The sequence below is a fragment of the Trichosurus vulpecula genome, chromosome 7 (genome assembly GCF_011100635.1).
Source record: "Trichosurus vulpecula isolate mTriVul1 chromosome 7, mTriVul1.pri, whole genome shotgun sequence".
NCBI classification, from domain to species: Eukaryota; Metazoa; Chordata; class Mammalia; order Diprotodontia; family Phalangeridae; genus Trichosurus; species Trichosurus vulpecula.
This window is the reverse complement of record NC_050579.1, coordinates 29374919-29619980: the sequence shown is the minus strand read 5'-3', so window position 1 is coordinate 29619980 and position 245062 is coordinate 29374919. Positions and strand designations below refer to the sequence as shown.

The following is a 245062-nucleotide window of genomic DNA, read 5'->3' as shown; positions in this document are numbered from 1 at the left end:
TTCTCCAAGGACAGTTTTCCACCCCACTGGGGGTTCCTGAGACCAAGCTCTATTTTGCCTATTAAAATATTCCTCTCCTTTCCAATTACATATGAGGTCAGACCTTCATGTACTTCAACCAATGCAGAAACAGATAGGAGAATCTACGTGACTTCTATGAAGCCAGAGTGACCCAGGGGTGGGAAAGTGTGGCCTCGAGGGCACATGTGGCCCTCTAGGTCCTCAAGTGTGGCCCTTTGAGTCCAAACTTTTGTTCTGTGAAGTTTGGATTCGGTCAGAGGGCCACACTTGAGGGCCTAGAGGGCCACATGTGGCCTTGGCAGGTTCCCCACTCCTAGCCAGACATTCAAGAAATTTGTAAAACTATGTAAAATGATGCCATTCTTCTCACTAAAACTTTTGTTTTGGAAAATAGTTATTTTTCATAAAAATAGATTATTTATGTTAACAGGTAATGAACTTGTTATTTTCAATAGTTTTTAAAAGTTTATCAGTTTTAACTTCTAATATGGAAAATATAAAGAAATAACCCACACAAAAACTGTTTCATTTATTTGGGTTATATCTAACTTTCAAGTGAGTTATAACCAATTTTAAAGAGTATAATAGGGTCTTGACCCTAAAAGGTTTGAGAACTGTCGTCACACTAAGGAATTTTCCAGGGCTATTAAGCCAGTGTCTTCAATATAAGGCTCTCCACTCCTTTTAATGGCATGAAATGGGATCTGTTATGTAGCTGGATAAATGGTAAAGAAGAAAAAAGAAAAATACTTCACTTTTTACTTGAAAATATCAATATACAAGAAACAAATTCATTTTTTTGAAATGTTTTAGAGAGGAGGCATTAGATGAACTTCATTCTTATCTGAAATGCACAAAGGAGGATTGAATATACACAATTTGTTATAGGAATACATCAAATTCAAAAGGAAAACAAGCTGGAATGGGGAGGGGGGAAGAAGAGGTTATGTGGCTGAGATACTGAGATGGGGAGCAATACCGGGGTGGCAATAGTCACAAATAAAACAAACTTCCTTATTCTGAAGGAGGGATTCAAAGGGGCATGGAGGCAGAGAAAAACCAGAACCTAACAGGGGCATCTCAAACTGCCTGCCAGACAGTTGGGTAACAGCTGAACAAACTGCAGCATGTCAAAGTAATGGAATATTATATTGTGCCATAAGAAATATAGAAAGAAAAAAAAAGAAATGTAGGAAGAAACTACTTCAGGGAATCCTTGATAGTTTGAGCTCAGGAGAATGAAATGGACCAGTACAGTGCATATAAGGACAGCAACACTAAAGAAAAACAGCTCAGAAAGCCTGAAGAGCTCTCCTCAAAAGTTCTAACCAGCCCTGGGATAAAGCACGTAACCCTGCCTTGACCAAGAAAATGATGGACACAAGGGAAAGACACAAGTTTCTCTCATGGCCACTGGGTAGATCCATTTTGCTTGACTGTATTTATTAATTCAAAGGGTTTTCTTTTTCTTTCCTTTAGTTTTTAATAGGTGGCAAGAGTTTGGGGGAAGAGGTGGTTAGCAACAGTGATGCCCCAACCAAATGGCCACTATAATTTTTTAAAAACACACAGACAAGAACAGAAGGATAGTCAAAAGTAAGACAGTTCAGAAAGGAACACGTAGAATTTATTATATACAACATACACACATATATTTTAAAGCAAGCAGAGTGAAATGGAGACTACCGTTTCTTACAGAATCTTGTGCTCTATTCTGTATATGGAAATCTTTTTGTATGTGTGCTTCAAGTTCAGAATTTTTTTTAATTTAAAAAGCAAGAAGAAAAAAGAGAAAAAATCTTTTAGCCTCCACAATTCAGATGCCTGTTATCAAAAAATATTTTTATACTACCAAGACCAATAAAAAGTTAACCTGTAGACATTACACATTACAAATGGGCATTTCTATATGGAAATAAGAATTAAGTTCACGATCTTGTTGATGTTACTTATCAAGACCCTGTTTGCCTCAGTTTCCTCTTCTATAAAATGAACTGGAACTAGAGAAGGCAATGACAAAACACTCCATTATCTTTGCCAAGAAAATCCCAAATGGGGTGATGATGAAGAATTGGACACAACAATGAAAATCAAGTCCACTGCACAGTAGGAGAAAAGCAGTCTCATTTAAATACAAAATAATTTAGGTTGTAAAATGTAAAACCAGACCCCACCCCCCCCTCCAAAGCAGACAATCCTTTTACTATACTGTGCCAAAACTCAAGGAGTACAAGCATATGAATAGTTTGCATAAGAGTCTAATTTAGACAGTCTCTTTGGTCTAAGAAGGGCTATTTTAAATACTATTTTAAATACTAGGCTGAATAAGTCTTGACAGAGTGATCCTGACATTTCACAACCAAACTTTTCTAGGTCCAGGTGACCTTAACATTTTTATTTAATGTTTTCTTATAAGCAAAAGCAGATCAAAATTAAATAAATCCAAGCACTACTGCTCTGACCACAATAAGACACAAATAGGCCAAAAGTATTGAGAGCATTTCTTTTGCTCTTCCACATCATTCCTATTCCAGCACTTCAACCATAGTCTGCAGGTGACCTTATGCCAGGGTTCTTGACCTTTCGTGCATCTCAAAGCCCTCTGGCAGTGTCTGGTGAAACCTACAGACTCTTCAGAATACTGTTTCCAAATACATAAAATAAAATGTAGATAGAATTACAAAGAAAAGTACAGTTATCAAAATATCTATTTTTTAAGGTCAGGGCCATGGAGCACAGATAAAGAACTACTCTGCTGGGGTTTTCAAAATCTGTATGTCCATGAGCACACAAACTTTTGCAGATCCTACCAAGTTGCAAAGGGTTTGAATGTAAGTCAGAAAATAAACTACATTTACTTTGGATTAAATAACATACCCTTAAGAAAGAAATGTGGACAATTCAATGACCAAGTCTAATGTGGTGCAAGTTCCTTAATTTCAATGAGCCTCAATTTCTTCATCTGTCAAATAAAAGGACTGGGCCAAGTGACATTCAAACTCAAATTCATGATCCTATGATATCAAGCCATTCAACTGCTATTTCTATCAAATACAAACAGGCCAAAATATTGTGTTTCATTTACTTTTCCACAAAAGTCCTCTTTCAAGGCCTCAACCACAATCTGAATCAAAATAATTGGAGACTGGAAGGTCATGTATTCATTAAAAATGAACAATATATAATCTGAAAATGTACCTACATCAATTTTTTACCCTGCCAAAGTTTCTGACCATTCTACCAGGGGCAACAGCATGAAATAAATTTAAAAGCACCTTACAAGTAACCATCCCGATGACAGAAGAGCCATCCACCTCTGTCCCCCTCATAAAACCCATCTGTCCTAAACTTTCTTAGCACTGGAACAATCTTTCACCAACTATTTTTTCAATGGAACACACATTCTCTCCAAACATTATATACTTCCTTTTCATAGTAATTAAAAAAAATAAGGTCAAAGCATTAAAGTTTCACTATTTCATCTGAATCTACCTGTTCCTAAAATGAATCCATTCATACCCTAGAACTAAAGCAAAACCCCTTTTAGAAATCACTTCTAAATTTATTTTTTGTATAAATCCAAATGTTTAAAAGGAATTGCTTAAATAAGTGAGACAGTAACTAACGGGAATATCATAGCACAAAGATGAGAAAAGAATAAGAAACAAGCTTCCCAATGGATTTAATTTTACATACACTGAATGGGAGATTAAAATATAACCGTTTGTTCTGATTTTTTATGATGTCTAATAATTCATCTAAAAACATATTGCTAACATTTATATTCAGCTTTATTCATTCAATATTCAATGAGCATTTTCTTGTCTACCGGGTGCCAGACACTAAGGACAGAGAAAACAATGAAACAGTCCTGCCCTTCGGGATCTTATATTCTAGTGGGGAAGCAACATGTACACTCATACACAAAGAAACAAATATAAAGACAAAATATAGATACATGTAGATACAGATTTACAAAGCAAACATATACAAAGTAAATACAAAGAAATGGAAGGGGTGCACTGGCAATCCTGGGACACGAGGATAGGCAGCCCTGTGGAGAAGGTGGGCAGCTTTTAAGAAGCATCCTGAAAGATGCGAGAAAATGGAAGAAAGGTGCAAAGGCCTGGAGGCTAGTGGCCTGGTCTGTCCAGACCCAGGAACAAGTGAAGGGGAACAATGAGCGAGAAGCCTGCAAAGGTCAGCTGAGGCCAGCCTGGAAAGGACGCATTTGACAACTACAACTTGCTTCATCTGGGTCAACTCATTATTTGAGACATGAGGAACCCAAGAGCCAGAGATCTCAGTAACTGCTCAGGAGCATTTGGCTATGAAGTAGCCAACCAGAACCAAGTTCATTCTCCTATGAACGTAAAGCCCTTCCAACCAATCTGGGGGTGTGCCCATTAAAGTACCGGACTCAGGAAAACTCTATGCTTTGTCAATATCTGCAGACAACTTAATCCAAGGTAGTTACCACATCCCTTTTTCTCCCCTCTAAAACTATGGTTCCTACCATGATCACCAGTGTACCTTTGCAGAATATAAATTAATGGTACAACAAATATTAACAAATGATAAGTGAGAAGATAGTTCTGTTGATAATATAATTCTAAAGAAATGTGGGATTCTTGACTACAACAGTTAGTCCAGTCAGAGTTCAGTTGAATTGAAGAAAGCCTTGCAAAGTGTTTATTGCATACAAGGCACCCTACACACAGATACAAGGACCTAAACAAACCAACAAACCCTTGCCATTTCATGGAGGTGCCACGGATTCCACCACTTTCACTGTGGAAAGCTCCCGCGGCTCAGGGAGCAACTGGAGGAAATGTATGCATCTTTGGTATCTTTGGTATATATTCTTGGTAAACGCTGCTGACAAACAGGATACAGGGCCACACTACTCCACCACATCTCCACTAAATCTATACTTACAAACTGTTTCTACTCTTTCCAGTTAATCGGATTCTTTCTTTTCTCACACAGACAAAAAAGTGTTTCTCAATTGTAGGTTTCTCAATCTCCTTTCTCATCCAAAAAAGAAGAAGCTGCACTCACTGACCTGAGACAAAATTTTAAAGGAGAAAATAGAGTGTACTGTGTTCCCTGGATCCGGAAGACTAAAAACTCCTAGAAACAAATGATGTTAGCAGCTGGACTTGGGAGTCTACGGACCTAGATTCAAAACGTGGCTCAACTTGTTACCTGCGTGACCTTGGACAAGTCTCTTTCCTTCTCCGGACTCAGTTTCCTCATCAGTAAAATGACTGATCAGAAGATAGGACCTCCGAGGTCCATTTCCACTCTAAGATTCTATGACCTGTGTGATCTTGTGCAAGTCCTTGGCCCTTCTCTGGGCCTCAGTTTCCCTCCCTGTAGAGTGAGGGATTTGGATCCCCCTAAGGTCATCCCTGATCCCCCTTGGAGCCTCAATTCCCCCCACCACTACCTCCCGCCGTAAAGAGAGGGGGGCCGGTCTGCGGGGTCCCAGGCAGTTCGGCCGTTTCTGGCGGCCTTTGTATCTCTCCAGAGGCGGACCAGGGGCAGCGCCCAGGCAGAGTCCGTTGGGTGGGAGGCTCGCCCCGCCCCGGGCCCCCACTCCCGGGGTCAGCAGCAGCATTCCCCCCCCCGCCGGGGCCGAGGGAGTGGGGGGAGGGGGCGCCGGGGCCCTTCACGTGCTACTCCCCCTCCCGCCCCGGGCCCGCCGGGCCCGCTCCCCTGAGCCCCCCGACGACGCCACGACCTGGGGCCTACTCACCGGCGGCGGGGCGGCGGGCGGGAGCGCCCCCGGGCAGGGGGCCGGGGCAGGGCGAGGGGACGGCGCGGCGGGCTGGCGGGCGGGCCGGGGCACGGTGGGGCAGGGCGGCGGGCGGGGGCTCCCCGCGGCCCCTCGGCGGGGCCGGCGCGCGCGCTCGCCTGTCACTCGTGTCGCCGCCGCGGCTGCGGGCCCCGCTGCTGCTGCTGCTCCTGCTGCTGTAGTGGCTGTCGCCGCTGCCGCTGCCGCCGCCGCGGGCCCTGCTGCTCCGCCAGCGCGGCCGCCATCTTGAGTGTGCCCCTCCCCCAGCACCGGTCGCCTTGCCGGCCCCGCCCCCGCCGCCTAGGCCCCGCCCCCTTCCGGGGCGGGAGGGGGGAACGCTCTCCCTCCCGCGGGCTAGCGGCGCCGGCCTTGCGCTGACCTGCGAACTCCCCTCCCCCCTGCCCGGGCTCGGGGGGGGGGGGGGCCTACACGTGGGGAGCGCCCGGATGCCCAGGGGCTCACCCACCTGTTCCTCCTTCCACTCGGTCCCTTTGGGTCGCCTCCAGGAACTGAGGGGCCTGCTCTCGTCCCTGGGGCTCGAGTGTCAGGCTGTGGGGAGGGATCAGGGCTGCCCGACGACCGGGCCCAGGGCATTCGTCCTGCCCGGGCCGGGTCCCGGGGGCAGCCCCCTGCGCGTGGCTGTCTAAGCAAATGCCTGCGCCCACGCCGCGCCCACAACATGCTTCCCTCTCTTTCCCTACCCCTGCCAGACTTGTGAACGCGACCCAGAGGGAGCCGGCCTGGACCACATTGGGCCGAGACTCGAGGGGCAGGAGCGGCAGTCCGACACGTCTACTGGGAAACACGTTGCACTGAAACCGAGGGAAAGGAGTGATCAAGGAAGCGAAGCCAGGCCTCCAGGCACCCCGGAGGGAGTTCAATGTACGGGCTAGAGGCGAGGGAGGTGGCCCAGGAGGGCAAGGGGGGAAGTAGCGGAGCCCGGTAAAGAAAGCGCGCGGCCGCGACCCGGAGCGGTTTAAAACGAAGGCAGAGCAACGCTCCCAGGAGCCTCAGCCAGAGGTTACTTCCCGAGCCGGGCGGGGCCGGGGAAACTGACACCTGCCGGGCCCTTGCAGGGAGGGGCGCTCTGCGCAGGCGGGCTGGCCGGCGGCCCCACGGACGGCCGGAACTCGCTTTTCGCGGAGCCTAGTTTCCGGCGGTTCCCTTCCGGCAGCCGGCGTCGCCATGGCGCTGCCGGCAGCGCTGCTGCTGGCTCCCTTGGCAGGCCTTGGGCTGTGGTTGCTCTGGGCCTGGGCCTGGAGCTGCTCGGGGCGGACGCGGGGCGTGAGCGGGGAGCCGGGGCAGGTGGGGTCCGGGAGCAGGGCCCTGCTGGTGATCGCGCACCCGGACGATGAGGCCATGTTCTTTGCCCCCACACTCCTGGGCCTGACCCGGCTGAGGTACCGGGTCTCCCTGCTCTGCTTCTCCGCAGGTAGGAGGCTCCGGACGGGCAGGGGCGTCCACAAAGTGCGGTGGGTGGGAATGAGAGCCTCCTCGCGTGGGGCTGGGGACGCGGCGGAGAACCGGGGCGAGGGCCTCGCAATAAAGTGTGTGCACTGGAGCTTGTCTCGTTCGGCCCTGTTCATTGTAGGAACCCCAAGACTGGTCGCCTCCTCACGGGAACTGGGACTTATACCCCCACGCTCCCCACTCCAAGAAAGGGGGGCCATGGAGGCTCCGCCCGCCTCTGGATAAGCCAGCTCCTTAGATCACAGAGTCTGGAGCTAGAAAAGGATGTGTCCAGCCAGAGGTTCTCCTCAAGTGTATGTATATATACCGTCCCACTTGTAGTTACACCAAGTATACTAAGTATGAAAAAGAAGCTACTGTGAAACCTTTGTGAGGCTTTAAATGTATCTGCCTCCTTTGAAAGATCCCCATAGGTGTGAGATACATTGTGTCCTTGAGTCTGCAGAAGGCACGGAGCAGTCTGATGAGATCGCTGCTTCTGTTTGGCAGCTGTCTCACTCAATCCAAATTCTGGTGAAGTCATGAAGGTTTAAAGTTAAATAGGCTTTCCATATGGATTCGGACGCCACAGGGCACACACCCCCACAACGCCTTGAGAGCAGGAACAGGTTTTTGCCTCTTTAACCCAGAAGGCTTAGCCCAGTTTCTGGCACATGGCAGCCTCTTAACAATAAATGCTTATTGACCGACTGACCGTCCCAATTAAAAATCTGGATAAGTAATGAAAGTTTAAAACTTAAATATAGTTTTTCATATGGATTCAGACTCTATAGGGCTTATACCCCAGAACTCCTCCAGAACAGGGACTGGTTTTTTTTTCCTTTTGTGTGTGTGTGTGTGTGTGTGTTAAAACCCCAGTGCTTAGAATAGTACCTGGCACATAGTAGGCACTTAATAAAAATGCTTCTTGACTCTCCAACTGATTTTATCCAGCCTGCTCATTTTGCAAATATGGAGAGGTCAATGCAATTGAAATTACCCAGGACTGTAGTAAATTAGGTACTAAATTATAATTGAAACCCGTGACCTCTAACTCCATATCCACTGTTCTTACCACTACGCCTGCCTGTCCACATTGAATATTATACTCCATAGGTATCCTTAGACTGAAGCAGACATTCCCTGAACAGTGGTTTCTGTTAGTGGCCTGCAACCCAAAAGAAGTAATCCATGATTGTATACTTGTAATTATTATGATCAATTTGTCAGTTTACTTCAAATACTACAAGAGAAATTTTGTCCTGATGTCATATTCATACCTATTCACTTTGACCAAATCAAAACTACTGTAAGAATATGGGACACCTTATGAAAATGTTTATCCTTAAGAGTAGTAAGTCTGAAAACAAATTAAGGTGTTTAATATATTGTTCAACCAAACTGTTTAAAACATGTTTTCAAATTCCAAACTGATAGCTGACCATTTTGAGAAGTTCACTATTAAACAAAATTAATCTTAAAATAGATATATATGTGCAAAGTTGAGCCCTGGATTTGTGACTGAATCTGTAGAAAGCATTTCATCTGTCATTTGACACATAAGAAAACATGCCAGCTGATGGGCTCCTCCACACAAATAGTGGCCATTGGACCTAGATTCAAAGTGTAATAGCTCAGGTTTCCAGTATGGCATCATATAACTAAATTTTATGGTATCTCTTTTTAAGATATATCCTACCTAGCTTAGTTACGGTTTTTATCATTTTAGTAGCAGAGTCAACTCTCCAGTATCTATGCTAATCTAAAACACTAATGTTAAGGTTACTCCCAGATTTTTTCTCATTGGCATTTAGAATATGATGATGGTAAAGGAGGGAACAAGGGAAAGTATTATTTTCCTGGGCGTATTTTGTTTTGACACATTTTAAAATTAGCTCATATTTCTTGGCCCACAATACCTAATTAGGAGGGAATTGTTAAAAATGTAATGTACATGGATAGTGCATGGATAGATTCTTTTGTGGACTTTATACTAACATTGACATCCAAATATTACCATGTTTCACAGTGCCATTAAGGTTAATTAACTTTTTCAGTGGCTGGCATGTGCTTGTCTACCATTCATTTGGCTGCCTCATGGTGTTAATCTTTTCACATATGTATCCTCTCTGAAATAAATTTTTAGCCTCTATGGGACAAGTATTCTTAAAACCTAACAATATCCAGACCTTAGGTGCTTAGACCTATAGTAGATATCTGTTGCAATATTAGTAACTAACTTTACCATCTTACAGAATCCATAGATCATTCAACTTATCTAGTATAATTCCCATAAAGAACCTTTAAAAAAAATCACTAGTTTCCTTGGAATTGAAATCTACAGCATTTGCGCGCGCACACACACACACACACACACACTAGTTAGCAATACATCCTCAAGCTGTATTATATATTTCAACTCAGCATCAAAAGTAGCAGCTTTTCTCCCTCTCCTCCCCATCTGCAACTATTTAACTATAGTATCTAGGGATCTCTGGAGTATTTCTTGTTATATTATAAATGTTGAAAGGTGTATCTTATTAACAATTGCATAAATTAGTATTATTTTAATAGAAATCATTCCCTTCTCTCTGGGCCTCTTGTGGTTATTGGTTTCAGAAGTTTTGTATCTTTATGGCCTAATACAGTAAAATTTGTTCTAGATTCCCAAACAATTTTTGTTTTGACTAAAAAAGCAATTTTACATATGTTTTATGGCTAAGAAATGACCCAAATAGTGTTTTCATTGCTAAATTACACTATGCCCTGTCTATTAGGATCCCTGGTTTTTACCCAGAGAGCCCATGGGGCTGTTTATAATGTGTTCATCTGATGAAGAGAAACAGCATTGGCACAGAAAGCCAGATTCTATCTATTTTGTGCTCTTTGAGCTGAAACTTTGGACCAGGTAGCTTCTCCACTAAAGTGAATGGGTTGGACTAGGTGACCTTTTCCATCTTTTTCAAAACAAAGATTTACAATGCAATCAACACAGAAAGAATTTTTTAAAATATTGCTTAAAAATGCAATCAAAATATTGCTGATTTGAATATCTAGTTGCATTCTTTTTCCTCCATCAATACACACTATAGCATTTCTGGATTTTTCTCTCATAGATGAAAAATAAAAGCCGGGTGTTTAATTTGGCAAGAGTTATGCTACTTGTTATTATAAACATGTTTTGTACTACCAAGTTGGAAGAAATGAAGGCTATCCCAGGTGAAAATGGGAAAGCTATTATAAATGAAACCCCAAATAGTCTTGATTCCACAATGCTTAAGTGTATATATTTGGGTTTTTAAATAGTAATCACAGACTCCTTGTGATCGCAAATGATCATGTCTGAAAAGAAGAGTCAGTTTTAGTCATCAGAAGCCATTATTTCCTGCCTAATTGTTCATGGTACTGTTAGGTACTATGCAAAGTGAATCATATAGGCCAACTTCAGTTCCTGTCCTGTCTAAGCCTTTTGAGAATTGCTAATGCTCACTCCTCTCCAAAGTTCAGTGCAGTTCACTTCATGTCGTGTTTTCTTTTGAACTCTTCATGTTCCCCCAAACTGAGATAAAATTTTAAGAGTTCAGTGTTTCCTGGCTGAGAGAAGAAGAGGGGAAGGGAAAATGTGATAGACAGTAACCTTCCCTACATGCTCTTCTTACTGACGTAGTGTAGTAGTTAACCCAGGGCCTTGGGCACTTCAGCACTAGGCTTCACTAGCATCAATCTAACTTTTCATATATCATCAAAGGGATGTCTGACATAGAATACTCTTAAACAGCAATTAGGTTTTACAGTATTTGTAATGGGAAGCAGTTTATAGATATGACTTAAGATATAAGCAAAAAAAAATAGGCTGCATTTTCTGAATGTTGAAAAAATGTAAACCCCACATTTGAAAACAATACCTATTTTCAGATTCAGTCTCCTTATAGAATCTAATGTACTGACTGTAAGGGTTGATCTTTAAGGGCCCTTCCAGGCCTAAATCTGTAAGTCTAAATCTCACTACCCCGACCCACATTGATGCATTCATTCAACAAACATATAGTAAGCGCCTCCAAGTGCCTTCCATCCCCTGCCTTGAAGATACAAAGACAAAAGCAATGGTCCAGCCCTTAAAGAACTTACGTGCTCTTTATGGTAGATACCTGTACATAGATAAATCAGTAGAAGACATATAGAGATAGAGACTGGGCTTGGCATTTCACTGACAAAGGGAGCTCCCAGCTGAGGAAACCATTTCTGCCAATGATTGCACACAACACCTCTGAAACTTAGAGAGTCTTAGAAAGTTGCCTGGAGCGAGGAGAGGTTAAACAACTTTTCTAGGATCACACAGCTGACCTGTATCAGAGGCAGAGCTAAAACCCAGGTCATTGTGGTTTTGAGGGCAGCTCTCTGTCCACTACAGGCTGATGAAGATGCCTCTTACAAAATGCATGCAGAGTGTGTATGCATGCACATGCACCACCCGCATATACACATATATATGTAGTTGACTGAAGTTATTGTCACCAAAAGCAAGTGTGAAAGAGTCTGCAATACCTCACTTTGAGACAGCTTATTTTATCCTTTATTACATAGTTAGAAGCATTTCCCCATGCAATTGATCCTTACAACTCTGAGACAGGAAATGAAGGAGCATCCCTATTTTAGAGTCAAGGAAACCTGCTCCGGAAAGTCAAGGAGCTTGCCCAGAGTCACAAGCAAGCTGTCATAGTGATGGTGTGCTGTGTGACTGTTGTCCTTGCTCTGAACTTTGTTGAAGCCTTCTGTCATGATCACAAAGATGGCCTAAGAGCCACTCCCTATGTCTAGTGTGATATAAACCTGCCCTTGATTTATTTGTTATCCCTAGGCAATTACTACAATCAAGGGGCGGTTCGTAAGAGAGAACTTGTGCAGAGCTGTGATGTATTGGGGATTCCACCCTCCAGTGTAACAATTATTGACCACAGGTAATTTCTCCTCAACAATTTTGAAATCCTATTTTAAAAAGATAAAGTAATGCACTGGGTGACAAAAAAGTTGCTTGTAGTATGAGATACAGACTGTCTCACTTGAATCCTTCAGTTTTTCAACTCCTCGTGGTTTCGTTGGGACCTGCTCACTTGTCTTCTGTCGCTTACTGGGCACTGCCCAAGAGTAACTTGGACAGACAGTTCATTCCACACCCTGCAGCCAGCCTGGTGATGACATGATACAGATGTTATTCTCATTGAAATCACCTGCTTTAAAATCCTGAACCAGTGTCTCATGGTGATGTGTCAGTGAGGCTGGTTGTCAGAGGCCATGCCAGTGCCAAGGAAGCTCAGCTCTGGCCAGCCCTATTATACATCTGAGAAGGCTTTGAGGTCAGTGACAGATGTCGCCTGTTCTCTTGGTTCAGAAACAGCTTATCACCACATTGGTAGCAGGTTGATGAATTCCTTGGATGCTGGAATCCTCGTAACTATACTCAAGGATTTTAAATAGTTTTACCTATTAAGTGGCAGTGTAAATGGCTAATTAATGGCTGGGATTAGAAAAAAATTTTAATTGCTTTCTAGCTTTTAGCATTTTGAAACAGTGGCTAATTTTCTTTTTTAATTACATAATTTAAATTTAACTTAATAGTTTCTATTTTCACTTTACGGTTATTCACGTACATAAGTTTAGTGGAAAGCATCCTGGGCTTGGAGTCAGGAGAGATCTGGGTTCTAATTCTGCCCCTGATACATACTACCTGTGTGTTCACAAGCAAAGTCATTCAATCTCTCTGAGACTCAGTTTTCTCATCTATAAAATGGGGGTATTACTACCTCCCTCCCTACATTGAAGTCATGAGTGCTGCTGTTTACTCTAAGATGTGCCTTTAGGACAGAAGGCAGAGAGAGGAAGTGTCTTTATTGTGAGAGAGGCAGTCTGACTAGTGGAGAGAGCAGGCCTCAAAGACAGGAACATCTGCGATCAAGCCTCAGGCAGACATAGCCTGGCTATGTGTAAGTGATCCTAGGCAAGTCATTTCTCAGGGCCCACCCAAGCTGCAGAGTGTTTTCAAGTCTTCCTTGTTAGAGGCCTTTCCTTAATTGGGAGCTGAAATCACAGCTCTGAGCAGGAATGTCTGAAAGCCCTACATGGATGTCAGCAGCTCTGATCCTTGAAGGAGAACAAATACCCTTTAAACTTCACATCAGTCACATCAACAAATACCCTTTAAACTTCACATCAGTCATTTTTCCAAAAACTCAGCACATACTCTAGAACCATATACTAAAAACACTTGTCAGCCTGTTCTGACCTTCATACTGCTTTCTTTCTTGACCCGTTTTTTTTTTTTAATGAAAACCTAAACAGCAAGAATCAAGAGCTAAGGGGGTGTGCCTGCAGGCTGTCCCTGCCTTCTGAGCTGCTTCCAGGCTTTTGTGGGCTTGCTTCTTCTGGCCCTTCCCAGTGACAGTGCTTCTGTGTGGTTCATTGTCAGTGAGTGTCATGCTGGTTTCCTCCATTTGAGGTTTTCCTCTTCCTGTATTGGGTAATACCTATGCAAGGGAGTTACATTACAACACAGAAAATGTTGAAAAATGCAAGTCCCTTTAACTAATGAACAAAGAGAAAAATAAAGAAAACAGAGTACAGATTTTCAGTCTGTCTCCCCCTGGATCTATATAAAAGGCAGAAATGGGAAGTGGTGCCTGCTGGTGTTGTTGCCAATCAGAGCCTGTAAACTGGCTGCTCTGTTTCTTTTAGAAAACAGAGGAAAAGTGCTGATTCCGTTCCATACCCAGTTAGGAAGGTACCACTATTGATGCCACTTACCAATTCCCAAGACAAACCTGCTGGGTTTTATCTAGTAGATTGCTGTGAGGACTGTCATCTAACAAAATTTTCTGTCTTCCCCCAACACAATACGCTGCACATGATAAGTGATTGTAAGTGTTCTGTGGAGTTAAATTGAAGGGAAGTAAGTCCAGGTAAATGGTTGGCTCCATGTTTCTGGAAGACTAAAGGTGAATGTCTCTGGAAGAAAGAAATGGCAGTAATGCCTAACTTACCCAGAAATCACTTGGTTCTTAACTTCAGCTTTCACAAATGTGGCCAGGAGCCAGAAAACAAGGAAAAATTATCTGAGCAGACAAAAGAGGTGGATCAGCAGCCATATATCAAAGCTGCCGTAATTTACTCCTCAGAGAACCCTGCAACCCTTATCTAGAGGCTGTTACTGTTTCTTTAAACTGACTTACTGTTTACAGTTCTAACAAGTTTGGTTATCTGGTTTCCTAGGCCACAGCATATTAGAACCAGCAAACTATAGAAAGCAAATTGTGGAAAGCAAAGGAAAGAGGGGAAGCATTGCTAGAGAGAGACAGGCCCATTGACAGTGGGAAGGAATGAAAGCTTAACCACCAGGGAGGAGGCCTAAAAAACCCCAGTCACGAAAGCAGCCACCAGAGTTCAAGGAACACAAGAATCTAGGACTGTTTGGTGCAAAAGCAAAGCACCCTTTCTACTTCGCCAGACCTCAGATCTTACTAAAGGTGACCCTCAGTCATTAAAGAAAAAGATGCTATCAGATGTGTTCTTTTCTTTTTGAGAAACAGGGGAAATAGAGGACCAGCCTATGTGACCCTGGCGCCCCTCTTTACCACTGGATAACTCCGCTGCAGAGGAGGAGCCTGCCTCTATCCATGGAGTCAGTTTCCTTACCTTCGACTTCCCAATAACAATGAAATCACAGTCCAGGTCCCCATATTCGCTTTGACATTGTCATACCATCTAGAAGGATTTCCGTTTAAAATCATTAAAACTTTTAAAAACTTTGAGCTGAAAGGGACAAACTGTACTTAACCATAAATTTCATTTGTGTAAAGGACCCCATTTCCCACTTCAAGCCATATAATGAGGCCTCCAGAATCTCTTTTTGTTAGGCATTTGTTAACATACACAGCTAAAAAGTAAAGTGATAAGTGAGATAATACTATCCCATTCTGCTTCTAATCAGTCAATCAGCAAATGCTTTGGGGCATTTTATTGTCATACAATACACTAGATTTTAACTCCAGGAGTTAAAAAAAAAAACCCCAAACTGTATTTATGAATGTTAATGACCTTTCACTACACCTTGAGAGGCAAATAAAAGGTTACTATTTTATAAGTTAATTCTTTGGCAGAGCAGTCCCCTTGTAACTTGGTTCCAGAAGCTTCATTGCTGAGGTGCCAGGAGCACTGAACCAGGGTAAGAGTTAGACCCGCATTCTAGTCCCACTTCTACCATTAACTAGCTCTGTAACCTTAGTCAAGTTATGTAACATTCCCCTTTGTTTTCTCATTTGTAAAACCAAGAGGTCGGACTAGCTAAATGCTAAAGTCTCTTCTAGCTCTAAAATGTTCCCGTGGTGTGATCCCTGCTGCTGGGGATTGTCTTAAGTGTTACCTGCAAGAACAGGTAAAGGTAGAACCCTGGAATGCTGATTCCCGGACCTTACTGTCATGGGATCTGAACCCCCAAAAGGAAAAGACCTTGTCTTTGGGATCTGGACCCAAAAAAGGAAAAGCCTCTGAACTTTCTCACTTGACCTTGGCATTTGCCTGAGGCATCAGCTCATCCCAGAATAATCATCCTTTTAACTGTCCTTTCATTGTGGCTTTGACCTTCCATTCTCTGATACCTCTAACCCAGCCCAGCCCTGTTACCTCTGGACCACTCTAGGCTATTTTACCACTCAATCCTTTCTCTATTACCTCCTAGTCACCCCAAGCTATTGGCCACTCCTTGATCACATGCAGATCTTCCCACAGTCCGTCTTGCGCCCCCCCCCCATTAAATTGCTCAGGTTCCTTAAGAGTCTGGCCCACTTGTTATTAGCTTCACAAATAGCTCAGATTCTTAAAACCTTAAATTGCTATCTTAATATAATAACATATAAATAATATACATATAATTACATATATTAAATACATAATAATCTATAAATCTTAAAATCTCACCCACCTCAACTGAAAGAAGGCTTGAGTTGAATTCTTTTGAGGCAGAACCCGCACCTTTGCCCTTGGATTTTGAGGTTCCCAGCACTCCTAGACTGCAACAACTGGACCAGTGAGCACCAATCAACTTGATAGCATTTGAAAAATATCTGTTTTATTCACCATCTATTTTTTCATCTCTTAATTAGAGATCAACCCAGGGCTTCAAGATAAAATATTCCCCAAATGATGGTTTATTTGTCTTATTTGTCGATGGTTGGGCTGCTTTTCTTTGAAAGAATACACTTTACAGAGTTAGGATGAGAAGATTGAAATAATCAAGTGAATGAATTCCTTAAAGAGAATAAACTTCTGTTAGTATCTGTTCAGGGCTGGTCAGACCCTACTCTATCCAGTTCTGAGTTCCACAGCTTGTTAGCAACAACAAAAAGAACTTTTAAGAGATTCAGAGGAGACCCACCAAAATGGCTAAAGGATGGAGAGAGAGAGATGGAGAGAGAATGGAACCAAGAAGGAGCAGTTCAAGAAACCAAGATTATGTAAAGACAAGGACAGGCAGGAAAACAATAGAGGTCCTCAGGTGTGTGGGGGGAGAGAGAAGACAGTGACCAGATATCTCCTACCTTCACTAAAAAGAAAACAAGAAGAAACTAGCTTTCATTTTAATATGAAGGGCTATTTAAATCTGAGAAATACTGTTCCTCTGACTAGAGTGGCTTAAATGTCCTGCCCACCACCCAGCTCCGGTTTAGTAAAGTAGGTCACTGAACTATACAGTGAAACAGCAAAGCTGGCAGCCACTTCTCCAGTTAGGGAGAGGATCTGCTGTCCCAGCTTTCCCCTTTTTCCAATAGAAATACTAGTTACATGGACAGGAGGTAAGAGCAGACATTCGAATAAATATTCTGATGGTAACTGATGGGACAGGCTGCTTTTAAGAGGCCAGCTGCTGCACTGAGACAAGATACCAGGTTTGGGGAATTTGCTCCTTGTCGATCATGGCTAATACTACCAGACAAATGGTCAATCCCATGAACCCCTTCCCAAATCTAAATATCCCTCCCAAGCCTCTGGATTCCTCAAAAAAAAAAAAAAAAGAAAACCTGTCCCCTGTTAAGGTCCTGTTTGTTTGCTTCTTGCCATGCCATCAACAACATTTCTGTACTCTGCACTCCCCAAACTGCTTCAGGCTTATAGTCTGGTGAGGGAAATCCAGAGGATTGTTAGTCTTGGATTGAGGTCAACCATTGTAGGGCCTGGCTGAGTCATGCAGCCTGGGCTTCCTCTTTCTTTTCATCATAGGCTTGTACATTAGTCATATTTTTACATACAAAAGGACAGAAATATTTTAGGTGAGCTAGAAATTGACCCGCCTGATGCTTGAAGATTCAGCTAAAAATCAACCTTTGCTTTTTTGGACCTTCCCTGATCCTCCTCCTGCCCCTCATCTATGATTAAAAAACAAAATACATCTTCTCAGAGCATTTGCTTAGCTTTAAAGCAAATTAGTCTCTCTAGAGTCTTACGTATGCAGCAAAACCTCACTGAGCAAGCTCTACTTTATTCTAGATAGTTGCCATCAGAAGCAACTGCTCTTCTTCCAGACATCCAGATATCCTCTTTATCTTAAATTCAAATATCAGCTAATCTGAACACAACTAATTTCAAAGTTCATTTCCCCCCACCCCCTTTTTTAACATTTCAAACCAGCCAGGCTTTAACATGCATACTTGCTATGCCAGAAGCTGTTTAAGCATCTGTGGCAAGGCTCTTTTTACATTTATTCTGTTGACATCAAGCATCTCTGAGTTCATTTAAATATTCACTTTAGATGAGAGTTCTGTCATCTGAATTGGGAGGCATGCGTGAGAGAAGCTGCAGCCCCCAAGAAGATCTGATATGATTATCTGAAACAGTCACACATGAATGATTCCATCTTTGGCCAGCGTCTTAAACTTGCCTAGGTTTGGGTGCGTGAAGATTAGTTTGTGATGCATTTGGCTTTTGATTTTCCTTCACTTTTCTATCTCCCTAACACATTTTGATCTTCTTACCCGAAATCAGCTTTGTTTAAAGTTTAAATTGGTATAGTTAATTTAAAGGGAAATTTTCAAAGGGCCTCTCTCTTTGAAGAGTTCTAAGTCATCATGTTAGAATAGTTCTAATTACTGAGCTCACTATTAGACACATTTTCCATGTTTTGTGAGGAGTAGATTCCAGATTCTGTGACTCTTCATACTGGACTTTGTAAGGTGCACCATGCATGAGAGTCATCTCATTCTCTGAGGTTAGATTAGTCCCTGAGGCGAAGAAGAGGCAGAGAAACCAATAAACTAAAGGCAGACTAAAGAAGCTGATGTGCTTTGGTCCCCCAGGCCTTACAGAAGCATATGAACTCATCCAGGACACCAGGGAACTATTGATGGGAGTAAGGAGTGACTGGGGAACCAGGGAGTCTCTGGCTTAGTGACATGAAGATAGATCATCAGAGCTAGAAGGAGCCTAAGAGATTAGTTAGGCCTTTGCCCTCATTTTACAAATTAAGAAACCAAAGCCAAGAGAGGGTTAGTCATTTACCAAGGCTACATAGCTACCGAATGGCAGAACTGGGATTAGAAGTCAGATCTCACACCAAGCTTATTGTGTTAGTATTCTACTACAAAACGGACTGCAGGATTCCCCTTGTTTCCTTATTTTCAAAAGGTTTTATTTGGCACCCTTTGAAGAAGTTTCTAAAGTATAATATTTATTGATATTTTCATAGGCTCACCAGACTCAACCTTCAGCAAGAAAAAAATACCATTATTTCCAATTTTCTATCAAACATCAGCACATTTGGGGGTGGGGGGGTGGGGGGAATTCCCAGTCACTTAAGAACACAAAACTCACTAATGGAAGGAGTCAGAATCCTTACCTGTCATTCAAGGCCCTCTATAAAATAGCCCCAGTATTATCTCCTACTACTTCCCATATGCACCCTTTGCCCCAACTTATTCCTGTTCTCCAAACATGCTGCATCATTCCCAACTCTAGCTGTGCCCCTTACCTAGAGCTCCCGGCTCCCATCTCAGAATTGTAGAGTTGGACAATACCTTAGACCTCTGAGATCTGTACCCAAGCAGGAATCTGCTCGTGGTGTCACCAAGCATCCACAGTGAGTGGTCATCTAGCTTCTATGTCAGGGCTTCTTAACTTTGTGTCATGGCCCCGTGCGCAGTCTGGCAAAGGCTATGGACCTCAGAATAATGTCTTTAAAGGCATAAATACATAGAATTACAAAGGAAACCGGTTATATTGAAATTAAGACTAAGTTGGTATTTTTCATCCAATTTTACAGACCCCTTGAAATCTACACTAAGGAGTCTGTGAACCCTGGCTTAAGAATACTTGCTGTACTTCAAGATTGCCAGTGATATATCCCATTGCTTCCCAAAGCTGCCTATTCAATTTCCTCCTTCCATTTGTCCAAATCTCCTATCCTTCAAGTACCATTTGTTCTACAGAACTGCCCCCAACTATCCCAATCCCTATTGAACTCCCCCTCATCTAAACTCTAAGGGGACTGCTTATTTGGCACCTGTCGTATAAGTCTTGTCTTCCCAACTACATTCACCCCACCCTTTGTGTCTGCTATCTTACCACTATGTGCATAGTAGGTGCTCAATAAATAGTTCTTCCATGTATGAACAAGTTCACCCCAAGGCCAGAAAAGCGAATCCAAGGTAGCTGTGCCCTTTTTGTATAACCATCCACATCCTCCTCAGCAACATTGGACAATGAAAAGAGTATCCAGGCTGGGGCCCAAATCATTGAAGTTCTCATCGAAGTCCAGCAGCCAGCCACTAATGCTCTGTGTGACCCTGGGAAGCTCACTTCCCCTGCCTGAGCTCAGTCTCCCCATCTGTAAAATAGGCATGGGTGGATCATTCACTTTCATGCTATCTTTGCAATCTGCACCAGATGAGATCATCGCATTTGGAGCTGCTGGCCCTTTAGAGGTGATAGAATCCCACTTCCCTCACTTTAAAGGAAGAGAAAATGAGATTCAGAGACATCTAAGGGATTGCCTAGGCCTCAATACACACCCAAAAAATGCCAGAGGATTGGAAATTAAAGGCAGAGGAAGAACTCCTGTAGACTTCATATTTTGGCTTGTGGTTCCTGTCATTGTTCTCCTTGTGATTATATGCAGGAATGGGCAGCTACTGGACTAGGGTTAACTGCAGTGACAGCTCACTGGGGCCCTGCTTTGCCCTGAGGATCCACCCTGTTGTAGCAACCCAGGATTACAGACTCAGAACTGGAAGGAGGCTTGAGGATCGTTTAGTCTAAAACCTGCACTTTGCAGATATGGAAACTGAGTCTCAGAGAAAGTAAGGGATCTGCCAGGGGCCACACAGTGAGTGGCAGATCTGGGATTTGAACTGGGTCACCCATCTCCCAGGCTGGCAGTCTGCTGTCTGCTATAATCTGCCTTAGCATGTGTGGCTCAAGATCTTCTTTTGTTAACGAACAACCTGGATAAAAGCTTCCCATGCACATCAAAATGTACCAAGCCAGGGCTTGTTCTATAAAAAGAACTAGCCGGTACCCTGTGATTATCATTCTCATCCACAAATATTTCTCATGTGCCTCCTGCACACATGGCGCTGTGTTCTAGATTCAGAGGCTGCAAAAAGGGATAGAACAACCTGGTCTTAGAACAACTTCCTGAGCCACCTTGAGCATCCCTCCAGGAGCTTACAACCCAGTTGGGCAAACAGGCCATTAAAAGGATGTGAAGACACAGAAGGCTGTGTACTCTAAGTGCCAAATGAGTGATAAAGACAGAGATTGTTCAGGGGAGGGTGAAGTCATGTAGGGATGGCCAGGGTGGAGACAACTTGGAGCTTGACCTGTGCCTTGAAGAAAGCCTCCAGCTTAGATTAACAAGGAGGGGGAGGGGGCAGATTGTCAGGAAGGTGGAATGGCAAAAGCTAGTGGGAGCAGTGACCCACTGACCCAACCCGGCACACCTCAGCCAGAGTTAGAGTTCATTGGTGGCAGGTTTACCTGTGTCCCTTTTCCCACCAAAGGTGGATCTTTGTGGCCAGGCTATTTCATAGCCCTGCCAGCCCCTTCGAACTGACATGACCCCATTGAGACCATTCTAAGGATGCCCACAGAGGAGTGCCAGCCTGGGTGCCAAGCTGTTACAGATATATTCAGAGCTACAAACGTTCCCAAGAGACCAGTGGGGAGTCATTATGTTGCCGGTAACATTTCTCTGTGAAGTATCTTAAATGCACTCCATAAATTGCTCTCTCTGTTGGACTACATTTGCATTTCTTCTCAATCCACATATCAGAGAATCCTAGATTTAGAGCTGAAAGGGATTGTAGAGGGAATCAAGTTCAACTCATTTTAGAGATGAGAACACTGAGGCCCACAGAAGGGAAGTGGCCTTGGCTCTGGTCACACAAGTGGGAAGCAGCAGATCGGAAGCCTTGCACCCCAGTCCAACTCTCTGTCCATTGTACCCTCCCCACCTCGATGCTTCTCTGCATATGTGTAGCCACAGAAAACTCTCAAGAAGCTGTTTGGATAAGCAAATTTTAGCTTTGCTTTTTTTCGGAGCTTCTAAGTCATGGCCGAGCACTTCGGGCTTTGGGCATGTTCTGTCTTTGCTTTCAGCTGCTCAGCAATGACAGTCCAGGAAAACAGGAAAATGCTCCCACTTGCATTTCTCTGCCATTGCAGCTAAGGGGCCTAGTATGCGTCATTGCTACTATTCGCATCCACTTTGTCTAGTGGCTCTTTCTGAAAAGCCAGTGGAGCCAATTCCCCAGGGATATGCTATGACAATAGGCAGGAAAGCTAGCAGGGCTTAGGAATCTGCTTGTGTGAGTAAATTGATGAACTGCCCTTCAGAGTTACAGTCCATCTCCCCTCCTCCACCCCTGTCCCAAACACACAGTGCCCAGACTCCTGGCCTGGCCTCTCCCAACTGTGCAGCCGTCTGTAACAGCTCAAGCGATTTGGGTAACTGAGAAACCATCCTGACCAATCGGGGCTTTTCTGTTCATGGTGGTGGCGTTGTTAATATGTGACTAATAATGTCCACAGTGCTTGATACACAAAAGATTATGTAAAAGAAACAGTACTTTCCCTAAGAAAGTTCCAGAACAGAGAATGACAGAATTAACAGATAGGGATTCAAATGTACTAACTTTGCATGATGAGTTAATGATGATTTAAGGCCACAGGGAAGGCTTTTATTTACACAATGCCAAAAATTGATGGGAGTGGGGAGAAGTTCTGATTTTTTTTTTAATTTGGCCACAGAAGTTAATCTTGTTTTTTAGTTTTTATTTACTTTACTAATTACAGTATTGGTGGGAGGGAAGCTTCCTGAACTCATTTGCCAGATGGCTCTCTATGGCTTGATTGTAATCTGTTAAGGGCTCTGGAAGAAGAGAATGATGATATCCTGGTGCTGGGGAGTTAGGAGGACCTCTCACCCCTCCTCAGCCCTGGCTGTATTTACTCGTTGATCCTCTGCTCTTACAAAATCTCATCAGCGAACTCTTAGTAGAACCAACTCACAGCCTAGAGAGGACACTCTAGAGGGCAGTTGGGAGCTTGCCTGGTGACCCATGAGTACACTGGCCCTTTCTGAACTCAGTTTTTCCGAAGAGAGATAGAGCAGGTCACCTAAGTCATGCCCAACTGAGAATTTGGCCAGCTGCTTTGGGAAGACTTCAGTCTATCAGGTCAGTCCGTTTTTGGTGATGACCAGACTGGGAAACCGTTGAAATCAGCCAAATGACAGGGTTTAACTTGGGTCGACTTTCCTCAGAAAAGAATAGCTCAACTTGTATAAACTTGAAAACTTTCCACTAATGGTACAAAGGTTTGTCTTACAAATATCAGTCCATCTAGTTCCAGGTCTCCATAGAGATTCCACCATCCCTTCCCCCTTTGGGGTTACCTGCTTCTACACCAAATGAGTTGTTATCCTAGAGAACTGGCACCTGCCCATGTAAGTACACAAGTGTCCCCAAGCTTGGTATTTGGGCCCCCCAGGGAGCTTTGCTTCCTAGGCCAGGGATATTTCATTTGTCATCCCCATAGACCTCATTGCTTTCCTGACCAAAGTAAATAGACCTCATGGCACTGCCTCTTGATTCAGAGCTCACACCCTCCTGCCCCCCTGCAGGAATACAGGTGTCTTATGGAGCCAGCAAACTTTGGAGCCTACGCCCACCCATCTAATCATGGAGAATGTGTCTCGGAACCAGTACATTTGCCAGGCTTGAGTGTCACGAACATGATCTAGGGCCATAGGGATTTCCTGAGGCATGCTCTGGGCAAGGAGAGAGATCTGATTATTGGGGCTAGCCCCCTCATGGTTCTCAGAGTTCTGTTATTTCTGCAAGAATTCTGACAAAGCACTGAGATTAAGTTGCTTTTTAAATGAAGGTTGTTTGTTTGATTTTACAAGAGTGACATTATCAAAGTTCAACCTCTTTATTTAGAATGCAATTATAATCACCTTATCCATCAATAAAAACAAGTAACCAAAGAGCCATGTGAACTAAGGGCTAAGATAATGATATATTAAAACCTGAAGCATTTTACCAGACATTTTGACAAAGACCAAACACTTTGACAAACAAACAAAAAGTGACTTTGCTCTCCATCCTTTCCAAGATTTTATTCTCCACTACCTTTTTCTTTGTCTTATTTTATGTATATATGAGGGGAAAAGACTGGACCTGTGATTTCATTGGCATAGGGAACTCCCAATAAAGAAATTCCCTCTACCAATGCAGGTTGGCCCCTTCTCTCCAACATTTAGTCTTTGAAAATTACCAGAGGGAGACTGAGAAGATAAGTGAAATGCCAGATATTTGTTTCCTGGGATTCAGTAACTCAACAGGCATTTCTTAAGTGCCTACTATGTGCTAAGTACTGGGGGATATAAAGACAAAAATGGAAATAGACCCTGGCCTCAAGGAGTGTACATTTTACTGGGAGAGACACCATGTCTACAGATGAGTTAATATAAACCTAATACGAAGTAAACACAAAATAGTTTTAGAACTTGGAGGAATGCCCTAAGGACTTGTAAGGGGGTGAAGGAGACTGGTCTGGAAAGAACTCCTCTTACAAGAAATGGCCCTTGAGCTAAGCTTGGACTAGTGTTAGAGATTCTAAGAGATGCAGCTAAAAAGGTATGGACTGGGCAAAGGTGTGTAGGTGGGAGATGACATGTCATGTGTGGCAAACAGTCAATCAGTCAGTAAGCATTTATTAAATACTATTTGCCAGGCACCATGCTAAGGACAAGGGGCACAAAAGCAGAAACAATCACTGCCATCAAGGCATTCTGACAGAGGGGGCAACATAAATATAAATGGATAAATACAAGATGCACATAGAGTAGATTGAAGCTAACCTTTGAGAGAAAAGCTGTAGAGAATGGAGGGGCTGGGAAAGGTCTCCAGCAGAAAGTGGCATTGGAGCTGAACTTTGAAGGAAACCAGATACAGGTGAGGAGGAAGAACATTCCAAGCATGGTGGACAACTTTGGCAAAGGCGCAGACAGGAGAATGGAGTGTTGTATTCAAGCATCAGTGAGTAAACTGAGTACAGCTGGTTCACAGTGGCCAAATAGGAGTAAAGTCTAAGTAAACTAGAAGCAGAGGAAGGGGCCAGGGAGTGAAGAGCTTTGAATGTCAAACAAAATATTTTATATTTACCCCAGAGGTAATAGAGAGCCATCGTAGTTTCACGAGTAGTGGAGTGAGGAAAGCAGATCGTTTGGGAACAATCACTTTAGCAGCTATATGGAGAATGAATTGGAGTGGGGAGAGACTTAACTTACATTCCTAATGAACTTTCTTCATAATAATCCTGTGAATGAGCACGTCCAAAAACTCAGACCAACTCAGTCTTTTAACACGTCTGTATTCCACTAACACATCATAGAGAAAGAACCCTGGATGTGGAATAAGAGAATGAATTTGTGTTCAGATATGCCATTTGCTAGCTTTGGGAAATGAGGTAAACCACTTAAATTTTCTGGGCCTCTACTTTTTCTTCTGTACAATGATGAGGTTGGACTGGATGATCCCTAAGGTCCCTTTCAGCTCTAAAACCTGGGATAGATGCAGATGAAATGTTTGTCCCTGTGTAACCCAGGACCCAGGTCTCTAGGTTATCAGTCAGCCAATTTTCTGCATTTCTTGTTCTGGTTACAAAAGCAAAGCCTCCAATATGCTCGTTTTGACTCATACCCAGCGTTCACATAGGGGATTTCTGGAGTTTAATGCCCTTTCCTAGAGGCTCAAAGAACAGCCTTGCCATCAAGTCAGCTTCCTTTAAAAAATTACAGTGATCTGAGTAAAAAACCTGACTTCACCTCACAAGAGGTGAGGCACCCGATGCAAACTGCCTTTCTGTTCACAGGTCAGCAGCCACACTTGTGGAACAAGACAGGAAGTGATTGGCAACTTGGATGCAGGGCCAGACGTTCCACAGGCTCTTTGATGGCCGCCAATTTCAGGCTTGAGAGAAACTTTTCTGCTCCCTCTTTCCCATCACTAATGCCTTTATTTTCCCTAGAAGAATAATACAAACTTACATCTGGGTAGGGATTTACAGTTTATAAAGGATCTTTGCTCACACACACTATGAAATCAATACACAAAAGAAGACCAGACTCATGATTAGTTTTCTAAAATCATTAGAGAAAAAAACAACCAAATCAACAGACAACAAAGAAAAGCCCTCCAACCTGATGACCCTGTACCACCTTCACCTACAGAATTTGCATTGGACTCACCGGATTCCACCTGTAGCATTTAGGGTTTGTCCTCTCACCTCCTTTTGCAACATAATAAAAAGTATCTTATGGCAAATATACTCTTAAGGAATCCTATAAAAGAACAGAGGTGCAAGAGCAATAAACCCAAAGGAATACAAATAAAAAGGCTCTCAGGTATGCTGGGAAAACTCTTGAGTTGAAGTCAAAGGATCTAGGTTCAAATGTGACGGCAGCTGTCTACCTGGGTGACTTTCGACAAAGTGCTTCCCTCTACTGGGCCTTCATCTGTAAAACGTGAGGGTTGGACTAGATTGCCTCTAAGATTCCTTCCCATTTACAGTCTGCCATTTTGTGTATTTCATTGGCATAGGAAACTCCAGTGAAGAAGCTCTCCTAGCCAGTGCAAGTCAACACCTGCTTCTGCCACCTGGAGTCTCACTTGTCTGAGAGCACTAGAAAATTAAGTGAGTTGCCCAGCTCGGAAGCGTCTGAGTCAGGATTTGAATTCAGCTCTTCCTGACTCCAAATCCAGGGCTCTGTCCACTGTGTCTCCTAACTGCTCAGTAAAAGTAAAGGACTGCAAGTAATTTGGGTGTTACTAAATTTGGGGGTGTTACTAAAAACTGAGTGGATCAGGAAAGGCTTTGTGGAGGAGGTAGCATTTAGGCTGAACTTTGAAAGAAGCCGAGGAACCCGAAGCAGTCAGGAGGGAGTGAAGTCCAGGCCTGGGAACAACTTCTGTGAAGGCCTAGAGATGAAAGCTGGACAGTTGTGTACATGAACTAGCTAGAAGACCAGATGGGCTGGAAAGGGGCAGGTTTAAAGCCAAACAATGCATACTTAACCCAGAAAAGGTCCTAGGATGTTGGCTAGAGCCACATCCAGGAGGACTTTTGGTTCCCAGCAAAGTCTACTCTGGAGGCATGAACAGTGGCTTTTACTTTCTTGGTGAGCTCCTCTCTCTGTGATAGAAGGAAGGATGGTTGGAGAGGAGGGAGGGAGGCCTGGCTTCTAACCACAGCTCATCTGCTGCCTCCCTAGGTCACCTTGGGCTATCCCCTTCAGTTCTCACCTTTAAAGTGAGAAGATTGGACTGAATTGACTCCAGGGTCCCCTCTGTGATTTCATGATGGTGGAGAATGTCATGTGGCATTAAGGTTTTACGTAGCATGGAGAAAATTGCCAAGGGAGCTGAGTCAGGAAAGTCATTCTGACCTCACCTTGGAAGCAGGAGGAAGAGAAAGAGGCCCCAGCCAAAGTCATAGGACCATAGGCTTAGAGGTGGAAGGAACCTCTGAGGTTATCTCATCCAGCTTTCTCCTCTTACAGATCAGGAAATTGAGTCAACCAATAATGTCATTGAAGCTTTTCTGTAAACAAGCAAGGCTTTTGGCCAGCGTATGCAATCCCTGCTACCTCTCCAGATAAGAGGTCAAAGGAGAACAGCAGGGGTGCTTACTCAGAATAGGTGCAAGCCAGGACAAAAATCATGGCAGCATTGATTACCATCCATCCTGGATTATTGAAGTCTAGGAAAAAGCTTTATACACCAAATGTAGGATAACCAGCCCATAATTCAGGATGGAGAGATCTAGTCATCTGTCTTCTGCCAAGGGAGGAGTAAGACCTTGAGTCATTTGTAGAAATTAATACAATTAGTCATTATTGGGCTGCATAAGACAATGCTGGGAAAACCAAAAATAATGGATACAGCATGAATAATTTGGGAACCTCAGAAAGGCAATCGATGCTGAATCATAGCTAGTGTGAAAATGTGAGGACAGGCCCCACTTGAGGAAAAATATCCAATAAGTCAGTCAGTAAGTATTTATTATATGCTTGCTTTGTTCCAGGTAGAAGACAGTTAGGTGGCTGAGTAGATAGAGTGCTGGGGCTGAAGTCAGGAAAACCTGAGTTCAAATCCAGCCTCAGACATTTATTAGCTGTGTGATCCTGGGCAAGTCACTTAACTTCTGCTTGCCTTAATCCACTGGAGGAAATGGCAAACCACTCCAGGATCTTTGCCAAGAAAATCCCATGGACAGTGTGGTCCATGGGGTCACAAAGACTGAACAGTAACAACAATGTGCCTGGCACTGTGCTAAATCCTGCAGATACAGAGCAAAACTAGCTCATATTCCATATATTAGAATGAGTAATTACAAAATCACCAAAATTATTATCAGTAAAGAACAATTTCTCTTGACACTAGATGCAGGACCTGTTTTGTCACATGGTGGGCAACCAAATGTATGTGATATTTCAGGGGTGCTAAGAGGTCAGCTGGGCAGTGGATGGAGCACCAGGCCTGGAGTCAGGCAGACCTGAGTTCAACTGTGATCTCAAACACGTACTTGGTGTGTGACCGTGGGCAAGTCACTTAACCCCATTTACCTCAGTTTCCTTATCTATAAAGTGAGCTGGAGAAGGAAATGGCAAACCACTTCAGTATCTTTGCAAAGAAAGCCCCAAATGGAATCACGGAGAGTCAGACACGACTGAAACAATTGAGTAACAACAACAAAGATGTCAGATCTCTTACATACACACATACACACACACACACACATGCACACCTGCGCACACTTGCATACTAATCTCTGAAATGAATTTCAATATTTTATTCTGTGTTAAAATACACATATTCCTAGAAGGAGGCAGAAATGACATTTCTCAGTGTCACTTAATAACATCAAATGAATGAGCTCGACATTCTTCCCTGAGAACAGGTTTTGATTGGGGGCAGGGGAGAATGAAGGAAGAATTTCAGGACATTGAGATCTTGACACCAAAGAAGTAAGGTCACTCTCCTCACTGTCAAAGGGCTTATTCTCTTGTTAGTGAGGCAAAGCACCCACACAAAGAGTTAAACCCAAACCCCTACAAGGGTGGGGAACTTGTGGCCTCTAGGCTGCAGGTTCCCCACCCCTGCGTCTAAACCTGTTTCAGCTTAGGTCATCTCAGAGAGGCAAGAAAACTGTACCTTGAGGAATTTTTCTCTCCTAGCTGGACAAAGCCTTTTTTTTTTTTTTTTGCTGCCCATCCAATATGAACGTGACAGACTGAGTAGAGGCTCAGGACAGCCTCCAGACAATGTGCTGATAAATTAGGACCCTCCCCCCTGCCCCTTCCCCCAGAGCACACTGTAGTGAGTGGAGCTCCTTCTAAGGCCAGAGTATATTGGTCCAGTGGAAAAAAGTGTAGAATGTGGGCCTAGATCCAGATCCTAGCTTTGCAGCGAGTGACTTTACCTCTCTGGGCCTCAGTTTCTTCTTCTGTAATACAAGCAGGATTGACTAGATGACTGCTGGGCTTCCTTCCATCTCAAAATCTAGGTTGGAGAAGCCTCGGCTTTTTCTTCTGGGCCAGGAAAAAAAAATCCCAGGAAGCAAATTCTATGTTTGCAAAATGTAGAATATATAAGCAAATATAAGCAAAAGGAAGCAGCCTCCAGACCATACACAAAGATGATCTCTAAGTCAGGATGCGGTGAAAAGGCCTTGGGCTTGTTACTGCCATCACACTCTCCCCTCCCCGCCCACCCCAGCCCAGCTTCACTGTTTTGTAAGAGCTGCTGCTTCCCACACCAGGACGGTTGGCAAAGTAACAACTTCACTTCGCAATAGGGAGTCATCCACATTCTCCACCCATTCTTTAATTTGTGACACTTGGTGCCTCGTGGACCATCCCCTAAGCATATCTTTGTTTGTCTGTGGAGTGGGAATGGCAGCATCTTGACAAGCAATTTTTAAAAGTTGCTCTTATTGTCTGACTTATTTGTGTAAGCTGTTTCCCCTCCTTTTAAGAAGATTCTCCTTCTGAGAATCACCCATCCATTGTACAGTCAGAAGCCTCCTAGACTAGGGATTCTTAGCCTGGAGTTCACAGACCTACAGACTCCACAGAGAAATTTCAGGGGGGTCTAGAAACTTGGATGGGAAAAAAATGACATCTTTATTTTTGCTAACTTTTTGTTTCCTTTGTAATCCTATGTGTTTTATTTTATGCATTTAAAACTATTGTTCTGAAAAGGAATTCATGGGGTTCTCCAGACTGTTCAGGGCTCCACGAAGCAAAAATAGCAAAGAACTCTTGCCCTACACAATCAAGGAAGGGCAGAAATTATCCCATTTTTCCTGCTGCAGCCTGGGTGCCTGAGGTTCATGGAGGAGACTAGACTTGCCTAAAGGTAGAAATGGATACCTGTTCCATTTCCCATTCCCTGGTCTGGCTGGGTGCTAAGCCCGGCTTGGCTCGCTGGGCCTCTTTCCCCTAGAGACATAAACCTCTCTGCTTTGTGTCTCCCCCAGGGCCTGGAGGTCTACATCGGTCTCCAGAACTTAGGGCTGTTTAACCACTTGTGCCCCAAAAGCTGTGGTGATATGGACTCCTTGTGCCTGTTATTAAAGTAAACCTCCCAGACTAACAGCATTCTGTTCCAATTAGGCATCGCTGGATAGAAGAGAAGAACTTTTGTTTATGTTAGCCAACATAACAGCATCTTACCTTGGTATTTCTTGCTCATCCCACCTCCCCCGTGTACCCCCTAATCCAAGCACTCAACAAGGATCAGTCCTCATGCCTCCAGTGTTCTCTCTCATTAGTCCCCTCCTTGGTGCTAGCCTTACTCCCCATTCAACTGTGAGCTCCTCCTTTGCTTCTCTTTGTACCCTCAGCACTCAGCACAGTGCCTGGCACATAGGAGCTGCTTAGTAAATGTTTAGTGACTAACTTCAATTCTCATCTCTAGGCAGATGACTTCCAAATGTGCTTCTTCAGCTCAGGCCTTTCTCTCAAGTTCCAGGCTGGCAGCTCCATCTCCTCATGAGACATTTCCGTTTTGATATCCTCTTGTCTTCTTTAACTCAGAATGTTTAAGATGGCACCTTTCTTTCTCCCCAAATTGGCTCCTGGTCCTAACACCTGTTTCTAACTTTGGTACCATCATTTTTCCAAGTAACCAGGCTCTAAGTGTTGCATCATCTTGAGCCCTTTCTTTTCTTTATCCACGCAGGCAATCAATAAGCATTTATTATGTGCCTACTGTGTGCCAGGCACGAAGTCCAATTGATCCTCCCTATCATCTCTCAAATCAGCCCCTATTTTTTTTTCATTTCCACTCTCACCATCCTAAAAGAGTCCCTTCTGAACTCATACCTGGATTCTTGCCATGGACCCCTAACTCTCTGTCTCTCTCTCTCTCTGCTCCCTCCCTCCAATCCATCCTGCATACTTCCACTAGGCTGATATTCCTAATGTTTTAGGAATTTATGCCATGGCACACTCTTGTTCACAACCCTTCAGCATCTTGTCTTCTTATCTTCTAGAGCTGGTGTCATGACCTTTTTAGGTCAGTGATCCCCTGGCTTTTCAATTAACCTTCCCTTGCCTCCTGTTCAGTGTAAGAGGAAGGAAATTCTAGACTTCACTATGCCTATAAGAAATAAAACAAAGGTATTAATTTTACTGAGACAGCATTATTATTCAAAAAATACCCGCACAGCTGCTTGACAAGCTCCTCCAGCTGGCTGGAGTAAGCCCATCCCTAATTAGGGCCCTCAGCCCCGAGGGTAAAATCCAGTCTCTGTCGGTAAACTTTGAAGCGCCTCCAGAACCACCATTCCAGCTTAATCTCTCATTTCCCCCTTCTTTGTGAGACCCTGCGCCGGGCAGGCTGGCCAGCTTTCTCTCCCAGAGACCTTCCGTATTCTTGCTTCTTTCCGCTTCCAACCCCACACCACTCCTTGCCGCGATATCGTATGTAAAGAATGGGAATTGACCCCTTAGAACTTAGAGGCAGGTAGGTGATGCAATGGCTAGAGAGCTGGGCCTGGAGTCAGAAGACCAGGATTCAAATCCAGCCCTCTGTGTGACCCTGGGCCAGTCACATGGCCTCTGGCTGCTTCAGTTTCTCATCCGCAGAGTGGGGATAATAACATCTGCCTCTCCAGGCTATTGGAAGGCTCTAGTGGGGTAATGTTTGTAAAAGTGTGTAGCATGTGCCTGGCACACAATAGGTGCTTCATAAATGCTTCTTTCCTTCTGTTCTGTAATTCCTGCTGCTTCCCCTTGCATTTGGACAGCCTCAGACTAGTTCCTTGGGCTGCTTCTACTGCCTACAGCTAGACGCATATTGACCAGCCCCTTTCACTGGGCTCTTGTTCACCAGGAACACACAGGCAGGACCCACATCTGAAAGGTCAAGTTCAAAGGGAGACACGCTAAGTCAGCCAACCAGAATATGGGGGAGGGCTGGCCCAGCCTTTCGGCAGAGCTGCTGCTTGGGGCATTCCAGCTAAAGTATGCGATAACATTGGAGGTGATAAATAACCTGCCCTGCCAAAGCCCGGAGCCGTGGCCAGAGCAGATCAGTAAGACAAAGGCTGGCTTTCTTGTAGACTTGACAGGGAGGCGTGAAGCTATCCATAGCCCATCCCAACCGTGGACTGCCAGCCAGGTCCCTTGCCCTGTCACATACTTTCACATCTTTGCTTTCTCCACTCAGTTGGGTGCAGGGCATCCTTCCATCCTACATCCAAATTTTCATGGTCAGAGCCCCCAAAGTCTAAGGGGTAAAGAGAGGATTCTAAAAGCACACATTTTACCCTCTGTCAAATGCCAGGGTACCTGGTCCAAGTAGGTGAAGGAAGATGTGTGTCTGATCATCTCTTCACCTTGCTTCAATTTTCCCTGCCTGCAATGCCCTACCTCTTCCCCACCATCCGAGTCCTTCCTGTCATTCAAGTCCCATGTCCTTCATGAAGGCAGGGTTGCCTTCTTCCTTCATTCAACCATTGGTGAATTAGAGGGTTGCCTACCCCAAGCATGTGAAGATTTCCCCTAGTGGAATGGGTGGATAAGAACAATTTGTTCCAGTCATCTTGACTTTTGTCTTGCCATTGGACTTCGATGATTCTGAATGAGAGAGAAAGGCTGACAGTTGTGTGACTCTGCCTCATTTAAATCTAATTCACAGCACAAGTCATGATGGCATCCAGGATAATGTGGGTCTTCAAAAGCAAAGGACGAACAACAACTTGAACACCTTTTGTGCGCAGGGCAAGGCCCTATGCTCCATGCTTTGGCAGATACATCAAAGGATCATAGATCTAGAACCAGGAGGGACCTCAGAGGTTATCCAGACCAAACATCCATTTTACAGATAAAGAAACCAAGGTTCAAGAAAAGTGACTTGGCAAAGTTCACCTCTATCATAAATGGCAGAGCCAGGAGCATGTGCAGGGACTCTGCACTTGTGACATCATTTCTGTTCTCAAGGAGTTTATAATCCAATAGAAGAGATAAGGCAGGTTCACAAAGGGCTATAACACAAGGCCCTCTGGGAGAAGTTTCATCCAAGGATCAGAAGCAGTGTTAGAAGAGTTCAGAGGAGGGAGAGAGCCCTGTGAACGAACTCCTGTGGCATTGTCTCTGTGACATTTCTGGGAAGGCTCATCACCGGGTCTCCAGTCCTAGCCATTCTCAGAGACCTCTTACAAAGTTCTTGAGGGAGTACCCACGCTACTAAAATTATATCTCATTGTAAGAGGAAAGTAAGTCATCAGGGGTGGTCATCCTGCTTTCAGTCAATCAACAGAAGTTATTTAATACCTACTGTGTTCAAGGCCCTGTGGTACATATAAGGTAGTTTCAACATGGCATGTTTATCAGGAGCTGACATGTTCTGCTTTATCATGACCTTGATTTCTCCTAACTCTTCTCCACTTTGTTCACTGAACCCAGAGGTTCCTGTTTTCTATACAAACTAGATGCCACCGCTCTGCCTTTCAAGGGAATTTTAACCTTGAGTTATTTCTTTCCCCCAGTAAGTGGAGGTGAATCATGCTGAGCCCGGCACATTCTGGCACCCATGCAAGTTCCTCTTGCATTCAAGAGTCTCAGCTATGGCCCATAGGAAGGAATTTTAAGAAGAAACCTGTATGGGCGGTCCATAGTGTGGCAGACCAGTGACTTCCACCTCATGAACAATAGATTCTGATTAAGGGAGGGGTCCCCCCACCCCCATTCTGATCTTCATTTCATTGATGTAAAGATGAAATGTGTGACCATGGACAAGTAATGTCCCCATCCTGAGCCTCAGTCCCTGCTCATATAAAACAGGAAATTGGACTAGATTTCCTCTTAGTCCTTTCCAGCTCCACACGGACACATGACCGTGTGATCCTATGGGTTTACTAAGTTACTGGACATAGGAAGAAGGTATTATGGCCCAATGAAGAGAGAGAGCAGAAGTCCTGGGTTCAAGTCCCGTTTCTGACATATACTGGCTGTGCAGCTCACTGAAACTCTCAGTGCCCCAGGCAAGGCTCTGAGACTATAAATTGCAATGGAAGTGTTGACCTGTATCAGTAGAATGAGTTTCTTCTTGTGAGAGTTACATCTAACAATAAAATCACAGGTCTGGTCCTTATCCCCAGTAGGCAGTAATTCCAGAGACTGGTTGCAGCCCTGCCTTCTGGCCAGAGGGGGCGTTAGAAAGCAGGCTGGGTTGGTCAGGGCTGGCCCAGGCATGTGGTTGCTATGGTATTGGATGGGGGATCCCCTGAGTTGTTATATTCCACAAAGTGGTACCCCTGGTTCCTAGAGGTCATCTAATCTAATCCTTTTATTTCACTGACCTTGTCTGTCATTCCAATATTCTTATGATCAGACCCAGCCAGGAGAACCAACTAGGAAATGCTAACTCAACTGACATTCCTAAAGTCCAATAAAATTCCTAAACTTTCATCTTCAAATGAAAACTCTTTGGACTCACCCATTCATTGTTCTTCTGGAGAATGCCTTAGCTTCTTCAGTTATTGCAGGAAGCCATCCAGTATCACTGACTAAATAACCACAAGATTCTGCTCCATCCACTTCTGCCAGTAGCCACATGCTCACATGTTAAGAGCCTGGTCTTATATTAGTGGAAACTGAAATGCCCCATCAAGCCTGCGATGCTTAGAGAAGTGTGGTTTCAGACCTGATCAGGAAAACCCTCAAACAGCAATTTGACCTCTATTAATTGGGTCAGTCCTATAACTGGCAAACTTTTCTTCTGAGAAAAGGGCATGGTGGTATAGTCATATTGGGGGTGAAGACAGAAACCCTGGTGCTGACAGCCAAGGGTTGGACTGGGCTAGGGGATCAAGCCATTCCATGTGATGGAGGAGCAGGCAAGGAATCACATCCCCACAAATTTGGCACCCTGGGCCATAGCCCTACTCACCCCACCATAGTTAATAGTTCTGAAGAAGATGAAGCATAATTTACTGGAAAGAGCACTGGATATGAGACCAGGAGAAACCTAGGTTTAAATCCTAACCCAGACACTGTGACCATGAAGAAGTCCCAGCCTTACTAAGCCTCACTTTCCTTGTCTATAAAATGGGGATAATAATACCCTTAGAACAGGGTTATTGTGAGGCTCAAATAAGATAATGACTGCAAAAGCCTTATATAAATGTCAGTCATTGTTCTCATCCTTGTCATTTGGCTTTAAGGGCTAATTCCATATCAGTAACTACCTGCTAGAATGATCTTATGAGTACCAGTATATGTGGCACACACAGTTGGATGCAAAAATACATTTCACTCAACATGGAAATAGGAGGGAGAAGGGGGGAAGAGGAATTAGAGAAAGGGAGGATTAAGGGAGGGCTGAGGCCTAGGCAAAATGAATGAAGAAAATACAAAAATATTTCCAGTTCTTTTGGAGGTAACAAAGTATGAGAATCTGAGGGGGTGCCCATAGATTGGGGAATGGTTGTTCAATTTATGCTATAGAATGCTATATAAATGTAATGAACTATTGCATTTTATATATACACTTATATATGCACCTAAATGTAATAGATCATTGTACTGTAAGAAATGATGAAGGGGAATACTTTCAGAGGAACCTGGGAAGACTGATACAGACTGAAGTGAACAGAACTGGGAGAACAATTTACACAGACAAAACCACCATGGAAGACTATAGGAACTCTCTGATCAGTGTAATGACTACCCATAATTCCAGAGGATAAAGATAAAACATGCTGCCCACCTCCTGACAGAGAGGTAAAGGAATCAGAGCATAGAAGGAGACAATTTTTTTTGGACATGGCCAATGTAGAAATTTGTTTTGCCTGACTATATGTTTGGAACAAGGGTTTTGTTTTTCTTTCATCCTCAGTGGGGCAAGGGGGTTGGGAAATAGAGAGAAGGCATATGTTTGCTGATTGAATATGTGTATATGTGTATGTGTGTGTATATATATGTGTACTATACCTACATATATACACATAAATAAAAGAGTTGTATGTGTTTCAAGAGTTAAGATCATAGGCTCAGAGATCGCAGGCTAGAAGGGACCTCAGAGACTATCTAGTCCATTCTCTCATACTATAGATGAGGAAGTGATGCCCAGAGAGTTTCAATGACTTGCCTAAAGCCATCTAGGTAGCAAATAGCTGAGCTAGATTTGAACCCATTTCCTCTGACTCTAGAGAAGGGGAAGGAGGCAGCCCTTCCAACTAAGGGGGAGGGCAAACTCAAATATTATCATAAACATAAGTCCCTCCCACCCCCTTCTTCCACCTAATCTGCAATCCAGAGCCAGGGGCTCATGAAAGAGCTCCTATAGCCAGACCGCTCACTACTTGTTTCATCAGTTTTTCAGGACTGGAACAGTGCTAAAGCCAAAGTACGAGGTATGAAGAGACCCAGGCATCCAGGGTTTTCAGATGAGGTAGACCCAGGGCACTGTAGGGAGGTCTCCTGGAAGAGGATCTAGGCTGGGGAGAAGGAACAGAGGCCAGTAGGCCTTAGGTGAATTCAATGGTGAAAGTAAATGAATACTTAGAATTCTGTCAGGGCAGAGTTTTAGCTGGCAGGGGCTAATAGAAGTCCTGAGATCCAACCTGCTCATTGTATAGAGGAGCAAACTAGGGCTCCAAGAGGTTGGGTTTGTTGTCCAAGGTCAAGCCTGTCTTAATTGGTACAGCCACACTTTGAATCTAGATCTTCTGTCTGCAGCTCCAGCCACCTTCCCTATGTGACATGCATGTGTGAAGTAACAAGCAGATTAGTTCTGGTTACTTAGTCATTAAGGCAGGCACAGATTTGTGTGCATATGTGTGTGTCAGTGTGTGTATGTACACGCACACACATGCAAACACATATACATACACATTGCAAGCTATTAAAACTTAAAAGTGCGCTAAACCTTTTAGGACACCCAGTGTGTTTTAGATTTAAAATTAGACAAAGTTGGTTCCACCTACATACTGACTAGCCTGAAACAGTTTGGAGAATTAATGGAATCATTCACAACTGTAAAATGCTGGGCTGCTCTTGAAAGAGAAGTCAGAAGGGCTTGTTTACGGGCCCAGCTCTGCCCCTAATTAGCCAGCTACTAGTCAAGTCTTACCTCCTCTGCAGGCCTCACTTTTCTCTCCTGTAAAATCAGATGTCTGGACCAGATCATCTCCAAGGTCCCTTTCTGACATTTTATGAACGTTTTCCTCTGTAACATAAGAAATCCAAATCAGTTAGTCTAAAAGCATTTATTGGGCAGATGCACAGTGTCGTGCTGTCTCCTGGAGATTCTAGAGGAGAAATGAAGATGTGCCCACTGCCCTGCCCTTGAGTTTACAAGCTGTTTATATTTTGAAGTTTTAACATTTGGCATCTCCATGGATAATGCATCATTGACAATTCGGATCTTGAGGGATATTTTAGGCTTGGTTGTCTATATATACAGATGATCATTCACCACTCGCCTGTGTTTTAAGTTGATTTGCTGGTAGTGATGAGGGTATTAAACTGACTCATCCCCACTCTTGTCACCTAGACTAGCCTTTACAAGATTACTGCTTTGGATTAGGGATATAATTTGGGGCTCTAGAACAAAAGAGTTGTTTTTTTTTCCCTCTCTGCCGGAGCTAAGGGGCCCAGACAGGGATTAAATCTATGACGGCCCTCATTAGCACTACCCTTTAACGAGTTGAGCTATGAGTCCAGGCTTGTGTGTAATTAGCACTGCTTAAACCTACTACTTCACTACTCTGGAGGCTTTCTCTTTCTAACGTGTACTTTCTAATGTAACATTCTGACTCCAACGCTACAGGAAATGGAACCTAGTATGTTTCAGGTTTGATTGTTGCAATTATTCATCATCAGGAATTTCCATGAAAAAAGGGGTGACATGTTTAAAATGACCAACAGGCTTTAACCAAATAAATACCACAGAACACCAGTTTGATTGGGGCTGGTGCCCACATAAAAGGTTTCTTTCTCAAAACAGAATAAAAACAAATATAGGCAACCCACCCCCATACACAGTTCTTTGCCACCTCTACTCCTGGTATGAATTTAGGCAGGTCTCATAATCTTTCTAGGCAAGTTTCCCTCATCTGTAAAAATGGAGTTGGACTACATGGCCTCTGAGTAGAAGGAACACTGACTCTGGAGTCAGAAGACCTAGATTCAAATTCTATCTCTGATATATATCCCAGATGACCTTGGGTGAATCACATAACTCTAGGAGTCTTAGTTTTTGTATCTGTAAAATAAGCAGGGGGGGGAAGGGGGGAGGGTGGAGAAGGAGGTGGACCTCCTTTGAAGTCCCTCAGCTCTAAATATCTGATATCATAAAAAACAGTTCAGAGGAAAAATAGCAGAATAGGATTGCACCTTAATGATTAGAAGGGTTAATCCTGTGATAAACTGATAATTTATCTTAAACTTTTTCTCTTCTATATATTTTCCTCTGTTTCTCAAGTGTCCCTGTGCCCCACATGCCAGTTCTCCTAAGCTAACATTCCATTCTGAAAGGAGATCTTACACAAATCATTGAAAACTTACATCACTTTGTGAGGTTTGGGGTTTTTTTCTTGCATTTAATAACCACTTGCAGAAAAACCCAGCCTGTGATGATCACAGCTCAGGAAGAATGTCTTCTGTGGGTATCTAGAGGTTTCCTGTGAAAGACAGATAACTTTGTAGATGGGTTGGCAGGTAGATGTTTGTATCTACAGACTTCCTCTCCTCCTCCATTTTTCTCTCCCATTATACTTCTACTTCCCTGCTCTTAGATCCCATCATTCACCCTGTTGACCTTTTAGGGAAAAGGGCTGATTCACTAGAGCTTAGCTATTTGAAAGCAGTTCTGCTCCCTTCTGGGCATCAGACCCTAAAATATTAATAAAAGAAGAGAGCAGGACCATCTCTAATGGGGTGTGAGGTCGGGGCCAATCGTGACATGTGGCTTCTCAATTTCTGCCCCTAGGATGTGGTCTCTAGGTAAAATCAAGTTAAGATCAACCAATCAATTGACAAACATTTTTTGTGTTTCAGTTATTTTGCTGAATGATTTCTCTCCCTCTCTTTAATTCTTTGTTATAAGAGATAGTTCTCTGAGAGGGGTAGAGGAGAGAAAAGCATTGGAAAATGTAGGTAATGTAAAAAAAAAAAAAGACCAATAAAAGTTTAGCCACTATACAAGCATTTATTAAGCATGTTCTATTGGCCAAGCACTGTACTAAGAACCAGTGAAATAAAGATAAAAGTGAAATAGTTGCTTCCCTCAAGGAGTTTATATTCTAATGAGGAGATAATATGTACATATTCAAGTATGTGCAAAATTAACATAAGGTACATTAAGGGAAAGGTTTTGTGAAGAAGGTGGTACATGACTTGAGTCTTGAGGGAAACCATGGATTCTAAGATTCTAAGAAATACATGAGGAGAGAATTTTTGGCACAGGAGACAGCTAGTACAAAGGCATCAAGACAAGAGAAAAGATATGTTATGTGTAAAGAACAGCAAGCTAGCCCGTGTGTCAGGACCATAGCATTTGGAGAGATGGAATGTCTAAGAAAAGGGAAAGATAGGAAGGGGTTAAGTTTGTAAATATTATATTTTTTCCAATTACGTGTAAAAACAACTTTTAACATTACTTTTTTAAAAATTTTGAGTTCCAGGTTCTCTCTTACCTTCTCTCCTCTCCCCCCTCATTGAGAAAGCAAGCAATTTGATATAGGTTGTACATGTAGAGTCATGCAAAATATATTTCCATGTTAGTCATGTGAAAGAAAAAAACAGATCGATTTTAAAAAAAAAATGTAAAGTGGAAAAAAAAAGTATGCTTCAATCTGCCTTCAGATTCCATCAGTTCTTTCTCTGGAGGTGGATAGCATTTCTCATCATAGCCCTTCAGAATTATGGCATTCACAGTTGATCACCAAACAATGTTGCTGTTACTGTGTACACTGTTCTCCTGGTTCTGCTCACTTCATTTTGCCTCAGTTCATGTAAGTCTTTCCAGGTTTTTCTGAATTCTGCCTGCTCATAATCCTTATAGCACAATAGTATTCCCTTACAGGGGCAGCTAGGTGGTACAGTGGATAGAGTACTGAGCCTGAAGTCAGGAAGACTCATCTTCCTGAGTTCAGATGCAGCCTCAGATACTTACCAGCTGTATGACCCTGGGCAAATCACTTAACCTTGTTTGCTGTGGTTTCCTCATCTATAAAATGAGCTGAAGAAGGAAATAGCAAACCACCTCATTATTTTTGCCAAGAAAACCCAGAATGGGGTCATGAAGAGTCAGACACAACCGAAAATTACTGAACAATGAATTCCCTTACAATCATATATTACAACTTGTTCAGCCATTCCCCAATTAATGGGCATCCTCTTAATTTCCAACTCTTTTTGTGGTGGCAAAGAATTGGAAATTGAGAGAAAGCCCATCAATTGAGGAATGGCTGAACAAGTTGTAGTATATGAATGTAAAGTAATACTATTGTGCTATCAGAAATGATGAGCAAGCAGAATTCAGAAAAACCTGGAAAGACTTACATGAACTGATGCAAAAGGAAGTGAGCAGAACTGTGAGAACATTGTACACAGTAATAGCAACATTGTGCAGTGATCAACTATGATAGACTTAGCTCTTCTCAGCAATGCAATGATCTAAGACAACTCCAAAAGACACATTATGGAAAATGCTACACATGTCCAGAGAAAGAACTATGGAGTCTGAATGCAGATTGAAGCATATTTTTTTAACTTGTTTTTTGTTTTTTCTTTCTCATGGTTTTTCCCTTTTGTTCTGATTCTTCTTTTACAACATGACTAATGTGGAACTATGTTTATCATGATTGTACATGTATAACCTATATCAGATTGCTACCTATCTTGGAGAGGGGGGAAAGAGGGAAGGAGGGAGAAAGAAAAATTTGGAACTCAAAATCTTATAAAAATACATGTTGAAAACTACCTTTACATGTAATTGGAAAAAAATAAAATGCTATTAAGTGAGGAAAAAAATGAGCTGCTACAAATATTTTTTATAGAAATTAGTCCTTTTTCTTTTCTTTTTCTTTTTTATTCTCTCTTTGGAATACAGACCTAGTAGTGGTATTGATGGGTCAAAGGGTACACTCAGTTTTATAGCCTATGGACAAAGTTCAAAATTGCTCCCCAAAATGGTTAGATCAGTTCACAACTTCCCCAACAGTTTTTTTTAATGTCCCAATTTTCCCACATCCCCATCAACATGCATTATTTTTTGTCACAGTAGTCAATCTGATAGGTATGGGGTGGTACCTCACAGTTTTTTAAATTTGCATTTCTCTAATCAGTAGTGATTTAGAGTATTTTTTTCATATGACTACAGATAGCTTTGAATTCTTCATTTGAAAATTGGCTCTTCATAGCCTTTGACTATTTATCAATTGGGGAACGACTTGTATTCTTATAAATTTGACTCTGTTTTCCATTTGAGAAATAGTAAGGCCTTTTTCAGTGAAACTTGCTATAATTTTTTTTCGTAGTTATGATTACTGTATATTTCCCTCCATCCTGTTTTCCTGTTTCTCTGTCTCCCCCTCTCTCTTCCTCCCCCCCCCCGTAAATAGTTTAACCTTATTGAATCCCTTATGATTTCTCTTTCTTGTTTACCTTTTTATGCCTCTCTAGAGCCTTGTATTTGAAAGCTAAATTTTCTATTCAGCTCTTGTTTTTTCATCAGGAATGCTTTTAAGTCTTTTATTTCATTAAATATCCATTTTTCCCCTGAAAGATTATATTCAATTTTGCTGCATACCTGATTCTTGCTTGTAATCCTAGCTCCTTTGCCCTCTGGAATATATTTCAACCCTTCCAGTCCTTTAATTTGGAAGCTGCTAAATCTTGTATCATCATGACTGTGGCTCCATGATATTTGAATTGTTTCTTTCTGACTGCTTGCAATATTTTCTCCTTGACCTGGGAGCTCTGGAATTTAGCTATAATATTTCTGGGACTTTTCATTTTGGGATCTCTTTCAGGAGGCGATAGGTGGATTCTTTCACCTTCTATTTTACTTTCTGATTTTATAATATCAGGGCAGTTTTCCTGGATAATTTCTTGAAAGATGATGTCTAGGCTCTTTTTTTGATCATGGCTTTCAGGTAGTCCAATAATTCTTAAATTGTTCCCCCTTGATCTGTTTTCCAGGTCAGTTGTTTTTCCAATGAGATATTTCACATTTTCTTCTTTTTTTCCTTCTTTTGATTTTGTCTTTGTCTTTGATTGTTTCTTGGTGTCTTGTGAAGTCATTAGCTTCCACTTGTGCAATTCTAATTTTTATGGAATTCTTTTCTTTGTCAGGCTTTTGTTCCTCCTTTTCCATTTGGCCAATTGTTTTTACGGAGTTTTTCTCTTCCATGGATTTTTGCTCCTATTTGACCATTTGGCCTATTCTGTTTTTTAAGATGTTATTTTCTTCAGGTTTTTTTGGTGCCTCATTTGCCAAAGTATTGACTTTTTTCATGATTTTTTTTTGCATTACTCTCACTTCTTTTCCCAGTTTTTCCTCTACCTCTATTATTTGCTTTCCAAAAGCCTTTCTGAGCTCTTCCAGGATTTTTGTGGGTTTTTTGGCCTGAGATCAATTCGTATTTTTCTTTGAGACTTTGTAGCTGTTTTGACTTTGCTGTCTTTTGAGTTTGTATTTTGATCTTCCCTGTCACCATAGTAACTTTATGGTCAGATTCTTTTTTTATTGTTTGCTCATTTTTCCAGTCTATTTCTTGACTTTTAACTTGATGTTAAAGTTGGGCTCTGGTCCCAGGATGGAGAGAGCACTGTCCCAAGCTTCAGGTTTCTTGTGCAGCTATTTTTGGAGCTATTTCTGGAGGTCTGGAAGTTTTCAGTTCTTCCAAGGTGGTATGATCGAAGGAGAGGTGCTTTCCTGGCCTGTGCTCTTATCTGTGAACAACTACAGGTACTCTTTTCTGCCCCACAACTGTGACAAGGGTCCTTGTTCCCCTCTGGCCACACTCTCTAGTGTGCTGGTGCTCCTCCTGGCCCTGCAAATTTAACCTTAAACTGTATGGGCAATGCAATATAGTCTTGCACCCAATGCCAGCAAAGGGTCCCCTTTAATCTCCTTCAAACCAGTTGTCCAGCCCCCTTACTGTCTGTGGGCTGAGAGCTCTGAAAGCCATTGCTGCTGATTTATTTTCCCCCAAGGCCTGCTGCTTTCACCCAAGTAAGATCTTTCCTGTTGACCTTCTAAGTTGTCTTTAGCTGAAAAATTGTTTCACCCTGTCCTTTTGTTGGTTCTGCTGCTCCAGAATTCATATTGAGGCATTGTTTTAAAGGTGCTTGGAGGAGAATTTGGGAGAGCGCAGGAGAATCCTTGCATTTACTCAGCCAGTTTGAAGAACTTTGAATGCCAGGTGTTTATATTTGATCCTAAAGGTAATAAGGAGCCATTGGAGTTAATTGTGTAGAGATGATGTGGTCAAATCTCTATCTGAACAATCACTTTGGTCACAGTGTGGAAGATGGATTAATGTAGGGAGAGACTCAAGGCAGGAAGACTAAAGAGCAGATGCTGAGGATTTGTGTGAGCAGAGAAAAGGGAGGTATATGTGAGAGATTTTTCAGAGACAGAAATAAGATTTGGCCACCATTTGGATATTAGGATGAATGAGAGTAAAGAGTGAAGGGTCACCAAAGTTGTTAACCTGGATCACTGGAAGGATTTTGCTACCCTTGATAATAATTGGGAAGTTCAGAAGAGGGATGGGTTTGGAAGGACAGATGATGAGTTCTGTTTTAGATGTATCCAGTGTGAGAAGCCTGTGGGACATCCAGTTCAAAATATCTAACAGGCAGTTCGTGATATGAGATTGGAGCTAAGGAGAGAGATGAAGGGCAGATAAAAAGATCTGAGAATCATTTGCATAGATATGATGATTGAGATCATGAAAGCCTATGAGGTCACCATCTAAGAGAATGGAAAGGAAAGAGAGGAGAACCCAGAGGCTTAGGGTGTACCCAGTACCCAGTGTTAGTAAGTATCACATGGATAGTGATCCAGAAAAGGAAACCTGAGAAGATGTGGTCAAACAGGAAGCAGAATAAGGAGAGGGAACTGACATGAAAGCCCAAATTAGAGTATCCAAGAGAAAAGAGATGGTTAGAAAGGTCAAATGCTATAGAGAGGTCAAAGACAAAGAAGTCACAAAATGGCAGCTTGAAGCCAAAGGAAGGCGGAAGGGATAATCCCACCTCCTTTGCTTTGTTGATAGTAAGTTTGTAAAGGAATGAGGAGTTGGCAAAATGGAGCCCAGGGTAGACTGAAGGGTTAATTCCAAAGAATTGTAAAGGGTTTAAGTTTGTCTTAAGCTACCATTTATTCTGTTTTCTATTCTGAGCCAGAGTAGAGTCCTTCAGTTAAATTCCAAAAGCATTTATTAAGCACCTACTATATGCTAGACATCTTGCCAGGCTAGGTTACAAAGGCAGAATAAAAGAGTCCCTGCCATCATGGAGTTTGCCTTCCATTGGGGAAAGGGACACCAACATAGAAAATCAAATACAAATGCAGTTTCTGGAGGTAGACACTTGGTAACTATAAAGAGCAGCTTATTAATAATAGAATAGACAGTTCCCCAGGCCCCGCCCCCTGCCGATGGGGACAGGCTCTGCGCTCTTGGCGCTGGGCTTCAGTGTTAAGTGCAGACTCCTCGGGCTTGGTCATCCTCTTTGCTGCAGCCACCACCTCCCGTTTCTCCTGCTCCAGCCTGAGCTTCCCTGGACCATGGCCAACACCGAGCACACCTTCATTGCCATCAAGCCTGACAGCATCCAGCGGGGCCTGGTTAGGGACATCATCAAACGTTTTGAGCAGAAGGGATTCCGCCTCATGGGCACGAAGTTCCTTAGGGCCTCAGAGGAACATCTGAAACAGCACTATGTTGACCTGAAGGACAGGCCATTTTTCCCTGGGCTTGTGAAATATATGAACTCGGGGCCTGTTGTAGCCATGGTTTGGGAGGGCTTAAATGTGGTGAAGACAGGCAAAGTGATGCTGGGAGAGACCAACCCAGCTGATTCCAAGCCAGGCACCATTCGTGGGGACTTCTGCATTCAAGTGGGCAGGAGCATCATTCATGGCAGTGATTTTGTAAAAAGGAGAAGGAGATCAGCCTGTGGTTTAAGCCTGAAGAGCTGGTCAATTATAAGTCTTGTGCTCATGACTGGGTCTATGAATAAGGATTTTAAAAGTGGATATAGACTGGACCTACTCCTTTTAGTAGCTGTGGTATGTGTGTGTATGTCTTCATCACTGAGTGTGAGCGTGTGTGTATGTATGTGTATGTCTGTATGTCTATCTCCATCCCTGAATACAACATTTCATGCCCAAGGGACTGAAAGGAATTGGAACCATCATTTTCTAAAACAACCCTGTAATCCTGTTCAATAAAGCCTTGGAAATTAAAAAAATAATAATAATAGAATAGACATTCCAGAAGCACAGCAGAAAGGTAGGGTAGGGTGGGATGAGGATAGCTGCCTGGATAGCTATTGAGGGAGTTCAGAGCATTGTCAGAAAAGGGAGCTTCAGTCAAGGCAGTTGATTGAACCATAGGACAGTAGATTATCACAATCTTCTGAGTAGCAATGATAACATAGATGTGATGATCCATTCCTGAGCAAGAGGTATAGAGAGAGAAGCAGGAGTACAGTTTGCTGTAGTCCAACTACAGATGGTAAATCCCCGAGTCCTCCCCATCAAGGCAATAATTAGTGGAACAGTGATCCTTGACAGCTTTAGGGAAGGCATATTTGAGTAACTTAGCCTCCAGTCCTCAACCAGGTCAGCCCTGACCTAGGGCTTCCTTCAGTGTTGAGTAGATTATTTACCATCTACTCCAAGGTAGAGAAACTCAGTAGAGTCTTTGGTATTTAACTCTACATCTTCTTTGTCCATACTCATAGCCCCTGCTCCAGTTGCCTGCCTTTACCTTCACTGCTTCATTCTAGCAAAGTCATTACATATTTTACTGGTTATTGAATAACCTCAAGTATAAAAGCCTTGGGAACAAATCCTTAATTAGCCTAGCTAATGGCTAAAAGATTGCCTGTTTCCAGTTACAAGACATGAAAAAGAGGCCAGCTGAGCTGGTTAAACCATAACTCAATGTGACTCTACTTGTTCCAGAATTTTAAAATATGACTTTCTCAGACTTTAGATTAAAAATCCCAAACCACAGCCAGGACCCTTGCAACTGGGCTGACTCTGAGTGAGCCCCTGAAGGCAATGGCAGAGAGGGTAGGGGGACTTTGTAGTGACACAGTGGTGACACCAGCCTTCCATACCAAGCATCTCTCTCAGTGCTAGCCTTTGAGCATCCTGTGATCTGGCCAAGCTGTTCTACCTGCCTGTCTCTGTTCCTTTGTTCATACCACTACCTCTTCTAGAATAGCCTTTTCTCTTTCCTATTCCCCCCTTCTTTCTATCAAAATCCTAGCCAGTTCAAATGTCACCTTGGTCAGGAAGTCTTCTGCAATTACCTCATATCATAATGATCTTTCTCTCCTGTGGTTCTTATTATCTCCACTCATTTGACATGTACCAAATGACGCCTTATGTTCTGATTACCTTTGTTGCTTCAAACATAAGACTATGAAATCTTCTTGAAAGGACAAAAGTAGAGAGAGGTAAGAGTGGGGATTTCTACTGCCATCCTAATTAATATAATCACAGAATGCCCAGACAACTGGATTGAATAAAACAGCCAAAAGTACCAACTAGGTATACCATACCCTGATGGATTTGAGAAGAAAGTGCTTTGAAACCCCACAGGAAAAATTTAATGAATGACTGAAAGAAATAGCCAAATCTCTGGGCCCATATATAATGCAGAAAGCCAGTTCAGAATTGAGAATTCCTCAGAAGTGAGGACTCTTGGCAGGGAATTGCTCTTGGGGGAGGATCAAGTTGCTCTCTTTTCTCCCACCACATGGAGCAGGTAAACTTTAAAGGTCAGAAGATCTGAAGTTCCTATCAGCATCAGGAATAGATGACAGAATTGGCATCAGGAGCTGAAAGACCTCCTGAGGACAAACTAGACACATTGAAGAAAAGCAGCTTCAGTAGCAACGCTTGCAACCCAGCAGCATGCAACATCTAAGGGAGGCTTCCTAAGGACTCTACAAAGTGAGAAAAGGACTTTGGGTATTCGGGAATTATGAGTTTACCTTTTGGCTACATGGACTCTCTAAGTTTGTGCCCACTTTCCCCAAGGACTTGATGCATGCAAGGGGAAACTGTGTTCCTGGTTTGGAAATATGCTTCTATAACAACTATCTTTGCTCTACCTGCTTACCAAATATCTTTCCTAAGAGCTAATTAAGTTTGGTTGATAATCAATGGAAAACATAGCCAATAGGGACTCATGAGTGACCATGACTTCCCAGTGAGACTTCTCATTGCCCCATGTTTTGACATGATATATCCTATTTTTTTTAATCTCATGACCATAACTTCCCAGCCCCTCAGGGTTACCCCTAGAGTCCTAAAGAGAACAGTAATCAATTGCCCTCTGGTGACCAGGCACACAGAATAAAAATGAGAGCTCAGAGGGACTTGGACCAATTCATCTGGAGAGAAAAGAGTTCCAGGAAGAAATCACCTTTTATGCAGTGCCTTATACTATTCTTTGCTCCCTCATAGAACCAGCATAGTGCCTTGTTTGCACACAGTAAATATTTGTTGACTAAATGAATGAACTGTGGGTAGAAGAAAAAATGAAGGATCCTCGATGTCCCTAAAATGAACAATAATGTTTAATCCTTTTCTTTTGGAAGTTTCCCCACTAATATGAATGCCACTGGCGTTGCTTTACATGGGATCCTTTTCAACCAAACATCCAAAGGCCTGCAAGTCTGGCCACTGCTTTGTCAGAGTACACACACCCTTTAGGGGTACTTAGCCAAAACAAAGCAAAACTTATGAACGGGAAGCAGCAGCTGAGTCTTATTCCTGACTTTTCAAACCTGCCAGATTTACTCTACCCCTGAACACTTTGTTGAATCTCCCTTTGATCACAAAGCACCTTGGGAAATTTAATTTCCCAAATGCTCCTGACCTGGGTACGGTCACTCCCCTGTCTGCCTCGGGATAAACACTGGCCTCATTTTGAGAGCCCAAGACTTCACAGTGAGACTCCTCATCTGTATTCTTTTGGCCCATGTTTTGACATGGTGCATCCTGTTATTTTTTCGTATCCCGTAGCCATAACTTCTAACGTCTGCAGATGGGGAAAGAAATATTGCATCAAGGAGGGAGTAAATTCATTTCAAAAAGAGCAGTGCTAACAGTTTGAAGGTTCAGCAAAAACATAGCCAGTGGTTTCAGATTCTCTTTTATATAAGTCAGAAAATTCAATGAGCCACAGCAGAGAAAGTGGAACTGGTCCGAACTCCCTGGCCCCTTGAACCACCATTGGCCATTAGTGATTCCCATGGATTTTGCAGTGCCTGTCACTTCAGCTGTCTGGTTAAAGGGTTAATTCCTTTAAAAAAAAAAGAAAAAGATTAGTTTGGGTTAGAAATGAGAGCAGTAAAGGAAAGAGATTTAATTCTGCAGGAAACTAGGTCAGCAGATTGTTATTATCGTGCTTGAAAGACCAAGATGGTTTTCATTTAGCAATGAACTCAGTTGACATTGTGTATGGTCAACTTCCTCTTCCCAGAAACCCATCTTTAATTGTTGCTCTGTACATCATGGATGGTTTGAAGGAAATGTTGAGCCAAGCGAACTCAAGCTTAAGCTCAAGTACAAACAACTTCCCCAAAGCTAAAAGAGGTTTGATACTGTAGGAAGGAAAGGCTCTCAGGCTCTGGAAAATCAGTGTTTACTCTCTGTAGTCTCCTAGTGCAAGATATTGTTGACATTAATGTGTTCCAATGTATTCATTCACATTAACTGCAGTAGGTGTTACTGAAGACTTAGTGCTCTAAAGGCAAAGCAGCACAAAGGAGAGTACGACTAGAGGAGCTAGGTTCAAATCCTACCTTTCATGCCACCTGTGTGACCTTGGGCAAGTCACTTAAACTCCCTGGGTCTCAGTTTACTCATCTGTAAAACATGAGGATTGGACTAACTTGCAGCCTAGGTATAATCCAACTGTGCGATCTGAGGATGCTAAGAGACAAATACTGTTCCTGAACTATTATTTCTCTTCTAAATGGTTTCTTAAGTTTCCCCATGTTTTTCTATCTAATCTCCCCACTCCCTCTCTGAGGAACATCAGTCTTTATAATTCTTTGTTTTGTAGGTGTCTCTGTCTATTACTCTACTTAGCCCATGTTTACTGAGCCTAGCCATTAGCACTTGGTTTTCCAAGACCCTCTCCAATGCTATTCAGAAGTTGAGGTATATGAAATAGTGACTCTTCCCTTGGGAATCCTTCACTCCTGTAGAATGCAATCCAGACACTTATCCATTACTCATTATTTTTACAGGAGAAACGTCCCCAACAGCTTTAATATCACTTCCTTCCTTTCCATCTAAGTGGTGCTAATGAGATATAATTGTGCCCTTTTGGTCACACAGTGGGATTTCAACTTTCCTATAAATGAAATTCCCGGGAGAGACATCCTGCTTCTATAGTCTTTGTGAATTCTGCCATCTTCCAACACAGGCTGGGAGAACAGGATCAAGTAGAGCTGTACTACTCCTGGTTCCATGAACAGGGATGGATGGGGATTTTGACTGTAGCAGAGAAAGCCAAATTGGCACGGTGGCCAAGCTTGGTGTTCCAGGTTGTAACCCATGCCCATCAGATAGCTTTGGGACACATTTCCGAAATTAAAAACACAATTACATAACCCCAACTGGAGCCACCTCTCCTTCTGTGGACAGCATGTAAGTATGTGGTCTCTGAGAATGATCCTGACTCTCCGTCCCCATTTCCTGGACTTCTCCCCACTCCCCCAGAGAATGGCAAATTGGAAAAACACTTTCTGAGACTTAAAAGAGATACTTGTTTTGAATAAAGTTATCAGATGGAACAATCTGTTGCACTGGTTTGCACAGTTATTTTTAATCCCCTGAAAAGTTGTAAGTGATTTAAGGTTGAATGACTTTGTTTTTTGTCCCTGAGTATCTTTGTGTTTATGTATAGAAAGGGATAGGCACTGGGCCTGGGATTTAATTGATACAAGGAACTCTTGGGTGAGGAATCTCCCACTACCAGTGCAGATTGGCACCTTTTGTGCAACTTGAGAGTATTGAGAGGTTGTCCAGGGTCACGTAGAGTGTATGAGTCAAACAATCAGATTTTATTAAGTACTTAACTACATGCTAGTCACTGTGCTTAGTCAGAAGGGTTACTTAAACCCAAGTTTTTCTACACAAATCCACATATGGATGGGTGGACAGGTGGATGGATGGATGGATGAATGGATGGATGGATGGATTGATGGATGGATGAATTTCTTCAAGCTTAACCCTACAGATTTAGTATAAATACAAATGTCTCATACTGTCCTGGCCCTCTAGCTGATTTGAGTCTGGCAACAGGAAAACCACACACAACCAAGTGTAGCTTTTTAGAGCTGAACAAGGAAAATACAGCCTAATACTCAGAAGTCTAAGTGATCCTGATTTCACTAGCAGTTCCTGGAAGGCCTAGTGTTGCCCAGTCATTCCACGTAAATGGGGCAAAAAGGGAGAAGCATTGTGGCTTTCCCTCACAAAGCTGTGAAAATGCAGAGTTGGGGGAGGGGAAGAATTATTCTTGTGATTGAACTAAAGGAACTGTCCATCACCTTCCTGGGTCTAGTAGGAAGCTAGAGAAGGTCCTCCCCCATGCTGAAAAAAGGAGAGCTGCAGATTGTGTGCTAACTTTGGAAATGTAGCTTGCCTATGAGGAATCTCACAATGGGAAGCCTCCTGGTATCCTTCTCCCCAAACAGACATCCATGGGGCCCACCCATAGGAAGGGAACAGCTTCTTGGTAATAATCCAGTTTTATTCCTACACTGAGTGATAGAAACAGAAACCTGGGTCCAGATTCCACTTATGATCTTCACTAGATGTGGACCCAAAGTAAGCCCCTTACAGTTTGTGCTGGTGGGCAGCTGCCCACATTCTGCTGCTATCATTGCTTCTTCCATACTCCTGCATATAGTCATTTGCCTCCTTTTTCCTCCTTCTTCCCCCATATGTCTTTCTGCATTTCTTTTTTATTCCTTACATTTATAATTTTATTGGCCTTGTATTCGTTTCCATTGACATACAGTAGCCAGTTTCCAAGAACTCTTGGACATTTAGGTTGTTTCCATTTCTTTACAATTATAGAAAATGATCTATCCACATATCTGTCCAGATGAATGATTTCATTGGTGTAGAGATGTCCCAGTGAGGAAACGCCCTCTGCCAATGTAGATCATCCCTTGTTCCATATCCTTTGTCTTAGAAAGTTGCCAGGGGCACAAAGAACCATAGCTGGCTGGTGTCAGAGACTGGACAGGAAGCCAGATCTTCCTGATTCAAGGCCATCTCTGTATCACCTGCTCCATGAGGCCTCCCCTCCATGAGTCTCTCTCCTCCCAATCAGATGAAAGCTTCTTGAGGACAAGGGTCTGTTTCATCTTTATCTTTACCTGTAGCTCCTGGCACATACAGGGCCAAAATGCCCAATGACCAATGCAGAAAGGATCGTCAGAAATGTAGCCCTGCCCAATTCAGACATAAGTGCCAGGAGAGCCTAGTGCAAAAGAGTTCTTCCCAGTGGGGCATCCCACCCACCCCCAATCTCCCAGATCTGCTGGTACTTGTGCTTGGCAGAATTCAGCCCCCACTTAAGACTAGCTTGGGCTTAATCTTCATCTACTCACCAGGCAGGTTGGGAGTGGAGGGGGGGGGGGATTCTTCCTAAGCCTACCAAAAGCCAGGAAAGTAAAGGACAAGATATGCAGTGTCACTGTCCTGTGGAAATAGCCCTGAGAAAGGAGCCAAGAGACCCAGGCTCTTGCTACAAGTTAGCTTTGTTAGTCTGGGCAAGCCACATACTTGGTCCCTGGCACTGAGCAAGTATGCAGAGTGAATGCTGCTTGAATATAGACTCTTTTAAGCAAATCAGATTCATCAGTTTGGTTTTATGCATAGACATAGGGAGAAGAGCTCAGGAAAGTGGCTGTGTGTGTATATGTAGGTGTGCATTGCTTTGAGTGACTGACTTCTGATCATGACTCTGGGATAGGTCTAGGAGCTAGGTCATCAGGGAAGAACATCTGAGAAAGAAGAAATGCTTACAGCAATCTACTGGCTAAACAGTTACTGAATAATGATAGGGAGCAAAATAGCCATTGGTCCCCACATGGGAACTTGACTACACAAATGATAGAGCATGTTAATATAAGGAGGTTGCCATGTTCTGTCCCCTGGCTAAGGCAGAAGACTGACATGGCTGCAAGGCCCTGAATTGACAACTACAAAATCAGACTGATTTGAGAGTTAGTTTGTAGCTCTTTTTCATTGTGTGTTTCTTATTTCAGATCTAGTCATTCATCTACCATTCTACTACAAACATGTGCTTGTGTGCAGCACTTTGTACACATGGCAGGCAGGTACTCATTGGGTTTTAGTTGATTTTTTTCAGGGCTGAGTTAGGAGTTTGTAGGATCTTGGGCAATTCTCTTCTCTATAAAATGGAGTTAGACTAGATAGTTAATTAGTTATCTAGTTAATTAGTTATCTAGTTATAACTTCAGGTAACCTCTGAGGTAACTTCCAATGCTAAAGTTAAAATACTATTATCTCACGAATCAGAGTAGCAATGATACATATAGGGAGCCATAGTTTCCTATATACTTCACTTCAGTTGGAATTCTACCCTGAAGAAGATTTAGGCTAATGGCATTATCTCCTAGCACCACTCTAAACCCCCCTCATCTCTCCTCTACTTTTCTTGGGAGTTAACAGGGAAATGATGATAGCATAACTCACATAACTGCCTGTAACTAGGGTCACAAACTCTAAACCAGAATGGGAGGTAGCCTCTAGGAGATAGAGGGCAGCTAGAATGAGAACTGCTAGGGTACTGTCAGGAGGTGGGGTTAGGGGTAGGAATAGATGAGGACAGAAGCAGTGTGGGAGGGGGCACTTCTCATCCTTGAGGAAGCCTTGCACTAAGGCAGTGAAGGCTGTAATTTCCAAACCTCTTGGAATTGTATTAAATATTCGTTAGATGTCTATATTCACCCATCAACGTATCCTGGTTCCATGCTGAGCTAGAAATAATAGTTGACATTTAGGCAGAACTGAAAGGCAGAGAGGTTGCCCCAGTCACTGTCTATCTTACTTTTGCATCTCATCTTCTAGGGCTGAATCAAGAGCATGCTGGAGTTTTTTTTTAAATTTCTTGCTATTTTTTGTTTTTACTTCGCCTTTGCTTCTGAATATATCGCTTCCCTATCCTCTCTAACAAAAAAAGAGAAGTTGGGGTAAAGTAATGCAGTTCAGCAAAACTAACCTATACATCGGCCAAGTCTGAAGAGTATGTGCATTGTTCCACACCCATAATCCTCTTCCTGTCTAGTGATAGGTGACAGCTTGGTTATTATAATTACACATTGTTCAGTTTTTTTTGGTCATCATTGTTCTTTGCATTTACATTTTGAATGTGATTTTCTAGGTTCTTCTTGATTCATTTTGCAACAGTTCATATGTCTTCCTTTGCTTCTCTGTATTCTTCATGTTCATTATTTCTTACAACACAGTAATTTTCATTACATTCATGTGCCACAATTTTTTTAGCCATTTTCCCAATCAGAAAGCATCTACTTTATTTCCATTTCTTTGCTGACATAAAAATTTCACTTCCACTTTCAATAAACTCTAAAGGGTTGTGCTAAATCTTTGCTTGCACTAAAGTATTATTGTTGTAAATATTGTTTGACATGTGATCCATCAGCTAGTATTTGATCATCCTTTTTAAAAAATTACATTAAAATTTTTCTTGGTAATGGTGTTTGTTGAATTATTATGTGATCTGTATTATACTTCTACTGAGAGAGATATTGCAAAGATGAATTCATTCATAGGAGTAAAAATAGTCAAAAAAGCCTAACAAAATTCAGCAATTTTTAAAATAAATGATATATAAAGACCATCTCTTGTAACAAAGAAACACAGTTAAGCAAAACAAGGCAGCATGTTAATCATGCCTGACAACATATGCCTTATTCAGCATCTTTAGCCCACTCCCCCCTACTCCAAATGGGGAGTGTATGGCATGATCAGTCCTCTGGAGTCAGGATTGGTCATTGCATTTATCTGACTTTTGCTGTCTCTCATTGCTGTTTTCCTTTGCATTGTTGAGGTCATTCTGTATATCGTTCTCTCAGTTGTGCTTACTTTACTACCAGACACTTCAAACAAGTCTCCTCAAGTGTCTCTGAATTTCCCATATTCATTGTTTGATATGGCACAATATTACCCTTTATGTTCATATACCACAGTTATTTGGCCATTCTCCAATTGATGGGCACCTGTTGTGTGTCCAGATTTTTGCCACCACTAACAAGTGTTACTGTGGACCTTTTGGTGTGTTGGACCTCTCTTCTGCCTTTGAATTTCTTGACAATAGATGCTCTATAGTGGTGGATCAGGTTTTTTTTTTCTCCTAAAATAAATGAACAAGTTTTGAAGAACTGCTATGAGCTGGAGCCCTCAGGGGGAAAGTAAAGAAGCAGTATGACCCACTGTATACCCATTTTTCCACAGAGTGCTGGAGTTTATGTTTGAATCTAGAGGCAATAAGGAATCCTTGGAGTTCATTGAGTAGGAGACTAATGTGGTCAGATCTACACTTTAATAAAATTGCTTTAGCAGCTGTATGGAGGAGAGACTAAAATGGGAAGAGATTTGAGGCAGGAAAACCAATTGGGAAGCCATTACAATAATTTAGGTAAAAGCTAGGGAGAGCCTGAATTAAGGTGGTAGCTGTATGAATAAAGAGAAGAGGTAGAAATAACTAGATTAGATACATGGGGTAAGAGAGAGCAATGGATCAAATGTAACCTCAGGTGATGATCCTGCCTCCTGGAAGGATAATGATTCCTTAAACAGAAATAGAGAAGTGGGGGAGGGGAGGCAGGTTCGGGGAGGGGATAAGAATAATGGGTTCTATTTCAGACATTGAGTTTGAGATGTCTCTGGGACATCCAGTTTGAAATGTCCAATAAGCAAGTAATAATGAGGGATTGAAGTTCACAAGCTATACTCGGGTTGGATATATAGATCTGGGAGACATCAACTTAGAGAAAATCATTAAACCCATGAAAAGTAATGAAATCACTGAGATAGTCTAGAGAGAGAAAAGTAGGGGAGCTTGGACAGAGCCTTGGGGACCACTCACAGTTAAATGACATAAGCTGGATGATGAACCAGCAAAAGGAGACTGAGAAGGAACGCTCAAGTAGGTAGGAGGAGAAACAGGAAAGAGTTGGTCGAGAAGCATTCATTAAAAGCTTACTATGTGTCAGGCACTGAGTACTACACAATGGTTGGTTTGGTCCATGAACCAGGAATAGTGTATCCCAGTTTCCACCTGCATATGAATTAGGTCCCCAGACCATTGCTCTCTTGTCCCCTGGGGGGGGGGCGGGGTTAGTTGATAGTTATTTTTAGTTGATACAAAGCTTTTAGAAAAGGGTATTTACTAAGGTGGTATAGTTGGTACAACTGGTAAAACCCTTCCCCTTAAAAGTCTATATTATGCTTTTGCACTTTATTTTATTTGGACAGAGTCCAAATAAAAGTGGTTTCAAGCCAGGCCTAACTCAAAGCTCCTAGAAATTCCTTTGCTCTCATCCTCAGAATGTCTTCTTCCTTAGGTATGGTGTGGTTTTCTGTTGGTTTCTTTGTAGAGCTGTAAATATGTATCTAGTCTGTCTGGTTTCGGATGAGACTCAGTCACCAGATGCTGCTGTCCCAGAGGATGGTGCTGGGCTGCTGATGGGAAATCCAAAATTCTCCAGACCCTTTAAATCTGGAAAGATCCTTCCCTGGCCATTGGGAGAGAGGGGTGGGGAAGAGGACTTGTCAGAGGTTTTGCCAGGACATTCTCTCCTAGCTTGGGCTCACTCCAATCTCTTGGGCCAAACCGGCTTGATATTTTATAAATGACCTCCCTATGGGTGACCAAGTTTTAGCAGCCAATCAGAACATACTTCCCATCCATTGTCACTTTTGTCTTTGATTGATTGAGGTATGGCGCTTTTCATTAAGGTATCACTTTAAGTGAGATGGAGTGATTTCATTGATTGCCTCTATTGATCTGTATACTTACACTTTTAAAGATCATAAGTTTTTGAGCAGAAAGTAACCTTCAGCATCATTGAGTTCAGTCCCTTTGTTTTACAGATGAGGAGCATGAGGCCTGGACAGCTTACTTAACTCACCCAAGGTCACTTAGATAGTAAGTTACAGAACTGGAATTTGGACACCCATCTTCTGATTGATTCCAAATCCAGCCCTCCTTCCATGGTATCATGTGATCAAAATGACTCCACCACAAGGTCAGCCCTCTCACCTCCCACCTAGAATAATGCAATAGTCTGCTCACCAATGGTACTGCCTCAGGCTTGCCTCACTTTAATCCATTCTCCACACAGCAACCAATGTGCATGCTTCTCCCTATCATAACCTTCCCCTCAATAAATGCCAATAGCTCCCTATTACCTCTGAGATAAACTATAATCTCTTATTCAGCATTTAAAGCTCATCACAACCTAGCCCCTTCTTACCTCTCCAGCGTTCTTAAACATTACTCAGGATCATAAATCTAAAGGTAGAAGGAGGCCTTACGAACCTTTGAGTCCAACCCCCTTGTTTTCTAGAAGAGACAATAGAGGCACAGAGATGTTAAATGACTTGCCCAGGGTCACACTGCTGGTCTGATGTGGGACTTGAACCCAAGTTTTTCTGGCTCTAAGTCTAATGCCAGTTCTATACCATACTGCCTTCCATAGTGTATCAGTAAGGCAATAAACACAACATCAACAATAATCATGAATATACCTATGTAGTTCTATATTGCAAAGTATGAGAGACTCTCAGTATAGAAGGTAGGAGAAGTATAACACTTATTCAGGCACCAGAGAACCATATCCCATAACCAAACAATCTGCTTCCACTATCAGTCAACCCACTTTATCATAACAGCAAGGAACTTAAAACACAACATCACAACATGGAGCCTCACCATCCCAAAACCTCTCTGACCCCCTGCTGGGGTCTTCCCAAAAACAAACTCACAGTAGAGCTACCACAGTCTGTTCAGCTCTAACTATCACAACTGCCACTAGAAGCCATAACTGTTCTCCCTCTCAGCATTTCCTGTGAAATAACTTTCTTTTCCTGTCAGGAAGCTCCTTCCACTACGCATGACATAGGCTTCCTGTAACGTAAGTGGGTCACATGGCCTATAAATGAGTGGGAAAGATCATCAAATCTAAATTGCTATTACACATAGTAAGGACTAATTCCGTAGAATTAGCATTCTGTGGTCTATGTGCTGTCCTTCAAACACAATACTCCTCCCATCAATGTGCCTTTGTACTGGCTGACTCCCATGCCTGGACTGCTTTCCTTCCTTATTTCCATTTCTTAGAACTCCTGGTTTCCTTCTCTTCTCACTCCAACTGCTATCTTCCACAGGAGGCCTTTCCTGTTCCACATACTTGCTAATGCTTTTCCATCCAAGGTCACTTTCTGTCTTCCTTGTATATGTCTTGTGTGCATGTGTGCAGTACCCCTTTTAGTGGTTCTCTCACATAGCTTTCCCTTCCCCCCCAGCAATGGCAGGTTGGAGTCTCCAGAAGGCAAATGACTTCTTCCCTCAGGGTTCTAAGGAAACTCTGAGAGGTTAGGGTTTCTAATACCATGACTCACAATCTCCCCAGTGCTATGCCCCTCAGTAGCAGTTATCTATTGAAAATCTCCTCAGTACTAATCAATATCAATTAGCTTTTACAAAGGGATATTTACTAAGAAGGTATAGCAAGAACCAAAGTACAAAATTATCCCCCCAAAGTAGAATATGCACCCTGCACTGTACCCACTCGAACTCCAGCAAAAGTGTGCTTAGCCTTAAAGTAGTAGGAATAAAGCATTTCTTCTCCCCAACCCCAGGTGAGCAAGGAGGTCATCCCTGGCAGTCCTTTTATTCCTTCATGGGGTCCCCATCAAGTTCATTTCTGGATGTGGCATAGCTTATTGATGTTTTTCTTCCTTGCTCTTTTGACTGGCTCTTTGCCAAGCAGCGTCAAGCAGGATGCTTCTCCAGATTGGTTCCTCATTGGACAGGGCTTTGGTGGTTAGCAGCAAACTCAGGTTACAGGACATCTGATGGGTCTTCCAACCTTTCAGAGTTAACAAGATCATAAGTTGGTCTGTCCAGAGAATCATTCATCCATGATCAGGAAAAAATCAACACAGGAATAAAAAGAAATAGGCACCGTGTGTTCATGGACTTGTGGCAGTCTGGTGGGAGATAGGACCTACTGCCCATCTTCCCCTGGATGGCCACAGAAATGCTTTCTCCTCCCACTTAAAAACTAGGGATCACAGGCCTAACCTATTCTATGCATACTAATTTCCCCATCAGCAGCCAATTAAAAGACTAAGAATACCTGCTTTGAAGTGGCTCTTCCATTTTAGAAAAAGCTATCCCAGCCTTCCTTTGGGTTAGAACCAGGCACAGCATGTTGGAAACACTCTCTCCCTTTAAACATGAATTTCCTAGGAAGTCAGCCTAGACCTGTGATTTCCTGAGTACTGAGGGCTTCCAGGTGAGGAAACTCCCTCCACTAAAGCAGGTCATCCCCTTCTCTGAAACTTGAGGTCTTCAATAAGTTAGTTGTCTGGGGGTACTGAGAGGGTGACTTGCCCAGGGTCACAGATGGGGGCAGCATATTGCATTAAAGACTTGAATCCAGAGATCTTCTTGGCTTCCAGGTTAGCTCTCTATTTACTACTCCATAATGCCTCTCCTTAAGGGTAGGAACTGTTCATATTTGTATCTCAGCTTCTAGGTCATTGTAGTCACTCAGTAAATGCTTGTTGGTTGATTGATTGACTGGCAACTTGCTGTACAGGATCCTAAGAGAGTGGTGTCTGCACAGTTTAGTGACCTCATTCACTTTTCCTGTAGAGACAGAGTCTTGTAGATATGAAAAGAATGCTAGCCCTGAGTTAGAGGACCTGGCATGCCACTTACCATCTTGGTGACTTTGGACAAGTCTCTATGGAGGATGGCGTGAATAACCTCCAAAGCCTCTTTCCACCTGGAGTCTATCATCCTCTTCTCTTGTTCTGAAGGCCCTGGTGCTAGGTGGCTGGTTTCCTTGCTGCTTATCTTTTCCCAGGAATCACTCTCAGCCTGATACACAGGTTATGAGCCTCAGTGGTTGTTGGCTTTATTACCCATATAACTAGCTCCTCAAACTGGCAGAAGGAAGTTACCAAGGACCTATATTTCTTAGAAATAAGCTCTGGAAAGGCTGCCAGGCCTACAACTGGACTTCTGCTATTTATGCCCCAGTGACTAACATTTGTCCAGGATTTCTGTCCTGTTTGTGAAAGCCACAGGTGGCAGCAACTACCATTTGCATGAGAGGCCCAGATGATAACTGAGGTATTCACCCTTTGACCTTTCTAATCCAGACTCATTAACATTTAAAAGGCAGTCATTTCCCTCCCCTTTTCTGATTCCCCCTTTGCTGACCTACTGGAGATTATAGAGCCTGAACACAAGATTGCATCTTTCCAAAAGTCAGGGATGAATTGGGATTCAGCCACAGGAAATGAAGGGAGCATACAGATACCATCAAAGAAAATCAGTCAGTAAACATTTATTAAGTGCCTCCTACACGTCAGGCACTATGCTAGGGATACAAAAAGGGGCAAAAGATAGTCCCTGCAAAAAAAAATATTCCCTGCTCACAAGGAGCTCACAATCTAATGACAAGCTCTAGAAAGGATAAATAGGAAGTGATTAACAGAGGGTCTGGAATGCTTCCTGTAGAAGATGGGATTTTAGTTGTCTTAAAGGAAGCCAGGAAAGCCAGAAGGCAAGGTGAGGAGAGAGAACATTCCCAGCAGTAAGGACAGCCAGAGAAAATACCTGGAGCTGAGATGGAATGCCTTGTTTATCGAAGAGATCACGGTTTTAAAAATTTTCTGTCTGCCCTGCTGTGACCAAGGCTTCATATTTAACACCTCTTATGTAACCCTGGATGATCCCTCTTGAATATCTGTAACAAGAAGAGGTTGGAGCTCATAATCTCTGAGGTCCCTTCACTTCTCCTCCTCCCCTTCCACCACCTGTAAATTCTAGGATCCTAAATTACCTGCAGAAAGCAGGCCAGACCACTGAATAGAACTTTCAAGGCTAGTGCTTCTGGTGGCTGGGAATGTCCCAATCACTAGAAAGGAAGGGTTAAAAGACCTTTCTGTGGCTGCTTATAGTGACACAGTAGAAAAAACTCCCTTAGGAGTCATGGGACTTGGGTTCAAATCCCAGCTCTGTGACCTTAGGCAAGTCATATACCCCTCTAGGTCACAGTTCCTTCATCTATAAAATGAGAGGAGGGGAGGGGAAGGGGGCTAAATGGCATCCAAAGTCAATTTCTATTACCCTTCCCAGCTCAGGAAAAGTCCCAGAAGTTCATATTACCCCACAAACAGTTTCCACTACCCCCCCAACCAAAGGGGTTATAGTCTTTTACCCAGGAATCTGTGAAGAATCTTTACCTCCCACACAGCTGGGATGAGTCAGAGGTGGGGTCTGACTCCAAATTCAGGATTCTTACCAGCCATACCAAGCTGCCTCAATATATGACTAATTACATAGCAACTTGGGCAATTAATGTTTCAGGATGGGCACTAGGGAGGAATCTCTGCTATCCTTAGCGATAGAATTTAAAACTAAAAGGGTCCTTACAGGCCAGCTGGTACAACTCCCTTGTTTCACAGATGAGGTACTCAAAGAACACAGAGAGGAAGCAGCTTGGCTGTAGTCCTAAAGAAAGGGAATTTCAGCCCATGTTTCCCATAGGATTTGTTATCTAACTCTAAAGGTCACCCATGTACACATTGCTTCAATATGGGAACTTCAAAGAGCAGCCTGCAGTACCCATCCTTCCTCAAAGGAGACCTCCATTCATTCCTTAGTCTGGTCTTCAAGGCCCTCAAAGGTGGCCCCATCCCCTTGTCCACCCTCTCTGAGCTGGATTCCTCATGTTGTCTGTCCAACATGTCTTGTATGTTCTTACCTCAGGTTACTCTGCTTATAGGGTTTCCTTCCCCTAAAATTCCCTCCTCTAACTTCATTCTTCTGGGGCCAACCAAGTAAGATCCATTTCAGCTGGAAGAAGCAGCCAACAGCAAGAACTTTCCTTCCCCTGTGTAGTAATAGTCTTGCTAGCAGCTTCTGTAGGGGTATAAGATCCACCAACAACCAGCACCCAGAAAGCTGCCAACACAGGTTCTTTTGATATGCTTTACTAAGGAAAGTAGCATTAAGAGGTTAACAATCTTATTTCAAACCAACATGCAAATATCATTCACTTAGTTCAGGGGAAAAAACCAGCACCCTGAACTTCAGAGCAAATACAAACAAATTACAAACATCAACAAACAGACCTTGTCTCATTCAAATCACAATACATAGTTACCAGTACCAACATCTGGGTTGCAAAGCTGGGGGGCAGTTTGCAGCTTGCCCAGAGTCTCAACACGCCTTCCATGAGTGTGCCCCAAAAGTCAGATGCCAAGCTGTCCTCAATTATATCCTGTTCAGAGCCCTGAGGGCTCTGACCGAACCCAGGCTGGGTATGGGATAGTTCCCCATCCCCTAGTATCACATCATATACAAATCAATGACTCCCAATTGTCTCTGTGCCAAGGCAAAAAGATCCCATTTTATCTGCCCCATTCAAAGGCCAGAATCATTAAAGGCACTTAAGAAAAGAAAAGCAAAAAGTCCCACCTTAATTACTATTACACCCTGTATTCAAGTCCTTTCAACAAGCATTTATTAAGTACCTGCTGTATGCCAGGTACTGGGGCTATGGAGACAAAAGTAAATGACAGGTCTTGCCCTGGAGGAGCAACAGGTGGAAGGATCATAGACCTAGAGCTGGAAGGGACCTTTGACTTCTCATTTACAGATAAGTAAACTGAGGCCTGAAGAGAGATAGTGATTTATTTGGGTCACACAGATAATAAGGAGTAGAACTTAGACTTGAACTAAGGTCTTCCAGCTCCAAATGCCCTATTCTTTCCACTATAATTTGAGGAGTAAAAGAACAACCAGAGAGATCAGGAATGGTTTCATGAAAGAGGTAGAGCCTTAGCTGAGCCTTGAAAAAAGTTAGGGATTCCAAGGGGTGAGGTAGAGGTGAAGAGAAAAGGCCTTCCAGGCATGGGAAACAGCCCATGCAAAGGCCCAGAGATGGAATACCAAGTTGAAGGAACAGCAAATAGACTGACTTGGCAAGGGTAGTATTTGTGAGCTCCATCATTGACCTTCCCTTTGGCACATGGTATACACTATCCTAGCATCCTGTGAGCCTAGCATTTAGACCTGGAAGGGCCTTGGAGACCATCTAGAGTCCATCCTCTTCACTTTACAGAGGACAAAGGCCAATAAAGGTGAAGGAACTTGACCAAAGCCATAGAAAGTATGGGAGTTTTCAAACCTAGGTCTTCTTCCAGATTCCATGTCCTTTCCACTAGACTCTATTGTCCTTCTAGCTCTAGTAGTCTACAATTCTATAAGCTCTGAGGAAGGAGCAAGTGGGACATGAGCTTGAGCCTTAAAGGATACATGGAATTGAAGTGGTCAGAGAGGAGGAGGCAGTGATCACTCAGCTGGAGCTAAGGTTTCCTCCTTAAGGGTGTGGGAGACAAGGCACAGAAAATCAGTGGGGCCTGACTAAGCACACACAAGCTAAGGAATTTTGACTTTAATGCTATCAGCAGTGGATGCCACTGACGGTTTCTGGAGTACCCAGTGTGTTTCCAGTATGAACATATGGTCTGCTTTCCTTCTTGGGCTTCCTTTTTGCCCTTCATCTCCTCAAACTAGACTGGACAAAGGATTTAAGGAAACAGAGACCTCAGCCACTCAATACAACACTCCATATTATATCCCCCCCCCCCCAAAAAAACCCTTCTATTGATGCTTTTTGCTTTTTACACCACTGTCATTACTTCGTCTTCTCCCCGACCAGCATGGACCCCTCTCACAGGAAGAAAAGCAAACAAAACCAACCAGCAAAATGACCACAACTGACAGACAACCAGTGTGAATTTCCACACCCATAGTCTCCTATCCCTCTGACAAGACTAAGAGTATATCCAAGCTTTTTTTTTCATACTGTTAAAAGTTAATTGTATAATCCTAGAATAAGGCTCATTAGTTATGGAGAAATGAGAGCACTGTCTTTTTATGTTCCTGGAAATGCACATAATTTCTCTCCAAAATTTTCTCAAAGCTCTTTGGTCCATTACTATTCTGTAAGGCTCTTCCCATCCCTACTTCACCCAGCCTTTCCATGCACGATGTAGGTTTCAGGCAAGTTTAAAAGGCAAAAAAAAATCCACCACCACCAAAAAAAAGCAGCCTTTCTTTGTTCCCAAAGCTCCCCTCACAGTTTTTTAAGTCAATTTAACATTCTTTATTTTTAATACACTTTATTATTTTTACAGCAAAAAGCTGAGTAACCATTTCCAAATCTGGTTCAGAGACACTGCCCCAGGCTTCTTTCTTGGATTTGCTTCATTTTCGCTATTCATGAGTATTTTTAACTTCTAATTTTCATTCTGTTCTTTTCGGCCACCTCCTACATTACAGTTTTCTACAGGTTTCACTCACTTGATGTTTCTTCCCTTTCCCAGATACCATTAGAGCTAACCCCACCCCCAGCTAGCCCTGGCTCCTTTTTTGCCCTTTGAATGGATAAGCCTTCATTATCTTGATTTTTCATCTTCAGTTCTTTGGCTGGCTTGCAATCCACAAGACTGAAGAACATTTGAAATGTTCCAGCCACCATTCTATGCTCCTGGGAGTATTCACTCCTAGCTGGGAAAAGTCAGCATGTTTTTAAAATATTCTACGTCCAGAACTTTCAAGCTTGGGCTTGGAAAACTGATCCAGGGGTGCTGCTATTAAATGAGAAACCCTACCTCTAGTATGGTAGGATCCCAGATTTAGAACTGGAAGGGATCTTAGCATGTGTCTAATTCATGTGCAGATTTGTGGTGTGTACACAGCCAACGGACTTAGGAGAAGTGCCTCAGCCTTGGCCTATGACCTCAAGTGCCACTCCAGCACAAGAAGTAACCATATCAGAGGGGGCTCTTTGTTGCCGAGGGGAAAGTGTTACTTAACTTCCCAATGACTTGGATCATTTCTGCCTTCTTTCATATACTCCTCAATAACCTGAGTATACTTTGGCCTGTAATGTTATTTTTAAGTCTCAGTAACATGTACTTATGTTGTCTGCCTGTGACAGATAGAATTTCTTTTTTGAAGGATTTAGTGATTCCTAAGAAAGTCTCAAGTTTTAGGAAGTCTGTGGCCTTGGCAAAGTCATCCTATCTCTGTGAGACTCAACTGAGATAGTAATAGTCCCATGTTACCTCACAATTCAGAAACCACCTTCTATATGAAGCCTTTCCTGATCCCCACAGCACCCTTCCCTGGAATTTATCATTAATGTATTTGACAAACATATTTTGTGTAGTTTTATGTGTACATATTGTCTCCTTTGAAGAAAACTGAGGATTTTACAAGGCAAAAGTGGGAGAGGGGGAGTACATTCTAGGCATGTGGAATGACATAAGGACAGGATGGAATATTTCACATGGGGAATGGCAGGGAGCTTAAGCTAGAACACAGAGAGTCTGCAAGGGTAGAGTGAAGAGATTAGGAAAGGCTTACAAAGTCCACAGAAGAGCTTGTATTGGCTCCTGATAGCAAGAGGGACCCAGCAGAGCTTCTTGAGCAGGCGTTTGACATGGGGAGAGAAAGGGTTAGGCCAGAGCTTAGGAATATCCCTGACAATAGTGTGAAGGATGGATTGGAAAGGGCAGAGGTGATGCAGGGAGACCAGCGGGGAGGCAGCATCGGTAGTCCAAGTAATGAGGCCCCGAGATAGCATGGGGGTTGTTTGAGCAGGCAAAAAGGGACGGGCATGAGACATTGGAGAGGGAGATCCTGTGTAAAACGAGAGGGTGGCAACTAAACACTGAAGAAGCAAATGATTACTCTTGGGAGATTGGACTCATCTCTTAAGGTCCCATCTACCTCAACTCATCAACAATACAAATCAAGATGGGAAACATTTTTCTCCAAACTCTAGCTTTTTCTGAGAATATATAAATGGGAACACAGGCACTCCATGGCATTAATGTTAGGTGTCAGTATTGAAGAGTGGCATTCACAGTATGTCCCAAGCATGTGTAAGGCTGAGCACTGAAGGAAAAAAAGAAGTATAAAAAAAGACATTCTCACCCCTCCAGAAGCTGAGTCTAATTGGGGAGTGGGCTATGTTGTTCCTTAAGCACATGATGATGATGATGATGATGATGATGATGATGATGATGATGATGATGATGATGGTGGTGGTGGTGGTGGTGGTGGTGGTGGTGGTGATGATGATAGTAGCTGGTATTTATATAGAGCTTTAAGGTTTAAAAAGCAGTTTATTTATTTGATTCTCTTAATCATGTGAGGTAGGTGCTGTTATTATCCCCATCTTATAGAAAATGGGAGAAGTTAAGTGTCTTGCCCAGGGTAGGGGCAGTTATCAAAAGTCGTCAGAGGCCAATTTTGCAGGCTTTTATTTCTCTCCCTCCCATCCCTTCTGTTCTTGCTTTCCTTTCTTTTTCATCTCTCATTCTTTGGTTTTTCCACTTCTCATTCTCAAGCCTGCCCTAGTCAGATGGTGTCTAGCTCCCTTCAGTCATTCAGGAATAAAGAGGTTACTGAGTCCTACTCAGTTCCATTCATTAAGCCCCCACTATGGGCAAGGCCACTTTCTTATAGAAGCTTCCTAAGGTTGGGGATTGAGTGCTGAATGTGAAAGAAGAGGGGTTCCCTTCCCACCTGCGTGACCCTGGGGCAAGTCACTCCTCTACTGGACCCTCAGTTTCACCCTCTTTAGAAGGGGGGACTCTTCCAACTTGTACTTCCTGTGATTCTCTGAAAGCTAGGAAAATCCTGATTATGAATTTCCCCCAAATACTCTCTCCCCATGCCTTGTGCATCCCATCCATTTCTGCAGGGGCCAAGCCACTTTGGCCAGCTCACTAGCTTGTCTGTCCTGTGCAAGCCACTGAATGGGACAGCTGTGTGAGCATTAGCCCAGGTCAATGCTCACTCGCCCTAGATCTCTGTGAACGTGCTCTAGCTCTTCAGCTATAAACTAACTTGCCCTTTGCCAGCTTTGTACAACCAAGGAAATGACGGAGTTTAGAAATTGCCTCAGGGGTGGGGAAGGCTGTGGGGGCGGCTTGAAGATTATAGGAGCCACAGTAACCACAACTGGGAATAAGGAAGGGCCTGGGAGCCGTTGTCCTCTTTGTATTAAAATTCAGGGAGCCCAGTGCCAAAGAGGGCCTCGGTTGTCAGCAGAGAGAAGCCACTGCCTCCCTCTTAGGCAGATGCCAGCCAGTTGCCTGGAGTTTGCTTTTCCAGGGAGGACACAGGTGAGGCCCAGGAGAGGCCCCTACCCTCTAGCCCCAAGCGGACAGCATTCCTGTAAGGAGCTCCTCCTTCGACCAACAGAGTGACCCCGATTCATTCCAAAGACTCCCCCCACTCTGCACACTGCAAGGCTGGTCATAAACAATACCAGCCAGTGTGAGTCATTAAAATGTGTATGAAAGGTCAGAGTTTGAGGACATTGAGCCAGGAGGAAAAACAAACTTTATTTTTATGAACTCTTGTTCAGGCCGAAAGGCCCAAGCTTGTTTACAGAGCACCAAGGTCTGGAGCTGTGTGAGGGATCTGGGCATTTTCCAATGAGATTACCACTGTGTTCACTGGGCAAAGAACAAGGACAGGGTTGTCTGAATAGTGGATATTATAATAATAATAATAGCTAGCATTTATAGAGCACTTTAAGGTTTGCAAATATCTCGTTTGATCCTCACTGAGACAGGCACACACTGGAGGGAGATATTGAACTCATTTTCTTCTCCATCCACCATTGGAAGGACGGGGTAGAATTGGACACGGTTGATCATTTGGGCACTACCCAGACCAAGGGGGAAATCGGGGCTTTTCCTTTTTCCTACTTCACTTTTAAGGCAAATGTGCCCAAATGCTCCAATAGGCCATTGCTCAAATGGCTCACACAATTGAGTAAATTGTTCCTGAAAGAACAGCAGGAAATATGAAAAAGGATGGGCTGGTTTTTCCCTATCGGATTGGGAAGGACCCAGGCTGTCACCTCCTTGAAGCCTTCCCTGACTACTTCAGCCTTCAGGGGACCAGTTTAATCAATCAGCATCTGCTACACTGTGTTAGACACTGGAGAGACAAAGACCCAGTCAAACATCCGGACTCTCAAGAAGCTTACTGTCTACTAGGGAAATGTGCACAATACTTATACTGATAAGTAAATACCAAGTGATGGGGAAAGGGAAAGCCCTGAAAACTGGCAGGATTAGAAAAGTCTTTGGCACTGAGCCTTAAAGGGCACTGCAGAGTCTTGAGAGGCATAAGAGGGGAGGGAGGATGTTCCAGACACGAGCAGCCTGGGCAAAGGCACAAGAAAGGCAAGTCGAATATGGTGTGGAGGGGCAGCACTAGGCCAGTTTGGCCGGAATGCAGAGAGCATGATAGGGAAGACTGTGAAGTCTGTTTAGAGAGTTTGGCACCAGAATGTGAAGGGTTTTAAAAGCCAAAGAGAGGAGATTATACTTGACCCTAGAGGCAATAGGGGAGCCATTGAGGCTTCTTGAGTAGAACAGTGGTCAGACCTGTGCTGTAAGAACACAGCAGGATGTTTTTAGCAGCTCTTTTTTGTGGTGGCAGAAAATGGGAAATTGAGGAGCTGCCCCTCAACTGGGAAATGGATGAACAAGTTGTGGTACATGATTGTGATAGAATACTATTTTGTTGTAAGAAACAATGAAAAGGATGGTTTCAGAAAAACCAAGGAAGATGTATGTGAACTGATGCAAAGTGAAGTAAGCAGAACCAGGAGAATATTTTACATAGTAATAGCAATAATGTAACAATGCTCAACTATGAAAAACTTAGTTGCTCTGATCAATACAGAGATCCACGACAATTCGGAAGACTTATGATGAAAAGTACTATCCGCCTTCTGAGAGAGAGCTGATAAACTCTGAGTGCAGACTGAAGCATTTTTTTTCTTTACTCATTTTTCTTGCTTCTGCTGCTGCTGCTGCTGCTGGTTCTCCTTCTTTTGCAATGTGGCTGATGTAGAAATACTTTGCATGAATTCATATGTATAATGAGTATTTTATTTCTTGCCTTCTCAATGTGTAGGGGAGGGGTAGAGGGAGGGAGAGAATTTGGAACTGAAAATAACATTTCTAATTTTTTTAATTAAAAAAAATTTTTTAAAGACTATAGCTAGATGGAGGATGGATCTAAGAAGGGGAGAAACTGGAGGCAGGGAGACCAATTAGGAAATTATTGATAGTCTACATGAGAGATGATGAAGGCCTGAACTAGGGTGGTAACTGTGTGAATTGAGAAGAGATCGATGGGAGAGATAACATGGAGGTAGACCAGACAAGACTTGGCATCTGATGGGATATAAGGAATAAGAGATAAGGAAGATTACATATGTATGTGTGTGTGTGTGTGTGTGTGTGTGTATAAAATAAAGAGAGAAGAGAAAAGAAGATCTGGGATAGACAGTTCAAATGGACAATGAGTTGCACCCAGAATTAAAGAGAATGGGCTAGATCATCTTAAAGACATTATAAAGCTCCTTTAGAAACTACGAACTTCCAAATGTTTAAAACTGATTATCACATCTGGAGGACAGTGGAGATCAATTTGGTGGGTGTGAGCAGGTGAACATGAAACCATTGAGGAACACCAAAGAAGAACCAGAGTAATAGATGTCATCAGGAAAATGTATAAAAGAAGATAGGCAGGTTGTGTATGGAAGCCAAGGGATATAGGTGGATCACCTAGGTGATCCAGGGCATCCTCAAGATGTTAGGAAAAAGCAAGGAAGCCCCACCCCCTGAATATTTGGTGGATCCCATGAGGCCCACTCAGAGGAGGTTATGGACAAGATTTGCACTGAATGGGCAGGCAAGGACAGGTTGTGATCAATATCATAGAGGGAATGTCAACATTGATAAGGTCACAGACCCATTTGCAGATATGACTGTAAACATCAGCTGTTATTAGGAAGGGGATCTCTCTGGGCTGGTAAGGGTGAACCAAGGATCATGCTCACACTCACTCCTGGTGTTTTCCCTCCATTGAGCCTCAGAGAGGAATCCGAGTTCTCCTATAATCACTGAAGTCATTGGAGTTCACTTCCTTTCAGCAATTCCTTTCTAATTAAGCCACTAAATCTGCAGCTTTGCCTTTCCAAAAACCAGGACAGTCTCTGTCTCTTGCTCTCCCTTTGTCTTGTGTTTTTCTCTAGCTTTCTCTGCCTCTCAGCTCCCAGTCATAAACTCATTGCTGAATATAAAATTACAATGTTTAGAGTCAATGTGCTACTAAGATACTATTGCTGCTCAATGATGTCCAGGAATTTCATGAGGTTGGATAAAGGTATAAACACTGGATGGGAATATGTCACCTAAAAAAGTAGAAAAGCTTGCAGATTCCATGCCCAGGATTTCTTATGGAGCCCCTGGGATTTGCCTGGTCCTATGCTGGGCACTTTGGGAGACACAAGAAGAAAAGACTTAGTCACTTCAAACAACAACAAAACATCTCCAGACAGTGTGTGATCAGATAGTGAATCTATTATATGGCATAGACTCTGTGCTGTGATGATTCCTTCAGGTTCAGTGAACATTTATGAATGATCTTCTATGTGCAAGATTCCATCCAAGGGACTGTTTGGATAGCAGGATTCAAAGATGGCAGGGAACTTGGAAATCACCAAGTCCAGCCCTCACCCCCTCATTTTACACAGGAAGAAACTGAGGCCCAATCTTGCTTGACAAGCAGTTAGTGCCCACGTAGGTGCCATATTGGACATGATGCTAGGTTCTGGAGATACAGAGCCAAAAATGAAGGAGTCCCTACCCTCAAGGAGCTTACAATCTACTGAAAAACCCAGAGAGTAAGTGAGCTGCCAGAGATTATGTAAGTAGTAAGTAGTAGAGATCAGATCTTCTGACTCAAAAACCAGGCCGTGTCAGAGACAAAGTTGACAAGACATGGCTTCTGCCACGAAAGACCTTACAACTTTGTAGGGATCCAGCATGCATGAATAAGCACAATGTGCAGTGAGACAGAGGCAAAGAAGAGATTTGGACAAAGGACTGTGAGAAATTTGGAGGGGAGAAAGAGCTCACCTTTATAAAAAGGAGAGGTCAATGGGGGCTGGACCTGTCCTTGGTCCCTTCATGGAAGAAGTCTCTAGGACTTGAGCTGAGTAGGAGGAACAACATAAGTAAAGGCTCCTATGTAGGCAACTTTGATAAGAAAGGAACTTGGGAAATTGGGCATTTATCTTCCAGAATGCTTTGAGAGGTCTTGCCAAGGCAGGAAAGCCCCTGTTTTCATCCTCGGCTCTTTCTTTTCCAATCTTTTCCCCCACAAGACCGAGGGACCTTCTGCGAACTCATGCTCTGTTTCTTGAAGAAAGTAACTCTAAAGTCCCACTAAGCAGATATGTTTGACAGAACTCGGTAGAGAGGGCCAGTTAATAGATAAAGGAGGGAATCTAAAGCTACGATGCTTGGGTTCTAGTCCACATCTGGTCCCTGATCAAAGCCTTACTCTGATTCCTTTGAGTTCCCTTTCCCTCTTAATTTACAGACTCTCCAGGGAAAGCAATTCTCATTTGCTAAGAATCAGGATCCTACCCATTCTTTAAGATTCAGCTAAAGCTCAACACTATCTATGAAGTCTATCACTTATCTTGGGCTTGTCATAAATTGCCTTTTCATGAATGAATGTTTTAAAAAATATTTTAGTCATGCTTTTATGAATATTACTGTTACTTCCCAGTGACTTATGCTTTGGTAAGTACAGTCAAGTCAAATTAGTCAACATACTAGCTATGCTTGAAAAGGTATGCCTCATTCCATATCTGTAGTCCACCACCTTTTTTGCTGAAAAGCAGGAAGCCTGCTTTCCCTCCATTCCTCTACAGATATCATTGGTTGCTCCATTGATCGGCATACTGAGGTCTTTCGATGTTACTTTTCTGGTGCTCATCATGTAAATTGTTCTCCTGCTTCCCTTCATTTCACTCTGTGTCAGTTCATCACCTTTGTAATTTCCTGAATTCCTCATAATTATAGTTTCTTAAGGAACAATAATACTTTGTTGTATTTGTGTAAATGAATGAATGAAAAAACATTTATAAAGCACTTACTGTTTGTCAATCACTGGACTAAGCAGTGAATATACCTGTGCAAAAACAAATAGTCTCTGCCCTCAAGGGGCAAGGATGTTACAGGGAGATGGTGAGAATAGATGAAAGGGAACAGATTGATATACTTTGTTGTTCAGTGGTTTCAGTTGTATCTGACTCTTTGTGACCACTATTTTGGGGTTTTCTTGGCATAGATACTAGAGTGGTTCGCCATTTCTTTTCTCTAGCTCATTTAACAGAAGAGGAACTGAGGCAAACAGGGTTAAGTGACTTAGCCAGGGTCACACAGCTAGTAAGTGTCTGAGATCACCTTTGAACTCATGAAGATCATTCTTTCTGATGCCAAGCCCAGTGCTCTATCCACTGTGCCATGTAGCTGCTATGGGCACCAGAACTACTTTTTCATAAATGAGACCGTTCCCCTCTGTTTTTTACTTCCTTGGAGAATATGAATGCCTAGTAGCAGCTTCCTTTGGTGAAAGGGTATGCACACTTCAGTGTCATATTTTACTAAATTCCAACTTGTTTTTCAGAACAGTTTGACCAATTCACAGCTCCACCAGCCCTAAGTCAGTGTGCCTGTCTTTTCCCAGCCAGCTCATCCCATAGTACACCCTGTTGGTCTTTTTATCATCTTTGTCAGTTTAATGGGTACCCTGTTTCTTGTTTCTTGGAGTCCTCTACAACACCCCATTGCACAGAGAAGATGATCAGTAAAATACTTGTTTTTTAACTATTAGGGAGGTTGCTAAAGATCATGGAACACCAGAGTATAAAAGGATACCAACTATCCTAGAGAAGGATCCCCAGGGAATTCTTTTTAAGGGTCTAATGAGCAGGGTACACATGGCTTCTATAGAGTCTGGGCTGGTTGTGGGCCACTCCATTGCATCCATGAAGTTGACTGAAGCTTGCCTGGTGAATTTGGGGGTTGTTGTTGTTTGGCAAAGGGGTATCCTTGTTCCCTGCACTGCCCATCACTTAGCTGATGGAACCAATTTATTTCTTTTTATTTTGGGAGTATTGCTTTGTATATACTTTGTACTTCCTGTTGTGTGTACATATGGTGTCTTCCTCCCCTCCCTCACCCCAGAAGGAGTGGAACCTCCTTGAGCTCTTGGACATGAAGGCTGGATCTCCACAACCCCAGGAGGGAGTTTGACTAATCTCAGAATAATAGCTTGACATGATGTGAAGGATGCCTGCAATCAGAGGGTTCAGTCTGTTCCCATGATCTGGATTCATGGTGGCATTATTTCCAGAGGGTAAGCACAGCTTAGATGAGACAGGTCCCTTTGAAAGGGTCATGGGGTAGAATCTACTGTGGCTGGATGGATGGGACCAGGCTGTGAATGGAAATCTGAACTATACATTTACACAAGAAGCATTGCCTTGAAAATCAGATTGTCGCAGGTGACTTTCACCTGCCCTAGCTTGAGAGGACAGGGAACTGGCTTCTTTAGACCCAGCCATCCAAGGTTGGTTTAAGGCACTGAGATTTTTTCCATGCTTTATTATTTCACTAAAGAATGAAAACAATTGATTCTGAATCTTTGTCATTTTGCCATAATAAGGGAGGTGGAGGTGGATTAGGTAAAGTAGCTAGTATCTGTGTGTCACATAGGTGTGGCCTGGAACTCCAGGTGGATTCCCTACCCCAAGAAATCAGAAACTGCTGGCTGCTTACCCAGCCATGTCTCAAAAGTTCAGAAATGAGGTCTTGTGGCCTTGAGTGAAGAGAAAGGCAGCCTGGCCTAGTGGAAAGAGTCTTGAACTTGGAACCAGAACTGCTTTCAAATTGCCCTTTCTCTTCCATTTACTCACAGCATGACCTTGGGAAAATGACACCTATCTCTTTATCCATAAAATAGCTTCTTTATCCATAAAATGATGAGTGTAGATCAGGGAACACTGATTAACAGGTGCTAGGGACACAAATACAAAGACAGATAGGTTGCACAGTGGATAGTGCACCTGACTTGGAGTCAGGTAGAACTGAGTTCAAATCCAACCTCAGATGCTTACTGGCTTTGTGACCCCTGGCAAGTCACATAACCTCTGCCTTGGTTTCCCCATCTGTAAAATGGGGATGATAATAATAGCACCTACCTTGTTGTGAGGATCAGATGAAATAATAATAATTCTGAAGTGCTCAGTACAGTGCCTGGCATGATGTAATAAATGCTATATAAATTTAGCTATTATTCTTATTCTTATTCATTTGGGAGGAGGCCAGTAGCAGGAGGCAGAATCAAGAAAGCCTCCCTAAGGTGGTTCAGCTGGGTCTTGAGGATCCTATGAGGCAGTAGTGAGGAAGGGCATGAGGGATGGCTGGTAGAAAGGCTAGGAGACAGAAATGGAATGCCATGGGCTTGGAATAGCTTTGAGTCAATTCAACCAGCATTCATTAAGTGCTTACTGTGTGCAAGGCATTGTGCCCAGCAGTGATCCCAAAGGACCGTTCCAACTCTAGAATCTTATTTTCCAGATTTGGGGACCCCAAAAGAGAGTTTTTCACTCCAGGCAGTCCAGGCTTAAGCTGCAGTGGGGTAAGGTTCAAGTTCCCACCCCCAGTCTGGCACCTGTTGCCTTCAGAGCCCAGACTCTCTGAGCACACCTGGAACCCAGTCTTCTGCTCTCTGTTCTCCTTAGCAATTCTTCCTCCTTTTTCTCCTCCATCAGGGCTATGATGCTGGGCCATTTGGTGGCACTGCCCAGTTGGAGAATATCCACTTCATTTTTTGGAGCCCACATCTATTTCTGAGACTGCATTTGGACAAAATATCTGCATGTGGCCCTGACAGGGACACCCTGTGGCTCTTCCCTTCCATTGGTGTTCCCTCATGACTGATACCACCTTAGTATTCCCCCTTGCCTTGTCCATTGTAGACACAGAAGAGCTATGATGTTTGCCCAGTTGGCAGCAGCCAACATAGTTTTCATAAATCATCTCAAACCATTTGCAAAGAGTAGTATCTGGAGGACCTCACCGTTTATAAAAAAATTCCTCCACACCCTAGAGTCTGGGCTAGATCTTCCCCATCACAAACATGTTTGCGAGCATGTGCTTTTGAGAAGTGTGTATCTCCCTGTTTTATGTTCTGCTTGATGATTTATGATCAGAGATTGTCCAACAATATGTACATCTGGGGCAGACAGTACAGGTGAACAATGGACTGGATCCAAAGATTAAAAGGAGGCTGACCCCAGGTTTCCATAATAGCCATGGCTCACCTTTTCAATTCAAACATTTTACCAGTGTTGCTATATGACAGCAAGAATTGGCCCATCACTGCCTCCAAAGAACAAAAGATGTGCATCACACCAAGGCCAGTGGAAAGTCGGATAGTGGGTATGAGCAGGCTCCAACATATAATCCACGAGGAACTCCAGAGAACAAGAAGAAAGGATGTCTGGTGGAAGGAGAAAGTGGGCTAGTCCTGTGGCAAGAGTAAAGGATGACAAGTGTATGGCCTGAGAGCTCCCCAGGTGCCCTCCTGATATTGGAAGGAAACAAGAAAAGCATCCAGAACTTTAGGTGGACCCCCTGCAGTGAGTGTGGGGGAGGCTGTGAACAAGAATCACACAGGATAGGAAAGTCTGCATCAATGGAGGAACTCCAGAATCGCTGAGATCACAGGCTCAATATGAAGCAACAGTGCAATGTTGGGGGGGTAATTCGATTTTCACCTACGTTAAAAGAGAATTAGTGTTGAGACTTAATGTCCAAAGTACATCTGAAGCGTCACATTCGGCTCTGAGCACATTTCTGAAAGCACACTGATGAGCCAGAGAAGGACGGGATCATAGCCCAAGAGCTGGAAGGGCTTTAGAGGCAGTCTGATCCAAGATGCTTATTTTACAGATGAGGTACCTGGGGCCCAACAAGGTGAAGTGATTTGCCCCAGGTCAGCCAGGTGGTGAATGGCAGACATAGGACCTGAACCTTGCCCTCTGGTGCAAAACCCAGTGATCTTTCCATTACACTACACTGCCTCCCTGACAAAGATGGTGGGAGACCTCCAAATCAGGCCATTTGAGAAGTAGCCAAAGGAAATGGGATGTTTAGCTGGGAGAAAGGGATCTGGAAAGTTCATGAGAGCTATCTCCTAGCTTTTGATAATAGTCACATGGGAGAAGGGTTAGATGTATGCATTGGCCCTGTCACATAGTAAGCGCCTAATAGATGCCTATTCATTGATTCATTGACTAATTACATTTCTTTCTCAGTCCTCATCCTCCTTGATCTTGCTGTAGCTTTTGAGACAGTCGGCCACCTTGTGCTATCAGCTTAGGCTTCCCAGAGGCTACTCTTTCCTTGGTCTCTTCCTACCCGTTTGACCCCAACTCACTTTTCTTTGCTGAATCCTCAGCCATCTCCCTCGTCCTCATCATTTTCCCCTTATCTTCTCTCTTCTGGTGAATCCATCTACGTCTGTGGGTTCAGTTATCTCTATGTAGATCTCTCTCTTATACATGCATATTCACACACATGCATATAAGAATACATGTGTATGTATATATATATGTACGTGTGTATGTATAGCCAGCCCTAAGCTATCTCTTAAACCCCAGTCCTGTATCATCCTCATCATCATCATCATTGCTACTAGCACTTTAAGGATTGTGAAGTACTCTACAAATAGGATGTTATTTGATCTGCAAACCAATCCTGTGAGTTCGGTGCTATTATTGTGTCCATTTTCCAGATGAGGAAGCTAGGGTCCCCTAGCTAGTAAGGGATCGAGGCCAGATTTGAACTCCTGCCCTCCTGACTCCAGCTATAGCACTCTATGCACTCTATACCACCGAGCTGCCTCCTCTCTAGCTGGCTATCGAGCTCAACATGGAGAAAGCCATAGTCTAATAAAATGAAAAGAGCAGTGGTTTAGGAGTCAGAGGACCTGGGGTCAAACCCTGCCTTTGGCACCAAGTACCTGAGTAGGTAAGTCACTTTAACTCTCTGGGTCTCAGTTTCCTCATTTGTAAAACTCTAAATCTGTGATCCTTTGTCCACAGCAGAAGTGATTATCTTCTCTCCCCACCCCCCACCCCAACTAAACCTCTCTATCCATTAAGAACCTCAGTTTGTAATCTCCATGACTGGTTAATAAATGCTTTCTGATATTCTTTTTCTTTCTCAATCTATCATTACCACACCCTTTCTCTCCAACCCTTCCTCTAATCAAAGAAAACTTGGTTACCTTAAGACTGATATAGTGAAGAGAACTCCAGATTAGGAGTTAAGAGGACCCCAATTGTCCTAGCTGTGCCGTTAATAAGCTGTGAGAATGCCAGCAAATTGCTTAACCTCTCTGGGTGTCTGCAAAATGAGGGGGTTGGATTAGATTGTCTGTAAGGGCCTTTCTACTCCTAGTATTCTGAGCTTGTCTTCATGAGATATAAAAAGTCATCTGAAGCTAAAACAATAAAGCGTTGCCAGGTGCCCTTCCCCAGTGGGAAGTAGTACCCCACCTCCAAACAAACCGTCTATACCTGTCTTTGCCAACATCTGGTCCCTGCAGACTAGCAAGCCAGAGAGAATGAACTGGCTTCAAATTTTGGGCAGCTCATCCTAGGCTCATGACTGCCTCCCACATTCTTCCTCCTTCCAGCCTCCTCAACCCTCCAGAACCCATTGGCAGACTAGTCTAAGAGCCTTGGAAGGGCCTCAGTAATCAAAGGAGGTTTCTAGTAGGCCAAAGTTCAACAACTGCCTTATCGTCATCGCTCCCCTCAACCTGCAGGAAGTGGGTTCCTTTAGGGCGCTTCCATTATTGCTGCTGTAAATCCCTTGCGTAAGGTTCCAGTTAAGTCAGATTTGGAGAGGCAGCAAATTGGAAACAAAGGGGATGACATTTGCCCTTTTTCTTTTTTCTTTCCTCATTCAATCTCTCTTCTCTATCATCATGAAATCACTTGAGGTTCCCAAGGAGAAGAATTTTCTAGGTGTGGTTAGACTATTTATTACCTTCGTAGTTAGATTTAAGGGCAGCTACGTGTCATGTGAGTAAAGTGCTGGGCCTGGAGCCAGGAAAACTCATCTTCCTGAGTTCAAATCTGGCCTCAGACACTTCCCAGCTGTGTGACCCTGAGCAAGTCACTTCACCCTGTTTGCCTTAGTTTCCTCATCTGTAAAATGAGCTGGAGAAGGAAATGGCAAGAAATTCCAGTATCTCTGCCAAGAAAACCCCAAGGGGGTGGAGGGGCTCACTGGAAGAGTTGGACGATTGAAATGACTGACCAACAAGAAGCCAGATTTAAACATCTATGGCCAGCAGTCCTACTCCTAGGTGTTCCTTGTACTGTGAGTCCAGCACAGTAGCCCTGCTGAGCCAGTTTCTCTATGTGGTTAATAGGGTTAATAAGCCACACTTCTCTAGGATACTTTAAGGAGACAATAAATAGTAATTTCTTTTTGGAGGGGGAAAGGCAGGGCAATTGGAGTTAAGTGACTTGCCCAAGGTCACACTTCACACAGCTAGTGTGTCAAGTGTCTGAGGCTGGATTTGAACTTGGGTCTCCTCACTCTACAGCTGGTGCCCTACTCACTGCACCACCTAGCTGCCCCAACAAATATTAATTACAGCAAAAAGAAGAGACTCAAACACCTGTAGTGTATTGGTTCATACCAGTAACTCCCTCCCTACTTAGCCAGTAGTCAGATTTAGGATAGGTGGTACCTTCAAAGTAAGAAAAGAGGTCTCTGAGAAGCAAAAGCCTGTCACAAAGCTCATGCATTGTATTCTAGGAGAGAGACAGAGCCTCCCTAGTGTCATCATCACCAGACAAATGGATGCAAAATAAAGCAACAGATTATAAGTGTAAGACACAGGACACCAGAGAGCAATGATGAGTAGAAGTAGAGGAAGAAGAGAGGAAAAACATCTCTGAAAAGCTAAGTAGTTTGTCCTTCTGTTACTTTGTGGTACTTCAACCCAGAAGTCTGCATTCGTACATTGTAGGAACATCACATGACAACAGCACATCAAGAAAGACCAATATTACCTGCAGAGTTCCACATTCCTGTGTTCTTCCCCAGCCCTACTCTCCTCTGCAAAGAAGGGAGAGATGCATTTCTTCTTTTTTTTAAAATAATTTTTGTGGCTATCTTATTTTCCTATCATGTAAATTTCCCATTGCACCACTCCTCACCCCTCTCAGAGAACTATCCCTTAAAACAAATAATTTTTAAAAGAAAAAAGAGATGGTTCAGCAAAGTGCATCACAAAAATCCAGTTATCTAGACTGTTTTACACCCAGAGTCACCAGTCCCTGAAAGGAGGTAGGTAGGTGGTTACTTGTCTTATCTCCTCTTTGAGGCCCATCTCAGTCATGATGATGTCACAAGATTCAGTTGGCTTTGTTTTGTTCTTTCCAATTACATTGTTGTAGTCTATGTATGTATTGTTTACCTAATGCTTGTTCCTTCACTTTGCATCCGTTCATTTAAGTCTTCCCATGTTTTTCTGTAAGCATGTTCTTCCTTTTTTTAAAAAAAAATCTTAACAAATACTAAATAAAATCAACATTTCTCTGTATGAAGTAGAGCAGATAATGAGGATTCTACATGAAACCCCAAATCTCTATTATATACAATTTGCTTTTCCTTTTAAGTCTATAGTAAATTCAAGATGTTACTTTCAGAGCTATCCTCATGTTTCTTTCTGAACTTCCTTCTATTGGTGTTTGTGCATTTTGGTAAATGCTTCATTGACTCTATTTTCTTCTTTATTGGTATTACTATTGCGTGCCCTCTTTCTCCCCAGCCTCCCCCTCCCAATAAAAAAAAATGGAAAAAACAATACCCTTGTGTTAGAGGAGGTTCTAATGCCAATACTCTCAGCCCAGGTTCATTGTTGGGACAAAATGAGGCCCTGGAAAATCTTTGAACAGTTGGCAAAAGGAAGTTACTTTGCCCTAACACAGCAGGGATAGGCAGTAAGGATATAGTGTTATCTTGCTTTATTAGATGAGCCCCCCTTGTCTCTATATGGAAACATGCCTGGTCATCACATCTGGAGGGTAAAGGATTTGGTGACTGCTGTGGTCTTCAGAAATCCACCCAGTGGGAGGAGCCCCAGCTGTGGGGTGGGGTGCGGTGGGTGGAGGCCTTTTTCTGCCTTTAGGTAGCCTGGAAACTGTGCTGGAGGAGCTGGGGCCAATCAAGTCCCAAGGTCAGTATTGTCTCCTTATAGGGAGAAGGGACTGGCCTGTCCCCTGTTATGGCTGCCACCCATTCCTGGAACTCTCTCTCCATCTCTGCCTCCCGGCTTCCCTGGCTTCCTTCTGTTTCAGCTAAAGTCCTGCTCTTTGCAAGAAGCTTTTCCCAGTCCTTCTCAGTCTTAGTTCCTGCCTTCTGAAAGTACCTCCAATTTATCCTTTTTATCTAATTAATTTGTACACTGTTTGCATGTTGTCTCTCCCATTAAACTGTGAACTCCTTGAGAAAACTGTTTTTGCCTTTCTTTGTATTCTCCCCCTACCCCCAGGACACAGGGCCTGCAACAGAGCAGGTGCTTAATAAATGCTTATTGACTGGGTAGGGGGAAACACTCAGAAAGATTAGTCCTATTACACTAAGTAGTAAAGTTAGGTGAAGCCAGGGCACACGCTGACCATGTGTACAGCAAATGTACGGGGCCGTCTTTACTCTGAATCCATTACCTCTCTGTCAGGAGGTTTGAGGAAAGCTTCAGCATCAATCTCTGGCATTGATCAGAGTTCTTAAGTCTTTCAGAGTTGTTTTTATTTATAATGTCACTGTGCAAATTGTTCTCCTGGTTCTGCTCACTTCACTCTACATCAATTCATACAGTTCTTCCCAAGTTTATCTGAAATTGTCCCTTTTATAATTTCTTACATTGCAATAATATCCCATTATATTAATATATCGTAATTTACTTATCTGTTCCTCAGTCAATGGGTACCCCCATAGTTTCTAGGTCTTTACTACAATGAAAAGTCGCTATAAATATTTTTGTACATACAAGTCTTTTCCCACATTCCTTTTGTGTCCTTGGAGTATAGGCCTAATAGTGGTATTACTGGATCAAAGGGAATGTACAGTTTAATGACTTTTTAGGTGTATTTACAAAATAACTCCCAGGTTGGCAGAACCAATTCATAGCTCCACTGAAAGTTCATCGGTATGTTGCAGGACTTCTTAACCAGAGCCACATCAGGCATAATTGAAGCTCTTCTTAATGCTGTCACTCAGGTCATCATTATGGGCATCGATTATTTTCTTTTGCTGCACTCAGTTGTAAATGTTACATCAGTGCCCTAAGAGCCACCCAGGGATGCCAAATGTTAAAAGGCCCCAGTCTGCCGGGTTATTTTAGTTCTGTTTTTGCTTCTTACTTTTTGTGTTTCCCCATCCCTGTTAGGATATCTACCAATACTTCTGGACCTCAAGACTGGGCCTGACTCTTTGTACGTTTTATGTGTTGCAGTTATATAGTGCCTAATGTGTGGTCCAGCACCTCTCAACTGAGCCCCATTCATTGTTAGAGGGCTTTGTTCCCCAACACACACATCTTTCTGATTCAGATTAGTACTGTGACTGTAATTACTTGATTCCTGGGGTTGAGTATTAGCTTACATATATTTGTATATGTATGTATGTATATATGTATGTATGTACATAGATAAATACACATATGTGTGTGTATGTGTGTGTGTCAAATACAACTTTACCTTGGAGGAAAAGGCACCAACAGCTAAGGGAACCAGGAAAGGCCTCTTGCCAAAGGTGGGATTTGAGCTAAGTTTTGAAGCCAACCAGGAGCTCCAAGAAGCTGAGGTATGTGTGGTAAGAGCTCACACATCCCACACATGGAAGACCCAAAAGCACAGAGACGGGACATAGAGTACTGTTTGTGAGTGGTCCAAGCAGGTCAATATGGCTGCACTATAGAAAGCATGGGAATGATGTATAAGTCTATGGAACGTTAATGCAATACCTCCTCTGGGCTGGATCCCCCAACTTACACTCACACGAGCAGGTAAGGTCTCCAAAAGGGGTGATTGCTACTACACTCAGTGTTCCAGGCTTAACCCTGTGGGTGCATATCCTCATAACCTATTGTTCAAGAGCCCCTACCAGTCTGTTTCCCCTTAGCAATCAGCCAGTAGACTCAGTTTCTTCATTAGCAAAGATTCACTCAACTGGCCTTGCAAGAACAAAATTATAAAGCATTTCCTCACCAATTTTGGAGAATATTTTCATACAAGTATTCCTCGAGTTCATGGGGGAGGAGTGGGCATAAACTTAAAGCACAATGACAAGGAAGTACACACCTGGAAGGAGCACAGGTGGCCAAGGAAGCTCACAGCCTCAGGGCCCTTTTTTCCTCTGATTGCCTCCCAGAGTTCCCTGATGGTAAATACAGCATCTTGCTGCTCAGCTGGGCTTGTTCCTGCAGAGCACAGCCCCTCTTACGGTCCATCCCCTCTGGCCTGGGTCCCAAAGGTCACTCAGTGGCTAGGCTGGGCTCCAATGCTATTAGGCTAACTAATAGGCCCTGCTTCTGGGCACACCTGCTTCCAGGTGGAACTAGGCAGATCATTTTGTCACTGGGCTGCTGCTGCTGCCAGCCTGGGACAAGAGAGTCACTCTGCTATGAGGTGGCTACTGCTGTATTGAGCCTTGTCACAGAACATGGCATCTCTGCTGGACTAGTCAGTCCTTTGGAATTGCCCTTCTTTGGGAAGCCTGTCTTTCACCACCTTCAGCCACTGACTTAGCTAGGTGTTACAGTGTTTTCTTCACTTGGAATTTGAAGCCTTTTAGTGGCCTCAGAAGTCTCTCCTCTTTGACTTCCTAAGAGCCTTGGCTCCCAAGTTCAAAACCTCCAGACAGTAGGTGGGAGAGGCCCAGCCTATTCTGCTGAGTAATCCTTCCTGGTTCAGAGATGGGCTTCCCTAAGTCTTCTTTTGCTTATAGTGTGATCATTCCAGTTAATCTTACAGATTCCTCTTAGGTCTTATGTAGCTGAGTGACTGAGGATAAAGGTCTGGGGACAGTCTGTAGACTTGAAGTAAATTCTTTGTGTATGGTGGCCTTTCATGTGCAGTTGAGCTATGATGTTCTCAAAGTGCAGAATGCTGCCTTTATATCTTAAAGGGCTTCCCCTTTCCATCTCCTTGATTGTGTTTTGCTTAATCCCAATGGGGCAGCCTGTTACATTAGGAAAGGTCCACATGATGAAGAGCTTTCTTCACATGCCAAACAGTGAAATTTATTTCTGAACTTACAGGTGAGAGGGAGCCAGGAGAATTTGTTGAGAAGGGCAGAACAGGGTGATGTGGTCAGACTTGTGCCTTAGCAAAATCCCTTTGGCTCTCTTGTAAACATGTTAGCTATCCAAGCGTTTTTTTAAAAAAATTATCCTGAATTAACAAGCACTAAAAAAAAAGAACAAAACTCAACTATGAGCATTTCTGTAAGCAAACTAGAACACAAAGGAACATTCTATATGAAACTGTGAGACTCTGTTCTCTGATTCTTTTTCAAAAGTGTATAGTAGATTTTAAATGTTACTTTCAAAACTGTCCTGCTTATCTGTGCTCCCTTCTGAACTATCTTCTGTATTCCTTTGTGCACTACTTTAAATGTTTCAAAGGTCTTTTTTCTTCTCTTTTTTTGGCATCAACATCGACTCCTCTCCCTCCTCCAACTGCAATCCTCCCCACCTCCCCCCCCCCCCCCCCCCCCCCCCCCCCCCCCCGCTCTCCCAACTTAAGTCAATATGATGTGGATGGGATTCAAGCTGGATCCCTAAAGGAAAAGACCATGTCTTTGGGACCTGGACCCCAAAGCCCCTGAAACAGGCATTGCCCATTCCAGTAATCCTTTCAACTGTCCTTTCATTTTGCACACCCACAACTCTTAATTTTGTTACCTCTGACCCAGCCCAGCCCTTCATTGTCTGTTACCCCCAAACTACCCCAGGTTATTGGCTATCCTTGATCCCATCCAAATCTTCCCACATTCTTTTTCCCTATACAAAAGGTCAGTCCCTTCTACCAAATGCTCAGATTCTTAAAATCTGGCCCTCTTGTATTAGTGATACAATAAACCCTTTCTCTGACTGAAAGAAGGCTTGAGTCTAATTCTTTTGAGGCAAACCCACACATTTTATCCTTGAATTTTGGGGTTCCTAGCATCCCTAGACTGCAACAGATATTTATCCAAATCATTAATAAAATCAGTCTTTCAGCAAACATATTTTAAACATTTACTATGTGCCAGGCACATGGGTGCTGGGGATACAAAGAAAGGCAAAAACAGACCCTGCCCCAGGGAGCTCAATCTATTGGGGGAGACATCCTGCAAATGACTATGTGCATGTAAGATATATACATTGTAATGGGAAAAAAAATTTTTTAGGGGCAGTTAAGTGGCTCAGTGAATAGAGCACTGGCCCTGAGGCAAGAGGACCTGAGTTCAAATATGACCTCAGACATTTGACACTTACTAGCTGTGTGACCTTGGGCAAGTCACTTAACCCCAATTGCCTTGTCTTCCTCTCTCAAAAAAAAAAAATTAAATAGATCCCTGGGGCCTTTCTTACAAAGTAAAACTGAACCCTTCATGGCCATTATTTTAGTCTTGCCCAAGATCACACAGGTAATAAGCATCTGAACTAGGATACCAATAGAGGGCTGCCAGTTTGCAATCCACTATGGCACACTGCTATCAGGAACCAGCCTGGGATTGAGCTTTAAGATGAGGGGCTTAGTCTTGCTGAACAAGGCTCAAGGAGCCAGGTCCTGGAACCTGGGTACAAGGCAAGAGCAGGAACTACAAGGAGACAGACTTGATGCAAATTCAGCCCATTGATAAGCATTTATTAAGCACCTCCTAAGCACTGGGCACTATGCTGGGTACTAGGGATAGAAAGACAAAATTGTCTCAGTCCCTGCCCTCAAGGGTCTTACACTCTACTGCAGTGCTAAACCACCTGAGCTATGAAGCCAGAAGACCTTACATTCCAGTTGTTGTTGTTCAGTTGCTTCACTTGTCCAGTTGTCCAGCTGTATACTTCATGACCCCATTTGGGGTTTTCTAGGCAAAGATACTGGAGGGGTTTGCCATTTCCTTCTCCAGCTCATTTGACAGATGAGGAAATTGAAGCAGAGTGAAGTGACTTGTCCAGGGTCACACAACTAGTAAGTGTCTAAGGCAAGATTTGAACTCAAGCCTTCCTGACCCGAGGCATGATTCTGTACCCACTATGACACCTAGCTGCCCTACATTCCAATACCATTTTATGCTCCTGAGCAATAGTCTACAGAACATTAAATACAGAAGAATAATAGCAAAAAGGCAAGTTGTCCTCAGACAGTTTCTATCCAGACCCCTTCCTAAAAGATGAGAATAAGATTGTCATCATCAGCATTTCCCTCCTGCTTGATGGTTTGCCAGGAGAGGAAACGCCCACCCTGCTGGAGCCATGGTCCCCCTGCCATGTGCAGGGGCATGCCTGATGCCAGAGTTCTGAGGCCAGACTTAGCTGGCTGGCGAGAGTAGCCCCAGTGAGAGGAAGCCAGACAGGCTGTGAGCAGACCCTCAAGGCCCTGCGATGGGAAGGGGCAGAGGGAGAGCGCAGAGGGGCTGAGCAGGAGCGTGGTGTGGCAGTATAATACGCCATCATGGAGAGGGTGTGTGTTGGAATCCTCCTTCTGTTCCTGACCAGCTGTTTGACCCTGGGCCCATCTCTTCTTTTCTCTATAAAAGGGGGTGAGCTAGATAATAGCTAAGTTCCAGTTCCCTTCCGGCTCTAAATCTGGGATTCTCAGAGCTTAGAGATGACTCAGATCAGGGAAATATTCTCATCCTTAGACAAAATTGTGAAATAGGCAAACTTGTTTCTCATCCCCAGACATCCCCGTCCTCCTCATGCTTGTCCTTGGTGACCCAAGGTCCGGTGCTCCTCTACCCTCCCTGCCCTACACACCTCCCTAGTTCCAGGCCTTTCTTTTCTAGTGGCTCAACTCTCCATGTCCTGCCTGGTACTAATTAACCCAGCTAATGTATTAATAACTATTAATAGCTTAATGTGTTGTCCCTCCCAGGTAATACATTTGCATTTTAACAGCAGCCTGCTGAAACCTGCCCAGTCCCCAAAGGACAGTATATAATAATAGCGACAACTCCAGACACTGTAACCAGCCAGGGGTCTAGATATTTAAGGACGTGAGGCTCCTCTCTGTGCCCCTGAAATCAAACTATCTGTGCTTCTCCTTCTTCTAGCTGCCCTTAGGGCCTGCCCTATCTCCAGGCTTCTCCCAGCCACTGATGGGTTTGCCTCTACCTACCCACACCCAGCTCGGAATCTGTCCATGTAGTAACCATATCTGATTCTTAATTTTAACTAATAATACCCAGAGAAAACTAGGTAAAGGGGAGGCTCCAGGTCACCTCTCCCATGCTACCAGAGATGTGCAACTCCCTGCTTGGCAGGCCAGAGTTTGGAAACTTGGGGTTTCTAGAGGTAGTCAGTGCCAGGAATCTCAGTGTCTGTCTGTCTGGAGACAAGGAGATCTAATTTCCACTGTGGGGAAAGCCACACTCCCAGTACCAGATGCCTCCAGTTTTGCTTTCCTATTCCCTGACCTGATTTCCATCTTTTGGCTTCCTGTGAGTTCCTGTTCCCCCACCCCAACACATACACTGAAATTCACCATTAGATTGGCTTTGCAAATGTTTCAGAAGCCCTCGAAAAGAGAACCCAGAGAAGTCTCAAATCTGATGAGGACAAACTACCCTTTGGATCCACTCAAAAGCAACAGCAGGGGATAGATAATGTCTCCTAGGTATTCTGGATACTCTTTATTAAAGGAAGCATCTGTGTAAATATTGTGTTTCAAAAATTATTATGATTGTTACTGGTTCAAATATTTATTTACACAGTGTGTTTTTCAGCTATAAATAAGGAAACCAACTTTTCCAAATTTGACTGTCAGGAAAATTAAATAAAATCCCATGTATGTAGCTATAGCCTTTATATATCATGTTCAGAAGCCTTCAGGGTAACACACACACTCAGAGGTCCAAGTCAAATAGATTTTTTGTTTTCTTCCATGAAAAGAATACGTGGCTGGCCTTTCTGGCTGATGCTGCTTGAGTAACCCTGCCCTGCTAACACTTTCACATTAAGCTTTAAGGACTCGGCCTATACAAGTTAAACCAGTCAGTACTAAATGCTTGCTTTAGGCCTAGCACTGATAGGTACTGTGGGGCATACAGAAGAAGAATACTGGGCCACTGCTCTCAGTGACTTCCTGTTTAGCAAGGAGCACTGGACTTCACATCAGAAGATATGGATTCAAATTCTGGCTCTACTGTGTGTTACCTGTGTGACCTTGGACAAATCAGCTAACATTCCTGGGCCCTTGTGAACTTAGGTGATGGGACCAAGTGAACTCTAATGTTCCTCCAGTTCTAAATACTGTGATCTCAAGCTAAACAACATGAAATGAGTAGAAAGACCAGGATGATGCCCTCTATAAGGAGCTGCCAAGTTGTGGGGAATGTGAGTACTCTGTAGACCCCCTGACTGAAAGAAAAATCACTGAGGACTGGAGTTCCACCACCTACAACACAAAGCTTTTTCACAGCAAAAAGATTTTTAAGCCCTAGCCAGGAAGTGACCCACTTATTTCAAATCATATTTAAGCAACAAAATGGCAGGACAGCTCAAGGATCTGAATACTCATTAACCCAGTCAGTGGAGCAGGTACAGAGGGCATCTGGCACTGACAGAGTAGATGACTTTGAGCCTGTCTTGTACCAGTGAAGACCAAAATGTCAGGATTGGACAGTGCAAGGGCATCAGTCATCAGTGAAATTGTGACCGAAAAAAAATATCCAAAGATACCTCCACATGGAGTATGAAGGACAGGAGTTCTTGGAAGGACAGCTTGGTACACTGAACAGAGCACAGGATTTGGAGCCAAGGATCTGAATGTGAATCTTATCTCCATCACTGCCTCTAAGGCCTTGGACAGGTCCCTCACTTCTCTAGGACACAGGCTCCTCAGCTCTAAAATGAGGAGCCTGGACTAACCCTCCAAGACTCTTTCTAACTCTAGACATAAGACCTTATGATTTTTCTAGGACATATAAAAGAGAAGATAGTTAATTCTTATTTGTCCATAATTTAACAAAAAAAAAAGCATAGACCAAATAACCAGAATTTTCCCACAGGAGTTATACTTTAGTATGTCATTAGACTAGGTGGCACAGTGGATAGAACTCCAGACCTGGAGTCAGGAAGACCTGAGTGCAAATTCCACCTCAGATACTTCCTAGCTGTGTGACCCTGGGCAAGTCACTTAACCCTATTTGCCTCAGTTTCCTCATCTGTGAAGTGAGCTGGAGAAGGAAATGGCAAACCATTCTAGTATCTTTGCCAAGAAAACTCCAGATGGGGATGGAGAATCAGACATGACTGAAATGACTGAATGACAACAGATTTCATTAGACCCATTATTTCTTGAATGTGGGCAGGTCTTCCACCCACGCTGGTCCCAATTTGTGCAGTTTTGCATTTTACACATCTCTGGTCCATGCTCTTCTATAAATCTCTGTTAAGTATCTCCCTAACATGCTGTGGGCATTCTGTGCCAGGGCAGGATTGCCATCCCTCAGTCTCCCTCCTTGACCAGCCCACCTCCTTTTCTGATAATGCAAGTCTTTAATATCTCTTAAACCACTTTTTATACTGTCTTCCTTGTCATCATCACCATCATCATCATCATCATCCTCTCTCATATATTCTTCTTTGACCAGGACCCAAGATTTTATGGGTATGAGAAACTCACCACCACTCTTGGCAGATGAGTAACTCATCTGTAATTCCTAGTCCTAGAATGTTGCCTGGGGCACTGAGAGTGCCCCAGTCACATAGCTAGTGTGTGTCAGCAGCCAGACCCAAACCTAGACCATCCTGACTCCAAGGCCATCCCTTCAGCTACCTCACCATGCTGCCCTTCTTATATGCTTATCACGCGCTTCCATTTTCATAGCACTTTCCTCCTGCCCCAGGACCCTAAACATGGTGTCACCTCAACTCTCAGAAGACTGTCTTCTTCTCTTCCCCTGCTACAAAGCCTTCGCAGCCCCACTCTGTGGGATGTCCTTCCTCATTAGAAGTTAACTCCACCTTCTATTTAATCCCTAGTACTCGGCACAGGGCCTAGGGTTTGGTTGGTGCTTAATTAATGCATTCTCTATCTTACAGTCCCCCCCGCCCTGTGGGGTGGGCAGCTCAAATATTAGTTTCCTTATTTTACGGGTGGGGAGAGAAGGCTCGAGAGTCAGTGTCGTTTAGGGGACAGAGTGCTGAGCCTGAGATCCAGAGAACCGGCTTTGGGCGGTACACTCATGGTGTATCACTCAAATCACCTCTGAGCTTCAGTTTCCTCATCTCTAAAATAGGGATGAGATGGATGCGTGGACATATTTATATTTCTGTGTACATAGATGGGCGCGCACGCGCACGCGCACACACACACGAGATACCCCAGGGTTGTTGCAGAGAAGGTGATGCAGACAAGGGAATTCTTGTTCCAGGACTTTGGGGGGTGGGGGCAGGGCAGGGAGGGGCCAGGACTTGCACAATGCTTTCCCCTGTATCATCCTGCTTCATTACCAGCTTCATCACCATTTACTGGTGACTCCTGCCCTCAGCACTAAACTGGATGACGGTGCTAAAGGAAGATATAAAATTGGCCCTGCTCTCCAAGGATTTGTGATCAAATTGGGAAGACATATATGCATCATATATACATATTTATGAAAAGATCACTAACACAGGGTAACATGTGCTAAGCAACAGATATTTTTACTTGATTCAGCTTGCTCTAAGTGGGAGAGCAGGAGTCAGAGGCTGCAGCTGTCTGGGAAGATATGGAGGAGAGGGGCTTGATCGAGGCCTTGAAGTAAAGTTGGGACTTCAGATGAAAGGGGGAAAGCATTCCAGGAAGGAAGAAAGGCGGGATTGAAGGTATGAAGGTGGGAAGGCTGAGCGTGTATGCGTTCAGTTCAGCAGAAGCAAGAGGTTGGAAAGGGATGGGGGAACAGTGAAGGACTGCACTGATCTCAAGTCTCAGCTGAGAAAAAGGCTGAGTCAGTGCAGTTGTAAAAGGCCTTGAATGTCAGACTAAGACATTAGGACTTCACCCTATAGGTGATGAGGAACAGATGAAGCTTTTGGAGCAGAGAAAAATAATAGCCTATGAAAAACGTATCTTCCTCCTCACTCTCAACCCCCTCCTCATCAGAACCTCCACTTCAGAAAATTCCCTTTTCAGGACTGGCTGGAAACTAACACCCTTTTCGTCCCTTGGATCTTGGCTGTGTACATGGCACTATCCACCTGAATTATGACACAGTATTTAATATATCAGGCTACTCAAAGGTGACCCCACTCAGGTAGTAAAAGTGGGTTCTACAATACTCCACAAATCCCATAGGGTGATTAGGATTGATTCATTTGCAAAATCCATTATTTGCATAGCTACCCTGTATCATGCTGCCAATGGAGTCAGAGAAAGGTACTTACTAGTCCCTTTTTGAGTTGGTTGAATGCCTCTGGCTATTTTCAGTGTGCCCAGCCAGGTGCCAGGGATGTATCTCATCATCACACTGAAGAGGTGTTTGTTTAGGGTAATGTCCTTTGAAATTTGAGTGTTGGCTTCATGTGAGGCCTAGCTGGCAAAGGAACGCGCTCCAGTGCAGATGCACACCTATGGGGGCTCCAGTTGTCTATTTGAAGGGTTCTGGGGCTGAGGAAGTTGCAGAGCGTAGACATAATAGGAGTTTAGCAGTAAAAGGGAAGTGAGAGCTAGGACAGTATCTTGAGAAGATGGCAGAGTCAAGTGGACATTTTTTTAGGAGAGGACCAAACATTCATTTAGAAAGTGTGGCAGGAAGGGCCACCTCGGCCTCCAGTCTGTGGGGAAAAGGAAAGAGGTGAGTTTGTAGGGATGTTTCAAGGCATGGCATTGAGGACATAGAAGCTCACAGCCAAGCTTCATTACCTTTCTTTTTTAAAGAAAATTCTGACCTTAAATATCCCCTCCCCAACATTCACACAAAAGAGCATTTCCATATACATAGCAGAACACAAAAAGAAGATGCTATTTGGGACTTTGAATCTCCGTTTCACACCAATTGCGTCTTTTTTTTTTAAAGTGGCATATTCTACATATTACTTTCAAAATCATCCTGCTTCTCAGGGCCTCCTTCTGCACTTCCTTCTGTGCATTAAAAAATATTTCAATGGTCCTCTTTTTTTGGCCTTACTATTGCTACGCTCTGATCTCCCTCTAGTTAAAAACCATATCTCAGAAACCTTTTCATCCTGGAGCCTCTTCATCACCTCCAAAAGTACCATCTCCCCTTGGCCCTTTCCTTCCAATTGGACAGCTCCATTTACAAAGCTCCATTTAAGCTTTCTCCTGTTTCTCCTTCTCCATCCCAGCAAGCAGAGTCCATGAACCCAGGGAAGGGCAATAACCCTTAGATCACCAGTCTTGCTTCCAGTCATGTCCTGGAAGCCACCATCCTGGGAATCAGGCCTTATGAAACTGCTTCCCGGTTTTTACTGTCTCCATTTGAAGATCTCTGGTTCATTGTCGATTCATTCCCCACCCCATTCCAAAGAAACACCCAAGATGTTCCCTTAATGTGGGAAAATAATGAAAATGCTTTTATTAATCACTAACTACAGGCACCACACTAAGGTCTGGGGATACAAGTACAAGCCAGAGAGGCATTTGGTACCCTCAGGGAGCTCTGAATCTGATGGAGGAAACCTCAGGTGTCAGCCTGGTAAAAAGGACAAAGAGATGGCCCTTTGTAAATGGAGCTTCTGATTTTTCCTGATCAACAGTAGATCTCTAGCCTTCTGAGGTGATAGAAGTGGCCAAAGCAGTTGGCAGGGAAGCAGCTCCATAAGACCTAATTCCCTGGATGGAGGCTTCAGGGCCTGGACTGGAAGCAAGATTGGTGATCTTCCCTGGATTCACAGACTGAGGGCTGGGATGGAGAAAGAGCAGTCAGACTGGGAGGAGAGAGCAGTCATCAGAAGCCCAGAGAGGAAAGAGTAGGAGGAGGTCTAGACAACTGCAGCAAAAGTGTGAGAAGTTGGGGAGGATTAGGCTTTTAGTCAATTAACCAGCATGTATTAAGCCGATAAGAAACAATTGGTTTCCTTTGAAAATGCAGGTTTACTAGAGTGGACAGTTTGGAAGAGTCTCTTCGAGGAGCCTGAGGAAGTTGCAGAGCATAGACGTGCTAGGAGTTTAGCAGTAAAAGGGAAGTGAGAGCTAGGACAGTATCTTGAGAAGTTAGCAGAGTCAAGTGGACATTTTTTAAGTGAGGACCAACCATGCATTTAGAAAGCGTGGCAAGTAGGGCCACCTTGTCCTCCAGGATGGGGAGAAAGGAAAGAAGAGGTGAGTTTGGAGGGGTGTTTCAAGGTGTGGCATTGAGGACATCAGGAAGCTCACAGCCAAGCATGTGAATGTGAAGAGATTTACTAAGATGATGGGGTGGCACTGGGGGTCTGAGGAAAGAGAAGGTTTGGCACATTGAGGGGAGTGGAAAAGGCCAGTTGATCGTCATGAAGCATGGAGAGCTCAGATGAGAGTAAATAACCCGATTTTTGTAGTGGGCCACAATCAAAGTATTAAAGGATGATGATGATGAGAAGAACAAAACAAATTGACTCTGAAAACCAGGATGACTGTGGCCAGCTAGTGCTTGACAGAACCTCTGGTCCAACAGGGGATTTTAGGGAAGATTCACAAGTGTAAGATGCAGTCATGACTTGATTCGTCTGAGATCCGGCTCAGTCAAAGGAGTCATTAGGACCTTAGCAGGAAAAAGAAAACAGAGCTAAAGGATTGCCAGTCAAGACCCTGTCATCTTTTACGTACTGTAAAGAGAACTCACTGAATCGAGTAAGTTGTGGTAGGATTCCTTTTCATACATGAGCTGGCTGGACCAGGTGGCTGTTCATGTCCCTTCCAGCTCTCAGAGTCTAGGATTCTGTGAATCAGAGTGTCCAAGAAGAGTTTTTACTGTCTCCATTTGAAGATCTCTGGTTCGTTGTTGATTCATTCCCCACCCCATTCCAAAGAAACACCCAAGATGTTCCCTTAATGTGGGAAAATAATGAGTAACCAGCCACTGCTCGGTTCCTAAGTTAGGTTGTCTGTTCTTTGCTTAATTAGTTTATTTCATCCATTCCCCGCCACCCCTCCACTCCCCCACCCCCTCCAAGCTATAGGTCATTAAAAGATGTGAAGGATCAGATGCCTTCTCGCTGGTCTTAGCCCTTGAGGATTAGCTTTTCCATTTAATGTATGCAACTCAAGTATTATTTTAAAAATGAGAAGGCCTAGGTTGGAAAGCTGCACCCCCCCACACCCCCCCCCCCGCCCATGCATGTTTAAAGGAGCACAGCAGAGAATAGGTATTCTAATAATGCACAGCATGTTTAAGCTAGAAGGGAGCTGTGCCAGCACTCAGGGCCTCATGCATCACAATCACTTAATTAAGTCACATAGGAAGAGATCAAGGCCCGAAGAGATCAAGGCCCAAAGGGAGGAAAGCCTGCTCCAGGTTACACGGTGAATTAAGTCCTAGGTTAGTCCCCAGTTCCCAGACTCCCAGGTTGCCCAGCAGATGATCTGTGCCTAATAATCCGAGAAGAGCCCATCATTCCTTCACTACCATCCCAAATTTGGCAGGAGCACCCGATGATGGGGTTGGCAATGGTGACACCAGAGACCAGTACCTGCTTCCATCCCACCTGCCCCCATAATTTTCCCAAGGATTGGTTACCCCTGAAAGGGACAGCTTAGTATTACAATACCTTTGGAGTTCTTTCATCCCCACCCCACATACACACAGAACCTTCAAAAATCCATCAAGTTCTCTCCCTTTCCTTCCCCGTAACCTCTCTTTGCCACCTCCACCCCACCAACTAGCCAGACAGAAGAATAACAAAGCCTTAAACTGCCAGCCTGGAGACTAAGGGAGAAACATGGTGTTTGAGCAAGGCCATCTTAGCTGGTGCAGAACTAGGAGGTCCATGTGAGGGAGCTGAGTCCAGAAAGAGGCTTAAAAACTTCTAACTTTGTTCTACTTATAAGCTGCTCTCTGTTTTCCTGCTAGTCATCACCAGCAGTCAAAACCTTAAAAGACAAAAAACCAACCTAAGGAAGGAGCATGTGCTTGTTTCTGAGATAGCAGGGGAAGGGAGAGGGCAAGGACCTGCATGCCTTTGGCAGAAGAGACATCCTTCCTATTGCCTTTCTTGGGCAGTCACTTATTACTCATAATTTATTTTCTCCAACTGACTTGAAGGACTTCAGGGCCTGGTTAGGAAGAGTTCATTTCTCAGCCCATTAAGTTTGAGTTTCAAGCCAATGAATATGCAGGTGTCTCTGAAGACCCACCATGATGAGGCACTAAGGCCAGCTTTTAGGTGTGTACAGCAGACCCCCAATTTCAAATGCTGCCAAGCCTTTATGTTGTCTTAGCAGATAGGCATGGCCTGGTGCTGAGAAACAGTCATAAAAGGAATAGGAGAAACAGCCTAGTACCCAGGGGATTCAAGCATCAGAGGTCAGAGTGCTCCCTTCCTTCCAATAAACCAACTGGTCTCACTTACCTCACCCCAGCCTCATGCCCTGCCAGGCCATCTTGACTTCTCAGAGCTGGGCAGTGAGAAAAGGAGATGCCCACACACACATACACACACATCTACACACATCTATACTACATGCATATACATATACAACACACACACACACACACACACACACCTTTGTCTCCAGGCCTTTATAGCAAAGCTCAGCCTGGAACAAGCCTGTACTTGGATCAGTCAGTCTATGGGGTAGGAGGCAGGGAGGGACCAAGCTTGTGATTTCACTGGTACAGACAACTCCAAGTGTGGAGACTTCCCCTATTGATACAGTTCAGCAGCTACTCTGCAACCTGTTGGATCTGAGTATGCCCTTAATTGATGCTTATTAGATTCCACTGGATGAAGGCAGGGAGGGATTATGTCTTATTCTTCCCAGGATAGCTTAGCTCAGGGCCTGGACCACAGTAGGTTCCCACTAAGGAATAAATGGTGAATGAGAGTGAATGTGCCAGGGAGCAGGAGGAGAGGGGCTGCTGTGGAGAGACACTGTCTATTACCAAAAACAAGAATCCCTTGATCCCTTCACATTTATTGCATATCCCACTGGGGCCCTGAAGCACAATGTTAAGTTGGGGGGCAGAAAAGATGTGGGGAGTAAGTCTTGGAGGGGGGTGTTGGGAATCTTGGCAAAGGCTAGAATCATTGGGATAGCTCTATGCTGCCTGGAGAGTCCCGCCCCATCACAGGAACCCCGCTAGGGGATTCTGGATTCTGCCTGCTGATCTGAGTCATTCATTGGCCAGATGTCTCATTGGGAACCCCAGGACTCGGTATCAAGGACCCCATCCCCCCACTCCCCAGGCCACTAGCCACTGCCACCCCACTCCTGCCTGACATGAAGGGCACCACCTCACCCACAGGCAGCCCCAAACCCCTGCAGCCCTTCCCCACACCCATCCTGACCATCGCCTGGCACCATGTGGTCCAACAGCCCATTCAGCCCCAGCTGCCACCTCCACGGCCATGTCCGCCAACAACACTGGCAGCGCTGAAGTTGGCGCCGACTGGGGAATTGAAGCCAAGTGAGCAGAATAAGCGGCCTGGGGGTGAGTGAGATGGCAGCATGGGCCCCCAGGGTGGGCAAGAGGGCTTCTGTACCCCCCACCAGGGGGTTGTGGGCAAAGAGAGAGTTCACTGTCTCTCTAAAGATCTTCTCGTTCATACCTTGAGCTCTGGGCAGCCTGACCCTTTCCATAAGTTCCAATGAGATTCTTATTTTCACCCTCCCAAAAAGCTCTCCTGAGAGGGATGGCTGCTTATAAACTCCACCCATCATTTACCCATTTTAATGCAACAAACATTTATTAAGTTTAATAAATACTGGGTATTCAAAGATAAAAAAAAGACAAAATTGAAAAAAAAAACCTGTGGTAGGCACCGTGAGGGTGTGACTTGTGAAGTGGAAGCTTACAGCTTAGGGAGAGAAAGCACCCATAAATGACAGGAGAGTAAGGACGGATGATATGTCAGTAAGTACAACAAACATATGAACGCTAAGACCAATAGCAAGGTGGCACAGAGGGGCCAGGATCACCTGCCCCAAACCCCAGGCTGGAATCCCCTCCCTGCCATATCTGGGGGACCTGGGGCAGCTCTTGAACCCTCTGAACCCATTTCCTCACCAGTACTCTGGGGATAAGAGAACCGTAACTAGAATTTGGGGATCTGGGGCAAATGCCACAAAAGACATTCAAAGGAAGTGGGATGAAGAGTGTATACCTGCCACCTTCTGTGAAGGCAACAGAGACTGCAGGGTGGGAGGAGAGAAGCTCACCTCAGCTGTCTGGCAGCTTCCTGTGTTAACCAATTGTTGTTAACTAGGTGCCTAGTCCAGTAGAGCACTGCAAGTGTTTTCAGCAGTCTTTAAATTCAGAACCTCAGGCCCTGACCATAGCAGTCCACCCAGGTATGGCTACATACCCTGAAGGGCTGGCTGTTGTCAGGGTCAGATGGGATGGATGTAGAGTGCAGGGCTGGGAGAGCAACCAAGATGGAGGCAAAGAGCCGGGAAGGCTCAAAGCGGTCCAGGAGATGGAGGTGATAATGAGGTTAGTGTGGACACTAAGGAGTCTCCTGTAGAATATATTGGTATTAGACCCTCCAGATTAGCCAGAAAAAAGGGCAGTGTAACCAAACCACAAACACCAATCCAGTGTTTCTAAAGTAGAAAAATGGAGCTCTTCTTCAGCCTTAGAATCATAGATTTCAAGCTTCAAAGGACTTAGAGATCATCTAGTTCCAACCTCTCTTCCTCCTCCTCAGATTCAGGAAAGGGCCAGACCTGTAATTTCATTGGCATAGGGAACCCCAGTACAGAAACCCTGAGAGATCAACAATGGGCCAGTAACTTAAAGACAAAGCACCAAGAAGTGACCAGCCCTGGTCTCCCTGACTCTAAGGCTGGCCCTCCACTCACTGCACCCATGCTACCTCCCATTTGTCACCAAAGCCATGTCGAGTTTGGTAGGAGATCTTTGAAATCGTTGAGTCCAGCTCCCTCCGTTTGGGGGTGGGGACAACCCTTGCCGATGGAGACCCAGCTAGTCAGTGGCAGAGTCATCATTCAGCTGCTGCCCACCAGCTCCCAGTCCAGTGTGCTTTGCACAATGCATGCTGCCTTTCCAGTGAAAAGGAATGCTGGGCATTTGGGACTGAACTCGTGGAGCCACTCCACCGTGTTGGTGTCCCAAACTTGACAAAGATACCCTAATCACACAGTACCATGTTTGGAGAGAGAACCTGAGTTCAAGTCTCTGCTCTGTCCCTATCTGTGGATCTCAGGCAAGTTACTCAACTTCAGGAGGCCCCAATTTCCTCATTTGGGAATAAAGGGTTGGACTAGACGTCTTAGAAGGCCCTTTCCTGCTCTAAGTCTTTAATTTCCTAAATTCTTTCTGAATTTGAAAGCCACCCAGAAGAGGCACTTTCCTGATTACATAGAACAAACATTCATTAGTGTCAGAATGTTGTGTCAAAAAGAGATCTTTAAGACCTTCTTGTCCAACCTTCCGTTTGCCTGATGGTGCAGGAGCTCTGCTTGCATTTTTAAAATCCAGAATGGAGGTAGAACTGTACCTACCCAGATCAGGTACAATTCTTCCTGTGGTCCTACTTTTTTCTTTTTACTGAGGTTCTAGTGTCCCTGAGGTGCTCTCTCTGCACACAGAGGCAGCCTTTGCTTCCCAACACCATACCACCAGCGTTGTTCCCTCTCACTTGCCCATTGGCAGCTGCCTACCTGTTCCTTCTGTTGTCCTCTCAGCCACCCTGCCACCAACAGAGATCCTGCTCCTGTGATCCTGCTCTATGCTGAGCTGATGCCGATTTTTGCATCAGCCAAGGAAGAAAAGGCTCATGCAGAGGTTGTTTCCTGGTCACTGGCTCTGGATAGATTAGGGTTGTGCTGCAGGACAAAGGGCCCATAGGGAAGCAGTTATGAAAAAAGGCGTTATTCTCATTTCATTTTCTCTCTTTGAGGCTAGTGGCATAGAAAATTCAATTCATTTTCTAATGACTCTGCTGTGGGTGGATCTGGAGGTATTTTTCTACTTTGGGGGCAGAAGGAAAGCAGCCTCTTTGGGATTCCCTATTCCTCTCCCCATCCCTTTCACTCTGGACTGTCGGAATTCCAGGGAGATCAACAAAGGCTGAAGTACTCAATGAAAGTTTGTTGAGGATTGTAGGACTTGGTCCAGCCCTTGAAGTATGCTCAGATTTGGCTAGCTGATGAGGATTGGGGAAGAGAGGGAAGGAGGATGGCATTCCAGGCAAAGGTGATTTGATTCACACTAACACACATATTGCCACATACCAGAGGCTGAGAGCTTTGCCTTTCCAGGTCTTCATTCTCTACCAGCCCTGGAGCCATAGACTAAGGGGAGGTGGTATTGTTGTTCCTCTAGGGTCTGACTACAGAGGTCAGAGGAGGAGAGAAAGTGGAGACTGGAAGATAAAGGCCAGGCTAATGGGTGTATGTCAGGCCAACCACTTCCCCTGGCCATGAATTGGCAGTCCTTGAATGACCCTGGTGTGAGATGGATCTTGATCATTCTTGTTAAAGATGCAAAGACTCAGTTACTCCTCCCCTTCTCTGGCTACCAAATGGAGATAGGGAAGGAATGCAATGAACTGAGAGGCCAAAAACCATGCGGTAGACAAAATAAAGCCTGTGCGTGATGGAGGGGAGGAGACAAGCAGAGAACATACTGGCAGATTATCAGTCTTAGGAGCTCAACTGAGCTAGAGAGGGTGGGAGGGGTGAGTAAGAAGCTACTGGCTGGAGAAGGTGAAGAAAAACCCCTGTCCATATTTAGCTTCAGACATCTAATAGAACTTCATAGCCTCGGGCTCAGATTTAGGACTCTCAGAAGGGGAGTGTTTGGTTTCTTTGATGCAGCAATTTCCTGGAAACTGTCACGGTTAACTTGTTGGGTTTGTTTTGTTTTGTTTTGAAAAGAAAAAAATAGCAATGACATTTATATAACACTTTCCACTTTACAAAGCACTTTCATATACATTATCTCAACCCACATAACAACTTTATGAGGTAGATAGCATATGTATTATTTTACGCATTTTACAGATAATGTAACTAAAGCTCTGAAAAGTTGTTACTCTGTCAGGGCGAGAACTGAAACTCAAACCCTTTTCTTCTGATTTCTGAAACCCAGTGATCTGGTGAAAATAATCATGATGCATTTGGGGCCTGGCATAGGAAGCGTTTGATATCCCTTCTAGTTTTAAAATTGTATGGTTCTTTAAGCCCAACGCCATCTCTTCTCCTGCTATATTATTTTATTTGGTGATCTGTTGTAACAGTCTGGCTGGCAGCTGCTGTGGGGGTGAAAAACCAACAACAACCAGCTCACAGAATGCTGCAAGCCCAGGATCTTTTGATCTGCTTTACTAAGGAAAGCAGTGTTAAGGGGTTAATAATCTTACTTTAATCCAGCATACAAATATCATTCACTTAGTTCAGGGGAAAAAGCCAGCACCCTGAACTTCAGAGCAAATACAAACAAATTACAAACATCAACAGACAGACCAAATATAGTTAATAGTTACCAACATCTGAGTTGAGCCAGGAGCTCAACAAGGCCTGGCCCAGAGTCACATAGAACTCCTGCTGTGGGTCAGAGCTCCAAAAAAAGAAAGCCAACCTCTGGTTTTATATCTTTTTCAGGGTCAAATCGTCAACAAATCATCACAAAAATGCGACAAACCCATGTAGTCTAAAAGCCTCTGATGTCACAAACATGTCACTCAAACCCATGTAAACTAGGCCTTCCCCTGAGGCAAGGAGGTCACCAAGGACCCTTAATTCAATCAAGGAAATAAAGGCCAAACTCTTCAAGGGCACTTGGTTGAATTAAGCGCTAAGAGCCCATTTTGATTGCCAATACATGATCTCATCAGCTTTCATGCATTCAGTGATCATCTCTATGCTGATGATTCTCAGATCTACTTACTTAGTGCTCTCTTGACCCCCAGATTCACATCCCCACTTGCCTCTTGAACATCTCAAATTATATGTTCCATAGACATCTTAAACTCAACATGTTCAAAACGAAACATTGTCTTTCTTTTCTTTAAATTTAATTTTATTTTTCAGTTCCAAGTTCTCTCCCTTCCTTCCTACCTCCCCCACCAACTGAGAAGGCAAGAAAACCAAAAACTGTTGTAAATATGTATAGAAATACAAAACAAATTCTCCCATTAGTCATGAAAGGAAGGAAGAAAAGAAGAAAGGAAGTATGCTTCTGTCTGCACTATGAATCCATCAGCTTTCTATCTGAAGGTGGATAGTATATTTCACCATGAGTCCTTTGGATTGTTGTTGGTCATTGTGTTGATTGGAATTCCTAAATCTTTCAAAGTTAATTAACTTTACATTATTTTTGTTATTGCATAGGTGTCCTTATTTTTAGTTTGCAACACACGGTTCTACATAATTTTGAGTTCCAGATTTTCTCCCCTCCCTCCCCAAGACAGCATGGAATCTCATATAACTACCACGTATAACTTCGCATTGAATTAATTTATACACTAGTCAAGTTATAGAGAAGAATTATGACCAATGGAATGAATCATGAGAAAGAAGAAACAGAACCAAAAAAAAAAACCCAAAAACAAAAACAAAAGAGAAGAAAAAAAGGGGGAAAAAAGGTGAGCATGAAGTGTGCCTCAATCTGCATTCAAACCCCATAGTTCTCTCTCTGGATGTAGATAGCATTCCCCATCGTGAGTCCCTTGGAGTTGTCCTTGCACCTTGCGTTGCTGAGAAGAGCGAAGTCTGTCAGGGTTGGTCCTCACAGAATCCATATATCTGTGGTTGTGTACAATGTTCTCCTGGCTCTGCTCCGCTCACTTAGCATTATGTTGTGTAGGTTTTTCCAGGTTGTTATGAAGTCCGTATCATCCCCATTCCTTATGGCACAATAGTATTCCATTACCTTCATGTACCACAGCTTGTTCAGCCATTCCCCAATTGATGGGCATCCCTTTGATTTCCAATTCTTGGCTACCACAAAAAGAGCTGCTATAAATATTTTTGTACATATGGGTCCTTTTCCCGTTTGTGTGATTTCTTTGGGATACAACCCTAGAAGTGGTATTGCTGGGTCAAAGGGTATGAACATTTTTATGGCCCTTTGGGCGTAGTTCCAAACTACTCTCCAAAATGGCTGGATCATCTCACAACTCCACCAGCAATGTAACAATGTTCCAATTTTCCCACATCCTCTCCAGCATTTATCATTTTCCTGTTTTGTTATTTTAGCCAATCTGACAGGAGAGATGGGGTATCTAAGAGTTGTTTTGATTTGCATTTCTCTAATCAGTAGTGATTTAGAGCATTTTTTCATATGCCTATAGATAGCTTTAATTTCTTCCTCTGAAAACTGCCTGTTCATATCCTTTGACCATTTCTCAATTGGGGAATGACTTGTATTCCTATATATTTGGCTCAGTTCCCTGTATATTTTAGAAATGCAGAGATACTAGTAGTAAAGATATTCTCCCAATTTTCTGCTTCCCTCCTAATTTTTGTTGCATTGGCTTTTTTTGTACGAAAACATTTCAATTTAACATAATCAAAATTATCCATTTTGTATTTTGTAATGCTCTCTATCTCTTGTTGGGTCATGAATTCTTTTCTTTTCCATAAATCTGAGAAGTAAACTATTCCTTGCTCTCCCAAATTACTTATAGTATCAGCCTTTACTACTAGATCATGAACCCATTTTGACTTCTGGTATATGGTGTAAGATATTGGTCTATGCCCAGTTTCTGCCCTACCATTTTCCAATTTTCCCAACAGTTTTTGTGAAATGGTGAATTATTAGCCCAGAAGCTGGCCTCTTTGGGTTTATCAAAGAGTAGATTGCTGTAGTTGTTGACTTCTCCATCTTGTATTCCTATCCTATTCCACTGATCCACACCTGTGTTTCTTAGCCAGTACCAGGTAGTTTTGATGACAGCTGCCCTGTAGTACAGTTTAATATCTGGTATGGCTAGGCCACCATAGGTGTCCTTCTTGTTCTTCTCATCACTTTGCAGCAGATCATACAATGAACTCATTATCTTTTCCCCCAGATCCTGCCCTCTTTGTTTAGATCTGGCCTCAGATACTCACTAGCTGTATGATCCTGGGAAAGTCACTTAACTTCTACCTGCTTCAGTTTTCTCAACTATATAAAATGGGAATAATCATAGTCCCTACCTCCCAGGGTGTGTAAAGATTAAATGAGATAATATTTGTAAGGCCTTAGTGTGCTTGGCACATAGTTGGTGCCTAATAAATGCTTGCTTGTTTCATTCCTTCCTTCCTCCCTTCTTCCTAATTTTCCTATTGCTATTGAGAGCACTGCCATCGTCTCAGTCACTCAGGATCACCACATAGGTGTCATTCTCAACCCCTCACTCTCTTACCCCCACATCCAATCTGTTGCCAAGGCCTGTCGATTTTACCTTCCATCACATCTCTCAAATATGCCTCCTTCTCTCCCCAACACTGCCCCAACTCTGATGCAGGCCCTTATCACCCCACAGCTAAACTATTACAACAGCCTACCGATTGGTCTCCCTGCCACAGATGGAGGCTTCTGGGAGCTGTCCCCCCAGGCCTGCGATTCTTGATCCCCTCATCTCTGCCTCTGAGCTTCCCTGGCCTCAAGTTCCAGCTGAAATCCTATTTTCTACAGGAAATCTTTCCCAGGCCCCCTTAATCTCCCTTCCCTCTGTTGATTATTTCCATCGTATCCTGTATGTATCTTGTTTATGCAGAATTATCTGTGTCTCCTCCATTAGACTGTGAGATGCTAGAGAGCAGGTTTTATCTTTTGCCTTTCTTCGTTTCCCCACAACTTAGCACAGAACCTGACACATAGTAGGCACATAATAGATGCCTTTTGACTGACTAGGCTCTTCCTATTCTACCACACTGATTCATATATAGAAGTGACACTTTATGTAAGTAAAGCCAATAGAAGTTTCCATTTCCAGCTCAGTTGGTATTGGAAATTTTCAAAAAGAAAATGAGAATTTTCTATTGCAACAAATTATATATATATATATATATATATATATAATTTTCATTCAGAGTTAATGTAAAATGTCACTGTAAAATGTTAAAATACATATTTAGACTTTCTGGGATCTTTTTTTTTCTGCTTCCCCTCTGCTGATTTTATTTAAAACTTTTATTGTTACCTGTTATATTTATATCATCTTCATCATCATGCTTCATCAAATATATCCCTCCATACTTCCCTACCCTGTGAATCATTTCTGTAACAGAAGAAAAAAGCGTTTAAGTAACACTAACCCACAGATCAACTGAATTTAACAATATATGCACTGTTCTACACCTACAGTCCCCCACCTCTACAAAGGAGGGAGAAGCATTTTCTCGTCTCTTCTCTGGCACTAGGCTTGGTCATCATAATTACACAATGTTTTGTTTCAAATTTTTGATCTTTCCATTTATATTGTTATAGTCTTGTATAATATTCCCAGTTCTCTTTAGTTCACTCTGCAACAGTCTGTGTATCTCCCCACGCATCTCTGTATCTTCATATTTATCATTTCTTATGATACAGTAACATATATTACATTCATGGTCCACAGTTTGCTTAGCCAGTCCCTATTGATAGGCACACTCATTTTTCCCCCAGTTCTTTGCTACCCTACTAAATGCTACTATGAATATTTTAGTGTATATGGGACCTTTTTTTCTGACTGACCTATTTGGGTTATATGACTGGCAATGGGTCAAAGTATGTGAAAATTTTGTTCACTTTTTAATATTCTTTTACAGAATTGGAGGACCAACATTGTGTATTAGTATAACTGGCTTCCGACAGCACTTCCAGTCTTGACTATTACTATCTTCTGGGTGTGAGATAAAACCTTGGAGTTGTTTTGATTTGCTTTCCCCTTAGAGATTTGAAACTATCTTTCATATGGTAGTTAACAGTTTCCAATTCCATGCCTTTGACCATGTATTCATTGGGAAATGGTTCTTAGTCTTATTTATATTCTTCTATTAGTATATAAATACATAATATAAATATTTTATACATTTACACTAGGTCAAGCATTCAAGTGTACTTGAATACCTTGAATACCTTTCCTGAGATCCTTGATACAAAGGTTCTTCCCTCCCCACCTCTGCCCCACCCCCCCCCTGCCATTGAAAGCCTCTCTTCTTATCCTAGAGACATTGATTTTGTTTCTGCAAAAGCTTTTTAATTTCATGTGATAAATTACCTGTGATTTTTTGTGATCATTTCTGTTTCTAGTTTCATTAAGATCTTTTCCCATAGCAATAGCTATGAAAGATACCTAATTTTATTCTCTCCTAGTTATTTTTATGGTTGACCTCTAATAGTGGTCTAAACATAATTTCTGCCAAAGAAATTGCTTTCCAGTTGTCTTGGTGATTGTTGTTTTTCTTTCTCTAAAAAATTTGTGTTTTGGGGTTTATTGAACACTGGGTTATTAAGTTTGATTGGTTTTTACTCCTCTTATCTTATCCATTCTACCAATTTACTTCCTATTTTTAGCCAGTATCAAATAGTCTTGATGATTATTACTTTATAACATGTCAGGAAGCACTATTTCTTAGTTCAGTCTTTTTTTTAAAATTGACCTTTTGTTCTTCCAAATGAATTTTGTTATTAATTTGTCTAGCTCCCCAAAGTACACCCCCATCTTAATTTGGTTGTTATAGCAATAAGTTTACAAATTAATTTAAATTATATGATCGGTTTTATCATGTTGGTTTGTTTTTTCTCTCTTTCTAAGGGTTTTACAATTTTATTATATGTCTTACCTGTTCATTAATAGGTAGTGATCACTTCTGTTCCTAGTATATTTTATACAATTTCACGGTTTTTTTGAGTGGAACTTTTTATTATTTCTTCTTATTTTTTATTAGTGTTATATAGAAATTCTGTTGGGGTTTGTGTGTGTGTGTGTGTGTGTGTATTTATTTTATATCCTGCCACCTTACTAAAACTATTAATTATCCTAATTGGTTTATTTTCTGATTTTCTAAATAAGCCTTATCAGTAAGTAGAGATAATTTTGGCTCCTCTTTGCCCATATTTGTGTATTCAATTTCTTTTTCTCATCTTGTTTGCTATTGCTAGCATTTCTAGAAACATGTCAAATAACAGTAGGAAAAGGGATCATCCTTACTTTATTCCTATATTTATTGGGAAGACCTCTATTATTTCCCCATTGTAAATAATGTTATTTGTGTGTGTGTAATAGCAACCACGCTGGCACACCCAGGATGGCTGCTAGTGCAGGTTCTTTTATCTGCTTTACTAGGAAAGACAGCTGTTTCAGCGGTCAACAATCTTCTTTAATTACATAAAATACAAAAAGAAAAAATACAGAAAAGAGAAATAAAGACCAACAGACAGGGTTCTACTGCCTGAATCAAAGCAATATTGCTGTAGATACTTTACATTTACCACTGCATTGAAAGAGCCTTTACCTCTGAGCATTTGGAGAGCTCTGAACATATGGCTACTCAGTCTTGACCAGGGAATCACAAGGTCCTTCTCATAAGCAAGCCCCCAAAGCAAAAGCTGACCTCTCGGAATATATGCTCTTTTGGCTAATAGGCTCATAGCCAGAAGGAATCACATTCCTTTTGACTCAGTGCCTAATTAGCTTAGTAGCAAAAGGTGTGGAAGCCTTCCTACAAGCAAGCTTCCCCTAAGTAAGCTTCCCTTAATGGGCTCCACATGAGGCCTATTTGTGGGCGGAGAAGATCTTATTCACCTTTAACCTTGCAGTGTGTGTGTGTGTGTGTGTGTGTGTGTGTGTGTGTGTGTGTGTAGAGGGAGCTTTATATATTTATATACATGTAAGTGTGTATGTATTTATGTTATATATGTGTGTTTAAATATATTATATATATTATATAAAATCATGTGATTGGTATTTTAAATTACCTCAGAAGCTATTTAAGTCTTGCGGTCTAGTCTAGATTGTACAACTAAAAGAAATCATTAGGTTTAGCTTGAACCTGGGGAGGTTATGAGACTTGGGCTGCATCATTAATGATGCAGGGAGAACTAAAACCCAGGTTTCCTTTCTCTTCCCACCACTCCATGCTGTTCCCCTCCCCTCCCCCTTAGTTACTTTAGCACCTGTAGAGTACTGTTGGGGGAGAGACAGTTATATAATACAGCTATGTCCTGCATGCCAGTGCCTGGCATAATATTTTGATATTCATAAAGCAAATCTAACCATGTCACTTCCCTCTAGCACCTCCAAAGGTTCTTTATGGCTTCTAGGATAGATGAATGGATAAATAGGTGATAGAGAGATAGATAGATAGATAGATTTTGAATGGATAGTCAGCGAGACAGAGTTATTTATTAAGCAGTTACTATGTACTAGGATACTGTGCACATAAAAAATGATCTTCCCTATTTGGCATTTAAAGCCCTTTGCAATCTGGCTCCAACCTGTCTTACCAAGCTTGTTTCGCTGTTCTCCCATTTACAGATTCTATCTCCTAGCTATCTATATTGGCATACTTGTTCTTTTCCATATATAACCTCTCTGAACTACTTTCTCTCCTCACTTCCACCTCTTAGAATTCCCCACCTTTGGTGCCCACCTCCTACAAAATGTCTTTATTAATCCCTCTAATTGTTAATGTTCCTCCCTATCCCCACCCCCACCAAAATATTGTGCATTTACCTTTTATTTACTCATCTGCCTATTTGGTTTCCCTTCTCCCCAATAGAATGTAAGTTCCTTGAGGGCAGGGACTGTTTGTTTTTGTCTTTGCCCAGCACCAAGCACAGAGTCTGGTACAGAGAAAGTGCTTAATGAAGGCTTATTGTATTGAATGGAATAGAGCCACCTTGTCCAGAAGCCTGCCCTTCCTCCATGGGATCTGGGGGCTTTCCCATCATCTCTAAATGAATATATTAGACCGTCTGCTTTCTCATATTCCTGACTTGTTAGGAAACAATTTTAATCACATATAGAGAGGCCTATAATACCATAAATGTGGAAGGTAGAAGGTAGTGGCAGAAGGCCAGTCTCTCCTCAATCTAGCCCCACCCAGAGCAGAAAATGAAAGACTTTACCAACCGGTCAACCAACAAATGTGTCTGCTGAGCTTCCACTGTGGTTCAGGGCACTAGCCTAGGGATCTAGGGAAAACAGAATAAAGCCAAAGTATAGTGTCTTCATCCTTCAGGGATGAATTGGGGAGATAAGACTGGCATACCTAAGGGACAATATATAAATGCCAAATGAATGGGGGTAAAGACAATAAGCACCATGAGAATTCAGCAGAAGAGGTGAGTGTAGACTGAAAGGCAGAACTGACTTTGTGTAACATATGAGTTTTAAACTAGGCCTTTTTGTTGTTGAGTAGTGTTCCAGTCATGTCTGATTCTTTGTGACCCACTTTGGGGTTTTCTTGGCAAACAAAGATACTGGAGGTTTGCCATTTCCTTCTCTAGTTCATTTTTACAGATGAGGAAACTGAGGCAAACAGAGTTAAGTGACTTGCCCAGCATCATAGAACTAGTAAGTGTCTGAGGCTGGATTTGAACTCAGGTCTTCCTGACTCCAAGCCTGGCACTCTGTCCACTGTACCACTGAGCTGCCCTGAGAATGGGTAGACATCTGATAAGACTTATAAGCGAAAAATGGATAAAGCATTCCAGTCATGGTTGTAGAGATGTAAAGTGCCTTAAGAAATTGTCTGGTCCACTTCTCTCACTTTACAGAGAAGAAAAGTGAGCCCCAGAGAGAAGTGACTTCCTTGAGGTCCCACTAGTAGAGGTAGAGGTAGAGTCAAGAACCCAACCCAGGTCCTTCAGCGCCTAACACCGTACCCTTTCCCCAATACCACCCAGCCTTCTCAGGCAAAACGGGAGCACCTGCAGCACAGGGGCTGGGGCAGAAGGCAGCACAGCCTGAGAGGGAGCTGCAGATAGGCCAAAACCAAAGGTCTGTGCAGATGAGCAATGGCAGATGTGGCGGGGAGTCTCAGACTGGACTTCTATTCTCTGAGCAGTCATCACTGCACAACACTGGAGAATCTGAACTTCCCAAAGTCCGTCCAGTGAAAGAAACACACAAAGAATCAGCTCCCCCCACCCCTCCTGGAAGCCTTTGTTGCCCTTATTCCTACAGAAAACAAAAATTGTTTCCTTATCCACAACCAGGCTCCCAGTAAGGCAAAGAAAATATTTCTCTGAAGATCGAGGATAGTGAGTGACAAAAGCATTCCCCAGTATTCTGGAGTTCATCTTTTAACCCTCCAGAACCAAGCATTAGTGAGCTTAAGTAGGCTTTTTTCTCATGCTTTTCTTGCCTAATCGATTCCTTATTTCGTGTGGTAACTTTTTAAGCGAATACCAATGTCATTGCCAGGCTATTATTTTCATATATTCCATTTCCAAGATGGTGCCTAATGCTTTTGTGTGTGGTTCCTCAGATGGAAGGATCTAACTGTTGTCAACTTTGGGTCTTTCCCCCATTCTTAATCCATTTCCTGCTCATCTCCCCATTACCACCACCCCCCTTGGCAGTCTGACCCTTCCAGCCCCTCTTAGTCCATGATTTATTTCCCAATTCATCACAGTGATTGGCAGGATGAACAGGGACACTGAGGGTAGGGGTGGGAGGAGCTGAGCATTTCCTAGGAGGAGCTCCAGTCATCTCCAGAGAATGTGCTAATTTGCAGGCCTTTATCACAAACTGGAGCTCCCTCCACTATCTGCCCTCCAGAGAGCTGGGCTGCCGGCATAACCTTTCAGATCCCTAATGCCTGCATTCAGCACTATCTCCAGCCAATGGCTGATCTGGCTCCATCAACCCGCCAGTGGCCCCACCTACAGTGAGGATAGCTTTAGAGCAAGCAGGCCCTTGGATAGCGTTTATCTGGGAGTTAAGATCCTGGACTTTAACCACCCTCTTGTCCCATCCAGTGTCTCCCTCCAGCCTACCCGCTGCCCTTCTCACTCCAGGCCAGGTGTGCTTAAACTCTGTACTTTAATTCGAGATGTTGTTATCTGGTGTTTTTGCTGACTGAGCTGGAACCAAGCCTTTATGTTGTACTTGGGAGTAGTTATCTCTATTTGTTTGGTGTCTGCCATTTGGTGACATTCCACACATGCTCGTTTAAGTCAGGTTCAATAGGCAACTATTGAGGGCCTATCCCAGTACAACACCCCACCTCTTGTTCTTTGCCCAGTTTCTGGCTGCATCCCTGGCCCCACTCTCAGTCCTCATATCAACCACCCTCGGCCCTCAAACGTGGCAGAACAACATCCTAAGAGTTTACATTACCGTGGCCGTCTCCCTGTCCCACCAGAACTGCATTCCCTCCCCAATCTCCATCAGAAATAAAGAGCAGGGGCAGCTAGGTGGCACAATGAGTCAGGAGGACCTGAGTTCAAATTTGACCTCACCAGCTGTGTGACCTTAGGCAAGTCACTTAACCCCAATTGCCCTGCCTTCTCCCCTTCCAAAAACAAACAAAAGAAATAAAGAATAACTAGAATCTGGTTTGCAACCTAAATCATCTTGTTATTAAACACCTGTCAGCCAGGTGGTGCAGCAGATAGAAGAGTGGGTTCAAACACTTACTTTACTAGCTGTGTGACCCTGGGCAAGTCACTTAACCCTGTTTGCCTCAGTTTCCTCATCTGTAAAAATGAGCCAGAGAAGGAAATGACAAACGACTCCAGTATCGTTGCCAAAAAAAAAAAAACCCTAAATGGGGTCACAAAAAATTGGGCATGACTGAAAAATGACTGAACACCACCAAAAGGACAGAGAAACGGAAGGAAAGAGAAACTGAGTGACGTCCCATGCAAAACATGGAGGAAGTGCTACATGGTATGGGTTCAGACTGTGTTACAGTGCAGACTCGAGTGCTCAGAGAAGGCTTTGGATAGGAGCTAGGACTTAAGCTGTGCCTGCAAGAGTCAGTGGGATATAGATAGGGTGGGGGATTCCAGGTGAAAGAAACCACACTATAAGCCAAGGTGGCAGAAGTGAATAAGTCTGGGAGGGGGGAGGAGATGAGCCAGACCAGAGTAGGGTATGTATTGATAATAATATGGCCTCTTTCTGATGATCTGAGGATTTTCATTGGCCTAATCTTAGTCAACCCTGTGATGTCAGCATTAGGCCACATCAAGAGAAGAATAGTATCACAGGGCAGGGAGGTCTTTGGATTAAGAGATCAGAGATTTAGAGCTGGAAGGGACCTGGGGGTGGAGGAGCATTCATTAAGTGCCTACTGTGTGCAAAGGTGCTAGGTGTTGGAGAACTAGGACAAACCACAACAATTACTGAATAATACAGAATAACTTCAAAAGAGAAACCCACTGGCTACAGCAAAGGATGATCTGAAACGGCAGGCTTGAGGAGGCAGCCACTGAGCCGGCCCCTAAAGGAAGCTAGGAAGTCTGTGGTTTTGACTTTGTGTCCCCTGCACTTAGCACAGTGCCTAGCATATAGTAAGTACTTAATAAATACTCGTTGATTGTCTGAAGGCATGGACATGCAAACTGGACTGTTTGATGTAGGGAATTGTAGCCGGCAGGCCAGTCTGATTAGAACAGAATATTCATGGAGTAGTAGGAAATAAGACTGGGGAGGTAGGTAGGCTCCAAGTGCCAGGCTGAGTATGTTGTATTTTATCCTAGAGACAGTAGGGAGCCACGGAAGAAGCTGGATTGGAGGAGGAAGGGACTTGAAGGGGAGGGGCCAGTTAGAGTCCTTTAAGCTCTAGTTACTTTTGAATTTCATATTCTACACACACACAAAAAATAAACAGTTATTATGGAAGGTTGTGATGATCGAATCTTCCTCCGTTGCAAAACAGTTGTTGCCCATAGGATCCTACCCCACCCCCTTTCTTTTTTAGTGGAAAACTACCTAACTGTGCTTTCATGACTCAACATTCTTGCTTTCAAGCATGTGGGGAGTTAATTTTCCCCTTCCCCCTTAGGGGGACTTGGTTTGCAAGGGTTTCTGACGTTGTTGATTTCCACTGAACTAGAGTGACCTTTATCTATGCAAACTAGTTAAAACCTGCTCTGCCCCAAGCCACCTCCCATCTCTCTTTTTGCCCCTCTCACTCTCCTATTATGTCTATGTGTGTGCATGTATACGTATATATATATATATATATACACACAAACAAACTATATATATATATATATAGAGAGAGAGAGAGAGTCTTTTTATATAATGTATGTGTGTGTGTTGCATTTTATGGCTTGTTACAGTAGACCACATCTTTACCATCACAGAATTGATTGGAAGATGTAGAGAATAAAAGATCCCACTATGTTTGTTGATTGTAAAAAAGTGTTTGATTCATGAGAACAAAATACCAATCCTAAAGGCCTCTTTAACAAGCTGTCTCCCATTCATTCAACAAAAGTGTCCCAAATCCTAGAAAAATATGACAACTGAGATAACTTTATCAGATGAACTTTTCATCATAAACATCAGGAGAGGTACAAGATGGAGGTATACTCACCAAAGGATTTTTGCTACTGTCATGAAATAAATCTGCTGCGAAGTCCAAGTTGAAAAAGAATTCCCCGTGGTGGATGGTAAGCTCTTCCAGATGCTATTCTTTCTAGGTGACATTATCAAGCCCTAAAATACTGAAGAAACTCCTAGAAGAGATTCATAATCATTCGAGATATTTTGGCTTAACCATCACATAGGGGAAAAATCAAGTGGATGAAAAATAGATATTGCTCAGGTCACGACATCAAGTTAGGTGAATGACCTATATAGAATTTGTCTATCAGAACTTGGAATTGATAGTATCACATGGAAAATGAGTTTATCCCAGGAAGATGAAAATAGTCTGGATTGCCTTTGGAAAATTGTAAAATTGTAAAGCTCTTTGAAATAGCTATCCCAATAAGGAAGTAGAGCCCAGTGTGGAGAGAAGCTGTTGAGCTTTTCATTAGGAGGGCATACTGTGGAATGGAAGATGCCAAGGTCCTCCGCTGCATCCTGGGCCATTGCCAGTCATCCGGACTTTGATGACTCTGGAAGAGAGAGTGAGGCTGACGACTTTGTGCAAATCCGCCTCACTCACATCCAGTCCACGCACAAGTGAAGTCATCACCCCGTGATGTCATTGGTCCTCTTTGAAGATGAAGGATGAGCAACAACAGCAACATCGAAGCTCCTTGAATGAGTCCAGACTTTTCCATGAACAAAGGCCAGTCAGTATCCCATAGCCGCGAGTCATGGAACATCATCGGCTCTGAAGAATTAAAAGTGATCATCGCATGGAAGGCAAAGGAAAGATGCATGGTGGGTGTGAGCAGGCCGGAAGGGAGACCCAGGGAGGAGCTTTGAATAAGCATTGCTGAGAGGGACATCATCAGAGAGATCTTTAAAAGCAAAAAAGACCAGCCGGTCACATGGGGAGGATTCAGGCTCGTAGGTGGACAGTCTGCTGGTAGCCTCTTGAGGTCAGGAGACAGTGAGGAAGACAAGCAGCAAATTGGGTGAACATGCAGTGGTGAGCTTGTAGGAGGACGTAGTCAGGAATGGACCAGGAGAATCCGCTTTGGGATCTCCATCTACCTGTGTACACAGATGAAAGACAAAAAATGGTTTTTTCCCATAAGAAGCTGGCCTTCCATTGGAGTGGGGCCTTGAGGGAGGAAGCAACACATATATAGATAAGTAAATCGAGATCCTCAGCACCTCCCACAGTGCCAGCCTGCCACAGTAAGCACTTAATCAGTTGAGTCTCTCCCATCTGACAATTCAGAGGTAAAGAGCCAGAGAGAGAACAAACACTTCAGAGTAAAATCATCTAGTCCAGCCCCCACATCTTAGAGCAGAGAAAAATGAGGCCTAGAGGGGCTGGGACAATGACTTGCCCAGAGGCTTTCAGCTAGGAAGTAAGCCAACCCTATCAGTCAAATCTCCTGGCTCCCAGGCCAGTGAATGACCTTCCTCTTTGTTGTCCCTGCCCCACCAGCACCACTTTCTGTTCCCCCTTGGTAAATTTTCTGTCTTTCTAAACTCCATTGCTACTGTTGGCCAGAGGAACCATCTATGCGGAAAAAGACCAACCAGATCTTCAGCAGAGAAAGTGCTGCTGATGTCGGAAATAGCTAAACAGAGCAGCCGTCTCAAGGGGCTCAAGCCTCAAGCATTCAGGCCAAGCCATGACAAAGTGAAAGAGGACAGCCCTCCACTCTGGGGGAGGGGAGGCAGAGTGATGTATGAACTCAACTGGAAACTTCCCTAGGTAAACATTCCTTTGTCTCCACCAGGTAATTCCCCACCTTTTTGTGGCTGGGGGCCACTAACGTAGAAAAATACTTCAGAAACCACAAGAAAGTCAAAAGTAATTTCGTTCAATTATGGCGTACTTTTTCTGGAGGGAAAGATTGGCAATGACAGGGAAGGCGGCGGGTGTATTTCAACTCGGAACACCTGGGTTTGAAACTTGGCTCTGCTCTTATTACCTGTGTGACATCTGGCCGGCTGCTTCCCATCTCCTGGCTTCAAGGTCCTCCTCTCTGCCATGAGGGTGGGGGGAAAGGTCATCTCTAAAGCCCTCCTCCAGCACCAAGTCCTGTGATGTTATGAAAAGGTTAAACTCATCCAGTTTTAAAATTAAGAACGAGAAGAGGAAGACTTGATTGAATAAAGTCAGCAACTATATCCAAGCATACTTTAATTATGCATTGCGGGTAATGAAGGGAAGTGGAAGGAAGAAGATAGGAAAGACAGGTGGGAAGGGAATGTAGAAGAGTCTCAAGGATCATTTTGTTAGAAGAGGTGGAAGATGAAGATCAACAGAAGAATGAGGTGGGGAGACAAAACACACACAGGGAGAATGGATAGGCCAAAAAGGATAAAATTCTCCTCTCTCTTCCAAACCTTCTCCCTTCTCCTCATTCCCCCTACATCATCCATTCTATATTCCCTCTCTCCCAGGAAATGACCTTCACCTCCTACTTTACCAATGATATCAAAGCCATGCATTATGAGCTCCCTCTTCTTCCTCTCTGGAAGCCTCAGAACTCTCCCATAGCTTTTCCTTCCCCATCCACCTTTGCTCCAGGCTCCGGGGAGAAGTGGCACTTGTGCAAGTGAATCCCTCTGTTCTCTCGATCCCTTGTCTTCAATTGTTCCTTCCCTTTCCCTTAGTTTCATTCTTTCCATTTCCATTGGCACCTTCTCTGCTGCCTACAAACCAGCCCAAATATCTCCCATCCTTAAAAAACTCTCCCTTGAACTGCCATCCCTCAAGTTGTGTCTCTCTTCCCTCCCCTTTTACCACGAAGCTCCGAGAGTCACCTATTCCTACTGCTCCCAATTCCATACCGCTGACCTTCTTCCTAGCTCCTTATAATTAGGCTTCCAACGCTGTCACTAGATGAAAATTGCTCTCTTCCAGATTACCAATGAGGTCCTAACTTCTAGATCCAGTAGCTTTTTCTTAATCTATATACTCCTTGACCTCTGCCACTTTTGCTACTGTTAACCAGCCCTTCCTCCCACATACTCTCCTGTCCCTGGACTTCCTTGACACTTTTGTCCCCTGGCTCTCTTCCTACCTGTTTGAGCACTCATTTTAAGTCTTTTTTAAAAGTTCGTCATCTGTCTCCCCATATGTCTCCCTGTCCCCCAGATCCTTCAGGGTCAGGACTATGACCTTTTCTCTTTCTCTTTCTTGGGGATCTTATCAACCTTCATAGATTCAATCATCATCTCTATACAGGTGACTCTCAAGTATCTATAGCCAGCCCTAATCTCTGTATTGCACTCTAGTTCTGTATGGCAGCTGGACATCTCCACTTAATTGGTGCTTCGACATTAAAGAAGCATTGTCCTATACACAACTGATCATCTCTCCCCCTAGCCCCACTGGTCCTCCCAAACTTGGGTAGGCACTAGTCTCATCATAATTCATAACCTCAGTGATCCTTAACTCTTTTCTCTCCTCATAGCCAAATCAATTGCCACACGAAAGTAGAACCCTGTCTTCTGGAGACTGGAGTCTTTTCTTACTGCATCTCTCTTTTAAAGACAGTGGTGATGATGGCTCAAGAAAAAGCAAGGAAAAGAAAGCTGGGAATAGGAGAGTCCTCCATTGGTCCAAAGTATCACCAAAATGCTATGCTCATTCCAACCCTAACAGCTTTGCTCATGCTGTGTCTCTTACCTGAAATCACCTCTCCACTTTCCTCTGCCTCTGAATGCCTTCATCCTTCAAGGGGCAGCATTAAGCGCTTCTCCTCCATGAGGACATCTCATCAAGTGTAGCCCACACCAAAGCCCCAGGGTACATAAGAGCCTGGAAAACAGAAGTGTAGTATTTAGTTCTGATGCTACCAAATATTGATCTTGGGAAGTTTCACACCTCTCCAGCTAGCCTGGAAGCTCCTCATCAGGAAGAAGTAGAGTGTGGAGGCAAAAGGAAGAGGGATGAATTTGGAATTAGAGACCTTGAGCTTAGAGCTCCTCAGTTCCCGTCTGCACTGTCTGTTGTCAGTTCTGCTCAGAGACCTCTGTGCTCCTCTCAGTCTCTAAGCCTATGGCCCTATGACCTCATCTTCTCTTTGTCCAACAGCCCTTTGGCATCTCTCCCAGGGATGGTCTGAGAGTTCTTCTTCAATGTATTAGCAATCTGTGGTCTCATCAGTGGAAGCACTCTCTTCATGGTCACAGCTAGGAAGCCCTCCATGCTAGTAGAATCTCTGCACCCTACCTTCCCCCACCTTAGTGCTAGTGTGGTATAGTGTCTAGAGAGACAGTCTTGGAACCAGGAAGATCTGGGTTCAAGTCCTGTCTCTGATATATACTAGCTGTGTGACAATGGGTAAGTCATTCTGTGCTCTGTACAGAGAGGAAACTCATGGAAGGGGACATCTGTTATATGTGTGGAAAGGCTATCTTATGTGGTATGGTGGATAAATAGCTGGCCTCACAGCCAGGAAGAGTCCCCTGTACCGATGATAACATAAGGCCAATCTATGGCCCTCTTCCTATTGGCCAACTTTGTAGTGCTGAGCTCCACTGAAGTTGAGTAAGCTGGTCCTCTTAGGCAAGACCCACAGACCTCCATGCTGAAAGGCTGTCCAGCTTGGTAGGATTTGTCAGAGCATATCCTAGACTGGCGTAATCTTGGGTGATCTAGTCACCTCTTCACCATGATGACATGTGAGAATAGCTTAGTGGAAGAGACTTCCAAAGGACCTCAGTAAGGACTTCCCAGGAGCCCACTCATTCTGACTGTGCTTCTCTCTTTCAGACATCTCCCGGATGACCCGAAAGTACAGTGGAACACAGAGCTCGTGGCTAACCTTCTACTGAAGCACATCAAGGCCAACAACATTGATCTGGTAATGTAACCTGAGCTGGCAAAGCCCAGGGACTCAGTTTATCCTACTGTTCACTCATGCTGGGTTTGTTTTCAATCCTGGATCCCTGAATATGGAGCCAGCAGAGCTGAGTTTGAATCCTGGCCCTGCCACTCATCAGCTCAGGTACCATATTTATAAAATGGAGATAATCCTATTGATACTCCTGCCTCCTGGGATTGTTGGGAGAGGAAGGTGCTTTGCATGTCATAAAGCACTAGCAGCGATGGTCAATCATTCAGTCCCTTTCCGGACTTTTCATTGAAAGATGCTTCATGCTGTCCTGTAGAAATTTGAGTTACCATTATCCCCTTCAATGCGCACAGCTTTTACTGGACATGACTATACCCGAAGGTGCCCAGCCTCAGTGGCTATGTGACCCTGGGTAATAATAACAGGTTAATAAGGCTGTGATAACTAACACATATATACATATATATATATATATACACATATATATGTGTATATATATATATATATATACACACACAACAGCCCCTCAAGACCTGCCAAGCAATCTATATACACGATTTCATTTGAACCTCACAACAATCCGATGAGCCAAGTATCAAAGGTATTGTTACACCCATTTTACAGATGAGAAAATCGAGACTCAGAGAGGTGAGAAGACTTTCTCATGCTAACTCAGCTAAATGTCAGAGGTGGGATTGGAACTCAGATCTTTGTGATTCTATCCGTTATGCCAAGCTGCTCCCCTCCTGTGTGCCCCCATCCCGTTGCCTCCAGTACCCTGCCAGCAGCCAATGTCTTTGGGGTTTTTCTCAAAACTAAAGAGGTCAGTTTGTTAAGGCAAGATACTTACCCATGTTCAGCTGAACAACTCCCATCTCAGTGGCACTTCTGAGGCTTCCAAAGTGCTTTCCTCACTATAAGCTGGTAGTTTAGTGAGTACAAGCATTCACATGGTACAAAGGAAGAGACAGAGATGATAGGACTTACCTACTGCCTGGCACAATTATTAAATGTTGGAGGCAGTATTTGAACCCAAGTCTACGGACTGCAAATCTAACAGTCTTCTCCTGCCAATAGACCCCAGCTGCCTCCAAGATCCAGAGCAAAAAGATTTGGATTTGGGAAGTGACCCTGCCCAGCAACATCCAGCTCAGATCCCTTCCCCGAGCGCCTCTCCCCGAGGCCGGGGTGACTTTTGCCCTCATATCCCACAGAGCACCTTGTTTTGTAGTACTCTAGCGCATTTGTAATATACTACTCCTTATCCTCATTCTCTGTGTGTGCATTTGTCAGATAGGATGAGACCATAAGCTCCATGAGGGCAGGGACCATGTCTTATCTGCACTTTGTATCTCCCAACCAACACCTTGCACAGTAACTGATTAAGAAATCTGCTCTCTTGTTGTATACCCCACATGGGAACCTGTAAAACCCGACCACTCATGTTAGGGACACTGATTCCTTTGGGGGAGATTTCCTTGGTGTGCTCTAGAAAGACCCTACCAAGGCTCAGCTTCGTTTATCTTTAGACTGGTGACCCCCTGGCCTGAGCTGTGCCACAAGAGACACTGTGGTGTAAGAGACCCAGGTTCTGGTTAAGTCATTTCCCTTGGCTAAGTGACTGAGACTCAGTTTCCTCATTTGCAAAATGATGAGACCAAGACCTATCCTGCACTCACCTGTCGCTTTCACAGTGTAGCTACAGGGATTAAATGGGATTTTTACAAGTGTACAGATGTGCTTTGTAAAGATAAAGTGCTCTATGCACATGAGGCAGAGGGAAGGGAAAGGTGTCCTTAGCCAGCCTTTGAGTCATGGTCCTAGGGCTCTCAGAAAGCACCAAATCACTGGTGAGATGGGCTGCAATCCCAGGGTGCCTGAAAAGAGCCACCAAAGGGTCTGTCAAGCCTCATTCCCTGCAGCTTTCTTACCCATGACACAATACAGCCTATTTTCCATCAGCCCTGGAATTTAGGAAGTCAATTAACCTCTTCTCCAATGTGAGAAATGTATTTAATTCAGCCTCCAGATTAAGTAATTCAGACACCTAAAAGAACAGCGAGGGCCTTGGAAGTTAGCTGCCCCAAAACCCGCCTATTGACCACACATTGTTCCCCACACATTGGGTTCCTAAGCAGAGAGGGCATGCCTAGTGAAACTAGCCACTTTCATTACAGATTAGAAAATGCCTTTCCTTCAGCCAGTGAGTTAAAAAACGTGTTTCCAGGAGCCGTAGACAATGGTGCTTTTCCCAGACACAGAAACAGAGTCCCAGGGGTTCATTCCCAAGGTGGGAATTTCTGATGCTGCTGTGTGATCCCTAGAAAGTCTTATGAATCCTGGAGCTCCCGTGGCCATGTTCTCCTGCTCGTTAGGATGTTGATGAGACCTCCTGTGGCCTTCCTAAGGTCACTCAGGCAGCCACTGATGGAATGGTGACTTGAGTGTGTCTCTCAGCCAAAGCCTCTTTCCATCTTATCTTCTTTGGCCAGTATACTCCAAGCATCAAGCAGGAATCCTCAGTCTTATAAGATGATATTGTATCACTGGAAGAGATGTCAGAGACCATCCAGTCCAACCCCTCCCCCCTCATTTTATAGATGAAGAAACTGAGTCACAGGGAAGGAAGTGACTTGCTCAGGGTCACACAGCCAGTAAGTGTCTAAGGCAGGATTTAAACTCAGGCTTTCCTAACACTGAGTCCAACATTGCACCTGCTATTCCACCATCTGAACCAAACCATTTTTCTGACTTCCCAAGACATACCCAAAACTCCTCTGTAGCCAACATTTCCATTGTGTGAATTCAAGTTTGCGCCTACTGTGTGCTAAGTGCTAGAGATAAAATTAATAAAAAGAAAGACAGTCCCTACTCCCAAGGAGCTGATGGGGTTTGCTCATAACTTTCCTTACTGCTTTTTCTGGCCTGCACCCAGAATGATCGTGTTGAATCGGGATAGGTACAATGATTTAGCTTGCTCGTAGCAAGTATGCTCTCTGGCCTCATTGCCCACCCAGGGTTCTAGGGGTGTCCCTGAAGGGTTGGATGTCTTTCTTTAATACCATCAGCTTGAGCCCCCCATTCTGGGTGTGTTCCCCCCACTGTTATCCCCCTAGTGATTAATGTCCCAGTTTCATTTAATATAATTTTTTAAACAAAATCATATTTCCTTTGAAGATATAACAAAAACAGAAGTATAAAATTTCCCCTGCCACTACAGGGACACACACTCTGCTATTCCACCCCAGCCTCTGGGGAGAAGAAGCTGACTTCATCTAGTGCTTACCTCCAGATGTAGCATGAAAGCTAGATGAGCCCTCTTCTCAGCTCTCCCTGGGCACTAATACTGGGCTGGCTTCAAAACCAACATGGACGCGCTCCCAGGCTCCCAGATGGGCTCACTCTTCTGACCTTCCTTGGACCCCACCGACTTCCTTTACCTAAAATGAAAGAGCCAATGCTAAGGCCCATATTCCTGCAGCCAGATGTTGGCCACAGATGGCAAAAAGGCCAGAGGCCTCTCTTACATCATCACCTTGCTGCATACAGCATAGTCTAGCAGGAAGAAATCAGATGAAAAGACAAACGAAACTAAGAAAGAAGACTTTTAGATGAGAGAGAGCCCAGGGCCAACTAAGGGTTTCTAATTTGCCCTAGTAACAGGTCTGCAGCTGCAGATGATCAAAGCAGACATCATTCCCCATATGCTAGAAAACCAGAGCTGCTTATGCAGTGTCTACACTTGCACCACAATGTGTCCAGTGCTATCCCCCATGTGGCTAGAAGATCATAGCCTCTTATGGAGTGTCTACATGTGCTCCAAAGTCTCTCCAATGCCACCTCCCATGTCCTAGAAGACCAGAGCCTCTTATGGAGTGTCTACATGTGCTCCAAGGTCTCTCCAATGCCACCCCCCATGTACTAGAAGACCAGAGCCTCTTATGGAGTGTCTACATGTGCTCCAGAGTCTCTCCAATGCCACCCCCCCCATGTACTAGAAGACCAGAGCCTCTTATGGAATGTCTACATGTGCTCCAGAGTCTCTCCGATGCCACCCCCCTATGTACTAGAAGACCACAGCTGCTTATGGAGTGTCTACATGTGCTCCAGAGTCTCTCCAGTGCCACCCCCCATGTCCTAGAAGACCAGAGCCTCTTATGGAGTGTCTACATGTGCTCCAGAGTCTCTCCAGTGCCACCCCCTAGGTACTAGAAGACCAGAGCCTCTTATGGAGTGTCTACATGTGCTCCAGAGTCTCTCCAATGGATTTTTACTACCCACCATCACTGCTGTCCCCAAAGGGGCTCCTCAATCTCTTCCATGTGGGAAATAACATCAGTGGTGCTCTGTGAATGCTCATAGGGACTGGTCTTATTGGCCAGCCCCTCATTACACATGTATCTATCTATTAACACTTGCTTCTTTTTCAAATCACTTAATCATTTGTTACCCAAATGGCAGAAGTGATTTATCCAAGGTCACACATTGGGCTAATGGCAGAGCCAAGAGTGAAACTCAGATCTTCTTACTCTATGCTTATAGGCCATACTGTTCTAATACAGCAGATATACAAGGTTATGCTGACGAGGTAGCCAAGGGGGGTGAGTCCTTTATTATCAATGGGGATTTCTCCTGAACATCCAGTTAAAAGTATTTTCAAACATGTTTCCAGGAGTCGGGGAGAGATAGGGCCATGAGGTTGCATTGCGATGGGATGGGATTCTGGAAAGCAATCTTATGCTGAGCTCAGGCAGAGGTATCTCACTGAGCCAGACCAGAAAACAATTCCCTCAGCCCCCCAGAGTGAGAAGACAGAGTGTTGCAGGGGACAGAACACTGGATCTGGTGAAAAGGAACTTGGATTGGAATCCTGGCCCTGTCTTTTACTACTTGTATGACCTTGGGAAATCCAATCCAGTAACTAATCCAACAAGTTTTACTTGTCTACGAACATTTGTCACAAAAACTTTTCTTTTCTTTTCTCTTCTTTCAATGGGTGGCGGAGGCAGGAGGTAGAGAAAATAGATTTGTTTAATAACAAAAAATTAAAAATTTTAGAACAATCAGAAAGAAATATGTTTAAAGATAATCAACCCAACAGGCATTTATAAAGGTCTTTCTGTGTGTGAGGTATAAAGACTAAACTCAAAAAAATTGGGCCCTCAAGGGAGCTTACCTTCTACTGAGGAGATGAGGGAGAGACAGACAAAGAGACAGAGAGAGACAAAGAGAGATCCAAACTGGCAAAGTCCCTATCTCTTCCAACAGAACTCTCTTCCCCAAGATGATCTCAGGCAACATTCATAGGAATCTTGAACAAGGAAAAGACATGTTGAAATGCAGTCTGGATTAATATTTAAGAATAGATGAACAACCAACTAGCCATCCCATTCCCTCCTAGACCGTTCCCCTCACTTCTGGAGAAGGGTGGGTCTTGGTGTCAATCTGCTCCCAGTGGGTGGGGAGCCAATGTATAGATAAAAGATATAAACTACAAAATTATTCTGTGTGGAAAAAAGGTTGAGTTGTCAGGCTTAATTTAGTGTCCCTAAGAAAACCCTTTTTGTCCTTGACCTGTTACCCACCTTTCAAAAAACCTTCCCCAAAAATTTTAGAAAGGGCTTTAGAAAAAATATCATTTCTTAGTATTTCTAGAGAAATTAGGGAGTTTTTAATGAATGTCCATAGTTTGAACAATAGGCAGTTTTTATCCACCTGGTTTTCTTATGTGGATTGTAGGATGAACTCTTTTGAATGGCTATAAGTCTTATGTCATCATCACCTGTAGAGAATCTCTCTTCCATTGACTCTGAGGTGGACACAGGATCATAAATTTAGAACTAGAAGAGACAGCAGAAGTCTTCTAGTCTTCATCTCTCATTTTACAAAACAGGAAACTGTTCTACAGAGGCTCAGTGACTTCGAGGTCACTCTGATAGTGAGCAGCAAAGCCAAGATACAAATCCAGGGTTGTTTCTAGTGTGCCAACGCTCTGGGCTGGCGCTTACCTCCTTGCAATGTTAATCATCACAACTGTTGAATGGCCATATCTTTCGTTGCATCATCTAAGGATCTTGCAGGATTCTGATATGTACATGACAGAGGCCTCCTTAGAGGAAATCCTTGAAATACGTTTTGTTCTACTAACTCAAAGACTTTTTTAATAGTCAACAAACAACCCAGCAGGACCTAGTATTCTCTGCCCCTTATAGCCATTTGTGTGACTATAAGGACGTGGTCTCTTGTAGAATATCATGTGAGACAGTCTATCTTCTCCCTTCTCATCAAGGAAAGGCAGTGGGGTATAGTAAGTAAAGTTCTGGACTTGGAATCAGGAAGCTCAGGGTTCAAATCCCACCTCCAACATTACTAACCCTGGGAAAACTACTTCATGTCTCTGGGCCTCAGTATCCTCCAGGGTCAAACCAGGCTAAAGACACCTGTCATTTCTATCTCATAGGGTAGTTGTGAAGCTCCCATCCAGTTAAACAAACAGTTGTTAAGTACCTAATGTGTGCAGAACACACATACAAAATACAAAAAGTGACAGCCTCAGAGAGAGAACTTGTCTTGGCGGATACAGCATTCTTCACCAAGATAATGTATGGAAAGCACTTTGTAGACTTTAACTGCTATATCCATGTTGGTTCAGTATAAGGAGACCCTCAAGAGAATGTCTTCATGTGTGTGTGCGTGTATGTGTGTGTGTGAGTGCCCATGAGTGAGCACATGCACAGAGAGGTTTGGTTAGAAAGCTAGACTTGGAATCCGAAAGACCCAGGTTCAAATCTGACCTCAGATATTTACTAGCTGTGACACCTCAATCAAATCACTTGACCTCTGTCTCTGTTTCTTCATCTGCAAAATTGAGATCATAATAATTAACATTTTCCTCAAAGGACTGTTGAAAATTGCACATGAGATAATTCTTGTAAAGTGCTATATAAATGCCAGATATTATTACAAAGATCTTAAAGAGATGAAAAATAGCTATGTGGAAACATTAAGAAACAGGAGGCAAAGTACTACGGTAGAGGTCTCCAAGGGTGGGCTGGTGACCCTGGAGGTTCCCAAGACCCTTTCAGGGGGTCTTCAACATCAAAATTATTTTCATAATAATACTAAGACTTTTTCTTTTCTAATATGGTGAATATTAATAGATATAACCAACACGAAGAAATGCTCTTTGGGCTTTTTTTCTTTGGGTCTCTTTTAAGATTGTAAAGGGGTCCTTGAGCTGGTGGCATAGTAGCTAAAGAGCCAGCCTCAAAGTCAGGAGAACCTGGGTTCAAAACTTGGCTCTGATACATACTAGCTGTGTGGTCCTGGTCAAGTCATTTAACCTCAGTGCCCCAAGCAACTCTCCAGGGACTCTAAAGTACAAGCAAGTGGTAATCTGCATTGGTGAAAAGAGTTTCCTTGCTGGGAGTTCTCTATACCAGTGCAGGCACAGATGTGGTCCAAAGGGGAAAAAGAAGTACACCTGTAAAAAAACACCAGGCAATATGGGCCTGTGCACATGGTGAGGCACACAGTGAACAAAGCAGAATTGGAAAAAAGACACGGATGTGCGTGGATGTGTATGTCATGCCCACAATTGTGTTAAAAAGAATTATGATAAAGACCAGGAAAAATCTACAGAAAAAAAAAAACAGATCAGAAGAGGGCATAGAAACAGGATGTTTCTGTTCATTAGATTATACACATTTGTTTGAACAAATTGTCATTTATTGGGCATATGAGAGGTTTTTTGTAACTTGTTTTTCATTTTGTATGTTTTAACATCTGATTTTAATTGAATTGAGTTCTCGAGTCACTATCTAGATGCCCACTTATGGAGTTGTAGCAGGCATTGTCCTTCAGGCCTAGACTGGCCTAGAATGGCCCAGATGAGCCCCTGGTCCCCCTCCAGTTCTGAGGCACTGGGAAGCTCTCTCTAGGCATCCTACCTAGGAGGAATTTCTCTCCTTTGAATGTCTATAGGCTTTGGTAGTCAGTCACTTGGAGCAAATATCATTTTCTAGCTTGTATTTGGGCATTTCTATGGATAACTGTCTCAACTCCCTTATTAGACTGCAAGCTTTTTGAGGGTAAAAGCTCTGTCTTATTCATTTCATCTCCTCCATAATTCCTTGCATATATTAGGCTCTTAATGTTTATGGAGTCTCAGGTCCAGTGCTGTCTCCTATACCTGAAGCATACAGTAGGTGCCCAATAAATGGTTATTTCCTTCCTTCCTTCCTTTCCTGGCCATCTTTGTTGGCCCCTGGCCCCTGCCTCAGAACTTACTTGGCATTTACTTTGTTTCTACTTAACACATGTTCTCTTCCAGCAGAGTCTAAGCTCCTTGAAGGCAGGGTCAGTTTGATTTTTGTCTTTGTATCCCCAGAACCTAGCACAGTGACTTACCCTTGGTAGGTACCTGATAAATTCTGGTTGAATTGAATGAACAGTAATCTGCTGTTGGGGAGAGAAATAATAGAAAGACACTTACAGTAATGATGACAATAGCAGTGACATCAATACAGTGACCTCCACCGGTCTGTGTACAGGGATGTCCTAGTAGCAGCCCCGGGTGCATAGATAAGCCTCGTTAGTCCCCGGATTGATGGCCCAGCACCACTTCTCAGTCATCACGAAAGAAGACCCACACACTGCTTGGTTTCAACACAAAATGTCTCTAAGGCTTCTGTATTCCTTAATGGTCTTCGTGACCTCCCTGTGCTGAACTGTTCCCAGCCCTTCTAGATCATAGACTTGAAGTGAACAGTCATTGTGACTATCCTGAAAGAAAGAATTTTTCCATTCTCTATCAGAGAGGTAAAAGTGACCCTTTCCCAAGCCCTGAACTTGAATCCCCCCATCCCCCACCCCTCACAACCACTCCCTGCAAGAAAGGTCCCTGGTCAGCACAGTACCTGTGAGAAGCATTTAGCCAATGCTCCACCCTGGCTGTGAGCACTTCTGGTCACCCCCACCCCCATCCTTGGGACCCCAACACCGGTCCTCACCAGTCTCGGCATCCTAGCTGATGTCACTTCCTCCTCAGAGCCTTGGCCCTGGCCACCTGCATCCCTTGGCATGGGGCCGCCCTGTTCCCTCACTGTTGGTAAAGTGTAGTGAAACAGGTGTCTGTCCCCTTTCTCCTGCCTGCCTGCCTGACTCTGGCCTGGCTTTCTCCACAGGTGGTGACATTTGACACGGGTGGGGTCAGCGGTCATGCCAACCACATCGCCCTTTACTCTGCAATAAGGTAGGAAATGGCTGGGGAGGGGCACTTCCTGCAATGTCTCTATCATTTTTAGGACTGACCAGAGCTATGAGCCATGTGTGCTTTGGGGGTGGTGGGGGAAGGGAGGTTGGACAAGCTAGGGGAAGAGGAAGGGTGGGGGAGGGGAGGGCACTTCCTGCAATGTCTCTTACCAACCAAAGCAAGAAGCCACCTGTGCTGACAGGAGGAGGGGACCCAAAAGCTTCTCTTATGAGTAGGCACGTCTAACCATAACCAGTAACAACAATGGTGCCTTGGAAGCCTGATGCCATCTTTCTCCCAAAGCTCTCAGTGCTCTTTTGCCCACAACATCCAACTTATCTTTACTTCATCCTTTTTTTGTTGGGGAGGTATGTCTGAGACTTCATCAGTGTAGGGAACTCCCAGTGAGGAAACTCCCATTACCAGTGCATAGTCTCTCCATCCCCTACCAGTAATCTTAGAAAGTTTCCTGGACATTGAGAAGTAGGTTAAGTGAACTTCCCAGTATTGCCCAGCCAGTAGAGTATGTACTAGCGGTGGGACTTGTACCCAGTTCTTTCTGACTCTGAGGTGGACTCTCTTTACATACGCCTCTATTGCCTTTTTGGAGGTCAGGAATCATAGGAATCAGAGTTCCAGGTAGCTGGAGAGTTTTTTATGATTTCCCTAAAATACTGATTATTTCGGAGAATAAGTTTGGAGAAGTCACATGATGTACCCAGGGTCTTCTGAGCCAAATGAAGTGGCCAAACAAAGACTACATCTCAAACCTTCTCTCTTCTGTCTCAGGACTCCTTCTTCTACAAATGGGCAGAACTTAAGATGTTATTCTTTCTCTCTCTCACTCACTCACTCCCTACCCCTCTCTTTATATGGTTATATATCATATATGTATATATTATATACATATTTCTATATAATTTAATATTATTTACACATTTACATATTGCATACATAATCTATATATATTATATTATATAATATACTATGTGCATATGTTATTTAGAGAAAATAAATTTTTTATTAAATAATCTTTTCTAAAAGCTATCTAAGTATGACTGGAAAATTGTTAATGTGAAATACACTGATGGGGGCTCAGGAGCCACAGTACTAAAATCCAAATCCATAGGATTAGTCCTAAAACCCTGAGTAGTTGTAGTCAACTGACACTCTGGGGCCAAAATCTGCTTAGATAGATACATAGATAGACAGAAAGAGAGACAGAGAGACAGATAGATTGTTATATTGCCAAGGGAATATTCACAATGGTTGTGATGGTTATGAGTATGCCAGCATGGTTCTGGATCGCAAAATGTAACAGGCTTTCCATATAGAAGACAGAAGCAAAATATTTATTCAGACACCAGAAAACCCAGTCCCCAAACCAGTAAGTCCAATCTATCCAAGTCGCATAGAGGTTAATACACAATATCACAGCAGGGAGCCACTCCATTCCGTAGCCTACCCCAAACACACTCACAGCACAGCTAACACATCTCCGCTCTCTTCCTCAGCTCTAACTGCTCCACCCTTTCCAGTTCCTCTCATTCAGCAAGCTCCTCCCACCACATGTAACTTGGACTTCTTGTGATGTAAGCAGGTCACATGGGCCTATCAACGGATGGGAAAGATCTTCAAATTTACACAACCATTACAATTGTTCAGTCATCTTTCAGTCATGTCTGACTCTTTGTGATCACATTTAAGGTTTTCTTGGCAGAGACACTGGAGTGCTTTGCCATTTCTTCCTCCAACTCATTTTACAGATGAGGAAACTGAGGCAAACAGTGACTTGCCCAGGGTCACACAGTTAGTAAATGTCCGAGGCTGTATTTGAATGCACGAAGATGAATCTTCCTGATTCCAAGTGCCAGTGCTCTGTGCACTGTACCATCTCTTGGAACAAGCCTGACTCCCTTAGCTTAGGAGAGTCGGGGTTCAGGCCTGCCCATAGAGGGGACAGAAGCTGCAGTACAAGGAAATCATGAAACGTTAGACCTGGGAGGGACCCTAGCGACCCACCGATCCTATCCCCTACCCACAGTTCCCCAGGTAGTTGGTGGCCGAGCTGGAGCACTAGTACCAAGTCTTGTGACTCCTAGGCTGGGGTTCCTCCTGCCACAACAAGTAGCCAAGCCCAGAGCCAGAGTCCTAGCCCATGGAGCACCTACTGAAAGATGGACCAGCCCCATGCTAGCTTTCCAGGCAGCATTTCCACATTCCTGCTTGACCTTGGAATGAGGCTGAGCCAGCTGCAGCATCCCTTTTTAAGAGGGGGGACTGTGGATGGACAGACAAGTTATCATACCTGAAGATCAACATCGCCTGAGGGGTCCAAAATTTGTAGGCACCTTCCCCCAGGTGATGCCCCTGGGCAAAGTTCATCAGCCCCTGGATTTGGTCTATGACCTTGCCTTTTATTTCTTATATACCTGCTTCCTTCAGGCTGTTGTTCAGAAGCTACCCAGACCGTTAGGGAACAGCAGTGTTTCTGCAAATATCTTGTGCTATTTTCAAGTAAAGAGTCCTGTGAACTGTCACCCATATATACCTGGAGCCCAGGCTGCCCATCTCTACAGGGCTCACATTTCTGAACTGGTTCAAGTCTACAAAGCCAGTGAAAAATTGGAAAAACTTCACTTCAAAGAGTCCCTGGAGCACATTATGCTTCCAGGTGGAAGATGGAGTAATAACAGAAGCGCTGGCTATTATTCCAAAAAGCTGGACTGGGGGCCAACTAGGTGATGCTGTAGATAGAGCACCAGCCCTGGAGTCAGGAGGATGTGAGTTCAAATCCAGCCTCAGACACTTGACACTTACTAGCTGTGTGACCTTGGGCAAGTCACTTAAACCCTGATTGCCTTGGGGAAAAGAAGTTAGACATGAGTAGGCATTTAACAAAGACTGCTGAATGATCCCAATGGGTCTGATAACTGCCAGCAACTGCCTAATGAATGAGGTATTGAGAAGGATGTTTCTGGGGACTCTGAAGGTATTCTAAGGGCAGAAAGATATAAGAATTTCTGGTTCATTATTTGGGGGGGAGGTGCCAGGGGAGGCAACTATCCCCCAATCTGCACTTCTACTTAAGGTTTGTTGTTCCCAGAGAAGCAGTGCACAGAGAAGCACTGCCACTACTCAGGGATTTAGGAATAATCCTATGGGTTTAGCTTTTAGTACTTGAGCCCCCATCAGTGTACTTCACATTAACAATTTACCAATCAGACTTAAACAGCTTTTAGAAAAGGTTATTTACTAAGAAAGTATGGTTTGAACAATAGGTGCAAAATGTTCCCAGAAGGCCTCTGGGGAGAGTGAGCTCTTAAAGTACAGTGACAGTGGGGCACATTTGTAGAGAAGACATATGACAAAAGGATATCTTTCTCCTTCTGGTTACTAGAAGTCCTTTTCTCCCTTCTTAAAGTCCTCATGAAATTCCCCTTAAGTATAATTCTCTATTGGGCCACAAGAGTCGGTATCTCTGTTGAGACAACATCCAACACTTCACTTTCATGGTGTCCTGCTATTCTGGCCAACAAGAATGAGAATGACTATTTCCATGTCCACATTGTGTGAAGGTTTGTAAAATCCTCCCATCCTGACAACCCTGTTAGGGAGGCTCCTGTGCGCTAAGTGCTTTACCAGTATTATCTCATTCCATCCTCACAACCCTTGGAGGTAGGTGTTATAATTATCACCATTTTACAATTGAAGAAACTGAGACAGAGGGGGGTGAATTGCCCAGGGCCACACACCTAGTAAGGGTCTGAAGCTGGTTTTGAACTCAGGCCCAGTACTGTATCTGCTGTATGGCATGGCAGCAAGTACTGCTGGGATCATTTTACAATTGAGGAAACTGAGGCTTACAAAGGTGGAGTGACTTGCAGTGGATCACACAGCTAGTAAATGACTCCCACCTAGATCCTGTGGCTCCCAGGATTGGCACTCATCCCATCATTCTACATGGCGCTGACAAGCTGTCGTGAGGTGCCCGGCCCGATGCTAGGCACCCAGGTACACGTAAGCAGAGACATCATCCTTGCCCCTGAGGGACAGATAGGTGAGCCAAAACTGAGTCATAAAGAATAAATAGAAATCTATGCTGAAAAATATACCAGTTACCATGGTGGCGGCAGTGTATGGAAAAGAGTGTCAGACTCGGCTCTAGGAGATTTCTGGGTTTAACTCCTTCCCTGTACTGTACATGTTTATTTATGTATGTGTTGTCTTCCCCATTAGGATGTAAACTCCTTGTGACCAGGGACTGTTTTTGACCTGTATAGTATCCCCAGCACTTAGCCCAGTGCTTGGCACGTGGTAGGCACTTAATAAATGCTTGACATTTGCTAAAATTGCTCCTCTGGCCTCTGCTCTCTGTGACCTTGGGCAGAGCTGTGAACTTCAGGTTACCTGTCTGAAACATAAAGATAGTAATTCTTGACTCTGTGTATCTCACGGCATTATTGTGAGAAACTTGTTCGGGGACCTTAAAGCACTATAGAATTGCAAGTATTACCACCCAAACGAGTCCAGGTGTAGGACCAGGCGAGGAGTGGTGAAGGCCTGCTGAAAAAGGTGGCCCTCTCTAGACCCAGGGCTCCCGGGGTCAGGGGCCCAAGCCTGAGAAAGGTCTTCTGAGGCAGCCTCTGTGGCCTCAGCACCACGGACAGCAAGGGGTTGCTCATACAGCCAGCACTGACTTCAACCTCAGAATGCCAGACTGAAAGTCAGCAGCAAGGAGCTTCCTTTCCCCCCTCACCATGTGACCTCACATCCTCAGAGTGATGAGAACGTACTGCCTTGTGAGAAGCAAAGAGTTAATTTTATTTTTAGGGGCCCTTGTGTTTTTTCATGCCTGGTTTCACAGAGGAAATAGAGCGTGACCACATCTCTTAGGCTCCTGGTGTCTGAGCAAGCTCTCCCACCATACACAGCTAGCTCTGTCTGCCATCTCCCGGACTGGGGTGAATGAGCTGATGCCCTTTTCCATGGGCCTTCTCAGCAGATTCCTTTCTCCTTCCACAGTGAAGCCAGACAGTCAAACTGGACTCTAGTCTCTGCCCCCGTCCACTGACTACCCTGATGGGGCAGCCTGCAACAGTAGAGTGATAGCAGACCCTGTATTGCCTCCCATCTACCCTCCTCTCCAGTACCTCCTCCACATGGCTTCCAAAATAGCCTTCCTAACCCCACAGATCCAGAGAAGAGGTAGAAAAATGGACCTCCTTTCTTTCTCTGCAGAGTCCAGATAAGGGTATGGAATATTGCTTTTGCTGTCAGAAATGTTTGCCCTATTAGTCAGTTTGGCTGGCCTGGTTTTTTCCCCCTTTTTCTTTCCTGTTTCCTCTTTGTTAGAAGGCGATTAATAAGTACTTGTTGATTGGTCGTGCCAGGCCGTGGGCTAGGTGCTGGGGAATGAAACAATCTCCCAAGTATTAAGGAGCTTACCTTCTAACGGGAGACGACGAGGACATAGCTAAGTATAGACCAGATAAATAGAGAACAGTTACCAAATTGTCAAATATGAGGCTGTTGGGGAGGCAAAGATGAGCAGCTGGACAGGGCAGAGGAGAATCAGGGAAGGCTTCCTGGAGTAGCTATTCTCCAGCCTCTGTCAGGTGGAGGGGAGGAGGGAGCAGAGTGCAGGCAGAGGCACCTTCCTCCAAAGGGAGATGCAGGAGTGCAGGAAGACCAGTTTGACTGAGGGGACATACGTCCAATGAGGCTGGAAAGATAGACTGAGGCCAGATTGTTAAGGGCTTTAAAAACTAAGCAGTTTCTATTTTAACCTAGAAGCAGTAGGGAGCCATGGGAGTTTATTGAGTAGGGAAATATCATAATCAAATCACTTTGGCAGTAAACAGACAATCCAATCAGTGGTCTTGGTCCTAGAATGCTTGGCCAGGATCCAAAACTGTGATGCAGCCTTGCAGATAAACCCCAGGAGGGTTGCACCTCACAGATATTTTGGACCAACTTCCCCCCTAAACCCAAGGTCAGACAGTGAATCCACAAGCAGAGATCTTTTCATCCGCCCTTCAGTCCTTGGTCGCAGCTTTATCTGTGATTATCAAAATGAAAGAAATACTGTCAGGAACTTCAGGCTCCATCTAAAAAGTGAAGGAGGACTTTGGAGAGCTAAGCATCTTACCTGAGCCTCCGACATCACAGCTACTGGCATCTTAGGTCAAAGAGGCATTGTATAAGAGAGGACACTGGGCCCCGAGTTCCAGTCCCATCTCACGCACTTAGCAGCTGTGTGACCCTGGGTGAGTCACTTAGCATCTCTGGGCCTCAGTTTCCTCACCTATAAAATGAGGCAAGTAGACTTGATCCCTCAGGTCCTTTCTAGCCCTATCCCCCAACCTTTCCTGGGTGAAGGGTCCATGAGCAGGTTTCGCCTCTGCCTCCTTCTCCCCAATGCACCCAAAGCATAGATGAACTTCTGGATTTTAGAACTGTGCACGAGATAAGGAAGAAAAGGGAAACTCTTTCCTTCCTGCTGCTAATTTCCCCTCTGGGATTCTGCTCCTTAATCAGAGCAAGAAGGGACTTTGACTCTTTAAAAAGGCACCCGCAGCCTGCCTCTCTTCTTTGCAGAGGTGAGGGACTAGGGGTTTGAAACACTACGTACCATATACTGTCAGATTTAGTTGATTTGGTATCTAGTCTTACTTGCCCACTTTTTTCTCCACTTTTATTCCGTTTCAGAGTTCCTACTTTCAGAACAGGCAGAGTGTGGAGGGGAGAGGGACAGATTACAAAATGAAGGTCTCAATAGCAACTGACCTGGCACTAGGGAGGAGTTAAGTGGCCAGTCCTAGAGCCGCTCAGTCCTCTGGCCTTTATCCCCCCTTTCCCTGTGGCTCTCACTGCTTGCAGCCTGCCAGGCAGGGTGATGACCCCAGGTATCGCCTCTGGGGTATAGGTCTGTGGTCATTCCTTCTGAAGTGCGCTGGGCATCTCTTACTGTTTGTGGGGGGATAGGATGATGTTTAAGACATCTGGTCTGGTGGTTGGCAGTGTGGTGCAGAGGGCAGAGCCCTGGATCCATGAGTCAGCTACTTCCTACCTATGTGACCCTGAGCAAGTCGCTTACCTTTGTGGGCCTCAGGAGCAGTTGGAATTCTTGACCTGAAATCAAGAAGACAGCTTTGAATTCTGCTTTTGACATTTTTAGCAGCCTAATCTGGGTCAGTCACTTTTTACAGGCTGTGCCCCCGTGCCTGCAGTGTCCTCCCACCTTGTCTCTGCCTCCTGGCTTCCTGTTCAAATCTCACCTTCTGAAGGAGTCCTTTCCCAGCTTCCCCCAGGTTAGGGCCTCTGAGACCACCTTCCATTTACTCTGTGTGTGTGTGTGTGTGTGTGTGTGTGTGTGTCTGTGTGTGTGTGTGTGTGTGTGTGTGGTGTTTTGTAAACTTAAAAGCTTTATGTGAAGAAAGGCCAGTGCTGTCCCTGTCTATAACATGAAGAGTTGTCTTGGAGGTCACTTCTGTTTCCAAATTCTTTGGCCTTACAGGATCTCCCAGGATGGGCTTCCCTGACCGCAGAGGCCCACTAGTCTGCAGAGCAGTTACTCGTTCTCTGAAGAAAAGAGAAAATCCTGTTCTGGACAGGAGACAAGCATGTGCATCGATGATAGGGAGGGTCCACTGGCCTCAAACCCGGTGTCCTCAACACCCTCTACATGACGTTCACTCCTTTCTGTTAGAGAAAGCCCAACGAAGGCCCTGCTGGGCAGAAGTGAGACGCAAACAGTCCTGGAAACCATCCTCAGCCAGGTTTAAGCAGGTTTAAAGATTCCAGGGAGAGGATGTGAGAATGGGGGCCGGTGGGGAGGGGAAGCTGAGGAGGCCAAGCCTGGCTGTGCTCCAGCGAGACCAGCCAGCAAGGGAGGCTTTCTTCAGCACGGTTACAAGGACGGAATGAAAGCCTGACCTCGAGAAGTTTGCATTCTCTTGGGCAGGGGGGCAGGGGGGTGGAGACGACAACATACACCTGGATGGCTACGCACAGAACCCATGTACAATAGAGGCAAGGCAGCCTCCAAGGGGAAAAGCTTCAGGGATCACCCTCCTCATCCTCGTTGCTGACACTGATACAGAGACTTAACGTTTGCGCAGCGCTTCACAAATGTTATTTTACCAGATCCTTACCAGACCTCTAAGAGCTGAGTGCTATTATTATCATTTCACAGGTGAGGAAACTGAGGCTAATAGACATTAAGTGACTTGCCCAGGGTCACACCACTCATAAGTGTCTGAGGCAGGATTTGAACTCAGATCTTCCTGACTCCGGGCCCGGTGCTCTAGCCACTACATTTGTCATTTCTACCTTTACAACATTTCTCAAATATGCCCCCTTCTCTCCTCTGACACTTCCACCACCCTGGTCCAAGCTCTCGTCGCCCTACACCTGAACTCTTGCCTCCTGGTTGGTCTGCCTATCTCAAGTCTCTCCCCACTCCGGCCCAACGTGACTTTCCTAAAGCCCAGGTCTGACCAGGTCACATTCCCACTCAGTAAACTCCAGTGGCTCCCTCTTACCTCCAGGCACAAGTCCCTTATGCTCCATTTGGCTTTTAAAGCCCTTCCCACCTTTCCAGTCTTCTTTACCTTCCTCCCTTCCATATACTCTATGATCAGGGGACACTGAGTTTCCACGCCTTTGTGCAGACGTTGCCAACGTCCACTTCCCCCATAGCTTTTCCCTGGCTTTCAGCATGTCTAGAATCCTCTCTCTTCACCTGCTCCTCTAGACTCTGGTCTCACCTTCTGTAGGAAGCCTCCACCTCCCATTTGCCCTGTATGCTCTCTATGTGTGTAGCTGTTTGCACATTGTCTCTGCCTTGAGGATGTGCACTCCATGTTTTTGCCTTTCTTTGTGTTCTCAGAGCTTAGCCCAATGCCTGGCACACGGCAAGCTCTTAATAAATGCTCTTTAAATGTAAATAGTGGCAGTAATAAATCTCAGCCTTGATGGACCATTGTGGACACCTCTCCGCCCCCCCCCCCGGGGGGCAAAGGGTGGGCCATCAGACCAGGAATGAGGAAGGGCATAGCTGAGAAAGCCAGCCCTGACACTGCGTGGATGTTGTCTGTGGTTTCCCTGGCAACTGCCAACACGCATCACATATCCAAAAGGAGCTGGGGTTGGGGGAGAGAGACTCCCACTCAAGGCACCCTTTGCTCATCAGAAGCTAAGTGATGTGGTGATGTGTGAAAGGAAAGAAAAAAGAGAGAAAAGAAATTTACCTAATAACTTTGTTGTGTATTTCAAAGAAATATTATGCTATGCTGTGGAATTGCTTGTCTTATTCCATGAATTAAAAATAAAGTAAATTTTTTTAGAAAGAAGAAGGCCCAGCCTGAGAGGCTCGGGTGGTACTGGCCATACACCTGGCAGCAGGGTGACCCTGGGCACATCTCAAGGCCTCAGCTCTCTTCCGTCGGATGAGAGGAGTGGTCCAGGCCAGGGGCTTGTAACCTGGGGTACTTTGATAACATAGTTCAATAGCACTGGCTTCCTTTGCAACCCCATGCACCAAAATGGTTAAGACCCTGGGTATAGATGATCTTGAATAATTCCTGTGGCTTATATTAATTTTGAGTTCATTCTCTCATCTCCCCCCAGCAACAACTTTGGCGGGCAGCCCTCCTTCCCTGGGGCAGGTGGGCTGAAGAGCAGTACTATTCTCCTGATGATAATGGGAATACATACACCCTTCTGAATACCTCATTTGAGGCTTCTAAATGACAAAAGGTTCCTGTGTATGTGCACTCACGCGCGCGCGCGCACACACACACACACATGCACACCCACATACACGCAAAGACACACACACACACACACACACACACACACACACACACACACACACCATCACAACTGATTGGTGTATCACCAGGCTCATCCCACATGAGTCCAGGGACCTGACTTCTCCTCTAGATCCCCCAGGCTATGGAGAAAAACAGTCAGGAGTTTGAACACTAGACCACAGTCCCTGACCTGGAATACGCCCAAACTGGGTCACCAACTGCCTGGATAGACCCGGATCAGCGCAGAGCATCGAGCATTGCCAGCACAGGATAGCAAGGAAGCCTAAGGCGCCAATGCAGCAAACTCTGTCCCTGATACATTGTAGCCTGAGAAAAAGAAAGAGGAGGCAAGAGAGAGAAGCTCCAAATACTGGCTCCAAAATGAGGTGGAGGAGGGATGTATGTGTGTACGTGGGTGCATATGTGTGTGTACATGCATGTGCATGTGTATGTGTGTGTATGTGTTGGACATGTGGAGAGCCTCCGCCCACTTCATGGTCCCTCAGGTTTCTGCCAGACAGGCTTCTCTCTTCCTTGTAAGCATTGATGGTGGATTAATTGGGCAGAGAGGAGGCTGCATCGTGGAAGACAATGGGCCCCTCTTCTCCAGTCCTGCACTTCCACCGGATTGAAGGACCAGAGGGGTAATGTGGGATATCCTGGAAATAGCATGACCAGACAATGCTGTTTTTCTCTCCAACCCAAGTCTCCCTACAAATGAAGATTCTTAGTTGTTTTTGCTGAAATGCTTCATTAATACCATCGCCATTGAAGCCTTCAAGTTAATGAGCACATTTCTTAGAGCCTGTTGGGAGCCCTGGGAAGGGACACCATGGGAGCTGCTGAGGAGCTAAGGAGAAGGAAACAAAAGAAACATGACACAGCTCCTGTAAAAAGCAGCTTCCGTAGCATGGAGTAATGGGTAGAGCCAGCTTCAGCGTCAGGCTGACTGGGACTCGGGTGCTGTCTCTAGCTGGGTGACTCTTCCACAGCCTCCTGTGACTCGCAGGCAACTGTCTGAGGCAATTAAATGAAGAATAGGTGCCAGTCTGCCTCAGTGGAGGTAATGTCCACACTGGGGGTGCCCCATACCGATAACATCACAGACCTTGTTAAAGAAAAAAAAGCTGCTGATAAAAATGTACGGGATGATATCTCTCAACAAGAGGAGATTGGGTGGATCAGAGCCAAATGCCTGAATGTTGAAGGGATACAGAGCTGGGGCACAGTTAACCAGGAAGAGCTTCCTAGGCCAAGTGAATTTGAAGTTGGGCCTTGAAACAGACAGTGGTCCTGGATTATAGAGGAGCAGTGGGCAGAGTATTACAAGGTGGAGCCAAAGAACAGACCTGGAAAGGGGCAGCAAGCACAGTACTGGAAAGAGCCTTGGCCTGGGAATTGGAAGACCTGACTCCTCCACTAACTAGTGGTGTGGCTTTGGGCATGTTATTTCCCTTCCCTGGACTCAGTTCTTCCTGTGTAAAATGAGGGGCTAAACTAAGGGCTTCCTAAAGTTCCCTCCAGCCTAATGTTCCATGATTCTGATATGGGGGAAAACATGGCATAAAATCCCCAAGATGAGGAAGCACAAGGCCCGAGGTCAGTTATCTAAGGGGGGGGAGGCCAGAGACGGCCTTGGCAGCCCCACTGAACAGTCTGGAACAAACTCAGGACTTCCCTAGAAAGGAAACCAGTGCAGCCAAGGCTAGTTATCGTTCCACAGGACAATGTACCAGGTAATGGCAAGAGAATAGGGACTTCTGGCTGACTGACTACATCTTGGGGTGAGGTCAAAGGTCTCCAGCGCTCGTCCTCCTCAGATTTCACAAACTGATCTTCTGCTTCCCTTCTAGACCAGAAAGGTCTGTTGGCTGGAAGACATCCTTCCTTGGGGAAGACGCTGATTGTTCTTACAATCTTGAGTGTGAGAAACATCATCACCCTCGGTCTGCCCTGGGAAGTGCAGGGTGTTGGGTGAGGGAAGGGAATGGCCACCCTTCCCTTAGTTATTGGTTTTGGAGTCCAAGGACCTGGATTCAAATCCAGCTTCTCTGATGTTGGGCAAGTCACCTTTTCTGTAAGAGAGTTGGATTAGGTGACCTTTGAGATCCCTTCCAGCTCTAAGATCCTGCCATCCTAAACCCGCCCTTGCTGCCCATTATCTTTGTGAGCTGGAGCCAGCTGCCCCCCTTTCTGAGCCTCAGCTTTCTCCTCTGTGGAATGGGGGACCTAGACTCTATGTCTGAGGCAGCAGGTGGCACCGTAGTACATACAGCATTGGGCCTCAGACACTTCCTGGCTGTGTGACCCTGGGCAAGTCACTTCACCCGGTTTGCCTCAGTTTCCTCATCTGTCAAATGAGCTGGAGAAGGAAATGGCAAACCCCTCCAGTCTCTTTGCCGAGAAAACCCCAAATGGAGTCACGAAGGGTCGGACACGACCGAGACGATTCAACAACACGAGATTCTATGTCCTGTGATCTTGCATAGGGCCAGTGTTGCCAGTTTGGCGATGAAGCCAGCTTTATAAAACGGCTAACGAGCATCAGTTTTAAGCTTTCGCTCAATGGCTAGAGGCCAGCATGATTCCATTCCCGCCCCCCCGCCCCTTCCCAAGTCATGGCCAACAAGAGCGTCTAAATACTGATTGCCGAAGTGAAAACAAGGAGAACAGCCCCCTCTCCCCCAGTTGGAGCTTCTCCAAGAAAGAGTTCCAAGGGCCCTGGAGAAGGATTGGTTTGGGAAAGCTCTTATTAGCGTGTGTGGCCTGCAGAAAGCAGGAAGGAGGCAGCGCTCTCCAGACGCAGCTCTCGGCCCTTCCTGGGGCCGGAAGGAGAGGTTAGTAGGGAAGGGGATGGAATGGTGGGTCCGGGGGCAGGTTAAGGAGTCCCCTGTCAGATAGGGAAGGACATTCCCAGTGGAGAGTTACAATAGTCCTCCATCATGTGAAAATAACGGCTAACCTTAGAGGTTTCCTATAAGTTACTTTACATTTATATTTCATTTGATTTTCACAACCATTGTGAGGCAGTCACTATCATTATCCCCATTTTACAAATGAGGATACAGACTGGGAGAGCTTTAAGTGACAAACCCAGGATCTCACAGCCAGTGAGTATCTAAGGAAGGATTTGAACTCAGATCTTCCAGTCAAGTGCTCTATCAACTGCACCATATAACCAAGGGTTGAAAGGATGTACTCAGCCAGGAATTAAAGAGCCCACAGGGGCCGGGCCCAGGTGTAGACACAATGCCCTGCCCAACAATAAATAACCTCCCCTACGAGTCACAGAGAGCAGGTGCATTAGGTCTTTTTCCCCTTCAATTTACATTTTGTTTTTTCCCAATTAATAACTTTTATTTATACCTTTTAAACATCAAAATCTTTTCCCAATATACATTTACTTATTGTTTCCTTCTTTGTAGAAAAAAAAAATTGAGCAAAAGCCAACCAATAAAGGCTGCGACAAAGGATGTACTATCCTACGCTGTCGTTCCTCCCACCGTGACCCCTCTCCTGAGGAGGAGAATGTTTCTTCCTCTTTTCTCTGTGACCAATGAGTGAATGAATGAGAAATAATTAAGTGCCTACTATGTGCCAAGCACTATTCTAGACATTAGGATTCATAGACAAAGAAGAAACAGTCCCTACCAGTAAGGTGCCTATATTCTTATAGAGACAATAGTTACAGAGGAGGGATGGTTTGGGGAGTCACAGAGACAAAGAATGGGACAGCAGGGCCATTGATTGTCACCCCCTTCCCAAAACCAGTGGTAACATCGATCTATTCCAACTCCCAGACTAGGAGGTAGAGGGGGAAGGGGCCAAAAGCAGCAGTGTAAATGCCATGATATATCAGCAGATGGCCGGGATGGACGGATGGGAGGCATGGGCCGTGGCCAGCTAGACAGAATCATCGGAGGTGAGTTTGCCCTCATTGACTGGCCGATCAAGCTCAGCTTTTGGGCAGAGTTCCAAGTTCCAAGATTGGACATTCCATCCAGTCAGGACATTTCCCATCTCCTCATGGTGATCCTTGTAGCCACCCCTGGGAAATCCCAGAGTACACTGGCCGTTCCACAGCTCGGCAGCTGCCGTGACTCGGCTCCCTCATCATTCTCTTGTCCCCATCTCTCTTGGCCTTACTGACTGCAAGCGTAAGTTATGCAGAGTGGTACCTTGTAACCAGATTGGGAAGTCAGCCCAAGGGGGCCCAGCTGGCTGGCTAGAGTTCCCTTAAATAGCACCTTCTCACCCTAGTGTTCTGTGATCCACTTATCCCTGACTGGCCATTGGATGGAGCAGTTAGATAAGGATGGTCTGGGTAACCCAAAAGCCTGGCTTCCCAGCCAGGCTGCTCTGCATTCTCCTTCCCCCACCCCCATGTACACACACCTTCAGGGCCTCATCTTCCAGCACAGAACTGATATCAATAACTACAACAGCTCCTATTTAGACGGTTGTGTTAAGATTTCTCTCCACTCAGATCCTGTTTCCTCAGGGTATGTGGGGTGACCCTTGGTCCAGAGTAGGGAAGCCAGAAGTGGCTGTATGCCTGCCATCTGAGCGTCTGCCTAGCACAGTTTGAGAGGTTTATCGTCACAGCACCAGAGAGATAGCAAGGACCTCGGTGGTCATTGAATCCAACACCTCCATTTGGAGATGAGCAAACTAAGGCAAACATAGATTAAGTGACTTACTGGGGTCACAAAACGAGTGTCTAAGGCAAGATTTGAACCCAGGTTTTCCTGACTCCAAGTCCAACACCCTGTCTACTATACTATGCAGGATGACAAATCTTTAGACCACAGCAACTCTTAAAGACTCTCTATAACAGTCATAGAGGGGTCAAAATTTGCGTTAGGAAGGGACTGCTTCCCCTTATGGAGGGGGATCCTTAGTCAGTCAACAAGCATTTATTAAGCACCTACAATATGCCAGGTTTTATAAACTTCCAAACCAGATGAAAGGTTTTATATATTACTGTACATATCTCATCTGATCCTCACAAGCACCCTATGCACCCCCAGGCTCAGCACTGGGAGTATAAGAAAATCAAAGACAGTCCCTGCCCTCAAGGAGCTCCCTGACTAATGGGAGAGTCAACCATAGGCGGAGTGAATTGGAGGTCTTTAACAGAGGACCACCACTGGCCTCCAGAGGTTGCAGAAAGGCTTCATGTAGCTGGTAGACTGAAGAAAGCGAGGAGGGGAAGATGGGGATAGAGGCTGGTGCCACAGGCAGAGATGTCAGGGGAGGAAGGCGTCAGAGGACTAGAAAGGTAAGAGGAAGTCAGGCTACAAAGGGCTTTGAACAGTGAACAGGACTTTACATTTGATCTTGGAGGTGATAGGGAGCCATTGACATTTACTGAGCAGGGGAGCAATGCGCTCAGACCCATGCTTTAGGAAGATCATCCTGAGTGAAGGGCGGACTGGAGGAGGGAGGGAGGCCAGTTCTTGTCCACAGAGAGCTAACACAGTCACAGATCCAAGAGTATTGAAAACACATTGAAGCATTATACAAAGCACCTTCTTCACAATCCCCAGTGTTACCAGTCCCCTTTGAGAGATGAAGAGATTGTGGCTCAGCCAGCTAAGTGACTTGCCTAGGGTCATACAGCTGATGGTTGGAGCTCAGATTCTGGCCTCTGGGGGTCGATCGCTCCTAACCTGCTTTAAAGTCGATCACACTCGGGCAATCTGGCCTTCTCTTTCCCTCTGGCCTCTCCAGAAATGCTTTCTCTCTCTTTTTGTCCCCTTCCCTGGAGCCTTGTTGGCTGCTGGTAGCACCAGCAGAGATGGAGTGTATACGCCAACATCAGGAGTCTACACTTTCCCAGATCTGTTGTGAATCCGCCATCTTGTCTGACCTTGGCATTGGCCCCAAGGGAGGCAGAAGACACCCCCGAGTTTTGCCCGGGTGCAGCTCCTCCCTCATTCTTGTGGCCAAGAGTGAGGACAGGGCAGGACAGGACAGGCCCAGGCCCTGCCCGCTTCCCTCCAGCTGGAGCTGAGAGCAGAGAGGCAGCCCAGGCTGGCCCAGTTGGCTGTGCCTCCACCCCTTCCCTGTGCTGAACTGATTGGTTCAGCAATCACAGGTGGTGTGTTTGGGTGCCTTTGCCCTAACTATGGCACAGGAATGAATGAAGTCTCAGCCAGAGCAGGCTCTGGGCTGGTATGCGAATGAATCCAAATCCTTTGGATTTCCCACACACCTAGTTACTGAGATAAGGAAAACCCCCATAGGAGGATGCTACATGGGAGCTCTGTTGGTTAGGGCAGCCTCCTATGCACTGGGGCAGGGTGAGGAGGGGACCAGTGAGAGGGCTGGCCCCCAGAACAGGTCACTGCTCTCCAACCCATCCCCTCTTCATGAGAATCAAATGTGACAATAGAGTCAGTTAAACAAGTATTTATTAAATATTAGGAGCAAGACACCATGCTGAGCTCTGGGGCTACCTGGACACATTGATGGATCATCAGAGGGAACTCCTGGTTTGAGAACACCCTCCACCAACTCAGATTGCAACCTGTAGATTCTAGAGCTCGAGCCAGAGCTGGTAGGGACCCTAGAGGCCACCAGGACCAAACCCCCGTGTTTGACAAATGAGGAAGCAGAGGCCTAGGGAGGTGGGGGGACTTGCCCAAGGGTCGCAAGCCTCAGAGGTGGGATTTGAACCTTGGCCTCTGACTAAAGTCAATCCTCTTCCAACTGTACTGTGCTGAGGCAGGTGGTTAAAAGCTAGCGACCATCAAAGGCAGGATTTAAACTGCTGTCTTCCTTCTTTGCCTTAGGTACTTAGAAAACAAAAATTAAAAAATGACCCTTTCTCCCCCCTCAAGGAGCATGCATACTTTTGAGGGATGAGGTATGTGCACATAGATAAACAGGGAGTGATGGGACCCAAGATGAAATCCAGACCAGGTGCTCTGGGGAAATGTGCAGAGGAAGGGAACTCCTTCATCTGGGGGCTCAGAGAAGGCTTCCTGGTGGGGCCTGAAAGAAAATGAGCATCTAGAAGCTAAGACAGGTAGGAGATGCTGGGTGAGAGACAAGGGCCAGTGCAAAGTCACAAAGGCAGAAGACAGAAACTGGCCTGGGAGCTCAGTATCACAGTGTGTCAGCAGCAGGACCAGGTTCCCTGGCAATGGGGCCATCCTCTATCTGTTGAGGGATGAGGTAGATGAAGTCCAGGAACCCCAAGACTGGAGTTCCCAGACTGGATAGTTGAGGGGGAATACCCCTCAAGGACCCAAGTTCAGGAGAGGGTAGGGGCTGTCTGGAATGAATTCACGGACTCAAGCATTCTTTAAGTCAAGGTGGCAAACAGTTATTATACTTTTCAGCAGGAAAGAGTTCTTAGGGAACCTTCAATCTAAAAGGGGATACAGGTATATCTTATATAGGACATTTTGGGGTGAAATGTGCCAAATATGCTAATTAATGTTTTGGGGTAGAATTAGGGAGTGGTTAAGGAGTGGTTAGTTCTTAAAACACCCACTTTTTGTATCTACTGTGCAGGCATCTTACCCAGAGTTCACTGGGAAATAGCCTGGGAGGGGTGAGGACGCTACATGGAAGTGTGGTTTGTCACTAAGTCAACTAACAGTCGGGGCTGACTGGAAATATCCAGGCTGCTTCCACCAATGTCTTGTTAGACAAGATGAATGTCAGGGAGTACACACATGTCCAGGTCTAGCATGCATATGATAGGCCAGTGAGTAGTGACTATCTCTATGACCCAGTGCACAGTAAGTTCAGTCAGCACGTACACAGGAAGTCCAAACTAATAAATTCTATAGGTGCAGCTGGCTACCATGCCAGGAGGAGAGATGAGGATTTTGCTAGGGCATGTTGCCCTTGAACTGGAGAGGAACTGCCTGAAACAGTATTTTGAGGCTAGGGAAAAATGTGATTTTAGAGCTGGATGTGGTTTTGGAACTGGAGTCTAGGCACAGGCCCCCAAGCAGAGGCCAAGGAGAAATGTGATGTTAGAATTAGGGTCCAAGCACAGGCCCCCCCCCAAGCACCCCATCATATCCACTATATCATGTGCCCATATTACATCTTTTAAAATATATGTATATAAATTATTACACAAAAGGAAGAGATTTAAAAACAAAAAGCCATACACAGAGCAGTGGGATGGCCTGGTGGTTAGAGAGATGGTCTCCAAGTCAATAAGATTGGATTCAAGTCCTGTTTCTGACAGGGCCTTGTCAAGCTGTGTGACCCTGGGCAAGTCACTTGGTCTCAGACCACCACGGGCAAATCTCTAAGATTACAGATTGTAATTGGGAGATCCCTGGGCCAATGAAATCACGGGTGTGAAGTGGAGAGCACTGTCGAAACATAAGATCAGTCTTTGTAGAGAGAAGGCTTACCCTTGTCTCTCTTTCCTTCTCCAGGTTCCTGCATTCCACAGGCAAACTACCCGAAGGTAAGGTCATTCCCTGCACTGTATTCAAGCCCGCTAGAGAGCTGGGAGCACCAGCTGGGGTCGGGAGCGGGGGGCCATGCATCAAAGGAATCCCTCACTGATTTGCCTCCTCGGCAGGCCCAGGGCCTATCCTGAGACAGGATCAGAGAGAGCTGGACCTGGAAGGTACCTTAGAAATAAGTCCCCTCATATGGAAGAGGAAGAAAACTGAGTCCAGAGAGGTCATTGACCCTGAGCAAAGGCGGGAGAGCAGAGCCTGCAACCCACTGGGCCCCAGACTCCACGCATTTGCAGTGTAATAGGCGACTGGAAATCGATCTATCAGCAAGCGTTTATTAAGCACCTATTTTGTGCCCAGCTGTGTGCTGAGCTCTGGGATTCAGAGAGCTTTCTAGACCCAAAGCCAAAACCTCCAGTGAGCACATTTCAGGCCTGTTGGGTCAGGATAGAGAAGATTGCTCGTTGTAAGAAGTAGGAGAAAAGGAAAGTGAAATGCTCAGCTTGGTATATGACACTGAGGGAGGAGGAGCGAGCTGTGAGCTCTGTGGAGGGAGCTTGCCCTGAGTCAGCCTCACCTCCTCCTCCCAGGTCTGGCATCTTGGAAGGGAAACCAAAGCTTCGAGGCTCTGTGCCCCAGGGGTGGTGAGGGCAAGGCCTGTGACGTGCGTGCCAGGCACTGTGGGCACTGCCAGCTCTACTTCTCAGACACTCTTTGGAGTAGGGGGCCCTGCCCAGGAGGAGTCAGGATCTTCTGGGGCAAAGCATCCACCCCCCCCCCCCAGGTCCTCTTTTAAGTCCCTTGGGCCTTGAATGGCTCAGTCACCGCTGGAAGGACCAGTCTAGTCCCAAGGCATTGTGCTTAGGAAATCCACCATCTGTCTGGGACCCAGAGATCTGACCAGAACCCTTACGCTCTAGCAGACTTTCTAGCAGATGCTTCACCGAAGCTTGGCATCACTGTGGCTGCCGGGGCATAGAGACGTGCCAGGGAAAGGGGCAAGGCTGAGACAAACTGGTCTAGTCCAACTCCTGCATTTCACAGAAGTAGAAGAAACTGAGGCACAAAATGTTGGTGAGGCACCTACTGTGTGGAAGGCACTGGGGATACAAAGTTAAAATGAAAATTCATCTTTGCTTTCAAGGACTTTGTGGAAAGGACACTGGCTCTGGGTTCGAATCCAGGCTCTGCCCCTTCCTCCCTGTGATCTTGGGCAAATCCTTTCTCTTCTCTAGGCCTCAGTTTCTTATGTCTAGGATGAGGCTGCACGGCTGTTTGGCTCCCAAGCCATGAGCCTGAGCTCTTGTATCCTGCAGCCAGTAAATGACCAACAGAGCTGGGCATTAAACTCAGATCTTGCACCTCCAGACGCATGGAGGGCTTGTCCTCTTCAGCGACAGCCTCTCTCCCTCTGAACAGAGCCAGGGCAGCCCAGGGATTTCTTCCTGGCTCACATTTCCATTTAGCCTCCATGTCTGCCCAGAGCTCTCCTTCCGGGGTCCCCCAGGACTACGAGGGTAAAGACCATCATCTCTGAGCTGCATATGAGCTCAAATGCAGCACCCGAAGGCCATCACTGCCCCACACCCCAACCTGTCTCCTATTACCTGTGTGACCCAGGTCAACAAAAAGTTCTATTTGGATCTCTGACACATTGAAGAGTCACAGAGCAAAGTGGACTGCATCAGAGACAGTGAATCTGAATCCCTCAGGGATCTAATCTCCCTGTGTCAAATTAAGCGGGTGACCCTGATGCCCGTGAGGTCCCTTCCTGGCCTAGCTCCGATGACGGTGCTGTGATTGTACTGCTGGAAAGTGTCTTAGCTGAGCCCTGAATGTAACTGAGATCACCACACTGTGCATTAGGAGGCAGGAAGAGGATGGCAGAGGGAGGGCACCAGGCTCCTGGGCCATACACCCCATCCAGGACATACATCCTTTGCTTACCAAATGAAGTTGCTCCCTACTACACTGTTGGGAGCAAGGCAGTGTGCTTAGGAAATCCACCGTCTGTCTGGGACCCAGAGATCTGACCAAGAACCCTTACGCTCTATCAGACATTCTAGCAGATGCTTCACTGAGGCTTGGCATCACTGTGGCTGCTGGGGCATAGAGAGGTGCCAGGGAAAGGGGCATGGCTGAGACAAACTGGTTTGGAGCTTGTTCAAGGGGAAGATGCCCGTTGTTCCCCTTCCAAATAGAAATGAAGAACTTGGGAGTCAGGAGATACAGCCCCTGAAGGGCAGTGATTTCCCAAGAAAGGGACCTGATTGATCCAGAGTGCCAACAGCCAGCTTGGAGCCTCCCTGCTCTTTACCTGGGCAGCCTTGGGTAAATGACTTCACCTCCCAGAGATTCTATTTCCTCCTCCATAAAAGGGAGAGGTTGGTCCAAGGTTCTTAACCTGAGGACTATGACCTTAAAAAAATACTTCAGAATGATTTGTGTTCTGTATAATCTCATGTATTTTATGTTATACATATAAAACTGTGGTTCTGAGAAGGGGCCCATAGGCTCCCCCAGACATTGCCGAAGGGGTCCAGGATACAAACGAGGTACAGAAATTATGATCCAGACGACCTCCATGGTCTCTTCCAGTTCTCACGTTTTGAGGATTTAAAGATGAGGGAAGGGAGGGTCATAGGATGGCATCCTGGCCTGACTGGGCACCAGAGAGAGGTCCAGATACGTGGGCTCCTTACCCCGGCTCTGCCCCTCATTATCAGAAGGACAAGTCTTTAGACCACACAACATAAGATCATGTCTCTACATCTGGAGGTGGCCTCAGAAGCCATCAAGGCCAACCTTGGCCCTCTTTGTGTTTTGCAGATGAGCAAACTGGACCCCAAAGGGGCTTATTGACTTGCCCAGAGTCAAGCAGCCAGTATCTTAGGCAGGATCTAAAACGGAGTCTTCCTGAGTGCAAACTCAGCACCCTTCCCACTACATCACACTACCTGTCTAGGCCTGCCTCAGTATCCTGCTGTGTACAACAAGGCGGTTCAGTGGGATGAGCTCTCCCCCTCCCCCACACAACTCTGGAGGCCTCCAAATGTGGCTGCCCCAGGTATTGGCTTTGGCAGTGCCCAGAGATGAATGTCCTCCGTTTCTGGACTCTCCCCTCCCCACTTGAACATTAGGCTGGGCAGGTGCCTGCCCCTCAGCCTCCTTGGCTAAGCGGCTCTCAGCCGGGGGGAGGAGAGCTGAGCGGATGGGAGGGATTACATCATCTCTGTCTCTCAGCCTGCACATAGCAACCACTGGGAAGGCTCTGGCTTGGGAGCAGCACTTTACACTAAGCCCTTCCAAATATAGGCTGGGCTGTTTTGCCCAGCTGGCATGTGACCGGGCAGGCCTGAGAAGCTGGCGCTCAGAAAGGCTTAATGAGAGCTGAGTGACGGGGGCGTGCAGGCCAAATACTTCCTTGGAGAGATATGGAAAACATGGCCCAGCCCTGTGCCTGCTCCGTTCCCATGTCAGCCTAGTGCCCTCGTAAATTATAAATCATTTACAGCAAAGCCAGATGGACCCGCTGGGTGAGCCGGCTCACCTTGGAGAGGTCAGAGAAGGAGGCATCCGCTGTTCCAAAGTACTGAGCTCCACCCTGTTAGACCCTGCCTACCCTGGATGGAAGTAGCCTCCTTGCCCTAGAGCAAGCCTGAGACTTGCAGGCCCAGAAAGGCACCGACTTTGCCCAAGGTCACACACACACACACACACACACACACACACACACACACACCACAAGGGGTCATCTCCTGGCTACCCAAGGATGGCACGGCCACTCTTGGTCCCTAAAAGGCCGCATTACTGGAAGGTGGCGTGGAAGCCTCCAGATGCCCTCTCTTCCTGTACTGCCCTCTTGCAAAGGTCACGGTAGCTGTGACCACTCTCCTACACACCCGGGGTTCCCTGCTTTATTTCCCAGCTTGCTGAGTGAGGCCTTCAGAGAGTCTGGGGAGCCAAAGATTCCTTTCTTTGCTCAGCTTCCCCCAAACCCCTCCTCAACTCCCCCTGCCCCCAACCCATGTTCTATTCATAGACCCCACCAGGCTCATGCCTTCTCTCCACCACGTCTGCCGGCATAAACTAAACTGATTAAGAGATGAGAGCCCATATGCGGCTCTATCGTGTAGGCCCTGGGCCCTGACTCTTCTCCACACTTTATCCTCCCTACCCCGCCTTAGCCAGCCTGGCCAATCACCAGAGAAGGGAGGACACTCCCTGGGACAAGAGCAGAGTTTGGAATCAGAAGACCTGGGTTCCAACCCCTGGGCCTCAGCTTCCTCATCTGTAAAATAAAGATGGTGGGGTCTGTTCCAGCTCTGACTCTTCATGGTTCCTCTCCCCACTAAAGAGGGTCTGGGGGCCATTTCGACTGAGCTGCGGAACAACATCGAAGAGGAGATAGCCCATCTTTTATGGAGACCCTGTATGCTTGTAACAGAAGGGACTCTGGGGACTCACGAAGCCCAGGCTCTAGTTCCGTCCCAACCTCCAGCCAACACAGAAGAGGGGGGTCTGAAGCCCACCTCAGACATATGCTGGCTATGTGACTCTAGGCAAGTAACTCAGCCTCTCTGAGGATGTCTCCATCTGTAAAATGAGGCTAATAAGAAGGAACTCACAGGGCGGGAAGAGCATGTGAAATAAACACAGGCTTCTCTGAGCCTCAGTTTCCTCCTATGAAAAATGAGGCAGCTCCATGGTGAGGGCAGGAAGTCCTGAATTCGGATCCAGCCTGAGATTCGGCCCTGTGTGACCCTGGGCCAGTCTGCCTCAGTCTCCTTGTCTGCAGTCCAGCTACCATTGGAAGTAACGAGCTCTCAGCTCCCGTCAGCGGAGATGCTGCAGGATCCTGCAGCAGGAACAGCAACATCCTGGCACAGAGGAGGTGGTTTCTCTTACAGTTCTTAGAAAGAAGCAGCTGTGGTGGGGGGCTTAAGGGGAAGTGACTGGGGGGGGGGGGGCAAAACCAAAGGTATCCTTGAAACTTTTTAAAGAATAGATTTTATTGTTTTATTGACATCCTCAGTTCTTACCTGGCCTGGATTTCCCCCTCTGTGTCTCCTCTTCCCCGTTGCAGTCATCCCTTATATCAAAGAATAATCCAACTTTAAGTAATAAGGGTATCTTATAAAAATCTTATATATAAATACTTATCATATATATGAATATCTATCTCATATAGATACAAATCTTATAAAAATAAGAATAATAATTCAACTTTAAAATTGAGGCTGGCTCCGAGCCCACCCCCCAAATCCCACTCCCGGCATAGCAGCCCCTGCCCCCTGCCCAGGACCCCAAATCCCAGCAGCTCTGCCGAGGTCTCTGATCTGAGAAGTGCCAACTCCCAAGCCTGCCCCAGAGAGGAGAGACCATGTGCCTCCTGCCTACCCCAGGCTGGGCACACGTGGTCGGCTGTCCATGAGGGAGCAGCGCTCAGCGCCATCTACCGCTCACAGACCTTTACTGCAGCCCGCTTCTGGGAGGGCATGGGCTTGGTGACCTTCGCCTTGGTGCTAAGCCTCCCTTCCCATTCCCAAGGCAGGGTTGGGCCTGCCGGATCATCCAGACTTCTCCCCGCCCCCCGCCCCGCCCCCCAGTTCGGGGTTCTCAGCCTCCTGATGGGGACTGTTTGAGAGCATTCCCAAAGCTCCGATGGCAGCATCCTGGGGAGATCAGAGCTGCCCTTAGGGAGCGCCTAGGGCAGGGGTCTCTTAACCTTTGTATTGGCCCCTTTGGCCACCAGCGACCCCTTCTCAGAATCATGTGCTTAAATGAGTAAGATAAAACTCTTAGGGTTAGGAAGGAAACCAATTACGTGGAAATAGTTATCAAAATAAACAGATTCAAGGTCTGCAGGTTAAGAATTCCTAAGATTCTAGTCCAGCCCCCTTGGATCCCTCCACATAAGTGCCCAAAGTTTAGGCAAAAAGCAAGAGCAACCAGGCTAGGTCTTCCTAGAAGCTGCTCTGGTCTGGCAGGTGGGCAGCTGGGAATCCCTGGGTAAATGGAATGGGCAGTGGGCTTGCCCTGTATATTAACAAGTCCAGGAGAGAAGGAGTCAGGGGAAGCATGATGCAGAACATTTGTAACAGGGAGGGAGAAACAGAAGCAGTTTGGGAAGATCAAACTAGAGAGAGCATATGGAAAGCGAGCTGCCAACCCCAAGACTCGATATAAACCTTAGCCCTTATTTTCATGTGAATGCATCACTGAGCGGCTGCCTGCTTCTACTGCATTTCATGACTGATCTGGGAGGAGCTATGGCATTTGGGGCTGGAAGAGACCCTTCCATTTTTATAGTGGGGAAAACTAAGTACCAGGGAGGTTCTGTGACTTACCACTGGTAGTACGGGCCCAGATGTTCATCACAGAGGTGGGGAACCGGTGGCTTTGAGGCCACACATGGCCCGCTAGATCCTCAAAAAGTTTGGATTCACCCCCCACCCCTGTCTCCCAGAAAAAAAAGTATTAGCAGCCAACTGGACAACCTGGCATTTGGTTTCTGAGTGGGTTTTTGGAAATTTTGGTGACTATATAATATTTAACTAATCCAATAAGAACTGCCATATTGCTTTTCCATTTTTTTTTCATTATCTAGCAGATGACGGTGCATGTATATCACCTGCAAAAGTGCCAAAAATATATAGCATACACCTTAGCCTTTATGAATAAAAGAAAATTTCATATATACACAGAAGAGGACATACCTCATTTAAATACCTGTTTATCAGCATGTAATACCACCAACTCAAAAAACGTTCCATTAAACTCACTGCTGTCATAACTAATCACTACTATTAAAATTTTGGGACCAAGGGCTGCTCAAGTAACTTTCTTCGGTGTTAATGGTCATTGATAGTCAAAGATTAAGGCATCCTACTTTTAACTGCCGAATTTACATGTGTGCGTAGCACTCATGGTTTATATCACCAAGAAGGAGGTGAGACTAAAGCAAGGAGAACAAATTCGTAAGCCAGAAAGTCTGTGTCAGGACTTCAGGATTACTTTTTGCATTTTTTTTTGTTTTCACTTTGGAGAGTGAGTGCTAGCACATGTATCATAAATTACCTTGCACTGGAAGGCCTAAATCACAGAATTTGGATAAAGAGTGGACTCTGACATTCCATGCTAATGTATACTGTTTCCGCTATCTTAAAAACAGCAGAAAATGGAAACCTCAAAAGTAGTTTGCTGCTAATATACAGATTGTGTAAGAAAAAGTCTTATTTTGGTTTTGTTAAAACCCTCAACGTTAACTTTTCTACAGTGAACACTTCTTAACTGATTTAATAAAGAGGTTAATTTTGGAAGTGAAAAAAAACAAGTTTGGATTCAGTCAAAGGGCAGCACTTGAAGACCTAGCTGGCCACATGTAGCCTTGAAGCTGCAGGTTTCCCACCCACAATAAGATCTCTGACTCAAAATCAATGAGGTGGTCTACCACTGCCTCCTATCACTTTGGCCGCAGAGGGACGAAGGGGAAGAAAGGGCCTCTCAGAGAACGATGAACAGTGAGGGTTGTTTCTCCATGAAAGGTACACTCTTCCCACCTGCCCAACTGAAAGCAGGACCCACAACCAGGGGGATGGACTTGAGGAGGAAGGAGTAGCAGCAGGAGGCCAGGGCACCTGGCTCAGCTTTAGTTTCCCTTGTGAACGTCTGGAAAGATGTGACCAAAAAAGATTCTAGCAGAGCTAGAAGCTGCCATGGAATCAGCTTGTCCATCCCTTCAAGTCTTGTCCTGGTTTTACAAAGGGGTAAAGGACCTGCCCGAGGTCAGTCACTCGGTGGCCTAGCTGGGTGCTCTTGATTCCTGGTCCAGTGTTCTTTTCACTATCGCCATGTTCCCTCCTGAATGAGACAGGCAGAGCAGTGTAGTGAGCTAGCAAGGGGGCAAGGTGGTTGGGAAGAAGCCATGAGCGCATAATAAAGGAGTTAACCCTCTTCTCTCTCTCCCTTCTCCTCTCCCTGCCTCCTTTACCCAATCCCTTCTCCAGGGTGCTCAGTCCTTACGTTGGAGTCTGTGAATATACTGCGGAAATACATGTCCATATTGGATTTGCTTTTCACCTGGTCACAAACCCAAGATGTCCTCTTTGTGCTAACCCAGAAAGAAGGAGAGCAGGCCAAGGTAAGGGTGCCCTTCCCCCTGCCACAGTCAGAGACAAAGCCCATCTGTCTCCTGAGGTCCAGCAAACCTCAGTCTCTGGCAGGCCTACGCTGAGAGGACCATCTACTGTCGCCTTTTATTCTGGTCTAGGTGAGGGAGTCAAGTCAGAAGTTTCTTTGGGAGGGGGAGTGACCTTTGGAACTAGTACTCATCCTCATCCAATCCCAGGAGAATGTAAGCTCCTTGAGGGCAAGGCTTGTTTGGGATTTTAACTTTGTCCCAGCGGTTTTAGAAAAGAAAATGGCAGAGGCTCCAGTGTCTTTGCCAAGAAAACCTTCTAATGGGTCACGAAGAGTCAGACGTGAACGAATGACTAAACAGCCACACCCCAGAGGCTTACAAGGGGACTGGAACAGAGTAAGCGCTCAGTAAGTGTGGGATGAATGAATCTTAAGGTACTTAAATTTCTCCAGTTATTTCAGTCCTGCCCAACTCTCCACGACCCATCCGGGGTTTTCTTGGCAGAGATACTGGAGTAATTTGCCGTTTCCTTCTCCAGCTCATTTGACAGATGAGGAAACTGAGGCAAACAGGGTTAAGTGATTTGCCCAGGGTCAATCTAGGAAGTGTCTGAGGCTGGATTTGAACTCATGAACGTGAACCTTCCTGATCCCAAGCCCAGTACTCTACTTAATAAATATGTAATGACTATGAATGACGAGAGTTGAGGAAGGCTCCAAGGCTTCCAACTTGGGCAGCCAGAAGAACTGTCATGTGGCGCTTCAGGTACCTATGGGATGGACAGTTCAAAACATCCAAGGGTCAGTCAGTGATTCAGGGCTATAGTTGAGGAGAAAGGCTTGGAGGAAGCTGGGAGTTCTCTATGTAAAGAAAGTTGAACCTGTGAGAGCTGAGAAGAATGCTGAAAGAGGGAGGTCAGGGAAGGTCCTGGTCACTTAGCAGCTTTGGAGGGAGGGGTGGAGCAGCACTTCCAGGTCATCTAGACCAGAACCCTCTCTTTACAAATGGGGAAAGCAAGGCCCACAAAGGGGAAGTGACTTGTGCAAGGTCATACAGGCCATTCCTAGCAGTGCCCAGATTCCAACTCAGGTGCTTTGGCTCCAGAGGCTTCACACTGCCCTTCAGGCAGTACCAGAGTTTCTTTTCAGTCTCCTCGTCCAGCCATCTCTAGCCCCCAGAACCTCTGCCCTTCTTCCCGACCACATTTTTATACTGTGAAATTAATCAAGGGCAGCTCTGACGGGGGAAGGGCAACTTGTGGCCTGAGGAACCTGCAGATGGAGTGAGGGAGAAGGGGAGGGGCCTCCCACGGCTGCTTTGGCCTTTCTCTCATCACTATCCTTGGATCTTCCTGGCTGGGGGACCCTGCACAAGCCACTCACCTCTCTCACTTTCTTCGTCTGTAAATTGGGGATGATCATCATGGTAGGCCAGCACAGCTCAGGGAGTTCTGTCCAGTCCAAGAGCATCTCCTCATTACCATGTCCTGCCCTAAGCCCTGGGAATCCAAAGACAGAAGGAGAGAACTTTGTCAACCTCAGAGGGACCATCCTGCCCAGCTGAGTTGGGACCACTGTCATTGTGGGCATGGCTCCTCATCCTTATCCTTCTCCCTCCCTTTAGAAGGCCATGCTCTGTCACAAGAGTCAGCTCCTCTGGTACCGGTACCTGTACATCACATTCTCCCGCTTTATGATCATCAACTCGCTGAACTTCCTCTAACACTGCAGAGAGCCTGGAGCACCGAGGAACAAAGGCAGAGCATTCCAAGACAGGGCTCTCTCAAGCCCTGACCCCGACCTAGCTCCGGAAGCCTGGGGGTCCATCTACACCTGGGTCAGTCTACAACTGTTCGTTTCCCAAGGTAAAAGAAGGACTCCAGGAAGTAGACAGCAGAGGTCATCCCCACTGAGCTGTCGTAGGCAATAAGCATCTGCCCTTCTCCACGCAGCCTGGGACTGACTGTACCAAAAAGCCTGAATCAATGGAGAACTGGACAGACCTGAGCCCTTCAGCTCAGTGATCTTCTATGATCCGAGGCCTGATAATACGGGAGGGAACGGACAAAGGGCCAGTCAAGTGAGGGGCCGAGGGCTGGTTCCTTTTCTTTCTCCAGTAAAGCTTTGATATTTTCAGATTGGTCTGACTCTTTCTTGTGAGATAGCACAGAGAGGGCTGAACGAGGAGGCAGGAAAGTTGGCTTGTTCCTTGTGTGGTCCCAGGTAAGTTATTTCTCAGCTCTGAGCCTCAGTTTCCTCATATGTACAATGAGGATAACAAGCCCTGCGGGACCAACCTCACAGAGACACTGGACTGAGACAATCTCCAAAGGATCTGGCCAACCCTAAAGCACCTCACAGCCATCAGCTCTGACCCAATTGAGAGCCAGCAGCCTCAACATCAGGAAGTCCTGGGTTCTGTCCCACCTCTGACACATCCAGGCTTTGTGACACCAGGCAAGTCTCTAAGACTCTAAGTGGCAGAAGAAGCATTGACCTGTATCGATGGAGGCAATTTCCTCCTCAGGAGCTCCCAATACCAAGGAGATCCCAGGTCTGACCTCTAAAACAAGTACATCAGTGAGGTCCAAACCACCAGTGCTGTGAAAGATGGCTGCTGGCCAGGCAGATTGGATTGCATTGGATAGGCAGCCTCCGAGGTCCCTTCCAACTCAAAAAGCCTGGGGTTCTGCACTGCCTGGCAAAGGAATGAGGGATGAGGACTTGGTGGATGGGAAGGGGACAGAGACAGGCCCAGTCTAACAAGGAGCGTGGGCTGCATGGAAGGAAGTGATGCCAGTTAACACAGGCAAGATAGAGTGGCTCCAGTTTGTGTTGGGTCTGAAACACCAACCAAGCAAAAGAATTTGAACATTCCTCTGTGGGTACTGGGGAGCCACTGAAGATTCTGGAGCAGAATAGTGACAGGGGCTGATCTCTCAATTCTCTTCCTGCTCTGATACTCTTTGATTTATGATTAGGAAAAGGAAATTGTGCAACTACTAATACAAAGAGGGAGGAAAGGGTGAAGCCAGGACAGGAACAGTATTGAAGACTTTGCAAGATTCCATCTCTTCCCAGTCTCACTGCTTTGAAGGGGTTAATGTTGGCCTATGGAGACTCTTAAACCACCATGTCTTTGACCAAAGGAGCTATGATCCCCCTAGACCTTTCAAGCTCCAGAAAAACAAACAGTAATAATGTAGCCTCAGGGCCACTGAACATTACCCCATGGGTCATCTCAGTATTCACTGCATGACCCTGCAAAACAACAGTTCAGGGTCAACCAGGTGCCAGAAATTCGATTTCTTGCAGCCTTACTCCACCCAAATTGATAATTAACCATCTCAGCTGAAGGGTTGACCCTGGGACTCCTTCCCTCTCTCTGCCCTCCCCCCATCTCCAACTCCATTATTGGTTGCCAGCTCCTGCTTCAATGAACAGCACCCAAATGGTGACATGATTATGGTGTCCTTCCAGCTTCTGCTGGACTTTGGCTGACTCACAGGCTTTGAGGAACTCCCTAGGTCAAAGAAAGGAGATTGAAAGGGACCATGATGCTTATCTTCGGGTCTTTTTAAAGGACTGGCCAATGGAAGAGGGACTGGCTTTGTTTTGCTTGAGCCCCACACTCCTCCCCTCCACCTCCACCTCTTCCCTACCCCTTTCCCTCCCTCTCTCCAGACAGATCCAGGAGCAATGGGTAAAGAGAGGCAGGTTGTTTATGCTGCCTCTAAGGGAAAACTTATATCTAAGATAGACATTTATACTAAATCCAAGGGAAAACTTCTCCAGCATGAGGACTCTGGAAAAGTGGGATGCCTTATAAAGGAGTGGCTTCCTCATTGTTGAAGTTCTCAAAGCTCTTGATGACCAGGAAAGGGCCTTGGCTCTGGAGGCAGAGGATATGGATTTAAATCCTGCCTCTTACTACCTGTGCGACCATGGGGAAGTCACCTCACCTCTGTGGGCCTCAGTTTCCTCATCTGCAAATCAAAGAAGTTGGCCTAGACAGCCTCTGAGGCCCCTACCAGCTCTAGAATCTGTGCTCCTGTATGCAAATACAGCTTGTCAGGGATGTCCATAGAGGAGGTGAACTCCACCAAGGTCTCTCCCAACTCAGAGATTCTCTAATTCTCTGTCTTGATGACCTCCAAAATGGCAGCCATTCCTCAGTAGATGAGAAGAGTGGAAGTGAACACTGACCTGAGGGCTTCCCAAAAGGCCACTCTAATGACCTCAGTCATAAGTCAGTCTCCTTCTAACCAAATGAATTTGTCCACAGCAGGCACACTCCTAAGAGGTTGTGTTCAAACTGAATTTCTATACAGTGAATTCTGATTTGAATGTCTGGGGCAGGCAAGGGGGCGGAAGCTCACTATTTAAAGGAATTTGTGGATGACAAGTGGGAGAAAAGCTATCAAGGTGAGACCTAACTGGAGAAGGACAATGATAGTGAAGATAGCAGATGGGCAGCCTGGGGTTACAGTGGAAGCCATGAAATATGAAAAGACCTAGCGGGAAGCTGCCTCCCCATTGTGGGTTGCCTCAGGATTTTAGGAAGGACACGGATGAGAAGGGCCCACAAGGGAAAAAAGCATGGTGGGGCTGGGGCTTGCCACGGAGGGCAAGGCTGTGTCAGAACATGAAGAGATATAACTATTTTTTAAGGTTGTCAATTATCTTTTCATATCAGTTTCATTTCCCATTATATCTCAAAACAAAGAATGAAAAAGGGGGGGGGGGGGAATAGTTCAGTAAAACTAACCAACAGACCAACCCAGTCTGACATTAATGCAGAGATCCGCACCCATAGTCCCCCACCTCTGAAAAGAAAGGAAGGTGCATGTTCCTGTCTCCTCTTTGGGGGCAAGCTTGATTGCTATGATTTCCCACCACTCTGTTCCAGCTAAAAGTCACTCTTCTCTAGCATAGCTAAGACCCCTTTGATTTCTTATATGCTTGTTCTGGGGGCCTTGCTCTCTTCCATGGCTTTCTCTTTCCTCTCAAATCCAATTCCTTTTCCATTCCCTTATTTAAAAATGGTTTGTTTATATGTTATTTTTGTATAGTAACCCCAGCTTCTTTTAGGAATTGGACACTCCCTTGTAACAAAGAAAAACAATTAAGCAAAAACAACTAACATGGTGACTACGCCTGACAACACATGCAGCATTCTGCCCAAGTAACCCCCCACCTCTCCACCAAGAAGAAGAAAGCCTCCTTTGTTATCCATATAGGCCAATTTTAACCTATTCCTAGCTAAGGAGAAACCCTACTGGAGATCTCCATGTGATGTTAGATGTAAGGAGGAAGAGATCTGTCATTGGGCAGGGGACAGAATGGTGGATTCAAAGTTGGGGACCTGGGTGCACATCCCACTCTGACACTTGCTACTCATGTGACCTTGAGGAAATCACTTCATCTTTCTGGGTTCTGTCTCCTCATCTATAACGTGAGGGAAATGGCATCACTGGCCTCTAGGCTCCCTTTCAGCTTTAGATCTCGGGTCTGTAAGGCTGGAGAAAACCAGTTAAAAGTATGAACAAAACAGAAACATGGGAATTCCATTTCCCTGGTCACATGTGTTTACATAGCAAATCCTGAAAAGGTTTGGGGACTTTGGTGGCTCCCAACCACAGGAGGAAAGTCAAGAAAGTTTGGTTGGTTTTTTTTTTAACGTGGTAGACCATAATGCCCAACTGGATTCTCCCACCTGGTAAGTAAATAGGAAGCTCTTAAGGAAGGAGCCACATCACTGATGGAAGCTGAGTCTTGGCTGAGAGCCACAAGAATGCTGATGTTTTTAAGTGAAAGATTTGAATTCCAAGTCCACCACCACTCAGCTAACCGGTCTCCTAATTCAGGCCTCTGTGGTTTCGTTCCCACAGCCTCATCCCAAACATTCCTCTTCTCCTCTGGCCCACAGCAGACCATGGCACTTGGAAGGTAAATGAAAGTGAAGCAGATGGCCAGGTATTTGGCTAAAACCCCCAAACACACACACACACACACACACACACACACACACACACACACACACACACTTCTCATCTGTAAGACAAACTCATTTCTCTAAATCCTGCAGGCAAGGTACAAATTGGAAAACATGACAGCTTTTAAAAATCTGGTATTCCTTGGATTCTTTAACTTTACTCTCTGTTTTGAGAAAGCATCACTTCTCAGTGTCCCAATTACTGGCCAAGAAAAGGGCTGGTTTAAGTGTACAGAAAGGTAAATGGCAGTGTAATGGACTAGATCTGAATTCAGGAAATCCTGGGTTCAAATCCTGATTCTGACACTTCATGGCTATATGTGTGAGCATGGGCAGGTGGTTAGGACCAGGCCTCTTCAGGCTATGTGTACATGTGTGTCCAGCGATTCAGGTTTGGGGTTGGAACAAAATGAGACCCTCCTAGACCATGCAACATTGAACAGAAGACTTTTACTTAACAATAGTGTGGGAAGGCTATTTGGCAAAGATACGGTGTTGACGCAAGGGAGCAAAGCATTTGCCTTAGCGGTGCCCCTGGTCAGAAGGGTGTGTTGACTCACAGTACCCCAAGGAGTATGTCGAGTCTGAGGAGCCCCAGCTCCTCATGGGCTTGGCTTTTTAGGACTTAAACTACGCCAGTGGTTTGAGCCTTAGTCAATTTTAAGTCTCTCTTCTTTGTCCCTCCCTCTCCCTCTCTCTGTCTCTCCCTCCTTCTCTCTCCCCAGAACTATAGAGCTGAAAAGGAGCTAGGAGAATAAATGAGTGAATGAATAAATGATATGGGTCACATACTACTAAGTGGTAGGGATACAAAAGCAAAACCAAAGACGTCCCTATCCTCAGGGAGATTACATTCTCATAGGGGGAGGTAGCACGTATGGGTCAGTGGTGGCTAGGGAGAGTTATTTTGGTTGGAAGCCATGGTGAACGGAGCCATAGCCTGGTAGATTAATGCATCCTTTCTGGAAGCAATGACATTTGGTTAGATTGTGGATCCAGAACTGGAGAGAAGGGGAAGGAGGCAGGCACACCTGCAGCAACATGGAGGCCAGTGAGGTGACTGGGGGAAAGTGTGGCTGGAGCCGGCGCTAGATGGGCAACAGAGACAACCATCGACTGGGATATTGGAGTTCTGGGCAAGAGCTACAGGCATGAAAGGGTTAAGTCTAGGGCTGGAGGTGGTCTGATCTCAGAGCTGGATAAGGAGTAATGGGGAGGGGTTGGGCCCCCTCAGTACATAGAGAGGAAGGGGTGAGACTTACCCAAGGTCATACAGCTAGTTAGGAGCAGAGAGAACTGGAACCCAGCTCTCCTGAGGCCCAAGGTCTTTCTCTTCCCACCGCTCCTCATCTGCACACATCCTTCAGACTGCATGATGCCCATTTGTCGTTCCCTCCAGGATTGCTCTTGAAGCCCAGAGATGGCCGCTCCCTGAATTTCTTTTACCCCCCTATTTAAAAAATTCTGAATTCAAAAATGTCAGTTTAAACAAGCACTTACATGCAGCCAGTAGAACAGAGAATTGTATACGAGGCTGCCAATAGCCATCATGTACCACTCACTTTTCTTTTTAAGTATATAACAAATTCAGCATGTCGCCTTCAAAGCTGTCGTGCTTGTCTGTGGTTCCTTCTGGCCTTCCTTCTGTTCTCTTCTGTGCATTTCAAAAACATGCTTCAATGACCTCTCCCCCACCTCCCCTCACCCAACCCTCTCACACCCTCTCTCTCGCCCCCTCTCTCTCCCTCTCTCTCTCCCCCTCCCTCCCTCCCTCGCTCTCTCTCTCTCTCTCTCCCTCTCTCTCTCTGCGCCACCCTATTCCTAGCTTTCCTCACTTCCCAATCCCCTCCCCCACAAAAAAATGAGAAAAAAAAATAAAGTCCTTGTAACAAATGCACATTGTGAAGCAAATTTTCATGTTGGCTGTGTCTAAAAATGTCTGTCTCATTATGCACCTGGGTCTCTGATGGGTCATTTGGACATGTGTCAGCTCACCAGATTTCACCTGGATAAACACACTTGGGGAGCACTCCTAGGAGGGGCCCTGAGCCTCTACCACCTCCTCAGGGGGGCCATGAACATAACCTTCTCATTCCATTTCAGGACAGTGGGAAGCAACAATCGCTGAGCATTCACCTATGTTACGATTGCTTTTCTTTGACTGCATCAGTCATGGACATAAGCATTGAACTAAGGAGACTTGGGCAGAAAAGAAGCTGGGACACACAGAGGACCTTAGAGTTAGAAGGGACCCCAAGACTATACCTATGGTAGGATGAACAGGCCTTTGTCCCAGAGTGCCAAAATTTAGTGGACACGGAAAGCACTTTCAGTCCTTTAAAAGCAGCATAGAGACAGAATTTAGTACCTAGTTAGTGATAATAAATGGGATGCTACCAGATGGTGGCTTCCTCCCCCAACAACCATACTCTAATTGAGCTCGTCCTCCACTAGCCCTGCCTTGTCTCATTCACCCCCAACAATGACCTCATGGTCTCCAGAGTCTTTTCTGCCTTCCTTCAATCAACATTTATCCTCAAAGGACATTTTGTGCTGCTTGCCGCAGGAATGATTGCTAGAGACCATCCAGTCCCACCAAAACCCAAACAGAAATCCTCTCTCTGCCATTCCCAAGAAGCAGAGTTTATTATGATAAACTATATTGTCTATATCACCAATACACCCATAAATCTCTGATCTTACTGAGGTGGATACTCCAGTCAGTTGATACAGGTCACCAGTCACCCCTGGCTGTTCATCCTGTGTTACTCTGGCCTGTCATCGCTACTGTATCTACTATGAGACTATATCAGGTATGGAAGAAATATCAAAAACTAGCGATACCCCTCCACCTTAGAAGTGTCCCACTACGAATGTCTAAGAACAAATGCTATTCCCTGACAGAGAAATGGTCAAAGGATATGAGCAGGTAATAGTCACAGGGCGTCTCTGAGGGAAGCTCTCCACTCCAAGATGTAATAGTTGCATAACCCTGGGAAAGTTATTTAAGCTCCTTGGGTCTCTCCTCTGTAAAGTGAAGACACCTTCCAGCTTTACATGTGTGACCTGTGCACTCTAAGTAACTAAATACCCAACAATAGGCCCAGAGAACAGATAATGAAGCATAACCCCCTTCTCAAAGAGGAATGGGTGCCTCCTAGGACAGAATCTTCATCTACATCGTCACTGTATTCGTATGCTATTTACCTTTGTTACAAAGGAAGGCTTCATTTTAGCAAGAAGAAAGATACTTAGAGGAATTTTAGAGCAAGAAGGAATCTTCTAGTTCAAACCCTTCATTTTGGGAAACAGATCCAGAAAGGGGAAGGAATTTGGTGGCACAGTAGATAGAGCGCTGGGCCTGGGGTCAGGAAGATCTGAGTTCAAATCCCACTTCAGACACTTTACCAGCTTTGCGAACTCAATCGAGTCAGGGCACTTCTACCTCTGTTCGCTCAACTGCAAAATGAGGATTATGATAACACCTACTTCCCAATGTTGTTGTGAAGATCAGATGAGACAATACTTGAACATTTTTAGCATAGTGCCTGGTGCATAGTAGGTACCTAATAATGCTTATTCACTTTCATGGTGGAACTACCAAAGCACTCTCCCTACATACACGTTCACTTTTTCTCTCTTCATCCCCAATCTCTTCTCACACTATTTTTATGATCAACCAGTCGTGGAAAGCCGGCCCTCTGAAAAACATCTCCTCCCTGGCCACCCTCTCTAGGGCTGGTGGCTCCTTCTCTCTTGCTGTGGGGTCTGATCCCAGCTTCCCTTTTATACAATGGACCAAGAGGAGACATTGACACATCTTTGCTCCCCTCCCTCGCCTTGGTAGCCATCGCTCAGCAGACTGTCTCCAAGGTCCATGGCATCCTCCTCTGTCGTCAGGCTAGCTTGGATCACTGATGTTTCCTTCTGCTCTACTCTGAGTCACTCTCTGTCCTTTGCAGGAAGTTCAGTGCCTGGGCCAGAGTCTCTCTCCACCCCAACCCTTGTTTCCATACTTGGAGACTTCAAAATATGTGGCAGTTTTGTTTTTGGCCCCACTATTATTTTGATGAGACTATGAGACTATATCAGGTATGGAAGAATGGTGATGGAGTAGTGGGTCTTCTTTAGCTGAAACTGTGATTTCATATCTGAGAAGTGAAAAACTTCCTTCCTCTGCCAATACAGATCTTTGCAACTTAGAGAAACAACCTTGTGTAGAAGGGACCGACCATCCCCACCAACTGCCACCCCCAAAGCAGGCAAGCCAGGCTAGCTGGAACAAGGCACCCCGAATGAAAGCCAGGGGGTGGCCTGCTCTAGGGGAGTCAGACCAACACTACCATGTCCCTCTAACCCACTGCAGACAACTCAGGACTTGAATCCAAGAGCCTTGGGAGCAGACACTAAGCCCCAGACCACAGGCCTTGCTTCTAGCCCAGCTCCTGAAACCATCACCCTGTGAATCAATCCTTGTTGGAGACGCAACTTGGCAACCATTTCTGCTAGTATTGTAGGCCCTTCCTCCCTGAAGGCCCATAAAAGAAAGTTCTCACAACCAAAGTCCTTGGCACTGTCAAATGGCTTGACATCAGAAATGGATCGCAGTGTGTTTATGTGTCAATCCCAGTAGTTTGCTAAGATGGCATGATTCACGTGGAAGAAAGGAATGTCTCCAGACAGACAGTCTGCTATAGGGTCTCCTTACCTCCAACCTCCATTTGCACTAAACCATTAATTCATCTTCTTACCCTGCTTTCATCAATAACCAATCAGCAAATATCCATTAAATGCCCATTGTGTATAAGGGTCCATGCGTATGCACAGGATATTCAGCAACTATTTGTTGACTGATGATGAAAATGATGTTTTAGGCAGGTTAATTTGGCAGCTCTGCACAGGGTGGGGTGAAGTTGAAGGCAGGGACATTAATGGGGCAGGCGTGAGAGAGGCAGGAAGAGGCATGTGACTGGCAAATCAAACCGTCAGCACTACCTTAACCAGCACCTCCCTTCAGATCTCGATGAGAAAGCTCAGGACCCTGAATCTAAGAGCCACGTCCCCCAAATCACTGGTTCCATCTTCAGCCCAAGCCCCACAGCCATCACTGACGGCGGTAATCTCTCCTGTAGAAAGGGGCCCACCTTCTGCCCTGCCCCCTGCCCCCCCCCCCCACTGACAGGTAAGCAAGCTCATGAGCAAAGGTGTGGCAGCCATCGTCCCAGGAAGAAGCCCCCATGGAGATCTGGCTTGTTCGCAGATCCGAGGACCCAGAGTAAGTTTGTGCCACCAAAGTCCTTGGCCTCGTCAAATGGTTGAATGTCATAAACTGATATGTTATCAGTTTATGATAATTATACTAAAGAAGTTACAATGAAATTATCCTAAATTTTATTAGTTATATATTATATTAAAAATTATACTGAAGACCCTCGGCTCTGCTGCTCCACCCCCCTGCCAAGAACCATGGGACCTTCCCACCTGACTTACAGCTGAAGTCTTCCCTGTGCCTTGTCTCTCCCATCAGACTGGGAACTCCCTGAAGGCAGGGGCTGTCTTGCTTCTCTACACCGTACCTCAAATACAGTAGGTGCTCAACAAATTCTTTTTCTTTCATTCACACTGCATACATCTAGGCATGACTCAACTGTTCAAAATTTTCATTAACAGCAGCAGCTCATCTATGTGGTGCTCCTCAGTGCCACCCACCCAGTGCCTTGGCATCCGAGGCCTGCCACAGTCTGGCTGCCACCTCTGACTAACTGCCTCCTAACTCTGACACTAACCTCCTAACTTGTTCCCTTTATTTGTTAAACTGATCTCTCTGCTGTCCTCTGAAGATCTATACCACAGTCCCTCTGCTGTGGGGCTGTGATTTTTCAGCTTTGATTTCATTTTAATAATTTTTATTGTTTCGGGCTCAGGGCCATTCCTCCTACAAACTTGTGGTTAACTGAAAGCCTGGCCTCTAATATTCACCTCACCTGACCAAAACCTGACACACGGAATTATAGTGTTAAGACAGACATTGCTGAGGTAAAAGCCAAAATGATAGAAAGTACTGAAGAAGCCCAACTGTCCTTGACTCCTTGGCTATCTTGGCCATCCCCCATCAGCCCACTGTGAATCCTCTAAATGTAGTTTAATCTGTAACCTGACTTAGTTTACCTGTAGAGTCTGTTTAACAAGGTTGGTTTCTTTAGAGGATGTATGAGACGATGATGAATCTGCTTAACTTTGTTCAATTGTTATGACCTCGAAGTCTGTGTGAGATGATAAATGTGCCGTTTTTTTACTTTCATGGCCTCAGAGGATGTAGGAGATCGCAGTATGTAAATTCACGAGTTCTCTGTCTCTCCGGTTTAATTTTGTCTACGAGAAGTCCTGTTAGAATCTCAATCTCCATTCAGAGGTTACTTTTCTACTCCCTAAACCTGAGCTTAAGCACACTAGAACCTAAGTTTTGGCCTCTATAATCTCTGCATTGTGGTAGATTTATTTTGGCAGCAATAACTCATCACATGAACTCAAAGTGCAGATTTTTCTCCTCTAACAATACGTCTGCCTAAAATATGACCTTCCCGCATCTCTATGAATCCAAACCCTGCCAATCATCCCAGACTCAGCTCAAGTCCCACCTACTCCAGAAAGCTTTCGGGCCTTCCCCAGGCCAGCTCCGGATGTGCCCTGGACACCTACACAGAATAGGTGATCAGTAATCTCTGTTGCTGATTGAACTTCTGAAGCCAAGGAAATGAGGAACCACAGTAGTAATTATCTTTAATAAAAACCAAAGGAGGCTCATGTCCCTAAAAGCTCACATGAAAGTTGGGAGGGAAGGGGAGGAATTGAAATGGTCTGGACCACAGATTGGGCTGAGGGGGGAAAGCCATGCAGCCCGAGGAGTCAGGCATGGGCTGCTTGGTCCAAGACAGAACACTAGCCTCTAGGACCAATTGTCTCAGGCTGCCTCTCTGTATGAAAAGTGAGTTGCTTTAATTTGTCCTGCTTCAGACATAACTGGAGAAAACCCTTGGGCTCCCAGAAACATGTCATCACAGGCTCCTTCGTTGGGCCAAGCTGCCTTGTCCCAAGGTGCCTCATTCTCACGGGCCAGGCCAAGCTGAGGCAGGAGGAGGAGGGGTCACTCTTTGGACTTGCTCTGAACAGTCTTGTGCTCCTTGATCGCCTTCTCCCACTCGTGGCCATTGAACTCTTCGATGACGATGCTGCGCACGCTGCCTTCATCCAGGCAGTGGGGGGCGATTCCTGGAGAAGAGCACAATGGGGGAGATGTTACATGGGAGGGGGAAGGTCTCTGGAGAGAGGGCGATGCTGCCCTCTGCCGCCTCCCAGGTAACACCCACTAGAACCCATTCCTCAGCTCTGACACTCACCTTCTAGGTATGGATGCAAGGGTGGGTGGAAGGACCTGGGATGGCTCCAGGCAGCGATTGCCCCAACGTCACCCAGCTAGTTAAGGACCGAGTCTAGAGATGACTTAGCATGACCCCATTCTGCTGTTGCTCAGCTATTTCTCACTTGTGTCCAACTCTTTGTGACCTCATTTTGAGTTTTCTCGGCAAAGACACTAGAGTGGTTTGCCATCTCCTTCTCCAGACCCCCACTCTACAAAACCTTCAACTCCACCAGGGCGGCTGACCTTCACTCTCAATCTCACAAGCTTCCATAGGTGACAGATGGTTAGTACTAGGGGTCTCTCTTGGCAGAGATGTAATTGGAGACACAAAACTCACTGGGGAAGATGCCCCAGGTATGGGCTGGTTTGGGGACAGTTGCCACCACTCCCAGAGAGTCCCACCAAGATCCAGAAGTTGGGGCTGCAGGTCCCCTGCTGGGGAGTAGAAAGGAATTCTCTCCCTACCCAGAGTGGACCTGAAATCTGACCCTCCCTCCATGAACAATTCCCTCCATTAGCTGCTATCACATCTAAAGAAGCGTCACTACTATTACTGCTTCTGTGGCCTGAACAGATCAAACCTGAACAGCTTTCAGAGCCAAGCAGGATCAATTATTAACTACTGAGGGAGGGAGCAAATGGCTTCTACTTTCTATTTATATAACAAAGCAAAGAGAAGGCAGTTTGGAGCAGGAGAATGAGAGAGACAGAGGACCTGGGTCCAAATCCTGGCTTTGCTGCTCACTCTGTGTGTGACTTTGGATGAGTCCAAGAAGAGGCAGGACACAGCGAGGATCACACTAGACTTGTGGTCAGAAAGAACTGGGTTCGAATCCCCACCCTAAGTTCCCCTTCCACCACCAGCAGACACTTATTAGCCGTGTGCCCCCACTCTAAGCCGTTGTTAGCTCATCTGTAAAATGAGAAGACTGGGCTGGAGGACCTCTAAGGTGCTCCCCTCCAGCTCTGAAGCTATAAGCCAAAATGACCTGGGCTCTGTGGGCCTCTGTAAAATGCCAGGGTTGAACTAGATGAGATCCTTCCAGCTCTAAATCCTCCGTCAGCAGAAGCCAGTCCTATTTCCTATCTAGTGACGCTTTGCATTCTTGGTTTAAGTCTTACTCTAGTAGAGTGTCCCTCGAGCTAATAGCTGAAATGCATTTCCCTCTCTCCTCCCCCTGCCCCTTTGCCCCGTCGTTATAATCATAACCCCTTACACTTTATCAAGGATTCCATCCATGACCCTGGTTGATCCTTATGACAGGTAGGCAAGACAGGGCCAGTATATCATCCCCATTTTACAGATGAGCTAATCAAGGTTGGGACAGCTCTCATCTTCTGCCCGTGATCACTGCTAGGAAGTAGTAATTGGAATTTCAGTCCCCTGGGTCTCAGTGCCCTTTCTCCGATGCGAAGCTGGCCCTACCTTCCGCTTGATAGTCTATGCCAGAGTTTTACCCGATTTATAAGTTCATCCGTCTATAGGGTGTCATAACCAGAATATAAGTAATGTAAGGGTTGTTACCTACATTTCACAAATGAGGTCAGAGAAGTTGAGTGACCTGTCCAGGGCCACACAGCTCAGAAGGGCTGGGACTAGGCTCTGGACCCAGCCCAGCCTGCCATGATCAGGAGATGACTATAAGTAGGGAGCCCGGCTCACTGGCTTCCCCTGCTCAGACTCACTTGAGCATGTTCAGCTGGTGCATTGTTGGTAAAATGGGCTCCAGGCCTATCGATCACCAGAAAATGCCTCTGCTCCTTGGGTCCCGGCATTTCTCAGGACACAGCCCCGTTCCCTTTACCTACCATAACTATCGGGGTTGGACCGAGGCGTATAGAAGCTCTGAACCCCACAGCTCTTGCAGAACGTGTGCTGGGCCTTGTGGGTGTTGAAGGTGTACGTGGTTATGTTCTCAGCACCCTGCGGGAAACACACAGACACATTTCTTTGTCAGCAGGGGTCTTCTCCTTTATTGACTCATCCACGTACTAACATACAAGCTGGTGCGGAGAGACAGAAGCAAAAGCAGAAGATACCAACACGGGGATGATATCCATAAGATACTGGAAGGAAGCCGGACTCGAAGGAGTGGCGAGGCCAGCCAGGGATGGCCCTGGGAAACAGATGATGAGACAGACTGGACTGTGCCTTGGGGCTGGGGCCCAGCAGTGCAGAACGGTGTGGACACTACAAAATGCAGAGATTGGAGGAAACGGACATATTTTCAGAAATGATTATTGTTGTTGAAAAATAAACTAAGGGCCTTCTCTATGCTAGGGAGGCCCTGCAAAAATGCTTCAGACAACGGTCTCTGCCCTCAGGATGTGACACACATACAAATAACTGTGATGCACACCTAAACATGGTAAGTAATGGATGGTAAAATAAATACATAAACAACACTAAAAGACTGGAAGAAACCCGTAAGATCCTTAGTGGTTTGGTTTTGTCAGGATGTGTGTACTTTTAATAAATTGTAAATAGTTGGAAGTTCATAGTTTTATACGAGATTTTATTCGTTCTTTTGGTGTTTTGTCTGTTGGTAGATGCTAACTTTATGATATAAAAACAGTTTTAAAAATAAATGCCTAAGAAGAGTGTAAACGCTGTGATATGGAGGTCCCAGCATGGGGAGGGAAGGGCGGGGGACAGGAAATGTTTAGAGAGGGCTTCATGGAGAAGGGACATCTGAGTTGGGTCTTAAGAATGGGGCAAATCAGCAGGTGGGGATGGGGGACAGGGTACCCCAGGCACAGAGAAACAGGGCAAGCAAAGGGCAGAGGCAGGAACATTCGGGCAAACAGTCCAGTTTGGTCCAAGAATAAAGTCCACAGTGAGAAAAGCCTAGAAAGCCGGGGCAGAATCTCAGACTTGGCAAAGACATCAGTGCGGATCTAGCTCAACCCAGATCCACAGAAGAGGCCCTGCTACAACATCCCCAACAAGCAGTGACCCAGCTTCTGTTGGCCACCGCCAAGGAGCTGGAACCCGTGTCTGTCAAGTCAGCCCATTCCACTTTGGGGTAAGTAGGTAGAGCAGTTAGGGGCTCTTTATATGAAGCTTAAAGTGACCTCTCTGCAATTTCTCCCACTGCTCTGAGTATTGCCCTCTTGGGCCAAAGAGAACATGGCCATTCTTTCTTCCTCGTGACATCCGACTATCAATCGAGCCTCACTAAGTCACTTCTCTTCTCTAGGCTCAACATCCCCACTTACCTCAGTTAATCCTCAAAAGACCCAAGACCCTTCGTCATCGTGGCTGTCCTCCTCCAGACACTCTACTGCTTACTAATTTCCTTCCTAAAATATGGTGCCTAGAGCCGGACACCTTACTCCAGGTAGGATCTGACCAGGACAAGGTACCGCAGAATATCACTCCTTAATCCTCGAAGCGATGCTTCCCTCCATGCAGTCTAGGCATTAACTTTTGGGGCTGTTGCCTCATTGAGGTTGTGGCCCACTATAACCCCCAGATCTTTTTATTTTTCAAATAACATTGTTTTCCTTTCCTCTCCCCTCCCCTGCCACAAGAAAAAGAAAAACAAAACCCTTGTAAAAAATACTCATAGACAAGCAAAGTGAATCCCTATGTCGGTTATGTCCAAAAATCTAATTCTTTGTATTTAGTCTCTCTCCTCCGTGTCAAGAGGTGGGCAGCTGGTGTCACCATGGCTCCTCTGGAATCATGGGTGGCCATCGACTGCATCGAGGAGATCTCAAATCTCTTAAAAATTATTCATTTTTGACAATGTTGTTATAGCATAAATTGTTCTCTTGACTCCGCTCACGTCACTCCCCATCACTTCCCCATCCCCTTCAGCATTTCTTACAGTACGACAGTCTTCTCCCGGGTCTTTTCAAAGTGCCAGCTAACTACTCCTCCCCCATCTTGTGCTTGCAAAGTAAACATTTTTAGCCTAAGTTAAAGATTTTACACTTAGATTTTTACATTTCATCTTATTTGGTTCAGACCAAGAGTTTAGCCTGTCAGAAAAACAAACACACCCACACAAACACTTACCTCACCCTCACACATACACCCAAATCCCCACAAACCCAGCTGCATGTATGAGAGTGGGTGCGCACACACATACACACCATACAACTCACATCACACAGACACACCCACACTGGATTGTCATCAGAGGACGTGGGTTTCCACCCCACGTATGTACGTACATATACACCATACGTGCACATACAACTCACATCACACAGACACACTCACACACACTCATACCCACACCCACACTCACACAGACACTCACCCACCCACACTGGACTGTCACCAGAGGACGTGGGTTTTCACCCAGGTGCACACGTACATACATACACACCGTATGTGCACATAGAACTCACATCACACAGACACATTCACACACACTTATACGCACACTCACCCACCCACACTGGCTTGTCACCAGAGGATGTGGGTTTCCACCCCAGCTCTGCCACTTAATAGATGTGTGACTGTGAGCAAGTCCCTTAACCTCTGGGACCTGTTTCCTCCCCTGTAAAATGGAGGGTTTGTATTACTTAGAGCACTTATTAAGTGGTTACTGGGTTCCAGACCCTGGATTAGAAGCCTTCTAAGGTTCCTTCTAGCTTCACATCCATGATCCAAGGATCTTTTGAGCTCTGACTTTGTCATCCAGTGAATCTTTAGAATTTTAATCTCATGTGGTTTCATAATTTCATTCCCAATAGCTTCCCATTCCTCCTGTGCTGACTTTCATGGGAAACCTTTAGTCCGTGGGACCCTGCCTCACCTTCCACTGAACCCTTTGAAATCTGCTCTCCCCAGATCCAAGGTGTAAGGGAGACTATTCCCAGCTTTTTCTGGTGGAGGCAAACCAGGCTTTGCCATTTGACCTGCCAAAGGTCCTTCAGGCCCTGCATCTGCCCTGCTGCTCATCTCTCCAGACCTCTAGGCACTGCCATCCAAGCTGCCAAGGAACCCTCGGGACTTCTGGACATTTCCATCTATCCTGCAGCTGAACCTTTCGGGCTCTGTGTGCTGTCTCCCCCGATCAGAACGTGAATTCCTGCAGGTCGGAAGACTTCAATTTTCTATTTCTATCCCTAGCACTTAGCACAGTGCTTGGCATATGTCAGGTGTTTAATAAATGCTTTTTCAATCATTCCTCTCCTTCTATATCATAAACTCTAGCAGAGAGGGGTCACTTCTCCCCTGAGAAGTGACCTTATTTCTATCCCAGCAACCATTGATCTTCACCCAAACGCTCCTCATACCTAACCGTCTTGTTACTGGATTTCCTCACATGAATACACCTTGTAAAGTATGAAGCCTCCTCAGCCCTGATGCTTCTTAATCTATTTTGTTTAAGTAAAGAATATTCAGAACTGTATTCTAGTCATGGGTCTCATCCCACAGTGATACCCATGAGGTCAAATTTGCCTCCCTACGTTGGACTTCATCCTGCTTGTTGCCTAAATTTTGTGCGTTTTTTATGGACTTTGGAGCCCAAGATTTTTACTGCTGACTCCTTTTTTGGATTTCCTCTTCAGTAAAATTCTGAATGTCTCCATCGCCATTCTTCCTCCTGTGTTGTAGCTACTCCCCATGGTTATCTAGCTTGGTGAATAAATACATTTTTCTTTCTCTTTCATCCTCTTCAAATGGAAGCCTTTTAGATTAGATTGTCAAGACCCCTGGCACATAGGGTTTTACCAGCCCTTTTCTGATACCCTTTATCCCTGGTCAGGAGCCTGTCATTCCTATGTTTTAAAACCTACATTTTCTGATAAAGGCCTCATTTCTAAAATATAGAGAGAAATATATAGAGAACTAAGTCAAATTTATAAGAATACAAATCATTCCTCAATTGGTAAATGGTCAAAGGATATGAACAGGCAGTTTTCAGAGGAAGAAATTAAAGATATCTATAGTCATATGAAAAAATGCTCTAAATCACTATTGATTAGAGAAATGCAAATCAAAACAACTCTTAGGTACTACATCATACCTGTCAGATTGGCTAACATGACAAAACAGGAAAATTATAAATGCTGGAGAAGATGTGGGAAAATTGGAACACTAACGCATTGTTTGTAGAGTTGTGAACCAATCCAACCATTTTGGAGAGCAATTTGGAACTATGCCCAAAGGGCTATAAAAATGTGCATACACATTGACTCTGCAATACCACTTCTAGGGTTATATCCCAAAGAGATCATACAAATACGAAAAGAACCCACATATACAAAAAAATTTATAGCAGCTCTTTTTGCTGTGGCCAAGAACTGGAAATTGAGGGGATGCCCATCAACTGGGGAATGGCTGAACAAGTTGTGGTATATGAATGTAAAGGAATACTATTGTGCTATAAGAAAGGATGAGCAGGCAGACTTCAGAAAAACCTGGAAAGACTTACATGAACTTATGCTGAATTAGGGGAGCAGAACCAGGAGAACATTGTACACAGTGACAGTCACAGTGTACAATGACTGACTTTGATAGACTTGGCTCTTCTCAGCAATGCAAGGTTCTAAGACAGCTCCAAAATGCCATCTACATCCAGAAAAAGAATTAGAGTCTGAATGCAGATTGAAGCGAACTATTTGCTTTCTCTCTTTTTTGTTTTGTTTTGTTCTTTCTCGTGGTTCCTCCCATTCGTTCTAATTCTTCTATACAACGTGACTAACGTGAGAATATGTTTAATATGAATGTGTATGTAGAGCCTATATTGGATTGCACACCGTCTTGGGGAGGGGGAGAAAATTTGAAACTCAAAAGCTTGTGGAACTGAATATTATAAACTAAAAATAAGTAAGTAATAGTTGAGTGTTTTTCAGAGATTCCTCAAATGAGGGTTGGCTACTTTGTTTTCAGTTCTTGGCTTCTTCCATTTTGTTCAGGGATATTTCCTTCACTGTTCGGGCCAGACCCAGAATGTGAAGAGGTGTCCTTTAAGTATGATGTGTTGTACATGGAATGGCGTAAGATTCAAGAGACAATGAGGAGTCATTGGAGAATTTAGAGGGACATGATTTGGGCAACATTGCCCTGTTTCACATGCATGCATGTCGTAAACTCTGTAGGGGAAAGATCAGTGCCTATCTGGGTACTCTGGGGCAAAACAAAAAACTCCTACCTAGGCAAGGAATCACAGCATGAGATAATCCTAGAGCTGGAAAGGACTTTGGAGATCAGAATTTTACAAATGAAGAATCTGAGACCCAAGGTCACACCAGCACTGCCGGGATTCAAACCAGGCTATCTGCCCCAAAGCCAATGTTCTTTCCTCTCTTCTCCATCTCGCCACTCCTCAGAAAACACTCGATAATATTTGTTGACTAGAAATAAGAAAATGCAGCCTGGATGCTCAGGACCATCAGGACCACTACTGCTACACAGAAAAATGGGATGCTCATAAATGTCCCGTCAATTCTGAGCTGCCACATCTGCCTGATTGTGGGACCCAGACAATCAATCCACCGATTGGCTCATCTTTCTGCTTTAATGGACAGGCGATGGTGCTCTTCCTCAATAATTTCAGAACAGTACTTCTTCAAGGGGGCAGGGTAAAAAGAATGAGATTCCAGAAAACCCAGAAAATTAGACATGGAGAAAGAGAGAGAAGAAGAAAATCTGTTAGTGGTCATCTCTACAAGGAGTAAGAGCAGGTTTTGGAGCTACCCAGAGGCAGGGGGATGGACTAAATTACCTTTTCTATCTGAAGGCCTGAAAGTCAATTTTTTCGGTGCTCTGAGAAATACAGAGAGTCTCTCGACATGTGACACGCCAATGGGCCACCTTAATGAAGAAGTTCTTAGCCTGGCGCCTTTGAACTTGATTTTGAACTATTTCAGTAACCCTATTTTGGTATAATTGTTGTCCTTTGTAATCCTGTGTGTCTCGTTTTGTGCATTATTCTGAGAAGGGGTCCATAGGTTTCACTAAACTGTCTGCCAAAGGAGTCCAGGACATAAAAAAGGGGAAGAACCCTTGCCTTAATTGATCTTTGTTAACAGAGTGGGATGGAGTCAATTTATATAAAATAAGAGCCATTCCCCAATTAAGAAATAGTCAAAGGATATGAACGGACAGTTTTCAGAAGAAATCAAAGTTATCAATAGTCACATGAAAAAATGCTCTAAATCACTATTGATTAGAAAAAACAACTAAGATACCTAACCTCACACTTATCAGATTGGCTAACATGACAGAAAAAGAAAATTATAAATGCTAGAGGGGAAGTGGAAAAATAGAGACACCAAAGCATTACTGCTGGAACTGCGAACTGGTCCAAATATTGTGAAGATTTAGAACTGCGCCTAAAGCGCTACAAAACTGCACACTCTTTGTTTGACTCAGCAACACCACTACTAGGTCTGTATCCCCATCAGAGAAAAAGGAAAGGGACCTAGATGTACAAGATTTATAGTAGCTTTTATTGTGGTGGCAAAGAATCTGAAATTGAGGGAATTCCCATTAATTGGGGAATGGCTGAGCAAGCTGTGGTACACGACTGTGATGGAAAAACTATGGTGCTGTAAGAAATGATGAGGGAGACGGTTTCAGGAAAACCTGGGAAGACTTCATGAGCTGATGTAAAGTGAAGTGAGTGGAATCAAAAGAACATTGTGCACAGTGATGGCAACGACGTAATGATGACCAACTGTGAAAGACTTGACTAGTGTGTTCAAGACAACATCCGGAGCCAATTCTAAAGGACCCATGACCAAAAATGCTGCCCACCTCCACAGGGAGGACTGATGAACTCTGAGGGCAGACTCAAGTACAATTTTTTCACTTTCTTTGTGGGAAAAAAATTAAGGAACAGGTAAGTGCCCTTTTGTTCTCCACTTGGTGAAGGTTTAAAAAAAATGTTAACATCACTTCCCGATGACTCGCTATCTTTTCCTCCCTTGCTCCCTCCCAAGTAGATTCCTCCCACGTAACAAATACACACGGTCAAACCAAACCAAACCTAACACCGGCCAAGTCTGAAAATGTCAGCCTGTACCTAGAGGCCTGTCTCTGCCCCAGGTGGGAGGCAGCCTTTGTTCTCAGGCCTCTGAAATCACCCTCAGTCAGTGGAATGATCAGAGTTCTGAGATTTTTCCAGGTTGATTCCCTTTACATCATTGTACCCACTGCAGAAACTGTTCTGGTTCTCCTCCCTTCATTTTGTGAGCGTCTGTGCCCTCCCCCCTCCCCACCCCAGGGCACCTTCATGGGCAACACAAAGCAGAAGAGGAGATGGAAGATGGGGCAGAGGGAGCCAAAGGCCGTGGGCCTCATGTCCTGCCACCCCCGGTTAGAATGGGGTGAGATCAAAACTGCCCAGAGAACAGCTCTCCTGACATTCTGCCAGCAGCCCTGCCCTCCCCCATCCCCAGTGTGCTGCTAGAGATCTTTGCTGTTGCTCCGTCGTTTCCAACTCACTGTGACCCCATTCTGAGTTTTCTTGGCAAAGATACTGGAGGGGTGTGCCCATTTCCTTCTCCAGTTCACTTGACAAATGAGGAAACTGAGGCAATCAGGGTTAAGTGACCTGCCCAGGGTCACACAGCTAATAAGTTTCTGAGGCCAGATTTGAACTCATGAAGATGAGTCTTGCTGACTGCATTGTACCACCCAGATGTCTCTATGTTATAGATACTAAGCTTTAAAAAGAGTGTGGCCAGCAGATACATCCCTGGGCAACACCCCCCACCAAGCAGACAGGCCCCTGGCATACACCCATCAAGCAGACAGGCCCCTGGCACACCCCTCCAGTGCTCACCTTCAGAAGCTTGAAGTGAGAAGCGGGAACAACGAAGTGCCGGTTCTGTTTCTTTTTGCAAATGCTACAGCTGCAGCAAAGTGAGAAAATCACCAAGTCAGCAAAAAGCCCACCACAGCCTTCCCCTCTTCATTCAATTAAAGCCAAAGCTCATCTACTGTTCACCTCCTAGGGGCGAGGCACCATGCTAAGCACTGGGCATCCCCGGATAAAGGTGCCTCCCTTCAGAAGGCCTAACCTGATGTGCCCCAGGGCCCCACGCCACCGAAGGGGTTGGTAAGCTGAGGGCCTCGTGTGTGTGTGTGTGTTTGTGGTGTGTGTGTGTTTGTGAGTGCGATCGTGCGTGAGTATGTGTGTATGTGTGTATATGTGTGTGTTTGTATGTGTGTATATGTGTGTATGTGTGTGTGCGTATGTGTGTATGTGTGTGTGTGTGTGTGCATGCACAAACACACAGGCAATAGTAATGTCTGCCCTCACACTATGGAGAAGAAAATCTGTCTTTACAGAAGCCCCCCCAGTGGACTTGTTTTCCAGCAGCTTGTTTTTTTTCTTTCTTTTCTTTTTTTTAATACTCTGGTAACCACTTGTTATTCAGTCATGTTTCAGTCGTGTCTGACTCTTCATGACCTCATTTGGGGTTTTCTTGGCAAAGATACTTGAGCAATTTGCCATTTCCTTCTCCAGCTCATTTTACAGCTAAGGAAACTAAGGCAAACAAGGTTAAGTGACTTACCTAGGTCATATGGCCAGTAAGTGTCTCAGGCTGAATTTGAACTCATGTCTTTGTGACTCCAGGCCTAGCACTCTATCCACAGTGCCACCCAGCTGCCTTTGATAACTTGGCAAAATTAGTTTCCTTCATAGTCACAGGACTAATAATATTCTGTGCATTTTAAAACATTATTCTGAGAAGGGCCTTCCTTGATCACCCAGGGGCCCGGGACACACAAAAATAGAGGTGAAGAAGCCTGCTCTAGTGGGAGGAACACTGAATTTGAAGCCAGAGGACCTGGGACAGACTCCAGGATCTTCTGTGTGAGCCTGGATGAGTGACAGCCAGACTTAATGACCCCTAAGGCCCTACTCTGGATGCTCCAAGCCAGGACAACCATAAAATCCTGAGAAAAGCTATTGTAGCAACCAAACGATGCTCGTATCACAACGAAGTTCATCACAATAAGAGAAACAAATGCAACAGGTGAAAAACAATCATGTGTCCCGTATGGACAACTGGGGATGTAGGAATTTTCTACTGAAGCTAATAATCATTCAGGATATAAGCAGTCAAGACAAAAAAAAAATGTGTTTCTGCATTTTCCTTTCCTTCCCCTTCCTCATCCACAAGAGGCAGGGGGCCATAGTAGATAAAGCCATGGAGACCTGGGTTCAAGTTCTGCCTTTCACACATCAAGGCTGTGAACCCTGGGCAGGTCTCTTAACTTCTTAGGGTTTTAGGCATCTGACTATTAGTTGCACAGGAGTTGATGAGCTGTATTGCTGGAGAGAATGTCCTCCCCTGGGAGTTCCTTCCCTACTCCAGTGAAACCACAAGGCCAGTCCCATCCCTTCACAATGCTTAGTTTGATGGACCTCAAATGGAGAGTCAGTGCTAATATGCACTGCCCCCACCCCAGCCAAGCTCCACTCCCCCTTAGTTGGAATGGAAAAGGGTCACTCACTTGCAGTCAAAAACGTGCAGATCTGCCGAAGCCCAGACTTCAAAGCGAACGGCCCCACAGTGGCAGCCTCCAGTGTGTTTCACCAGACCTTGGTATTCACTAGGCAGAGCAAAAGTTAAAAAAAAAAAGTGGGATGGTGAGCGTTTCTCGGTAGTACCAGACACAGCACAAGAAAAGACTTCAGCTCTCGGCATGGCTTCCCATCTCTGACATACTGGCCCCTCTGGAGCATAATGGGCCCAGCACCCCATGGGAGACAGAGGCCAACAGCCACACACAGATACACACACCAACGGGTGGCCTTTCTTCCAGGACATGAAGGATACCAAAGAATGGGCTGGTAGGGAGAGACAGGAGTATCCTAGGAAACGCTTCCTTTGACAAAGGTGGGACCAAGCCTTGATAGATTGGTGGGACGGGGCCATGGGAGGATCATTATGTGCTATTTTCCAGCATCTCAACCATGCTTTTTATCTGTAAACCTGCCAGGAAAAGAGCAGTAGACTGGATTTAAATCCTAAGCTGATTATTTATTCATTACCTGTGTGATCTTGGACATGGACTTCCTCTCTCCAGCCTTCAGCATCCTCATCTATAAACTGAATGGGCTAGTCTAGGAGGTTACTTCCAGAGCCATGACGCATTTGCTAACAGCATCATAACATGAGTGGTAGGTTGATCCAAAAAAGACCCTAGGTTTCATCAGTCCTGCAGCTCCAGGCATTGAAAACTTATACTCTTAGAGAGTAGCCTGAGGTCCGGGAGGAGTTGGGAAGTTAGTCCAGGATAGCACAGCAAATGTCAGAGGTGGGATTTGAACCCTGGGCCTTGCTGAATACAAGGCCAGCATTCTACGTAAATGAAACAGTCTGATACTCAATTTGCTATCAGCCTCCAGATTTTATCTTCTTTGGGGAAGGGGGAGCTTGCCAGACCCCCTGAAAATGTTACCAGTCCCCCTTAGAATACAAAATGCAGTTGTTTTCTGAAAACCCCTCCAAACAAGACTAATCTAAGGGCCTGCCCTTCCTTTCTGCACATGGAGTATTCTTATCTTGCTTTCATGCCAAGCTGGGGGAGGGGTGCTGGGAGACAGAGGTAATTGGAGCTTAATTAGTTCCAAACATCTGAGGCCTCCTCCCCTGAAGTCTTTCAGCGGCTCTAGCCCAACCAGAGCCGCTCAGGACTCCTCCCAGCCTCCCTCTCCTCCAGCTGTGCCTTCACCATGGTAACAGAGCACAATGGCCCTGCCCCCACTCTTTCCATAGGGCCACATGGATGCTCAGGAAGGAGCTGTTCATGAATCCATTTTCCCAGGCTCACACCACGATTTCTCCCAGCTAGCACAGTCAAAAATTACTGAACGGTTTTTTAAAATGAAATTGTCCTCCACCGTCACACCTGTCTTATTTAGAGTTCCAGGAAAAGAAATGGGAAGGGGCTAGGGAGGCTGGGAAGGGCAGCTGAGAAGCAGCTTACAATTCCACAGGGGAAAGCACCCCAACATGAAATGCATTTGGTACTGACTCTGGATTCCTGGGAAAGGAGGAAAATCCAAGGCAGACTCGGAACTGCCAAGAGTCTGAAATCCTATCAACATTCTTTTAATGTGGGCAGAACAAACAATAAACTAAGCCCTGAAAAGGGGCGGGGGGCCGGCAGCACTCTAAAGCTCAGCTACTAAATCTCCCCTGCTGGTAGGAGAGAAAACAGGCCCCTTCCCCCTCCTTCCCTCCCTCCCTCTCCTCCAAAAAGACAAGGAAAATCTGTTTGTGAAAGATCGTTGTAGCCGAACAAATGGTAGCCCACAGAAGAGGGGCAGGCCTTAGTCATTCATTCAGTCATCAAGAATTTATTAAAGACCTACTATGTGCCCAGGTACTGTGCTAGAGATAAAAAGACAAAACAATTCCTGTCCCGAAGGAGCCTAAACTCTAACATTCTATCAGAGACAAAAAGTACCCATAAAAGTATATAACCATAAATACAAGGCTGGGGGTGGGGGAGGGAACGAGGAGGACATTATCCTTGGGAAGGAAGGCCTCCTATACTCAGCCCCATCCCTGTTCTGGAAAAATATCTGACAAGAGCCCTGTTCATTTCTATTATAATGACACTGCCGATTATGGCCGTGTTTCTTTCGCTCCTTTCTTCAAGGGTCCCGCTCTCTGTTCAGATAATGGCCTGGACAGACCAGTTCCTCTATTAATTATCGGCGTGACTACTGGTGGCAGATGTTGCTTTGTGATGACGCTCTGCGCTTATTAGGAACGATAATGATAGCGATCAGAATAACAAGAGGGAGAAGGATAAAGACGCAGGCCAGGCCGCCCCCAGTGAAAGAACTAGGCTGGGGGCTTCTCAGATCAGCCCGCCTCCAGATTTGCCCGTGACAAAGGGATGGAGCCTCCGTTCACAGCTGGAGCAACTCATGTTACTCAGGTTTCACATTGAACACAAAAACGGAATTTTTTATGAGCTAGGAATGTGTTAAAAGGCTTTATCAGAGAGGGAATGAAAAAGCAATGTATGGCCCAAATCTGTCAGCTTGGTGTTTGGGGAAGAAATGACCTTGGCTTGTTAAATAAGAAGGAATTCACACACACACACACAGAGGTGGGGATGAATTCTGGTAATAATGTGTGAGGGATACAGAAGAATAAGCCAATAGAGAAAAGAAAACCCAGAGAAGGGCTATGACACAGAGTTAGAGGAGACTAAGTACTTTATGCATAATCCTTTCCCTAAGCTAATTATTAAACAGGAACTAAGGACTTTCACTCGTGTTTGGACAATAACCCTTCAAAGATCCAGTGATTAACATCTGTTTCTCTTATAAAAGTAGAGGCCCCAGGCAAGCCTTTTCTGTCGATGGGTTTGGGGCCTTCAGTTCACCAGATCCCTCCTCCCAATGCCCACATCAAAGGACAATGGTCTTATGTGGTGTCACAGGAGATGGGCAGTAAAGCCTACGCTAGGAATCCACCAAGAGAGTCCAAGGAAATTTCATACTCTGCATCCCATCGAAGACTGTCTGTTAAACTGCTTACCTCACCAGCCAGGTCAAGGTTATCATTGCCCCTGTTTGAGGTAAAGAAAATTAGTCTGAGAGGAAGCAAAACAACTTGACTGGGCCCTCTTAGGAGCACTTTGTGGTGAAGGTAGGAGAAGGTGAGGATTTCCAAAGCTTTTGAGCCCCAGAGTTTCCTTCCCCTTGGCAAAACTGGCTTCCAACTCTCTTCCTCCTCCAAAGAAGTCACAGATGGGACTCTACCTTCAAAGCCCTTTGAGTTCCACCAAGACCAACAGACTATTTCTTGACAGGGTCTGCTGGCATCTGTGTGACTCGTGCTCTGGAGTGTCTTCACTGGCCAGCCTGTACCTTCTCCTTTTGCCTCCCCAACTTTCCAGCTCCCCTTTATATCTCCCATTGAAACGCATGTTCCTTGAGGGCAGGTACCATCTTGTTTGCTTGTATTTATGGTTAGCCCAGTGACTTGGCATACAATAAGAGCTCAATAAATGCTCTGCATGAATCTACTAGAGTGGACCCTCCACAATCTAAACAGGCACATGAAAGAACACAAGACTAGAGAGAGGTATGTGCCACTCCAACTCCAAAAGACCCCTGCCTAAGTCACAGGCAGATCAAAGGACCTGGCTCTTGAGGGTTTGGCCTTGGCCATCTTGGACTTGCAGCCTGCCTGCCTCTTCATCAATCGTCCTGGGAGCATTTATCCCTCCACAAAGCACTGTCTGCCACTTGACCCCTCCAAGAGCCTCTCTCCCCTCAGCAACAATGAAGGGGATGGGCTGGATGACAAGGTTCTTTCTAGCTCTGACAGCCTATGTTTCCATATTCTAAAGAAACTTGGGCTTTCTCCCTTGAAGAGTTCCAACCAATTCCAGAGGCCAGGTCTGCGCCACACCAACTTCAATGGACTGAACCAGCCCATCAGAATACATACTAAATGTCTTCTCCTACTTCCCACCATATGGAAACATATGGTTTTGTTTCACTCCATGCAGCTTAAATTGGAGGCATCCAATACACATGTTCTTGAGTTGCTTATGTAGAATCCTTCTGGTGACCAAAAGACCCTTAATATGGGGGTCTGCTTTTGGATGGTAACTTCCATAGCCAAATAAAAATGGGTTGGAAGTGCGTGGGAAGGTGAGGACACTGGCTTCACTCAAATATTGCCATGCAAACCGTATGGATGCTCAGGGAAGGCAGGAACCCACTGGAAAGGGATATGGAAGGACAGGCCCTACCTTCATGAAAGGAAAACTAATAACTGAGAACAGAGCCTGGCTGCCTGGCTGGGTCAATGAGCTCAAGAGGGCACTGAGCTGGCAAAGTAGTATCTGTCCTCAAGGCACGATGCAACAAGCTGTAGGCAGCAGACATGGCATGTGTCTTTGTTTTAAAGATCAAAGAACCCTCCCTCTCCAGCAATACAAAGAAGGCCTCATAGAAGACAAGGCGGGTACTTCTGACCCGATCAGGCTGGATGAAACCAGGTTCCAGGTCCCTGTGAGCCCTTCAGAGAATTCCGTGGCTATCACGGAGGAGACCCAACTCTTGCTCTCTCAGATCTACGTTCCTGGGCACCCAAGGGTCAATATGGTCCCAGAACCCATCCTCCAGCAGGCTGAGGATGCAATACTTCCACGAAAAGGCTGCATGCAGCACGGGGAGGTGGGAGTGGGGGGGCGGGGGAAGCAGGCCGGCTGCTCCCGGTCCCCCGGTCTGCCAAGGAGGAAGGGCGGAGGGCGCCCGGGCAATACTTACAAGGTGTCCAGGAGGAGTTTGGCTGCACCCTCGCAAGTCAGGCTCTGCCGCTTCTGAAACTTTACCCAGCGCTCCCGCTGCCCCCCGAGATCCAAGGAACAGCTCTCCAAGGGGCCCGGAGGCAATGGCGGCTCCTCGGCTTTCTGGTCCTGGACGGGCAGCTTCCTTTTTCTTCCAGGCCGGCCCTTCGCCTTCCCCGGGGGCGCCGGGAGCGGCGCCTCGGTGGCCTCGGCGGCCGGTCGGCTCCTCGCCCGCGGTTTCGCGGCCGCTCCAGCGGCGCCCTTGGTCTTCACCATCCTCGGCGCATCCCCCGCCGCCGCCACGGCCGCCGTGCGCCCACACGCCCAGGAGCCTCCGGTGCGCTCGGCAGAGGCGGCTGTGCGGCGCGCAGCCCGGGGCCCCCGATGTCCCCCTCGCCTCGGAGCTCGGCCCCTCTCAGGCTCCGGGTCGCGCCGCCTGCCCGCTAATTGCCACCGATCCCGCGTTGTCTGTGGTTTAGTCACCAGGGGGCGTCGGGAGCAGCCCAAACCCTCGAGCGGGATGGAGACGGCTCTGGTACCCACCCCGCAGACAAAGGAGGACTAGGCTGCCTTTACGCGCGCGCGGGGCCACAGCATCCTACAGCAGCCTGGAGCGCCGAGCGGAGGCCGGCCCCGGGCCAGGCCCATCCGGGCATCGGCCAGCGCCAGCCCCGGGCCTCGGAGAAGAGTCTTAACAAAGGCCTTTACACAGGGCTGCTGTGTGGCAGCTGCTCCCCCGGGGGGGATGGGGAAGGCGGCTGTGGGTTAGGCGGTCTGTAACCGGACAGTGCCAGGTGTGAGGGAGACACAGGTACCCAGGGCCCCTCGGTCTCCAGCCCCTTCTCCATCACCCAAGGTCACTTGATTGATGAACCGTTTGTGTGTATAGGGTCTCGGGGTGGGGATGAATCAGACCCATCAGGGCCACTGCATCCCCTTGACCACCCACTGAAGTCTGAGCTCCTCTACAGCCTGACCAGCCACAGAGGTGAAGAAGTGCCCGGGGATGGCACCGGTCTGGGCAGTAGAAGCCCTGGGTGCCCACCTCTGACTCTAAATGTGTGACTCTGGACCCGTCACAGGACCCTAGCCCCAGCGAAGAGCTGTTCGCCTAGAGGGGGAGGTCTCCAGCCTAGGACCTAAAGTGTCTTGTCCTAGTCTAGGGTAAACTAGACTAATGCACAGGTCCTGAACACGCTGGTGCTCACCCCTTCGGTATCCATTTATTGAAGTCCTTCAAATGCTAGAGAACTTAACAAAAGTGGACTTGGTCTTTGTACATTTCTTGTCTTACCCAGGGTGTTGTTCAGTCGTGTCCCGCTGGGGTTTTTCTTGGCAAAGAAATTGGAGTGGTTTACCATTTCCTTCTCCAGCTCATTTTACAGATGAGGAAACTGAGGCAAACAGGCTGAAGTGACTTGCCCAGGGCCACACGGCTAGTTAAGTGTCCCAGGCCAGATCTGAACCCAGGAAGAGGAGTCTTCCCTACTCCAGGCCTGGCATTCTATCCACTTAGCCACCTAGCCACCCACCTAGGTTGTACTTGTCTCTAGATTAACACTCCACCCCCACACCCCGAGCAAAGTGCTGTATGGGTATCTGTTAAATTAGTGAACTAACTGACCTCACACCAGGTATTTACCTTTTACTGATTTTACCGAAGACCAAACCAAACCAAGCTTTATAAAAACATAAACCCATCTCCCTTAAGCCTACCCACTTCTAAGCATATCGGACAAAACCAGAACAGCCAAATAACATCCATATCGATACTTCATTTAATCGGAATTAATGAACAAATTCTCTTCCTGTTTTGATTCCTAAGGCTTTTCAGTTCAATTCAGCAAGCATTTATTAAACACTTTCTATGAACAAAGAGCCAGAGGCACCGGAAAGAATCCAGGCCTTCCAGAAGCATAGGACTAACTGCACACATTCCCAGAGATAAGTAAATGTTAGGTAATTTGAGGTGGAAGGGGGCCAGAACAGGCAGAGGGTCTGGAAAGGCTTTTATTTCGAAGGCAGAATGTGAGTTGAGCTTTGAAGGAAGCTAAAGGTTCTAACCAAGCCCTAAGTACTCCTTAGCACCTGCTGCAGCTACCTTTATAGCCTTTAGAACAAATTGTCTCACATGCTTGGGATAGACATCCCCCTGAATCACTGATGGTTTTGAGGCCAGTTGGTTACCCTCAACCTGGTTTAGCTGTGGAGTGCTTAGAGCTTAGTTAGACATCTAAGACACCAACGTCATCCACCGCAACCCCAGCCATCGCCAATCATCTTGATTTTGTCTTGCTACCATTGGACTTCGATGACTCTGGAAGAGGGAGTTAGGCTGACAACTTTGCACAACTCTGCCTCACTTAAATCCAATTCATATGCAAGTCAAGACATCACCCATGATGTCAGTGGTCCTCTTCAAAAATGAAGGACAACAAAGGTTCTAAGAGATAGCAGCAAAGGAAGAAGTGCTTTCCAGGCAAGAAATGCAAAGGCAAGGGGGTGGGAAATAGAAAGTCAGGTATGGGGAAAAGCAAGAATAGGACAGTTTGATTGGAAGGTAGGGTGCATTGAGTCTAGAGAGGCAGACTAGAGTCAAACCATGAAGAACTTCCAATTCCAAGCTTACTTCTCTGGATCTGTTTTGTTTCTTTTTCCTATGTGAAATGACAACATTGAATTAGATGATCTCTCCAGGCCTTTTTAGTTCTAAATCCTTTGGTGCTTCTCCTATCATACCTTCTCTTTCTCCTGATCTTCCTCCCCCTCCAAGTCACAGAATCACCAATTGCAAGGGCCCTTGGAGGCTGTTCTAGTCCAATCTGTAGCTGAATAATAACCCAGCTATAATATCATAGACAAGTACTCTTCCGGCCTTCCCTTGATGATCTCCTATGACAGGGAACCCATAACCTCTCAAGGCAGTCCATTTCACTTTTGGTGAATAAGCTATAGTGGTTGGAAAGTTTTCCCCTGCACAGGTCCAAGATATGCTTTCTGCAGCTTTTATCCTTCCCATCTAGTTCTTCATCAGGGGCCAAAGAGAATGAATCCAAACCCTTTTCTAGATAGCAACCCTTCAAAGACCTTGACTGCTCTTTTTCATCCCCTCTCCCCATAAATCTCTTCTCCACGCTAAACAATCTCACCTCTTTCTGTTAATCTTCATATAGTTTTCGAGGTCACTAACCATCCTGGGTCACCTCCCTTCTAGACAAACTCCAACTCGTCATTGTCCTTCCTAAAATATGCTGCCCTTCACCTACCACAATATTCTAGCTGCGCTCTGCTTAGGACAGAGTTCAGCGGGATAGTCATCTGCCTCTCCCTGGGCACTGTGCTTTTCTTAATGCAACCTAAAATCACGTTTGCTTTTCTGTGTGCCACGATGTAAACCTTCATTCCACTTCAACCACCCAAAAGGAGAGACATACCTTCGATTTCACACCACACAAACACTCTATCAGATTGAGCTCAGAAATTCCTCTCTGACAATAATCTAGGCAGCTAGGTGGCATAGTAGATAGAGCGCTGGTCCTGAATTCAGGAAAACCTGAGTTCAAATTTGACTTCAGACACTTATGAGCTGTGTGACTGCAGATAAATCACTTAGAAACCTCTATTTGTCTCAATGTCCTCAACTGCAAAGTAGGAAAATAATAGTACCTGTGTTACAGGGTTGTTGTGAGGATCAAATGATATAATATTTGTAAAGTGCCTTAGCACATAGTAGGTACGATAATAAATATTTATTCTCTCCCTCTCCCCTCTATTCTCCTGCCCTTCTGTCTGTCTGTCTCTTTTTTCTGTTTCTGTGACTCACTCCTCCTAATCCTATTCTTTATCTTCATCATGACCTCCAACTGTTCCACCATTCCCTGTTCTCCCAGTCAATGCCCCCTACTCTGGCCTCACTTTCCTCCTTACACAATATGACTCTAAAAATCACCAATTCAATTGTCTCCCTCCTTGGAATCCATGACTCCCTCTCCTTTTCCCTCTCTGTGCTCCATTGATCCTCAGCCCTGATTGATTCCCACTATTTGGTTTCTCCATTCCTACTCCTCCTCGCCTACTAAACTAAAATTTCTTACAGTTGGAGAAAGTCACACAACTCTGCCAAGTGGGTCATTACAAATTCAAAGTCTTTACCAAAAGATTTTTCTGATAACTTTTAATTTTATATCACCTATATTTCCCCCTGTATCCCTTTCCTGCTCCCTCCCAAAGAGTCATCCCTTACAAAAAAAAATTTTTTTAAAGAGAGAGAAAAAAAAATTCCACAAAATGAATAAACACAGGAAAAAAGCCCTGGTGCTATGTGCAATTTTAATCTCAAAGAGATCACAGAAAAGGAAAAGGACCCTCATGTACAAAAATATTTATAGCAGTTCTTTTTGGGGTGGCAAAGAATTGGAAATTGAGGGGATGCCCATCAATTGGAGAATGGCTAAACAAGTTGTGCTATATGAAGGTAATGGAATACTATTGTGCTATAAGAAATGATGAGCAGGCAGATTTCAGAAAAACCTGGAAAGATTTGCATGAACTGATACTGGGTAAAGTGAGCAGAACCAGGAGAACATTGCACACAGCAACAGCAACATTGTGTGCTGATTAACTATGGTTTACTTAGCTCTTCTCAGCAATACAATGATCCAAGACAATTGCAAAAGACTTATGAAGGAAAACACTAACCACATCCAGAGAAAGAACTATGAAGTCTGAGTACAGATCAAGGCAGACTATTTTCACTTTTTTGTTCTTTCTTTCTTGTGGTTTTTTCCTTTTGTTCTGATTCTTCTTTCATGACATGACTAATGTGGAAATATGTTTAATGTGATTGTACATGTGTAACCTATATCAGATTGTATCGAGGAGGGGGGAGGAAAGAGAGGGAGGGAGAAAAATTTGAAACTCAAAATTTTACAAAAATGAATGTTGAAAATCATCTTTACATGGAATTGGAAAAAATACTATTAAGGAAAAAAATAAATGTTATTGATATCTTTTGTTTCTGCATCACCTAAATTCCCCCCAATATCCTTCTATCTACTGCTTCCCAGAGAGCTGTACCACATAACAAAAAATACTTTTAATTGCCTCATCTTTTTTAAAGGCCAATTTTTATTGCATTTTAAGTTCTGAATAATCTCCCTCCCACTTCACCCTCCCCAAATCATTGAGAAGGCAAGCTGTAAACAAAACACATTATGAATATTCAGAGTCAAGTGAAACAAATCCCTGCATTAGTTATATCCCCCCAAAAATCTGTTTCAATCTGCACTCAGAATATGTACATTCTGTCTGGAGGTAGGCAGCATGGTTCATTATGAGTCCACTGGAATTGTGTTGATCAGAGTTTCCAAGTTTTTCAAAGCTATTTGTCTTTACAATATTTTCATTATTGTATAATTTGTTCTCCTGGTTCTTCTCATTTCACTTTGCATCAATTCATTCAAGTCTTCCTAGGTTTCTCTGAAGCCATCCCCTTCATCATTTCTTACAGGACAATGTTATTCCATCATATTCATATACTATAACTTGTTCAGCCATTCCCCAGTTGATGAACACTCCCTCAATTTCCAATTCATGAATAATATTTTTAAGAAAAAGAAGAAGCAAAACCACTCAAGACAGTGAAAAGCTTGAAATATAATAAAATGTTGCACACCTGCAGGGGGGATGTTTTTTTTTCCATGTCATTGATTTGGGGACATGCTTATTCTTTGTAACTCTGCAACATTTACTTTCTTTTTTAAAGATAAAAAATAGTTTTTTCATTTATTTTTAACATTCTTTTTTTAAAATAGTAAGTTCTAAATCTACTGAGAAGGCAGGCAATATGATATCAATTATACGTATAAAATATGCAAAACATATTTCTGCATTAGCCATGTCACAGAAAAGCAAGAAAAATAAAGAAAGTGAAAAATTATACTTCAACTTGTGCTCAGAGTTCATCAGTTCTCTTTCTAAAGATGGATAGCATTTTTTCATCAGTCCTTTGGAATTGTCTTGGATCACTGTATTGCTGAGAACAGCTAAGTCATTCACCATTGATCATCATTACAACATTGCTGTTACTATGTACAATGTTCTCCTAGATGTGTTCACTTCACTTTGCATCAGTTCATATAGATCTTCTAAAGTTTTTGTGAAACCATTGCCCTGATCATTTCTTATAGCACAATAGTACTTCATCACAATCATATGCCACATCTTGTTTACCCATTCCCCAATTGAAGAGCATCTTCTCAATTTTTTAATTCTTTGCCACCACAAAAAGAGTTGCTATAAATATTTTTGTGCATATAGGTCTTTTTCTTTTTTTCTTTGATCTTTTTGGGATATAGACCTAGTGGTGTTACTGCTGGGTCACATGGTATGCACAGTTTTATAGCCTTTTGGGCATAGTTTGAACTTGTTCTCCAGAATGGTTGGGCCAGTTCACAATTCCACCATCAGTTCACTAGTGTACCTATTTTCCCTCATCCTCTCTAGCTTTTGTAATTTCTGATAGGTGTTGGGGTGGTACATAAGAGATGTTTTAATTTCTCTTATTGTTAGTGATTTAGAGCATTTTTAATGCGACAATAGATAGTTTTAATTTCTTCTGAAAACTGCCTGTTCATATCCCTTGGCCATTTATCCAATGGAAGATGATTCTTATTTTTATAAATTTGACTCAGTTCCCTAAATATTTGAGAGATGAGGTCTTTGTCAGAGAAACTTGCTGGTACTAGAAATGCTAGCTATAGCAGTAAGAGAAGAAAAAGAAACTGAAGGAATTAGAATAGGCATTGAGGAAAAAAAAACTATCACTCTTTGGAGATGATATGATGATATACTTAGGGAGTCCCAGAGAATCAACTAAAAAACTAGTTGAAATAATTAACAACTTCAGCAAAGTTGCAGGATATAAAATAAACCCACATAAATATTCAACCTTTCTATATATTACCAACAAAGTCCAGCAGGAAGAGATAGAAAGAGAAATTCCATTTAAATTAACTGTAGACAATATAAAACACTTGGGGGTCTACCAGGAGATATAGAAAATTGCAAAACACTTTTCACGCACATAAAGTCATATCTAAACAACTGGAGAAATATTAATTGTCCATGGTTAGGCCAAGCCAATATAATAAAAATGACAATTCTGCCTAAACTAATTTACTTGTTCAGTGCCATAATCAAACTAACAAAGAATTATTTTATAGAGCTAGAAAAATAATAGTAATTCATCTGGAAGAACTAAAGGTCAGGAATATCAAGGGAATCAATGAAAAAAAATGTGAAGGAAGGTGACCTAGCAGTATCAAATCTGAAATTATATTGAAAAGCAGTGAGCATCAGAACAATCTGGTACCGGCTAAGAAATAGAGGGGCGGATTGGTGGAATGGCTTAGGTCACAATACACAGTAGTGAATGACCACAGTGATCTAGTGTTTGATAAACCCAAAGATACAAGCTTTTGGGACAAGAACTCACTATTTGATTAAAAATTGTTGGGAAAATTGGAAAGCTGTTTGGCAGAAACTAGGTATAGACCAACATCTCACATTGTATAACAAGATAAGGTCAAAATGGGTATGTGATTTAAAATTAAAAGGTGATATCTTAAGCAAATTGGGGAGCATGGAATATCTTGCCTGTCGTATCTATGGATAAGGGAAGAATTTATGACCAAACAAGAGAAAGAGAGCATTATGGGAAATAAAATGGATCATTTTGACTGTTGTTATTGTTTAGGTATTTTTCAGTCATATCCAACTCTTTGTGACCATTTTGGGGTTTTCTTGGCAAAGATACTGGAGTGGTTTGCCATTTCCTTCTCCAGCTCATTTTACAGATGAGGAAACTGAGGCAAACAGGGTGAAATTACGTGCCCAGGGTCACACAGCTAGTTAGTTAAGTGTCTGAGACCAGATTTGAACTCCGGAAGATGAGTCTTCTGACTCCAGGCCCAGCGCTTCGTGCACTATGGCACCACCTAGTGGTCCCAAACCTCCAAAGGTTACACAACCAATATGCAGTATTCATCAACCAGTTTGCTTAGGAAAGGGTCACCTTTCATAGGGCGAGAGGGACATGTAGAAGGAGAACCAAATAAGGAGAAAAGGGAAGAAGAGATCGGAGGGAATATTTGGGATACAACTGCCAGGATCTATCAGAATGAGAAAACATTCCCTGTTTAAAGCCAGGAAAGAAAAGAGGGTAAGCAAACATTTTGCAAGTATTGACAAATTCTATTTGCTCTAAGATAGGAGGGTTGAGGTAATTATTATTAATTAGTAAGAGAAAGGTACATGTGTCTCCTATGCAAGGACAATAAATATATTTTTTTTAACAAACAATCTTCTTTGCTGTATCCTTGTATGGTTGGTTATGTTTTATTTCTCCTTCACTATCTCTTAATTTATCTTGGGTTTCAAAACTCCCTGCGTTGTTGTTTTGTTTTGTTGCCCTACTTCTTAGTTTGAAAACAGTTCTTCATGAAAAAAAAGAAACAAATTCCAGGTTGTGAAGTTTTGTTGGACTTCCACTGTCTGTGCTCCCAGCTCCTCTCAGCCTGTGGTCCTCTCCCTTCTTTGGCTCCAAATGGTTAAGGAGGTCCCTCTGGGGTCCTTATCATTCCTTCTTAGCTTTCGCACCTGGAACACTTTGCCTACTCTAGGACTGGGTCTGTTTTTGATCTCCATTGTCTGCATTTGCTTCCATTTTCTAGACAAATTTTAAAAGTCTAAACTGGTTGGTAAAGTTGCCTGTGCATCCATATTGAATGTGCTCTTTTAACATTCCCCTTTTGCTTCTCCTTCGGGGTTATTTCCATTCCTTCCCCATCTCCGATCCCTCATCCTCTGTCCTCCCCCTTAATTCCTTCTCCACTTCTTTTTATTCTTCTACTTCCTCTCATTCCTTTTCTTCCACTTCTTTCTCATTTTTTCCTCCCAGTCTTAACTTTTTTTCCTCTTGACTCCCTCTTATTCCTATTCCTTCTGTCCCTATGGTCCCTAGTTCTTTTTTGTTTTTTTCTGGTCACATCTGTTCTTTGTTTTTTCTAATAATATTTTATTTTTTCCTCAATTATATGTAAAGACAATTTTAGCACTCATTTTAATAAGATTTTTGAGTCCCAAATTTTTCTCCCTCCCTTCCTCCCCTCTTCCTAAAATGATAACCAATTTTATATAGGTTATGTCCCTAGTTCTTCTGTCCCTTTTATTTCTATTTCCCCTCCTCCTTCTCATCCTCCTTTATTTGACTACCTCTTTCTACCACCATGCAACCCCACCTCCAAAATCTGGGTGTTAATTTAAAGATGAAATCACTAGAGTCCATAGGACAGACAGAAATCTATTATCTCTTTTACCATATCACGTGTAACTTGGGCAGAGGAGGGGCAGGAAGAGGATACAGGGAAAAGACTTTGGGATCCAAGTGTCCCCAGAGAGGCAGAAGTGCCCAAATGCCCCAGGGTGGACTAGCAAGTCCTTCTGACTAACAATAATGATCTATGTGTGAGCTTTGCCATCTGGGATCACAGGGCTTAGAACAGGTCTAACAAACCTAACCGGCAGAACTGCTTATATCATAACATGATGTCATGACATTTACATCCTTACAGTGAAGCACAACTTCCCCCTTTCCAATCTAACTCCTTCCAGAGTAGAGTTTGGGCTTCCACATCTTGAGTCATTAATTATTGCTGTCTCAATGAAAAGGTATTACGGTGTCCTTCTAATGAGATAATCTCATTCTTAAACTGCCTATCTACAGAAAGAATCCCCAATCAAGTCTTAATCAATCCACAAATATTTATTTAGTACCTACTTTGCGCCCAGACCTGTGCTAGGCACTATAGGAGATACAAGAGGACAATGACATGGCTTTTGCCCTCAAGCAGCTTACACACTAGTCAGAACAAGGGGAACAACACAAAACTGTTCCACCAGCCCACCTCCGAGTCGTCTTGATGCCATGCCATTACTCCACCCAAATATCCTTCTCCCCTTCTCTCTTCAGTTTGAGGCTCACAACCATAACCAAATAAATGCCTTCATTCCTGGCAATGGCCTATCACTTAGTTGCACAAGGACTCCAATCGCCATTATTTCTGACGTCCAAAATATTCCTCGTTCACTTCTTCCCAGTAAGCTTCCCTATCCTGCTTGATAATATGGGTCTACCAAGCACTTAGCACCTAGCTAGGCACAGAATAATCACTTTAAAATGCTTTTTCATTCATTTATTCAACTCAATGTATAACGAGAATCAAAAGTACTACAGGTGGAAGGATTCTAAAGAGCTGATTCCTTTACTTTATGGAGGAGGAAGACGACTGCCCCACTCTGACAGCAGCAGGAAGAAATGGAGTATCTGAGCTGGATCTGGAAGGACAGGCAGACCAAATAGGTGGAAAGGGGAGGGCTGGAGAGGGCTTAATCCGGGCAAGAGGTGTGACTAGGTCTGAGTGAAGCAGAGAGGGCTGATGTTGATGAATGATTGGGAGACCAACTGGCTGACTGCTTAGGGCCAGGGCAGCTGGGTGGCTCAGTGGGTAAAGCACACCGCCTGGAGTCAGGAAAACCTGATTTCAAATCCAGTCCCAGATACTTAGTAGCTGTATGACCCTGGGCAAGTCACTTAAGCCTGTTTGCCTCAGTTTCCTCATCTGTCAAATGAGCTGAAGAAGTAAATGGCAAATCACTCCATTAGCTTTGCCAAGAAAACCCTGGACATGACTGAAATGAATGAACAACAACAAACAGAATGCATGCATCTCGCTCGGGTCACTATGAGTCAAGCAACTTGTTCTCAGCTATGTGTGTTCAGAAACTTTATTAGCTTAACCAGGAAGCAGATCAGGCTGTGGCTAAACACTTGCTGCAACCAGATTTACAAGAGAATGGTTTATAAACCATAACATAAATATGCTAGTTTGCAGTGGAGAGAAATAGCTAATACAATAGTCTGTATCAGTGGTTTGCACAGGACACATCTGGGTTAGTGAGTAGACCAAGTCAGGAGACTGAATTACAGATCAAAAGCGTGGCTTGTTAAGTATTGAATTAAAACAAAGAGAGGTGGATGTGCCCCAGGAATTTCCATCAAGCTATGGTATCTTATACATCTTCACTTTAGGAATATTTTTGTCTTAATCACTAGCATTGGCTATTAGACACAAAGTCTTTTTGAGATAGCAAAATCTTGCACATGAATTCACTAAACAGATCAATCTAGGAAGGTTACCTGAGATCCAAAGAGCTATGAAGTCTTTTGGTTAGTCAACAAGCATTTATTAACTGCTTACAGTGTTCCAGGCACTGTGCTAAGTGCTGATGACTCAAAGAAAGGCAAAAACAATTCTTGTCCTAAAGGAATTCATATTCTAACAGGGGAGACAACATTCAAATAAGAGACATGAAAGAAAGATGACCTAGAGGTGAAGCTCTAGCCACCGAGAGAGGCAGGGAGGAGGATAAAGGCTTCCTGCATAAGGTGGGATCTGCAATGAATCAAAGATAGCCCAGGAAACTAAGAAGCAAACCCAAGGAAGGAGAGGGTGTCCAGGCATGGAGGGTGTCAGTTCAAAGTCAAGAAATGGGGAGATAGGCTGCTGTGTGTGAGGAACACTAAGTTCATTTGAGAAAGGCGGTGACTAGACTGTTCAAGGTCCTATCTCATATCAGGTAAAGTGACTTGACCAGGATCAGAGAGCTTGTAAGTGGAGGGGGGATGGAGTATTCACCCATGTGATGGAGGAGATTCAGGACAAGGTCTAGATCAATGAGAGACTTCCCTATTGAAGGTTAAGTACTTCCTTATGCTTCTGGACTCTCCTGAGCATAGAACCAACAGAAGAGCAGACATAACAGAGAATAGGTTCAGGACTGCCCTTCTTCCTGCTTTTCTCCCCACCTTCACCATTAGATTTAGGAAGAATCATTGATGATAGAATTTTAGAGTTACAGAGAATCTTAGAGAATATCTAGCGCAACATTTCCCCAACTATGTTCCACGGAATCTTACACAATGTGACAAGCAGAGTCCTTGAGAAAATTTTGTTACTATATTTTTCCTTTAAAAATTCAATATTAAATTATATATGTATCAGTAGGGCAACCAGGCGGGGCAGTGGATTAGAGCACTGGGCTTGGAGTCAGGAAGACTTATCAGATCAAATTTGGCCTCAGACACTTACTAGCTATGTGACCCTGGGCAAGTCCCTTTACCCTATTTGCCTCAGTTTCCCCATCTGTAAAATGAGCTGGAGAAAGAAATGGCAAATCAGTCCAATATCTTTGCCAAGAAAAACTCGAATTGAGTCAAGAAGAGTCATACGCAACTAATTGACTAAGCAACAAATGTAACTCTAATACTTATATATGGCAGTTCTTGAGATATGAAAATAGTCTTTTTTAAATTTATTTTTTATTTCTAGTTTACAACACTTAGTTCCACAAGTTTTTGAGTTCCAAATTTTCTCCCCTCCTTCTCCTCTCTCCTTCCCCCAAAAATAGTCTTAATTTATTCTATTTTAGTCCAAAATTTCCTTAACCCTCCCTTTTCTCAGGGACACTCCATATTCTTTGGCTCCTGGACCTGATTTGTGAGTACAGTCAATTTATTTAAAAGCTATGTGTTCAATAGTCCAACTAGTTAGAGAAATATGGTTCTAATGAGAGCCCCTCATTTTACAGGTGGGAAAACTGGAACCCAGAGTTGTTGGGTGACTTGTCCACAGTCATACAACCGGTGTGTGGCAGAACTGATACTAGAAGCAAAGGAGAGTTGACTAGAATTGCAATTTGCTCTAAACAAATAATTAAATTTAAAGTCTCCAACTAATAAGTAGCACAGTGCCTGGCACACAGCAGGCACTTAATAAATACTTGTTGAATGAATGAATTAAAAAGTACTATCACACCACTCAAGCCTAATCAACCTCAACCCTGAGATGAACGGCTGGGAAGTCAATGGGAAAATAACACCAGTTTTGTCGAGCTCTTGTTAGAGATTGTGTTGGCATCCTCTGATAGTCCACGACAAGAGCACATGGAACTAGGCAAAATCCCTTCCCAAAGAACGTATCACTTCAGTTCAGCAAACCTAGAGCACACAGGGACAAAACATGTGAATTCATTCGGGAGAATACAAGTTGTAATACCATGGAGGCCAAGAGTATATCACTAAGATGATTCATCACTGTCAGGAATACTATCACGATTTCCTTGAAAAATATTTGTCTTCAAGGAGGATTGGGGAGAAAAAATCAGGAGAGATATAGAATTCATTATTAATTAATTATTATTATATATATTTACCCTGTTATATTATATATAATTATTATTAATAATTATTAATTAATAAGAGATTATTCCAAGCATTCAAGTCAACGTGGAAGGAATATACAAAGAAGGAGGAAAAAATAGTATAGAAAATAGGAAAAGTTCAGAATCAGAGAATCTCAGAATTAGAAGGGATATAGATCATCCTGAACTTGAACTAGATCCTCTTCTCTAGCATCTCTGATATGTGCTCATACAGTCTCTATTCCAAGACCTCCAGTGAAACAAAATCACTACCTAGCAGGACAATCCACTCCACTTTGGGACAGCTCTAATTGTTAGGAAAATTTTCCTCATTGGAAAGGAGTGACCCTTGTCAGTTTCCTTATCTGGGGGCAAAGATCTGTTTGGAGTTCTCTAAGAATTCTGAAATAGCATTTTAAAAATGACAAGCTGTTGAATATTGGAATGAATGAAGAATACAGTGTGTCCTGGTGATGCGTATATGAAGAACAGGCAACTGGATAACTTTTAGGATAATAACTAGGGAAATACGGGCACCAGAATTGTTGAGTGATGAATGTATATCTGTAAGTCTTTAAATCTGATTACAGATACAGATGCCATTTTGATTACTGTCATTAACCTAAGGTGAGGTCGTTCTCAAAGAGGACCCAGAGCCTGAACCCAGAAAGGAAAGAGAGGGGTGAAAGGTCAGATTTCAGAACTGTGTCAAAGACAGGCCATAACTTTCTCCTTGTACCATCACTTGTTGCCGAGAGGAATAAATTCAGCTGAGCGGAGGACAGCTTAGAAGTAGAAAATCAGAGATTTCACTGAGCAGATTGGCCTAATTTGGCTGAGACTTGTACCCAGTGATGTGTTAGTCAAGCACAGCGCAGATCAATTTAGCCTAGTGGTAGAAGCATCTGTTCAACGCAGAAGCTATGTTCATCAGAGAACTTTTATGGGTAGTTCCTGAAATAGGAAGAAAATACTGGAGTTTGCAGTTCCAGAGTTGTGAGTTACTCTGAACATGTGGATTTTCTTCACTAAATGAGTTTCTGTGCCAGGTTTTTATAAAGGTCTGCCTACAGATATTGAACACACTGGTGGGATAGGACGACCCAATCCTATGTGTATACTGGAATGCATTTATTATTACAATATTTTACTTATACAAGTACAGATGGCATTGTTATTACTGTTTTCATTTTATTGTTAATAAATGTTTATGTTGGGGCAGCTAGGTGGCACGGTGAGTAGGCACCGGCCCTGGAGTCAGGAGGACCTGAGTTCAAATCCAGCCTCAGACACTTGACACACTAGCTGTGTGACCTTGGGCAAATCACTTAACCCCAATTGCCCTGCCTTCCCTCTTCCAAAAAAAAAAAAAACAAACAAAATGTACAGGCCCGGAGCTGAGTCTGACTTTGACATAAACTCTTCATGTTTTGAGAAAAGGCTCCTAGGAATGCTCCAAACAGGGCCTCCGTGTACCCAGACCAAGATGGAACATGGAGATACAGTACGGAAAAACAAAATGTGGTAGGCAAAAACAAAGTGATAATATTGTAGAAACACAGGCAACATTCCTGACATACGACTCACACAAAGGCTTCAAAGCAGTAGAAACACTATATAAGAACTTGCCTAGCTTTCAATAAACGTGCTGTGTTCCAGTACCCACCCGACCTGTGTCTTCATTTCCTGGCGACTGATTGGGGTCTGCCAGCCAGACCCTGACAACAAAAAACAAACAAATAAGATGTAAGCGCATCAGCTGGTTTGTATAAATGGAAGCACTTTAGTGGGGAGCTCAAGAACTAAAGTATTGAATAGGGAGAATATATTCTGGAACAACAGTGTTAACCTTTGGATCCCACAGGAGTTTGAATGGAATGGTGTGGTGGTAGTACTTCTCTGGCAATCTAGACCTGCCAGGGTGAGGGCAGATTATAGTGGACAAGCCAGAGAGGTAGTGGTGTCCACATGGCTATGAGAGATGGGAGTCACTATAGTGGATAGAGACATTCCACAACCTGGGCACTATGATGAGCGAAATCTGAAGTAAGTGAGGCAAGGTTCAAGCTTACAAACATACTGATTTACTTAGTAATGCAAACCAACTGCATAACAAATCAGGACCAGGCCTCCTCAGCTTGGCACTGGATCCCAAATACAGGGGGAGACAGATTTTCATGCATTCAAGTAAAACAATTAATAGGATATAAACCAAGATACAAGATTAGGAAATCTGATTTCTAATTGAAGGAAGGATTAGTGACTTTCTAAGTTGAGAAGGGGAAAGCAAACAGGTGCAATTCCCCAAAATCAGAAGAGGTATCTCACTTTTCCCCCCACTCCAAATGTCTGTATTCAATCAAAGGAACAAGAAAACGGTAAGTGATAGACCAGTACAGGGCCAGCTTTCAGATGACACATATGGGTTGCTTGAGATGTATAATTGTGAGAAAATTCTAAGCAACAGACAGCGGTGGTCCAGTTTCCTAGCCATGCAGGGCTAGGTTCAAACAATGTAATAAAGTTTTCTTACAGTTCCCGTAATTGAATAAAGTTTTCTCACAGGACATAAATTGGACTAGACCCATAATTGAACAGAAAGGGAACTGAGCTAGATTCAGAATTGAGTCACAAGATAGAGTTGGTGTGGTTCACTCAATGCCCACAGCATTAAGCTTATTTTGAGCTGAAATCTGCTTCTATTCAAAGCACTATGCTAAGCCCTAGGTATATAAATAGATGACAGTCCCTGCCCTCAAGAGATTTACATTTTAGTAGGGGAGAGATGAACATACACAGATAAGTATAATTCGAGGTAGGTTATGATGGGAACAAAGATAAGATCCAGGCAAGTACTCTAGGAAAATTGGAGGAGAAGGAAAACACTTTCAGCTGGGGGAATCCTAGAAGACTTTATGGCGGAGAAGGAAGGACTGAGTCTTGAAGCCAAAGAAAAATTATGAGAAGCAGAAGGGGAGGAGTACATTTCTGGCAAACATAAAAGATAGTCTGCATAAGGCATAAGGATGAGAGGGTAAGTGTCAAGCTGGGGGCACAAGTAGTAACAGAGTTTGGATGGAGCTGTGAGCACCTAAAGGGAGCAGTAGAAACAAGAAAAGGTGGGCTAGAAAACTGGGCTGAGCCATGCTTCAGAGAGCCTTCAATGGCAGGCCAAGAAGATTGTGTTTGATCCTAGAGGCAACAGGGAGCCCCCGAAGGTGTTGGAGCAGAGGGGTGATGTGGGCAGAGCTCGGCTTTAGGAAAATGGTTTTGGAAGCTGAGGGAGGGCTAGATCAGAAAGAAGAACAGACTGAAAACAGGGAGAGCAGTTAGGAAAAGATTGCAATAGTTCAGGAAAAAGCTGATGAGGGCCTCAAGGAGAAAGTTTTAAGTGGAGAGAAGGAGAGGGATGTGAGAAATGTTTAAATAAATCAATGGGATTTGGCAAATTGGGGAGTGACTGAGTGACTCAGAATATGTGGTTAGGATGGCCAGGTTTAGGAGAAAAAGGTGAAGAAATGTGTGCTGGAGGTGCCAGTGAGACATCCAGGTAGAGATGTCTGACTGAGGGGTGAGTGTTCTGTGAAGCTTGGATTGAGTCAAAGGGCCGCTCTTGAGGACCTAGAGGGCCACATGTGGCCTCAAGGCAGCAGATTCCCCTCCCCTAGATGTGGATAGACCTGTGGAAATGGCCATCAGTGGAGAGATTAGGACTGAAAATATAAATCTGTAAGTCATTTGCATGGGAAAAAAGTAGGGCAGCTAGATGGCACAGTGGATAGAGTATGGGGCTTAGAGTCAGGAAGACTAATCTTCATCAGTTCAAATCCAGTCTCAGACACTTACTAGCTGTTTAACCTTGTTTGCTTTGGTTTCCTCATCTGTAAAATGAACTGGAGAAGGGAATGGCAAACCATTCTAGTATCTCTGCCAAGAAAACCCCAAATGGAATTCATCAAGAGTTGGACCCAACCGAAAAATGACTAAACAAAGACAACTAAAATCATGAAAAGAAACAAACTCATGAAAGGAAAGAATATATTGAGAGTAGTGACTAAAAAAGTCTTGGGTGACGTCTCTGATTTGGAAGTAGTAACTAGACTACGAACCAATAAAGGAGACTGAGAAGGAATTGTCTGCATGGGAGGAGAACCAGGAAGGAGAAGTGTCAGAGAAGCTAAAGGAAAAAAGAGTGTCTAGGGGAAGTTTATCAACAATATTAAGTGTAGAAAGGTCAAGAAAAATGAGAACTGAGAAAAAACCCCAGCAGACTCAGACTCAGCAATTCAAAGATAATAACCTTTGGGTGACCTTGAAGAGAGTGATTTCAGTAGAGTGGGAGGGTCTAGGGAGAGACTGTAAGAGGCTGAGGAATGAATGGGGCGTGGGGCAGTAGGGACAGAAGAATGCAGATCAGTCTTTCTAGTTTAGGACAGAATGAAGAAATAGGATAACAACCTAAGGGGATAGTGAAGAATTTTTTAAGGACAGGGGAAACCTGAATGAGCTCATAGGCAATAGGGAAGGGGGCAGTAGATAGGAAGACAATGGAGATGAGGGAGAGGGAATAATCAGACATAAATTTAGGGATTAAACCTTGCTCAAGAGAAGGTTCCACTAATTTTCTGAAACTAGAACAAAGGAGACAATGAGTGAGGTTACAGAGAAGTTCTATGAGGGAGGGAGCTCACAATTAGAATGGCTTTAAATTAGACCTCTCAGGCCCTTTCCAGGCTTAAATCTTTGTTCCCATGACCTCAGTGAAGTAGGAGGTAAAGTCATTTGCTGAGAGGAAGGTTGGGAGCTTGAGGACACAAAGGAAGAAAAGGTTATGTGGAGTGCAATAAAGGATTAAGGATGAATCAATGATTGCTATGCAGCATGGAGGGTCTAGATGAGGTTAGATAGCATGAATTTTTTGTGGGCCTAGCGTTCAGAATTTCCAAACTTCTTCCAGCTGTTTAGTTAGCAGCCTGGGGGGCAGAGAAGGAAATGAAGGTGTTTGGGGTGACCTAGTCCTTAAACACTGGGTGCAGGAGAGAAAGAAAGGTCTTGTTGACCTGGTAGCCTATAGTTTGGGTTAAGACTGATGGAAATAACTGGAAGCTATAGCAAGAGGGACAGACTGGGTGAACAGGGAGAGGATGGACAGCTCTGGAAGCTATAGTGACTTAGAGGTAAGATAGTAGGAAAGATGATAGGACAAGAGATGGTGATCAGGGAAGAGAAACTCGAAGCTGAAGATCTTGGAGGTACAACAGCTTCAGGTGATAGTGAGGTCTCAGGAGTGAGCACTCCTATGGAGCTGAAGATGGTGATGAACTGGGATTTAGGATATTAGAAGGGTCATCAACGTGAACACTGAAGTGTTCAAAGATCCAGGCAAGGGTTGAGGTAGAGAAGATTACTTACAGAGGGAATATGACCTGGAGGTTGGTAAAAGACCAGAGCAACAAAGATCTGGTCAGAGAGACATGATCAAATAGTGTCAACTTAAAAAAAGAGAAATTACCAAATAAAAATGGTAGGTGGAAAGTCTGGAAGTGAGAGTGTGGAATCATAAGTATGCTGACTCCTGCTACTAGCCCTTTGGGGATGGATTTAGGGGGTAGAGAGAAAGATAAGAGGAGGGAATAACACTAGAGAGGTGTAACAACAATGCTGCTTGCTGCTACTGTGGCTATGTAAGCCCAATAACACAGCACACAGGAGGGCCGCTAGCACTGTGGCTACGTGAAGCCAATAACACAGCACATAGGAGGGCTGCTAGGTTCTTTGATCTGCTTTTCTAAGGAAAGCAGCTACATACATATATCATTCACTTAGTTCAAGGGGAAAAGTCAACACCCTGAACTTCAGAGAAAACACAAACAGAAATTACAAACAGAGATTATATAAACAGAGCAAATAACACAAATCAGCAGAGAGAACTTCTGTCTGTCCATAGCAATACATACATACATAGTTACCAGACAGAGAAGCACCAACATCTGTGTTTTCAAGGCCGGGGATTGGGGGGGGGGGGCTCCAATGCTACCCAGAGTCTTGTCGGGTCAAATCACACGACACCCTTCCAGTGAGTGAGCCTGGCCAAGCAAAATGCTAACCTCAGAGTATATATACACTTCTTTAGGGTCTGAGGGCGTCACAACCATCCGACTCAAACCCATCTAACTTAAGCCTTCTCATGACTTAAGCAGGTCATCAAAGATTCCCGATCTAATCAAAGACTTTTGATTGAAACAAAGGCAAAACTCAAAGGCATTTGATTGCCTTAGTGCTGAAAAGAACTCCAAAACAAAAGATAACAAAAAGCCCCACTTTACTTGCCATTACAAGAGGGTATCAAGAGATGGAATGTGTTCACTCATTTATGACAATTTTAAAGTCATAGGTCAACAATCTTCCAAAACTTCCAAAACTAGGGTGCCACCTTACAGATCCCTTTCTTCTGGGCTATGAGCCAGGAGAGGATCTTTTTCACATATTAAAAGTCCTTCCCTAAAAAGGCAAATACCTCTGGGAGTGAAAAGACTGTCAATCATTCACATCCTTTTTTTACAAATTACTTTAACTCAACTAAACTACTGCCAGAATTAAGAAGTACTTGCTTGGCAGAGAGAAATGGAAATTTTGAGGTAAATTTGGAGATGTGGGTGGCCGGCACTGGATAGAATAATTTTTAAGCTTGGTCACTTGGGCAGGGCAAGGTAAGGTAGAGTTGGGCATATTCCTCCATCAAGCTTAGCAGAACGTTCTTTAAAATTTTTTTAAAGTTTTAATGATACTTTTTATCACCTAATTTCCACTGTTTTTCTCCGCTTATCCCTTCTCAGGAACCATCTCTTATAATAAAGAAGAAAAAAAAGATAAGTGAAGCGGGGCGGGGTGGGGGGGCGGGAAGTACAGCAAAATTAACTCACATACCCAAAAAGTCTGAGGTCATATGCAACATTCAATGGCCAGACAGAAGTCTGAGATGTAGGGTGGAGTGGGGCACGTTAGAGGGAGGGGTAGGAAAGGATCCCAAATGGATTGTTGTTGTTGTTTGTCCTCATTCTAGAAGAGAACTGTGACATCAGGGAGGTGATCCCATGATATGCAAGTGAATTAGATTTAAGTAATGGAAGGCTGTGCAAAGTCACCAGCCTCACAGTCCAGCAGCAAGATAGAGATCAGGATGACTAGAGGTGGCCAGGATACAGTGGCCTATAAAAAGACGCTGGCCTTTCAGGCAACACCCAATCAGTGATTAAGGCTAGGTAAGAAATGAGGCAGAGAATGGTCTTTTTTACCTAGTCCAAAAAAAAGATCCATCTGAGAGGGGAAGACCCTCCGGGTTTTTGGTCAAAACAGAAACAATTGCTATTTACCTTCATTCTGAGCCAATCAGAGCCAAGACAATGATTAAGTGGGGCTTGGCCTGAGACCTAGTGGCCAATTAATGACAGCCGGGGTGATCTGGTATGGTCCTTAAGAAAGGAATCTAACCTGAAACATCTAGATATCTTAGGAGGTTTCAGTGATCAAAGCTTGCATTCCAGTTAAGAGTGTGTACAACTGAATTAAGTAGTTTTTGGCTGATATAATTCAGGTTATGTCCAACCATCATCCCAAAGCAAATTGGGCTGGATAGACTAATCCTTTAGAGAAGGGCTGCTTCACTCCCTTGGAGGCCTGTATCTGAGGAACAAGAGATCAGAAGCATTTGAGAGAAGATACAGTCTGGGCTGGATAGGCCTACTGTGGTAGGCCCACGTCAGATCACATATAAATTACTGCGTTCAGTGCTAGTGGCTACACTTTGGGAAGGACGTTGATAAGTCATAGTGTCCAAAGGAAGGCAACCAGAAAAAACGGTGAAAATCCTTGAGTTTGTCTCATTTAAACATCTGCTAGAAGGACTGGGAATATTTAACCTGGAGAAGAAAAGTCTTGGCAGAGACATGACTTCAAGTATTTGAAAGTCTTTTCACATGACTTGTTCTGTCTGGCCTCAGAGCAAAGGGCAAAAGTGGCACCATAGCATTTTTAGGTTAGATCCCAGGAAAACCTTCCCAATCTAACACTGGTGAATGTGCCTTATCACCTCAGCACTGACTGTGGATATGGGTATCTCAGGCACTACTAGGCCCATTTTACAGATGAGCAAAATAGGATATTGAGAGGTTAAAGGACTGACCCAGGGTCACACAACTAGCTCATTGTCAGAGTCAGACTTTGAAACCAGTTCTTCTTGGCTCACAATCCATCTACCAGGCAAGGGAGGTTCCTGTGCTTCACTAGAAGTTGAGCTTTGTGGCCTCTGAGGACTCTTCCAACTCAGAAATGGAGTTCTTCACTTCACTCCCTGTTCACAAACTGTTACCTCGAAGAAGAGAGGTGAGAAAGTCTTTATAGGAAACTAAGAGTTCCAAACAATTCCTCTCATAGGGACCCTACTTAACTGGCTCTACATAATACTTAGCTTTCCAGGGGAAATTCTCTGATATTATACCTAAAAAGAAAAGTAAGCTGTACATGATAGGGATTTGCAGTTTGATGTGCCATCCTCTTTATTCTGTTCTACTGTATACATGGAAGTTTTCATTTTAGTGTTTGCTACATTTTAAAAAAATAAATTCAAAGGACAAAAAAGAACTGACATGATTTTGAACAAACAACAGTTTAAAGCATATCTATCTATCTGCCTAGCTATCTGCCTATCTATCTAGCTCTTCCAAGTATTCCAAATATTCAATTTTCTGATTCTTTTCCTCTTGGAAAAGATGTTATTTAGCTCCTCTCTTGCCCTCCTCATTTCACTGTAGGTTGCTGCTTTGGGGAAATGAACATTTTATTTTTCTTACTTGAAAAATTTATTTTGGATTTGAAAGAAGGCAATTGGTTTCCTTTTGTATTCTGAGGCAGAAAATGTTTCAAACCTGTTTCAATGTGGACTTAGCTACCAAGGACACTGAGATATATGTGATATGTACAGATTCCCAAAACAAAGAGATCTGTTTAGGGAAGGTATGTGTCTTCCAGGAAGTTTAAAACCTCCTTAGTCCTTAAAGGATAGATTTTTTAGTAGTAAAGAAGCCAATATATGGATTCTAGCAAAAGTTTAGCAAGAATTTAGCAGAGCCAAACTGCAAAAGCAAAATCAAAATTGCAGTAATATCTCTTAGAAGATTCAAAGCAGTGTCCTCTCTCTGAGATGTATTTTCTATGCAAAAGGGATCCATGGATGTGCAAGGGATCCATGCATAGAGCTCAGAGAGTCCATAAACTTGAATGAGAAAAAAAAAATTCAATCTTTATCTTCATTAACTGAAATTTAGCATTTCCTTCAATTATTTATCAGCGTGATTCTGAGAAAGGGTCCGTCGGCTTCACCAAACTGCTGTCAAATGGGCCCGTAATACAGGTAAGAGGGAGTCCTCCTCTGCCTAACTATCGATGTGTTCCCTGTTGACCATTCCTTCTTATAACAAGCTCTTTTCACCTCCTAAGACTGACTGTTAAGAGATAAAATATTATTGCCACACTCAGTATTCTGACTGCTCCCAATAATTGCCCTTAGGTAACTTAGGTTATTGGAACAAGGAGGCCATTTAGAAAGGGTTCATAAAAGAGCTCCCAGGGACATCTTTCTACCAACTTATATCCCTCCTTGGTATAATCTTTTCTGGATTCCCAATTTTCCTCCCTAAACTGATGGACCTTTATAGTAGAATAAAATAAATTTCTCAAAATGGGAAAGTTTACTAGAGTCAGTGTCACAACAGAATAGCTCTTCTGTGTCTGCTTTAAGCTGATACAAAGTGAGAGTTTTGTGGTCCCCTTGAAACTCAGTGTAGGCTCAAATACAACATGTAACTACTATTGTCTTATACAGCTGTCCATGACAACTGTACTTTTGGGGACTGAAAATTATGAGGCCACAGTTTTAGGATCAGGGAGTGTGTGGGTGGTAGAATAATGCAATAAAGTGTAAACTTTAAGCCTGGACCTGTTTTGATAAGCTCTGCTAAATTATTACTTCTTTCACAATTATTGTTTTGTAAACTAAAGCCCCATCTGCAAATCCGGCAAACCTCTATCCCTCCTCAAGCCACCCCCCACCTCACTCTCTCTAGCCTGCCAAATTTTACACTAAATCCTTTATGATTTTTAAGGCCAAAGCATGCTGGCTAAAAAAAGGCACAGAGCCCCACACAATTTAGACATAGCAGTATCATATGACAGGAGCACATTCATAATGACCCAAAAAACTTTCCCCTGCTGGTGCAACTCAAAAAAGGGCTATTTTTAGTTACTGATTGACTTGGACAGTGGAATATGAATGAAAGTCCTCCAAATCAGCATGACTTTAGAAGAGGAGAAAAGAGAATACTGTATCTGTGCGACATGAACCCAGAAGGGGACAAGGGCAAAGCACTATTCAACATAAATATGACAAAAACAACCCTAGTGATTCTGTGTGGATTTTTTAAGTGAATTTCTAAATTTTAGGGAGTTCTTACCAATGGATAGAGCACTGGGCCTAGAGTCAGAAAGACCAGAAAGACCAGAGCTCAAATTTGACATCAGATACTTAACAGCTAGGTGACCCTGGGCAAGTCACTTAACCCCTGACTGCATAAAACTGGAGAAGGAAATGACAAACCATTCCAGTATCTTTGCCAAGAAAACTCTATGGATCTATGGGCCACAGGATCATGAAGAGTTGGACATGACTGAACAACACACACACACACACACACACACACAGAACCCCACTTACATTGAATTAGAGTTATCAAAATATGTAAAAAACAAGTTCATGGATCCCACTGTGAGAACGCCTGCTCTAAAGAATAATTCAGCACCCCAGAATCTGAAAGTTGGAATTCTCCCCACTTGTGGGCAACATCTTGCTCACATCCAGAATGCTTAGGGCTCTCTTCTGTCTTACTGCCTCTTGAGGGGGCCTCTTGCTGCTCAATACGACGCCCCCTTGACATCTCCCAACTCCTGTCACTCTATAGCAGTAGTTTGGCTTAGGGTGAACTAGTGCCAGTTTTCTGGTGCCTTCTTTTGGGCTGGCAACGCATCCTCTGTGACACCATAACAGTGCCGTGCCTAGCTAGCACACTGCCTGGCTTGTAGTGGTCCTTAATAGAAGCTTCTGGATCAGTCTACCAATGACAGATTTTCAATTATCCCTATCCAACCTGGGTAGGGAGGAATGACTTGATGCTATGTAGTTTACTTCCTCTGGTGATACATTTTCTGGGGGAAATCTCATATTTTCCCTTATGCTTTCATGTGTCCGAGCATTTTATCTCTTTGAGTCAGATCTCTTCTACTATCTGTATAGGAATCAAGGGCCTCTAGGTGGTGCAGTGGATAGAACACTAGGCCTGGAGCCTGAAAGAGCTGAGTTCAAATTTGACCTCAGACACTAATTGTATGACCCTGGGCAAGTCACTTTGCCCCATTTGCCTCAGTTTCCTCATCTGTAAAATGAGCTGGAAAAGGAAATGGCAAACCACTCCAGCAACTCTGCCAAGAAAATCCCAATGGGGTCATAAAGAATCAGACACAACTGAAAGACAACTAAACAACAAAAACATGGTAATCAACACACTTTTTGATGAATTCAATTAAATACGTACACAAATTTATATAAAGTGAATAGTAATTTGAAGTGTGTGTGTGTGTGTGTGTGTGTGTGTTGTGTGTGTGTGTGTGTGACAATTAACCATCAGGTACACTAAGAAAGGCATTGTATAGGAAGTAGCCCCAACAGAATACTTTGAGGGAAGCTAGGGATTCTAAAAGTAGAGTCGAGGAGGGGAGAGCATTTGAGGCATAGGGGACAGCCTATGCAAAGGCTTGGAGGTAGGAGGTGGCACGTTGCATGTGGGAAAGAGCAAGCAGGACAGTTTGGCTGGAATGAGATAGATGTAAGGGAAGGTAATGCATGAGACCAATGAGATAGAGCATCCACATCTCCACTGCCTTTTTCCTGACTTTCTACCCATCCTGTAATCTGAACTCACAATTGATCAGGAGAGTTATCTATCTCTTATCTGGTTGCATCCAATTTGGTAGTCATTAGAATCTAGACCAGGGGTGGACAACCTTCGGCCTCAATGCCTCATGTGACCTTCTAGGTCCTTGGGGGCAGCCTTCTGAGTCCACATTTTACAGAACAAATCCATTTATTGAGGGGATTTGTTCTGTGAAGTTTAGATTCAGTTAAAAGGGCCACCCCTTGAGGACCCAGAGGGCCACATGTGGCATTGAGGCTGCAGGTTGCCCACCCTGATATAGGCCAATAGGCTGCTGTCCAACCACAATCTGTGCTCTGTACATAGTGTTGTCCCCTTTTGGTAACAGCCCAGTTAATGGCTCAAACCTTGAACTTATGAATAGGATAATGGTCTTATTATCAAGGGATTCTCAGCTGACAAATGCAATAGGCTTTTGTTAGCCATCACTTCCCTGCAGAAACCAATACCTCTGTGTGTGTGTGTGTGAAGCATTTACTTGGGTTCTTGAAGGCTTTGCCACATCCTTCTCCAGCAATGAACAAAGGAATCCAAGGGATAGAGTAAATATTTGGCATTGTCTGGAATTCTGTTTCTGAATTTCCCATCTAGCTTCCTCCTTGGGATGCCTTTAAATAAGATGTGAGAATATTGGTAAGGTAGGTGATGACGGAATTGTTTTTCACCTATCTCCAAAAATACCCATCAACTCCAAGAAACGCTTTTAGTTTCATGATAGTTCTTTGGACTTGCTAGGTACTGCCTGAAGTACCTCCCAGGATGTTTCCTAATGAGTAGCCTCCCAAGGGCAAATGAAAGAAAGTCCCAGTTGGTCACACGCTGGCTAAATGACTCTAGGTAAATGGCTTAATCTCTCAGTGCCCCCAGGCAAGACTCTAAGAATAGAAATTGGAGAACAGGTGCTAATCTGTACTGGTATAGGGAGTTTTCTGAGTTGGAGTTCCCCCATACCACCAACGTTCCCAATACCAATGAAATCGATGATCCAATCCACCTGAAAAAGGAAGCTGAACTCTAAGCAATGTAAAACCCAGTAAAGTTCCCTAAAGAGAAATAATGAAACATACCTTCTCTCACACAGTAGAGAGCTTGGGGACTACTGTGACTGAACATTACATCTACATATGGCAGCTAGGTGGTGCAGCGGATATAACAGTAGGGCCTGTAGTCAGGAAGACCCAGTTCAGACGGAGCCTCAGACACTTAGTCAGCTAATAGGTCAGGGCAAGCCCAGACTTGGCCTGGGCAAGTCACAGTACCCTTTTTGCCTCAGTTTCCTCATCTGTAAAATGAGCTGGAGAAGGAAATGGCAAAACCACCCCAGTATCTTTGCCAAGAAAACCCCAAATGGGATTAGACTGAATCAGACATGACTGAAAAACAACTGAACAGCAACAAATACGTGTGAGTGTCTTCAGAATCAAACATGGTCTTTGGATCAGATTTTTTTGTTACAAGGGAAAGTGCTATCAAGAAGCAGTAAGAAATGACTGTTTTGTAAAGACAAAGGCCATTCAATAAAAACCTTTTTTTTAAAAAAGAAAACACAATTTCACTCCATTCTAATACCTGATAGATTCACAGAATATTAGAACCAGATAGAATCTTAAAGATCATCTAGTCCGGTTTTAGAATTGACCAAGGTCACACGACTTTCTAGAAGGAATGTGGGACTGATGGGGATGGGATTCAAGAAGGACCCCTAAAAGGAGAAGAACATGTGTTTGTGACCCAGACCCCAAAGCCCCTGAACTCAGATCTCAGACATTTGCACCACAGCCCAGGCCTTCTGACTCTACTACTAAGAGGTATGAGTAATTCCTTTCTTTAAGGGATTTACAACAACTGGCAAAGCCTTAAAACTTTGGAAACTATTAGCAATTATCTTAAAAAGCAAACCACAGCATCTCTATTTAATCTGAATCTGTGATTGGCTGATGGAAAGAGCTATACAAGTCACTTCTTTCTCTGAATTTTATCCCTATGGTTATTTTACTGTACTGGTTATTTTCCAAGATGACTCACTCCATACACACTTTATCTACTCCAACTCACCATCTGTCCATCAGCCGATATTTTGGAAGACAGTTTTTAGCTGGTGGTTTTTTAGAAGCCAAGTACATGTGGTAATGATTTGAGCTGACAGATTTTTTTTTACTCCGCCTTGTCTACAACAAATATTAAAGAGCGCTATTTGGTAGTAGTAATAATGATAATAATAAGACTTTGTTTCTTCTGAAATGGATATTCTCTGGCAGTTTTAAAAGACCTAACCTCCTTTATAATCTCCATGTGAAGAAAGTAAACTCCAGGTTAGAATCAAGACCAGCAAATGGAAGCAGAGAGACCATGATTCTGCTTCTTTTAAAAGGCAATGAATGTTAGCTTTCAACATTATATTCAACATCTACAGAACTTCACAGGAAAGTCTGGTGCGGCTTAGAGTTTGAGAAGTAATTTCTATTCCTACATCTACATTCCTATTTTTATGTTTACTGTTGGACTGGGACTAAAAATCAGCCCACCTTTGGGTAACGAAAGCCTATTGCTTCAAGGTCTCATTACCCCTACAAATAATGGACTTAAATACTTCACATGTCTTAGCTGTTTCCACCATAGGGTGCTTCCATTAAAGTATGGTTTTTCTAGGCAGGAAACATGTTCTTTAGATTATTATTAAGAAACTGTTGTGGTCTTCCTAAACCTTTAGAGGGACATGTAGCCCATTTGGCCTAACTGCTGGATGGTCAATCTGGCCACTTTGACCAAGAGACTGAAAAAAATCTGTGTGTAACTAAAATTTGAAAGTGACTATAAATCTAAGTAGACGGAAGGACTCCCCTCAAGGTTACTTAGCAAATTTTATCTCAATAACATCCTGTACTCTGTTGTGCCTGGTTCAGGATATAGTTGCCAGCAACTGCTGCAACCAGACCTACTTGTTTGGGACACAGAGCAACGTGATAGCCCTAAATAGGCTACAAGGAGGGGAGACAAGTACAGCTGGAACAGAATCTGTATTGCTACGTGTCAGTTGGATTCACTGTAAAAAGGGAAGTCAACAAATTCCTTTACAGATCAGGGAGTAAAGGTTATATATCTCGGGATCAATCAACAGCATTAGGCCAAAGGGTTGTTTTGATGACTGCTCTGACTACGCCTAACCAGTTATTTAAATGTGACTCAGCCTGCAACAAAAATATGACAACTTGTTAAGCAATCTGAGTTGGACCTTTCCTGTCTACCTGTCTTATTCTTTCACTTAAAGAAAAATAGGACATAAACAACATGAAATTTTTACATTTAGTGATTTACTAAATTGAAGAATTTAAAAAAGTAAATTGTGAGGAGGAATAAAAACAGTGAAACATATGCCCTTGAAGCAAAAGGCAAACTGTAGATAGAAAAGTATTTACACATTCGCCTCTTTTGGGTAGCTAACAAAATGAAGAGGTTTTTGCTATGTCTGTATTAGTTGGGGAATCAGCACAGAAAATATTAGTCTCTCCAAAGGTTGAGTTTTCTAAAAGTGGGAGAAAAGAATGATCAACCACTCCGAATTTAGTTCTGTGAAGGAGAAAATAAGTCAAGCCATTCTTAAAAATGAATTATTTCACTCTGATTTTTTAACTATCTAAATTTCAGTTTTTAATAACAAGCATAGATAATTTAAAGGAGAGGTTTGTGAATGATAGGAAAAGCAGTTGACTTAATAAACATTTATGTAAAATGAGCTGGAGAAGGAAATGGCACGCTCCAGTATCTTTGCCAAGAAAACTCCAAATGGGGTCACAGAGAGTCAGGCACAACTGAAACCACTGAACAACGACAAAAAAGTGCTCATCATAGGCAAGGAACTATGCTATGCACTGGAGATACACAAATGAAAAACAGACACAGTGTGTCTCAAGGAGCTCACTCCTTAACAGAGGAGGCAAGATATGGGCATGTAAGAACAGATACAAATAAAGTGGTAAAAGAAAATTTGAGGAAGAGATAATTCATTTGGGATAAATTGTAAAGACCTAAGACATGAGTTAGGCCTTTAAGTTAAAAAAAATCAGCCGAAGGAAGATGATTACAAAATGGGTAGTGGTCTAATGTGGCTAAAATGTAGCATATGTAATGGGCGAAATATGGCTGGAAAGGTAATTTGGGGCCTTTGTTGTCGTGTTTGTCCTTCATTCTCGAAGAGGACCATCAGGGAAATGATGATGCGACTTGCAATTGACTTTGATTTGAGTCAGGGAGGGCTGTGCAAAGTCACCAGCCTCACTTTCTCCTCTAGAGCCATCTGGGTCCAGTGGCCTGATATTCACCAGCATGACTAGAGATGACCTAGGATGCAATGGGAGACACTGGCCCTTTCTGGCTGAGGTCTTTTCAGGTTCTCACTTTGAGTGAGGTAAAGCTCCTTCAGTGAATAGGACTCTTTAATAAGTTAATCAAGGGATGGCCCCTCTAATCAAAAACAAACAAAAAAAAGCAGCTTTGGATCTCTGGTTGAAGGAATTTTTAGTTAATTTGTTTTTTCAGGGGGAGGGGAGGGCAATTGGGGTTAAGTGACTTGCCCAAGGTCACACAGCTACTAAGTAAATCAAGTGTCTGAGGCCACATTTGAACTCAGGTCCTCCTGACTCCAAGGCCAGTGCTCTACTCACTGTGCCAGCAAGCTGCCCCAAATTTTTATTTTTTAATACAATAGAGTGCCAAACGGATATATCAGAGGGAGTAACATGGTTGGACACTAAAATAAGATGATTTTATAGCCATGTGAAAAGTGGGCTGGAGCAAGGTAAGGACACAACTTGGGATAACATCCAAATGAGAGCTAAGGAGGGCCAGAAGTAAAGTGGTGTCACAGTATAAGTGCAGAAGCCAGGAAGAATGACTAGGATTTGGAATCCAATTAAATAGAAATGAGAGGTAGGGCTTGGGGTAACTTCCTGACTTTCAAAGTCTATCTTTGTGATCAACTGGTAAAAAGGTTCTTTACCTCTATTCAACAGCAGTAGGGACTTTTTCAACTGACTTACTTGCACAAAAGTATATGTTTTTGGCGAAAAATTATTATGTACTATAATTCCTTCAAATTAAGTGGGTTTTAGAGTTCATCTCCACAGCAGATAATGCTAAAGATGCTATTAAAATGGAAGATTGTCTTCAAATCTAAAAAGTGTTTAGAACTGACTGGCAAGGAAATGGAGGGCCAGAATTAAAACTTAAGGTAGCTAGAACTGGTCTCTTGACCAGAGCTGTCTCCCATCTTGATCATTACCTCCTGCAAAGGGGGAGGAATGAAGAGAGAGACATGAATCAGCTTTTAGACTAACAAGTTTCTAGCTTCCTTTCTATCCGAAAAGAAACATTTGCAAATTTGTGAGAAGTTGCAGGTGATTTTGTAAACATTTTCATTTTCTAAATATAAGGTCTCTAGGATGTAAAAATCTCTGTACAAAAAAATACCAGTTGTTCGATTTATTTTGCTTTAAGTTTTAAATTCACTGTCACTAAATCTCAAAGTATTAAGCTTCCAAGCATGAAGTCCTACAGCTAAATCCTACTGTTGTTAAAAAAAAATTAAGAGGAAATCCCATAAAGGTGATAGGATAAATAGGAAAATGTGAAATAGTAGTAAAGGGAATCACAAACCATAGTTCACTATCACATAGAAAGTGTCAAGAGATATTTTTACTGGAAATTATTGTAGTTCATTCCCACTGCTCAAAATGAAGCTGCCAGAGAGCAAGGGTGGGAAGCCTGTGGCTTCCAGGCCACATATGGCCCTCTAGGTCCTCAAGTGCAGCCTTTTCATTGACTTCCAAATTTTACAGAACAAATCCTTTTATTAAGCAGATTTGTTCTGTCAAGTTTGGACCCATTCAGAAGGCCATACCCAAGACCTAGAAGGCCACATGTGGCCCTGAGGCTGTGGGTTCCCCACGCCTGTCCTAGAGGTGCTAATAAAATCACTTAACATATCAGGATAAATTCTTTTTCAAGAAATCTGTCTTGATCAATCAATCAATAATTATTATGTGCTTACTATGTGCCAAGAACTGTCAACTGCTGGAGAAACAAAAAGATGCAAAAGATAGTGCCTGCCTTCAAGGAGTTTACAATCTAATGAAGCAGGTCTATAGGAAGCAAACTGTATATGGGATAAAAAGGAATTAACGGAGGGAGGGCACTGGAGTTAAGAGGGCTTGGGGACGGCTTCTCGTAGAAGGGGAGATTTTAGTTGAGGCTTAAGGGAAGCCAAGGAGGTTAGAAGTTGGAACAGATACAATTGAATTGTAAGAAGAGAGTGAGAGGAGAGAAAATGGAGGCACCTAATGGCCTTTTCAAAGAGTTGAGCCACAAAGTGTAGAAGGGATATGAGATGATAGTAGGGTTAGAAGGATCTACTGAAGTTTGTTTTTTAGTCTGGGGGAGACATGGGCATGTTTGTAGGCAGTAGGAAATGAGCCAGGGGAGAGGGAGAGACTGAAAACAAGGGCATGACAGAGGGGGCAGTCTATTGGAGGAGAAAGCAGGGAAGGAGATTTCTTGTAAGTAGTAAGTAGGTGGTTTAGCCTTGGTGAGGCCTCTTCAACATGGGGGTGAATCAGGACAGCAGCAGAAAGCATCTGAGTGACAGGACGTGAAGAAATGGGACAAGAAGTTCACAGGAAATGGCCTAAATTTTTTTCTATAAAATATGAGGCAAAGATCTCAGCTGAGAGAGAGAGAGAAGATGGGGAATCCTGGGAGGTTTTGGAAGAGCTAGTGTGGGGAGTGGGAGAGTGAGCTGATAAAGGAGGCATAGTAGGATTGCCTGGTAGTAGTGAAGGCCCAGTTGAGGTTGGTGTGGACTCAGTACGGTTGTGTGATTTTCTCCACCTTTGTTCAGCAGCACATATGCAGGCACAAAGTAATGGTGGGAAGGATCCAAGGCCGAGGCCTGGCTGGGCCTCTTGAGACCTTCCTATGTTAAAAGTCCCTAACTTCTTTGCGTTTTAGTCTCAGCCTCAGTAAAATAGGGATAATAAAACCTAGCCTACCTACTTGACTGAGAATTAAATGAGAATTAAATACACACACACACACACACACACACACACATACACACACACACACACATATAGTACTTTAACAAGCATTTTGTCAATTCTAAGGGCCTCATAAAATTTACTATCATCATTACACTATTTTTAAAGGTATTGCCTAAGGAAATGCATTAGTAGTAGTGGTAGGCAGAGAAATGTCCTTTCTTTTGCTTTGGGCTTTCCTAATGCTGTCACAAGGTAGTTCTTTCAACTGAACCAAAGATAAAACTATACTTGCACCTTTTTTATTTTTAAAAATCAACAGTGGTCACAAAGTCACATTTACAAGGTCCTATAAAAAACATTCTGCTGCTAAGACTTTCACTTATGGCTGAATAGGCACAAATAAATCACCCGCCCTACCCTACAAACGCACCTCATATTTCACCACGTAATCATGTAATACCCTCCTTTTGGAAAGTAGTTTTCTATGTCACATTACCAGATGACCTAGTTTTGGGAAACATTATCCAAGGAAGCCAGGTTCTAACTTGACTCTTAAGTTCCTGGCAAATGCTGGAATCGATTGTGAAATCACCAGTCATGAGCTCTGGATTCGAGCCAGCTACTGTCACTCAGTGTGCATGACTCAGTGGATGGAGAAATGTGTTCAGACATGAATGTTAAATCAAGCAACAACAAAATTCTTTTAAACCCTGTAAACTTTGTTAATTAACAGCCAAGACCTCTGTAAAATTCTGTTGTTGGGCCTAATCTAGGTTTTATCCCATTGGTGTATGTCACTTAAGCTTATGAGGATTTAGTTACATCTACTTAGAGGAATCTAGCTATCAGCTTATATCTGCACATACTGTATATTCATCCAGAAACATATTCATTCTTTTAAAAAATTGCCTACTAGAAACGCTTACATTTTATAAATGAATAGGAATTACATTATTCCATAGGTGAAGTTACTGGGAGGCACATTTTAGCTTCCTAGTAGAGCTGTTCTACAATGGAATGGGCCCCCTGATTAAGGCTAGACCTGATCTGGCATGGTTTAGAGAGAATTCCCGCATGGAGCGTGGCAAATTGGACTAAATGAATTTAAAGTTACTTCCAACTGTAGATTTTGGGATTCTAGGTCAACTCCTGGACTTTAAATCTAAAATTTGTAGAACAAATTAAATTTTTGCATCAGATTTCTCTCCTCCTCTAGTCCCTCTCCCCATCTCTCCTTCTTATTAATTTCTTGGTAACCACTAGTTTTCACTGTGAACCATAACTTCCAGAAGGTCAAATTATTTGATATGAAGAAACTATCTACATGTGCTTGCCAAAGGGCCTTATGTTAAACTACGATGAGGCAAGTCGCCACTTTTATCTTTTTTGGCTGACCCAAGTAATTTAGCTGAAAATAATCTCTTAGTAAAGCAGTTCTTTCCATTCAATACCCTCAGAAGTGAGAACTGAGTATTTTTTTTTGTACATGCAAGAAAAGCAATAAATACTGTCATTTCTTTCTTTGTGTTACTCACCTTTTATTTATAGGTAATTTAATTCCACCTCTTCTGTAAATCAACATCTTTTTCATTAAGGATTTCATTTTTATTATGGACTTAATCAAACACAAACATTCCAACATACACAGAACAAAAAGAATTAATCAACATTTATTAAGTGCCTACTAGGTTCTAAGCACTGAGCTAAATGCTGGGGATGCAAAAAGAAGCAAAAGACAATCCTTGCTCCTAAAAGAGCTCACAAACTAATGGAGAAGATAACAGGCAAACAAATATGTACAAATGGGCTACATACAGGGTAAATAGGAAACAGGAGAGAGAAGGTATTATGTAGGATGGTAGAGCTGAAAGGAGCCTTGTGTATTAGAAACAGCATGTGAACAATGCACAAAAATGAAGTTTTAAACCCTGTTACTTAGGTGTGTTTCTGAGTGACTCCAGAACCCTCTTGTAAACCTATTTTTTAAAAAATGTTGAAATCACAATTAAGATGGATTGGGAAAGGCTTTGAGAAGATGAGGTTCACAGGAAGCCAGGGTAGGTAGGAGGTGGAGATGGGAAGGGGGAGGATTCCAATAACAAATGTCAAGTAATTGAACTCATAGTTGAATAACGAACTCCTATTCCCCAGATTACCTAAATCACAGTAGGCTATACCTGTCATACTCTAGGCTGCATTCTAGAAGATGTTAAAAAGTTTTACAACACAAATTTAAAAGTCCATGAGAAAACATTTATACTCCATCAATTCTTTGCATTTTCCTCTCCCCCCATTATTTGTAACCCAGAAAGGACTTGTTTGAGAGATAAATGTAAAGAAGCTGCTTCATTATAGCTTCAGGTACAGTTGCTGGCTCCTTTCTGAGCACAGAAAACCAATTTCAGAACATTATGTCACAAATGAATTAGCAGAGATTAAACTTGGTAACAAAAAATAAAAGATAACAGGAGAATTTAATCATTTAAAGCATTTAATAATTTAATTATAATTAAGAATTTAATAATAAAACAACACTAAATTGTGATTTAAACATTTTTTTAAATAGGTTTACAAGAGGATTCTGGAGTCACTCAGATACACATAGGTAAGAGGGTTTAAAACTTCATTTTTCGCATTGTTCTTATGCTGCTTCTAATACACTAGACTCCTTTCAGCTCTAATCCTGTACAGTGGCTTATCTTTCTAAGAGAAATGGTCGTTCATGGCGATGTCATAAAGATAGACTAACAAGGAAATAAATTCAGTACCATTATGCAGCAGCTGGAGGGAGGATCTCTGTGGAGCGTACGCGGTATAAACATAAACTGAAGCCTGTAAAACCTTAAACTCCCTCCTCCCCCAACAAAAGCTTTCCTGCTTACTCATCCTGAGGCCGCCTCTCTCCCAGGAACCAAGAATGTGGAGTCCTAACCCAGACTAGCCACGAACCTAATAAAGGCACGTTTCTCCCTTCGTGATCGGGAATCTAACAGGGGTTTCTAGGTAATCGTTGCCAGGGCGATGGCTCGGACCAGATCTCTGATAGAGCCGGGATCCGGGAACGTTAAAATGGATGGGTAATCTTAGGGCAGACAGCCCCCAAGGGCACCTGGCAACCCCGAGGGATGGCTGGGCTTCCCCCCTTCTCTGCCCCTTGAGGCCACCAACTGCTTTTCTGTTTTCCTCTAGAAAAATTGCATCAGCCTTTCTGCACCGATAAACAGGGAAAAGGTCACTGTGGGGAGTGAGCGAGCTAACCAGGAAAACACCCGAGTCCCAATTCTGAGATATCAATTTTTTGAGACATAACACTTTGACCTTGGGAGAGTCACTGAGCCCGTTTCCTGTACGTGATACCAGAGGACCTCAAATGTATTTGAAAACCTGGGCTACAGACGATCATCTTATAAAACGCACCCACCCCAACCCCCCCAAACAGGATGTCCCAATCTCTGGACTTTAGCTATTGACTCAAGGGTCCCTTATTAATATGGCCATTTACTTAAAACTATAATTACCAGATGTTGCAGAAACGGGCTGAGACATACCAGCGCATTTAGGGCTCTTCTCCTAGTTTTCAGCCGTCCTCCCCAGGCCTTGGGGTCCTCGCACCCCCTCCCACCTAGGGGGCTCCCTGTCATTCGCCTCTTTTTCACCTCCACCTTTAGTCTTGGGGCCTTCCCTCTTAAATTACGCCCCCCCAACACACAAACATTGCCCTGTACAGCTTGTTGGCCACGTGGCGATCCTGAACTCCTGGAGATCAGGGTCTGGGTTTTTCTTTTGCCTTGTTGGCGTGTCTTCACATGGCCAGCGCCTGGCCCAAGGCCTGGCACGCAACCGGCTCATACGTTAAACGCCTACTGTATGCATACCAGGGACCCAGCAAAGTGCAAGGGGTTAAAGACATAAGTGACCACAGCCCCTGCCCTCAGGGGGCTTACATGCCCTTTCCCCCCCTCCTCCATTTCGGCTTTAGGAGACGATGAGGGCTTTTCAGGCACAGTAACGGAACCCTCGCGTAAAATGCCAAAAGCCCAGGGAAGGGGCTCCGTTTCCTCCTCTGTAACAAAGGGGGCGGGCCCAGGAGGACCTGGGCTCGGCGGGGGGTGGGGCACTAGGCCTCAGCCTGCTCCTCTCCCCTCGCAGGGAGAGCTCGGGGCGGGTGTGGGGAGGTCGTGGATCTCGTCCAAAGTCACTAAACTCATTTGGAAGTAAATTCAAACCGCGTGACCGAAGGGGGGGGCCCCCCCAGCCGACGCCCCAGGAGGGCAGGTAAACAGGTAACGCCCCACGACCTCCCCGCTCCCACCCCGGCCTCCCCCGCTGAGGCCCACAAGGCTTCGGTAACTCTAACGACGAGATTGGGAAAATGGTCACTTTTTCCAGGCTCTGAGATCCCCTCTTTTAGACCAACGCCCCCTCGCTTTCCCTTCGCCCCCCTCAGATTGGCCTGTGTTCTCCCCTGTGCCTTACTCCTCTCTGAGCATGCGCACCAGGGCGCTTTCCCCCCACCCACCCCACTCCTCAGAATCACGTCAGCGCCTTCCACCAGGTTCTAGAGAGCCCCAGCAACAAGGGAGGTCTTCTGGCACCGCCCCGCCCCGCCGCGCTGACCAATCAGCGGCCTCCCTCTGAGCCCTCTCCCTCCCCCCTTTCGCCTCCTTTCCACAGCTGTGGCGAAGCTTCCAGACTTTTCTGCAAAGAGCCGGCCCCTCTGTTCCAAATCCATCCGCTCTTTGAGTTTCAAACACCATCTAAGGAGGCGAGGAGGGGCGGGAGGGACCAACGTCACTCGCCTGTCTGGCGCCTGGGCGGGTGGGGTGGGGACGGTCATCTCACCGTACTGGATTCCTGAGGGGGCGGAGGCGGAACTACTTTTGTGCGCGCACGGACACCAAGCTTGTGCGCAAGGTGACGCGCCCAACGACGCTGCATAAATAGCAGGCGGCGGGCCGTGGGCAGCGCATAATCGAACGCAAGCTTCTCCGAGTCTGTTTCCTTCGGACTTTGACGGCGGCAGCGACACGGTAAGTCTGGGGTCCGAGCGTCCTCACTAAGAGGTACTGCTGGGAGGGGTTCAATTCTCGGGCTTTGGAAGAGCCGAGTTAGTCGGGGCCGTCGGTGTTTGGGGCGCTGACGGGGCGGGTGAGGAAAGTTGGCGAACGTTGAGGCGACAAGGAGAGAAGCTTGTGCTCTCTCCTCAGGCTTAGAAGCGCTGAGTCACGGGCGGCGGGCGGGGGTCCCGGCTGCGGGCTTTGACCCTGCTCGCTCGGGTGGTAGAAGGCCTCAGACTTGGCCCCAAGTTTGCTCACGGCACAAGGAAGTTTCTTGGGCCGCCGGGCGGGGGAGGGGGAGGGGCGTGGCGAAACTCTCGTTGGGTTTGGGTCGCCATTGGGTGACTTCCGGAATCTCGCGAGACTAGCTTAGAGGATGCTGGGGCTCGGAACTTTTTTTTTTTTAAACCCGGAAGACGATCGGGAAATAGAGTAGCGCGCGTTTCTCTGCTCACTGCCAGGTCGTGGGGTCTATAAGGCTTGTGTTCGGGGAGGTTTTTTTTAATCTCTCCGGTAGCTCGGCCTCTGGAAGGGATTAAATGGGTCTGGGAAATGACTCGTCCCAAGGTTGTGGGGTCAGGAAGAGCAGTTGTTATCCCTGTAAAAGTTGCCGTTTCTACTCGGCAGCCCTCCAGATCTGTCCTCCCTATTGACGAAACTCGTTTCCCCTTTGTTCTTGGCAACTTTTTTTATTTTTGGAGGGGGGAAGGCTGGGCAATTGGGGTAAAGTGACTTTCCCAAGGTCACGCAGCTGGTATGTAAAGTATCTGAGGCCGGATTTGAACTCAGTTCCTCTTGACGCAAGGGCATGTGCTCTACTGGCTGCGCCACCTCACTGTCCCCTGTTGTAACTTTTGAGATCCAACTTTGTCACCTTGTTCAGTTTAGAGCCCATGGAGTTTATTCTGTGATGGTTAGTAGAAATCCAGGAAACTTTAATTGCTTCGAATACAAAATGAATAGGAAAAAGTTTTGGAGATTTAAAAGTAGTTGCTAGATTGTTTTGGTTTCCTCGACAGCTTGGGAAGGGGAAGAAAAAGTCCCCACCTGGTGTTAAGTGATCAACAATACTTGTTCTTTGATCTCATTTCAGTTGTTAGGAATATGAGTAGAAGAAAAAAGCTAAAACCAAAGGCAGTATGACCAGATGGGGGGAACTTGCTGGTAATAAGATCGAGGCAGGATTTGATCTGAGAAGACTATCAGTTACATTGAAGAATAGCTGTTAATGATGTTATGTTTGTTTATAGATCACAATGCAGATCTTTGTGAAGACCCTGACGGGGAAGACCATCACCCTGGAGGTAGAGCCCAGTGACACCATTGAGAATGTCAAGGCCAAGATCCAGGACAAAGAGGGCATCCCCCCTGACCAGCAGAGGCTCATCTTTGCAGGCAAGCAGCTGGAAGATGGCCGCACCCTGTCTGACTACAACATCCAGAAAGAATCCACTCTGCACCTGGTCCTGCGTCTCAGAGGTGGCATGCAGATCTTTGTCAAGACCCTGACTGGCAAGACCATCACCCTGGAGGTAGGAGCCCAGTGACACCATTGAGAATGTCAAGGCCAAGATCCAGGACAAAGAGGGCATCCCCCCTGACCAGCAGAGGCTCATCTTTGCAGGCAAGCAGCTGGAAGATGGCCGCACCCTGTCTGACTACAACATCCAGAAAGAATCCACTCTGCACCTGGTCCTGCGTCTCAGAGGTGGCATGCAGATCTTTGTGCAAGACCCTGACTGGGAAGACCATCACCCTGGAGGTGGAGCCCAGTGACACCATTGAGAATGTCAAGGCCAAGATCCAGGACAAAGAGGGCATCCCCCCTGACCAGCAGAGGCTCATCTTTGCAGGCAAGCAGCTGGAAGATGGCCGCACCCTGTCTGACTACAACATCCAGAAAGAATCCACTCTGCACCTGGTCCTGCGTCTCAGAGGTGGCATGCAGATCTTTGTCAAGACCCTGACTGGCAAGACCATCACCCTGGAGGTGGAGCCCAGTGACACCATTGAGAATGTCAAGGCCAAGATCCAGGACAAAGAGGGCATCCCCCCTGACCAGCAGAGGCTCATCTTTGCAGGCAAGCAGCTGGAGGATGGCCGCACCCTGTCTGACTACAACATCCAGAAAGAATCCACTCTGCACCTGGTCCTGCGTCTCAGAGGTGGCATGCAGATCTTTGTCAAGACCCTGACTGGCAAGACCATCACCCTGGAGGTGGAGCCCAGTGACACCATTGAGAATGTCAAGGCCAAGATCCAGGACAAAGAGGGCATCCCCCCTGACCAGCAGAGGCTCATCTTTGCAGGCAAGCAGCTGGAGGATGGCCGCACCCTGTCTGACTACAACATCCAGAAAGAATCCACTCTGCACCTGGTCCTGCGTCTCAGAGGTGGCATGCAGATCTTTGTCAAGACCCTGACTGGCAAGACCATCACCCTGGAGGTAGAGCCCAGTGACACCATTGAGAATGTCAAGGCCAAGATCCAGGACAAAGAGGGCATCCCCCCTGACCAGCAGAGGCTCATCTTTGCAGGCAAGCAGCTGGAAGATGGCCGCACCCTGTCTGACTACAACATCCAGAAAGAATCCACTCTGCACCTGGTCCTGCGTCTCAGAGGTGGCATGCAGATCTTTGTCAAGACCCTGACTGGCAAGACCATCACCCTGGAGGTGGAGCCCAGTGACACCATTGAGAATGTCAAGGCCAAGATCCAGGACAAAGAGGGCATCCCCCCTGACCAGCAGAGGCTCATCTTTGCAGGCAAGCAGCTGGAAGATGGCCGCACCCTGTCTGACTACAACATCCAGAAAGAATCCACTCTGCACCTGGTCCTGCGTCTCAGAGGTGGCATGCAGATCTTTGTCAAGACCCTGACTGGCAAGACCATCACCCTGGAGGTGGAGCCCAGTGACACCATTGAGAATGTCAAGGCCAAGATCCAGGACAAAGAGGGCATCCCCCCTGACCAGCAGAGGCTCATCTTTGCAGGCAAGCAGCTGGAGATGGCCGCACCCTGTCTGACTACAACATCCAGAAAGAATCCACTCTGCACCTGGTCCTGCGTCTCAGAGGTGGCATGCAGATCTTTGTGAAGACCCTGACAGGCAAGACCATCACCCTGGAGGTGGAGCCCAGTGACACCATTGAGAATGTCAAAGCCAAGATCCAGGACAAAGAGGGCATCCCCCCTGACCAGCAGAGGCTCATCTTTGCAGGCAAGCAGCTGGAGGATGGCCGCACCCTGTCTGACTACAACATCCAGAAAGAATCCACTCTCCACCTGGTCCTGCGTCTTAGGGGTGGCTGTTAATTGTTGACTTTATTATGCAAGCATAAATTGCCAATACTAGCATCGTTTTGCACTTATTAAAGTCTTTGAAGTCTTAAGTTTTGAGATGACCAGGTTCAGTAACAGCTGAGCCAAATGCTAATAAAGGTTTTTGTTGCACACTGATTTTGACTGTTTTGGTCATGTTCATTTTTACAGATTCAGATGGGTTTGCTGTGTCAAGGTGGAATAAATGTACTTTATGGTTCAAAGCTGGGATTTGTAATCCAGCAATTTATAAAAGCTTAACTTGAAATGTTTAAAACCACAGAAGCAGTTTCCATGTGTGTATTGAGGTTTAAAATTCCCATAAAATTACATACCCTTAGCATAACAGTAAGCTAGCATAATTTATATAGCACTTTTAAGAGTTGCAATCACTTGATCCTCAACAACCTTGGGAGGGGACGTGTGATTATTCCTACTTTACAAATGAGGCACCTGAGTTGGACAAGGGTCACAGCTACTGTGGGAGACTGGGTTTGAACCGCCAAGGTTTTCTAGACTTTGCCAAATATAAATATGCTTTGCTCTTTTCCTAATACTTTACACAAAATAACCCTTAGGTAACTGAATTAAGGTCAAATGGTGTCTGGGGTCTGGAATATCGGGAGCTAGAAAGGAAGCCAGTTACCCCATATATATGCATAAATCTTGCTGTGGCAAGCCACTTATTTAAATATCTCAGATTCCTGACTAACGTCGCCAGCATTTGCTGCCACTGCACATGCCTAGTTCTGCTTGGTTGCTGGGGCCCCAGAATTGGCTGAAGGAAGTTGAATTTCAATCAGTCTATGAATTGCCAGGTCCTGTGCCCTTAAATTACTTAAAAATTTACTATTTATTCTGAAGGCCACTAATGGGACTGTCTTCAGCACAGCAAAAAGTGACCTAAGAATCGAGTCCAATCCTCCTTACAAGGTTTAGTAACCTGGCCCACGGTCAAAATTAGAAAAGTCTGGGCATCAAAGGGTCCTGACTCCAGAACCTGTATTCTGCTATGTGCTGCCTCCTAGATTGTGTTTGGAGGTCTAAGTACATCCAGCTGGTATTCTTGATAAACCATGGGATACTCAAAAATGGGTTGAAGGGGGGTGGGGTCCATCTAGCAATGTAGACTGTTAAGTGATGTGTTACTGTGGGCTTGAAATTACTGCAAAACTACTAGGTGTGGTAATAGGTTGTTAGTGGAGATCGCTGGGTTTGCAGGGGAGGGAGGAGGGAAGTCCCAGAACTAGGACAGGATCCCTCTGCAGTTAGGAATTTCTCAATCCTTAAAAAGACACCAAATTCAGTTTCATGAATACGTCTTCCCTGTGTCAGATTCTTTTTAGGGAGTGTTTTGAGCAGCTGGCATGCCCTCATGGGGGCTGGGTTTTGTATTTTCTATGATGTAGAAACATGATTGACTTCAAGTCTCATTGAAGTTTATCTCCAGTACTACTGGCCAAGTAGGGGCTTAAGTGAAAACGTTTGAGAATAGGCTCTTAGGAGATCTGTGCTATCAGTCTAGTTTTAGGTCTATGTTCACACCCGCAGTATTGTGTGATCTTTCAATTAGACTTTGGTATCAAACATTTTTTTAAAAGAAATCTTACTCTTTTAGTAGCTTTTTTCAACATTAAATTTCTTAGGTGGGTGATTTCCTTTACTACTTTTGTCAGCTTCTGGTACAGTGGAAAAACATTAGTTTTCAAGTCCAAACCTGTGTTCAGATCTTAAGTTTTGCTGCTTTGGCTTAAACCACTCCCTTTCGTTTAGGCCAGTTTCCTCACTTTAAACTTGAGGTAATTGGGAGTCCCAAGCAGCCCAAAAACTGACCAGTTTTTCTCTTGAGTACCTTTCTCCCTGTTAAAAGGTAGCATGGTGGTGTAGAGAGCTGACTTGGGGCCAGAAGATCCAGGTTAAATCATGGCCGACTAAGATTCAGAAAAAGAAGGTGGTGTCCAATACCGGAAGAAATTTTCTATGCTGGGGAGTTCCTTGTGCCTTGGAAATTTTAACCAGGGAAGGGGCATTAACCTGAATACAGAGACTTGAGGATAATTATTCTCAATTTTCTGGCAGTTGAAGATTTTTTGGACTAATTCATAATAATACTTCAGAAGTGATTAAAACTATCCATTGTAAATTGGGCTTTGGTGACTTAAAATCTTAAATCAAGGTGCTTTAGAGCTCACCCAGTCTAACCCCTTCCTTTTCCAGATGACAAAGTTGAAGGCCAGGGGACTTGTGGCTTGTCTAAGGTCCCTTAGAGTTGGGGTGTGGGGCCAGGTGTTCAGACTTCCTATTAAAGTCCTTTCCACAATGTCACCTTTCTTTTCTCTTCAGGCTACCATAGATACTCTTTCCACTAGACTTCATCTGGCTTACGTTTTATACACAAAAGTGTCCAGATTTTTTTCAAGGTCTAAAGCTTGAAATAAAGTATTGCATTAGTGATTTTCACTAACAATTGAAGGTAATTGAACTTGCAAAAAAAAAATTTTGGCACTAAGGGAGGTAAGATTGAAAACATTTCAATCTAGTTGAGGCCATTGTGGTGCATTAGTATTAGTGAGTGGCCTCTGCAGAATCCATCATGAGTCAGTAGCCCCTTAGGTTTCACTTCAGATGTTCAGTTGTCTCAGATGAGTCACCTAAATTCAAAACCCCAGTCTAAAGCCAATGGTGGCATGTAATTGAAGTAAAGATCTCACAGCTCTGGGTCCTGACTTGCAGGACATTGAGGTGAGTTATCAAGTTTCTGTGTAACATGGAGACCCTATGAACTAGTGCTCTCTTTACTGAATAGTGGAGATCCCTGTATATTTTGGGTGCTTCTTTTGTAGGTGTAATTCTGTCACAACAGCATTTTGTGACTATTATCATAAATTGGGATTTTAAAAAAACACCATTAGGTCCTAGGATAGAAGGAACTGATTTTCCTTGCTAAGAACTAAGTAGTTCCTTAATACATGTAAAATAAAATTTAAATGAAAACATTTTGCAAAATACAATGTAGGCTAGGTTACACTACCCACCGAGGTATGGGATAAAAAATGTAAATGACAGAACTGTCATTTCTCCTCCCCCTCCCCCCCAAGCCTACCACCTACTTTTCAAAGCATAGGTGGTGTAGAACTGAGCCTTGAAGGAAGAGGGGTGTGTGTGTGTGTGTGTGTGTGTGTGTGTGTGTGTGTGTGTGTGTGTGTGTGTGTGTGTGTGTGAGAGAGAGAGAGAGAGAGACAGAAAATCACTAATGCCCCACAACTATTGCAACAAATCACAATCTCTAGGTATCTAATCTTAGACATAGGTTAGGTTGTGAACCACTGAGGCTCAGCTAGATGAAAATGGTTGTGATTTTCCTCTTAATAGAATTTAGAACAGTCTTCTGATATTTCCTAAAGTACTATCCAAGGGATTCTGGTCTAAGTTGGTGTCATGAGGTACACTGGGGTAGCAAAATTCAAGGGTCAGTCCAAAGATAGGAGCAGAAGTTACGTGGTAGTTTTTGAAGAGGGTAGAAACTTGGTGGGGGTGCGGGGGAAGAAGCATGGAGTTACTTAGGGAAGAGGGGAAAAATACCATTAACTGAATCATGAAGGGATGAAGGAAAATATGAAAAAAAGAATCTGGCATGGCCATTAGTCAGCAACCTGGCTGTAAGAAATGAAGGAATCCATTGGGTGGCAGTATGGTCCCACCAAAAATTAACCAAGCCTCTCTGTTATAGCACAGAGAGGCCTCAGGGCTCCTCATTTGTCCCATTCCCAACACGTTTTACACCCCACTCCTCTTACAGGCCTCAAATCCAGGTCCTCTGACTTTGGAAAGGGCCCTGAGTTCCCTGTAATCAGTCCACCAATCAACATGGACCTGGCACCAGGCTGAGACCTGTGGATGCAAACACCAAAGGAACTGTCCCTCCTTATAAGGAGTATACACATTCTTTCCAGAGAAAATGTGCACATATTAAATAAATCTAGCTAGAACAAATACAGTGTCTGGAGCACCAGGTCTGGAGTCAGGAAGATCCGAGTTCAAATCTCCTCAGGGACTAGCTGTGTGAGCCTGGGCAAGTCACAATCTTTCTCAACCGTTTACTCAACTACAAAGCAGAAGTGATAATAATATATAACTTACAGGGATGTTGTGAAGATCAAGTGAAATTTTATATATATTATACACACACACACACATATATATATATATAAAGACATATCTATAACATCTGATTCATACATAACATGCTATGTGTAACACTATATACACATGTACATATAAGTGGTTATGTACATACACATATATAATCTTGCATATCTTTAAATGCTGAAGGTGCTGATTCTCATTTCCCCCTCTCCCATCCCTAACCCCCAAGGAAGCCCATTTCTGGAAACTACCCTCCAGCACCATCCTTCTCTAACATCCATCAGGACTAGGAGCCAATTGAAAGCTTATTTCTACTTGATAACATGTGGACATCACACTATCCTTATTCCCACGATGCCTTTTGAATACTAAACCTAAGAACCTTTGCCATCTGTCAGTTATTCTTGTATTTTCTGGGCTGTTGTAGGCATTGTGAGACCGTATGGACGAATGAGACAGGATTCCTGCTCTCGAGGACCTTCCTGAGGGGTTAGCACAGGCACAAATAGTTATAATATAAACTAGAGAAGCATAAGACATGATGCAGGTTTCCCCTACCCCCCTTGTCATGTAACAGCTGTTGTGCATAATTAATCATAGGATCTTAGATGAGCTGGTGGTTCATCAAGTCAATAAGCATTTATTAAGTGCTTACTGTGTGTTAGGCACTGTGCTAACCCCTAGGGATACAAAGAAGGGTGAAAACAGCCCCTGACCTCTAGGAGCCCCTAATCTAGTGGACCTTCAGAGGCTGTCTTGCCTACCTCCCTCTTTTTCAGAGGTTCGGATAGGTTACGTGACTTGCTGAAGCTGGGAGTGTGACTGTCTTCTAACTTCAAATCCACCACTCTCTTTTTCTGTACTTTGCTGACCACTGCCCCAGTAAACATTTGAGTGGTCTGGGAGTCAGGAGACGTAGGCTTCAGTTGGAGCTTTGTCACTACCCAGCTATGTGACCAACACATTACTTTGCCTTTCTAGGCCTCAAAAACAGGGTTGGAATAAATTAACTGAATTTATTAATCTAAGGGAAGGGACCTGAGAGGCCATCAAGTCACCTCCTTCATTTTACAGATGAGGAAACTGAGGCCCCTAGGGGTAAAGTGAATTGCCCGAGCTTGTACAGGTAGTAAGTAGCAGAGCCAATGAATTTGATTCCAGGTCCTCTGAATGCAAACCCAGCATGGTTTCCACTACGCCATGTTACCTCTCAAGATGATCTTTAAGAACCGGCAAAAAACAAACCAAAACCAAAACAAAACAAAACCCAATCCAAAACATCCTATGGCCAACGGGTCAATGAGCTTCCCCAACTTTAGTGAGGCTGGGCCTTGTGTGATGGGTTGTCTGCCTGTTGTTGAACCATGCTCAAAGCTTTTCCATCTTGGAAAGCCCCATCAGAACTCGGGCCCCATCAGAACTCGGGGTCCCTCCATACTGCCATGATGAATCTTCTGGGTAGGATACGAGAGGAAGGATTTGATTATAATAATAATATTCTGACATATACTGGCCGTGTGACTCTGAACAAGTCACCTAGCCTCTCACTGCCTTAGGCAATTGCAGAAAAATTGGCCATCGTTGACAGAAGTGTTTTCCTTTCATTGGGAGTTCTCTTTATCAACGAAACTGAGGGGCTCCCAAACCCCCAAGCTCCAAGTCCCTACAAAGGAAGTAACTTCACATTTATATTATTATTACATAACTATAATTTAAATTTAATGAATTAATAAAATTAATTAATTAACATTTAAATATAATTATTACATAATAATAACTAATAGGAATAGAAGACTTTAAGGTATGCAAAGCACTTTATACATCTATTATCTCACTGATCCTCACAATAACACTGTGAGGTGGGTACTACGGTTATCCCCATTTTACAGATAAGGAGACTCCTTGCCCATGATCACACACTAAAAAGTGTCTGAGACGAGATTTTAAACTCAGGTCTTCCCGGGTCCACGTCTAGCTCTCCATCCATCACGCCACTTAGCAGCCATGGTTTAGTAAGAATAGCTGACCATGCTATAGGGCTTTTGACATCTGTAAATCATTCTCTGTGCGTTATTTATCGGAGATCATTTGGTGTTCACAACTCTCTGAAGTAGGTGCTACTAGTATGCCCATTTTACAGGTGAGGAAACTGAGGCAGCCAGAGGTTAAACCACCTGTCCAAGGTCACACAGCTAGTAAGTGTCCAAGGCAGAATTCATGCTTGGGTCTTCCAGGTCCAGCACTCTATCTGCTATGCCCCCTCGCTGCCCCACTCTGGTGCATTCAAGTTTACAAAGATCTCAGGGAACGGGAGGAGAGAAGCCCCTGGATAGGGGAGGCCCTTCTTCTTAAAAGTTAGAGGTAGGGGGCTATTGACGAATGAAGGCTATCGAAGAGGGGATGAAGGCCCAAGACCCTGTGCTCATGGCATTAGAGCTAGAAGGACCTGGGCTGATACACACTGGTCAAATACCATGAGGAAACTGAAACCAAAGGGGTTCCGTGGTTAGCCTGAGGGAAGAGGACAGGGATTGTTAGAGGAAGGATTTGAACCCAGGTCTATTGACTCCACAGCCCTTTCTTTTCCCGCTGCCTCCCTGCAAAACCAGGAGGACCAGTCAATATAACTAAAATGACAACACTGCCTAAATTAATTTACTAATTCGATGCCATGCCAATGAAACTACTAAGATTACTTTACAGAATTAGACAAAGCAATCCAATTTGTATGGAGACAAAAAAGGGTCAAGAATCTCAAGAGAAATACTGAAAAGAAGTGTGAACCTAGAGTGGGCTCAGCAGGGCCAGATCTCAAACAATCCTATGGAAGCAGTCAGTCATTCTTGACACAGTTTGGTACTGGTTCAAAAACAGAGATGTCTCGGTGGAACAGAGATTAACACACAGCATCTAGTGACCTAATGTTTAATAAACACAGCTACTGGAATAAGGATTTACTATTTGATTAAAAAGGCTGGGAAGACTGGACAGCAGCATGGAAGATACTAGATTTAGACCGACACCTTATACCTTGTACCAAAATAAACTCCCAATGAGTTTGTGACCTGAATAGAAATGGTCACATCATAAGCAAATTAGAGAAATGTGGAAAAAATTTCCTATCTCGTCTATGGAGTGAAGAAAAGTCCATAACCAGACAAAGGATAAAGAGAATCATAGAAGATGAAATGGTTGATTCTGATTCCATAAAATCAAAAGGTTTTTGCACAAACAAATCTGATAAAGCTAAGAAGAAAAGAGAAACAATTAACAGGGGGCAAGATCTTTGCAGTAAATTTCTCTGATAAAGGTCTCGTTTCCAAGACCTATAAGGATTGAATTCAGATTTGTAAGAATCAGAACCACTAGACAATTGGTAAATGGTCTAAGATTATGACCAGGCAGATCTCAAAGGAAGAAACCCAGGTTATCAATAGATATATGAAAGAAATGCTTCAAATCACTACCAATGAAAGAAATGTAAATTACAGTAGCTCTGAGAGTGCATCTCATACCCATCAGATGGCAAAGATGACAAAGAAAAGGAAAGTGGAGGGGCTGTGGGAAAACCATTGTTGGACCTGTGAATGGGCATAACCACTTCAGAAAGCAATGAGGAATTATACCCAAAACAGTTACTAACCAATGTAGGCCCTTTGACCCAGCTATATTGCTTCTAGGTCTATACTTGCAAGAGACCAAAGAAATAGGAAAGGTACTGTATATACAAAGGTATTTACAGTAGCTCTTCTTGTGGTGAAAAGGAAAAAGAAGACTGGAAATTAAAGCGATGCCTGTCAGTTGTGGAATGGCTGAAAACATTGTAGCTTGTGAATGTGAGGGAAGGCTCTTAGGCTACAAGGAATGAGGAAAGAAATGATTTCAAAGAGAGATATGGAAGGGCACGTATGAACGGACTCAAAGTGGAGGGAGCAAAACCATTAGGACGATGTACATACCAATATGACCATTCTAGAAATGAACAATTTTAAGACTCATAAACTGATGAAGAAAAGAAAAGGGCAGAATCAGGAGAACAATGTGTACGTCAGTAACACTCTGGAAAGCTGTGAGAACCATGACCAACGTGAGGACCATCCATGATTCCGGTGGACTGAGGACAAATCCACCTCCTCACAAGAGAGGCGATGGATTTAGGGGACGTAATTTTATATTTACATATAGGTATGTATGTATGTATAGATACACACACACAGAATGAGATGTGTGCATGATAATTATATATATATATATCATATATGTGTATATAGCCTGTATATACTCTGCACCCTATATACATACATATACGTATATATTTTTATTTTATTGGGGGGCATATTGCCAATGAGGAAACTGATTTGTCTTGGTTAAGCATATTTGTTGCAAGGAATTTCTTTCTTTTTTTTTCCAGGAGGGTGGGAGGTGAGAGGAAGAATACGTATTTTTGTTAATTTTGCTAAAAGTTAATTTTTCCAAAAAATCTTTTTTCTTTGTATCTGTAGTGTCTGGTACATGATAAAAAATACAGAGGTGGGAGGGCGGTGCGTTTACGGAATGCCGCATGCACTTCCGATGAAGTCACTGTGTTCTTAGTTTTGCTTGTTTTACTTTGTGACAAGGAATTTCTCGTGGAATGGGGGCAGTCTGTAAACATTCGTAACTTTGATAAAAACTTTTTTAAAAGAGGAGGACGAAGGAAGACACAGCCCCTAGGTGCCTCACGCGCGCGGTGGGAGCCCCCATGGTGGAGATGCTGCGGGCTTCCTTCCCGGCTCTGTCTCCTCTTACCCCGACACCCCACCGCACCCCCACCCCCACCCCCAGCCTCTGCACTCTTGCTCCCCTCCCCCTGCCTTCTCTGGCTCATCTCCGCAAACCCACAAAGTGCCCAAGGCTCTGTTGGTGGAGGGCATCTTGGCTCTGCCGGGGCCCTCCACACTTGTAGCCCATTCCTTCTTGTATGACTTTGTTTGCGAACTGACCTCATGCTCTTTAAATATTTATTTTCTTTCCTTTTTAAAGTCTGCCCTGCATTTCACCTCAGACCCTCCTCTCCCCCCATATATTCTGCAGGTGGCACCGGGCCTGAAGGCGGCGGGGGTGGCCCAGAACGTGGATCCGGGCTGAGCCTTGGGAAGTCTCATATTGAATCCCACCTCCTACACTTCCCAGCTGTGTGATCCCTAGCAAGTCACCTGACCTCTCTGAGCCTCAGTTTCCTCATCTGGAAAATGGGGGTCATAGTGGCACCTACTTCCCAGGGCTGTTGGGAGGATGAGATGAGATAAAGTAGGGATTGTAAAGAACTCAGCAAACCACATAAATATCAGCTGTCCTCAGAGCCCTAGCGTGTTAACGGCAGGAGTTCTAGAGCTCATCCTTTTTCACAGAGGAAGAACTCAGGCCCAAAGAGGTGGGATCACTTGCCTAAAGATACACAGTAAGCTGGGGCCAAGCCTGGGCTGGGACTTGGGTCTGCTTCCTCATGGTCCTTGCTATTTGGTTGTTTTTCAGTCGTGTCTGACTCTTTGTGACATCATTTGGGTTTTCTTGACAGAGATGCTGGAGTGGTTTGCCATTTCCTTCTCCAGCTCATTTTACAAATGAGGAAACTGAGGCAAACAGGGTTGAGTGACCTGCCCAGGGTCACACAGCTAGGAAGTATCTAAGGCCGGCTTTGAACTCGGGTATTCCTGACTCCAGGCCCAGCTCTCTGTGCACTGCGCCGTCATCAAAAGGTCATAGATTTAGACCTGGAAGGGATTTCAGAGGCCATAAAGTTCAACTTCCTCATTTTACAGATAAGGAAACTGAGTCACCAAGGGTAAGTGACTTGCCATAGCTAGTAAGTGCATGAGGTAGGATTTGAACCCAGGTTTTCCCAGTTGCAAGTCCAACACTCTAGTCACTGATGCGAGACCTCCTTGTCCCAATTCTCTTTTTACTAAAGGGTAGAGAAAGGGAGAAGAAGAGTAAATGTCCTATTCTTCCCTCCCTCCAGGGAGGCCTCATCTCGCTTCCCACTCAATAGAACAGCACAGATTCACCACCCCCCTTATCCCATATACCAGCCAGGATGCCCAAGGGGTCCCCTCCCCCTCCCCCGCCCCCAGTCCTCACCATCCTCAGAGCAGCTCAGTCTCCAAAAGGAATCCAAGAGGGGGGAGGGGGAAGAAGATGCCGATGGAAGTAGCAACTAGAAGGAGCAGAGGGAGAGGAGCTTGATAGACAAGGAAGGCTCCGACTTATCTTTTCATCCTGTTACATGCACATCCCTCCCCTTTCTGCACTCAGCATTCCAGGCAAGTTGGTTACTTACTGTTGCCTGTACAGAATGTTCCATCTCCCCGCTGCCTGGAATTCACTCCCGGCATCCCCTCTGCCTATGCAATCCCTAACCTCCTTCGATGCCCCACTCCAAGGGCATCTCCTGCAAAAAGTCTCTCCTAATTTCCTGAGTTATTAGAATGTTTATTTATCTTTTAAATGTTTTGTCCTTTTATCCTCAGTGTCTAGTACGGTGCCTGGGACCTTGGTGTTGTTCAGCCGTGTCCAGCTCTGTGGACCATAGCATGCCAATTAGGTCCATGGGATTTTCTTGGCAGAACTACTGGAGTGGCTTGCCATTTCCTTCTCCAGCTCATTTGACAGATGAGGAAACTGAGGCAAACAGGGCGAAGGGACTTGCCCAGGGTCACACAGCTAGTAAATGTCTGTGGCTGGATTTGAACTCTTTCTGACTGTAGGCCCAGTGCTGTGTCCACTGAGGCACCTAGCTGCCTCTGGGACATTGTAGATACTCAATAAATGCTTGTTGATGAATTGACTGATTGGTCGAAGTTCTTTTCCTTCCCAGTAGATATAAGCTCCTTGGAGTCAGGGACCATTTCAGTGTTTGTCTTTGTATCTATAGTGTCTAGTACATGATAAATACTGAATAAATGCTGGTTGAATGAAATTGAATGAAGGAGATGGAAAGAAGGAAGAAAAAGAGGAAAGAAAGATGGGAGGGAAGGAGGATGGAAAAAGAAAGAGAAAGAAGAAAGGAAGGAAGAAAGGGAGGAAGGAAAGACAGGAAGGAAGGCATATGAAAAGAAGAAAGAGAAGGAAGTAATAAAGGAAGAGAGAAAGCAAAGGAAGAAAAGGAAGGGAGGAAAGGAGGAAGGAAAGATTAGAGGGAGGGAGTATGGAAAAAAGAAAGAAAGAGAAGGAAAAAAGAAAAAGAAGGAAGCAAAGGAAGTAAGAAAGGGAAGAAGGGAAGAAGAAAGAAGGAAGGAAAAAGGAAAAATGGGAGGGAAGGAGTATGGAAAAAAGAAAGAAAGAAGGAAAGGAAGGAAGAAAGAGAAGGAAGGAGAGGTAGGAGGAAAAGGGGAAAGGAGGGAAGGAAGAAGAAAAGGAGAGAGAGGGACAAGGAGAATAGAGAAAGGAGGGAGAAAATAGACTAAGACTATTTTTCAAATTTTTGATTATATCTGCTTTGTGTTTCTTTCCTTAAGCACAGGTGACTGAACAGTGACCCTGAGAAGTGGCTGTTTCCAGCCTCTATCTCTCGTCCTAAGTTGGAGAGGCCCAGAGTTCTTGAGTTGTGTGTTGGTTGCCCAGTGGGAGGTGATCCTGACTATGGCCTCCTCATCTGAGATGGCAGCCACTCGAAGGATGAACCAGGCCCAGCCTGGTCAGAAGGCCTGCTCCTTGCTCGAATTGCTACTTGGGGCAGACTGAGGTGAATGTGAAATCCGTTCAGCCATCCCACAAGTCTCCCTAGAGTCCCTCCTACCTCCTGGGGCTTTATAATAGGAATGATGGATTTTTATTTAATGTTTTAAGTGTTTGTTAATGTGGATTTATCAATCTTTTGCATTTTAAGCACTGCTTTTGTGGTGAAGGAAATGAAGTTACTATATACCTGACATCTACTGCTTTACACAGGGAGCGCCTTTCTAGGAGAGGAGCCTGTTAATCCTGTTTAAGGGAGACCCTTTATGTTGGTGTACAGGGCCAGGCACTGGATTTGGAGTCAGGGAGATCTGAGTTCAAATCCTATCTTAGATAGTTACTAGTGGTGTCACCCATGGCAAGTCACTTAAGCAGTCTGTGCCACATCTGTAAAATGAATGGTCTCTTAGGTCTCTTTCAGGTCTCAACTGATGACCCCATGATCCCAAGGACTACAGGTTGGGGGCACAAAGAGCCAGAAAGTATAGAGGTCAGGTTCTCCCAGTATTGACCCTGGGTTCGCTTGAGACCAGTGCTGGGGCCCTTTGTGGGAGGGAGGGGCCCTCTCTGGGCTGTGAGCAATAGGTCAGAAATCCTCGTGACTCTACTTTCTCCTCAGCCACCAACCTCTATCCCTCCTCCCTTGCAGAAACAAGTCTTAGGAAAAGCTGTCTACACCCACTGACTCCACTTCCTCTTTTCTTATGCCTCAGCATCTGCATTCTGCCTCCTGGCCTCATCAGGCACCTGAAACTGCTCCTTTGCATTAACCAATGATCTCTTAGCTGCCAAGGCCAGTAGCCTTTTCTGAGTCTTCAGCCTTCTTGACCTCTCTGCTGCATTCAATTCTGCTGCTGAGCTTCTCTTCCTGGGTAATATAGTCTATCTGTCTCCCTCTTCCTCTCCTCTCCTCTCCTCTCCTCTCCTCTCCTCTCCTCTCCTCTCCTCTCCTCTCCTCTCCTCTCCTCTCCTCTCCTCCTCTCCTCTCCTCTCCTCTCCTCTCCTCTCCTCTCCCTCTCCTTCTCCTTCTCCCTCTTCCTCTTCCTCTTCCTCTCCTCCCTCCCTTTCTCTCTCTCTCTCCTCATTAGCTCTTATAGATTTAGTTATCACCTCTATGCAGATGATTCATGGATATAGATATACCTCCCTAGTCTCTCTCCTGAATTCTCTCCCCTCTTCCTCCTTCTCTATCTCTGTCTCTCTGTCTCTGTTTGTCTGTCTGTCTGTCTCTCCTCATTAGTTCTCAGATTTGTCACCTTGATGCAGATGATTCATGGATGTAGATACACCTCCCTAGTCTCTCTCCTGAATTCTCTCCAGTACTGTATCACCCACCACATCTCACAACTAGATATCCCATAGATATCTAAAACTTGGCCTGTCTAGAACACAGCCTATTATCTCCAAGCAGCCGGGTGGCTCCATGGTTAGGGGACTGGGTCTGAAGTCAGGAAGCCCTGAGTTCCAATCCTGCCTCAGACACTTACTAGCTGTGTGACCTTGTGCAAGTCATTTAACCTTTGCTTGCCTCAGTTTCCTCTGCTATAAATCATGGATAATAATAGCACCCACTTCCTAGGGTTGTGAGGATCGAATGAGATAATATTTGTAAAGTGCTTTGTATATCTGAAAGCCCTGGATAGATTATTATTATCATTTGTCTCCAGAAAGCCCCCTTTCTGACCTTCCATACTTCCAGGAGCCCAAGTCCCATTTATTGACCCATCCCCCCCTCACCCGACGTGTCCAAACAGCTGCCCAGGCTCGTACATTTTCCCACCATATCTCCTGCTTACGCGCCCTTCTGTCTTCTCCCACAGCCATTACTCACGTCCAGGCTCTCCTCCCCTGTAGCCTGGATGGTTGCACTGCTTCCTTTCCCTCCACCACCACCTTATTTCACACCCTTATCCACTCTCACTCCCTGCCATTCTCCACACTGCTGCTAACATCTCTCTCCTCCACAGTCCATCTCAAGCACCTGCCTGAGAGATATTCATAAAATGCAGGTCTGGCAATGGAATGGCCCCGCTCACTACCCTCCTGTGGTTCCTTTTCCCTCTAGGATCAGAATCAAATTCCTCTCTCTGGCACCTAAGTCCTTAGGACAGCTCCAGCCTACCTTTCCAGGCTTATTATCCATTGTCCCTCTGGTTCTACTTGCTTTCCCTTTACTTCAATTCATATTCATCTTCCCATGGTTCTCTGAATTCATTGTAATCATCATTTCTTACAGTGGGATAATGTTTCATGACATTCATACGCTGTGACTTCTTAGCCACTCCCAGATTGGCAGGTAGGGCAGTTAGGTGGTGCCATAGTGCATAGAGTGCTGGACTTAAAATCAGGAAGACTCATATCCCAGAGTTCAAATCCTGCCTCAGATACCTACTTAGATGTGTAACCCTGGGCAAGTCACTTCACCCTGTTTGCCTCAGTTTCCTCATCTGTAAAATGAGCTGGAGAAGGAAATGGCAAACCACTCCAGCATCTCTGCCAAGAAAACACCAAAATGGGGTCATGACATGAAGAGTCTGAAAAAACCAAACAATTGACAGGCATTTCCTTTGCTTCCAAATCTTTGCTACCACACAAAGTGTTCCTGTAAATATTTTGTTGTGTCACTGTCTTTCACCTCATCAGTGTATGTGCCTAGCCATGTAATCCATGCATCTCTTTTTTTTAGCATAATTCCAAATTTCAGTCCGGAATGAGCACTTCACAGGTCCACCAACAGTCCTTGGAAGCATCTAGCTTTTCACCACCCCTCCAGCACTGACTTTTCCCATCTTCTGTCATCTTTGCATCTTTGTAGGGTTTGTGGTGAAACCTCAGAGTTCCTTTTCTTAAAAAAAATTTTCATTTCTCTTATCATTAGTGATATGAAGCAATTTTTCAAATTGTTTTTTGTAGTTCATACTTCTTTTGAGAATTGTCTGCTCATATCCATTATAGAATGACTCTGGGTCTTATACATTTTGTTTTAATCCCATTTAAATCTTCATTATCAGGCCTTTATTAAAGATATTTATTGCAAATATTTTTCTCAGTAGCATTTCATATTAAGAAAACATAAATGTGGTGAAAAATCAATAGAAGGAAAAAGACAAGCAACATTGTCATGGTTTGTGGTTGTTGTTCTTCAGTCATTTAGTCACATCCAACTCTTCATGACCCCATGGACCACAGCACACCAGGCCCTTCTGTCCTCTACTGTCTCCCAAAGTCTGTCCAAGCTCATGTTCTTTGCTTCCATGACGCTATCTAGTCTTCTCATTCTCTGCCATCCCATTTTCCTTTTGCCTTCAATCTTTCCCAACATCAGGGTCTTTTCCAATGAATTTCCTTTTCTCATTATGTAGCCAAAGTATTTAAGCTTCAGTTTCAATATTTGACCTTCCAGTGTATAGCCTGAATTAATTTACTTAAATATTGACTGATTTGATCTCCTTGCTGTCCAAGGGACTCTCAAAAGTCTTCTCCAACACCACAATTTTCAATAACAAAACACCCAGTCAGAAGAAACTAACGGGGGGGGGGGGCCTGTGTCGAGCCAAGATGGTGGCTGGAAAGCAGGGACTTGCTTAAGCTCCCCTCCCAGGTCCCTCCAAACAACTACAAAAATGGCTCTGAACAAATTCTAGAGCTGCAGAACCCACGAAACAGCAGAGGGAAGCAGGGCTCCAGCCCAAGACAGCCTGGATGGTCGCTGGGAAGGGTCTATCACACAAAACTGGGAGTGGAGCGGAGCAGAGCCCAGCGTGGGCCACGCCAGGACCAACCAGACCGGGAGCCAGCTGGAACAGGCCATAGCGACCTGAATCAGTGAGCTGTGGCAGTTACCAGACTTCTCAACCCACAAACGCCAAAGACAACAGAGAAGGTTAACGGGAAAAGCTGCTGGGACAGAGTGAAAGGAGTTCACGGTGGGCCACTGCTCTGGGGGCAGCAGAGGTGTTGCAGCTCTGAGGCTGCTTCCAGAGCTACAGCTGCAGTTGCTTCCAGCCCCAGGCTCACCTGGTGGGAGGAATGAAGCAGCAGATTAGAGCAGGAGTGCAAAGTCTGCTTTGCCCTACCTGGATCTGGGCTGCAATCCTGGTTGGTGGTTCTTGGGGGAGAAGGAGCGCTTTTGATCAGGCATCTCACATGTACCACTTTCTTCTATTCAACACAATCGTGACTGATAATAAATATGTGCTTGAAGCTAAGTTTTATACCTCCCAGCCAGCTTCTGACTTTGTCTTCTTAATTCTCAACTTTTTAATCACTAAAATCTGAGTCCCTTTTGTTTCATACTGAGTAAATTAAAATGTCCTTTATATACTTTAAAAAAGAAAAAGAAGAAACCGATAAGGAACTTTACAAACCTAGCATCTCTAGAGGCAGTTTGTAGTACTGATGGAGGACATCAGCTCCCTGTCCATCTGATGGAGCTCAAGAGCAACTGATAGATTCTTTTATTTTGGAGGTAATCAGGGTTAAGTGACTTGCCCAGGCTCGCGCAGCTTAAAAATGTCTGAGGCTGGATTTGAACCCTTCAGGTCCTCCCAACTTTAAGGCTGGTGCTCTACACCACCTAGGTGCCCGTTGGCTAATAGACTCTAGACTTGCCTTAAAGCTGATTTCATTCTCCAAAAAGTGGAAGTAAAAACTGTGGGAGCTTTCTTCTGAATATGATTTTGACCAATAGAAAAGAACTAGCTGAAAAGTAGATGAAAATAGAAATAGAGGAACCAGGCTGTGCAGCAGATAAAGTGCGGTCCTGGAGCCAGGAAGATCTGAGTTCAAATCCTGCCTCAGACATTTAGTATCTGTGTGACTTTGGGCAGATCATTTACCTTCTGTTTCTTGGGGGGGGGGAGAGGTTTGTCCGTGAAATGGAGGTAGTAATAGCGTCTACCTCCCAGGGTCGTTGTAAGGATCAAATGCGATAATATTTGTGAAGCGCTTGACACATTTTGTTGTTGTTCAGCTGTATCCGACCCTTTGTGACTTGTGGGGTGTTCTTGGCAAAGATACCGGAGTGGTTTGCCATTTCCTTCTTCAGCTCATTTGACAGATGAGGAAACTGGGGCAAACAGGGTGAAGTGACTCGTCCAGGGTCACACAGCTAGTAAGTGTCTGAGGCCATATGTGAACTCACAAAGATGAGTCTTCCTGACTCCAGGCTCTGACTCCAGGATGAATGCTAAGGAAAGCAAAAAGGTTGTCATTGGGGGTTTTTGTTTCGTTTTATTCTTTTATTTATTTTTAACTATATGGCATATAAGAGGAAGTTCAAAAGGACAGGAATTCTGCTTGGGGTAGATGGGTCGATGATAATAAATGCATGAACTTCTCCATTCTAATTTTTCTTCTTTTTTTTCTACCAAAGACTGGAAAAGATAGAGTCAAAAAGTGGCTCACAGAAATCTGAAACTGAAGATTAACGAGAAGATGGTAAGAGGGAACTTAGATCCATAATGAGTTTGAACCATCAGGCCCAAGTAAACTATACCCAAAGGTGTTGAGAACTGACAAGTAATATTGCTGGGCTGTCTTTTAAAAAAATTTAAAAAAATATTTAATTTATTTATTTTCAGTTTTCAACATTCATCTCCATAAGTTTCAAATTTTCTCCCCCTTCCCGCCCCCTCTCTCCCCATGACAGTATGCAGTCTGATATGGCCTCTACACATACATTCCTATTAAACACATTTTCACATGAGTCATTGTTGCAACAATTCGGCTAGCAGCTGTTGAAGGGGATGAAAGACCAACACAAGCCCAACAACAAAAACGCTGCCAGCACAGGTTCTGTTGATCTGCTTTACTAAGGAAAGTAATGTTAAGAAGTTAACCATCTTACTTTATCCAACATAGATCTATAAACTCACTTAGCTCAGGAGGAAAAGCCAGCAACTTCAGAGCAAATACAAACAAGTTACAAACATACACAATGTAAACAGACCAGATCTCAATTCATAGTTGCCAAGAAACCATCAACATCTGGGTTGGCAAGCCGGGGAGCTCTTAATAATGGCTGGCCCAGAGTCATGCGCCACTCCTGTAGCTCAGAGACCCAAGCAAACAATTCTGTTTTTTTTATACACTCTTTAGACATCATCAAAAGTCATCTGAGCCACCAGAACTTAGGCGCACACTATTGGCTCTGGTCTTAGCAACTCCCTTTAAGGCCCTGGGGGCTTCCTGTCTCTTTCAAACTAGCTAACTAATTTGCTAACCGGCCTGGGGCTTTGCACCTAGTAATAAAAGGGCATGGGCCTGGGGTTTAGTACCTAGTAAGACTCAATCAAAGAGACTTAATTAATTTATCATTCTAAAACAGTAAAAAAAAAGTCCCACATTAATTACCAATACAGTCATGTTGCATAAAAGAATTATAACGAATGGGAGAAACCATGAGAAAGACAACAAAATAAAACAAAAGAGAGAAGTGTCTGCTTCACTCTGAATTCCAACTCCATAGCTCTTTTTCTGGATATGGATGGCATTTTCTATCATGAGTCTTTCGGAAAAGTTTTAGGTCCTTGAATTGCTGAGAAGAGTAAGTGTATCAAAATCAGTCCTCACACAGTGCGGCTGTTACCGTGTACAATGTTCTCTTGGTTCTGCTCACTTCACTCAGCATCAATTCATATATGTCTTTCCAGGTTTTCCTGAAGTCTGCCTGCTCATCATTTCTTGTAGCACAACAGTATTCCATTAAATTCATGCACCACAACTTGTTCAACCATTCCCCAATTGATGGGCATCCCCTTGATTTCCTGGGCTGTCTTTTTAAATTAAATTTTATTTTTTCAATTAACCAAAATATGTCATTTTCTCTCCCCCCTCCACCACAATCGGAAAAAAAAGCAATAAGGAAAACCAAAGCATTTTATAACAAATAGGTATAATAAAGCACAAGAAATTTCCATGTTGGCCACCCCCCCATATATACATATATATGTCTATATATATATATATATATATATATATATATAATATATATGTGTATATATATAATATATATGTGTATATATATATATGTGTGTGTGTGTGTATATATATGTATATGTATATATATATGTCTCAATCTGTACTTTGAGTCCATCTCTTCTCTGTCAGGTGGGCAGCCTGTCTCATTATGACTCTTCTGGGATCACGGTAGTAATTTTGCTGATCAGAGTTTTTAAGTTTTTTGAAGTTGTTTGTTTTGCAGTGTTGTTGTTATTGTATATAGTGTTCTCCTGGTTCTGCTCACTTCACACTGCATCAGTTCATCCAAGTCCTCCCAGGTTTCTTTGAAATCATCCCCTTCATCATTTCTCATAGCTCAATATAGCTCTATCACATTCATATACCATAACTTTTAATCCATTCCCCAATTGATTAGCATATCCTCAGTTTCCAGTTTTTTGCTGCCAAAAAAAATCTGCTATAAATATGTTTTTTATATATGGATCTCTCTCTCCCTCCCTTCCTTCCTTCCTTCCTTCCCTCCTTCTGTCCTTCCCTCCCTCCCTTCCTTCCTTCCTTCCTTCCTACTCTCTCTCTCTTTCTTTCTCTTTCATCCTTTCTGGTAAAGGCCTAATAGTGGTATTTCTAGATCAAAGAGTATGCATAATTTAATAACTTTGGGGCCAAATTTCCAAATTGATTTCCAATTTGGCCAGACCAGTTTATGATTATTGAACTGTCTTCATTGATCTTTGAAAAATCACGGAGAATATAAGAAGTGACCCAGAATGGATATGAAGCAAATATCCTATTTTTCTGAAAAGGAAAGAAGATAAAGCTTTCAAACTGTAGTGTAATGAACTTGACTTCTCTTCTTGGCCAAGAAGACAGGTTCATTTCCCATCTCTGATACATATTGGTTATATGACCCTGGACAAGTCATTTAAAGACTTTAAGGTGCCTAATGAGTGCTATCTTGCCTTAGTATCTGGTAATTTCCTTATAGAAGTTCCCTTTCACATTAGATTCACAGGTCTGGACCAAAATAACATTTTAAGGGATGGTTTCTAAGTATTTGGAAAGGGAAGTGGTGACCATGAAGAACCAGTATGACTTTATCAGGGACAAGTCATGCGAGACTTAACTTAATTTCCCTTTTTTGGCAGTGTTAATAGACTTGTATTGGTTTGGTTTACCTAGACTTTAGGAAAGCATTTGCCGAAGACTCTTTTGTCCTCACACTCTTAGAGAGATGTGGGCTAAGCAGTAATACAATTGGTTGGATTCGGAGCTGATAACTGTGTTCCTCAAAGAATTAGTTAGCATTATATAAAGCAGTATAGTAATTGAAAAATTTTTTTCCTAATAAGCATTTGGAAATCAATTCATCCTCTTTACTAGTTTTTGTTTTTAAATTTCACTCATGTTCTAAAGTAGGCATGACATTAGAAAGCCTACAGGAATGTTGAAGATCATCTGACACCTCTCTCCTGCTCCCATCCCCCCATCCTTAATTTTCCAGATATTAAAAGACCCACCAAGTCCCAGAGCCAAGTTAATGGAAGAATCAGAATTGAAATTCAGATCTCTTTCTTCTAAGTCCATTGCAATGTCTACTGCACCCCCACTAGCTCTCAAAACAAAGCAAAAATGACTTTACATATTTGAATCTTCAAAGTTTTCTTCTGCATAAAAGTTTATATTAGCTTGGTATTTTTGTTAGTGGGGTTTTTTTGAAGAAGGTGGGGGGCACAGGGGGAATGGTTGATTGGGGTCTGGACCTATGATTTCATTGATTTAGGGCAAGGATATGAGATTCAAATAGAAACAGATCTCTTACTTAGAAAACTACAAATTAACATTATCTCTGTTGTATTTTTATTTATCTTGTTAAACATTTTTCTATTACATTTTAATCTGGTTCAGGTGCCTTCAGATGACTGGAGAGCTTGACACCTCTGCTGTAGAGAACTCCTCGGTGACAAAATTTTCTTTGCCAATATAGATTGGTATCTCTTCTACAACTCATGAGATTACTTTCCTCTGTTCTGACCATAATTTCATGTTTGTAAGTGAGAATGTAACCTCTCATTAGAATGTAATTCCCCATTAAGATGTAAAGTCCTGGAGGGCAGGGACCATTTTTTGCCCTTTTTTGTACCCCCAGGGCTCAGCACAGCACCTGGTACACAGTAGGCACTTAATAAATGCTTGATTTTTTTTTTAATTATGAGAAGGTGTCAGAATAAGGCAGGAAATTACCTGGCTCTCCAAATTCTCCTCCAAATGATTTAAAAATAACACCTCAGAAATAATAAAAAGTCAAGGCAAAGCAGTTGTCCAGCCTAAGAAAGGATGTTAGGAAAGATCTGACCTTTCTGAGTGGTTGGCTGGATAGGAGCCTCTGAGTCAACAAACAACAAGCCTTGGGAGCAGCTTTTGCCCTGCAGACAGTGGGGGGGTTGGGTGGTTGATCAGGGGAAGACTGGGGAGGGGGGCGCACCTCTGCTGGCAATGGACTAGGGGCCCTGGCAGTTTGACCTGATGCAGTCCTAGGCTGGGGATATGGGTGAGGAGGAGCGAGCACATACTGGCAAGGATTGCAGGGGGTCAGGGCCCTGCTTCTGGTTCTGGGATGGAGAGAACTGACTGTGATCACTTGCAGAGAGCAGAATCCCTGGTTTTGATTCAAGGGCAGAGGCTTGAACTGCCAGTTGCTGCTGCTGGAGAATGGAGGTTGGTGGCATGTTGGGAGTGAAAGTATTTGTGGTGTTAAGTAGGAAACCCTGGTCAAGGTTCGGGGTGGAGAGGAGTACTTGAGGTCACTCATAAACCAAGGCATGAGCTGGAGGAACAGTGACTACACCTGACCTTGGATCATAGCACATTGGAAGAATCAAAAAGTTAAAGACTCCCACTCAGAACTCTGAAAACAACAACAGAAAAACCTGAAGCCTGAGACACTATTCCCCATACCCTAGAAACGGAGCCCGACCCTAATATAAAGTTAACAGACAAGAAATATACTATTAAAGTGAGCAACAGACAGAAAAAGAACCTGACCATAGGTAGTTACTATGGTGAGAGAGAAGCTCAGGGTTCAAACTCAGAAGAAGACAATGAAGTCAAAACAGCTACTTGTAAAACTTCAAAGAAAAATGTAAAATGATCACAAGCCCAAAAAGAGTTCTTAGAAGAGTGTATAAAGGATTTTAAAAATCAAATAAGAAAGGTAGAGGAAAAATTGGGAAAAGAAATAAGAGAAGTGCAAGATGATCAAGAAAATTATGAAAGTCAATCAATTGGAAAAAAGAGATCCACAAACTTGACAAAGAAAATAACTCCTTAAAAATTAGAATTGGACAAGGGGAAGCTAACGACTTCATGATACACCAAAAAATAACAAAACAAAATCAAAAGAATGAAAAAATAGAAGAGAACATGAAACACCTCATTGGGAAGACAACTGACCTAGAAAACAGATAGAGGATAATAATATAAGAATTATTTGATTACTTGAAAGTCATGATAAAAAAAAAAGTCTAGACATCATACCTCAAGAAATTATTATGGAAAAT

At 44.3% G+C, this 245062-nt stretch overlaps 3 protein-coding genes and 1 pseudogene across 3 annotated transcripts; 3 read left to right on the top strand and 1 right to left on the bottom strand.

Annotated features, from left to right (window-relative positions):
* The first annotated feature begins 6299 nt into the window (after positions 1-6299).
* PIGL (phosphatidylinositol glycan anchor biosynthesis class L) lies at positions 6300-154372 on the top strand. Its single transcript, XM_036768606.1, has 7 exons — positions 6300-7253; positions 12129-12228; positions 116505-116595; positions 125772-125839; positions 144069-144100; positions 152108-152241; positions 153865-154372. Exons 1-7 carry the CDS (start codon positions 7007-7009, stop codon positions 153961-153963), a joined length of 771 nt encoding a protein of 256 aa, XP_036624501.1. The 5' UTR covers positions 6300-7006; the 3' UTR covers positions 153964-154372.
* On the top strand, positions 45130-45594 carry LOC118858147 (annotated as a pseudogene).
* A 10618-nt stretch (positions 154373-164990) lies between the features above and the next one.
* On the bottom strand, positions 164991-219697 carry CENPV (centromere protein V). The gene is made up of 9 exons (XM_036768138.1): positions 219623-219697; positions 219145-219438; positions 218537-218654; positions 182530-182665; positions 181888-182439; positions 177093-177191; positions 175411-175480; positions 167465-167579; positions 164991-165504 (listed from the first exon to the last, which is right to left on the bottom strand). Exons 1-9 carry the CDS (start codon positions 219695-219697, stop codon positions 165380-165382), a joined length of 1584 nt encoding a protein of 527 aa, XP_036624033.1. The 3' UTR covers positions 164991-165379.
* LOC118858657 (polyubiquitin-C-like) lies at positions 219233-222818 on the top strand. The gene is given in 6 exon segments (XM_036769244.1): positions 219233-219332; positions 220610-220894; positions 220896-221086; positions 221088-222364; positions 222367-222632; positions 222634-222818. Coding segments are annotated over 5 exon segments (2061 nt in total). The 5' UTR covers positions 219233-219332; positions 220610-220615; the 3' UTR covers positions 222682-222818.
* Positions 222819-245062: the final 22244 nt, after the last annotated feature.

What these genes read in the sequence shown, in the direction of transcription:
- PIGL (XM_036768606.1), top strand. Translation starts at nt 7,007, where the DNA reads ATGGCGCTGCCGGCAGCGCTGCTGCTGGCTCCCTTGGCAGGCCTTGGG. An exon ending in GCCCTTTACTCTGCAATAAG is followed by an intron (nt 125,840 to 144,068) that starts GTAGGAAATGGC and finishes TTCCTTCTCCAG; the next exon opens with GTTCCTGCATTCCACAGGCA. An exon ending in CACAGGCAAACTACCCGAAG is followed by an intron (nt 144,101 to 152,107) that starts GTAAGGTCATTC and finishes TCCCTTCTCCAG; the next exon opens with GGTGCTCAGTCCTTACGTTG.
- CENPV (XM_036768138.1), bottom strand. Translation starts at nt 219,697, where the DNA reads ATGGCGACCCAAACCCAACGAGAGTTTCGCCACGCCCCTCCCCCTCCC. An exon ending in AAACTCCTCCTGGACACCTT is followed by an intron (nt 177,192 to 181,887) that starts GTAAGTATTGCC and finishes TGCTCTGCCTAG; the next exon opens with TGAATACCAAGGTCTGGTGA. An exon ending in CTCACTTCAAGCTTCTGAAG is followed by an intron (nt 167,580 to 175,410) that starts GTGAGCACTGGA and finishes TGTTTCCCGCAG; the next exon opens with GGTGCTGAGAACATAACCAC.